General features: G+C 42.4%; 1 protein-coding gene across 4 annotated transcripts; it reads left to right on the forward strand.

Annotated features, from left to right (window-relative positions):
* The first annotated feature begins 18,080 nt into the window (after nucleotides 1-18,080).
* Nucleotides 18,081-243,487, forward strand: TNS3 (tensin 3). 4 transcript variants are annotated; one of them, XM_065752997.1, is made up of 29 exons: nucleotides 18,165-18,204; nucleotides 114,042-114,083; nucleotides 115,534-115,583; nucleotides 116,649-116,829; nucleotides 124,399-124,449; nucleotides 129,146-129,268; nucleotides 130,210-130,274; nucleotides 137,234-137,317; nucleotides 140,235-140,347; nucleotides 141,222-141,282; nucleotides 141,390-141,465; nucleotides 147,401-147,530; nucleotides 150,402-150,467; nucleotides 154,590-154,694; nucleotides 164,552-165,811; nucleotides 179,673-179,839; nucleotides 180,142-180,259; nucleotides 180,352-180,435; nucleotides 218,095-218,266; nucleotides 220,137-220,777; nucleotides 221,390-221,476; nucleotides 226,582-226,713; nucleotides 228,047-228,142; nucleotides 230,881-230,958; nucleotides 233,876-233,953; nucleotides 237,465-237,633; nucleotides 238,975-239,043; nucleotides 239,163-239,189; nucleotides 240,194-243,487. In XM_065752997.1, exons 4-29 carry the CDS (start codon nucleotides 116,680-116,682, stop codon nucleotides 240,336-240,338), a joined length of 4,347 nt encoding a protein of 1,448 aa, XP_065609069.1. In that variant the 5' UTR covers nucleotides 18,165-18,204; nucleotides 114,042-114,083; nucleotides 115,534-115,583; nucleotides 116,649-116,679; the 3' UTR covers nucleotides 240,339-243,487. The 4 variants fall into 4 exon arrangements, with proteins under 4 accessions (XP_065609067.1, XP_065609068.1, XP_065609070.1 ...); XM_065752995.1 differs by lacking the exon at nucleotides 115,534-115,583 and having other exon boundaries at nucleotides 18,081-18,204; XM_065752996.1 differs by lacking the exon at nucleotides 115,534-115,583 and having other exon boundaries at nucleotides 18,081-18,204; nucleotides 141,393-141,465.
* Nucleotides 243,488-243,793: the final 306 nt, after the last annotated feature.

The raw sequence follows: 243,793 nt of genomic DNA on the forward strand, positions 1-243,793 counted from the left end.
CAATAACACACTTCGTTTGGGTGTTAATTTCACTGGGTGGTAAAATTTTATTATGTGTATCAATGTTTTGACTTTTCACATTTTTTGAATGTTTTTCCTATTATGTTTTGCAAAAGTATTTATTAACACCTTTTGGACAGATCACTAATATAAACACATCAAAATATAAATATGATATTAATTTGTTGTTATTAATAGTAATATAAATACATCAAAAGAATGACTTCCCTCTGAAGACAGAAAGAAAGGAAAAAGATGTTTTTGAGAAAGCAATACAAAGATATTTGAGGTAATTAAAAACAAAACAATAAAAGTCTTTTGCTTCTCAATATCCTTTAAGCCCAAAGATTAGCAGATAAGTTGAAATTTTGCTTAAAAAAAGAAATTCAGGATTGTGTCGTTCCATGGTTTTAATGGTAGTCTGTTTTATTTTTCTGTGGAAACATTTCAACTTCAAGAAGTTTTGCTACTACTGTTATTCTATTTCTAAACTAACATAGTAATAACATCAGTAGTATTTGGAAACAAACGGGAATTTTCATAAGTTTATTTCATGAGTTTAAAAGACAAAGAAAACTGCTTTTTTTTTTTTTTTTTTTTTTTTTACAAAAGCAGCATATGAACCTTTAACCTGCAATGGGAAAGCAATAGATCTTCAGAAGAGCCCTGTCACATTTCATAAGATCTTTTAAACTGCTTAGAGTATAGGATGAGGCACTGTGCTTTGTTTTCCTTTATTAAAAACATTTTAATGGTGATTACCCGTTGTCTTTCTTATCATGAGATGCACAGAGAAGGCCAAAGGGGTAATCTGAATTTGACTCTAACATATTAGGCGATTTGGTTAAGCATTCATCCATCTCCTTACTCTACACATCTGACTGTTTCCAGTGGAATTTATAAAGAGCTCTAACACTGGTAAAAAATAAAATTCTTCTAGTTAATTTCTATTCAAGCAAAGACACATGAACTATAGCAATGGTACCTTACAAGGTACACAGACTTCTCTCCAAATGAATATTTATGACTGTCACGGTGTAATCTGTGACAGTGACCCAAGGGAAAACTGAGAAGGGAGAGAAGAGAAAAAAAAAAAGCTTCTTCTGCTGTATCACCCCACACAACAATGTTATCAATGTATTGCAGATGCTCAGGAGCCCCACCCTGTTCCACTGTGGTTTGAATCAGCCCATGGCAAATGGTTGGGCTTGTTTCCACCCCTGGGGCAAACAGTTCCAGGTGTACTGAACGCCCCTCCAAGTGAAAGCAAACTGTGGTCTGCACTCTGTGGCCAAAGGAATAGAAAAGAATGCATTGGCAATGTCAGTGCTGGCATACCACTTGGCTACTTTTGACTCCAGTTCATATTGCAGTTACAACATATCTGGCACAGCAGCACTCAGTGGGGTGTGACTTCATTCAGGCCATGCTAATCTACCATCAGCCTGCATTCTCCACTGGCTTTACACACCAGCCATATGGGGCTGTGTAGGGTAAATAACTCCCAAGGATGGTACTCTGCAAAGAAATAGTATAGACGATGGTATATTTTAAGTAGTTCTGTATAGACAGTATACAAATAATATAAAAGAGAAGATGGCTCACCTTCAGGATGACAAGGCTCGCGAGGGACTCGACGTCGGAGGAATCTCCAAGAAGAAATCCTTCCCTGGTGGTGATCAGCCCTTAAATGGGGTTTGGGAGAGGTGGAGCCAGGCTCCACCCCTTCCAATCACACAGGTATATCACCTTCACCTGTGCCCCCATGGCTGACTTGGTGCTCACCTCAGGTGACCAATCAGTGGTTCAGGCTGTGATTCAGCAGTTCCCATACACTCCACCCCTTCACGACATGAACCACTGATCAAGTAACCATAAGGTGAGCTCCCCTTGATACAGAGACCCTATACATCGCGACGCATGTTGATGTAATCTGAGATGAGTGATGATTGGCATATCAGTCAAACTCTTCTTTGGGCCAGTGCTCGGTGGTATCTACTGGAAGCATGCAATCACACAGTGCAGGTCCATCTTATGCTTCATCAGTCCTGGTTAGACCATCACCAGATGCTGCACATGGTCTTATGGCAACTCTGGAACACTGCAGCATTGTTTGGTTCCTTCTGGCGACTCATAGACTTATGGGGAGTAATATAAGTGTTTTAGAGGTACCAAGAGGGGAAGATCCGCTCTCCAGGGTAAGATACAGGCCGTATTCCTGTCTTGGGTTAACACTTCAGCTTGTACAGGGGCATGCCCTGGCTGCCTGTACCAAACTCTTTGACCCGATGTCTGTGGCTGTACGACTATATCAGGCACCAAAGGAGGTGTCCTGATCTGCCACAGAGACATGATAGGGGTCCCCGTAGCAATAAAGGCTGGAGTCTTAACCATTATTTCAGTAGGCCATGTACCCATTACCAGAGGGGCTACCGAACCACCCACCTCCAATAATCTCCCCCAAGGTGCAAGTAGGCCACACCATCGTGGTCCTACCTGCACCTTCCAGGGCCATTTTATTTTATTGGTACCTGGTTTTAGGTCCTCAGGGGCAGGGAGCAGACGATTGTTCTCACGGCCAATCTGAGGTCTCACCTCATTATCAGTGACCATAATTTGGATCCTAAGTGGGGAGGCCCATGTTGTCTGTAACATTTTCAAGGCACTGGGTCTGCCATCTCTAGGTCTTTCATTCAGGTCCCGCAGGGTCTCGTGGAGTCTCTTTGTCCACCCCTGCAGGGACTGAGAGTCTGTCTTAAGGGCAGCCTTGAGAATACCATTGTAACACTCAATAAGGCCTGCCCCCGTTGGATTATATGGCAGGTGGAATCGCCGCTCAATATTATTTTCTTCTGCCCAGTGTTGTATCACTGCATCCGTGAAATGACTTCCTTGGTCGCTCTCAATGACTTGCGGTGTCCTGTAGGGAGCCATCAGCCTTGTGAGTGCCTTTATAGTATATGCCTGGTTGGCTTTTGGTACTGGATAGGCCTGCATTAGCCCACTCGCAGTGTCGACACAAGTTAGGGCATATCTCACCCCCTCAGACTGAGGGAGGGGCCCAATATAATCAACCTGCCACCTCTGTAGAGGATTGTGTCCTCTAGCAAGATGGGCTGTAGTTTCAGGCAACGACCTCAATCTTATCTTAGAGCAGGCGTCACAGTCTCGGCATGCTTGAGCGATGTCCAATAGTTGTACAGGCAGTCCCCATGCTTTAGCAGCTGCCCACATGGTCTTCTGCCCAGCATGCCACAGCTTTTGATGTAGCCAGTGAGCGATATTCTCAGATGGCGAGTTCTCAACCCATCTAACTTGGGCCAGTGCGTTGGCTTCATCATTTCCCGATGACTGTAGGGGTTGATGACCAGAAACATGGTAGACACGTACAGTTCTGTGTTTAACTGCATTCCATATGTCTAACCACATATCTTTGCCCCAGATCGGTCAGGAGTGGATAGTCCAATCCTGGGTGGCCCACTGTGCGATCCAAAGAGTGAGCCCCCGATACACAGCCCAACTATCTGTGCAAATATTCAGGATACCATCACCAGGTTCTTTGGTTATAACCATCCACACCGCCCGCAGCTCTGCCCACTGGCTGCTTTGACCATCCCCCTCTTCGAACCATATTGTGTCTGTGGCAGGATGGTACGCTACTGCTCTCCACTTACTTGGGTTGCCCTTGCTGGACCCATCCGTGTACCAGGCATCTTCAGGGATAGGACATTTTCCTTCCTGGACTGGACTCTTCCATGGTGGAGCAACCAAAGTTTGTTTCGGTGCATCACTACGATACGTTACTGGGCCCAGAATCTTCTGGAGCAATTCTTTCAATGGTGAGGAAGACAGACTACTCCTCTGACTGAGATAGGCAACCCATCGTGCCACTGTCTGCGCCTGGGCCACCCCTGTCTTAGGAAGGTGGGTCAGATCTCTTACTCACCCCTGAATTGGCAGTGTAGTCTTGACTATAACTTCAGCCGTTTGTGTTATTGGCTCTACCGCTTGTAACGCGGAATAGGCAGCCAATAAATGTTTCTCAATCATACTATATCTTTTTTCTGCTCCATTCCACACCTGAGACCAAAATCCAATGGGGGTCTGAACAGAACTCTGACGCTGCCAAAGACCCCAGCCAAAGCCATCTTGAGTTACGTGAACATCTAGCTCAGCTGGGAGAGAAGGATCAAATATACCCAGTGCCTGGGCTTGTTTAACCGCCTGTTTTGCCTGTTGGAAAGCATCCTGTTCTGTTCTCCCCCAGTCCCATAATTGGCCCTTTCTGGTAAGTCTATATGAAGGTCTCAGCAGCTGTGCCAAATGAGGTATAAAGGAACGCCAATATCCCAATTTACCTAGGAATTCCTGCAGCTGCTTTGGTGTTGTAGGGACTGGAAATGCCTGAACCTTATCTACGATGGCATTAGGTAACACTTTGGTCTTTCCTGACCAGACTACCCCTAGAAACTTTACAGAAAGTCCTGGACCTTGCACCTTTTGAGGACTGACAGCCCATCCTCTTTCACTTAGGTAGGCAGTTAATGAATCTGCTGCCTCCCCTACTGCTTCCAGTGAGTCGGATGTTAACAGGAGGTCATCAGTATAGTGGTATAGGTTCACATTGTTGGGTTTTCTCCAATCAGCCAGGTCACGTGCCACCAGATTACGACAGTATGTTGGTGAGTGCACGTACCCCTCTGGCAAGACCTGAAAGGTCCACTGCCTGCCTCCCCACGTAAACGTAAATTGATCTTGTGATTCTTTAGCAATAGGTATGCTAAAAAATGCATTTGCTAAATCCAGGACACAGTGGTAGGTTTTAATTTCCCTACTAAGAGTGTCCATTAAGGAGGCAATATTGGGTACGGCCGCATGGATGGGCGGCGTGACCTTATTCAGTTCCCTATAATCCACCGTCATTCTCCATGTTCCATCTGACTTCCATACTGGCCATATGAGGGAATTATATGGGCTGTGTGCAGGTCCTATAATACCTACTTTCTCTAATTCCTGCACCGTCTTTGATATTTCTTCTTGCACCCCCCGGAGTCTGTACTGTCTTACATTAGTAATCCGGCGTGGTTTCGGCAAACAAATGGGCTCATGTTTTGCATGGCCCCTCAATATTGTCCGTATTACCCAGATACTAATGTACCTCTGCCGTAGTCTGAACTCTCCCACAGTCATCTGGAGAGCCAGACCCCATAGAATGTCTGTGCCCAGGATATATTCTGGAATTGGGGCAATCGACACCTTATACTCCCGGGGTGGGAGACGCCCAACCCCCAATTTCAACCATGTTTGGGTGACTGGAATAGTCTGTCCCCCAAACCCACCAATCATCACTCTATTACCCTTAAATTCTGTTGGGTCTCCTTATATAATTGACGTTTCTGCGCCGCCATCCACTAGAGCCATCACCTTCTGCACATTTGTCCTAGACCAGAATATTGTTAATTCTGCATAGGGCCTCTGGTCACATCTGGAGGCCCTATGGGGACCAGTGTTTTTCGTTAATCCATGAACTTTGCTAGATCCAAATCTTTTGCCACAGGTGGCTCAGGCACTGTAGCCCGTGACACCTGCTGATGTTTTAGCCTTCTGTTTGGTATTATAAAGTCGGCCAGATTCCAGGTTGTTGTCGGTGTTTCTTGTTTAATTCGTACTCCCGATTTTCTGGGAGCACTCTGAAATTTTTGATCATTTTTAAGCTGTTTCCACAGCTGTAACAAAACATGGTTGGGTTGCCCATCAATTTTGGTAAATGCAACCCCAGCCCGTATGAGGTCATTAAACATAGTCTTCCGGGATACCCATACGGGGCCTGATCGGGGTATCTGTGGAGCAGGCTTTTTAGTTTTAATAGGGAAGGCCTCAGCTTCTTCCACTACACGAACATTGCGCCTGGTTCTTACGCGCTCCGTCTCCCCTAAGTCTGCCACTAAATGGGCTGCCTGCTGTACGATGGCTTCTGATGCCACCAACGGATTTAGTATGGAAACTAACATCCCATATAGGTGGGAGGGGGCCTGCTGCAGTATTAGATCTCTCTTGCCCGCTGTAAATTTCTCTGTATCGGGGCTTTCAAAAGCGTCTGCGTACATAGCCTCCCTCATACCTCATTCTCTGATGTATGTCTGGAGGTCCTCCATAGAGGACCACAAACCGGTATTGAGAGTTATATCGGTTTTGTTAGGCCATGTTAGGCAGCACGCTGCCATCAACCAATCTAGAATAGAAGGGTTTTCATCACTGTAGTGGATGGCTGCATATAACCTTTGTCTCAAGGTGGGGTTTATTGTTATGGACGCTAATTTTGACATTTCTGCCCCATTCACTAAAACACTTTCAGCTCCTGCATCCCATAACCTTAGGAGCCATGATGGTATGCTTTCCCTTGGTTTTTGATGGAACCGCTGTACTAGGTCCATCAACTCATTAGCAGTATATGGACGAGCTGTCACATGGAGGTAGGTTTCAGCAGGGGGCCATTGGTCAGGAGGCACCCCTGCTGGTCTATCCTGTACCTTTTTTGTTTTTTGAGTTATAATAGGCCGAATCTCAAATGGGTCCATCATAGATGGAGTTTCGAGATCTGCCTTAGATATCTTTTTTCCTGTCATATCTAAGTCTGCCTCCTCTGATTTTTGGATGTCCTCTACCGATATACTCTGTATTTGGCTCATGGGGACATTTAGGCTAGGCTTCGTGATTGTTAATGTACCCAGCTGTTGCTCAAGTTTCTCAATACGGTCTCTTTATAATTGATTTTCAGTTTCCATGTTAACATTTGCAGTATCTAATTTAAGTATGGCCATTACTAAAGGCCAGGCTACTGCAGAGGCGGCTAGCCGCCGCTCCTTGGTGATGAGTATGTCCTTATCTAATCCTAGAAAGTAGTCAGTCAAATAAGATAGAGAGGGAGAGGCAGTCCTTGGAACCCACATGGGTCCTCATTTCTCAATAATGGATGCCAACCCATAGTAGGACGACCCCATGAACCCTGGAATTAGACCAGGGATTGTCTGGTCTAGGTGGGTAACGTTCTCCCCCCTGGCCCATTTAAGCATATTCCAAATAAAGGACATGCTGGGTAAGTATGGATTATTATCACTAGAGCTGCCTGGCTCACCAAGTGTGGGGTAAATAACTCCCAAGGATAGTACTCTGCGAAGAAATAGTATAGATGATGGTATATTTTAAGTAGTTCTATATAAACAGTACACAAATAATACAAAAGAGAAGATGGCTCACCTTCAGGATGACAAGGCTTGCAGGGGACTCCACATGGGAGGAATCTCCAAGAAGAGATCCTTCCCTGGTGGTGGTCAGCCCTTAAATAGGGTTTGGGAGAGGTGGAGCCAGGCTCCACCCCTTCCACTCACACAGGTATATCACCTTCACTTGTGCCCCCATGGCTGACTTGGTGCTCACCTCAAGTGACCAATCTGTGGTTCTGGTTGTGATTCATCAACAGTTCCCATACAGGCTGTTGAACGGTGAGTGGGTTTTGCTGATCACTCCCTGGCTCATTAGCTGACTAATCAGGTTATGAATGGGGAGCAAGGAATCCCTGTTGGTGTGGTACTGCCATCTGTGGACTATTTTTGTAGCAATAGGTACCTGCTGCTTTTTCATTTTCAGTACCCCCACAACAGATGGATCTTCTGACAGGCCAGGTAAAACAGACAGCTGCTGAATGTTGTCTGCATCTACAGCAGCTATTCCAAAAGCCCATCGGTATCCCTTGGGATCCTTGAAATGTCCCCTTTTGAGATAATCAGTACCGAGTATGCATGGAGCCCCCTGTCCAGTCACTATAGGATGCTTCTGCCAGGTTTTACCAGTGAGGCTTATTTCTGCCTCCAACACAAACAATTCCCGAGAACCCCCAGTCACTCCAGAAATATGGATCAATTCTGTCCCTTTATAACACGAGGGCATTAGAGTGCACTGTGCACTGATGTCCACCAGTGCCTTATATTTTTGTGGCTCTAGTGTGCCAGGCCATCTAATCCACACAGTCCAATACACTCTATTATCCCTTTCCCCCTCCTGGCTAAGGGCAGGGCCCCTTTATTGGTTACCTGCAGTGACGGGAGCAATTTCGTTGGTGGTTGATCTCTGCTGTAGTTCTCTCACCCGTGCTTGCAGTGCAGGAGTGGGTTTTTTATGCCACTTTCTCATGTCCTCTCCGTTTTCTCTCATGGCCATATGTGACATGATGTTACTGCTGTCATTTGCTTGAGCAGAGAGGCAGTTGCCTTTGGTGGCCGAGACTTTCCTCAGTTTGATCAACTGCTTCATCAGATTCTTTGGGTCATGCTCGCCTTCATCAGGTGTTTCCAATACTGACACAGGTTCATCCCTATTCATCAGTAATGACAGTTCCTCCAGTATAGCTTTCTGCGTCTTCTTTATCTCACCTACTTCTTCTGCTACCGCTCACACAGCTGCAATGGAAACGTGATGGTGGAAGCTGTTGTTCAAAGTTTTGAAGTGTAATAATCAATTCATTAACTGGGAATCTTCTGTCTCGGCCCTCGTATCTATGGAATTTTGCTACCAGTGTACTCGCCTACCTTTCTGATGCTGTTTTTGACAGTTTCCGATATACATCGGGTGTACACCTTACTTTCTCAGGATCACGGTCCTGGTGTGGATTGTTAGGGACGAAATTGGGATCATACAGCATCTCTACTATGGCTGTTTCTCTCAAAAATTGGATGCCTTTCTCCATGGTGTTCCATCTTTCCACCTTAGGCTCCAGATCATCTTTGTAAGGATATCTCTCCTTTACAGGCACTAGTACTCATTCCCAGAGGGTAGCGACTCCATTCAGACATCTGCCAATTCCTCTGTCGATAGCTGGGTCTCGAGCAATGCTTCCCAGTTGGCGGGCTTCGCTGCCATCTAGGGACACGCTGCTGGCATAGTTGTCCCAACACCGCAGCAACCAGGTAACAACAGATTCACTCGAGCGCCGTACAAACTCCTTTCTTGAACCTTGTATTTCAGTCATCTTTAGGGGCCAACGAGTAGTGGTAACAGTGACTTCATCATCATCGCTGTCTTCTCCATGTCTCTCACTTTTCTTAGTGGCCTTCCAAGGTGGTGGCGGTGGTGCTGAGGAGGGCCCTTTGCCTGGATCTTCCTCTTCTTTCTCTGCTTCTTCTTCTTTCCGTTCTAGGCACGAGGACACCTGTATCCATTTCTGGCCTTCCACAGGGGCAACTGTCACTGATGCCGGTGCTTTCTGTGATTGGTCAGGTCTAACTTTGAGGTTTTCATTTTTGCTTTGGACCTCTGTTTGGAAACCATTTCTCTCCAGAATATTAATTATAGCTCGATAAGCACAAGCAAACCCAAAATGATCCGTTCCTTCTCAGATCTTTCTGAGTCACATGACTCCTTACCTAAACACTCACTGAATTTCTCAGGATCCCACAGGTGCTCAAGATCAAAATCGCATAACACCGAGAGTCCCCACATTTCTAATTTCTTTCCTAAGTTTTTCCACCTTCCCTGCCATTCAACACTCTCTGGTTTTGAGGAAGGCTTTCTCCACACAATATAAAATCCTATTGTAAGGAAATCACATTCAGGAAAATGAATAACACAGTTGCCAGGCTGGCATCCTGAACATAGGTAAAGACCTGAAAAGAGTACCTGGAAACCAATCCAAATGCTGTGTATCTGTCACATTAGCCAGGGTGTTTAGGCAGGAGGCAGGTAACCCCATCAGCACACTAAAGTAGCTGTATGCACACATTACTCCGGTGCTGAACACGAGAATCTAAAAAAGACGCCAGCATGCTCTAAGTTACATGAAAACCCTTAGTCCACTTAGCACCAGATTTACAATGGAGTGGAAATACTGCATTGCCTGCATTCTCCACCAATAATTGTCACGGTGTAATCTGTGACGGTGACACAAGGGAAAACGAGAAGGGAGAGAGAAGAGAAAAAGGAAAAAAGAAAGTGCAGTGGCCACGCGGCTGCCTGAGCGGAGCCGCGCGCTCCGGGGGGAGGGGAAACAGCGGGAATATGCTGCTGGCACCGCTGTCCCAACACTGCAGCAACCAGGTGACAACAGATTCACCCGAGCGCTGTACAAAGGGGAAACCGAGAAGGGAGAGAAGAGAGAAAAAGAAAAAAAACGGCGTCCGTGGCCACGCGGCCGCCCGAGCAGAGCCGTGTGCTCTGGGGGGAGGGGGAAACAGCGGGAAGAGATGGGTCTACAAAAAAACAACGGCACGATCTGAGAAGGAACGGTAACTTTACTAAATATAATAAAATTGAACAATTGAGAGAGATGAAGTTTCCAAACCAAAAGCTGTGAGCTTACGTTAAGGAGGAATTGCAGGGGAGGCACGCGTGCTGAAGCTCCCTGGCGGCCGAGAGGAACAGCACAGGCAGAGCACCGCCTGGCATCCGGTGCGGAGCTCCGCCCCTCTGCTGCTCCCCCACAGCATTAACTCCTTAACTGTCTTCATGATGTTCCGATTTGGAATACCAGCATCGAACCACAAAACCACAACACTTTCATTACATCTGACAGGCAGGAAACCAAAACACAGGAGGACCTCTTATCTCCCTGGGCAACCAAAACAAAAGAATAAAAGAATGCCTTGATACTCACTAGTCATGGGACTTCACTCCTGGGCTCTTGAGTCCACAGATCAGGGTCCTCCTAAGAATACCTCAGTAGCAGTTGAGGTTCCGTGATCCCAGGAACCATTGAGGCTTAAGAGCTCTGTCCCATCTGGGTTGCCAAATTGTTACTGGAAGGCAGTAGATCAAGAAACTTTTTAAGGCTTAAAGTGGAGCAACAGAAAATAGGCATTATTTAATATCAGATGTGGATGTGTGTGGGATACTCTCCTCCTGTAACACATACCTTGCACAAAAAGATCTTCAGATTATATGCATTCAGAGGTCTTCCCAGAGATACATGCATATTTCATACAAAGACTTATGGAACTTTCCTTATCTATCAAAGTTCAAAGTCTGGCAGAGCCTTTCTTACCTATTCAATGCAAAGACACAGACCCTTCCCATTATCTAAACAAACTGGAAGGCTGTCCATTAAGGGTCTTAACAACTCCCCCACCTTTCCTTCCTTGCCTCTCCCTTTCGAACAGTTTATAGCTATTGAATTGTAGCAGTCTAGTCATGTGATCTACTCCACTATGTTTCCACAACAGCAAACAAATCATAGTTTACCAGGTATGCAGTTACTACCAACTCCTTGTGTTTGTTACCCATACTCCACGTGTTTATATAGAGACACTTATTTTGTGCTTCGACTGCTTCATCCTTTTGGGGTAACATTTTAGAATGGTTTGGGGGCATTCCTCCCTAGCCTTTTTCACCCTGGTGCTCCTGGGCATTTGTCACGACTCAGGGCCTTACCTCCCAGGTTCATTAGTTTAATTCACAATATACTAAGTCAGCCAATCTACTTGTGAAGATTTTCTCTCCTTCCCTACATAAATGGATCCCATTTCACCCCAGTAATTTATATTCACTGAAGTACCTTCCATGATCTTGGAAGTCATAGTCTGTCAGTGACACTGACCACATAGTCAGGTGCTTATCTGCATGATGTGTCAGCTTCTGCTCACATGCCTGTCTCTATCTGACAAGAGAGAAGAGAAGACTACCTGGGTCCCCATTCATTTCACTTGTGTGCCCAGGACACTGAAGAGCTGCTTGATCTTGCCTAACTGCTGCTGTACTGTATGCATATAGTAATGTTCACAGACATAGAACTTGTAAATTAGATTCTGACTCAGAACTGTTAGCTCAAAAAAACAACCAACAACAACCACAACAAAAAAAACAAAAAAACAAAAAACAAACAAACAAAAAAAAACAACACACAAAACCACCCAGCAAAATTGCTTGCTATGGACAAGGCACAGAATCACTAGCCATACCAGGCAGAAGTAAGAGCACAAAAGGCTGTTTGACTACACAGTACCAGTGAGAAGTACTGTGAAGCACTGAAAAAGGTCTTCAGGAGGTTACTAGAGCAACTCTGAGGATGTCAGTTGCTCAGATACGGGGAGCTGAGAACATAGGCAGATTGCTCTGAAAGGAATGTCTCCTATTTATTTTGGTGGAGACTACAAGAAATACAAAGAGCAGACCACTTTGACAGAGCACATTCTCAGCTACAAAACATTACTTTTCAACATACTCACCAACATCAGCTATGTATTTTCACAAGCAGTGAACAAGAACCTGCATGCAGTGCTTGTATAAGTCTGCACCAGTGTAGCTGTTTCACAGCTGCTATTATGAAATCGTTCCTGAAGCTGACCACCTACTGTCATCTTGTGCTCACATTGACTTAGTCACCATAAGCATTTGACCAATGTTGATGAACATCAATGTGTACAATTTCTTCCATGTGGAGAAACTCAGTGACAAACCTTTGCTCTATTACACACTTCTAGATACCCTTGCCTCCACTGCTAACCCTTAAATGAGGTCTGGGAAGAGGTAGATTCTGGCTCCACCCCTTCTCATCACTCCGGTGCACTGCACATGCCTGAGCTTCCCTGGGTTGCCCTTGCCTTCCTACCAGGTACTCAATCACTGGTTCAAACTGTGACTTAGCATTTCCACTATACAGATGCCATGGGCCACTATAATAAAATAGGAGGCATTATTTTCAGAGCAGACCTTGTACATGCAGTGGGTGAGGTGTGTAATTGCTGGAGAAAGCAAACAGTCAGGGTTTAGAGTGTGTAATCACAGAATATGTGTGTGATTCCCAATAAAAAGTCTTCTACACATTTTTCTATGCTGGGTCCTATTTTGCTGTGTGAAGAGATGAGATAGTGGAAGAGGAATACATTGCTTTGAAGCTGCCATGGAAAAGGCAGTCACCAGTGCTAAAAGTACACAAGGAGTGATGTACTGAAGCTTGGTAAGACCTGTTAAGACATCTTAGTTCTCTGTCTTCTTGAAGCTTTTTTTTTTTTTTATTTCCTATGCTAAACTTCCATTCACATCATCCTGAGTATATGATGCATTGCATTTGATTCTTTGTTGCCTCCTATCACAAATTTTGAAGGATTGTGCAACTGATCCCTGTGTGCAGAATTTCTGCCTAAGTCCTATTAAGTTCTGAATTCTAGGAACAGTAATTGTATTATTTTTCATTAGTTCTCTTTCCTTCCAATTTTATCAAGTACAGCTTGGCTTACCTTTGGCTTACCTCATTCATTACCACCAGACTTGAGTTGAAAGCATCTTCTTGAGCTCGAGCTTTTTTTTTGGAATGTAGTAGTGCTTGCATAGGTTACATGCAATATCTGTCACGCAGTGCATTTGATGCTTTCTTACAGCTTTCACAATTCCACTTTTAAACTTGTGAATTGTAGTATTTTTCACTGTAACTTCATCTTAATGCTTTTTTATTGCTTACAAGAAAAATGAAAAAGAGGAACAGTTCTAGGAAACTCAAGAATTGCAAAAAGTTTATGAGATATTGTTAAGTACCAGGAAGTATTTATTGTATCACAGGTCATCAAATACTGGATGACATGAATAATTGCATATATGCTACTCATTGTAGCATTTAAAATGAACCTACCTTAAAAATTGTTTACCCCTGGCATGTCTGTATTAACCTTTAGTGAGCAAAGTAGATATGCTCCTACTTCGACCTTGCAAGTAGATAAGCTGCAAAAATATAATTGTTTTTTAGGAAAATTTTTAACAGTAGTAGAAGGAGAATATGTTGGAGATGTGGTGCAATATACTTACCTGTGCTTCATAAAAAATCAGACTAACAAATTATAATCAGGTAAATGACAAATTTTCCTCAGCACATTTTATGTATGGAGTGAATTAATCACATTGTTTAAGAAGATTTTATATTTCTCTTTTGATATCATATTAATTGAATGTTTCAGAAGGTCAATGTAGATTAATTCACATTGCCACACCTGTAATACACCACAAGTGTGTTTGATCAGTCAACAGATTTGACATTATTTTTTTGACTACCACAGACGTATTCCATACCAGGAAGTTGGTGATGGAAAACAGGTCATGTGAGTTTATTCCTAGAGCATTTAATATGGGGTTAAATATGGTCAGTTGGTGTGGTGGCTTGTAAAAATATGAAACTGAAGCTTAGGGCAACACAGTTGGCAAGTGCAGGGGCAGTTCTGTAAACATGAAGCAAATGAGATGAATATTACTTGTACAGCATTGCAGCTGTAAGGATTTGTTTTATTAAATATGCAAGAAAACAGTAATACCTGTTTACTGCACAACTGTTTTTTCATGTTGCAGTTGAAAACATCAGCACTGTTAATTTGTACTTTTTTTTTTTTTTTTTTTTTTAACTGATTGTTCATGGAGAGAATTTTGAGACCTGAATTCCTGGCTAAATTTGAAATTGTTTCTATCTTTCTTAAAAAAAATTAAGCTAGCATTTGAGCCCGATAGATTCCTAGCAATCTTCTTAAAAAGAGAATTCCAGGAATTGCCTGACTTGCAGATGCATACAGAAGTATCCCTGGAAGGAAACTTGAGTAAAAAACTAATGCAAATTTTGGCAGTACTCTGAGGTACTATCTTTATGTAGTTTTATATTTGCAGAACAATCTGCAAGCCACAGATTTTCTGTTCTCCTGAGAGAACTGAATTTTTTGCTTTATGTTGGATTTAAGAAAATCATGGCTGATCCACTGAATATTCACTATCTGGAGGGATTTTTATGTTATTATTTCTATGAAGTACCTTTATTTCTGTTTTACAACTTTCCATTCTAAAATACTCCAGCTGAAAGGTAAAAGCTTACTGCATCTATTATTGCAGAAAGAGATCTTACTGAAGAAAAGTAAAATTGTAGTGCAGCAAAGTAAGTTTTGCACAAAGAATAGTGAGCCTGTAGTACAGATCATGGTTTAGTGGTTGTTCATGCCAGAATGCAGAGCTGCAGGGGGGACATTTATGAAGGACTGTAAATTCTTATGCTACTATTGTGTTACATAGCTTGAAGCTATTAAAGAATCTCCAAATCAACTATTCTTTTATGGTCTTCAACACTGAAGTCAGATTACAGATTTGTATTAAGTGACCTGCTTTAGAAGAGTGTACCAGGGGTTAGGAGCTGAACGGAAACATTTTATCTATCCAGTAATGTTGACACTAACTTGATGTACATCTGTATGCTTATAAGTAATCATAAAAATTCATAAAAATTATAGCCTATATCATTGATGTTTAAATTTTACACACATGAAAAAATACTATTTGACTTGGAGCTGTAATAGTTAAATGTAAGAGCAACAGACAGATTTGTACATAACTTGGTCTCCAGGTTCCTGTTTGTTGACAAGTTTTATATGATTACTTTCAGCTCAGTGATGATCTAATAAGCAGTCTCTCTATGTTCTGATTTAAAAGCTTTATTTAGGTAGGAGGAACATAACCCACATTTGTCTGCTTTGCTAGATACCATAAAGAATAAAACACCATTTAAAATCAGGATCAAATGATCCTCAGAATGTAAAAGGTATGAGTCACACAGAGACTTCTGTCATTCCAATCTTTGAATTTTTAAAGAGTTTTTGGTGTTATTAAAGTGCAAAGTGGCCTATTTTGGTTAGGAGGTTAGTTTAGGTATTCCTTGTGCACAGCGGATTCCTTGATTGAACAGTGTGAATCTGAGATGAATGCTTAACTTAATCACTGACTACACCTTTGTGGAGGTGCATGTACAGCTAATGCTCTTTAAAAATAGACACAGATTTTCCTTCTCCTTTTGTATTCTTGTCTATTACTAGCAAAAGATAGAGGAGAGGAATCCAGAATATAGAAGAAGTAATTGGAGATTTAAACATATAAGAATATACTATTTGTCAAAGCTGGGAGTTATGAAATGGAGAGAACATGCATTTATGCTAAGCTAATGTAGCAGCAAACCTACATATTTAACTTTCTGAATTTTCATAGCGTTCCAGGTGGTATGCAAAACCAATTTTTTTTTCCTTTGACCATTGCCATTTATGTGTAATAAATGTAATATGTAAAATGTGTAATAAATGTGTAATAACACTTTTATCTGGAAGCAGATGTACTCATGTATATGAAGTGTTTCCAAAGTTCAAGCATTTAATAATCATCTGTCAGAGTGCTAAATTAAATGATAGTGGAATTTTTTTTTTAAATATAATTTCTGCTTTCTGTTCTTGAACTTCTTGGAGTTCAGGCTATAAAAATTTTGCTTGAAAGTTTGCAGCTGATTGTAATAATTTGTTTTGTTAATGACCAGTGACATTTTCAGGTAACCACATGATGAGGCAATTCATGCAATAGGACTTAAAAACTGTGAGGATTTAAAGGTGCTTTTTTAAAACGCTTTGAGGCTTTAAAGGTGCTGATTGTGTGTACTTAATGACTGTTGATCGATAGACTGATCCCATTCTCAGAGTTTCTTGGCTTTATTTAGGGATATGTATGCCATATTTTTTACATGTGGCCTGTAGTGTAGGATGATGCACGTGGTGAGAGTTAGGAGAAACTGTCTTTTAAGAACAGATAGATGATCTAAGAGATTTGTAGTATGTGTTCTCATTCTTCTCAGAAAAGAAGTTAAGATGTGATTATGAACAAAGATTTTTGATTATGTCTGACTTTTAAATATTTCTGGAGCTTTCAATGCAATACCACATAGTTTTATGCAAATTAGATGGTAAGCATGTTTGGGACTTATTTTTTGCTTGGCTACTGATTGTTATATTGTTGTCTCTCAGTAAATAATGTATTTGAATACTATTGCCTTCCAAATATTATAACCTGTTTGCCTGTTTCCGCAATATAATGATCTGCAAAGAACATAGATTTGTGCTTTGAAGTCCAGCTCAGGGATCTCCAGGAGAGCCTCTTACTCTACAACAAGAGATTTCCAAATGTTAACTACCACATTATTGCCTAAGCAGCCAGAGGGAAATACTTATTGCTAGAACAGGCTGTAAACTCTTGCCTTGTCAATGTAAGGTATGTGTTTGTGCTTAGGATTCATCCTAAACAACATCCATATTTTTGGATCTTTAGCTGCTGAACAGAAGTTAGAAAGATGTCCAGACAGCCATTGTTTGTTTACATGGGGTCCTAGCCAAAGGAAAGATGCTCAAATCTTTTCTAATGATGTGCACACACCCCTCAGGTGAAGCCACATTTATCAGCTGATAGCATGATCTGTTAGGCATCTTAATCCTATTAATCAAATTCTAGATAGCTTCCATGAATACTTATTTATTTATTTTAAATGCAAACAACTTGTATTTCCTAACTACTTTGCACTTTGTTTTGTGTGGCATCTAAGATTCTGCAAGTGATAGCAGCTGTGTTCCAGCAAGTAGAGGACAATGCCAGTTGGTGGATCCTATAAAAACTACGAATGTGGAGCTCATCTTTCTTTCTTCAACTACCTCGATTTTTTTTGTGTGTTAAAACAGCATACATATTAATGCTTTTAGAGCTCTACTTGTACAAACATGCACATAAGGAACCTGTGGCATTAGATAGCAGCTAAGATGGGATTTGGAGGATCATCCTGGGACCTGAGATGCTGAGCTGAGATATTTAGAATGGTGAAGACCCCTCAAGAGCCTGTGTTATTTTTGCTTAACCACTATACTGCTTTGCACGTGGCTGTCCACTGCTCTAAGCTCACTCCTTTCCTTTAGCAGCCATGATTAACTGAAAAGTATCATAAAGGCGAAGAATGTTCGTGTCCTAAGAACTGGCAACTCTAGGCCTTACACTTCAGCTTAAAGCTGCCAGGGCATGGGCTCTGTCAGCAAAGCCTTGCAGGGCCCGGTGGGGTTGCAGCGTTCGCATTATCCCAAAGAGTACGTCTCTTGGGTGACGGGGCGCAGTCTGTCCCAGGGCCCCAAAGGGGGTCGCGCTGAGGGAGGGAACTGGATTTCTCGTCGTAGCGAGAGCAGTACCCAGCGAGCTTGGCGTGCTGGGGCTTCCCCGCGCCCCCGCCCACAAGCTGAGCAGTGCGACACGCCTCCTTAGCCTTAATCGGGGCGGTGAAGGTTTCTTAACGTTGGGCGGGACTGTAGGAAATAAAGTGGCTGTGGTGGAGGGAGAGGACAATTAATTCTGCCGTAGAACTTCCCCCACCGATTCGAGGGGCCACTATGGAGCTGGGGCAGTGAGGTAAAAACTTCGGCGGTTGTTGGGAATGCTGTGCGTGTGCTCCGTAGCTGTGGCGGCTTGGAGTATTGTTCTGGTAGGGGCTTTGTTCCTGGTGGGGCGAAGGAGCTCGCTGCCGTGCAGAGTTTGGCAGCACGGGGGTGGCTCTACGCCGCCTCGGCGGGCTGTGGTAACTCCGTAGGGGGAAGGTCGGGTAGCAAACTGTTTCCTGTGCCGGGCTGGGGTGTCTCTACCCCTGGGGCCACGGTAGGGGTGGGAATTACGGTTCTGCGCCGTTGGTCGAGCGGATCCACTGCTTCCCGGGGCCTGTCCTGAGGCCTGCTCACCTCTGGTAGTGCGAGCCGGGTGGGAGGCGAGCTTTGGCGGGAGAGGGTTACTGGGCTGGAGCAAGAGAGAGTGTTAGGGATCTTGGCCCTATTGGGAGAGGGTTCAAGGGTTCGAGTTACGGAGAGGACAAAGGTAGTAGGGAGCTGCGGCGGGCGCTGAGGTGCCGCGGGCAGGGCGGGATGGCGGAAGTGGGCCCGGGCCCGGGTCCGGAGGGGTGTGGGTTGGAAGGATGTTACTGTTTGTTATATATGTGATATATACCCGCTCCTGAGTTTTCATTTTGACCGTAGTGGGGGTGGATGGAACATCTGTGTGGCAGCCTTTCGGCGTTTGCTTCTTGGGGAGCGTTTCACGGGTCGTAGTCAGTTGTGAATCCGTGCTGAAGGAGTCATAAACCTGTTGTAGCAGAATGTTTTGGTATCTTTGTTGAGAGGTGTAGCTTGTCTTTTTTGTTGATAACTACCTAAATGACTCCTGATGGCAGGCTTCTCTGTTTGCAGTGGTTTCCTATCGCTGCCTAAAACTATCAGCTGTTTTATGGAAGGGAGAGTACAGATTCTGTAATTATCGACGAGTTTTTCAAAGTTCAGGATCCTTGTGTCTTCTACCAGCTACTTATGTTGTAAGCAGCTTTTAGAATCTCTTTGGGTGGTTCATACTCTAGAGTTGTAATCTTCAAAATCAGAATAGTCTTGTTCTGAGTGGCAAGGAATTTTGCCACAACAGATTTTAAGTTCCCAAACCTATGATTTGTTGATCGTTATAGCATTTTGTGTAATATACTTTAAAAAATATTCTAAACCATACATTACTGTCTGTAAATATAGTGTTTACCTTTTATTAGGTAGGAAATGAAACATTGAGATCTGAAAGGGCTATAACTTGTATGAAGGAGACTTTGAGCCTATTTTATCTGATGGTTTGATAGGAAACTTCTGGGTATTGCTGAAGGCTGTGACTGAATACAGATGTCTTGAGTTAGCAGATTTTTAAAAGAAACTGCTGCAGTAAGTTAAATTTATTGTATAGATGATCAAATGGGGCACTTTCTGAAATGAACGAGATTCTTGATGAGTTTGAAGTTGTAAAATAGGACCTCTGAAGGTCTGCAGGCAGTGACCTTTTCATCTTAAATAGACAAAAGATTTCTTGTAATTAAATTGATCACTTCTAATAATGTTTATTGGAAGGCTTAATCAGTCAAATGACCGATTGGGAGGTGGTACAGCTGCTTAGTGTTGCATTGCCAAGAGTGTTTCATGAATTAAATTGAAACATTCAGTTTATTATTATATATGCATGTGCCACAAGAAACAATTTGTTTAGAGCAGGCAGCAGCTACGAATGGTTTAATCAGTGTGTTGTTTTTCTTTTTGCGATTTCTGACTTAATCCAAAATACCTGGCAAGCAGTTCATACTTTGTTTTACTAAACAACTCTGATACTTCAAGGGTATAGTTACTGTAGACATCAGCTTCTCTGTCTTGCTCTTGTTTACTGATCGTGCAGAAAATATTTATATCTGGATGCAAAAATAGAGTCTGTTTCTCTGGTAGTGCTGCTTCTGGGGTGGCTATGACCACATCCTTAGATTTAGTATTTAGAGATGATCTCTCTTTTTGACCATAAATTTTTATGGCTAGAAGAAAATGCAGTGTCTCTGAAATTCTGAGTAGTGCAGAAGACTAAAAGACTATGGTAATTATTTTTGGGTCTGACAAGTTAGTAAGGGTATTCATAACTTCTGTGTCCAACTTTTCTTATAATTGTCGAACTAGCAGAGAATGAAGCGATATTTTGTTTTATATCAGTGAGGGCTATTTGAGTGAAAAATTAATAGCATAATTACTTGTGTGCCTCCAAATAGCAGATGGAAACCAAAATAGCAATCAGTGTTAAAATTGAAGAATTTAATATTGGAGGAAAAAAAACAAACAAACATGGTAAAACATTTGCAATGCAAGAAAAATCAGCTTAGAGGTCACTAAATGTACTGCAGGAAATAAATGTCTGTCTAGACTCGTAAATGTAGTGCCCTCTGTCCTGCTTTATTTCTAATGAGAATTTCTAGTAAAGCTTTTATGGCTCTCACTTAAATGATAAAGTTGTTACTTGTTTGTATGCTGATCCTGATCCCTACTGACTATCTTCTGAGAATGAGCAATTCTTGTTGTATCAGTGAATGCTGAATGTGTCTTATGCATCAGTGTTGCTAAACTTTTCAGAGACTTGAAGCATTAATTTTTTCTTGCAGGGGGTTGGAGGGGTCAAAGAGCTATTGGAATGGCTTGCATGTTGGTTTGTCATCATATCTTTCTGTTGTGAAAAAGGCCATGTATGTTCTTGCTGTAAGTACAGCTTCTGGTTGTGCTTTCTACCCATCAAGTGCAATCTAAAATACTGCATGGCTAATGATTGCTTATTTTGAATAATTGAGTAAAGTTGGGAAGTTCACAATGGAATGTTTGTACAGATGTTGAGTAAAGCACCCATTTACCTCTCATTGATAGTGTAAGAATTAAAATGAATTGCTTGAGTGAAAGAGCACTGCGGAACAAGTTGTGTTGCTTTCTGCTAGGATGGGTTGATAGTCCAAGCCAGCTGGCATCAACAGAAGAAAGCCAATGTGTGGAAGAACCTTTGCAAGGTGGCCTGCTCTTTGCATATGGGCCTACTGTTCAAAGAACTCAATTACAGGACTGAAGCATGTGGAAGATACCAAATCCACATGACAGTCTTTGTATATCAACTGCACCTGAGCTATTCCTAAAGAACCTTCTCTTGGGAAATCTCTTGATGGAGGCTCTAACTAAGGAAAATGTGTGTGACAGAATAGGCTGGGAACCGTGAGTTGCTTTTTTCTTTTTTTTTTTCCTGCTTGTTTGTTTCTTTTGGCTTCAGTATCTTTGTGGCTGGAAGGAAGAGGTGTGCAGGTGACTAAGTCCTCTCTGAAAGTCAGTTCAGACCTTTGGAACTATTTGTTTCTTATGCCACAGTCCTGTATGAGGGCAGGGATTTTTATGCATGTATTTGCAGGTGTTCGACAGCAAATTATTTTACCAAGGGATGGAGTATGAGGTGAAGGAAGCAGGCATCCTGGAATTGTCAATTTTAGAAAGCCAGTGTTCCTAAAGTTAGACTTGCTATATGAATGAAAGCTGACTTTGAGAAAAGCAACCTGGAAGATAATATTTTATACCTGGGAATAGAGCAGGCTGCTACCCTGCTTCACGTGACATCCATGGCACGCTGACAGGAATATAATTCATTGTGTTCATTTTAGCTGTGTTTGCTAAATGAGAAAACAAGAAGATTGGGTTAGGATCATGGATTAAACTTTTCTTATGTCGGTGTGGGAGAGTTTGTGGTGATAATGGTAAAGCACTTTATACATGTAAAATCCACATCCCCCTACTCTCTTTTTACCTATTTGATTTAGCAGTCTGTTTTATTCAGGTGTTTTGAAGTTGATAATTTTGTGTGCAGTTTAAAAATAGAACTGGACTTGCACCTTCAGGACTCTGTATGTTCAGTGGAGGGTTATAGTTAATGTACTTCCTATTTTAAGGCAGACTTCCCATAGCCTGCTGCTCACATTGTAGTGCCACTGATACAAGTTAGCTTAGCTTGGCAGGGACTAGGTGTTCACCTTTTCTTCCTTTCCTGCTGTCCCTGCAAATGTTACTATTCACCGTGAGGATACAGACCTGAATTGAGATAATCAATTGCTGGAAGCATAAGTTAATACATTGATTTGCGGTGTACTGATGAACAGCGAGGGAGTTAAGTGGCCTTGGAGTCAGAAAAGATGCTTTTAAGGAACTACAAAGTTGTAAGCTAAATTGTGACACAATTTGAACTTTGGGGATAGCAGAAAGAGGTTGTTTAATACATTTGGGAATGTACCTGTGGGTTTTTTTTTTAGTTTTTATATTTTTATTTTTTGGAGAATGGGAAAGATTGCTTTCTGAACACCATTATTCTATTAAGTTTATATTTCAGGAGTCTCTTCTGGAACTGAGCTTTTAAAAATTATTTCATCTTTCATGCTGCACTAGTTCTCTGAAAAACAGAGGTGGTGGTGATATCTTCAAGCCTTAGCCTAGAAACAAACAAAGAGTAGGGCTGAGGACATCTGGGTTTTCTACTCAGTTTGCTGACTGATCTATGCTTGTGGATACAGTGGAAAACCAAGTGGTAATGACTTCAACCTATAAACATATGTTTTTATTTTCAATTAAAATAAACTTTTGTGCACTTGAACTTTAATGGTTAATAGGTGATAGTGGTGATAAGATGCTGCCCTAGCAGTCTGTGTCCTGAAAATAGTTTCTGTTAGAGCAAAGAATATTTTTGTGGGTATAGTGTGCTTGTACACTGGGGAGGGTGATTTCCTGAATATTTGGTTCGGGGTTTGTTTACCTTAATATCTGAGCCTTTCTATATTGCTACAGTGTTTGCAATCCAAATGTATTTGTGTTATGGCTTTATCTGGCAGGTGGCTTCCGAATGAGATGGGGAACAAATGGGAGGGGGAAAAAAAAAGGTAGAACTCATCTGTTGCTCACCACCCCCTCCTGCTCCAACTGATACCTAGCCAGCCCCCCTAGCAGCCGAAGAGAGCCAGGTGCCCTTCCACCCTCTTCAAAACTCCTGCTTGGTGTGATATGATATGGAATATCCCTTTGGCCACTTCAAGTCTGCTGTCCTACTTCTGTTCCTTCCCAGCTCCTTGGGCACTTTGCTGTGAGTGGTCTTTGGTCTATACAGTGTTGCTTAGCAGCAACTATAAATATTGGTGTGCTATCAACATTGTTTTCTCCTGGAACCAAAACATAGCATCATACTTGGGGGTGGGGAGGGGAAACAAACAAACAAAAAAAACCCAAACCATTCTGTCCCAGCTGAAGCAATTTATTTTCCAGATTGTTGATACTGTATTTTTACTAAGTTGATTTTTTTAATATATATTTTAGGTGCCTTGATTTTGGTTACAAAGTGTTCCTTCCTGAGTTTAATGAAGGAGGAATCTGATTTTGATTTAGAAATGTAGTATGTTGCTATTAACAATTTTAATTAAGAGTTTTCTTCATTAATATGGATGGATTTGGGAGATCAAAAAATGAAGAAAAATTTATAACAGATTCCTGCAGTTCTGGGAAATCTAGGATTTCCATTTACAATTTCAAAGATTTGGATATTTATATATATGACTAAGTTCCCTGGGGAGGGTGTAGGTTTTAAGTAGGAGACTGTATTCTAACTCGAAAGTTTTTAAATTAATGTGTGTTATGTGTGAAATCTATCGGTATTATTCTGTTTGTTAATATTCCTCTCTGCTATCTCTTACTTACTCAAAATACTGCAATTTTTTACAGAAACAGATTATAGGCATCCAAAATTCATAGTGTATTTTAGCTGCTCTTGCTTTTTGGTTATAGTTTGTAGGAAGGAAAATTGTATTTTTTCAAACGTAAGCAATACATCTGTTCAGAAATGTGTCTTCCATCCATAAGTAAGCTTTGATGGTAAATATCATCATGTATGCTTTCTTTAATAAAAGCTCTTTCCAGCAGTATCTAAAGTTCTGTAGTAATTTTCAAAAAGTTCTGTTCTTTTTGTGATCTTGCAAATGTTTTGTTCAGCAGATGCTTGGAAGTGTCCTTGCTGCAGCTTCAATCCAGCTGTTCTGCATTATCTGGGGAGTGTTCACGTTTTGTAGTATTTTAATGGATGCCAGCATTCCTTTACTGTGTTATTTCTTTCTTACATACTGTGGTAACTTCAAGTATTTTGGAACTGTCCTGCCACTCCTTTGCCTGAGCTGTAGAAAAGTATACTTACATGTGTAGACTTGAAACTTATGGGAAGGTTCGTTTATCCATACTGAATAGCATGTGCTTTGTAGATGCTTTATAATGTTACAGGGGAAGAAATATTTTTTATTCTAGTTGAAACCTTAATTTTCTTCCATGGATTTCTTTCCTTTGAGGCTTAAAAATTTTGTTGAAAAAATGAATGCGTTGCTGTCAGTGTTATGATGCTTCATGGGATATGCTTCATTTGTGGTGATTTTTTGTTCTTTTTTTTAGCACAGAGCTTTCTCTAAACAGTGTCTTTCTTTTTAGAAAAATAGTTTTGTCTTTAGCGTTGATGAAATGAATCATGAGACTTCTAGTTCTCTTTAGAAAAATCAGTCTCTAGAGGGAACTATGCCAGAAACCAACCAGAGCTATATCCCACATGAAGTCCGAGAGTAGCATGCTAAAATCTTTTGGTCTTCAGCAGTGTAAACTTTTTTGCAAATATTTTTCTGTGCTGTGTGAAGGTACTTTGAAGAAAAATGCCATTCTGTAACACTTCATGTGTTTCCTGTGGTTATGCTTACTGTTGCTCTTAGCTTTATTTTGAAGTGCAGATGTTCATTATTTCCTGGGGAGATAATAGACATTCTTTTTGTATATTAGGGGAATATAAGTGCTGGACCCCCTGCCCTGTTGCAGTCAGACAGATCTGACATGTGAGGGTTGGAGAAGAGTCCCAGCTTGGTGTCATGGGTGTCTCCTCTGCCTGCCTACCCCACTTCTCCTGGTCCCCCTAAGCAGTAGGTTTCAGGTACTGGAAACTAAAGAGGAGATAAGTGGGGAGGTGAGGGGGGATCTGTCTATGTGGGGGACTAGAGTGAGGCAGTCGTCCCCATGCCTTGAGACTGCCTCTGCTAGGAAAGACAGAAGAGTAATTGTGGTAGGCAGTTCCTTTTTCAGGGGGAACGGTGGGTCTCATATGCAGACCTGACCTGGAGGGAGGTGTTCTGCCTCCCTGGGGTCCAGGTCAGGGATGTTACCAAAAAACTCCAAGGTCTGATTTGTTCCTCTGGTTATCATCTCTCATTGATAGTTATGGGAGGCAGTGATGAAATCGCTCAGGGAAGCCTGCAAGCTGTCAAAAGAGATTTCAGGGGTTTAGGGCAGTAGGTGGAGGTAATAGGAGTGCAAGTCATATTTTCAACTCTTCCTTCTGGGGATGGCGAAGGATACAGAATGTTCTAGGAAAACTCAGGCCTTGGATAAGTGGCTGAAAGGCTGGTGCTGCCACTATGGAACTTTGGGTTCTTTGATGGGGTGGTTTACTTGACACTTGGCCTGATGGCTGCAGATGTGTTGTGCCTGTCTCTGAGGGGAAAGTAGGTCCTAGGCCAGAAGCTGTCAGGGCTTGCTGAGAGAGCTTTGAACTAGGGGAAGGGGAGAAAATGTCTCTCGCTAAATTGGAGCAGGTAGTTCAGAGACGTCAACTAGATTGGTGGGGGAATAGGGTGGAGGTCAGTGAGACAGAAGAAGGGCCTGGGGATGTTGTTGTAGGAGATTGCAGGGAAATCTCTAGGAAGCAGTGGGGAAAACTTCAGATTTCTTTTGGAGTTTGGGGGAGGGGCCCTCTAGAAAGGTAGTGTGCCAGAAAGCCCAACTGAGGTGCCTTTACACCAATGCATGCAGCATAGGAAAAAAGCAGGAGTTGAAAACCATGATGTGCTTGGAAAATTATGATCTGGTTGCTATCATGGAAACATGGTAAGATGAATCTCATGACTGGCATACTGTGATTGAGGGCTGCAGGCTCTTCAGAAGCGACGTATAGGGCAGGAAGGGAGGGTGAATTGTCCTGTATGTTGGAAAGTGGATAGATAGTGAAGAGCTGTGTCTGAATAACAGCCATGATCAGGTTAAGAGCTGGTGGGTTAAAATCAGGGATAGGTCCAGTAAAGGACATCTAGTGTTTGGGGTCTACTCCAGGCTACCTGATCAGGAGGTGCCTGTTAACAAGGCCTTCTTGCTGCAACTGTGGGAGGTGTTGCACTCATGGGCTCTTGTTCTGATGGAAGATTTAAACCACCTGAATATCTAATGGGATAGTGGCATGGTGGGTGGTAGACAATCCAGGAGATTCCTGGAGTCTTTTGAGGATAACTTTCTGGTCCAGGTACTAGATGAACTGACCTGAGGTGAAGCCTTACTGGACTTGGTGCTCACCAATGCAGAGGAGAGCATTAGAGAGGTTAAGATTGAAGGCAGCCTGCTCTGGTGGAATTTGCGATCTGGAGGAATGCAGGCCTGGCAAAAAGTAGTCAGGACCCTGAACTTCATAAGTGCAAAATTCTGACTGCTTAAGGAACTACCAGATGGGATCTCCTGAGAAACTATCCTTAAGGGGATAGGAACAGAACAGTGCTGGGAGCTTTATAAGGACACCTTTCTGTGAGTGCAAGAGTTCTCAATTTCCTCTGCTGGGGGATGGAGAAGGGGAGTCAGGTGACCAACATGGCTGAATAAGGAACTGCAGCTTAAACTGAGGGAAAAGAGACTGTACAGGAAGCGGAAGCAAGGTTGTGTAGCCTGGGAAGAATACAGAGATGTTGTCTGCATACGTAGAGATAAGGTCAGGAGAGCCAAGGCACAGATGCATCTGAACTTGGCAGGGGATATGAAAGGTAGCAAGAAGGTGTTCTACAGGTACATAGGCAGGAAGAGACAGACCAAGGAGAGTGTTCCCCCTCTGATTAATGAGGATGAAGAACTAGCTTCTTTAGACAGGGAAAAAGCTTTACCTCAGTCTTCACTGGTGGTCTCTGCCAGGAACCTGAACATCTAGGTGTAGGTGAGAGAACTGGATTCCATCCCACTGTAGCAGTGGAACAAATTCATGACCTCCTCATGAAACTGAATGTATGTAAGTCAATGGGGGTGGGTGATATGCATCCCAGGGTTCTGAGAGATATGGCTGATGTGGTTGCTGAACCTCTCTCCATCATATTAAAAATACCATAGCTGTCAGGTGAAATCCCTGGTGACTGGAAAAAGAGAAACGTTACTCCCATTCCTAAGAAAGGGAGAAAGGATGACTCAGGGAACTACAGGCTTGTGAGCCTCACCTTTGTTCCTGGGAAGATCATAGAGCAGATCTTCCTGGTTACCGTGTTAAGGCACATACAAGATGAAGAGGTGATCCAAGACAGCCAGCATGGCTTCATCAAGGGCAGATCTTGTCTGACCAATCTGATGAAGTGATGGCATTGGTAGAAAGGGCAAGGGCAATGTATGTCATCTACCCAGACTTCTGCAAAGCCTTTCACGTGGTCATTCGCTACATCCTTCTCCCTAAATTGGAGTGGTATGGACCTGAAGGATGGACTGTTCAATGGATTAAGAACTGATCGGCTGGTTGCAGACAGAGGGCTTTGATCAGTGGTTCTACATCTGAGTGGAGGACAGTCATGGATGGTGTCCCCCAAGGGTTGGTCTTGGGCTGGTGCTTTTCAACATCTTGATCGATGACATAGATAATGGAATTGAGTGCGCTCTCAGCAAGTTTGCAGACAACGCCAAGCTGAGCAGCGCAGTCAGTACACTGGAAAGAAGGGAAGCCATCCAGAGGGACTTTGGACAGGCTGGAGAAGTGAGCCTGTGTGAACCTAATGAGGTCCAACAAGGCCAAGAGCAGGGTGCTGCACTTGGGTTGAGGCAACCCCAGGTATTTATACGAACTGGGGGAAGATCTCCTTGAGACCAGTACAGAGGAGAAGGACTTGGGGGTCCTGGTGGATGAGAAGCTGGACATGAGCTGGCAGTGCGCACTTGCAGCCTGGAAGGCCAACTGTGTTCTGGGCTGCGTTAAAAAAGGGGTTGCCAGCAGGGAGAGGGAGGTGATTGTCCCCCTCTACTCAGCTCTTGTGAGGCCCCATTGTTGTGGTCTTGTGGTTTGTATGCTGGTATTCCACATCAGAACATCATGTAGGCAGTTAAGGAGTTAATGCTGTTTGGAGCAGCAGAGGGGAGGAGCTCTGCACTGTGCGGAAGCAGTTTTCTCCTTAATGTAAACTCACAGGTTTTGGTTTGGAAATTTTGTCTCTCTCAATTGTTCAATTTTATTATATTTAGTAAAGTTACCTTCTCAGATCGTGCCGTTGTTTTTTTGTAGACCCATCTCTTCCCGCTGTTTCCCCCTCCCTCTGGAGCGTGCGGCTCTGCACGGGCGGCCGCGTGGCCACTGACGCAGTTTTTTTTTCTCTCCTCGCTCCCTTCTTTCTTTCCCTTGGTCATTGTCATGGATAACACCGTGACAATTATTGGTGGAGAATGCGGGCAATGCGGTATTGGTACTCCATTGTAAATCTGGTGCTAAGTGGACTATGGGTTTTCATGTATCTTAGATCATGCTGGCGTCTTTTTAAGCTCCTCATGTTCAGCACCGGAGTCATATCTGCGTACAGCTACTTTAGTGTGCTGATGGGGTTACATGCCTCCTGTCTAAACACCCTGGCTAATGTGTCAGATTATATGGTATTTGGATTGGTTTCCAGGTACTCTTTTCAGGTCTTTACCTATATTCAGGATGCCACCCTGGCAACTGTGTTGTCTGTTTTTCAGAATGCACTCTTGGCAACAGTAAATTACATCCTTTGGAGGAAGCTTTCCCCAAAACCAGAGAGTGTTGAATGGCAGGGAAGGTGGAAAAAATTAGGAAAGAAATTAGAAACGTGGGGACCCCTGGTGTTATGCAGTATTGATCTTGAGCACCTGTGGGATCCTGAGAAATTCAGTGAGTGTTTAGGTAAGGAGCCATGTGACTCAGGAAGATCTGAGAAGGAACGGATTGTTTGGGGTTTGGCTTGCGCTTATCAGGCTATAATTGATATTCTGGAGAGAAATGGTTTCCAAACCAAGGTTCAAATCAAAAACTGAAACCTCTGAGTTAGACCTGATCAATCACAGGAAGCACCGGCATCAATGTCAGTTGCCCCTGTGGAAGGCCAGAAATGGACACGGGTGTCCTCACGCCTAGAATGGAAAGGAGAAGAAGCAGAGAAAGAAGAGGAAGATCCAGGCGAGGGGCCCTCCTCAGCACCTCCATCACCACCTAGAAAGGCCACGAAGAAAAGTGAGAGACATGGAGAAGACAGCGATGATGATGAAGTCACTGTTACCACTACTCGTTGGCCCCTAAAGATGACTGAAATACAAGGTTCAAGAAAGGAGTTTGTACGGCGCTCAGGTGAATCTATTGTCACCTGGTTGCTGCGGTGTTGGGACAGCGATGCCAGCAGCATATCCCTAGATGGCAACGAAGCCTGCCATCTGGGAAGCATTGCTCGAGACCCAGCTATCGACAGAGGAATTAGCAGATGTCTGAATAGAGTCGCTACCCTCTGGGAACGAGTACTAGTGGCTGTAAAGGAGAGAGATCCTTACAAAGATGATCTGGAGCCTAAGGTGGAAAGATGGAACACTGTGGAGAAAGGCATCCAATTTTTGAGAGAAACAGCCGTAGTAGAGATGCTGTATGATCCCAATTTTGTCCCTAACAATCCGCACCAGGACCGTGATCCTGATAGAGTAAGGTGTACACCTGATGTATATCGTAAGCTCTCTGGTGCTGTTTTTGAGAGGTACGTGAGTACACTGGTAACAACGTTCCATAGATATGAGGGCCAAGACAGAAGACTCCCAGTTTATGAATTGACTATTACACTCCAAAACTTTGAACAACAGTTTCCGCCGTCATGTGCTTCCATTGCAGCTGTGTCAGCGGTAGCAGAAGAAGTAGGTGAGATAAAGGAGACACAGAAAGCTATACTGGAAGAACTGTCATTACTGATGAATAGGGGTGAACCTTTGTCAGTATTGGAAACAGCTGATGAAGACGAGCATGACCCAAAGAATCTGCTGAAGCAGTTGATCAAACTGATGAAAGTCTCGGCCACCAAAGGCAACTGCCTTTCTGCTCAAGCAAATGACAGCAGTAACATCATGTCACGTGTGGCCATGTGGAGCTTCTTATGAGAAAACGGAGAGGACATGAGGAAGTGGCATAAAAAAACCCACTCCTGCACTGCGAGCAGGGGTGAGAGAACTACAGTAGAGATCAACCACCAATGAAATTGCACCCATCACTGCAGGTAACCAATAGAGGGGCCCTGCCCTCAGCCAGGGGAAGGAAAGGGATAATAGAGTGTATTGGACCGTGTGGATTAGATGGCCTGGCAGATTAGAGCCACAAAGATATAAGGCACTGGTGGACAGTGGTGCACAGCGCACTCTAATGCCCTCGAGTTATAAAGGGACAGAATTGATTCATATTTCTGGAGTGACTGGGAGTTCTCGGGAATTGTCTGTGTTGGAGGCAGAAATAAGCCTCACTGGTAAAACCTGGCAGAAGCACCCTATAGTGACTGGACAGGGGGCTCCATGCATACTCGGTATTGACTATCTCAAAAGGGGACATTTCAAGGATCCCAAACAGTATTGATGGGCTTTTGGAATAGCTGCTGTAGATGCAGACAACATTCAGCAGCTGTCTATTTTACCTGGCCTGTCAGAAGATCCATCTGTTGTGGGGGTACTGAAAGTGAAAGAGCAGCAGGTACCTATTGCTACAAAAATAGTCCACAGACGGCAGTACCACACCAACAGGGATTCCTTGCTTCCCATTCATAACTTGATCCGTCAGCTAGAGAGCCAGGGAGTGATCAGCAAAACTCACTCACCATTCAACAGCCCCATATGACCTGTGCGTAAAGCCAGTGGAGAATGGAGGCTGACGGTAGATTAAGATTACTGTGGCCTGAATGAAGTCACGCCCTCACTGAGTGCTGCTGTGCCAGATATGTTGGAGCTGCAATATGAACTGGAGTCAAAGGCAGCCAAGTGGTATGCCACTATAGACATTGCCAATGCATTCTTTTCTATTCCTTTGGCCACAGAGTGCAGACCACAGTTTGCTTTCACCTGGAGGGGCGTTCAGTACACCTGGAACCGTTTGCCCCAGGGGTGGAAACACAGCCCGGCCATTTGCCACAAGCTGAATCAGACCACACTGGAACAGGGTGAGGCACCTGAACACCTCCAGTACATTGATGACGTTGTGTGGGGTGATACAGCAGAGGAAGTTTTTAAAAAGGGAGAGCAAATAATCCAAATTCTTCTGGGTGCTGGTTTTGCTATTAAACGGAACAAAGTGAAGGGACCTGCACAAGAAATTCAGTTCCTGGGAGTAAAATGGCAAGATGGACGTAGTCACATTCCAGGAGATGTGATTGACAAAATCACCAGTATGTCACCACCCACTAGCAAGAAAGAGACACGGTCTTTTCTGGGTGTAGTAGGTTTTTGGAGGATGCACATCCCAAACTGAAGCCTCATAGTAAGCCCCCTCTTTCAGGTGACCCAAAAAAGAATAATTTTGCATGGGGTCCTGAACAGCAGCAGGCTTTTGAGCAAATTAAGCAGGAGATAGCCCGTGCTGTGGCCCTGGGGCCAGTGCGGATGGGACAGGACGTAAAAAACATCCTCTACACTGCTGCTGGAGAGGAAGGTCCCACTTGGAGTCTGCGGCAAAGAGCCTCTGGGGAGACCCGAGGCTGACCCCTTGGATTTTGGAGCAGAGTGTGCAGGGGTTCAGAGGAGTGCTACACTCCAACTGAGAAGGAGATTTTGGCAGCATATGAGGGGGTTTGGGCTGCCTCTGAAGTAATTGGCACTGAGACACAGCTTCTCCTGGCACCTTGGTTGCCAGTGCTGAATTGGATGTTCAAAGGAAAGGTTCCCCCCCACCCATCATGCTACCGATTCCACCTGGAGTAAGTGGATTGCACTGATTACACAGCTCGGATGGGGAACTGCAACCGTCCAGGAATCCTGGAGGTGATCATGGACTGGCCTGAAGGCAAGAAATTTGGAACATCCCCATCAGAGGAGATACCACGTGCTAAAGAGGCCCCACCATATAATGAACTACCAGAGAATGAAAAGACGTATGCCTTCTTCACTGATGGATCGTGTCGTATCGTTGGGAAGCATCGCGGATGGAAGGCTGCTGTGTGGAGCCCCACAGGACGAGTTGCAGAGGCCACCGAAGGAGAAGGAGAGTCAAGCCAATTTGCAGAGGTAAAGGCTGTCCAGCAGGCCTTAGATGTGGCTGAACGGGAGAGGTGGCCAATGCTGTATCTTTACACTGACTCTTGGATGGTGGCAAATGCTTTATGGGGGGGGTTGCAGCAGTGGGAATAGGGCAACTGGCAATGGAAGGGTAAACCTATTTGGGCTGCTGAACTGTGGAAAGACATTGCTGCCCGAACAAAAAAGTTGGGTGTAAAGGGTGCGTCATGTAGATGCTCATGTGCCCAGGAATCGAGCTACTGAAGAGCAGAAAAATAACCATCAGGTAGATCGAGCTGCCAAAATCGAGGTGTCTCAGATAGACTTGGACTAGCAGAACAAAGGAGAGCTATTTTTAGCTCGGTGGGCCCATGAGACCTCAGGCCATCAAGGAAGGGATGTGACCTATAAGTGGGCTAGAGATTGAGGGGTGGACCTAACTATGGATGCCGTTGCACAGGTTATCCATGACTGTGACACATGTGCCATAATTGAACAGTCCAAGAGGATGAAACCTCTCTGGCAGGAAGGGCAATGGGAAAAGTATAAATATGGGGAGGCGTGGCAGGTTGATTATATCACCTTGCCACGATCTCGCAGTGCTAAGCGCTATGTGCTCAACATGGTGGAGGCGACCACTGGGATGCTTGAGACATACGTAGTACCCCATGCTACCGCCTGAAACACCATCTTAGGGCTCGAGAAACAAGTCCTGTGGTGACATGGCACTCCAGAGAGAATTGAGTCCAATAATGGGACTCATTTCAAAAATTCTCTTGTGGATATCTGTGCCAAAGAACATGGCATTGAATGGATTTACCATATACCCCACCACGCACCAGCTGCTGGTAAGATTGAGTGCTGCAGCAGGTTGTTGAAAACCACGTTGAGGGCAATGGGTGGCGGTACATTTAAGCACTGGGAGAAGCATCTGGCAGAAGCCACCTGGTTGGTCAACAGTATGGGATCAGTCAACCGAGAGGGTCCTACACAGTCCAGCTCCCTACAGACCATAGAGGGAGATAAGGTCCCTGTGGTACATGTAAGGAGCATGTTGGGAAAAGCGGTGTGGGTCCTTCCAGCCTCTGGAAAGGGCAAACCCCTCCGTGGAACCGTTTTTGCGCAGGGACCTGGGTGCACCTGGTGGGTAATGGATAAAAATGGGGATGTCCAATATGTCCCACAAGGGAATTTGATGCTGGGGGAATGCAGTTTGTAATTACATGTATATGTATGTATATATATATGTTTCTATGTAACTTAAGTTATTACTGTTTTGTTTATGTATAGATATGTGTTAAGCATGATGTGATGATGTGGAATAAGGGGTAGGATGTTGTGGTTTTGTGGTTTTGATGCTGGTATTCCACATCAGAGCATCATGCAGCAGTGAAGGAGTTAATGCTGTTGGGAGCAGCAGAGGTGTGGAGCTCCACCCCGGATGCCAGGCAGCGCTCTGCCTGGGCGAGTTCCTCTGGGCTGCTGTGGAGGTTCAGCACGTGTGCTTCCCTTGCAGTTTTCTCCTTAATGTAAGCTCATAGCTTTTGGTTTGGAAATTTTATGTCTCTCTCAATTGTTCAATTTTATTATATTTAGTAAAGTTACCTTCTCAGATCGTGCCATTGTTTTTTTGTAGACCCATCTCTTCCCGCTTTTTTCCCCTCCCCTCTGAGTGCGTGGCTCTGCTCAGGCAGCCATGGAGCCACTGATGCAGTCTTTTTTTTTTTTTCTCTCCTCAATCCCTTCTTTCTTTCCCTTGGGTCACTGTCATGGATAACATTGTGACACCCATCTATTATACTGAATCTGGGCCTGCGGCCCTCAGCACTAGGGAGATGCGGAGCTCTTGGAACAGGTTAAGAGGAGGACCACTAAAATGATCAGTGGGCTAGAGTACCTCTCCTTTGAGGAAGGGTTGAGGGGAGAGGTGTGTTCCGGTAACAGGGGATGCTGAGAAGGTAGAGATACTGAACGCCTTCTTTGCTTCTGTCTTCAGTGAAAAAGCTCTCCCTCAGGAATCCCAGACCCTGGAGGTTAGTGAGAGGGAATGGGAGACTTTCCTTTAGTCAAAGAAGAGGTGGTCCATGAGTGCCCAGGCGATGCTAATGTTCATAAATCCATTGGACCCAATGGGGTGCATCCATGGGTGCCGAGGAAGCTGGTAGAGGTGACTGCTGAACTGCTCTCTTATCATCTTTAAGAGGTCTTGGCGAATGGGGGATGTGCCTGATGACTGGAGGATAGCCAGTGTCACTCCTGTCTTCAAAAAGGGCAAGAAGGAAGATCCTGGTGATTATAGGCAAGTCAGCCTCACCTCTGTCCCTGGAAAGGTGATGGAATAGCTTATGCTGGATGCTGTCTCCAGACAATTGGAAGAAAAGGAGGTTATCAGGAGTAGCCAGCATGGGTTCACCAAGGGGAGGTCATGTTTGACCAACCAGGGGGCCTCTATGATGTCACTGGCTGGGTGGATGGGGGGAGTGCAGTGGATGTAGTCTACCTTGATTTCAGCAAGGTATTTGATACTGTCTCCCATGGCATCCATATAACAAAGCCAAGGAAGTGTGGGATAGATGAGTAGACAGTGAAGTGGGCTGAGAACTGGCTGACTGGCAGAGTGCAGAGGGTTGTCATTGGTGGTACAGAGTCCAGTTGGAGGCCTGTAACCAGCAGTGTCCCCTGGGGGTCTGTGCTGGGTCCAGTCTTGTACAAAATCTTCATCATTGACCTTGATGAGGGGATAGTGGCCACTCTCAGCAATTTTGCTGATGATACGAAGTTGGGAGGATTGGCTGACATACCTGAAGGCTGTACTGCCATTCAGCAAGACCTGAACAGGCTGGAGACCTGGGTAGTCAGAAACCAGATGAGGTTTAACATAAACAAGTGTAGAGTCTTGCATCTAGGGAGAAATAATTGCATGCACCAGTACAGGCTGGGGGATGACCTGCTGAAGAGGAGCTCTGTAGAGAGGGACCTGGGTGTCCTGGTGGACAACAGGTTGACCATGAGCCAGCAGTGTGCTCTCGTGGCCAAGAGGGCCAGTGGCATTCTGGGGTGCATTAAAAAGAGTGCGGCCAGCAGGTCAAGGGAGGTGATCCTCCCCCTCTAGTCTGCCCTGGTGAGGCCTCATCTGGAGTACTGTGTCCAGTTCTGGGCTTCCTAGTAAAAATAGACAGGGATCTCTTGGAAAGAGTCCAGCAGAGGGCCACAAAGATGGTGAAGGGCCTGGAGGATCTCCCCTATGAAGAAAGGCTAAGTGAACTGGGTCTCTTTAGCTTTGAGAAAAGAAGACTGAGAGGGGACCTGATCCAGGTTTATAAATATCTGAGGGGTGGGGGGCAAAGTGGTGAGGCCAGACTCTTTTAAGCAGTGTGTGGAGACAGGACAAGAGGAAATGTCCAGAAACTGCAGCACAGGAAGTTCCGCACGAATGTGCGCAAGAACTTCTTTACAGTGAGGGTGACGGAGCACTGGCACAGGCTGCCCAGGGGGGTTGTGGAATCTCCTTCTCTGGAGATGTTCAAGACCCGCCTGGATGCCTACCTGTGCAGCCTGGTGTAGGGAACCTGCTTTGGCAGGGGGGTTGGACTCGATGATCTTTTGAGGTACCTTCCAACCCCTATGATTCTAAGACTCTGGGGAGACCTCATTGCAGTCTTCCAGTACTTGAAGGGAGCTTATAAACAGGAGGGGGAATGCCGGTTTTCAAGGGTGGATAGTGATAGGACAAGGAGGAATGCTTTTAAACTGAAATGGGGGGATTTAGGATATAGATTAGGAGGAAATTTTTCATACAGAGGGAGGTGGCGCTCTGGAACAGGTTGCCATGGGAGGTCGTGGATGCCCCATCCCTGGAGGTGTTAAAGTTGAGGCTGGATGTGGCACTAGGCAGCCTGCTCTAGTGGTCAGCGGCTCTGCACATGGCAGGGAGGTTGAAACTAGATGATCATTATGGTCCCTTTCAACCCAGGCCATTCTATGATTCTATGAAATATGATACCAGAATGCAAGATAACACAATATAATTAAAATTGAGGCTAATAAATCAAATGAAGTAGTGTGTCCAAAAACCAAAGGTCTTACTCTGGTAAAGGTGAAGCAGCTAGGTAGCACACACTGCAGAGATGAGCAGGAGGAAAAGGGTAGTCTTGTGACTCTCAGTCAGTTTTGTGTTTCCCTTTAAATGGAAAATGGAACAGTGAAGTCATCTGAGAGCTATAGTTCTTCTCTTCTGGGACAAGAACCCATAACTTCTGACAATTCCTGGGACTGCAGCATTAACTCTAACTCCCAGTGCACTTCATGATGTTGTAATGTGAAATATCAATAACAAAAATCATAAAACCATGACGTCTGCTTATTAGGGGAATTCTATCAAGACCCTCTTGGTGAGGTTTATTGTTAGAAACAGTGTACTGGTATTCCTGAATGAAAATACCTCAGCAAGTGGTAACAGGAAAAGTGTTGGGCAGCTTGTTGTGGATTTAAGTTCTTATAGCCCAGACATGGAAGACTGCAATTAATGAGCTGTGTGTCAGTGGTTTATGTGCTGTTTCAACCCTGTTCCATGACTAATGGGGGGAGAGTGATGCACAGACCCGTGCCTGGGGAAAGGGCAGCGAGATGGGCCTAAAAACAAAACAGCAGCAATGATCTGAGGAGGAAAGCTAATTTACTAAATAAGATATTGGAATACAAGGTAACACAATGTAATGCAACATAATTGAAATTGAGTCTGATAAACAAAATGAGAGAGTCCCCCAAAATTGAAGGCCTGACTCTAATGAAGGCAAGACAGCTAGGGAGCACATAGAAAAGGAAAAGGGGCATCTTGTGACCTGCAAACAGTTTTTCCCTCTGAATGGAAAACAGGAATGGAACAACAGACAGTCCTCTGGATATGTAGTTCTTCTCTTCTGAGACAGATACAGAAGAATTATCGACAATCTGTAGAACTGGAGCATTAACTTTAACTCCCAGTGTACTACTTGATGTTGTGATATGGAATACCAATAACAAAAACCATAAAACCATGACACTGTTAGTGTACTTAGTTGCCAGGTCTGCTCTGCTATACCTCACTCTCAACAACATCACAAAATACCTTTGTTGTTACTCTTCTTGTGGAGATGGTGTAGTGTTGGGAATACAAGAAAGTATATTTAGAGCAGAAGCTGTGGAACAGGATTAACAGCGTGAGAAAGGAGGGCTGAGAAACAAGGACACTTCCAGATGAAAAGGAAAACAAGTTCAAGTAAGCTGTGGGATGACAGACCCTAATTGGAGGAAGAGTGCGGCACTACTATGATATCACAATCAAAAGTTACCTCCTCAGGCGTGTGTTTTGCAGAACTGTTAACTGCCAGGAGTGTTTTTAGAGTTGTTTTTCTCGAGGCTCTTTACCGATGGTTTTGTGCTATTTTCTATACACCACTGTCTTAAACACTATAAGAATAAGGCTGTCAGGGTAATAAACGAAGCCTGATCACTCATTATGAGTCCTGTTGTGCTTCCCCGCCTGAGAGCAATCGACTTGGACCCAGATTCTGTGGCAGTTGATGCCTGAACAGGGACCCGACGAATGGAGGATTGACTAGGAACCTGGCGGACGGAGAGCACCAGCGTGGCATTGCTGAGCTGGGGGGGCAATTTCGCCTAGACCGACCATGAGGGGTTGGCACGGAAGTGGAGCTCTAGTAAATCCCGGAGTGGGCGCTGCGTGCAGTGGTGGGACGCGGGTTGCAGTGCACCATGGAAGGAGAGGTAGCCCTACATTTTTTACAGCACTTCTTAGCAAAGCGGAGGGTAGATTCTAGCACTGTTATAGACTTCGATAAAGCAGGGATTGTTTGCTCGTTCAGACGGGTTTTTTGGAGACAAAGAGTGGTGCAGGCTTGGTGATATTCTCTGGTATACGATTATTAAAGGGGCAATGAAATTGATGAAACCATGGCAGGATGTAGTAGATTGCATTAAGAAGCATAAAATAGAAAAACAAGTAGTGGCTTCTGCTTCATGCCAGCTGGAAAGCTTGGGTCCTGACACCGGCCGCATTAAGCCTGGGGTCGATTATATACTGGTGGCCCTTTGCTAGTTCACCGTGGTGATGCCTTGGGAGACAGGTCAGCAGCAGCCCCTTCCGTGCATTGCCAGGATGGCCTTTGCAATGATGATGATGGGCCCGATTTGTTTCCACCAGATCCTGACATGGGCAACTGCAACTCAGCAACCCACAGCACCCTAGCGTGCCGCTCGTCAGGAAACTCCCAGCCAAGTGCGAAGGGCCATTGTGCACCAACAACAATGGCAGCTCCAGTGATCAACTCCCCAGAAAGAGTACTCCCCTCTCCAAGCCAGCAACACCCAATAACAGCCACCAACATGCATCCACAAGGGCCTCCGAATTGTGACCAGCAACAAAAGGAGCCTCAATTTGGAACTGGCAACTGCAGTAGACATAACCCTTCTTGACAACCGACCCACTCAGATACCTACGACTGCCCAGGGACCATTAGTTGTAAACAAAACAACTGTAGGTGCTCTCCTGATTGGATGTTCTTCCACTGGACTTTATGGGGTGACCATCCTGCCAGGACTTATCGATGCTGACTTTAATGGAATTATAAAAATCGCTCAGCTAGTGCTGCTACCTGTGCTGACACAAGACTTGCAGCCACTCATTTTGGCCGCTCGAGGTAAGGATGGCTTCGGATCTACCGAAGGACTGGTACTGCTTACAATGCTGATGTGACAGCGACCTATTGTTTCCGTCACCCTCTATTCATGTGGCCACTCATGTGATCTTCAAGCTCTGTCGGACACGGGCTGACATCACTATAGTGGCCAAAATTCAATGGCCTGCCCAGTGGCCCCTGAAACATCTTGACAGAGGAGTGGGAAGATTGGTAGCAGTGCTACGAAGTGCTCGACCCATTCAAGTGATTATTAAGGATTGATACGCTCATTGCCACATCACAGTGATGCCGTTACCACCAGGAGTTCATGCCTTGATCAGATGAGATGTTCTTGATCAACTGGGTATGGTGCTGACTACCAACCATGTGAGTTTTTCTTAGCGGCCCCCGTTTGGGCTTTCCCGATTTGACTCATTTGGCTGACTGACAAACCTGCCTGGATCGAACAGTGGCCGCTGAAGAAGGAAAGCCTAGAAAATGCCCTTACGCTGGTGGCCGAACAACTGCAGAAGGGCCATATACAGCTGCCAGTCCATGGAATACGCCATTTTTGTAACTAAAAAGAAGTCTGGGAAATATAAGACTAATGCATGACTTATGAGCAGTCAACAAACATATGCAATCCATGGGGGCCTTACAGCTGGGGCTCCCGAATCCTGCAATGATTCCAGAGAAGTGGAATCTTCTCATTGTGGACCTTAAAGACTGTTTCTTCACGATATGAATTCATCCAGAAGATATACCACGTTTCACTTTCACTGCGCCTTCTACAAATAAGGGCGCTCCAGCAGCGAGGTATGAATGGACTGTGTTACTGCAGGGCATGAAAAACAGCCCCACCCTTTGTCAACTCTTTGTTGATGCTGCCCTTGTACCAGTCCGCAAAGCATGGCCCTATGTGATCATCTATCACTGTATGGACGATATTCTTATCGCACAGCCACAACCATTTACAATGGAACAGGAGTCATTCCTGGAGTGCATGCTTCGCGACAGAGGACTATGCTCCAGAAAAGGTGCAGCGTGAGCCTCCATGGAAATATTTGGGCTGGACCATTACGCAGTCATGAATTCGCCCTCAGAAATTGCTGCTGCACACTGACATTTGAACACTTAATGATGCTCAAAAGCTGTTGGGTGACCTACAGTGGTTGCGATCTATAGTTGGTATATCCAATTACGACCTCAACATGTTACATCCCCTCCTTAAGGGCACCGATCCTGCCGCTTGCGTTTCGGTGACATCAGAGCAGCAGCGCCTGATTGGATATTTTGGTCAGCTAATCTCAACATGAGCTGTTGACTGCCATGATCCATCTCTCCCTACTGATATCACTAGCCTCAATGGACAGAGGCAACTGCTGGGTGCTCTGACACAGTGCAAAAAGAAAAAGAGGGAGAAAACAAACATAAAGGTCCTGGAATGGATATTTACAACCTTGCAACCAAAAACAACAATACAGCAGTTAATTGATAATCTAGCGGAATTAATACGTAAAGGACATCTGAGAATATTAGTATAGCTGGAGGAAAACCAGGAACAATATACGTGCACTTAAAGCATGCAGACTTGGACTGGTATTTGCAGAACTCAGATGAACTGGCAGCAAGCCTGCTGACCTCAGGAGCCGCTCTAACAGTACGCTCTCTTGCTTCTCCAGTATTAAAATTGATGGCACAACAATGCTGGCTGGTGATACCCAAACGAAGTAAAGTACCCTTAAAACAGTATTTACGGACACTGGCCAAAAAGCGCGCAAGGCAGCTGTGACATGATATGAGGATCACCAGTGGAAGAACAAGCTTCTACAAGCACAGCCTGGTGATTCTTTCCAAACTCTGGAACTTTCTGCTTGGGCCTTCCTGGAATGGCCATGTAGCCCTATCAACAGTGTCAGACTCATTGTATGTAGTAGGTCTAGTAGAGAGAATAGAAGACGCCAGAATCAGGGAAGTTGAAAGCCTCATAAAGGAGGGTCTGTGCTGGCTATTGCTTATTGTAAGCGTGCTCATTGTACTTCGTATACTTTATGGTTGTGTTATGAGGGATATTGACAGGGCTACACAGAAAGCTATGCTCGTACAAAAAGAAAAAGGGGGAATTGTTGGGGAATGGCTGCAGGGGCAGGGAGGTCACGGCGATATGTACAAGCATAGTCTGTGCTGCCATGCAAACTATATACTCATGGAAAAGTACTAGATGTTGATAGGAGGTCACAATGTCCCTGGGTCAAGTGATAAACAACTCAAGGTGGACAGGAGCTGTTTCAGCTGAGTAATCCAAGCTGCCAATACGTCTATGGGAAACTTCTGTGATTATGTTGTTCAGCCTGCCTTCAGCGAAGAAGGCCTTACAGGACTGCTGATAATTGTAACTATAGGTATTATTTAGAGTAAGCTGTCCTTGATAGTCTATTCTGTTTTGCAAGCAGGTGTTCCGCTTGGGCTCTGTATCACGCACTGGCCATGCGGATGCAGTGTACAAATGGAAAAAAATGCAGACTCTGAGAAGAGTAAAAGTAGGAGAGAATCTGTGATGGGTGAGAGAGGAAAGGTGCACTTTGAAGCAGGGGACGCCCTGCTGGCACTACCTATTGCATCCACCGCCAGCATGTGCCTTCTGTCTTTCCTCTCTGGCGACTTGCCATTTTTCAAGGGTCAATAGGTAATAATGCACTTGTTTAGGGAGTTTCTGCTTCTCGCTTACGCTTATCTAAAATGGATGTCTGTGTGTGTGTGAGTGTATGTTGACAAAAACTCTAACCCTCTGTGTTGCTCTGAATGCATAGTTTGTTTGCCTCTGCTCCTGAGACATCCTGTCTCTCAGATCCAAACATACCACTACTCAATAATAGCACTACTCAACCTTTAGCCAGTCACCAAGTTAGCATGTTAGCTGGCAAAGGAAAGCAATACCACCAGTGATGCTCCAGAAGGCTTGCCCATTGATGTTGATTATATCTGACAGGCAACTTTACAAAGCTGTGCCACTGCTGATCTTCCATTATTAACCAAAGGTATGATTGTGAGGATTTTAAGGGCATGTGTTATGTGAATCTTAGGGAACATTAAAAAAAAATCACTATATCAGAGTATATAAAAATCGAAGATTCTTCCTAATCAGTTACTGATTCTCACAGAATGGGACCCTCAGGGACTCTTTTTCAGGTTGCAGGAACTTAAGCTGTAGGTGAAACATATGTTTGTTCTCTTGTTAATAAGTTTAATAGTATTTCTTGTCATTATGATTGCCTTGTATCTTTTCTTACATTCAGTGTGTTAAGTATTGAAGCCTCGACTAACTTGTGATGACCTAAACGAACCTTTCAATGCTGTTACAAAGTGTTACACAAAATGAAGAAAGCTGTAAATCAGGTGATTGGGATGCTGTGTACAGGGCATGATTATGTTATTAATGCAATTTCTGTTATGATTTTGTAGTAAATTAATAAAAAACAAGGGAATTTTTTAGAGAATACAAGAAAGTATATTTAGAGCAGAAGCTGTGGAACAGGATTAACAGCATGAGAAAGGAAGGCTGAGAACCAAAGACACTTCCAGATGAAAAGGAAAACAAGTTCAAGTAAGCTGTGGGATGACAGACCCTAATTGGAGGAAGAGTGCGGAACTACTATGATATCACAATCAAAAGTTACCTCCTCAGGGATATGTTTTGCAGAACTGTTAACTGCCAGGAGTGTTTTTAGAGTTGTTTTTCTCGAGGCTCTCTACCAATGGTTGTGTGCTATTTTCTATACACAACTGTCTTAAACACTATAAGAATAAGGTTGTCAGGGTAATAAACGAAGCCTGATCACTCATTATGAGTCCTGTTGTGCTTCCCCGCCTGAGAGCAATCGACTTGGACCCAGATTCTGTGGCAGTGTAGCACTGGCAGAGGTTGTCAAGAGTAGTTGTGGAGTCTCTCCCTGCAGGTATTTGATGTGGTCCTGTGTTGCCTGTTCTATGTGGCCCTGCTTGATATTTAAAAACAAGCAAAACCTAAAATTCTACAAGTATTACTACTGAGATCCTTCCAAAACATATTCTCTGAATGTGTGCTTTGATGATTGAGACAAATCCATTTTGAGGTGTTTCTGGAATAGCTTCTACAGGGATTATAGGTCTCTGCCTTCTGGGATGGTAAGGGATACAGAGTGGTCTAGGAAAACTCAGACTCTGAATAAGTGGCTGAAAGGGTGGTGCTGCCACAGGAACTTTGGGTTCTTTGATCATGGGGCAGTTTAGTTGGTGCATGGCCTGATGACTGCAGGTGGGTCTCACCTGTCTCTGACGGAAACACGGATCCTAGGCCAGGAGATGGCAGGGATCATTGAGAAAGCCTTAAGCTAGGTAGGCAGGGGGAAGTGGAGAAAATGTTGCTTGCTAGGGTGGAGTAAGTAGTTCAGAGTTGTCATCTAGATCTGATGGGGAAGAGGGTCAAGGTGAACAGGACAGAGAACAGCCTGGGGATGTTGTTGTAGGAGATTGCAGAGAAATACCTCTGGATCATCCTACAGGATCTTGTGAGGACTCCCCAGAGGAGTTACCATTGTGAATTCCCTGCCTGGAATCTTCTCGTGTCCCCTTAGAGGTATGTGCAGCAGTTGCTTCTGTAAAGTGTCTGTATTCTTGTCAACGGTTTACGGGCAGGTTCGGCCCGGTTCCGTGACGATTGGTGCGGGGGACCCACGGACCCACGCCCCAGGAAAGGGGAAGGGGGAAAGGGAAAAGGGAAAAGGGAGATGGGCCTAGGAACAAAACAGCAGCAACGATCTGAGGAGGAAAGCTAATTTACTAAATAGATATCGGAAAGCAAAATAACACAATATAATACAATATAATTGGAATTAAAGCTAATAAATCAAGTAAAATGAGCAAGAGAGAGTGTCCGATAAACCGAAGGCCTTACGCTAACGCTGAAGGCGAGACGGCAGCGAGCACCCACTGCTGAGTCGATCCCAAAGGAAAGAGAGCGTCCCGTGACCACAGTTTTTATCTTTCCCTCTGAGCGTAAACACATAAGAACGCAAAGCATCGCAAAGTCCTCTGGGGAATGGAGTTCTTCTTCTCTTCTGAGACAGGTATACCTGGAACTATCGATGATCCACGGAGCTGGAGCATTAACTCTTTAACTCTAAATGCACTACATGATGTTATGATGTGGAATACCAGTACCAAAAATCATAAAACCATGACAATTCTAATGCGTGCAGCGTAGGAAGTAAACAGGAGTTAGAGGTCTGTGTGTAACCACACAGGGCCATGATCTCATAGCAGTCATGGAGACGTGATGGGACAGCTTGCACGACTGGAATGCTGCCGTGGTTGGCCACATGCTTTTTAGGAAAGACAGGATGGCAAGGGTGGGATGTTGGAATTGCTCTTTATGTGAGAGAGCAGCTAGAATGTATCAAACTTTGCCTGGGGGAGGGTGATGCACCAGTGAAGAGCTTGTGGGTGAGAACTGAGAGGCAGGCTAGTGCGGGGGACACTGTTGTGGGTGTGTATTATAGGCCCCCTGACCAGGAGGAGGAAGCTAATGAGACCTTCTACAAGCAGCTGGAAGCAGCCTCACGCTGGTTCTTATGGGGGACTTCAACTATCCAGGCGTTTGGTGGCAAAGCAACATGACCAGGCACACACACTCCAGACCGTTCCTGCAGTGTGATGAAGATAACTTTGTGATACAGGTGGTGGAGGAACCAATGAGGAGTGGGGTGGACTTTGTGGTCCCGTTTTCCACCCAGAGGGAAAGATAAAACTGCTTGCAAGTCCCAGGACTTTGGCTTTTGTTGTTCATCTCAGCAGTGGAGGTTCCCTAGCTGTCTCGCTGAAGCTTTAGCATAAGGCCTGTGGTTTCAGACACTGTTTCTCTCAATTTATTTATTAGCTTCAATTCCAATTATATTGTGTTATTTTGCATTCTGATATCTTATTTAGTAAATTAGTTCTCCTCCTGAGATTGTTGCTGCCATTTTGTTTTTAGGCACGTCTCCCTACCCTCTCCCTTTGACCCCCTTTCCTGGGGCATGGGTCCATGGGTTCCTCATCCTGTTAGTCACAGACCTGGGCCAAAGTGGCCTGTAAACAGCATTTAAACAGTGCTTATTCCAAGCTCAGTGTTGGTGCATCCCTGTGTGTAAGAAATTGGGCAAGGGTGGCAGGAGACCTGTGTGGGTGAGGAAGGAACTCATGCATAAACTCAAAGGGAAGTGAAAGGTCCATGAAATGTGAAAAAAAGGTGTGACCACTTGGGAAGGATATAGGAATGTTGTCAGGGCCTGCAGGGATGCGAGAAGAAAGGCCAAAGGCAACCTGGAATTGGATCTGGCAAAGGAGATAAAGGATAGTAAGATAGGTTTTTTGACGTATGTCAATAGTAAAAGAAGGACTAGGGAAAATGTGGGTCCCATACTAAATGAGGGGGGTGTTCTGGTAATGGGGGATGTAGAGAAGGGAGAGATACTGAATGCCTTCTTTGGTTCTGTCTTCACTGTGGGAACAACCCCTTGGGACTCCTGGACTGTGGGGTAAGTGAGAGGGTCCGGGGATTGGATGGCTCCCCTTTGGTGGAGGAGGAGCTGGTCCTAGGGTGTCTAGGCAACATCAGTGTATGTAAATCCATGGGCCCTGATGGAATGTATCCCATCAGTAAAAAGGGAAGATTTGAAAAGAAGCGAGCTGCTCATTTCCTCCCTGCCTGGTAAACATAATTACAACTGAACTGTTTGATGCAGCTATTCATTATGAGGAATTATCAACTGGTAAATAGTATCTATAGTACCTGCACATGCTACAGTAAATTGAGGACCATATGATTACCTATGTCTTTTCAGTATTACCTGAAACTTGAAGGCCTTTGAGCTAGGTTTGGTAATTTGTTCTCTGCATAGAACATATTAGAACATAGCTTAGTTCAGGCCTGAGCAGATAAACTACCTAGTTATGTTCATTTGCGTAACTGTCCAAAACTCTGCAATATTTTAAAAGTTTCTTGATTATTTTTAAACCATTTAACCTAGATTATATATATTAAATATTTTATTTCATTTGCAAGCAAGCTGTTGTAACTATGTAATTTAATGTATTTTTCGCTTGAATTTCATTTTCTCTTCATTTTATATATTATATAATTGGTTTTGCTTTATATTAGATGAGTGCAAAAACATTTCTATTTAATTTTCCTCTGCTTTTTAAAATTATAACTTATCCAAGTTTTGTTGCATTATAACCCAATGACTAGAGCCTACGTGTAGAGCAAGATGTGAGAGATTTTTCAATACTCTGAATCTTCCCAGCCCTTTTCCAGCAAATTAGAAAGCTGATTACAGGTTTGGGATATAGGAGTTGTTGTCAGTAATGCAGTAGTATTTTATAGCTTGGACCACTGATGGGTGAAATAATGATGAATTGAAACACTTGTCATGCTTCTGTTGTCGACTCACCCCTCCTGTCCAGATAATGATTAAATTAACATATTTAAATACTGGAATTGAGGCCTTACATGCAATACAAAGCATTCCTCAATCCAGAATTTGAACTTTAAAATAAATATTACTTTAGATTAACTTGGGTACCTTTTTATTGATGTAACCTATCTGTGAACATGGTTCAGGGAATATATTTTGAAGTGGACCTGATTGTAAATTTTAATTCCTAAGTAGGTGGCTCCTAAGCATCACTGCTAAAGCACAGCACTCTCAGGAGCTGAGAGACTCTGTATGTCTTAGTTTAGGTGGAACAGATTGCATGAGTGTCTGACATGATGGTGTATTTTGGTTCTAGGAGAAAAATAATGTTGATAACACACTGATTTTTCTAGTTTCTGCTAAGAAGTGTTGTATTGAGATACATTCATTCGCAGTGAAGGGCCCAAGGAGCTGGGAGGCAGCCTAATTAGGATAGCTGACTTAATGTGGCTAACCAGTGGTTGTGGGGTAGTAAGCAATTGCCTGTGCATCACTTGTTACATATGTTCATATGTATATATAATCATAATAATCCTTTTCCTTTTCTCTATCTTAGAACTTATGGGTTGAGTAAAACTATTTACTACTTAGTTTTCTTTTTCTCTCCTGGTTCTCTCCTCTGTACCACTGGAAAGAGGGAGGAGTGAGCAAAAGACTGTGTCATGCTTAGCCACTTGCTGGCTTACATGACAGCATTTCAAAATTGACACGCTGTTGCTGCAACACTGAGAAGTGTGGGGGAACTTTTACAGAACTTCACGTACGTGAACTAAAAAGGCGAGTTCCTACTTCCTTAGAAAATTTAATAGGGAAAAAAACAAAACAAGGGAAAGCTTGTAGTGTACTGTTTAATTATTATAGCAGCCAAGCTGCATCACAGGTATTATATCACGTTTGAGAATATAGCATGTAATGAAAAAATGAGTTACATAATTGAAGAAAGCTTCAGTAAAGTAAGCTGGGTTACAAACAACTGCATTTAGACACATTCAGAATCTGAACCCTATAGATAGCTAAAAGGGGAGGAGTTAGCTGATTTTTATGCAGTCCCTGTTTTTGTTATTCTTAAGATGAAAAACTTGAAAAGTAGATGCCAGCAACTTGAAGTATCATGCTGATGATCTTTGCATATAGGTCGTGATGGTTTCTTTCCTTGAATATCTTTGAGACTCTCTTACTCTGTAAGAAACAGAGAATTGCAGTGAATCAAAACATGAAGGTACATGAGGTCTTATCTGTATAATGATTGCTTTTTTGAGAAAATTGTTTTTTATTCTGAAGATCATCCATTTTAAACCAGCATTAGTCTGATCCTTGCTTTTAGTGTAAGTCCTTAATGCATGATGAGCATGCAAACTTCCCAGACCTTACAGTACTACTTGCATTGTCTTCAGCTGCAAGAAAAAAGCTAGGCAGCCTAGCTTTTTTGCTTTTTTTTCCCGTCCAGTGGAATTCTTCTATTCCAGTGGAAGGAAAGAAAACGTAGGAAACAGAACAGCCATCTGAAAACAGAAAATGCAGTTTAAAAGTACTCTTAAATTCTATATGTAGTTACAAAGCATTCTTAAGGCTTGTTCTCATGACTCTACAACACTAGAAATAAAGATGTGGGTAGGAATTATCATCTGGAGATTGATAATTAGCTTCTGGTTAGTGACATAAGGTATGCTTTCTTCAAGTTGGATGTTAATTCCCAAGCAGTGTTCTCTGTTAAATTTTACTTGGTTGTATGTTTATTAAGAAAATAACTTTTTCTTATGGTATGTATATGTTTGCATATGTTCAAATACACGTGCATTTCCAAATCTATAGGTGTGCATATACATATATATATATGTATACATATATATATAAAATGCACACATGCACAAAGACTTATATGTAAGTATAATCACCTTAAGTTTATATGTCAATCTTTGTCAGTAGAGAACCTTACTAGCAATTGAAAACTAGCAATGCTTCTCCAGTAGTTTCTCAGCTTTTTAGGAAGACACAGTTTTGTGATGTGGCCTAATGATAAGTGCTAGTATAGAGATTCTATTCATTGATGCTTGCTGGTCATTTATGAAGGGTGGATGTTAACACAGGCAGTGGGTGATGTGTTTCAGCTGTGGCATCAGTAGTTTGGAAGATAAGCCACGTTCTAGATGGTCATTCACATTTTCCTGGAGCACAGTGCTTTTTCATGTGGTGAAAAATATGTAGCTAATGGTGGTGACTGTGTTGAAAAACAGTGTTTTGTATCTGAGAACATGCTCTATCAAACAGTGCTATTGTTACCTCTGTAGTTTCCATGGAAGTAAGTAGATGATATTGTTCTGGTGGGGGAATTGGACTAGATGATCTTTTGAGGTCCCCTCCAATCCCTTACATTCTGTTTCTGATCTTTTGGAGTGACCTGCATGCGTAAGTGATGTGAAATAATTTAAACTCTTGAGCTTCTGGTAGGTGCCTGGAACAGTCCGTCAAAATGAGTTCAGTAGTGTTTTCTTGCCCTGGACAGGGATTTACTAGCAAAATTCAGACCTGTCAGGAGAAGGGAATTGGCGCTAGTTTCACTTGCTTGAGGATCAATTTCTGTTCTCAGGATGTAGCCGGAATGCCTTTTAGGACTGTTGTATCAAATTAATGCTTTGGCATTCACATAGAAGATTCTCTCCCTTCCCTTCTTTTTGCTTCTGACCACAGAAGAATACTTTGTTTGCTCACAGCATTTGGACAGTCAGTAATCTTATTTCAGTGTCTGTTTGTATACAGTTTTAATATGATCATTAGCATTATTAGACAGTGAATCATTAGAATTATTGATTATTAGAATTACTAGACAGCATTATTAGACAGTAATATCTTAAGTCAACGTAATCCATGAAATTCTGGATTGGGATATGAATAGGACATTTCTGGATGCCGAGGAAGAGGAAAGCTGTCTCTGAATCAGATTTCTACCCTCAGAATGTTACTAATTTAAGTACTTGGGGAGAAGAAACAATTATGGAATTATTTCAGTGAAGCAGATCAAACTGATTTGTATTTAACTGATTATCTTTTGAGACTTTGCTTATCTTCATGAGAATCGAAAGAAACAATACTTTGTTTTTTTTCTTTACTAATGTGTGGAGTTTCTGTATCTCCTTGTTGTTAACGAGTCTTGAAATTGCGATTTCAAGTAAACTCACATCAGACTTTTCTGGTTCCTTTCCACCAAATACTATATTGCATAAGAGCAGGCAAGCCCTCAGGCTTTTTGATGTACATGGAAAGAGGATAAGCTGCATTTATTGTTATCTATGTCTTTAATAAGAACTTAGTGCATTGCTGATGACATTCATAATTTGTTTTTGTATGAGTCAGTAGCAGAATCATGTAAGCTGTCTTTTTTTTTTTTTTTTTTTGTATTTCATCTTAATGTTTTGTATTTATTTTTTCTTCTGTAATTCGTCTTACTGACCCAGAAATCTAGGCACCAATGAAGATGCATTAGTCTTTTCTGTAATGTCTGGATTTCTAGACAGAGATGCTACTTTACTTGTTGTGATTATCTTTTTAAATCTGCAGACTTTATAAGCACAATATTACTTGTCTCTTCTTTGTTTTTGTTTGCTCCCTTGCTGTACAGAAGGTTTTAAGTAGTTTATAGAAGAAACAAATATTACATATGCATATTTTTTAGAGCATCTCTTGTTAGTAAGAACTAACCTTTGGACAAATCTTTGTATGTGTTTCCTCAGATATAACAAATACCTACTTTTATGTGAAGATCATCCTTGAAGTTACTGGAGTGATTGAGTAGAAAAACTCTTACTCATCACGTTGCTATTCTTTGAAGATAGGAATATCTTGAAAATGTAGTTAATTGGTATGTCTAGTTAGCCTGCAAAGAGATTAGCCTTATCTTTAACTGACCAGTTGTAGGCCAGATGCTGTATCAGGGAAGTTGGTCAAGTGATTAAAAAATACATTTAAAAGATGTGATAAAAAACTTGGTGTATTCTAGCTTTGTGGAAGAACACCTTTCACCTAAACTTGCGCAACTACATGATAAATCAGTATCTCACCTTTGTGTGTGAGACTAGCTTAATGAACATGGGGTAACAAGTCTACTTTTTGGATAACAGCATTAGCCTTTTACAGTCTCACAGTAAATCATACAGATGAACATATATTCTCCTAATGTGCTGTTTCTGAGCATGAAATCATGTAATAATTTAGGCACGCTGTGGGGTGTGAGAAAATGTTCTTCATTAATGAAACCATCCATCACGTGCTTCAAGGGTGATAGCTTTTGTAAGGGACATATGGTTATCAGTCATTATTAGTGCTATTAGAGTAGTGTGTTTGTACAAACACTAATACATTATATGGTAAAGAATATTCATCCTTTTAAATTGTATGAGTAAGGAGCTCTTTTTGAACTTGTACGTTACTGTGTTGGCTTAGTTTAATGTATAAGACTACTTAAGAAAATAGGTCAAACTCTTGGGCTTATTAACCTGAGAAGTCACTGGAACTTGAGGGATTTTCATTAAGCAGTTAGTGCACTTCATTCTGAAATAGGCAAGTATTTGCTGAGCTCAGTCTTGGTAGTTGCATCTTTTCTTGTGAGTCCGGCTGTGGAATATAACTCTTGGTAGAAGCCTTGAGAAATGATTTTTTGTCTTTCAGTGTTGGTTGTCTTAGTTTAGATGCAGTTAATTTTCCAGGTAAACCTCTGTGGGAAACTCCTGCTTACTGATGTTGGGGATTGAATAAGTAAATTTTTCCTGAGTTTCGAATATATTTTATTTTACGGTATTGCTCAAAGGAGAAACAGTGCATAGAAAAAAAAAAAAACAACAACACAAAAGGAATAGTAAGGGAAGAAGTACATAAAAATGGAAAATCTCTTGAAACCCGCTTGTCAGATTCTACATATTATGGTATTGACTCATATCATTGATCATCTGTCTACTGTTAAAGTTGACTGCTGTTTTCTAAATGTAATGATCAGCCTTTCTTGCTGCTTTATCAGCAGGTAATTAAGAGAAGGTATTGATCTCTTTGCACATAGCTGCAAAATTATCTCAAACTTTTTTCATAGTAGGAAGTTAAACTCTGAAGAGGCATATTTGCTTCTGAGTTCTAAGTCACCCTGTTTTTCCTAGGCCTCTGGTATTGTGTATATCAGTAAGATTCACTGGATTCGTTGTGGTCAATTTGGACTTAATATCTCTGTTATTTAGCTGATAATGCTTCTAGTGTATGTGCAGCTGTGAAGATAGATGACAAGATCATCAGCCCACAAGGTTTAACCAGATGTATGTTATCACAGGAAAATAGAATGCACAAATTTTGAGGCAAACTCCAGGCAAGCTCCAGTGAAGGTGTGCTCTGGAACAGGGAGGAGGGTTATGGTGTGTGTGTGTGTGGGGAGGAGGGGAGCGGGGGGTGTCCTGAAATGAAGGAGTTGTCAGGGTGAGGAGAGGGCTGCTCAGAATTGCCAGAATCCTACAGTTGTTGGAACAGAGAGCTGATGAGGTGTGGGTGGGGCTAAGTGCAGTGGTGTAAATCCCTTTGGCATACAAAGGCAGCCCCTAGGAAGCATAGTGACAGGTAAACAAGGTGTGGTGTGGCAGTGTATGATATGGCACAGCAGTTTTCACAGATGAGGTAGACAGGGAAGGCACAGTACCCCTCCAGGATCAAGTGATCAGATCACCTAGGTCGTCACCTTCCCAGAACAACTAGACCTAGCCATTGCAAATCATCTTGAATGCGATCACAGTGCATGTTCAAAACAAACCAGAGGATCAGGCCTAGCAAGCATATATTAATGGAAAGTAGGTCCTTCTTGACCAACCTGATTTCTTTCTATGCCTAGGTGACTCAGCCAGTGGAAGAGAGAAAGGCTGTGAATGTAGTCAACCTGGACTTAAGTAAAACCTTTGAATCTGTCTCTGCAGTATTCTCCAGGAGAAAATGGCAACTTGTGTCTCGAACAGGCGTGCTCTTCGCTGAGTAAAAAACTGTCTAGATGGCCAGGATCAGATAATGGTGGTGAATGGAGTTTAATCCATCTGGCAGCCATTCAAGAGCTGTTTTCCTGTGGAGTCTGCTTTGAGATTGACTCTGTTTAATATCTTTATTAATGATGTGGATGAGGGGGTTGGGTAAGTTTGCAGATGACTCCAAGTTGTGAGAAAGTGTTGATATGCTTACGGATTGGAAGGCTATATAAAGGAATCTGGTTAGGCTGGAGGAATGAGCTGAGGTCAGTTGTATAAAGTTTTACAGGACCAGGTGTCTAGTCCTGTGCTTTGGTCACAACAACCTTATGCAGCACTACAGGTTTAGTGCAGAGTGGCTGGGAAGCTGTGTGAAGGAAAAGAATCTAGTGATGTTAGTCAGCAGCCATCTGAACATGAGTCAGCAGTGTGCTCAGGTAGCCAAGAAGGCTCATGGCATCCTGGCTTGTATCAGAAATACTGTAGTGAGCAGGACTAGGGAAGTGATTGCCCCCTGTACTTGACACTGATGAGGTCACAGCTTAAATACTGTGTTCAGTTTTTGGGCCCCTCATTATAAAAAAAATATAATGCCCCTGGTATGTATCCAGAGAAGGGCAACAAACGCTCTCGATGTTGATGAGGGGTCTGGAGCACAAGTCGTATGAGGAACAGCTGAGAGAACTGTGATTGTTTAGTCTGAAGTAGAGGAGGAGGCTCAGGGGAGACCTCATCACTCTCTACAGCTACCTGAAAGGAGGTTTTCTTGTGGTGGAGGTTGTCCTCTTCTGCATAACTAGTGACAGGACTAGAAGGAATGGCTTCAAGTGGTGCCAGGTGAGATTAAGGCTGGATATTAAGAAAAACTTCTTCATGGAGTGGTGAAGTATTGGAACATACTGTCCAAGGAGGTAGTGAAGTCTCTGTCCCTAATAGTTTTCAAGAAACGGTGGATGTGGCACATAGGGACAGGGTTTAGTGGGCAGTATTGTTGATAGGTAGGTGGTTGGACTATATGATCTTAGAAGTCTTTTCTAACCTTAATGATTCTATGATAACATTATTGTAGTTACCCTTTCAGGAAAGAATAAAATCTACATTTACTGTACTTCTTTGTTTTTTTGTTATGTAAATACTGTTTTATCTGGAGACCTGTGATTGGTTGTATTTCCAGTAAAAGGTTGGTCTAAAGAAAGGAGAGAATACACCCACTCTTTTACTCATTTAGTTTGCTTTCATTACAGTTTGCGAGTATGTGTGCCGCAGGAAATGTGAAGAGAAGGTAAGCGGATTTATTTCTTTCTCTTTGTTGACAGTCCACATGTATTTAAACTGCATTATGATGATGATGATTAAATCAGGTGCCAAGTTGACAGGAAAAAAAACATTTTGCATTTTTTTATCATTAAAGAAAAACAAGTCTTTGTATAGTTAAAATGTCTGCAACAAAGCAGAAACAAAAAGACACATTTCAAGTTGAAGACAAAGTTAGGCCAGATACAGATATAAAGCACACCCTTCTACCAGGAGAGGGAAAATGTGAGTTAGAGGTATACATCTAAAGTTTGCAATAACAAGATTTAACAGAAACTTTTGGCGCTGGTTTAAGAAATATGAGGATATTATTAGTTTTCAGCATGTACGGTAAATTGTATTCAGCAAGTTCTGTTTTGTAATTGAAATTTTGATATATATTTTTAAATGAGTGCCTTTCACATCAAGAAATATCCAGTTCAGCCTCCTAGTTTATCTAATAATTTACAAAAAGGAAAGCTGGCTTCAGTTTTTATTGGTTCTCACTGTTCCATATTGTGTTAGATTTTGTTGGCCTTTAGGTTAATTCTACTATATTTGCTCCCAGTCATGTTTTCAAAGTTCAGTGAATTGTAATTATTCCTGACTGGGAAGTAGATGTTGAATATCCAAATGTACATTTTAAGTGTCAAGATAGTACAAATCTATATAAAGATAAAGAGATACTTATGGCTGCTGAAATTCTGAGTGTCTTCCATAACATTCAGGAGTAGTCTTGAAAGGAAGAAGTGGAAGCAACAACACTGGACCTCAGCATCCCATCTATTTTCATGTTTCAAAGACATCTATATCAAATACTGAACACATGTAGAATTCAGCTTCTTCTGTAGTTTTCATAAAATAAAAAAAAACCACACTCAAATATTTTAAAAATAAAGCTGCTTGATTTTTTATTGACTTGTACTTAGTTATGCATGAGTAATTTTATAGGTTCTGAAAAATGTTGCTATAGGAATTAGCTAAGAGCTAAAATAGGAGCATCTGAAGGGAAAATAAATCTTGCTAGTCAAAAATTGTCCACTACTTGTATGTATACAGATGTAAACTTGGAATTAAAATATTTGTAAAAATGGTCTCACATGACTTAAAATTCCCCATCTCTAGATCTGTGTAAATCAAAGATGCCTAAGGACTGTTAAAGCATAAATTTTGTGGTGTTGGAAGGGGTTACTTTGTTTTCCCTGATCCTCTTGGGATAATACTCCCTGCTTTTAACAAGACTGGCATTTGCTTTGTACTAGACAAGCCATAGGTGTGAAGTTCCTTTTCACCTAATATACTACTGGTAGCTGACATGGCTGAGAGCTGGAGCTGTTCAGCTTGAAGAAGAGGAGGTTCTGGGAAGACCTGATGTGATCCTTCAATATTTAAAGGGGGAGGAGCTATTAAACAAACAAACAAAAAGTGATAGGACAAGTGAAAAAGATTTGAAACTGAAAGAGCTGGGATTTAGATTGGATATAAGTAAAAGCTTGTTATGCCAAGAGTAGTGAAACTCTGGAACAGTTTGCCCAGAGAGGTGGTGCTTGATCGCTGAGGATTGCTGCTTTGGAGCTGTCCCAAACAGAACCACAGTGATGGATCTCGAGGTAGAGGGGGGTCTTGCGAGAGTAACTGATGCAGAGTGGGCATTGCCAGGGCATGCCTCCTGCCTATAAAAAGCTTCTGGGAGGGCAGTGATGCATCGCTGCTCACCAGGCAAGGGGAGGAGTAATCTGCACCTGACTACCGCCTCTACTGTGCTGCAGTGGTGGATGTGGTAGCTCATGGGGCAGGGTGCAGGAATACTCTCCCTCTTCACTTGCAAATCCATCTTATTTATTGCCTGTCTCTGTGACTGCAGTTTTTTTTTTTTGTCCATGATTTACACCACGCAGAGAGCTTGCCCTAAAAAGACCATGGAGACCCTGAAAGAGAGTCTGCCCAGAAATGTGGCTGCACAGGTCTCTGGCTGCAGGGAGTGCCAGAGCCTGCTGTTGCTGGGGGAGGGAGACAAGCATTCCACCTGTGTGAGGTGTAAGCAGGTGAAATTTCTGCTCAGCATAGTGACAGAGCTGAAAGAGGAAGTTGAGAGAATGAGGGCCATCAGGGACTGCAAGCAGGAAATTGACTGTGGAGTGACTCCCTGGCATACCAGAGAAAAAGCCGCTGGGGAGCCCCCCCGCAATTGGTGGTAGACTCCCTGACCTGTCCCTGTCGAGCAGAGGGGGGATGTCTGAGGGATAGGGATGGCTGGCAGAGAATCCCTGCTTGGTACTGTGGGTGAACTCCCCCTCTGCCCAGGTCCCCCTAAGCAATAGGTTTGCAGCATTGGATGCTGAAAGGGAGGTGTGGGAAGGTTCCCCTAGGAGGTCACCAACGGCAGGGTAGTCAGTTTTACACATTGAGACTGCAGCTGCCAGGAAAGAAAGGGTGATTGTGGTGGGCAACTCTCAGGAGAATTTGCAGACCAGACCTGAGCTGTAGGGATGTGTGCTGTTTCCCTGGGGCCCGGGTCAGAGACATAACTAGAAAACTCCCAGATCTGATACACCCCAGTGATTACTATCCATTACTCATAGTTCAGGTGGGCAGCGATAAAATAGCCCAGAGAAGCCTGTGAACTATGAAAAGAGATTTCAGGGGTTTAGGGCGGTTAGTTCAAGAGGTGGGAGTACAAGTTGTGTCTGCTTCCATACCTTTTGGGGTGGTGAAGGACACAGAATGGGCTAGGAAAATACAGGTAATGAATAACTGGCTGAGAGGCTGTTGTAGATTCAGAAACTTCGGGTTTTTTGCCCATGAGGCAGTTTACTTGGCCCCTGGCCTGTTGTCTGTTGATGGAACGCACCTGTCACAAAGGGGGAAATGAATCCTAGCACAGGAGCTAGCTAGGGCTCATCAAGAGAGTTTTAAACTAGCTGAGATGGTGGAAGGGGATAAAACAGGGCTCACCAGAAAAGAGCCCAGGGAGCAAAGCTGGAATTGAGGCAGATGTCTCTGCTAAAATGCATTTACACCAGTGCATGCAGCATGGGCAACAAACAAGAAGAGCTGGAAGCCATTGTGAGGCAGGCTAACTATGACCTTGTTGCTGTTACAGAAACATGGTGGGACCACTCCCATAACTGGAGTACTGGGATGGCTACAAGCTCTTCAGAAGGGATAGACAGAGAAGAAAGGGTGGTGGCATAGCTCTCTATATTAGAGTTTTTTGATGTTGAGGAGCTTGAGGTTCGAAACAGTAAAGTCAAATGTCTATGGATAAGGATCAGGGGGATGTTCTGTAGGGGTGACATCTTGGTGGGGGTCTGTTATAGACCACCAGATCAGGACGAAGAGATAGATGAGGCATTCTATGAGCAACTGGTAGAAGTTGCACAATCATCAGCACTCGTTCTCATGGGGGACTTCAACTTCCCTGGTATATGCTGGAAGTATAATACAGTGCAGAGGAAGCAGTCCATGAGATTTTCTAGAGTGTGTGGAAGATAGCTTCCTTACACGGCTGGTGCAAGAACCTACCAGGGGAGGTGCCCTGCTAGGCCTGCTCTTCACTAACAGAGAAGGACTAGCAGGAGATGTGAAGGTTAGGGATTGTCTTGGCCAGAGTGACCATGAAATTGCAGTGTTTGCTATTCTTGGTTATGTCAGGAGGGTGACTAGTAAAACTGCTATCTAGGACTTCCAGAGGGCAGACTTTAACCTGTTCAGGACACTTGTTCTAAGGTCCCTTGGGATTCACTCCTGAAGGGTAGTGGAGTCCAGGAAGCCTGGATGTTCCTCAAGATGGGAATCTTAAAGGCACAGAAGCAGGCTGTCCCTGAGTGCCATAAGGTGAGCCAAAGGGGAAAAATACCAGTCTGGATGAATTGGGAACTTTTGTTGAGACTCTGGGAGAAAAAGAGAGTCTGCATCCTCTGGAATATGGGACAGGCTAATTGGGGAGACTACAGAGAAGTTGTCAAGATATGCAGGCAAGAAGTTAGAAGTGCAAAAGCCCAGCTCAAACTCAGAATGGCTACTGCAGTAAAAGAGAACAGAAAATCATTTTACAAATACATCAACAGTAAGAGAAGAACTAGGGAGAATTTCTCTCCTTTACTTGATGTGTCAGGGAATGTGACCACTGAGGATAAGGAAAAGGCTGAGGTTCTCAGTGGCTTCTTTACATCTGTCTTTGATCAGTTATCCTCAAGGTACTTTTGCTCTGACCTGGAAGTCTGGGATGGAGCTCAGAATACACCCCTTGTGATCCACGCAGATGCAGTCAGAGACCTGCTTCTCTGTCTGGTCCTGTGGACTTACTGAAGTCTAGATGGGATCCACCCTAGGGTGCTGAGAGAGCTGGTGGATGTGATTGCCAAGCCACTTTTTACCATCCATCAGTGTTCCTGCTTACCTGGAGAGGTCCCAGAAGATTGGAGTCTTGCTGATGTGATTCCCGTCTACAAGAAAGGCCGTAAGGAAGATCCAGGGAACTACAGGCCTGTCAGCCTGACCTCGGTATCAGGGAAAGTTATGGAGCAGATTATCTTGTGGGAGATCACATGGCACATGCTTGGCAGGGGATCAGGCACAACCAGCATGGAAGGCAGGTTGTGCTTGTCCAACCTCATCTCCTTCTATGACTGGCTGACCAGACTGGTAGATGAAGGAAAGGCTGTTGATGTAGTCTGCTGAGACTTCAGCAAAGCCTTTAACACAGTCTCCCACAGTATTCTCTTGGGGAAACTGGGAGCCCATGGCCTGGACTGGTATACCCTTCTTCGGGTAATAAACTGTCTTGAGAGCTGCGCCCAGCGGGTAGTGGTTAATGGAGTGGTCAATGTAGTGGTGTAGATTGACGTTACTAGGTTTTCCCCAGTTAGCTAGGTCGTGTGCCACCAAGTTATGACAGTATGTTAGCCAATGCATGTACCCTTGTGGCAGGACCTGAAAGATTCACTGCCTGCCTCCCCATGTAAGTGCAAATTGATTTTGCATTTGTTCAGCAATCAAAATACTGAAGAATGCATTTGCCAAATCTAGGACACAATGGTAGGTTTTGATTTCCCTACTTCCATTAGGGAAGCAATATTGGGTACGGCCGCATGGATGGGCGGCATGACCTTATTCAATTCCCTATAATCCACTGTCATTCTCCATCTGACTTTTGCACAGTCCATCTGGGGGAATTGTATGGGCTGTGTGCAGGTCTTATAATTCCTACTTCTAGTTCCTTCACTGTCCTTGATATCTCATCCTGTTTCCTGAGGAGTCTATACTGTCTTACATTAGTAATCTGATGTGGTTTCGACAAACAAATAGGCTCATGTTTCACATGGCCCCTCAGTATTTTCTGTGCTGCCTGGACACTAATGTATCTCTGTCAAAGTCTGAACTCTCCCACAGTCGTCTGGAGAGCCAGATCCCATAAAATGTCTATGCCCAAGATATATTCTGGGACTGGGGCAATCGACACTTATTACTTCTGGGGTGGGAGACGCCCAACCCCCAATTTCAACCATGTTTGGGTGACCGAAATGGTCTGTCTGCTAAAACCGGCAATCATTGCTATTACCCTTAAATTTAGATGGATCCCCATGTATTATTGATGGTTTTGCACTGGTGTCTACCAAAGCCATTACTCTTCATATCTTTGTTTCTGTCCAGTATATCTCTAACTCTACATAGGGCCTCTGGTTCTGTCTGGAGGTCCCAACGTCTCTTGTTACACCATGAACTTGGCCAGCTCGAGATCTTTTACTGCAAGTGGCTCAGGCCACAGTGCCAGAAGAAGCAGCAGAAAAGGAGGAGTTGTAGATACTGGCATCTGAATGTTGTGTGTATATATTGGACTCAGGAACCAGCGTCTCTCTGTGTTGCCAGGCTAAACCACCTGTGGAGGTTTCTTTCTCTTATTTGGCACTTCAAAATGGGCTAAATTCCAAGTTATGGTGGGTGTTTCTTGTATTATTCGTACTGGGAGTTTTGTGGAGCACTCTGAAATTTTTGATTTTTTCTTAGTTATTTCCATAATTGTAATAAAGTATGGTTGCGCTCCCCATTGTTTTTTAGCAAATGCAACGCCAGCCCGTATAAGATCACTGAACATAATTTTCTGAGACACCATATGGGGCCTCACTGGGGTGTCTGTGGAGCAGGCTTCTGGGTTCTAATTGGGAAGGCCTCAGCTTCTTTCACCATGCGGACATTGCACCTAGTTCATATGTGCTCCGTTTCCCCCAGGTCTGCTACTAGTTGGGCCTCTTGTTGGATAACAGCCTCTGTAGCTACTGAAGGGTTTGGTATGAAGACCAATGTCCCATAAAGATGAGAAGGGGCTTGCTGCAATATCAGGTCTCTCATACCTGCTGTAAATTGTTCTGTGTCTGGACTTTCAAATGTGTCAGATTACATGGCCTCCCTCATACCCAATTCTCGAATGTATGTTTGGAAGTCCTCCATAGGGGATCATAAACCAGTAGGAAGAGGTACATCTGCTCTGTTGGGCCATGTTAGACAGCATGCCATCATCAACCAGTCTATAATGGAGTGGTTTTCATTATATTGGATGGCAGCATATAATTGTTGCCTCAGGGCTGGGTGTAAGGTTATAGATGTTAGTTTGGACATTTCTGTCCCATTAACTAATACACTTTCAGCTCCCGCATCCCATAATTTTAGTAGCCATGATGGTATGCTTTACCTAGCCTTTTGATGGAACTATTGTACTAGGTTCATCAATTTGTTTGCTACATATGAGCGAGCTGTTATATGCAGGTACGTTTCAGCAGGGGGCCATTGTTCAGGAGGCACCCCTGCTGGTCAGTTTTGTACTTTTTTTTTTGTGTGTGTTATAATTGGGTGAATCTCAAAGGGATCCATCATAGAGCTATGAGATCCGATTTAGAGACCTTGACCTCTGAGGTACCCAGTCCGTTATCTCAGAGACCTGAGTGTCCTTGACTGAAATGCTACATATTTGTTTTGTTGGGGCATTTAGTCCTGGCTTTTTTTGTTTTTTGTTTTTTTTCTTTTGTCAATGTGTCCAATTGCTGTTTTCATTTCTTGATGCAGTTTCTTTTAATAGTTGGTTCTCACGTTCTGTGTTATTTGTTACTTCCAGTTGGTGTAGCACCATTATCAGGGGCCAACCCACAGCAGATGCAGCTAGCTGGCGCTCCTTTGTAATAAGTACACCCTGGAAATAATCTGTTAACTCAGCAGTGGGTGCTCACTTCTGTCTCGCCTTCAACGTTAGCGTAAGGCCTTCGGTTTATCGGACACTCTCTCCTGCTCATTTTATTAGATTTATTAGCTTCAATTCCAATTATATTGTATTATATTGTGTTATTTTGCTTTCTGATATCTTATTTAGTAAATTAGCTTTCCTCCTCAGATCATTGCCGCTGTTTTGTTTCTAGGCCCATCTTCCTTTTCCCTTTCCCCTTGCCCTTTCCTGGGGTGTGGGTCCGTGGGTCCCCTGCACCAATTGTTGCAGAGCTGGGCTGAACCTGCCCGTAAACCGGTGACATTTTTGGTGCCCAACGTATGGCAAAACCAGCTGCCTTAGCCAGGCAGAGACATACTTTTAGAGTGAATCTCTGTCTTTTGTTAGCAAGCTTATCTGTACTGCAGGTGCTGTACAGCAAAACACAACCAGTGAGTTTGGCATACTGCCAGTTGTTCTGGGATATTTCTAAACTTTTTTGGGTGCTGCCAGCTTGTTTTAGAAAAGAAAAAATAAATGCTTTCTCTTTTTAAAACAACTCTGAAAGGGGCTGCATTTCATTGTTTTTTCCATTGTAATGCTCAAAACGTACAGGGATTTTTTCCCTGAACACCTGCAAGATCCTGAGAACCTATGCAGATATTTGGGGCAGGGATGTTGCAGCTCAGAGAGATCTGAGGAGGCCCAAATTATTTGGGGTTTTGGCTTATGCCAATCAGACCTTATTCAGTACTATCCAAGAGAGGCATAGAGTTTCTGAAATAGAGCGAGAGAGTCTCCGAGCCGAAAAATAGTGTCCAGATCCAGAAAGAGAGTCTTTTAGCTGACAATCAGACTCTCCAGTCCAATTTAGCTAGCCTCCAGTCCAATCGAGATGCTCTCCAATCCAACATGGACATGCTCCAGACTGAGCAAGACACTTTCCTGTTTGAGAAAGATACCCTCCAGACTGAAAGAGATGTCCTCCAAACTGAGCGATATGACCTCCACTTTGAACTCAACAACCCTCAGTCTCAACAAGATGGAGGTCTCCAATCTGAGCAAGGCGCCCTCCAACCTGAAAGAGACGCCCTCCAGTTTGAGCGAGATGTCCTCCTGTCTGAACGGTACTCCTTCAGAACTGAGCGAGGTACCTACCAGCCACAATAGCCCCTGCCTTCCAGCCAGGTGGGGAGAAGGGATAATAGAGTGTATTGGAGTGTGTGGATTCAATGGCCTGGCACATCAGAACCACAAAAATATAAGGCAGTGGTGTACACTGGTGCACAGTGCACTCTAATGTCCTCTAGTCACCAAGGAACAGACTGAATCTATATTTCTGGGGTGACTGGGAGTTCCCAAGAGTTGACCATGTTGGAGGCTGAAATAAGCCTCACTGGTAAAGACTGGCAAAAACATCGTATTGTGACTGGCCCAGAGGCTCTATGTATACTTGGTATTGATTACCTCAAAAGGGGATATTTTAAGGATCCCAAACGGTATCGATGGGCTTTTGGAATAGCTGCTGTGGACACAGATAACATTAAGCAGCTGTCTGCTTTGCCTGGCCTATCAGAAGATCTGTCTGTTGTGGGGTTGCTACACAAGTGGAGGAGCAACAGGTACCGATTGCTACAGAAACGGTGCACAGACGGCAGTACCGCACTAACAGGGATTCCTTACTCCCCATTCATAACTTGATCTGTCAGCTAGAGAGCCAGGGAGTGATCAGCAAAACTTACTCACCTTTTAACAGCCCCATATGGCCGGTGCGTAAAGCCAGTGGAGAACGGAGGCTGATGGTAGATTATCGTGGCCTGAATGAAGTCACACCCCCACTGAGTGCTGCCGTGCCTGACATCCAGTATGAACTGGAGTCAAAAGCAGCCAAGTGGTATACCACCACTGACGTTGCCAATGCCTTCTTTCAATTCCTTTGGCCACAGATTGCAGGCCGCAGTTTGCCTTCACATGGAGGGGTGTTCAGTACACGTGGAAACATTTGCCCCAGGGGTGGAAGCACAGCCCAACCATTTGTCATGGGTTGGTTCAAACTGCATTGGAACAGGGTGGTGCTCCTGAGCACTTAAAATACATTGATGATGTGTGGGACAATACAGTATGGGAAGTTTTTGAGAAAGGAGAGAGAATAATCCAGATCCTTCTGCGAGCTGGCTTTGCTGTTAAGCGAAGCAAAGTAAAAGGGCCTGCACAGGAAATTCAGTTCCTAGGTATAAAGTGGCAAGATGGACGTTGTCACATCCCTACAGATGTGATTAACAAAATCACTGCCATGTCTCCACTCACAAGTAAGACAGAGACCCAAGCTTTTTTGGGTGTAGTGAGCTTTTGGAGAATGCATGTTCCAAACTACAGTCTCATTGTGAGCCCTCTCTTCTGGGTGACACGGAAGAAGATTGATTTTGTGTGGGGCCCTGAGCAGCAGCAGGCTTTTGAGCAAATTAAGCAGGAGACAGCCTGTGCTGTGGCCCTGGGGCCAGTGCAGACAGGACAGGATGTAAAGAACATCCTCTACACTGCTGCTGGAAAGGAAGGTCCCACTTGGAGTTTGTGGCAAAGAGCTCCTAGAGAGACCCAAGGCCGACCCCTTGGATTCTGGAGTCGGGCGTACAGGGGATCTGAGGAGCACTACACTCCAACCGAGAAGGAGATTTTAGCGACGTACAAGGGGGTTCAAGCTGCTTCCAAAGTAATCAGTACTGAAATGCAGCTCCTTCTGGCACCTCAATTGCCAGTGCTGAACTGGATGTTTAAAGGAAAGGTTCCCTCCACCCATCCTGCTACTGATGCCACTTGGAGTAAGTGAATTGTGCTGATTACACAGCGAGCTCGGATGGGGAACCTCAGTCATCCAGCTAGAAGTGATCATGGACTGTCCTGAAGGTAAAAAGTTTGGAACAACACCAGCAGAGGAGGTATCACGTGCCAAAGAGGCCCCACCGTATAATGAACTACCAATGAAAAGAGATATGCCCTGTTCACAGGTGGATCGTGTCGTATTGTGGGAACTGCAGATGGAAATCTGCTGTGTGAAGCCCCACACGATGAGTTGCAGAGGCCACTGAAGGAGAAGGAGAATCAAGCCAATTTTCAGATGTAAATGCTGTCCAACTTGCCTTAGATATTGCTGAACGTGAAAGGTGGCCAGTGCTTTATCTTTACACTGACTCATGGATGGTGGCAAATGCTTTATGGGGGTGGTTACAACAATGGGAACAAAATGGTTGGCAACGGAGGGGTAAACCTATTTGGGCTGGTGGACTGTGGAGAGACATTGCTGCCCGAATAAAGAATATGGTTGTAAAGTTGTGCCATGTAGATGCTCATGTTCCTAAGAGCCGGGCTATTGAAAAACAACAAAACAACCATCAGGTAGATTGAGCTGCCAAAGTTAAGTTGGCTCAAGTCGACTTGGACTGTCAACACAAGAGTAAATTATTTCTAGCTCAGTGGGCCTATGAGACCTCGGGCCACCAAGGAAGATATGCAACATATAAATGGGCTAGAGACCGAGGAGTAGACCTAACTATGGATGCTATTGCACAGGTTATCCATGACTGTGATACATGTGCCACAATTAAACAAGCCAAGAGGATGAAACCTCTTTGGGGGGAAGGGCGGTGGAACAAGTATAAATACGGGGAGGTGTGGCAGGTTGATTATATCACCTTGCCACGATCTCGCAGTGGTAAGCATTATGTGTTCACCATGGTGGACGCAACCACTGGGTGGCTTGAAACATATGCAGTACCCCATACTACAGCCTGAAAGACCATCTTAGGGCTCGAGAAACAAGTCCTATGGCGACATGGCACTCCAGAAAGAACTGAGTCAGATAATGGGACTCATTTCAAAAATTCCCTTGTAAATACTTGGGCCAAAGATCATGGCATCGAGTGGATTTATCATGTCCCCTATCACGCATCAGCTTCTGGTAAAATTGAAAGGTACAACGGGTTGTTAAAAACAATGTTGAAAGCAATGGGTGGCGGAACATCTAAGCACTGGGAGAAGCATTTGGCAGAAGCCACCTGGTTGGTCAACACTCGAGGATCAATCAATCGCGATGGTCCTGCTCAGTCCAGCTCTCTACCTACTGTAGAGGGAGATAAGGCCCCTGTAGTACACGTAAAGAACATGTTGGGAAAAGCGGTTTGGGTCCTTCCAGCTTCTGGAAAGGGCAAACCTCTCCATGGAACTGTTTTTACTCAAGGACCTGGGTCTACCTGGTGGGTGATGCAGAAGAATGGGGATGTTTAATGTGTACCACAAGCGAATTTGATGCTGGGGGAGTGTAGTCAGTAATTTCATGTATGTACATGTATATATGTTGTGTGTTTGTATTTAATGCATGTTAATGATTGTTCCGCTATATATATCAAGCATGATGTAATGATGTGGAATAAGGGGTGGAATGTCATGGTTTTATGCTTTTTGGTATTGGTATTCCACATCATAACATCATGTAGTGCATTTGGAGTTAAAAAGTTAATGCTCTAGCTCCATGGATCATCGACAGTTCCAGGTATACCTGTCTCAGAAGAGAAGAAGAACTACATTTTCCAGAGCCAAAAATGTCAATGGTTTACAGGCAGGTTCTGTGTGGTTCCGTGACGATTGGTGCAGGGAACCCATGGACCCACACCCCAGGAAAGAGGAAGGGGGTAAGGGAAAAGGGAAAAGGGAGGTAGGCGTAGAAACAAAACAGCAGCAACGATCTGACGAGGAAAGCTAATTTACTAAATAAGATATCAGAAAGGAAAATAACACAATATAATACAATATAATTTGAATTGAAGCTAATAAATCAAATAAAATGTGCAGGAGAGAGTGTCCGATAAACTGAAGGCCTTAGCTAATGCTGAAGGCAAGACAGCAGCGAGTATGCATTGCTGAGTCGATCCCAAAGGGAAGAGACTGTCCCGTGACAGCAGACAGTTTTTCCCTCTGAGCGTAAACACGTAAAAATGCAAAGCATTGCACAGTCCTCTGGGGAACGTAGTTCTTCTTCTCTTCTGAGACAGGTATACCCAGAACTATAAATGATCCACGGAGCTGGAGGATTAACTCTTTAACTCTTAGTGCACTACATGATGTTATGATGTGGAATACCAATACCAAAAATCATAGAACTATGACAGCTGTGTAGGGCTGGGGTCACGAAAGCTAAATCCCAACTTGAGCTGAACTTTTCAAAAGATACCAAAAAGATCAAAAAAGGTTTCCACACACACCTCAGCCAGAGTCTGGAAGGGCATACCCCTGCCCTAGCGAGTGACACAGGCTGGTAAAAATAGACAAGGGGAAGGTTGAGATACTTAACTTCCTTGCCTTGATCTTCTGTGGTAACTGTCACAGTCCTCAAATGGTAAGAGGGAATTGGGGTTGCAGTGTCCCTCCCACTGTAAGCAAAGGTCATGTTTGTTACTGCCTGAGGAACCTGAACATGTACAGGTCTGTGGGTCCCATTGATGCATTCCAGAGCCCTGAGGGAATTGGCTGAAGTATAAGATGAGGGATGAAAGGACTGAGTACAGCCCTGCCAAAAAAGACCTGGGGGTACTGGTGGATGGGAAGCTGATCATGAGCCAGCAGTGTGCCCTTGCAGCCCAGATAGCTAACTGGAGCAGCAGAGCAAAGGAAATAGCAGCTCAGACCTTCAACAGATAGTTCTACAGTCAAGATTTTCCAGAGAATTCTGCTGCTAAGCTTGTAAATGAAAATTAAAAAAAAAAAAAAAAAGTTATGCATATCAGACATTAAAATAAAGTTTATAAAGTTTATGCAGACCTAGAAGTAAAAAGATGATCTGATTTGATCAGAATGTAAAAATGAAGAAAGAACCAAGTTGTAGAATCATTGGAGACGCCAGCTTTCTTTTAGAATAAGACCTGAAAAGGTTCTGTGAGGTTGTTCACTGTCAAATGGAGTGAATACAAAGTGACAAAGGGAGGTGAGAATTGTAGTAACATTTCAAAACTGGGACACAACTGGAGCAAAAATCTGAAGCAATGGAAACAAGAAAGCAGAGATCAGATTATATTGTTGTAGACTGTTGTTTTCATGGCCATTTAATCAGTTGTGGGAAAGACTGTAACATTGGAAATTATGTAGCATGAATTCACTAGATTGCTGCAGGTACAAGTGCTAAATTTGGGTTAACTATAAATCGCATAATCATTTGTATTGGAAGGAACTCTTAATAAAAGTCATCTAGCCCAACTTCCCTGTAGAGAGCTGGGAGATACGCTGCTAGATCAGGTTGATCAGGTTGCCCTGAGCCTAGTCCTGTGTGACCTTGAATGTTTCCAGGGATGAGACATCTACCACATCTCTGGGTAAACTGTTCCAATGCCTCACTACTCCTACTGAAAGGAACATTTTTCCTTATATTTAGTTTAAATCTTCTCTCTTTTAGTTTGAAACCATTTTCCCCAGTCTTGTCACAACATACCCTGCTAAAGATTTTCTTTTTTCTTAAAGCCTCCTTTAGATACTTAAAGGCTGCCATCAGCTCTCCACAGAGCCTTCTCTTCTCCAAGCTGAACAGCCTCAGGTCTCAGCCTGCAGCAAGGTTAATTAAAAAAAAACAAAAAACCTCATATATATGTATATATGCATTTTGTGTACGTGCATATACACAAAAACAAAAAAAGCCCCCTCAAACTCTACTGTATTGGTATTGTCTTTGGGGGGAAAGACAAATGCATACAGAATGGGCTTGTGCACCTTGGGAGAGATCCATCTCTGTGAAGTTACTGTCTGCAATTTAGTTGAGAAATGAGATGTGGAGATATGGCTGGGTGATAAATTAGTGGAAATGAAGGATCCACAAATTCAGAAGAGAAGTTGTTTTCTACATGAAAAAGTGCTTATTTATAAATATGTGAACAAGTCTCAAGATTGGTTTGTTTAGGTGAAAAACAGACAGGTTTCTGAGGACTAAAGGAATTTAATCATGTCCTGGAGAAATGGGACTATGAGTGGGCTATGCCATAAAGAGTAAACCAGTAGTAAAAAGTAGGTCACTTTGCTCTTGAGAAGTCGCTGAACTCTCATAACCCATCTGTGAAGTTGATTGCTCTGTCTCTGCCAGAGAGATCTTCGTGTGTGCTTGACCTCAGGTGCAGCTTCTCAATCAGTGTATTTTGCATGTAGTACTCAGTGGGCCTGTTAGCAGTTTGGGCAATGACAGCACTGTTGCTCTGAGCTTCAAAAACTTGATACATTGATAAGACACGTGACTGATTTCAGTTCCATTTCTTTTTGCAGCTTGTAGTATTTCTCCGTGCATATAATACTTTTTTTGTCCCACCTTATGGTTTTCCGTTAACTTTCTGTCCTGATGTAAAGCAAGCGAAGGCGGTGACAGAGCCTTTATTTGAGGTAGAGGCACTACAGAGAGAGATGTTAGAGATAAGGCGAATGAACTCACCCCTCCCAGTGACCGTTTAGGTTAAGGAACTCAGCCACCTCTCGTTCGAACACTGGCGCGCCAGAAGGAAGGGAGCCGGGGAGGGGGGGGCAGCCCGCGCAGGCTCTGAGTGTATCTGTGCTCCCGGAAGTACTGCCGGAAGCGCCACCGAGAGGGAGTGAGAGGACGGGTGGACCTGGGCTCATCCGCTCGGGTCACTCAGATGCTCATTCACTGGTTCAGGCTGTGACCAGGCAATCCCACTGCACCTGAGATTTTTTTTTCCTGCCATTTTTACTTTTAGGCAGTTTATATGTGATATTTGTATCAAGTTAGGGAATTGAAATGTATTGTGTTACAAGTATGCAAAAATGTTTTTCTTTGAAGCCTGTGAATTAGAAAATCAGTTTGTATTTCCTTTTCTATGGGAAAACTAAAAGGCAGAGAATGAACCTCATGACCTGTATTTTTTTTTACATTTTTTTTTGTATGCTGATAAGTCCTTGAGAGTTGACAGATTTTATCAAGTTTGTAAGCAAATGCTTAAATTATCTTAAAATCAGTAAGTTTAATAAGTATTTGTTGAAGTCTTCTGCTGGATCAGGACAACAGTATCATTCAACAGTATGCTGAATTATATTTTTGTAGTAAGCATTACATATGCCCTCAAGTCATTCTGGAAGGTATTTTCGCCTTGCTTAAGCCATTATTGTTTACATAATGCATTGCGATATTTTGCCAGTCTGACCTGGTGTTTCAAAGAAACTAATATATTGAATGCATGTGGCTCTGTTTTTGCTCTCCAACAGGATTAATTTATTTGAGTTTCATTCAACACATTTCCTTCTTTGCCCTTCAAGGAGCTATTTAGACATCTCAATGGAGAGAAGACTTAATCCAAGCTTCAAGATTTTGTCATAATTATCTAAAATCCTTGTGCAGATGGAATTTTTTTTCCTGAGCTGTAGTGTGCCAGTTGAGTGCTGTTAAAACTATACAAAGCAATTTATTACCTTCAAATTTTGCAGTTTATTTTTAATAGAGAAGTAAGATGTGTGGTATATTTTTAGTGTTTTGTCATTTATAAAGCTGACAAAATTGTTATAGTCGTAAAAGGTATAAACTCAGGCATGACACTTTGTCCTGTTGCTTTGCTCAGAGGACACTTTTTTAAAAAACTAACTGTTTTCATGGCATTTGTATTTGAGATATTGTAATTCTCCCCTTGACTCGTCTCCAATTTTCTTTGATCAGCAATAGCTTTAACAGTTTAGTGAATAAGAGTGAGGCTGTCCTACACCCCCCCCCAACTGCATTGTTCATTTCTTTCTTAGAGTCTCTAACAGTAAAGAAAAAACAAACATGATTACAAAAAGAAATGCATAGAAATGTTAAATAAATAAATATACAAAAACAACAGTTTGAGTTTCTGTAAAAATGTTACTAGCAATGCTATGATGGGAAGATAAACAGTAATCACAACAATAAAAATAAGCCATGAACTGCAACTGATTTTTGTCCTGGGATGCACTTTCAGTGTGTATCGTGAAAATAAGGGAGGAAGTAAAAAACAGATGTATTAATTATCTATGTTCAGTTCAGAGATTTAGAATCCAAAATGTATTGGTACTTCAAAAGGATCAGCTGACTTTTGTCACTTGGATTGCTCTGTGAATAAACCTTGTGTTTACTTGGGGCAGCCTTATTAAAATTGTTAGGCTGGTCTCTGGCCCTTTCAGTGGGTAACCATGAGGGCAGGTACCTTTCATTTTCACAAAAAGAAGGACCTTCTTAGGAGAGCAATGTGTGGTATGCTGTGATATGACTTTTTTTTTTTTTTTTTGTGTTTCTGGAGCAGGAAGGAAAGATGATTCTATCTTTTATAGAGATAGGTTCATAGGTTCATAAGGTTGGAAAGGACCTACAAGATCATCTAGTCCAACCATCCTCCTATCACTATCCCTACCCACTGAACTACTAAATCAAATCCCTTAGCACCTCATCTAAATGCTTCTTGAACAGCGCTAGGGATGGTGCCTCAACCACCTCCCTAGGCACGCCATTCCAATGCCTGACCACTCTTTCAGAGAAAAAATGTTTCCTCAAATCTAATCTAAATCTTCCCCGGTGCAACTTCTGGCCATTCCCTCTCGTCCTGTCATTATTTATCAGGGAGAAGAGGCCCACCCCCTCCTCACCACAACCCCCCTTCAGGAAGTGGTAGAGTGCAATAAGGTCTCCTCTGAGCCTCCTCTTCTCCAGACTAAACAATCCCAGCTCCCTCAGCCGCTCCTCATAAGACTTGTGCTCCAGACCCCTCACCAGTTTTGTTGTCCTTCTCTGAACACGCTCCAGGGCCTCAATGTCCTTCTTGTAGTGAGGGGCCCAAAACTGAACACAGTACTCGAGGGGTTGCCACACCAGAGCTGAGTACAGGGGGATGATCACCTCCCTGCTCCTGCTGGCAATGATATGATATCCTTGATATGAGACAAAAGACTGCTTACTTTTTGTTTTCCTTTTCAAGAATTTGAAGGCAAGACTGATAGGTTGTTACCATCATGAAATAATGTCTAATGTAGCAGTTTCAAGCAAGAAATTGACAGATGTGCTAATTTTCTCCTCTCTCACAAGCATTTGTTTCTGTAACACAGGCATACATACAAAGGAAGTGTGTGAAGCACCCCTATTTTTCCAGAATGGCTTATTTGTAAACACTATTCTGGTATAATTCACTGTAACTGTTGGAATTAATCTGAAATATCCGCTGAGCTTTATCAGAAATTCAGCATTTTCTGTTTTTAATGCAAGTGCAGGTCATCCATGTTTTAAACAATGTGGTAACTGTTCAGAACTAAGTTACGGAGTCACTGTTGTTAGTTACAGCTCAGAGTGTATTTAATTGTGGATTAGTTTTTTTTCTCACTGCTCTTGTAAGTGATATCCAAAGGAGAAAAAAAAAAATCGCCTTCTCTTCAGAATAGTGAATCCAATTTCGTTGTTTTCTTCTTTGCTTTGTCTTTACTTTTATGTCTCCTGTATCAGATAAGCTTAAATACTAATTTCAGATGTGCATATGTGGTTTTGTTTGATTTTCCAGGAAGAGTTTTGAAAGTAGACTGTTTGCAAGTTCCTCATCTGCTGATAGTGTATAGTGTAGTATTTCAGAAATGCAGCATTTAGTTCTTCTGTAATGTAACATGAGCAGAAAGCTGATGGCTTTGTGTGCTGCATGTAGTGTTATGTATGTCTTGATTGCAATATACTAATGTATTCATAGCTAAAGCAGAAAGTATGTAATGGGGCACTGAATAAAATGTTTGCAGTGGAAGTTGAGATTACTGTGTGAATTTTGTAACTGTTATTTGCATCTCAGAATGGTTGAATTTTTGTGACAGTCCTCAATAAATATATTGCAGATCCCCCTGCCTGCAAAATATTATGCCCTAGGTTTGTTAGAGTATCACTGTAGTGGGCTGTTCAATGACTAAGCTTTCAGATTCAATCAGAACTGTAAGCTGTTCAGTGGCAGTGACTTGAAGTTGCTTTCTGTGAGCATAAACGTTGCATTCTTTAAGCAGCAGTAGTGCCTGTACTGCAGGGTTGTGTTTGTCAGTTAATTTGCTGGGACTTTTCAAAACTGAAAAGGTACTTCAAAAACACACTAGTGTTTTGTCACAGTGTTATCCGTGACAGTGACCCAAGGGAAACCGAGAAGGGAGAGAGGAAAGAAAAGAAAAAAAACTGCATCAGTGGCCGCGCGGCCGCCCGAACAGAGCCGCGCACTCCGGGGAGAGGGGGAAACAGCGGGAGACGATGGATCTACAAAAAAAAAAACAAAAAAACAACGGCACGATCTGAGAAGGAACGGTAACTTCACGAAGTATAATAAAATTGAACAATTGAGAGAGATAAAATTTCCAAACCAAACGCTGTGAGCTTATGTTAAGGAGAAAACTGCAGGGGAAGCACACGTGCTGAAGCTCAGAGGAACGCGCCCAGGCAGAGCGCCGCCTGGCATCCGGTGCAGCGCTCCGCCCCTCTGCTGCTCTCACAGCATTAACTCCTTAACTGCTGCATGATGCTCTGATGTGGAATACCGGCATCAAAACCACAACATGTTTTTAAACAGGAACTCCAATTCAGTCTCTCTTTTTCAGGTAGTTAGCATGTTAGCAAGACCTAGGAAGTACCTGTACAAATTCAAAGCATATTTTTTTTCTTTGCAAATTATAGTAGTTGGAAAGAGGAAAATAACATGACACCGAGCAAATGAAACAAAACTTCTGCTTCTCCTTTGTTTACAACCGAAACATGAGTGGGCTATATTTTCATGAGAAGTATAAGTAAACTACTGGAAAAAATCAGGATGTTTTAGGAGGGATTTTTGTTTGATTTTCATTTCTGTGCCCTGAGAACTGATCAGTTTTTACTGATTTTAGGGAGAATCATAGTTCTTATCAGTGGCCCAGTGTAGGGTAAATAGCTCCCAAGGATGGTACTTCACAAATAAATAGTATAGACAATGGTATATTTTGTGTAGGTCTATATAGAAAGTATACAAATAATACAAAAGAGAGGATGGCTCACCTTCAGGATGACAAGGCTTGCAGGGGACTCCATGTGGGAAAGATCTCCAAGAAGAGATCCTTCCCTGGTGGTGGTCAGCCCTTAAATGGGGTGTGGGAGAGGGGGAGCCAGGCTCCACCCCTTCCAATCACACAGGTATATCACCTCCACCTGTGGCCCCATGGCTGACTCAGTGCTCACCTCAGGTGACCAATCAGTGGTTCAGGCCATGATTCAGCAGTTCCCATACACTCCACCCCTTCACGGCGTGAACCACTGATCAAGTAACCGTAAGGTGTGCTCCCCTTGATACAGAGACCCAATACATCGCGATGCTTACATAATTGCCCGTCGCGACGCATATTAATGTAATCTGAGATGAGTGATGATTGGCATATCAGTCAAACTCTTCTTTGGGCCAGTGCTCGGTGGTATCTACTGGAAACATGCAATCACACAGTGCAGGTCCATCTTATGCTTCATCAGTCCCGGTTAGACCAGATGCTGCACATACTCTAATGGCAACTCTGGAACACTTCAGCATTGTTTGGTTCCTTCTGGCGACTCATAGACTTATGGGGAGTAATATAAGTGTTTTAGAGGCACCAAGAGGGGAAGATCCGCTCTCCAGGGTAAGATACAGGCCGTATTCCTGTCTTGAGTTAACACTTCAGCTTGTACAGGGGCATGCGCTGGCCGCCTGTACCAAACCCTTTGACCCGATGTCTGTGGCAGTACGACTATATCAGGCACCAAAGGGAGTGTCCTGATCTGCCACAGAGACATGATAGGGGTCCCCTTAGCAATAAAGGCTGGAGTCTTAACCATTATTTCAGTAGGCCATGTACCCATTACCGGAGGGGCTACCGAACCCCCCACCTCCAATAATCTCCCCCAAGGTGCAAGTAGGCCGCACCATTGTGGTCCTACGTGCACCTTCCAGGGCCATTTTATTTTATTGGTATCTGGTTTTAGGTCCTCAGGGGCAGGAAGCAGAAGATTGTTCTCACGGCCAATCTGAGGTCTCACCTCATTATCGGTGCCCATAATTTGGATCCTAAGTGGGGAGGCCCATGTTGTCTGTAACATTTTCAGGGCACTGGGTCTGCCGTCCCAAGGTCATTCAGGTCCCGCAGGGTCTCGTGGAGTCTCTTTGTCCACCCCTGCAGGGACTGAGAGTCTGTCTTCAGGGCAGCCTTGAGAATACCATTGTAACGTTCGATAAGGCCTGCCCCCGTTGCATTATATGGCAGGTGGAATCGCCACTCAATATTATTTTCTTCTGCCCAGCGTTGTATCACTGCACCCGTGAAATAACTTCCTTGGTCACTCTCGATGACTTGCGGTGTCCTGTAGGCAGCCATCAACCTTGTGAGTGCCTTTATAGTGTATGCCTGGTTGGCTTTTGGTACTGGATAGGCCTGCATTAGCCCACTCGCGGTGTCGACACAGGTTAGGGCATATCTCGCCCCCTCAGACCGAGGGAGGGGCCCAATATAATCAGCCTGCCACCTCTGTAGAGGATTGTGTCCTCTAGCAAGATGGGCTGTAGTTTCAGGCAACGACCTCGGTCTTATCTTAGAGCAAGCATCACAGTCTCGGCATGCTTGAGCGATGTCCGATAGTTGTACGGGCAGTCCCCACGCTTCAGCGGCTGCCCACATGGTCTTCTGCCCAGCATGCCACAGCTTTTGATGTAGCCAGTGAGCGATATTCTCAGATGGCGAGTTCTCAACCCATCTAACTCGGGTCAGTGTGTCGGCTTCATCATTTCCTGATGACGGTAAGGGTCGATGACCAGAAACATGGTAGACACGTACAGTTCTGTGTTTAACTGCATTCCATATGTCTAACTACATATGTTTGCCCCAGATCGGTCGGGAGTGGATAGTCCAATCCTGGGTGGCCCACTGTGCGATCCAAAGAGTGAGCCCCCGATACACAGCCCAACTATCTGTGCAAATATTCAGGATACCATCACCAGGTTCTTTGGTTATAACCATCCACACCGCCCGCAGCTCTGCCCACTGGCTGCTTTGACCATCCCCCTCTTCGAACCATGTTGTGTCTGTGGCAGGATGGTACGCTACTGCTCTCCACTTACTTGGGTTGCCCTTGCTGGACCCATCCGTGTACCAGGCATCTTCAGGGATAGGATATTTTCCTTCCTGAACAGGACTCTTCCGTGGTGGAGCAACCAAAGTTTGTTTCAGTGCATCACTATGAAACGTTACTGCAGTGTCTCAGGCACGGACTCAGATTTGAACAATCCAAATCATTTATTACAGGTTTTAACATCCCTTATATACTTTCACAAGCTCTCTCTTGTAACTTTCCCACCCGCCTTTACATATTAACAATATAACTTCCCAAAACAGTCCTTAACCGTGCGTACAGGCGATTATCCAATCAGGGCTGTGAATCTTCCCAAGCCATGCACTCTTCCTCCAATTAAGGCCTGCCATCATGCAGCTTACTTGAACTTGTTTTCCTCTTCTTCTGGAAGTGTCCTTGGTTCTCAGCCTTCCTTTCTCATGCTGTTTATCCTGTTCCACAGCTGCAGCTCTAAATATACTTTCTGTATTCCCACAATTCCCCCTTTTTTATTTATTAGCAAACTATTAACATACTATAAATTAATAACACTCTGTAACAGTATTTCTGAATGCATTTAGGCTATCACAATTTAATCAAGGCTTCAATTGATAAGACACTGAATGTAAGGAAAGAGACAAGGTAATCATATCGTGAGGACAAGAAATATTCTTAAACTTAATAAGAAGTGAACACACCTTTCACCCATGGCTTCAGGTTCCTGCAACCTGGAAAAGAATCCCTGAAGGTCCCATTCTTTGTGTGCCAGTAATTGATTATAAAGTTGCATGTGAAATGGAATCAACATCAGTGGGTAAGCCTGCTAGAGTATCACTAGGGGTATTGCTTTCCTTTGCCAACTAACATCCTTACTTGGTGATTGTGGCCGAAGCTTGAGCGTTGCTGTTTCAGGGTATCCTGGATCTGAGAGACAAGACATCTCAAGAGCAGAAGCAAGGAAATTGTGCATTCAGAGCAACACAGTGGGTTAGGGTTTTAGCCAACATACACACACTTAAACACATGAGAGAGAAAAGGAACATGCCAGTGGTGGACGCGATAGGCAGTGCCAGCAGGGCATCCCCTGCTTCAAGGTGCGTTTTTCCTCTCCCATCCACCACAGACTCCCCCCTGCTCCTACTCTTCTCAGGGTCTGCAGAGTTTTTCCATTTGTACACTGAATCCGCGTGGCCAGTGTGTGATGCGGAGCACAAATGGAACACCTGCTTACAAACCAGAATAAACTATCCAGGTTAGCTCTCTTAGCATATGCCTTTGTCTCAAATGATGCATGGTTATAAAAAACTATTTCGATTAGCAAATTGAAAGAGAGTTGATCATTCTAAAACACAAAATCATCCCTTTGCCTAGGATTCTTTTCCAGGTTTTTGTCTTTGCAAATTAGAAAAAAGGCTAATTGATGGGCTAATAACATTATAACCGTGCATTCCTAATACATTAAAAGTGCTATTTCCATAAACTCCATTGGTAACATCAAATCCTGTCTAATTCACACTCAGTCTACCACTAAAACAGAAGAAGCACACAATCCCAGTAATCATAAAGGCTGGATGCTATTTTCTGCATTGAGATGAGGCCGAACATATCGTGCTGGAACCCATGTAGGACCAGTCCCTGTGGAAACACAAGCATATCCACGATCCCCAGTAATCAGTGGTAAGGGACCTTCCCAACGTCCTGTGGCCATATTCCGAACGTTAACCGTTGGCCGTTCCTTGAGCATTGGGGAGCTTCCAAAATGATGATCCACATGAGTTGTATCTGTGTGATCATGATTCAAAAAATTCAGCACAAGCAAAGCTTTACATAATCTTTCTTGTGGTGTATCTCCTGTATTCCCCCTTTTTTGTATTAAGAATGGATTTCAGTGTTTGATGAGCACGCTCAATGATAGCTTGTCCGGTGGGAGAATGAGGAACGCCTGTAATATGTTTAATGCCCCATTCTTGGAGGAAAGTTCGAGTGGCCTTAGAAGTGTACACAGGCCCATTATCTGTTTTTATAGTATGTGGGATCCCCATAGCAGCATAAGCAGATAACCAGTGTTTACAGGTGTCGCAACTGCGTTCACCTGTATGTGCTGTGGCAAATATGTATGAAGAATGAGTATCTGTTGTTACATGGACAAATTCTAGACGGCCAAATTCGGGAACATGAGTAACATCTGTCTGCCACAGTTGAAGAGGTGCTGTGCCACGGGGATTTTTCCCAATTTGAGGCAAAGGGGCAAGTGCCTGGCAGTCTGGGCATGTTAGAATAATGCTACGGGCCTGATCTGCTGTCAGTTGAAATTGTTTTTGTAAAGCTCTCCTATTCTGATGAAAAAATTTATGAGAGTCGCGCTTGCTGGAACAATTGAGGTGTAGCAAAGGTGACAGTGGCTTGATCAGCCTTACGGTTGCCCTCAGCTGTAGGACCAGGCAATGTAGTGCGTGATAGAATATGCATAATAAAATAAGGAAGAGTACGGTGAGAGACATAATGTAAAACTCGCTTGAGATGCGCAAACAAAGCAAGGTTGTTAACTTCCTTAAGAAAAGATCCTTCAATCCGCTGAATGATACCTGTAATGTACAAAGAGTCGGTAATTATGTTAAGCTTTTGATTTGAAAAAAATTGAAAATCTTGGTCTATGGCAGCAAGTTCTACAACTTGAGGTGATCCATCCACAACATGTACATCTGACTGCCATTGTGTAGCAGTCGTGCGCCAGAGAACCACTGCTCGATGTGTCTTCCTGGAGCCATCTGTAAATACAGTAACAGCATTAGGTATTGGAACATGTGAAAGTAAAATATTAGGAGAAAAGGACAGATCACTCAAATTATGCAGTAACTGATGTTTGATGGGATGGGTGGAGACCTGTCCTGTATAGCCTGCCATAGCAGTTTGTAATGTGAGTGACTGTGCAAGCAACCAATCTAAATCTTTTTTAGTAGCAGGTATGTAGATGCAATCAGGGTCAAGAGCTCGTAAAATTTGTAAACAATGACGACCTCACTGTATTAGCATTGCAAACATCTCCACTTGTGATGTAATGGTTTTGAAAAGGTATGTGGTAAGAATATCCATTCCAGGATAATGAGAGGATCTTTTCTTGAGGTATTCCACTGACATAACAAGCTATATGGCTGATAGGTATTGGATATTATTACAAGAGATACTGGTAGTGATAAACAAACATGATGGCAATATCGATGTTGCAGTGATGTTATTACAGAGTCTAAGCATTGTAACGCTTGTGGTGTTAACTGTCTTTTAGAGGTTAAATCCGGGTCTCCTTTGAGTAGCTGGAACAGAGGGTGCAACTCTTGAGTAGTAATACCCAAAAGCAGTCGTAACCAGTTGATGGTTCCTAACAGTTTTTGCAGATCATTCAATGTCTGTACGTGATGTATTATTTTGAGGATTTGTGGCTGAATGGTGTGAGATGTAATTTTCCATCCTAAATATTTCCATGGAGAACTAAGTTGCACCTTTTCTTCTGCTATTTGTAAGCCAACAGATTGAACTGCCTGCCTTATGAGCATTAAAGTGTCCTTTAGACTCTCTTCTCGTTCTGCTGCTATTAATATATCGTCCATGTAATGATAAATAAGGACGTGGGGTCTAGCTTTTCGTACTGGTTGTAATGCATTTGCTACAGTCAGTTGACATATCGTTGGACTATTAAGCATTCCTTGTGGTAACACAGTCCAGTGATACTGCTGAGCAGGGCTTTGTTGGTTGATGGAGGGCACTGAGAAAGCAAATCGTGGTGCGTCTTTTGGATGAAGCGAAATGGTAAAAAAACAGTCTTTTAAGTCAATGACTGCTATAGGCCAATTCGATGGTAACATTGAAGGTGAAGGAAGACCAGGCTGCAATGCCCCCATGGGCTCAATTACTGCATTGACAGCACGCAGGTCCTGTAGAAGCCTCCATTTTCCACTCTCCTTGAGGATAACAAACACTGGAGTATTCCAAGGGCTGGTGGTAGGCACTATGTGACCAGCAGCCAGTTGTTCTTGAACTAGCTCATGTAAATGCAGCAACTTTTCCTTTGTTAAGGGCCATTGATCTACCCAGATTGGTTGTTCTGTTTTCCAAACTAGGGGTATAGGTTGCTGCCAATCAATGGCCCTTATTGAAAATTTGTTTGCAAAATCATGCCCCATTGACTTAAAAGATCATGACCCCACAGAGTATAGGGAACTGGCAAGATGTAAGGAGCAGTGTGAGCAATGCGACCATCAGGCCCTTCAAAAGATAAAATTTGGGCACTTTGTTTGGGCTGCTGTAAGCCCCCAACTCCTACAATAGCAGAACTAGGGTATTTTAGTGGCCATTCAGAGGGCCAGTCGCTTGACTTAATGATGGTAACATCAGCTCCGGTATCCACTAGGCCTAATAACTGCCTGCCATTTACTAGACATGATAATAATTGTTTGTCTTCTGATACTTGTATAGTCCATAGCACAGCAGGCTTGTCCATGCTTCCAAATCCCCCAATTTGATCCCCAATACCAGGTTTAGTCATAGAATGAAAAGGAATTAATTGTGCTATTTTTTGTCCTTTGGGGATAAAGCAGGGGGATGAGGGTGTCCATGCCCTTATCTTAATTTCCCCAGTGTGGTCAGCATCTATAACTCCTGGTAAAACAAAAAGTCCCATCCGTGTAACAGAAGAACGTCCTATCAGGAGGGCACTGCGCCTGTCTCCAAGGGGGCCCATTACCCCTGTTGGAATAAGAGTTACGTCGGTATCAGTCAGCGTCACTGACTGGGCGGTGGCCAAATCCACTCCTGCGCTGCCAGCAGTGGCTGGTCTGAGTGCGCTGGCCAGGCAGTGGCCGGCCGATTCGGGACCGTATTTACTGTCATAGTGCGCGGTCTCGCGCTCTTCTTCCCATTTCCCGGCAGATCGCAAGGCCGTACAGCAACAGGGAGCTTAGATCAGCAATCTCTCGCCCAGTGTAGCCCCTTCCCGCACCGGGGACAGGGTCGAGTAGGAAGAGCAGAAGCATTTTTATCTGCTTTTTTAGGCTTTTTACAGTCCCTTTGTACATGACCAGGTTCCCCACAGTTGTAACACTTTATTTTTTGAGCTGTCCCTGCACCAAGTCGGGCTGCCAGGGTGTCTGCTAGCGAGGCCATTTTATGGCTTTCTGTCCCTACATCTTGACAGGCCTTAATCATGTCAGTAATGGATGGATCTGCATTCTTTAAGGATTGTAGGACCTTTCTACAGTCTGCATTTGCATTTTCTATTGCTAATTGCTTAAGCAAAGCCTCCCGGGCAGCTTGATTTTCTACTTGTCTCTCTAGCGTATTTTGTAAACGGTCAAGAAATGTAATGTAGGGCTCAGAAGCCTCCTGCCTAATTGATGTAAATGATGTGTTAGATGAATTAGCGTCGGGTATCCGACGGATAGCACGCAACACCAACGTCTTAACTTGTTCAAAGCGTTGCCTGTCCATCTATGCCTGCGCCTGAGATATTGCCCAGACCCTCTCCCCCATGAGTTCCCCTATGCCAATGTGATTGAGGTTATTCAGATTATTCATAGCCTGGATGGTAGCCAGTTCCCGATACTCTGTCATAAACACGGTGTATTGCATGGGAGGCAGAATTGTTCGTAACAAAATTTTCCAATTGTGAGGGGTTATAATATAACTGTCACCAATTGCAGCCAAAAGATGATATGTAAATGGAGACTGAATTCCATAATCTCTAACTGACTTCCTTAGTTCCTTCACTGCCTGGTAAGGCAGGGATTCCCACCGGGGGGGGGGAGCTGATTTGCATGATACAACACAGGAAAGGCTTGCAACGTATCAGCATCACCCCATAATATTGCATCTTTTCTGCACTGCTCTAAAGCACCATAGTATGCTGTAGAAAAAAAAATTCTTTCCCGCTCCCTTCAAGTTCTCATCAGGAGGGAAAATATTTGTCGTCCATATCTACTGAACCAGGATCTGAAAGATCCTCTGGTTCTGGTTCGTCCTCATTTTTTACCAAGTTACAGGCAGACTGCAGAGCAGCAGCAGTAAGCGACGTAACCGGAGCGGAAGGCGGGAGGGGAGCGGCGAACCTCGGGGGCGGAGCGGATAGCGGGAGCGGCGCGACGAGAGACGGGGGCGGAAAATAAGGCGGGAGCGCGGCGAGTGTCGGAGGCGGAGCGGAGATGAACGACGGACGCGGAGGGGAGGGCGGGGCTGCGATTTCTCTTCTCCCTGGTCGCGGGGAGGGGGTCGGAGCCGCGGATCGGGTCCGGGCAGGGGCTGCTTCCCGAATCGGAAGGCAGGGGCGGGGTTGGGAAGGAGGGCGATAGAGAGTAGCCGGAAGGACTTCTTCCTTGTCGAATTTGTTTAAGCCCTTCCATTATTTGGTGCCAAGCAGGTAGAAGTTTGGCAGCTGTTCTGTCTTTAGTAATAGAAGCCTCCCAGAGTTTTGTGCCAATTTTGTCCCAGAGTTCTCCATCAAGAGAGAACCCAGTTTTCGGAAATTCGGGGACATTTTTCCTTATCCATTTAAGAAAAGTAGCTAGTTCCGAATTAGATACAGGCTGATCCTGGAAGTTTAAAACTAACCGTAGTACTTCGAGATTTACTTGTTGCTCCTTCGTTAGTGAACTCCCCATGGTTCCCGACTGCTCACCTTCTGTCCTGCAGGACGGTGTGGGCACGAGCGAAACAATCTCTGAAGTTCAGTCGGGCAATGCTGCCGGACCGGGCTCGCTCAGCTGCGGCTTGATTTGCACCACGCAGTGGGCGCCATTTGCAGTGTCTTGGGCACGGACTCAGATGTGAACAATCCAAATCGTTTATTACAGGTTTTAACATCCCTTATATACTTTCACAATCTCTCTTGTAACTTTCCCACCCGCCTTTACATATCAACAATATAACTTCCCAAAACAGTCCTTAACCGTGCATACAGGTGATTATCCAGTCAGGGCTGTGAATCTTCCCAAGCCATGCACTCTTCCTCCAATTAGGGCCTGCCATCACACAGCTTACTTGAACTTGTTTTCCTCTTCTTCTGGAAGAGTCCTTGGTTCTCAGCCTTCCTTTCTCATGCTGTTTATCCTGTTCCACAGCTGCAGCTCTAAATATACTTTTTGTATTCCCACACATTACTGGACCTAGAATCTTCTGCAGCTCTTCTTTCAAAGGTGAGAAAGACAGACTACTCCTCTGACTGAGACAGGCAACCCATAGTGCCACCGTCTGTGCCTGGGCCACCCCTGTCTTAGGAAGGTGGGTCAGATCTCTTACTCACCCCTGGATTGGCAACGTAGTCTTGACTATACCTTCAGCCGTTTGGGTTATTGGCTCTACCGCTTGTAATGTGGAATAGGCAGCCAATAACTGTTTCTCAATCATACTCTATATAATCATTCTCTTTCTTCTGCTCCACGCCACACCTGAGACCAAAATCCAATGGGGGTCCGAACAGAACTGTGATGTTGCCACAGGCCCCAGCCAAAGCCATCTTGAGTTACGTGAAAATGCAATTCAGCTGGGAGGGTAGGATCAAATATACCCAATGCCTGGGCTTGTTTAACCACCTGTTTTGCCTGTTGGAAAGCATACTGTTCCGTTCTCCCCCAATCCCCTAATTGGCCCTTTTTTGTAAGTCTATATAAAGGTCTCAGCAGCTATGCCACATGAGGTATAAAGGAACACCAATATCCCAATATACCTAGGAATTCCTGCAGCTGCTTTGGTGTTGTAGGGACTAGAAATGCCTGAACATTATCTATTATGGCTTAGGTAACACTTTGGTCTTTCCTGACCAGACTACACCCAGAAATTTTACAGACAGTCCTGGACCTTGCACTTTCTGAGGATTGATAGCCCATCCCCTTTCACTTAGGTAGGCAGTTAATGAATCTGCTGCCTCCCCTACTGCTTCCAGTGAGTCGGATGTTAACAGGAGGTCATCAGCATAGCAGTATAGGTTTACATTGTTTGGTTTTCTCCAGTCAGCCAGGTCACGTGTCACCAAATTATGACAGTATGTTGGTGAGTGCACGTACCCCTGTGGCAAGACCTGAAAGGTCCACTGCCTGCCTCCCCACGTAAATGCAAATTGATCCTGTGATTCTTCAGCAATAGGTATGCTAAAAAACGCATTTGCTATATCCAGGACACAATGGTAGGTTTTGATTTCTCTACTAAGAGTGTCCATTAAGGAGGCAGTATTGGGTACGGCCGCATGGATGAGCGGCATGACCTTATTTAGTTCTCTATAATCCACCGTCATTCTCCATGTTCCATCCAACTTCTGTACTGGCCATATGGGGGAATTGTATGGGCTGTGTGCAGGTCCTATAATACCTACTTTCTCTAATTCCTGCACCGTCTTTGATATTTCTTCTTGCCCCCCTGGGAGTCTGTACTGTCTTACATTAGTAATCCGGTGCGGTTTCGGCAAACAAATGGGCTCATGTTTCGCATGGCCCCTCAATATTGTCTGTATTTCCCGGATTCAAATGTACCTCTGCCGTAGTCTGAACTCTCCCACAGTCATCTGGAGAGCCAGACCCCATAGAATGTCTATGCCCAGGATATATTCTGGAATTGGGGCAATCGACACTTATACTCCTGGAGCGGGAGACGCCCAACCCCCAATTTCAACCATGTTTGGGTGACTGGAATAGTCTGTCCCCCAAACCCACCAATCATCACTCTATTACCCTTAAATTTTGTTGGGTCTCCATATATAATTGACGTTTTTGCACCAGTATCCACTAAAGCCATCACTTCCTGTACCTTTGTCTTTGACCAGAATATTGTCAGTTCTGCATAGGGCCTCCAGTCACACATGAAGGCTCAACCAGTGTTTTTCATTAATCCATGAACTTTGCCAGATCCAGATCTTCTGCCACAGGTGGTTCAGGCACTGTAGCCCGCAACACCTGTGTATGTTTTTTCCTTCTGTTCAAAATTATGAAATCATCCAGATTCCAGATTGTTGTCAGTGTTTCTTGTATAATTTGTACTCCCGATTTTCTGGGAGCACTCTGAAATTTTTGATCATTTTTAAGCTGTTTCCACAGCTGTAACAAAACATGGTTGGGGTTGCCCATCAATTTTGGTAAATGCAACCCCAGCCCATATGAGGTCATTGAACATGGTCCTCCGGGATACCCGTACGGGGCCTGATCGGGGTATCCGTGGAGCAGGCTTTCTAGTTTTAATGGGGGAGGCCTCAGCTTCTTCCACTACACGAACATTGCGCCTGGTTCTTATGCACTCTGTTGCTCCTAAACCTGCCACCAACTGGGCTGTCTACTGTACGATGGCTTCTGAGGCCACCAGTGGATTTAATATAGAAACTAATGTCCCATATAGGTGGGAGGGGGCCTGCTGTAATATTAGATCTTGCATGCTTTCTGTAAATCTGTCAGTATCAAAAGTGTCTGCGTACATAACCTCCCTCATACCTAACTCTCTGATGTATGTCTGGAGGTCCTCCATAGAGGACCACAAACCAGTGTTGAGGGGAACATCGGTTTTGTTAGGCGGCATGCTGCCATCAACCAATCTATAGTAGAATGGTTTTCATCATTGTAGTGGATGGCTGCATATAACCTTTGCCTCAAGGCTGGGTGTACGGTTATGGATGCTAATTCTGACATCTCCGTCCCATTCACTATAACACTTTCAGCTCTTGCATGCCATAACCTTAGGAGCCATGATGGTATGTTTTCCCTTGGTTTTTAATGGAACCACTGTACTAGGTCCATCAACTCATTAGCCGTATGTGGACGTGCTGTCACATGGAGGCAGGTTTCAGCAGGGGGCCATTGGTCAGGAGGCACCCCTGCTGGTCTATCTTGTGTCTTCTTTGTTTTTTGAGTTATTATAGGCCAGATCTCGAAGGGATCCATCATAGATGGAGTTTCGAGATCTGGCTTAGATATCTTTTTTCCTGTCATATCTGAATCTTCCTCCTCTGATTTTTGGGTGCCTTCTACTGATATACTCCGTATTTGTCTGGTGGGGACATCTAGGCCAGGTTTTTGGTTGTTAATGTACCCAGCTGTTGCTCAAGTTTCTCAATATGCTCTCTTAATAATTGGTTTTCAGTTTCTAGGTTAATATTTGCAGTGTCTAATTTATGTATGGCCATTACTAGAGGCCAGGCTACTGCAGAGGCAGCTAGCCGCCGCTCCTTGGTGACGAGTACGTCCTTATCTAATCCTAGAAAGTAGTCAGTCAAATAAGATGGAGAGGGAGAGGCAGTCCCTGGAACCTGCATGGGTCCCCATTTCTCAATAATGGATGCCAACCCACAGTAGGTTGACCCCATGAACCCTGGAATTAGACCAGGGATTGTTTGGTCTAGGGGGGTAATGTTCTCCCCCCAGCCCATTTAAACATATTCCAAATGAAAGACATGTTTGGTAAGTATGAATTTTTATCACTAGGTCTGCATGGCTCGCTAAGTATGGGGTAAATAACTCCTAAGGACGGTACTTCACAAAGAAATAGTATAGACGATGGTATATTTTGAGTATGTCTATATCGATAACATACAAATAATACAAAAGAGAAGATGGCTCACCTTCAGATGACAAGGATCACAGGGAACTCTACATGAGAAGGATCTCTGAGAGGAGATCCTTCCCTGGTGGTGGCCAGCCCTTAAATGGGGTTTGGGAGAGGTGGAGCCAGGCTCCACCCCTTCCAGTCACACAGGTATATCACCTCTACCTGTGGCCCCATGGCTGACTTGGTGCTCACCCCAGGTGACCAATCAGTGGTTCAGGCTGTGATTCAGCAGTTCCCATACAGTCCAGTTATGTTCTGTCTGGCTCTGATCCTTGCATCTTGTTTTGTAAATATTAATTTTTGTTTGTAGAGTCAGTTATTTTAATTATTTTTTTTAAGTCTTCTGAAGTGGGATCAAGGAACTTAGAAAATACATTTTACTGTTGCTTAGAATACTCTCACTTTTGCATTATTTAGTTTGTTAAACATTTGTCTCTGGGAAGTGGGAATCACGTAGCTTACCAGAATATACCACTTCTTTCTTTGAGCGGTATTTTGGTAGCAATCACAATGTCCCCATGATTTGTTGTATTTTACACAGTTTGTTGTGTCATACTTGATTACTATGGCTGGGATTGAAGACTGCATATGCCTGGAACTAGTTGAATTCTGTCTTGCAATTCTGCCTCTCTAAGACTGGAAGACACCCTGCATTAGATTGTGAGCAGTTGCCTTACTGACTTAATGAAAGAATGGAAACTTTGCATGAAAACATGGAAACAGACAGCATGAATAACTACATTGTTTTGCAAATACACAAAGGAAAAGCAAGTATTATGTCTTTTCCAGTAGAAGTTCCTGAGTGTGTTGTATCAGCAAGCTGAAATGTCATTGGAAGTTGTTTTTACTACCTCTGTGTGATAACACCATTTCATGTTGTTTTGCTAGAAATTATTTCTAGAAAGACATTTTACGTGTTTTCTTATGCCTTGTTGAAGAAAAATCTATAAAATAACTCAGACAATTAAGGCATCATAAAACAAGTGTTGTCCCGGTTAAAACAAAACAAGTAAGCAGGCAAAAAAACAACAACTGTTTGACAGGAGTATAGAATCATAGAATAACCAAGGCTGGAAAAAACCTCTAATATCACCCAGATCAACTTATTACAAATACTTATTACAAATATTTCCCACTAAACTATGTCTCTCAGTACATCATATAAATGTTTCTTGAACACATCCAGGGATGGTGTCTCCACTGCCTCCCTGGACAGCCTTCTTTTGGCACCTGAACACTGTCTTAGAAGTACTTCTTGTTATCCAACCTGAATCTCCCTTGTACAACTTGAGGCCATTCCCTCTAGCCCTATTGCTAGTTAGATGGGAGAAGAGGCTGACCCCCACTTCACCCCAGTGTCCCTTCAGGTAGTATCAGAGAGCAATAACATTGCCTCTGAGCCTCCTTTTCCCCATACTAAACAATCCCAGCTCTCTCAGATGCTCCTCATAAGGCCTACGTTCCAGACCCCTCACCAGCTTCATTGTCCTTCTTTGAATGTCGTCCTGGGCCTTGTTGTGTTTCTTGTAGTGAAGGGTCAAAAACTAAACAAAAAGTACTTGAGTCAAAAAGTCAAGAAGTACTTGAGGTGCAGCCTCACCAGGGCTAAGTACAGAGGGATGAGCACCATCCTGTTCCTGCTGGCAACACTATTTTTGATTCAAGTCAGGATGCCATTGCCTTTCTTGGTCACCTGGACTCATGTTAAGATGAGTGCTGACCAATACCCCCTATCTCCATTTCCTCTATAGAGTCTTCCAGTCACTCTGCCCCAAGCCTGTAGTATTCCCTGGGTTGTTGTAGCCAAAGTGCAGGACCCGATCTTGTTGAACTTCATCCTGTTGACCTCAGCTCAGCTCTTCAGCATATCTAGATCTCTTTGGGCCTTCCTACCCTCAGGCAGATTGACGTTTCCAGCCAACTTGGTGTTATCTGCTGTCTTACTGAGGATACACTCAAAACCTTCATCCAGATCATCGATAAAGACATTGAAGAGGACAGGCCCTAATACTGGCCCCTGGGGAACACCACTTGTGACCAGTCGCCAGCTGGATTTAACTCCGTTCACCACCACTCTCTGGGTGCAGCTATCCAGACAGTTCCTTACCCATCAAAGAATGCATCTGTCCAAGCCATAGGCTGTCAGCTTCTCCAGGAGAATACTGTGGGAGAGAGTGCCAAAGGCTTTGCTGAAATCTAGATAGCCTTTCCCTCATCCACCAGACTGGTCACTAGATCATAGAAGGAGATCAGGCTGGTTGGGCAGGACCTGCCTTTGATGAGCCCACGCTGGCTAGGCCTGTTCTCCTGATTATCCTGTTGTCACGGTGTTGTCCGTGACAGTGACCCAAGGGGAAAACCGAGAAGGGAGAGGGGAGAGAAAAAGAAACTGCGTCAGTGGCCGCGCGGCCGCCCGAGCAGAGCCGTGCTCCGGGAGGGGGAGGGGGAAACAGTGGGAAGAGATGGGTCTACAAGAAAACAACGGCACGATCTGAGAAGGAACGGTAACTTTACTAAATCTAATAAAATTGAACAATTGAGAGAGAGATAAAAATTTCCAACCCAAAAGCTGTGAGCTTACGTTAAGGAGGACCTGCAGGGGAAGCACACGTGCTGAACCTCCACGGCCACCCAGAGCAACACGCCCAGACCGAGCGCCGCCTCCCATCCGGTGCAGAGCTCCGCCCCTCCCCTCTGCTGCTCCCCCAGCATTAACTCCTTAACTGCTGCATGATGCTCTGATGGGGAATACCGGCATCAAAACCACAAAACCACAACATCCTACCCCTTATTCCACATCATCACATCATGCTTAACACACATCTATACATAACCAAACAGTAATAACATAAGTTACATAGAAACATATATATATACATACATACACACATAATTACAGACTGCATTCCCCCAGCATCAAATTCCCTTGTGGGACACACTGGACGTCCCCATTTTTATCCATTACCCACCAGGTGCACCCAGGTCCCTGCGCAAAAACGGTTCCACGGAGGGGTTTGCCCTTTCCAGAGGCTGGAAGGACCCACACCACTTTTCCCAACATGCTCCTCACATGTACCACAGGGACCTTATCTCCCTCTATGGTCTGTAGGGAGCTGGACTGTGTAGGACCCTCTCGGTTGACTGATCCCATACTGTTGACCAGCCAGGTGGCTTCTGCCAGATGCTTCTCCCAGTGCTTGAACGTCCCACCACCCATTGCTCTCAACGTGGTTTTTAACAACCCGTTGTAGCGCTCGATCTTACCAGCAGCTGGTGCATGGTAGGGGATATGGTAGATCCATTCAATGCCGTGTTCTTTGCTCCAGATATCCACAAGAGAATTTTTTAAATGAGTCCCATTATCGGACTCAATTCTCTCTGGAGTGCCATGTCGCCACAGGACTTGTCTCTCGAGCCCTAAGATGGTGTTTCGGGTGGTAGCATGGGGTACTGCGTATGTCTCAAGCCACCCAGTGGTCGCCTCCACCATGGTGAGCACGTAACGCTTACCATCGCGAGTTCGTGGCAAGGTGATATAATCAACCTGCCACGCCTCCCCATATTTATACTCTTCCCACCGCCCTTCCTGCCAGAGACGTTTCATCCTCTTGGCCTGTTTAATTATGGCACATGTGTCACAGTCATGGATAAGCTGTGCAACGGCATCCATAGTTAAGTCCACCCCTCGGTCTCTAGCCCACTTATAGGTCGCATCCCTTCCTTGATGGCCTGAGGTCTCATGGGCCCACCGAGCTAAAAATAGCTCTCCTTTGTTCTGCCAGTCCAAATCTATCTGAGACACCTCAATTTTGGCAGCTCGATCTACCTGATGGTTATTTCTCTGCTCTTCAGTAGCTCGATTCTTGGGCACATGAGCATCTACATGGCGCACCTTTACACCCAACCTTTTTGTTCGGGCAGCAATGTCTTTCCACAGTTCAGCAGCCCAAATAGGTTTACCCTTCCGTTGCCAGTTGTCCTGTTCCCACTGCTGCAACCACCCCCATAAAGCATTTGCCACCATCCAAGAGTCAGTATAAAGATATAGCATGGGCCACCTCTCCCGTTCAGCCACATCTAAGGCCAGCTGGACAGCCTTTACCTCCGCAAATTGGCTTGACTCTCCTTCTCCTTCGGTGGCCTCTGCAACTCGTCGTGTGGGGCTCCACACAGCAGCCTTCCATCTGCGATGCTTCCCAACAATATGACACGATCCATCAGTGAAGAGGGCATACGTCTTTTCATTCTCTAGTAGTTCGTTATATGGTGGGGCCTCTTTAGCACGTGGTATCTCCTCTGATGGGGATGTTCCAAATTTCTTGCCTTCAGGCCAGTCCATGATCACCTCCAGGATTCCTGGACGGTTGAGGTTCCCCATCCGAGCTCGCTGTGTAATCAGTGCAATCCACTTACTCCAGGTGGCATCGGTAGCATGATGGGTGGAGGGAACCTTTCCTTTGAACATCCAGTTCAGCACTGGCAGTCGAGGTGCCAGGAGGAGCTGTGTCTCAGTACCAATTACTTCAGAGGCAGCCCGAACCCCCTCGTATGCGGCCAAAATCTCCTTCTCAGTTGGAGTGTAGCACTCCTCTGAACCCCTGTACGCTCTGCTCCTAAATCCAAGGGGTCAGCCTCGGGTCTCCCCAGAGGCTCTTTGCCAAGACTCCAAGTGGGACCTTTCTCTCCAGCAGCAGTGTAGAGGATGTTTTTCACATCCTGTCCCAACCGAACTGGCCCCAGGGCCACAGCACGGGCTATCTCCTGCTTAATTTGCTCAAAGGCCTGCTGCTGTTCAGGACCCCATGCAAAATTATTCTTTTTCCGTGTCACTTGATAGAGGGGGCTTACTATGAGGCTGTAGTTTGGGATGTGCATCCTCCAAAAACCTACTACACCCAGAAAAGACTGTGTCTCTTTCTTGCTAGTGGGTGGTGACATACTGGTGATTTTGTCAATCACATCTCCTGGAATGTGACGACGACCATCTTGCCATTTTACTCCTAGGAATTGAATTTCTTGGGCAGGTCCCTTCACTTTGTTCCGTTTAATAGCAAAACCAGCACCCAGAAGAATCTGGATTATTCGCTCTCCCTTTTTAAAAACTTCCTCTGCTGTATCACCCCACACAACAATGTCATCAATATACTGGAGGTGCTCAGGTGCCCCACCCTGTTCCAGTGTGGTTTGAATCAGCTCATGGCAGATGGTTGGGCTGTGTTTCCACCCCTGGGGCAAACGGTTCCAGGTGTACTGAACGCCCCTCCAGGTGAAAGCAAACTGTGGTCTGCACTCTGTGGCCAAAGGAATAGAAAAGAATGCATTGGCTATGTCAATGGTGGCATACCACTTGGCTGCTTTTGACTCCAGTTCATACTGCAGCTCCAACATATCTGGCACAGCAGCACTCAGTGGGGGTGTGACTTCATTCAGGCCACGGTAATCTACCGTCAGCCTCCATTCTCCACTGGCTTTACGCACCGGCCATATGGGGCTGTTAAAAGGTGAGTGAGTCTTGCTGATCACTCCCTGGCTCTCTAGCTGACGGATCAAGTTATGAATGGGGAGCAAGGAATCCCTGTTGGTGCGGTACTGCCGTCTGTGCACTGTTTTTGTAGCGATAGGTACCTGCTGCTCTTTCACTTTCAGTACCCCCACAACAGACGGATCTTCTGACAGGCCAGGTAAAACAGACAGCTGCTGAATGTTGTCTGCATCTACAGCAGCTATTCCAAAAGCCCATCGGTATCCCTTGGGATCCTTGAAATGTCCCCTTTTGAGATAGTCAATACCGAGTATGCATGGAGCCCCCTGTCCAGTCACTATGGGATGCTTCTGCCAGGTTTTACCGGTGAGGCTTATTTCTGCCTCCAGCACAGACAGTTCCTGAGAACCCCCAGTCACTCCAGAAATATGAATCAATTCTGTCCCTTTATAACTCTAGGGCATCAGAGTGCACTGTGCACCAGTGTCCACCAGTGCCTTCTATCTTTGTGGCTCTAATGTGCCAGGCCATCTAATCCACACAGTCCAATACACTCTATTATCCCTCTCCCTCCCCTGGCTGAGGGCAGGGCCCCTCTATTGGTTACCTGCAGTGACGGGAGCAATTTCATTGGTGGCTGATCTCTGCTGTAGTTCTCTCACCCGTGCTCGCAATGCAGGAGTGTGTTTTTTATGCCACTTCCTCATGTCCTCTCCGTTTTCTCGTAAGAAGCTCCACATGGCCACACGTGACATGATGTTACTGCCGTCATTTGCTCGTGCAGAGGGGCGGTTGCCTTTGGTGGCCAAGACTTTCAACAGTTTGATAAATTGCTTCATCAGATTCTTTGGGTCATGCTCGTCTTCATCAGGTGTTTCCAATACTGACACAGGTTCATCCCTATTCATCAGTAATGACAGTTCCTCCAGTATAGTTTTCTGTGTCTCCTTAATCTCACCTACTTCTTCTGCTACTATAGCTGCAATGGAAGCACATGATGGTGGAAACTGTTGTTCAAAGTTTTGGAGTGTAATAGTCAATTCATAAACTGGGAGTCTTCTGTCTTGACCCTTAAATCTACGGAACATTGCTACCAGTGTACTTGCGTACCTCTCTGGAGCTGTTTTTGAGAGCTTGCGATATACATCAGGTGTGCACCTTACTCTATCAGGATCACGGTCCTGGTGTGGATTGTTAGGGACGAAATTGGGATCATACAGCATCTCTACTACGGCTGTTTCTCTCAAAAATTGGATGCCTTTCTCCACAGTGTTCCATCTTTCCACCTTAGGCTCCAGATCATCTTTGTAAGGGTATCTATCCTTTACAGCCACTAGTACTCATTCCCAGAGGGTAGCGACTCCATTCAGACATCTGCCAATTCCTCTGTCGATAGCTGGGTCTCGGGCAATGCTTGCCAGTTGGCGGGCTTCACTGCCATCTAGGGACACGCTGCTGGCACCGCTGTCCCAACACCGCAGCAACCAGGTGACAATAGATTCACCCGAGCGCCGTACAAACTCCTTTCTTGAACCTTGTATTTCAGTCATCTTTAGGGGCCGACGAGTAGCGGTAACAGTGACTCCATCATCATCGCTGTCTTCTCCATGTCTCTCACTTTTCTTAGTGGCCTTTTTAGGTGGTGGTGGTGGTGCTGGTGCTGAGGAGGGCCCCTCGCCTGGATCTTCCTTTTTTTTCTCTGCTTCTTCTTCTTTCCGTTCTAGGTGCGAGGACAGCCGTGTCCATTTCTGGCCTTCCACAGGGGCAACCGACACTGATACCGGTGCTTCCTGTGATTGGTCAGGTCTAACTTGGAGGTTTTCATTTTTGCTTTGGACCTTGGTTTGGAAACCATTTCTCTCCAGAATATCAATTATGGCTCGATAAGCACAAGCCAGACCCCAAACAATACATTCCTTCTCAGATCGTCCTGAGTCCCATGACTCCTTACCTAAACACTCACTGAATTTCTCAGGGTCCCACAGGTGCTCAAGATCAAAATTGCATAACACCGGGGGTCCCCACGCTTCTAATTTATTTCCTAATTTTTTCCACCTTCCCTGCCATTCAACACTCTCTGGTTTTGAGGAATGCTCCCTCCACATGATGTAAATTACTATTGCCGAGAGTGCATTCAGAAAAACAGATAACACAGTTGCCAGGCTGACATCTTGAATATAGGTAAAGACCTGAAAAGAGTAATTGGAAACCGTTCCAAATGCCGCATAATCTGTCACGTTAGCCAGGGTGTTTAGGTAGGAGGCATGTAACCCCCTCAGCACACTAAAGTAGCTGTATATCCACATTACTCCGGTGCTGAACGCGAGGAGCTTAAAAAGACGCCAGTATGCTATAAGGTACATGAAAAACCTTAGTCCACTCTGCACCAGATTTACAATGGAGTGCCAATACTGCACTGCCCGCATTCTCCACCAATAATTGTCACGGTGTTGTCCGTGACAGTGACCCAAGGGGAAAACCGAGAAGGGAGAGGGGAGAGAAAAAGAAACTGCGTCAGTGGCCGCGCGGCCGCCCGAGCAGAGCCGTGCTCCGGGAGGGGGAGGGGGAAACAGCGGGAAGAGATGGGTCTACAAGAAAACAACGGCACGATCTGAGAAGGAACGGTAACTTTACTAAATCTAATAAAATTGAACAATTGAGAGAGAGATAAAAATTTCCAACCCAAAAGCTGTGAGCTTACGTTAAGGAGGACCTGCAGGGGAAGCACACGTGCTGAACCTCCACGGCCGCCCAGAGCAACACGCCCAGACCGAGCGCCGCCTCGCATCCGGTGCGGAGCTCCGCCCCTCCCCTCTGCTGCTCCCCCAGCATTAACTCCTTAACTGCTGCATGATGCTCTGATGTGGAATACCAGCATCAAAACCACAAAACCACAACACCTGTTCATGCCCTGTGATCTCTCTAAGGATGATCTGTGCCATAACCTTACCTGGCACTGTGGTAAGGCTGACAGTCCTCTAGTCCCCCAGATCCTCCTTTTGACCCTTCTTATAGATGGCAGTCTTGTTGGCAAGCCTCCAATCCTCTGGGACCTCCAGGTGACTGGGAGCACTAATAGATGATGAAAGTGGCTTGGTTATTGTCATGGTTTTATGATTTTTGGTATTGATATTCCACATCATAACATCATGTAGTGCATTGAGAATTAAAGAGTTAATGCTCCAGCTCCGTGGATCATTGGTAGTTCTGGGTATACCTGTCTCAGAAGAGAAGAAGAACTACATTCCCCAGAGGACTTTGCAATGCTTTGTGTTCTTACGTGTTTATGCTCAGAGGGAAAGATAAAAACTGTTTGCATGTCACAATACCCTTTCTTTCCTTTCAGATCGACTCAGCAATGCGTACTCGCTGCTGTCTCGCCTTCAGCATTAGCGTAAGGCCTTCAGTTTATCGGACACTCTCTCTTGCTCATTGTATTTGATTTATTGGCTTTAATTCCAATTATATTGTATTATGTTATTTTGCTTTCTGATATTTTACTTAGTAAATTAGCTTTCCTCCTCAGATCGTTGCTGCTGTTTTGTTTTTAGGCCCATCTCCCTTTTCCTTTTTTTCCCTTACCCCCTTCCCTGGGGCTTGGGTCTGTGGGTCCCCTGTACCAATCATCATGTAACCGGGCCAAACCAGCCCATAAACTGTTGACAGTTATCACCTCTCTGACTCCCTCAGCATCCTCAGGTGTATCTCATCTCATTGGGACCCATGGACCTGTGACAGTTGAAGTGGGGTACTAATCTCTGACAGTTTTCACAAGAATTGTGGGGGTTTATTTTGCTCCTCATCTGAGACTTCCAGATCAGGGAGCAGAGTATCTGAAGGATAACTGGTCTGACTTTTAAAGACATATAAAGAAGGCATTGAAAACCTCAGCTTTTTCCTTAGCCTTAGTGGTCACATTCCCTACTCCATCCAGTAGAGTTTGGAGATTCTCCTTAGCCCTTCCTTTACTGTTTGTAAGTAATTTTTTTGTTCTCTTTAACCTGTGGCCAAATTGAGTTCAAGCTGGACTTGTGCAGGGAGAAATTAGAAAGGCAGATCTTAACAACATTGTACTTTCACTGAGTTACCCAGCCCTTTTTCTATAGGTGGAAGATTCTCTTTCTCTCCTTGAGTCTCAGGAAAAGCTCTCTATTCATCCATGCTTCTCTTCTTCCCTGCTGGCTTATCATAATTCAGGTGGCAACAGCCTACTTCTGTGCCTTTAAGATCTCCTTGAGGAGTGACCATGTTTCCTGGACCGGTTTACCCTTCAGTACTCAATTCCAAGGGACTATTCTCTACCAGTGTTCTGAGCAGTTCCAAGACTGCCCTCTGAAAGCCCAATGAGGCACTTTTGCTATCCTGTTTTTGCTATCCCGTTTCCTGCCACACTATTTCACCAAGAATTGACAGTTCTACCTTTTTGTGATCACTCTGTGCTCTGTCCAAGACAGCTCCTGGTCTCCTTATCTCCTACCGGTGTTCTCTGTGAACAGCAGGTGTAGTGGGGCACCTTTTGTTGTAGGCTGTCTTATTAACTTATCTTTCATGTGCCTCCTAGACTGCTTCTCCTGTGCTTTTATTTCTAGCATAAATCAGGGAAGTTGAAGCCCCCATGAGATCAAGGACTGACAATTGTGTAACTTCTGTCAGCTGTTTGTAGAATGCCTCTCCTGTCTCTTCATCCTGGTTAGGTGCTATGTAACAGACCCCCACCAGGATGGCTGCCTTGTTGGCCCTCCCTCTGATTCTTTCCCATAGAGATTCAACCTTATCATTCCCAGCCACAAGCTCAACAACATCAAAACACTCTCTAATGTAGAGGACCACCCCTATCTTCTTGCCTGTCCCTTCTAAAGAGCTTATAGCCATCCAGTTGTGGGAGCAATCGCACCATGTTTCCATAATGACAACTAAGTCATAGTTAGCCTGCTGCACAGTGACTTTCAGCTCATCCTGTTTGTTGCCCATGCTGCAATGTATTGGTTTAGATGCACTTCAGCTGAGCCCCTTGCCTAACCCCCCCCCCCCCACACCCTTCCCCCAGTCTTGTCATAGTTCCTCTAGGCTTACTTCTAGTGGGTGTGGTTTTTATCTCTTTTCCCTCTTCATATGTAGTTTAAAGCCCTTTCAATGAGCCCTGCTAGCTCCTGGGCTAGGATCCATTTTCCTCTTTGAGACAGGTGAGATCCAGTAGCAGACATCAAGCCAGGTACCAAGTAAATCACCCCATGGTCAAAAAACCAAAATTCTTCTGTTTGCTCCAGCCTCTCAGATACGCATTTATGAGATGGGTCATTTTCCTCCTTTCATTATCTCCCTGTCACAGAAGTGATAGAGAGATATATGACCTGCACGCCTGGTTCATCCACTAACCACCCCAATTTGAAGTCCTTTTTGATAATCCTCAGGCTTCTCTTAGTGACTTCATCGCTGCCAGTGTGAACTATTGGTAAAGGATAACAATCAGTGGGGTGAATCAGACTAGGAAACTTCCTAAAAATATCCCTCACTGTCTGTCTCAGGAAGGCAGCACACGTCCCTGTAGGTAGGGTTGGGCTGAAATGTAGGATTCTTTGTTCCTCTCAGAATGGAATTACATAATCATCCTTCTGTTCTTCCTGGTGGAGACTATCCCGAGGTGTGGAGCCAGCCACCTCCTCCGGTGAACTTTGAATGCGGTCCTCCTACCACACCCTCACTCCCTTCCCCATGAAGTTCCAGAGCCTCAAACCTATTATGTTGGAGAACTGAGGTAGGTCAGGATGGGACCTATTTCTGCTTTTCTCTTCTGTTATCTCCCTCTGCTTGACAGTGGCAGGGGAGGGCCCCTTATCACCATTTAGGTGGTATCACCCTGCTGTCTTTCCCACACATTCAGCAGAGTTACACCACAAGTTTATCTCACTGCTCTTGCTCTATGGTACTTAATCTCTCCATCTCCTCCTTGAGCTTAACTACCATGCTGAGCAGATGGTCTATCTGCTCACACCTAACGCAGGTGGAATCCCTGCTGCCCTTCACTGGCAGCAATGGGCTCTGGCATTTGCCAGAGACTTTAACTGACACATTTTTAGGTGGGTGCTCCATCTGATTCACCACTTTCTTTCTTGCCAGCTTTCTGCTTAGTGGAGACCTCGTCTTGATTTGGTGTTGATTGGTGTGGGGTAAATAACTCCCAATGATAGTACTCCTCAAAGAGATAATATAGGGGATGGTATATTTTAAGTAGTTCTATATAAACAGTATACAAATAATACAAAAGAGAAGATGGCTCACCTTTAGGATGACAAGGCTCGCAGGGGACTCCATGTGGGAGGGATCTCCAAGAAGAGATCATTCCCTGGTGGTGGTCAGCCCTTAAATGGGGTTTGGGAGGGGTGGAACCAGGCTCCACCCCTTCCACTCACACAGGTATATCACCTTCACCTGTGGCCCCATGGCTGACTCGGTGCTCACCTCAGGTGACCAATCAGTGGTTCAGGCCATGATTCAGCAGTTCCCATATACCCTTCCAGCGACTGTTTAGTTAAGGAATGCAGCCGCCTCTTGTTTGAACGCTGGTGCACCGGAAGGAAGGGAGCCAGAGAGGGAGAGGGCAACCCACGCAGGCTCTGAGCGTATCTGTGCTCCTGGAAGCACCACCGAGAGGGAGAGAGCAAGAGGACGGGTGGACCTGGGCTGCTCCACTCAGGTCACTCAGATGCTCATTCACTGTTTCAGGCTGTGACCAGGCAATTCCACTACACTCTGTTGCCCTTTCCAGGAGTTAGTGGCCTACAGATCCAGCTCCGTTAGCGTCTGCGCAACTGACCTGCCTGGCTGGGGCCAAATGACTGCACTTCACACCAATGTGGTGAACAGCAAATGGCGTTTATTGTTAGCAGCAGCATCCCTATATAAGTTAGGGTTGCGCGTGCGCATTACTCCTCCTAAGTGACTCAGCATTTTACTTTCTAAAACTTTCTAGAAGCAACTTTGCAAAAGTGGGGAATTGTCTCTTCTCGCGAGATCTTGTTCTGTGCCTGCAACATCTCCCCCCCCCTTTTTGCCAAAGCAAGTCTAATACAACTCAAGAGGACCCTATGGCGTACATCCCGAAATCTACGTGTTGCGCCTATACATACTATTGTCCTCTCGAGTAAGCCATGTAAGTCTTGCCCTGTTACACCGCGAACACAATTTTCCCAATCCTACACCCTTCTATCTAATGGCTACTTTTGTGCCTTAATCTACAAGCTTTCTTTAACCCTATGATATTCTATTTTTTTATCAAAAGCGCGATCTAGTGCATTCTGCAAGCAGTTCTTTGTGCATCGGAATATGCATTGGAAGATCAGCAACAATATGACAAGTGTCAAAAGGGCACCTCCTAGCCACTTGAATACAGGGGATAGCCAACTAGCCCAGTTCCCAAAGATATTCCTCAGCCAGTCCCCAGTCGGGTCGTTTTGAACTGTTATCTTTTGCATGTGTTGCTTCAGCCAGTCCAACCATTTATGCCATGATTCTGAGTGGTCGCTAAGAGTGAAGCAGCACATTCCTTCTAAGTCTGTACAACCATGACCTTGAGCCAAAAGCAGGAAGTCGATTGCAGCTCTGTTTTGCAGTACAGCATGTCTGATACTGTCTGCAGTGTCTCGGGCACGGACTCAGATGTGAACGATCCAAATCGTTTATTACAGGTTTTAACATCCCTTATATACTTTCACAAGCTCTCTCTTGTAACTTTCCCACCCGCCTTTACATATCAACAATGTAACTTCCCAAAACAGTCCTTAACCGTGCATACAGGCGATGATCCAATCAGGGCTGTGAATCTTCCCAAGCCATGCACTCTTCCTGAAATTAGGGCCTGCCATCACACAGCTTACTTGAACTTGTTTTCCTCTTCTTCTGGAAGTGTCCTTGGTTCTCAGCCTTCCTTTCTCATGCTGTTTATCCTGTTCCACAGCTGCAGCTCTAAATATACTTTTTGTATTCCCACACTGTCGACGTCTGTTAGAAGATCCATCAGAAGCTGCGAGGTGATGTTTGCTTGCTTCGCCGACCAACACGCCAGTCTTTCCATTTCTTTCAGGGCTTGGGCTGTGCCAATTGGGGTGACAATGGAGGCAAAAATCCGAGCAGTAGGTCCCCATAGCCGAACCTTGTCACCACAGTCCTCATTCAGTGTGTGCATTGACCTTCTTCTCCGTCATTGTGTGAAACTCTGGGCTATGTTCATCCAGTCCCTCATCTGTGGTGATAGAATAGTTAATTTTCCCAGGTAGCACGGCCCCCCAATCGCCTTTCTTGGAATGCCTTGCCACGCTCGATCTCCACAAATCAAGAACACTCCCGGAGGTAATACCCTGCTTACATTTACCCATAATCTTTCTTTCTGTCTTAGACCATCGCTAAGACTGTATGGACAGTATGTATATCCCCACCCATATTGCTCCCACCGTCTGGTATAATTGCAGCAACAATTCCAGGTGGTCGGTGTGCAGCTCTGTTGCTTTGGTGCACATGCACGGCATTCCTTATCACTCCTGTTCATACTGTTTGGGAAACTGTACCTCTGCCATGTATCCACAATAAGAACCTTCCCATGAGAATGTATATATGTCTCTCGGATTAACTAATTCATAAGCGGTGGGGTGCCCTTTATGTTTGTCCCAGTACGAGTTTTCCTTTCCATTCAACCACCACCATACATCAAGCTTCCCTAATTGTCCATCTGTCCCAAACCCTGCAAAACTAACGCATGTCTCTCGGGCATCAGGTACCCCTTCTGACCCAAGCAATTGTAATTCCTGTGGAACCCGTGGGGAAGTCATATTCAGGAGCTGTATGAGACATCTCGTGGTATTAGCCGGGGTGTCTCTAAATCGCGACTCACAACGAGTGAGATTGGACACGTAACCCTGGAACAGAGGAAGGTCTAATGGAAGATTTAACGGGACACCGATCAAGCAGGTTCGGAATGGAGAGGTAGCTGATTGTAGAGCCAGACAAAAATCTTGTTGCCCAGTTTGCTTTGCCCAGGTGACCCATACATTCATTGCCTAGCTGTGGTTTCATAATTACCCCTTGGGCCTCTTGCAACAGAGCTAAGAGACTGATTATACCAAACACAGAGTGCTTCCGAGGTACCGTTCTTTTCACGCTCTGTCTACCCTGCAGGTTATCCAGGTTGAGAGCTGGAGGCCTCATCAGCAACGGCTGCTTCTCCTCCGTAGGTCGCCTTCAGCCCGCAAGAAGAACCTAAATGGGAAACTGAGGTGTCTAATGTTTTACTTGCCGTATCTGGTTTAATCTTTCTTGAGGGGACCCATACGATGTTCCCTGTTTCCTGATGTTTTACTGTGGCAAATCCTCTACCCCATACCAATATTGACCAACCCTTTTCCCAAAGTCCTCCATGTGTCTTAATCCTCACTGGTGGTCCCTCCGTTATGATCCTCAGCTGCCAGTGTTTCTGTATTGGACACTGGTTGTTATCTTCCTATTCAAAATGATTGAGTGAATAAATAGCTTTGGACAGGATTTCTGTCTGCTGCTTAATCAGAATACGGTCCCTGTATCCCTCCCCCTCCCCTAGCACACGTATCTTCTCCTTAAGGAGGTGATTTGCATGTTCAACAATCGCCTGTCCCTGGGAGTTGTAGGGGATACCAGTTACAAGGGAAATTCCCCAGTTCTCTAGCCATGCTTGGGTGGATTTCGAGACGAAGCAGGAGCTGTTATCTGTTTTAATCTGATCAGGGATGCCTAATACTGCGATAGTAGTGGCCCAGTGATTCTGGGCCGCCGCTGAATTTGATCTTGCATGCTGTGTAACTGAAATCATGGTGGAGGCTGTATCTATAGTAACTGCAAGCCAGGCCTGTGGGGCCATGCAGGATTCGAATGTGAAATCAGTCTGCCAAATTTGTAACGGCCTTAAGCCATGAGGATTTACACCAGCACCAATGACAGGAGCAGAATTACAATGTGGGCATGCTTGGACAATACCACGGGCTGCTGAAAGAGAAATTGAACAGGCTCGAGCCAGCGCCTTGGCCCTGATATGGAGGGATGCGTGTAAATCGTGTGCTGTCCGGATGGAGTAAACTGCAACACCTGCAGCCTTGTCCGCTATCGCGTTGCCCTCTGTAAAGAAACCCGGAACCTCTGAGTGGCTTTGAACATGCAAAATCACAATGGGGGCTGAGCGGGCCACTAGGGCTTCCTCCAATATGCAAGCCGCTTCTGAGCTAGGTAGCCCCTCTTTTCCCGTCTTTACCAATAGTCAAGCAGCAAATGCCGAGTCAGTCACAATATTACACGGAATGTGCCGCCATAGACAAAGGGCCATAGCAACAGCTCTGACCTCAAGAATTTGGACACTAACAGAGGGATCTGTGAAAATGATGGTCTCCCATTTTCCATCAGAGCCATGCCACACAACTGCCCCCTGTTTAGTCACCGAGGAAGCGTCGGTAAAAAGCGTTGGCCCTTCCAGAGGCGTTAGCAGAATGCGAGATCTTAAGGAGATGTCAAGAGGTCTGGCCAATTCAAAGATTGACAGTGCATCCGAGTAGAGTACCTCCCCTCCAAAACCCTGTAGCACTAACAGAAAGAGGTCTGGAAAGGGCTGGATATCACGAAAAGCACTCTGCAGATAAATTGTGTCAGGCTCTTTGGCAAAGACTCTGATTGTAAACATACACAATTTCTGAATTAAAGCTGCCAGGATCTCAATCCAAGGGGTAAAGGCGTGCGTTGGCTGCACAGAGAACAACCACCACAGCAGCTTAGGGGTTGCGCTCAGGGTGTGTTCTATCACTGCCGTGGCCCCTTCTTTACACCGCGAGACCGCTACCTCCAGTGGCTGCTTAGGATCCCAGCGCACCAAAGATTTATCCATGCACTGTGTAAAGATCTCCTGCCAAGCGGCGTTCATACTTGCATTGAACTCTCGGGGTTCATTTGGGTCGGTTCCTTTAAGCTGATCATAAAATGGCTTCATCAAACGAGGCGCAATTCCCAGTGCCCCTCGGACCCACTGTAAAGCCTGTACTAGGTGTTGTACATCCCAGAGGTTAGAGATGTGAGGCTTGATGTCCAAGCCGCTTGGGTGCACAGTATCAGGCCCAAATCGATAACCCAGGTAATTCTAGCCCTGGCCCTCTCTGCATTTTCTGTTCTGAAATAATGAAACCTGCTGATGTCAATGTCCCAACAACCCGACTTTCAAGCGCATACAGATCTAGATAGCATGAAGCGGCAAGCAAGAGATCATCCATATAGTGCGCTAATGTACAGTGTGGGAAATCGTGACGGACCCCTTCCAACACCTTTCCTACTACTAGCTGACAAATCGTGGGGGAGCAAGCCATTCCTTGTGGAAGAATGCGCCACTGGTACCGCGCGGCAGGTTCCATGTTGTTGACAGTCGGTACTGTGAAAGCAAAAGCTTCCCTGTCTTGCTCAGCCAGTGGGATAGAGAAGAAACAATCCTTGAGATCAGTTACCACCAATGGCCATTGCTTAGATATTGCTGACAGAACAGGTCCTCCCTGTTGGACTGACCCAAAGGGAACAAGCTGTTTGTTAACGGCGCGCAGGTCATGAAGTAAGCGAAAGGCCTCAGACCGTTTTTTGATAACGAAGACGGGGGTATTCCACTGGCTGAGTGAAGGCTCTATATGCCCCAGCCTAAGCTCCACATCTACAAGGAAAATAAGCGCTGAAAGTTTCTCTTCAGGAAGCGGCCACTGATCTACCCAAACGGGACGAGCATCCCGTTTCCAGAGCAAAGGAATAGGATGACAGAGGGACAATTGGTAGACAGTGGCCCTTAGCATAAATTTGTAATGTGTGCGCCTATGGATCTTAGGAAGTCTCTCCCCAGTAGCGAGCCCCTAACCGACGCTACCAGTGGCCTGAGCAGTACGGGTTTCTCTAGGGTCCCGTCCCTATTGATAAGCACAATCTCGATTTCACTGCTGGCCTTCCATATATTTGCCGACTCCCCCACTCCTGATACAACCTGGTTGTCACCCAGTGGCCAATCAGCCGGCCAATCTAAAAGTGAAATAACAGTGATATCTGCCCCAGAGTCGAGCAGGGCGGTAACTTCAATGGACCTCAATCCCTGAAAGGAAGGAGGTAGTGAGCCGGCGAGCGAAATAAAAGCCCGCACTAGAGGTCGCTCTTGACAGTCAAACATTAATTCCATGACGGGCGGGTAATGTGTTTCGGTGGGGGAACCACCCTCTCTGTCCCTCTTCGCAGGATTGCTGCTGCTGGTGCCGGCCCCTGATGACGTACAGGGGAGGGGTCCTGGGCCAGTGAGTCCCTCCCTCTGGCGTTTCCCTGCATACCCGCAGCGCGGTGTCTACACTGTGGGGCAGTGTGGCCATATTTACCACACAACTGACAAGAAACAGTGGTCTGTTTGCATTGCGACTTAGGTGGCCCATACGGCCGCACAAGTAGCAGGGGCCCCTAGGGGTTTCTCCGCCTCCACCTTGGCACATCGCTATAACGGCCGCTGCCACCTGGGTCGGCTCTATCGGGTTAATCTTTTCCTTATCTAGCACATATTTGATGGCCTCCCCTGGTGTTTGAAACTTAGTGGGAGCCGAACACAACAGGGCTTTTACCTCCTCGGACGACCTTTGTTGAAGGCAGTCTAAAATAACCGGATTATGGACTGCTCTCGGTAGATCTGGGGCCTCCACAGCTCTTATAAGTCTATTAGCAAAATCCTGAAAGGACTCTGTCGGCCCCCGACTGATTGCCGTCCATGGTGTATAAGGTTCCGTGCTTTGTGCAAATCGCCTAAACGCTGTTAAAGCCGATTCTGAGGCGGCCAACATTTCACCCGGCTGCAAGCGAGCGACCTGGTCTTGTGGTGTTAACAATCCCACCGCAGCCCCTGTTAATCGGGTGATATCAGACCCGTGGACTGGGTGGCCGGGATCCCTCTGAGCTGTGGCTAATATGCGCTTAAGCTGGCCAATCCATTCTTCCTTCCATACTGTAAACTGAACCGGCTTTAAAACAATCTGCATAAGTGCCTCTATGTCATACGGCAACAGCAGGCCGGCTCCTGCCAAAAGCTCTAGCGCGTTTAACGTTAGTGGTGATCCCAAGCCTTTTTTCTCAATTGCCTCTACTAAGCGGGCAACACCCTTTGAGTCCAGCGGGACCCAGAGGGGGTTTCCTTCCTCAACCACCACCGGAAGTACAACTGCATCAGATGCAGATGTTCCAGCCAAGGCCTCTCTGATTCCTGCCCAGTCAGTGATCTGAGACTGTGACCGCACTCCGCCCTCAGAGGAGTGGTTCCGAGGGGGGCGGCAGGGATCCGCCTTGCTATGGTCGGGAGAGATAACAGGATCGTCCCGCCCTGCTGTGGGAGGTAAAACCGATAGAGAAGGATACAACGGCCGGTAAGAAGATGGAGCCAACGCGGGGGGCAGCGATTCAGCTGGTCGAGGCGGCTCCAGGGGAACCGTTTTGTTCTGATCGTCGTCAGGCACCATCTTGTTTGAGTCTAACGGTCCTTGTTGCGCATTTTTCTCCACGCGATCAACTGTGAAAAGAGAAGAGCCTCCCGACCCCCCTTTACCCCCCGTAACCTTCTCAAGGCTGTCAAGGTTGCGCACAGTACGCGTGAGCTTCCCTTCTTCCCTGGCCGCTTTGAGCGCGCCCAGCAGCAACCCCCAAGTTTTTTAGTTTCTTAGTCGTAGTATCCCGCATAGAATACTGTGCTAGGGCGGCCGTTATATCATCCCACTTTTCGGGGTGTATAACATCACAGGGGGCGAAGATAATCCGCTCCCCCATCAAGCAAGACATGAGCTTAGCAATCTCCTTCTTTGAAGGTGCATTCTTACTACAGTAATCCTTAGACAAATAAAGGAGTATCTTAATTAATTGCTCCATACCGGAACGGCTCTGATATCACATGCTCGGGAACGCCTAGCTGCCAGCCGCAGTATCTTCACCGCTCCCGACTTCTGTGGCCGCTGACGGACTCAGCGCTCAGGATGCCATAGACACCACCCTTTCGGCGGAATGTCGCCCTAATGGCCTTCCACGGTCCTGGTTCCGCAGGCTCGCAGGCAATGTCAAACTTCTGACGACATCACGTCGGGGTCACCATTTGTTGCCCTTTCCAGGAGTTAGTGGCCTACGGATCCAGCCCTGCTAACGTCTGCGCAACCAACCTGCCTGGCTGGGGCCAAATGACTGCACTTCACACTGTTATAAATAGATTCAACGGACTAGGAATCAAAAATTCAACTATTGAATTTTATTAATCAAATTGAGCAAAGAGCAAAGAGGCAATGCAGCGCTGGGCGACAGGGGACTCTGCATTCCACCAACTGTCGCAACAATTGAACCAATACCCGATCCTTTTATACAGTCCGTCTTCCGTATATGTGTCCTTGATCCAGTTGTTGTTAGGGGGTCTTCTTCTGCCTCCCGGCGGTCGTATGGGTTGAAGTAAGTATTCTTCCTCCATATCTTCCTCTTGACCTTGTCTGGTGGTTTTTCCTTCTCTGGTATGTTATTCATATGAACAAATCTCATTGGTTAATTGCATAATCACTAGTCCTTGAGCACTTGAGCGTGTTTAGGCTAGCTCCCGGTTTTTGTGCAAGTTTTGTGTTTTCGCAAGCTAGGCTTCTTTATAGTAGTGTCTATCCTTTGTGGCAAGTGTTTTCGCAAGCTAAGCTTCTTTATACGTTACATGCTAAATCACAAACTACAGTTACTTATTTACAGGTTCCTTCCCTCTTACCACGAACAAAAAGATTACTTTCTCACAACACCAATGTGGTGAACAGCAAATGGCGTTTATTGTTAGCAGCAGCATCCCTATATAAGTTAGGGTCGCGCGTGCGCATTACTCCTCCTAAGTGACTCAGCATTTTACTTTCTAAAACTTTCTAGAAGCAACTTTGCAAAAGTGGGGAATTGTCTCTTCTTGCGAGATCTTGTTCTGTGCCTGTAACAACACTCCACCTCTTCACAGCATGAACCAGCAACTGAGCAGGTTGGGCACAATCTCCTGCTGTTTCGATGGCTCAAAAAACAAAGTACATCGTGGTACATGTACAATACCCATCGCAATATAGAATGGTAGGGCACTGAAGGCCAGTATTTGTAGTCCCTTTTTGTGGTTCTCTTGGGCCATTACTTGATGTTCCTTCTGGAGGCATATTTTCTTTAAGGACCAGTAGCAGTTAGGTTCATGCTTGCCAGTTCCCGAAAGTTCAGCAGTCCACCACCAGATGTCAAGATGTTTCCTCATGGTCACTGGAGCGTGCTGGAGTGGTCTTGCTCCTGCCGGCTGTCCTGTGAACTTGATAACCTCAAGGGGAGTAATACAGATGTTTAACAGGTACGAGGAAGGGTAAGTCTGCTCTCCATGGTAGGATACAGGCTGTATTTCGGTCTTGAGTCAATACCTCTGCCTGTACTGGAGCATGTCCTGGCCTTCTATACCATACCCTTTGGCCTGATATCTGTGGTTGGATCACTGTCAGGTACTAAGGGGGGAGTTCTAATTTGCCATAAGGACATAATTAATGTCCTTTTTGCAATGAAAATTGGAGTGTCAATTACAACCTCTGTTGGCCATGCACCAACCACAGGAGGGTTTACTGATCCCCCAACCTCTAACAATCTCTCCCAAGGTGCAAGGAGACCACACCATTTTGGTCCTACTTGCACCTTCCAAGGCCATTTTACCTTGTGTTTCCCAGGCTCTAGGTCCTCAGGGGCTGGGAGCAGAAGATTATTCATGGTGCCAACTTGTGGCTCAAGTGAGGTGTCTTTGCTTGTGATTTGTATCCTAAGCGGGGAGGCCCAAGTCATCTGCAACATTCTTAGAGCGCTGGGTCTGCCATCCCTCGGTCTCTCATTCAAGTCCCTCAGGGTTGCATAAAGCCTCTTGGTCCACCCTTGCAAGGACTGTGAATCTGCCTTCAGAGCAGCCTTCAGGATTCCATTATACTTTCCTATTAGGTCTGCTCCTGTTGGATTATAAGGCAGGTGAAACCACCATTCGATGTTGTTGTCTTCAGCCCACTTTTGCACAGTTGTACCCGTGAAATGTGTACCTTGGTCACTCTCGATGACCTCAGGAGTCCCATATGATGCCATCAACCTAGTTAGAGCTTTAATTGTATAGGCTTGGTTTGCCTTTGCCACAGGATAAGCTTGCATCAGTCCACTCACTGTGTCAACACAGGTTATGGCATATCTGGCCCCCTCAGATTGCGGAAGGGGACCTATGTAATCGATCTGCCATCGCTGTAAAGGGTTGTGTCCTCTAACGAGATGGGCCGTTGTTTCCGGCAGAGGTCTTCGTCTCATTCGTGAGCAAGCATCACAGTCCTGACATGCCTGGACAATATCCGGTAACTGTATGGGCAGTCCCCATGCTTTAGCTGCTGCCCACATGATTTTCTGTCCTGCATGCCGTAATTTCCAATGCAACCATTGGGCAATATCTTCGGCTGATGTATTTTGTAGCCATCGAACTCGAGCCAGAATGTCAGCTTCATCATTGCCTGGCGACTGCAAGGGTTGATGTCCAGAAACGTGGTATGCTCGCACAGTCCTGTGCCTAACCACGTTCCATATATCAACCCACATATCTTTGCCCCAGATAGGTTGAGCATGGATCGCCCCGTCCTGAGTGGCCCACTGTGCTATCCAGAATGTGAGCCCTCGGTAGACTGCCCAACTATCTGTGCAGATATTCAATGCGCCATTGCCTGGCTCTTGAGTTATCACCATCCACACAGCTCGTAGCTTAGCCCACTGGCTACTTTGTCCATCCCCTTCTTCGAACCATATTGTTTCAGTTGAGGGATGGTATGCAACAGCTCGCCACCTACTTGGGTTCCCTCTGCTGGATCCATCTGTGTACCAGGCATCTTCTGGAATATGTTATTGCCCCTCCTGTTCAGGACTTTTCTCGGGGCGAGTGACAATTACTTCCTCAGGTGTTTCACTGTGATATGTTACTGGGCCAAGTATCTTCTGCAGTTCTTCCTTCAGTGGAGATGATGACAGGCGGCTTCTCTCACTGAGGTAGGCAACCCAGCCTGCCACTGTTTGTGATTGGGCCACCCCTGTCTTAGGAATGTGGGTTAAATCTTTCACCCACTCCTGAATTGGCAAAGTCGTTTTAACAATAACCTCTACAGTTTGAGTTATCAGTTCTACCGCCTGCGGTGCAGAATAGGTAGCCAATAACTGCTTTTCAACCATGCTGTACCTTTCTTCTGCTCCATGCCAAACCTGTGACCAGAACCCAATTGGGGTTTGAATGGAACTCTGGTGCTGCCACAGCCCCCAGCCAAATCCTTCTTGAGTTACATGCACATCGAGTTCGGCTGGAAGGGTTGGATCGAATATACCCAGTGCCTGGGCCTGTTTAACTGTTAACTGGGCCTGTTTAATTTTTGCCTGCTGGAAGGCCTCTTGCTCCATTTTACCCCAATCCCATACTTGGCCTTTTTTTGTTAATCGATATAGAGGTTTTAGGAGTTGTGCTAAGTGGGGTATAAAGGATCGCCAGTATCCTAATATACCCAAGAACTCCTGCAACTGTTTTGGTGTTGTGGGAACTGGGAATGCTTGAATCTTACCTATGATTGCACTGGGTAAGACCTTAGTCTTACCTGACCAGAAAACACCCAGGAATTTAACTGATAGCCCTGGTTCTTGTACTTTCTGTGGGTTTATAGCCCATCCTTTTTCTTGTAAATAAGTAGTTAATGATGGTACTGCCTTCTCTAATGCCTCAATTGAGTTGGATGTCAGCATCAGATCATCAATGTAATGGTACATTTTGATGGTAGATGGTTTGTTCCAATTTGCCAAGTCACGCGCTATCAGGTTGTGGCAAAACATAGGTGAATACACGTATCCCTGAGGTAGGACTTGAAAAGTCCACTACCTGCCCTCCCATGTGAATGCAAACTGGTCTTGAGATTCCTTAGCAATTGGAATGCTAAAAAATGCATTTGCTAGATCCAAAACACAGTGATATGTTTCTATTTCTCTACTTAACGTATGCATGAGGGAGGCAATGTTGAGTACAGCTGCATGTATCGGTGGAGTGACTTTATTTAGTTCTCTGTAGTCTACCGTCATTCGCCATGTACCATCTGACTTCCTGATTGGCCATATGGGGGAGTTTTATGGGCTGTGTGCAGGTCTAATAATCCCTACTCTCTCCAACTCCTGCACAGTCTTGCTAATTTCTTCTTGCCCACCAGGGAGTCTATATTGTTTTGTATTTGTGATCCGGTGGAGTTGTAGCAAACAAATAGGCTCAATTTTTGCATGGCCCCTTAAAATTGCCTGTACCACCCGGATGCTAATACATCTTTCCCTTAGTCTGAACTCTCCCACAGTGGTTTGGAGAGTCAAACCCCTCAAGATGTCTATCCCCAATATGTACTCTGGAACTGGGGCAATAGACACTTTGTACTCCCAGGGTGGAAGACGCCCAACCCCCAGTTTCAACCATGTTTGGGTTACAGGGATCATCTGCCCCCCGAACCCACCTATCATAGCCTTAGTGCCCAGGAATTTACTTGGGTCCCCATATATGATGGATGTTTCTGCCCCAGTATCTACCAGCGCCATCACTTGTTGTACATTCTTTCTGGACCAATGAATAGTTAATTCAACATAGGGTCTCTGGTCTCCTGTAGAGATCCTACTCCTGGGGAATTTTGGCTCCCCTGTCATGCCATCAGCTCTGCAATCTCCAAGTCTTTTTCCTCTGACGGCTCAACTGTGGCTGCCCGGGCCACCTGAGGAGGTTTACGTTTTTTCAATGGCACCATGAAGTCTTCTAGATTCCATGTGTCTTGTGGAATGTGTTCTGTGAATCGAATTCCTTCCCTTTTGGGGGAGGATTGGAATCTTTGATTGTTGGGCAACTGTTTCCATAGTTGTAATAATACCTGGTTAGGCTGTCCATCAATCTTTTCAAATTGAACTCCTGATCTTATCAGGTCATTAAACATCTGTTTCCTCGATACCCTGATGGGTCCAGATTGTATTATCTTAGAGGCTTGTCTCCTAGGTCGTGGTGGTGGATGGATCTCTGACCTTTCCACCACCATTCAGACATTGCGCCTAGCCCGCAGGCACTATGTCTCCCCCAGATCTGCTACCAATAGGGCAGCCTGTTGTATGATGGCCTGAGGCCACTTAGAGGGTTCAGTATGGATACCAAAGTACCATACTGATGAGGTGGAGCTTGCTGCAGGATAAGATCTCTCATTCCTGCTGAGAATTTCATCAGGCCTGGGCTCTCAAAATCTTCTTCATAGATTGCCCCTCTCATACCCAGTTCCCGAATATAATTTTGCAGATCTTCCATAGAAGACCATAGACCTGTATTTAATGAGATGTCAGTTTTGTTTGGTCATGTTATACGGCACGCAGCTGTTAACCATTTGATTAATGAATGATTTTCATCATTATGTTGGGCAGTAGCATATAGTCTCTGTCTGAGGGCAGGGTGAGTGGTAATGGATGCCAGTTTTGAAATTTCTGGCCCATTTACCATAACACCTTCTGCCCCCATGTCCCATAAGTGGAGCAGCCATGCTGGTATACTCTCTCTTGTTTTTTGTCTAAACTGTTGTATTAGATCCATCAATTCAGCTGCTGTATATGGGCAAGCTGTTACATGTAAAGTGCTGTGGGCAGCGGGCCACTGGTCAGGGGGCAGCCCAACTGGTCTCTCCTGTGCTTTTTTTGTTTTCTGAGTTACAGGTGGTCGGATCTCAAAGGGATCTAGCTCCAGTGGAACCTCAAATCTGACCTTTTAGTGCCTTCATTTTCAGAAACCAGGTTATATGGGTTGTCTTCTACAGGGTCCCCAGTAACTTCTAGAAATATATTTCGGACCTTCCATAAGGGAGTGACCGGTTTAGGTATTTTTCCTGTCAAAACTGCAATTTGTTTTTCTAGTTCTTTAATACAGTCACGTAAGAGTTGATTTTCATCAAGCAGACCCCCTTCAGTTGCGTTCATCTGGTTCAAAGCCATCAGCAGCGGCCATGTCGCCGTAGACACAGCTAACTGCCGCTCCTGTCAGTATGTTTTTGTTGAGAGAGAGAAAATAGTCAGCTAGTTGGGATGGGGATTCATGGATGTTTCCTCTGTCTCGCAGGGGGCCCCATTTTTCAATAATAGTAGCAATCCCATGGTATGGGGATCCTAGGAATCCCGGGATGTGCCCGGGCAAAAGGTCATTTAAGGGGGTGGTCTTTTCCCGTGCAAACCACCCCATGGTATTACTCAGAATGGTCATAGTGAATGTTTTTAAAGGGTATTAGGCTGCCTGGATCGCCAAGTGTAAAGCAAGCAAAGGCGGTGACAGAGCCTTTATTTGAGGTAGATGCGCTACAGAAAGAGATATTAGAGATAAGGGGAATGAACTCACCCCTCCCAGCGACCGTTTAGTTAAGGAACGCAGCCTCCTCTCCTTCGAACATTGGCGCGCCGGAAGGAAGGGAGCCGGGGATGGGGGGCAACCCGTGCAGGCTCTGAGCATATCTGTGCTCCAGGAAGCACCACCGAGAGGGAGAGAGGGGGAGGACCAATGGACCTGGGCTCCTCCACTCAGGTCACCCAGATGCTCATTCACTGTTTAAGGCTGTGATCAGGCAATTCCACTACAACTGGGGTTCCCATCAACAAATATTCTGGGGTACCCATGTTGGGCAAATGCCAGTATTTCCAGCATGGGCATGTGTTCCTTTGTGTCTTTTTGATGCTTTAGCTTTCATTTTAAACTCTTTATTGAGCTGCCAGTTACTTTGATGTCTTGAAGTTTATGGATCATGAGAATCCAGCTTTGATCAGCTAGGTATTTCAATAGAAGAATCATAGAATGCTTTGGGTTGGAAGTGACTTCAGTAGAATGTTACACTCACCCCTTCCCAGGACTCTGATGCCTCCTACTGGATCAAGTTGCCATATCCAACTTAACCTGAAAAGCTTCATGAAGAAGGAGAAAGAGGCTTTCAGTGAAGCCTCATCTGCTTTTGCAGAACTGTTCCACTACTGTGTGGACTGAAAAGGTTGGATTCATCGCACATTAGGGCAGATGCTGGCTCCAGCCAGCCTGGTCCTCTCCCTGTGTTAAGAACCAATACAAGGAAGAATATACAACAGGTGATAGCTGTAGGTGATACAGAGGACGGACCAAGCTCAAGAGAGGTATATTTTCTACCTGGGGTGTATATTAGGGAAGCTAGAGACTAGCAACACTTAATACAGCACATAGACTGCTATAAACTGTGGTTATTTCACACTGTCAAGAGCAGTCCAAGGTTATTCATGAAGAACTACAGAGCCCTTGGCAGCATCTGTAAAAGGCTGTGGTATGCAGGTGGTCTTCTTTTTGTTCCTACTGGTTAAAGGAAAAGGCTTTGCAAGGACCAATAGAATGTGCAGATCAATGTATGGTATGATTGTGAGATTGATATCATATCCAGGGATTTGTCTTTTTCAATTATGATACTTTTTGAGGGACTGATCTGGTCTGTTTGTCAAAGGAGGGGAAAAGCATCTTCATTTACAGTCTTGCCAAACAGGTAAAGAGAGTTTTAAACTAAAATTGCTTGTTAGAGGGGGACCTCATTCAACTTCTATTAGATAAATGTCAGTATCAGCAATAGATGCCTAAAGCCAGAAAAAGAGGATCAAGGTCACCAGAAGACCTCATTAGAAGCATGAAGAATTCCAGCTACCTTATTAAAAATCTTTGATAAGGGACTCAACTAAAATGCCTTTCTGCAAGTACACATACCATGGGGAATAAACAAAGAGTATGGAGATGTGTATGTGCCAGAGCAGTTGTAATCTTATTTGGGTAAAACCTTGCTGGTCTTTTGAACAGAATTTGAAATTTTCTTTTGAAACAATAGTTTAATTAGTTAAACATTAGGTATTTGCTTATGTGCAATGAACTTCTTCCAAGTCTGTGGAATAGGGCACACTGAAGTTTGGTACAGTCTTATGTAGCACCAGTTTAAAACCAGTTTAACCACAAATAATTCTCTCATTTGGATTGTGTTATTCTCACAATATAATCCTGAACAGTGAAATACTTAACCTAGGTTATCTTATGAAATGCCAATTTTTGCCCTTGTTGGACTCTTAAGCAAACATTTTGAGGTCTTTTAATCCAATTTTACCATTGTATTACATTGCCTTAATTTTGTGTTGATGACTGTAGTCATAATTTGAAATAATGTACTGATGGATGGTGATTTTTTTTCTGTCATATTTTCATAGTAGTCGATTCTGAATTTTTAAGAATGTTTATTTTAAACTTCAACAGATAGAACTTAACGTGTTTTAAAGCTGTGAATATAGATTTTACAGACTACTTAGAATGTGCCTGGGTAGTTCAGTTTATCAACACCCACATGTGTTCTGTTCCATGAAAAAGCGTAGAGCGGGAGACTGGAAAAAATATAAGGGAATACACAGTATCATACCTTGTTTTCTGTGTATATTATAACTTGGAGTAAAGCACCCTCAGTGCTGAATGTTGATTTAAAAGACGTGAATTCAGGGGGTGATAATGTAAAATCAATTTGTGTTCTGTGTGTGTTTGAAAGGTAGTTTGATTATTAGTACTGTAGAATATAGGTATGCTTTTGAATGAATTGTTTTATTTGTTGTTTGAATACATTGAGGGCTTCCTTAGAACATGTTTGAATTAGCTGGAAAAATAAAGTTTTTTTTTTTCTCATTTTGCAGGCATTTAATTTGGAAACCTTTGAAAATCATGTAACCAGAACTGTAAGTAATTACGTTTTACTTAATTATTTTCCATTTACTAGGCCTGATTTATTTACTTACTTTTCTGTGGTTGTTCATTTTTATTACATCCTCACAAAGTATTTGCTAGCCTCTTTCAGAGTACCCACTTTGATTTCTATGCTGCGTGAAATTGTCTTTGATTTGGATTCCTAGCTACCTAGTGTCATACCCACCCCCCTTTTGTCCAGGTACAGTGAAATTAACTCTGTGTTCCTTACTTCAATGTCAAATAGTGGAGAATAAAAGAAAGAGATTAAAATCTTTTTAGACTGATTACATTCAAAGGAGTTAAGACATTCTAGCAGGTAGAGCGTTAAGTTTTTTGTATTGTGTTCACTGTGCAAACCTTTTGTCTTAATTTGTTTAAGTGTGCTATGTTACAAAATGAAGTGTCCCTTCCCAGCTCTTTGTTAATGTTGCTGTTGTAATGCTCATAGTACAACTAACAGTAAATGCATTTACTGAAGTGCAATAGAGCTTGGTCTTGAAGGTGATGTAGAAATTTCTGCTAACTGTAAGTATTCATAGCACTTAAAAATATACCTCTATAACAGTCTCTGAAATAAGTAAAACAAGGAAAGAACAAAATAATTTTTGGGATCCTTTGCCATTACATTTAATTAGAGATGTCATGGTAAATATCTGTAGTTAACTCTGTGGTGCAGGTATTTGATTCACCACTATAAAAGTGAAATTGACATTGAAAAAGAAGCAGAAAGAATGACTTGAAAGCGTGGTCTTTACCTATTCATTATTCCATTCAGGAACAGCTCTCTATTGCAATAGAAGAACATCTGTTTCATAATGTTAGTCTTGTGCATGTTGCTTTTGTTTTCAAGTGTTGTCTGTAGTTCAGTATTGCAAGCTTATTCTGGTGTCAGTTGCGGAGTGTAGAGTTCTGATCCATGACTACATACATATATTTTTATGTACTTACGCTTTCACAGAGGTTTCTTTATTAGTAGTATTGTTGTTTTTGTGGGGTGGCAATAATGTTTTCTGTGCAACTCAGGCCATCTTCTTAGTTGCATCTATACTGTTATCCACAAATTCTAGTAAATTTACTGTGAAGAAGATAATTGCAGACAATTTTTTGTTGAGAACTTGTGGCTTTCTTCTGTTATACCTGAACACACTGGAGGTTTTCTTCTTTGTACTGGTAACTGACTAGATGAGCCAGGATTCTTCTCCACTCAGGCTTTTCCCCTCCCCTCCCCTCCCCTCCCCTCCCCTCCCCTCCCCTCCCCCGTTCCCCTCCCCTCCCCTCCCCTCCCCCGTTCCCCTCCCCCGTTCCCCTCCCCCGTTCCTCTCCCCTCCCATCAATTTTCTACAGTAGGATTATAACAATGTTGAGGCAAAAAGACAGCAATGTTGACATAAATACAACAAGAAAGCTACTGTATTAACCTTTATACTTTATTTGTTCCAGAATTCCATTAGTGTTTTGAAGACCTCTTTCAGTTGTGACGAAGGATCACAGTAGGTATTTCTTTCATATTTGGTGTGGTAATGTCACATAATGCTGCCATGTTTTAGGTTTTGTTATTTGTGGTTTTGATTTTTAAAATCAGTCTTCTGCAAGACATATTTTGCTGTGCAAAGAACAGTTATACAGTTCCTTCTCTGAGAAAAGAACTGGACATATTTGAAGACCTTACTTTTGCCTTGTCATAGAATCATTAATATTTAAAAGACTAGGCCAACCATCAAGCCATGCTTGTAATTGCTGTAGACCATGTCTCTCAGTGTGATATCTACCCTTTTTGAACACATACAGAGAAGGTGACTCCACTATCTCCTTGGGTGGCTTGGTACTTTTGGGTGGATTCCATCTGGCCCCGTGAACATATGACAGATAAGTTGGAGTAGCAGCTCCCTGTTTCCTCCTAAGTTCTGTGTATATTCTGGTCCCTGTCCTTGCATTCCAGCTCAAGGGGCTGAGTACCCTGAGTATAAGTGGCCTAACTGTTAAAGACAGAAGTAAAGGAGGCATTGAGAACCTCAGACTTTTCTTTGACCCCAGTGACAGTGTTCCTCACTGCATCCAGTAAAGATGGGAGATTCTCTTTGGCTCCCCCCTTGCTGTTAATATATTTGTAAAAGCATTTTTTTTTCTTTTCTTTAACAGTGGTGGCTAGATGAAGTTCTTGCTAGGCTTTTGCTTTTCTAATTCTCCATCTGCTTATCCTAGTGACATCCTTATATTCTTTCCAGTTTTCCTGACCCTTCTTCCAAAAATTGTAAACTCTTTTTTTTTTTCTTCAAGTCTCAGCAAAAGCTCCCTTCTACTCCTACATTTTGTGCTAGTGTTTACTAAATTGTTTGCATTAATCTTACTGCTTTTCTACATTATTGATTGCAGAGTTTTTTTTCATTAGTTTTGATGTGAAGAACCCTGGTATTTGGGTACTTCATTTACATACTGAAGAATTTGTGAAAACAGCTGATGCTGATTGTATGAGTCCAAGTTGCAGTTTCTTTCATTAATATACTATTTATTCTCTGCTGCTTTGTTCTGAACTGCCTCATTTAATTTCTTCTCAGAAAGTGCCGAAGTGCAGACTTTGATCACATAATGGAGGAGGGCTATGAACTTGACCTCACTTACATCACTGAACGGATCATTGCTGTATCCTTCCCTACTGACTGTTCTGAGGAAACTTACCTCCACAGTCTACAAGATGTAACACGAATGCTCAAATCCAAACATGGGAATAATTACCTGGTATGTGTATCAGCTTTTTGTTCTGCATCTTCTTTTGTCTTGCAGAAAGTTCACTTGTAGGGTCATGGGTACTGCTATATATAAGTCACTTACTTAAAATGTCCTTGGTCCACTTTTGTTTTGTAAGCCAGAACTGGATTTTTAGTAATGCTTTAAGCTGTTAGGCAAGATAGATATTAGAAACACCTTTCTGCTGTCACTGCAATCCCTTGCAGTCCCTGTTTTTGTAGTAGATAATCAAATGCTGTAGAATAATTGCAGTGACTGTTTTTGTTGTCTATAGCATACTTCTAAAAGGTCAGTATGCTTCAATGTGGAATGCATTCTTTTTTTTCTGAGCAATCAGCTAAATCTGGGTCCTCAGCTTAGGTATCTCATGGTCATTTGTGATCATGCTTGGGCTGTCTCTACTGTGTGTGTTATGATACTGTAACAAAGAAAATTAGGGATACTGTATCTGTTTTCTATCTGCATCTTTCTGGATTCTTTTCTTGTTTTGTTTTTTTTTCCTGTTATTTAGTTTTCTGTAGGAAATTGTGAGCAAATCTCAAAGGAGCTGTATGTGCAGAGTATTATTTTTGATGATGATCCAAACTGTTACTTTCATATACTATTTTCTGGCTAGTACATCTACAACCTAAAATACATATATTGTATTTGCTTGTTTTGAGAATGTGAATTTAAAACAAGACCATGTTTTATTTACTTCCGTTCTCCTATTAATTGTATTTTAACAACAGCATGTAGGTCATTAGAATCAAATTCACAGCTTCCGTAGCATAAACTTGGCTTATTGCAAAAATAAGTTTGTAGAGTGATTCCACCTACTAATCTAGATATACTGTATTTTGCTCAGAAACAAGGGTGACATAGATGCATTGTGAGCTAGCTACTGTGCTGAAGATACACCTGGAGTAGTTACACCAGTTAGTATTATAAAAATTTGACGTGTGTATGGTAAGTCTTTTTTGGAATGAGAAGATGCCCTTTCTCTAAGTGAGACTGCAATCCATTTATTTGTATATTTTACAATTTATTTAAAATATGTATATATTATAGTAATTACTTTGGCATTCTGCTAGATTGTTCTAAAGAAAGTTTGATTGTTCAAATAGGTTTTTGCAAATTCTCAAAATAACCAATCAAATCATAGCCAGGTTATAGAGCTGGAGAGGTAATTTTTAAACTATATCTGTTGATTCTCATGTTTCAGAGGTGCCTTCAGTTTGTTTGAGAGGCACGTGTGTAGTAGCAGAAAAAAAACAAAAAAAAACAACAACAAAAAAAAACCCAACAAACCACACATAACAGTCACAAACAACAAAAACCCTGCAATTGAGAAGTTCTACTGAAGCCAGTTAGGATAGTTTTATTTCACTTGATCAGGGCTTCAGCTAACAGAAAATATAGCATAAATCAGTATTTATTTCTTATCTTGCTGTTCTCATGGATTTATTTGTCTGTCAATTGTTGCTACTGTGGTTCATAGAGAGAAAGAGGAGAGAATTAGGTAAGAGCATTGTTGCCTTTTTGGTCTTGGTTGATAGAACAAAAAGTCGTTAATATAATGATAATGTGCTTTGACAGTGTAAGACCAGAGTCTTTATGGACTGGGAAAGACAAAATTATCCAAAATCTGAGAATCTAACAGTAGTAAAATTGCAGGGAAATCACAAGTGCTTTATCTCAGTGGCAGGCTGAGAAAGCAAAAAGTGTGCCAGAGTGTAGCTGGTGTCTGGTTTGGAGCTCCATCCCCCTTCCACTTCCCACTAGAGCATTAACTCTTTAACTCACAATATGATGTTTTGATGTGGAATGCCGACATCAAAACCACAACATTCCACCCCTTATTCCACATCATCACATCATGCTTAACATATATCTATATACAAACAAAAAACTAATTGACATGCATTACATACAAACATATCTATATACAAATATATACATGGAATTACTGACTGCACTCCCCCATCATCAAATTCCCTTGTGGTACATACTGGACATCCCCATTTTTATCCATTATCCATCAGATGAACCCAGGTCCTGGTGCAAAAACATTTCCACTGAGAAGTTTGCCCATTTCTGAAGCTGGAAGGACCAACACCACTTTTCCAAACGTGCTCTTTACATGTATCACAGGGGCCTTGTCTGTCTCTGCGGTATGGAGGGAACTGGACTGTGTAGGACCATCTAGACTGAACAATCCTCTAGTGTTGACCAACCAGGTGGCTTCTGCCAGATTTTTCTCCCAATGCTTAAAAGTTTCTCCACGCATTGCTTTCAACATGGTTTTTAACAACCTGTTGTAGTGCTCAATGTTACCAGCAGCTGGTGCATGGTAGGGGATATGATAAATACATTAAATGCCATATTCTTTGGCCCAAATATGCACAACTGAATTTTTGAAATTTTTGAAATCCCATTATCAGATTCAATTCTTTCTGAGGTGCCATGTCACCAAAGGATTTTCTGCTCCAAACCTAAGAAGGTTTTTCGGGCAGTAGCACAAGGTACTGCATGTTTCAAGCCATGCAGTGGTTGCCTCCACCTTTGAAAGCACATAACGCTTACCATCGCAAGTTCATGGCAAGGTGATATAATCAACCTTCCACACCTCCTCATATTTACACTTTCGCCATCACCCTTCCTTCCAAAGAGGGTTCATCCTCTTGGCTTGTTTAATTGTGGCGCATGTGTTGCAGTCATGGATAATCTGTGCAATAGCGTCCATAGTTAAGTCAACCCCTCGGTCTCTAGCCCACTTATATGTTGCATCTCTTCCTTGATGGCCCGAGGTCTCATGGGCCCACCGAGCTAAAAGCGACTCTCCTTTCTTCTGCCAGTCCAAGAATATTTCAGCCACCTCAGTTTTGGCAGCTCAATCTACCTGATGGTTGTTTTGTTGTTCTTCAGTAGGTCAACTCTTGGGCACATGAGCATCTATGCGACGCACCTTCACAACCATATTTTTTGTTTGGGCAGCAATGTCTCTTCACAGTCCACCAGCCAAAATAGGTTTACCCTTATATTGCCAGTTGTTTTGTAACCACCCCCATAGGGCATTTGCCACCATCCAAGAGTCAGTGTAAAGATACAGCATTGGCCACTTCTCCCATTCAGCCACTTCTAAGGCCAGCTGGACAACTTTTACCTCTGCAAATTGACTTGATTCTCCTTCTCCTTCAGTGGCCTCTGCAACTCGTTGTGTGCACCTTCTGTGGGTTTATAGCCCATCCTTCTTCCTGCAGATAGGTGGTCAATGAATCTGCTGCCTGATCTACTGCCTCCAGGGAGTCAAATATCAACATGAGATCATTAATACAGTGTTACAAGCTGACATTGTTAGGTCTTCTCCAGTCTGTTAGGTCACACGCCACCAGGTTATAACAGTATGTTGGTGAATATACGCACCCCTGTGGCAGGACTTGAAAGGTCCACTGCCTGCCTCCCCATGTAAATGCAAATTGGTCCTGTGATTCTTCAGCAATTGTAATACTGAACAATGCATTTGCCATGTTTAGGACAGAATCATATGTTTTTATTTCCCTACTCAATGTGTCTGTTAGGGAGGCATTATTGGGTACTGCTGCACAAGTAGGCAGCATGACCTTATTTAACTCTATAGTCCACTGTCATTTACCATGTGCCATCTGACTTCCACACTGGCCTTATGGGGGAAATTTTTATACAAGCTATGTGCGGGCCTTATGATCCCAGGTTTTTCTAATTCCTGCACAGTCCTACATATTTCATCTTGCCCCCCCCCCCCCCCCCCCGGGATTCTATATCGGCCAGCAGACTGAGGGAGATGATCCTGCCTCTCTTACTCTGTGCTGATGCCTCACCTGAAGTACTGCATCCAGATTTGGAGTCCTTAGTACAGGAGTGACACAGATGTGTTGAAGTTCTTCCAGAGGAGGGCCACAAAAGTGATTCAAGGGATGGAACACCTCTTCTACAAGAATTCTGTATTTTAAGAATATGTTAAATATTTTAGTGTAGAAAGTATTTTTGGTTTAATTCCTGCTAAAATACATGAGATGTATCTGAAAGAAAGTTTATGCCTCAATTGCAAATGTTGATACATCTTTCTGAACCAAAGTAGTATGGACAGTGCGCATATGAATTTTGTTTACTGCTTACCTGTTCAGCAGTAATCTGTTTAAAATGCAGACATAATACTAGAATAAAGACTATGTTCCTGATTGTATAAGGGTGTATTAAGATTTATTTTTTTAGAGTTTGAGGTAAGTTAAAGAGATGTATGTCTTTCACAGTTAGCATTGTGTGTGATTCTGTAACATTATGAAGCGTAAAATACAAGCTGTTTTCTTGGATACCCTGTTGATTGTGTGTGGTTTGTTTTTTGTTTTTGTTTTTGTTTTCCGCTAATTTGCATGGGCTTTTCTTTTTGTTCTCTGAGTGAAATTCTTGATTACGAACTGTAATTTTCACTAAAGGTGGTATAACATCTTTCTTTTTTCACTGTGTTCTTGAGCATCAGTGTATGGGAACTGTTGAATTACGGCCTGAACCACTGATTGATCACCTGAGGCAAGCACTGTGTCAGCCATGGGAGCACAGGTGAAGGTAATTCACCTGTGTGACCATAAGGGGTGGAGTCTGGCTCCACCTTTCCTAGACCCCATTTAAGGGCTAACTACCAGTCATGGAGATTGCTCTTTTGGAGTTTTTTGGTTTTTTTTTACTGTGAGTCTAGGATATGGGTGAGCATTTTCCTTTATTTTGATTGTTTCTTTCCATCACAGTAATCCTTCTAACTATACTTTCTCTAAATTATCTTAGTTATAATGCCTTTTGGCCTTATTCATTCTGTTAACCATACAATCAGGCAGCAGCTTCTAGTGACAGAAGTATTTTAGATTGTCCTGTTCTATTCATAGAATCACCAAGGGTAGAAAAGTTCTACAAAGTCACCCAGTCCAACTGTCTATCACCATTAGTTTTCTATAAACCATTTTCCTTAAATACCTTCAGGGTTGGTGACTTTACCATCTTCCTGAGTAACCAACCAATTCCAGCACCTGACTGCTCTTTCAGATAAGAAGCATTTCCTAACATCCAGTCTGATGAGAGTGCTGTTTAATTCCAAATGGGGTAGTACATTTTAGAGAAAGATTGGGAGGTTTGCCCTTGCCTAAAGCTGGAAAGGCCCAAACTGCTTTTTTCCCCATCGTACTCTATACAAGTACTACAGAAACTTTATTTCTCTATATGGAATGTAGGGAGCCGGACTGATACATCCTTGAGTGTTGACCAACCAGGTGGCTTCTTCCAAATGCTGATCCCAATGCTTATGTGTTCTGCCACCCATTGCTTTCAGTGTAGTTTTTAACAATCCAGTGTGCCATTCAATTTTAGCAGAAGCTGGTACATGGTGGAGGATATGGTAAATCCACTCAATGCTGTGATCTTTGGCTCAGTTTACAAGAAGACTTGTAAAATGAATTCCATTGCTTGACTCAGTTATGGAGTGCTGTGTTGATGGAGGGCTTCTTTCTTGAGACCTAATATGGTGTTTCAGGTGGTGGCGTGATGTACAGTGTATGTTTCAAGCCACCCAGTGGTTGCTGCCATCATAGTAAGCACATAACTCTTACCATCACAGGTTTGTGGTAAAGTGATATAATCAACCTGCCATGCCTCTCTATATTTACACTTTTATCACCCTTCCCCTGGAGAGGTTTCATCCACTTGGCTTGTTCAACCGTGGTGTGTTTCACAGTCATGAGTAACCTTTGCAAGCATCTGCAGTTAACTACAGCCCACTTATATGTTGCATTGCTTCCTTGATGGTCCAAGGTTTCATGGCCTACCAAGCTAGAAATAATTCACCTTTGTGTTGCCAGACCAAGTCTATTTGAGCCACCTCAGTTTTGGCAGCTTGATCTACCTGATGGTTATTTTGTTGTTGTTCAGTAGCCTGACTCTTGGGCATATAATGCACCTTTTTAACCATATTATTTGATTGGGCATCAATGTTTTCCTACAGTTCAGTAGCCCAAATAGGTTTACCGCTTTGTTGCCTGCTGTTTTGTTCCCACTATTTTACAAGACCCCCATAATGCATTTGCCACCATCCATGAATCGGTATAAAGAGAAAGCAGTGGCCACCTCTCCCTTTTGGATACACAAAAGACCATTTGGACAACCTTTACCTCTGCAAATTGACTTAATTCTCCTTTTTCTTCAGTGACCTCTCTAACTAGTCTTATAGGGCTCTACACAGCAGCTTTCCATCTGTGATGTTTCCCCAACAATATGACATGATCCATCAGTGAGCAAGGCATATTTTTTTCATTTTCTGATAATTCATTGTATGGTATATAAAGGGGCCCCTTTAGCACATGTTACTACTTCTCCTTTATACCTTTAGGCCAGTCCATGATCACTTCTAGGAATCCTAGACAACTGAGGTTCCCCATTCAAGCTTGCTGTGTAATCATTGCAGTCCTCTTAATCCAGGTGGCATCAGTAGCATGACAGTGGAGTGAACCTTTCCTTTAAACATCCAGTTGAGCACCGGCAGTTGAGGTCCCAAAAAGAGCTGTGTTTCGGTACAGATTACTTTGGAAGCAGCCTGAACCCCCTCATATGCAGCTCAGATCTCCTTTTTAGTTGGAGTGTAGTACTCTTCAGGCCCCCACTAAGCTTGAATCCAGAATCCAAGGGGTTGACCTCTGGTCTCTCCTGAGGCCTTTTGCGAAAGACTCCAAGTGGGGCCTCTCCAGCAGCAGTGAAGGGGATTTTTTTTTTTTTTTTTATTTTTATATATTTTTTTTTTTACATCCTGTCCCATCTGTATTGGCCCCAGCACCACTGCACAGGCTGTTTCCTGTTTAATTTATTCAGAAGTCATCTGCTGCTGCTCAGGGCCCCATGAAAAGTTATTCTTTTTCTGCATCACCTGATAAAGGGGGCTTACAATGAGGCTATAGTTCAGAACATGCATTCTCTGAAAACCCGCTACGTCCAGAAAAGATTTGTGTGTCTTTCTTACTAGTAGGTAGAGACATGGCATTAATTTGTTGATCACGTACTTTGGATATGATGATTCCCATCTTGCCACTTGATACCCGGGAATTGAATTTCCTGTGCAGATCCTTTCACTTTGCTTCACTTAATAGAAACCAGTTCAGAGAAGGATTTGGATTATTCTCTCTTTCTTGAATACTTCCTCTGCTGTATTGCCCCACACAGTAATGTCATTGATGTACTGCAGGTGCTTTGGAGCATCACCCTGTTCATGTGCAGTTTGGAGTAACCTGTGGCAAATGGTTAGGCTGTTTTTCCATCCCTGGGGATGTTATGATGTAGAGGATGGATGAAAACCATGAAACCTTGACATATAGTAATTAGTTTACTATGGAAATTACCTACAATGTATTCACTTGTTAATTGACTCCAAATGTTTATTTAGTTCAGTGAAGTAGTAAGCAAGCCTGAAGTCTTGCAACAGCCATTTCAGTAATAATAATCTGTTTCAAATAGTGATTTACTACATAAATTCTGAATGGTTTATATTTTCTCTTTCCTTCTCAATAGGTACTGAACCTTTCTGAAAAGAGATACGACCTTACCAAGCTTAACCCAAAGGTATTGATTCTTTTCTATATCACACCTCTTTTTCTGTAGTGCTAAATATAATTTAAATGGACTAATATGTTTTAAAGCTCTTCCAGACTTGCTACAGAGTGAGGTAACTTTTGAGTTTTGTACCTGTTTGGTCTATGTTTTTCAAAGATATTTCTGTTTTCTTAGGTTTCACACACTGGGTCTGAAACCTGTTGCAGCTACTGAAAAAAAAGAGTGAAATAAAATTTTCTCCAAGTGTGCTTTTTTGTGTACTCACAGGATACTGGTAGCTAATATTCTGTAGTGTACTGTCTAATGGCTGAAGCTAGTGTACTGAATTCAAATACAGACTTCACATAGCTGCTTCTTTGTAAAAAAGAGACATAGAGAAAAGACCTATTGATGTGAGTCTTCTGTTTTTCCTCATGCATTCCCATTCTAAGTGTTCTATGTAGGTCACTCTGAAAGTAATGTCTCCTATTTGTAGCACAATAGCACTATTAGAGCAGATTCTCAGCTACAAAACACTATTTTTTTTCAACACAGTCACCATCATAAAGTATGTGTTTTCACTATTAATGAACAAGAGCCTGCATGCTGGACTTGTGAAAATCTGCATGACTGTTTGGAATGTGGCTTGTCTTTCATGTCCCTGTCACCACTGTTGAAACACATTACCCACTGACTCACTTTGCTGACATTCACTGTTAGGTCTCTATAAATGTTCTGCAGGCATTTGTGATTGTCAATAGGTGCCATTTTTTCTGTATAGAGGAATTCAGTTGCTTACTAGTTTGTTAAACTGCCGCTCTGCTACCATCTGTCTTGTGCTAACAAACTGTAATGAAATATTGTTGGGAAGGTTCATCCTCTACTGCCATACCATCACCTCTGATGTGTTTGACCAGCATAATAAAATAGGAGGCATTACTTTTGAAGCAGCCCTTGTATTTGTTGGAAAAAAATGAGTAGCAGTTGCTCTTCAGCAGCTATTACAACATGTGAGTAGGACAGATGTATTGTCATTGCAGTAGATTTAATTAGGAGTAAAATATTTTAAAGGCTCTTATTCTTGAACTTTTGAGTACTTTATTCATCATGAAGGATTTAATTTGTTCATGGTTATTTTTTTTTGTTAGTATTCAATATTTTCACTGTTAAAAATATGAATATAATACACTCTTGCCATCAGGCAATGGCCTAAGAGAGGGGAATAGAAGCAGGTGTATCCCCTCCCTGCCTATTTCATCCACCTTATCCAAAGGTGCTCCTCTGCAGTAGGTATGAGGATCTGGACAGGCAAACAGTGATGTGAATGAAGGACTGCAGCATCTCAGGCACAGACTCAGATGTGAACAATCCAAATCATTTATTACAGGCTTTAACATCCCTTATATACTTTCACAAGCTTTCTCTTATAACTTTCCTACCTGCCTTTACATATCAACAATATAGCTTCCCAAAACTGTCCTTAACTGTGCATACAGGTGTTCACCCAGTCAGGGTCATGAGTTGTTCCAAGCCATGCACTCTTCCTCCAACTGGGGTCTGCCATCACACAGCTTAATTTAACTTGTTTTCTTTTTCTTCTGGAGTGTCCTTGGTTCTCAACGCTCCTATCTCATGCTATTTATGCTGTTCCTCAGCTGCAGCTCTAAATATACTTCTTGTATTCCCACAAAGGACTATTAAGATTGGACAAGTCACCTAAGACTTCGCCCTGTATCATGACCACTTATCTCAAGAAGAAAAAAAAAAAGGATGGTTGTCCTAGGTGACTTTTCTGAAGGGAGCAGGAATGCACCAACCAGACCCATGCCATAGAGAAGGGTACTGCCTCTCTGAGGTCTGGGCCTGGATAAGGGACATTACTAGAAAACTCACTAGCCCAGTATGGCCCTAAGATTATTATCCATTATTGGTTTTTGATGTTGGCGGTGATGAAGTAGCAAAAAGTTCAAGGGCTATCAAAGAGACTTCAAGGCCTTAGGGTAATTGTTTAAAGTATCAGGAACACAGTTTATTTTCTGCTATTCTTTCAGTAGCAGGAAGCAGTAGTGAAAGGATCAAGCAGATACATGTGATCAGTACTTGTCTCCAAGACTGGTTGTTGGCAGAACTTTGGGTTTATGGATCATGGAATAGTCTATACAACACCAGATCTCCTGGCAGCTGATGGGATGTACCTTTCTCAGTGTGAGGACTGTACAGGAGTTAGGGCATATTGATTGAGCTTTGAAATAGATTTGAAGGGGGGAAAGGGATAAAACCAGGCTCGCCAGTGACAAACTATGGTTTGGCACACCGAAATTTGAGGGACTACATGCTGGTGAGATCCCTCAGTCTTCTCCATGAGTTTTTAGGTACTTTGAAACACTTTTGAAACTTTTCTACGCCAATGCATGCAGATGAGGAGCAAGCAGGAGTAGCTAGAAGTCTTGGCTTAATCCCAGAGCTACTGCATCCTCTGTATAAGAGAATCCTGGTGGGAAGAGTCCTGTGACTAGTGTGTCACGATGGATGGTTCCAGGTTCTTCAGAAGGCATAAGCAGGGCAAGTAAGGTGAGAGGATGGCACTGCATGTAGGCTGGGCTGTATGGAGTTTGCTGTTGGCAGTGATGCTGTTGAGAGACTGAAGGAAGGGATGAAGGGACAAACAAATAAAGGAGATGTCTTTGTTGGATTCTACTGTAGGCCACAAAGTCAAGATGGCAAGACCAGTGAGTTATTCTCCAAGGAACTAAGAGATACTCATAAATTATCCACCCTTGTCCTTACAGGTCTCTTGATAGGCATCAGATCAGAATACCACACAGCTGGGAGAAACAGGTCCAGAAACTGCTTAAGCAGCTTGACATTATATAACTTCCTGATAGAGGTACTAAGGGAGCTGACTAGGAAAGATACCTTCCTAGATTTGTTTTTTATAAATGAGGATATCTCATGGGAGATTGGAGGCTACATTGGCCACAGTGACTGTGAAGCAGTTGAGTTTAAAATCGTTGATAACAGAAGGAAAACTAACACCAAAACTTCAAGCCTGGATATAGGGATGGCAGAATTCAGGCTGTTCAGGGGACTAGTTAAGCAAGGACCCCTGTGAGACTGCTTTTAATGATGTTGGTATCCACAAGTGCTTTTCACTCTTTAAGTACAGCATCTTAGGAGCACAGGAACAGGCAATTCCAGAAGATCAGTTTTTCTGAGCAGGATCCTTCTTGAGTATAGGTGGAAAAAGAAGGTGTATAGCCCCTGGAAGTAAGGTCAGACGACATGGGAGATGTACAGATATGCTGTTTACCATTGTAGGGAGAAAGTTAATGTGACGAGAGCACAATTAAAGTTGAAACCAGCCAGTACTGTGGTGTTTAAGGAAAAGCATTTTTTTTATATATAGTAAGAACAAAAAGAGGACCAGAGATAATACTGGCCTGTTGCTTGATGGGGATGACAGCCTTACAGCTGTGGATGCAGATAAAGCAGAGATGTTTAATGCTTTTTTCATCTGTTTTCAACATCAGTAATGGGTTCTAGGACTCCAAATGCCCCAAGTTGGAGAACAATAACTTGTGGTAATGGGGTACTCCTCCTGCAGGATGCATGTAAGTCTGTTGGACCTGGTAGAATTCATCCTAAGTTACTTGGAGAGCTGGCTGATGTAATCATAAGAACTCTCAGTTATTTTTTAAGACTTGTAGAAAGGAAAGATAGAGAGGCCTTGAAGAGAGAGATTGGCAAATTGGAGGACTGGGCAATCACCAGCCTCATGAAGTTTAAGAAGCTGAAGTGTTTCATTCTACTTGGGACAGTGTCTTGGTCCAAATATTGGAAGAGGTGGTTTGATGTATATATTACCTGGAGTGAGATTACAACCAAATGAGGCTAAATGCTGTTCAGACACCTTATTACAAATTCTAAACAGCTAATGAATGCAGGTAAGATGGGAAAGTTTTTGCATGTCACATAGATTTGAACTACTTTCTCATGGGTGGGCCCATTGTTCATCTAACACCCTACCTCTCTTTTTTGTCCTGCATCTCCCAGTAACTGGGAGAATTGACCAGTACTATCCTGGCCCCATTCATTTCCTGAATGTATTTCTTTACTGTGTATAACCACAGTGGAAAGGGTTAAGCCTCTGTTAAAATTAGAATTCACTACCAGTATGCCCAATACAGGCACAGGACCGTGGCCACCCATTGAGTGTGATAGGGTCAGCATATACAATTAAAAATATCCGTCTGAATAGGATGCTTGTCCAAAACAGTGAAGCTGATGATGCTACAGGGATCCTACGAAAAGGAGCAAGCTGAGAAGGGAACTTGCAAAATATTATCAGTAGAATTACCATTCATTAGCATCTGGAAAACAAAAGAGAGAGTACTTTCTGGTTCTAGAAGAACCAGGTTAGAGGAGACACAGTTTGAAAACAAAAGATAAAACTTTCTGGCTCCAAAAGAAACAAAGTCAGAAGATAGGTGAAATCCAGACAATTAAGTCTGTGTGTCTTCCTCTGATCATTTGAAGCCTTCCTGATATATTTGTTTGGAGATTCACCACCAGCCTGTTCTTTGCCTTTAGAGATCTGTTAATATATTTACTTATATCATTCAAGCGTAACATGTGAAATAATCCTCAGGGTTGGAGAAAGTAAAGAGACCCACCATATGAAGAGTAGTGGTGAAGGTGAATGATGTTAATATTTGTTTAACTACAGATTATGGATGTGGGGTGGCCTGATCTGCATGCACCACCTCTTGATAAGGTGTGTACCATCTGCAAGGCTATGGAGTCATGGCTGAACGATAATCCTCAACGTGTGGTGGTGATCCATTGCAAAGTGAGTGAGTATAAAATAAAATAAAATAAAGATTGCTGTGTTTTCAGTGTTGGAAACTGTTTGTCACATCATTAGTTGATTTAAATACACTTAAATCCACTGAACATATGTGCTTTTATCTCTTCCTTTTTATAACTACTGTTCTAGCTTCTATTCTACTAGAGTATAGCATGCAGTTATGTTAATTTGCTTCTTTGAAGGTCAGCCCATGTGTAAGTTTACTTAGAGACTTGAGTTTTTCCAGCTCAGAGGAGAACTCTTCAGAAGCATTTTAAATTCTGTTACATTTATGGCATTTTGTTGCTGGGCAAGCATAGGTAAAATATCATGGGCTTAACTTCAGTCAGTTGGATCCACACTGCAGATAATCATAGGTTAAGTGTCCAAACTCCTTTTAGTATGCTGAAATGGATGTTCAGGTCTGGCACAACAGAGTATCTTTTTCTGGACTTCATTTACTGTTTGTATTGGAAAACGTGGCCTATATGTAGCACAAATCTGTATCTCATAGATGATTCCTTCAGAATATGGTATGTTTGTAGGAAATTAGTGCATTATGTACTTCCTGGGCCAGGACAGATTCTAACTGTGTAATTGCAATGTCATACAGTAAAGCTTGCTGTTATGCAGTGCTACTGCTTCTCCTTGCTAGGCTTTGCTCTATCAGTGTTTTGTCATCCATTTGTGCAAGCTTTCTGCTAATTCAGTAAGACTTGACACACATGCATGTAGAAACTCTGCTTAACATTTTTGATATCACTTGTCAACCAGTTTGCAATAGAGAGAAGCTACTGTCTGCCATTAACACCTTTCAAACATCTTATGAAATGCATGAACAAGGAGACTTTGTGAGTCTCCTGTCATAAATTTGTTTAATATGGGTCAAAGTAAAACAATGATCTACAGTATAGATTAAATAAATAATATTTTTCTTGATACAGGGAGGAAGAGGAAGGATTGGGGTAGTCATATCATCATATATGCATTTCACCAGTGTTTCTACAAGGTCAGTGATGAATAATGGAAAGAAAGATATATATATATATATATATATATATATATATATATATATATATATATATATAAATGTTTCTATATATAAAAAAATATATATATATATATTCTTTTTTGGCACCTCTGTTTGTGTGGGGTTTTTTTCCTTTTTTTTTTTTTTTTTACCCTCTTGCATTCATCCACACTGATTTTGAAAGATTCCCATCAGATCCTCCTCTGTTCTGGTTAGAGAATGGAAGAAAGTCTTATTTTTCTGAATATGTGTCACGGTGTTGTCCGTGACAGTGACCCAAGGGAAAACCGAGAAGGGAGAGGGGAGAGAAAAAGAAACTGCGTCAGTGGCCGCGCGGCCGCCCGAGCAGAGCCGCGCTCCGGGAGGGGGAGGGGGAAACAGCGGGAAGAGATGGGTCTGCAAGAAAACAACGGCACGATCTGAGAAGGAACGGTAACTTTACTAAATCTAATAAAATTGAACAATTGAGAGAGAGAGAAAAATTTCCAACCCAAAAGCTGTGAGCTTACGTTAAGGAGGACCTGCAGGGGAAGCACACGTGCTGAACCTCCACGGCAGCCCAGAACAACGCGCCCAGACCGAGCGCCGCCTCGCATCCGGTGCGGAGCTCCGCCCCTCCCCTCTGCTGCTCCCCCAGCATTAACTCCTTAACTGCTGCATGATGCTCTGATGTGGAATACCGGCATCAAAACCACAAAACCACAACATTCCACCCCTTATTCCACATCATCACATCATGCTTAACACACATCTATACATAACCAAACAGTAATAACATAAGTTACATAGAAACATATATATATATATATACATACATACACACGCAATTACAGACTGCATTCCCCCAGCATCAAATTCCCTTGTGGGACACACTGGACGTCCCCATTTTTATCCATTACCCACCAGGTGCACCCAGGTCCCTGTGCAAAAACGGTTCCACAAAGGGGTTTGCCCTTTCCAGAGGCTGGAAGGACCCACACCGCTTTTCCCAACATGCTCCTCACATGTACCACAGGGACCTTATCTCCCTCTATGGTCTGTAGGGAGCTGGAGTGTGTAGGACCCTCTCGGTTGACTGATCCCCTAGTGTTGACCAGCCAGGTGGCTTCTGCCAGATGCTTCTCCCAGTGCTTGAACGTCCCACCACCCATTGCTCTCAACGTGTTTTTTAACAACCCGTTGTAGCGCTCGATCTTACCAGCAGCTGGTGCATGGTAGGGGATATGGTAGATCCATTCAATGCCGTGTTCTTTGCTCCAGATATCCACAAGAGAATTTTTGAAATGAGTCCCATTATCGGACTCAATTCTCTCTGGAGTGCCATGTCGCCATAGGACTTGTCTCTCGAGCCCTAAGATGGTGTTTCGTGCGGTAGCATGGGGTACTGCATATGTCTCAAGCCACCCAGTGGTCACCTCCACCATGGTGAGCACGTAACGCTTACCATCGTGAGTTCGTGGCAAGGTGATATAATCAACCTGCCACGCCTCCCCATATTTATACTTTTCCCATCACCCTTCCTGCCAGAGACGTTTCATCCTCTTGGCCTGTTTAATTATGGCACATGTGTCACAGTCATGGATAACCTGTGCAACGGCATCCATAGTTAAGTCCACCCCTCGGTCTCTAGCCCACTTATAGGTCGCATCACTTCCTTGATGGCCTGAGGTCTCATGGGCCCACTGAGCTAAAAATAGCTCTCCTTTGTTCTGCCAGTCCAAATCGATCTGAGACACCTCAATTCTGGCAGCTCGATCTACCTGATGGTTATTTCTCTGCTCTTCAGTAGCTCGATTCTTGGGCACATGAGCATCTACATGGCGCACCTTTACACCCAACCTTTTTGTTCGGGCAGCAATGTCTATCCACAGTTCAGCAGCCCAAATAGGTTTACCCTTCCGTTGCCAGTTGTCCTGTTCCCACTGCTGCAACCACCCCCATAAAGCATTTGCCACAATCCAAGAGTCAGTATAAAGATATAGCATGGGCCACCTCTCCCGTTCAGCCACATCTAAGGCCACCTGGACAGCCTTTACCTCCGCAAACTGGCTTGACTCTCCTTCTCCTTCGGTGGCCTCTGCAACTCGTCGTGTGGGGCTCCACACAGCAGCCTTCCATCTGCGATGCTTCCCAACAATACGACACGATCCATCAGTGAAGAGGGCATACGTCTTTTCATTCTCTAGTAGTTCGTTATATGGTGGGGCCTCTTTAGCACGTGGTATCTCCTCTGATGGGGATGTTCCAAATTTCTTGCCTTCAGGCCAGTCCATGATCACCTCCAGGATTCCTGGACGGTTGAGGTTCCCCATCCAAGCTCGCTGTGTAATCAGTGCAATCCACTTACTCCAGGTGGCATCGGTAGCATGATGGGTGGGGGGAACCTTTCCTTTGAACATCCAATTCAGCACTGGCAGTCGAGGTGCCAGGAGGGAGCTGTGTCTCAGTACCAATTACTTCAGAGGCAGCCCGAACCCCCTCGTATGCGGCCAAAATCTCCTTTTCAGTTGGAGTGTAGCACTCCTCTGAACCCCTGTACGCTCTGCTCCAAAATCCAAGGGGTCGGCCTCGGGTCTCCCCAGAGGCTCTTTGCCACAGACTCCAAGTGGGACCTTTCTCTCCAGCAGCAGTGTAGAGGATGTTTTTCACATCCTGTCCCAACCGAACTGGCCCCAGGGCCACAGCACGGGCTATCTCCTGCTTAATTTGCTCAAAGGCCTGCTGCTGTTCAGGACCCCATGCAAAATTATTCTTTTTCCGAGTCACTTGATAGAGGGGGCTTACTATGAGGCTGTAGTTGGGAATGTGCATCCTCCAAAAACCTACTACACCCAGAAAAGACCGTGTCTCTTTCTTGCTAGTGGGTGGTGACATACTGGTGATTTTGTCAATCACATCTCCTGGAATGTGACGACGTCCATCTTGCCATTTTACTCCTAGGAATTGAATTTCTTGGGCAGGTCCCTTCACTTTGTTCCGTTTAATAGCAAAACCAGCACCCAGAAGAATTTGGATTATTCGCTCTCCTTTTTTAAAAACTTCCTCTGCTGTATCACCCCACACAACAATGTCATCAATATACTGGAGGTGCTCAGGTGCCCCACCCTGTTCCAGTGTGGTTTGTATCAGCCCATGGCAGATGGTTGGGCTGTGTTTCCACCCCTGGGGCAAACGGTTCCAGGTGTACTGAACGCCCCTCCAGGTGAAAGCAAACTGTGGTCTGCACTCTGTGGCCAAAGGAATAGAAAAGAATGCATTGGCAATGTCAATAGTGGCATACCACTTGGCTGCTTTTGACTCCAGTTCATATTGCAGCTCCAACATATCTGGCACAGCAGCACTCAGTGGGGGTGTGACTTCATTCAGGCCACGGTAATCTACCGTCAGCCTCCATTCTCCACTGGCTTTACGCACCGGCCATATGGGGCTGTTGAACGGTGAGTGAGTCTTGCTGATCACTCCCTGGCTCTCTAGCTGACGGATCAAGTTATGAATGGGGAGCAAGGAATCCCTGTTGGTGCGGTACTGCCGTCTGTGCACTGTTTTTGTAGCGATAGGTACCTGCTGCTCTTTCACTTTCAGTACCCCCACAACAGACGGATCTTCTGACAGGCCAGGTAAAACAGACAGCTGCTGAATGTTGTCTGCATCTACAGCAGCTATTCCAAAAGCCCATCGGTACCCCTTGGGATCCTTGAAATGTCCCCTTCTGAGATAGTCAATACCGAGTATGCATGGAGCCCCCTGTCCAGTCACTATGGGATGCTTCTGCCAGGTTTTACCAGTGAGGCTTATTTCTGCCTCCAGCACAGACAGTTCCTGAGAACCCCCAGTCACTCCAGAAATATGAATCAATTCTGTCCCTTTATAACTCGAGGGCATCAGAGTGCACTGTGCACCAGTGTCCACCAGTGCCTTCTATCTTTGTGGCTCTAATGTGCCAGGCCATCTAATCCACACAGTCCAATATACTCTATTATCCCTTTCCCTCCCCTGGCTGAGGGCAGGGCCCCTCTATTGGTTACCTGCAGTGACGGGAGCAATTTCGTTGGTGGCTGATCTCTGCTGTAGTTCTCTCACCCGTGCTCGTAGTGCAGGAGTGGGTTTTTTTATGCCACTTCCTCATGTCCTCTCCGTTTTCTCGTAAGAAGCTCCACATGACCACACGTGACATGATGTTACTGCCGTCATTTGCTCATGCAGAGAGGCGGTTGCCTTTGGTGGCCGAGACTTTCAACAGTTTGATAAATTGCTTCAGCAGATTCTTTGGGTCATGCTCGTCTTCATCAGGTGTTTCCAATACTGACACAGGTTCATCCCTATTCATCAGTAATGACAGTTCGTCCAGTATAGTTTTCTTTATCTCACCTACTTCTTCTGCTACTATAGCTGCAATGGAAGCACGTGATGGTGGAAACTGTTGTTCAAAGTTTTGGAGTGTAATAGTCAATTCATAAACTGGGAGTCTTCTGTCTTGACCCTCGAATCTATGGAACATTGTTTCCAGTGTACTTGCGTACCTCTCTGGTGCTGTTTTTGAGAGCCTGCGATATACATCAGGTGTGCACCTTACTCTATCAGGATCACGGTCCTGGTGTGGATTGTTAGGGACGAAATTGGGATCATACAGCATCTCTACTACGGCTGTTTCTCTCAAAAATTGGATGCCTTTCTCCACGGTGTTCCATCTTTCCACCTTAGGCTCCAGATCATCTTTGTAAGGGTATCTATCCTTTACAGCCACTAGTACTCGTTCCCAGAGGGTAGCAACTCCATTCAGACATCTGCCAATTCCTCTGTCAATAGCTGGGTCTCGGGCAATGCTTGCCAGTTGGCGGGCTTCGCTGCCATCTAGGGACACGCTGCTGGCACCGCTGTCCCAACACCGCAGCAACCAGGTGACAGTAGATTCACCCGAGCGCCGTACAAACTCCTTTCTTGAACCTTGTATTTCAGTCATCTTTAGGGGCAGACGAGTAGTGGTAACAGTGACTCCATCATCATCGCTGTCTTCTCCATGTCTCTCACTTTTCTTAGTGGCCTTTTTAGGTGGTGGTGGTGGTGGTGGTGCTGAGGAGGGCCCCTCGCCTGGATCTTCCTTTTTTTTCTCTGCTTCTTCTTCTTTCCGTTCTAGGCGCGAAGACGGCCGTGTCCATTTCTGGCCTTCCACAGGGGCAACCGACACTGATACCGGTGCTTCCTGTGATTGGTCAGGTCTAACTTCGAGGTTTTCATTTTTGCTTTGGACCTTGGTTTGGAAACCATTTCTCTCCAGAATATCTATTATGGCTCGATAAGCACAAGCCAGACCCCAAACAATACATTCCTTCTCAGATCTTTCTGAGTCCCATGACTCCTTACCTAAACACTCACTGAATTTCTCAGGGTCCCACAGGTGCTCAAGATCAAAGTAGCATAACACCGGGGGTCCCCACGCTTCTAATTTCTTTCCTAATTTTTTCCACCTTCCCTGCCATTCAACACTCTCTGGGTTTTGAGGAAAGCTTCCTCCACATGATGTAAATTACTATTGCAGAGAGTGCATTCAGAAAAACAGATAACACAGTTGCCGGGCTGACATCTTGAATATAGGTAAAGACCTGAAAAGAGTAATTGGAAACCGTTCCAAATGCCGCATAATCTGTCACGTTAGCCAGGGTGTTTAGTTAGGAGGCATGTAACCCCCTCAGCACACTAAAGTAGCTGTATATCCACATTACTCTGGTGCTGAATGCGAGGAGCTTAAAAAGACGCCAGCATGCTATAAGGTACATGAAAAACCTTAGTCCACTCTGCACCAGATTTATAATGGAGTGCCAATACTGCAATGCCCGCATCCTCCACCAAAAATTGTCACGGTGTTGTCCGTGACAGTGACCCACGGGAAAACCGAGAAGGGAGAGGGGAGAGAAAAAGAAACTGCGTCAGTGGCCGCGCGGCCGCCCGAACAGAGCCGCGCTCCGGGAGGGGGAGGGGGAAACAGCGGGAACAGATGGGTCTACAAGAAAGCAACGGCACGATCTGAGAAGGAACGGTAACTTTACTAAATCTAATAAAATTGAACAATTGAGAGAGAGAGAAAAATTTCCAACCCAAAAGCTGTGAGCTTACGTTAAGGAGGACCTGCAGGGGAAGCACACGTGCTGAACCTCCACGGCAGCCCAGAACAACACGCCCAGACCGAGCACCGCCTGGCATCCGGTGCGGAGCTCCGCCCCTCCCCTCTGCTGCTCCCCCAGCATTAACTCTTTCACTGCTGCATGATGCTCTGATGTGGAATACCGGCATCAAAACCACAAAACCACAACAATATGTTTCTTCCTTAAGTGTACATTTGAAGAGTTTGTAGTTATCTGATGCAAAGCATTTATTCTTGAGAGATTTTTATTTAACATTTTCATGGCATTGGTGGCTTAGGACAGAAGAAACAAAGACTGAATAAATTGTTTGACTGCTTGAAGATTCTCTAGCCTGGCATTTTGCACCTCACATACTGTACTACAGTCAGAACTTGGTAATGCTTTTTATCTCCATAGTGATGCTGCTGCATTGTAAAAAAAAGGGAATATGTGTATTTCTCACATAACTCACTTATTGAACATCGCAGAAATGATGGCAAGTATCCTTCTTGTTTTTGATAAGTTTTATTGCATTGTGTCATGCTGGAAATACGCAGTTCAAAAAATTGGGTACAGGATAAGATACTTAGACTCAAGAAGAAATGCGCCCTAAGGTTTGGAACAAGGTGTCGGTAAAAAAACAAAAAATGTGGTCTGACCTGTAAGTGTTAGGCTTTCTAATTGTATTACCAGTAAATACTTTTTCTTTCATTTCCTTTTTCCCTTCCAACTATCTTGCCATACTTTTAGCAGTAACCTGCTGAAGGTTCCAGGGTAACACCAGAATGGAAAAACATTTCTGTGCCTCTGTTTTGACAGTGCTGACCAGGCTCTAGACAGATTTGCTATGAAGAAATTCTATGATGATAAAGTTTCAGCTTTAATGCAGCCATCCCAGAAAAGGTATTTAGCTTATTTTTAATTCATACCAATAAGAAATGTCATTGTTATATTCTGCCTCCATACTTTAATCTCTTCTTTGCTGTATGAAGGCTATTTCCAAAAGATCCTCTATTAAATTCTGAATTCTTAGTACTTTATCTTGCACTAATCTTGATTGATGAAATTGCATCCTCAATTTCTGTGCAGAACTCTAAGTAGATGATACCTTTTATATTACACAGCATGTTTTCTTACTGTATTGTTTGCTAGCAAAAAGAAAATACCACACTTCGTTTCTTACTTGCTCCAGGATAAAATCTTGTTTTTATGTATCATAAATGATGTATATGGAATGTTTGCTGATTAATGTGCGATAAAGATTTTTTATTACCACTTGCTTCTAGGACCTGTAGATTATCCAACTGTTCCATGTCCAAGCTATTAAATTTTTGTGAAAACATGCATTATATATTCTGTTTATCTGGATGGTTTACCTATTCAGTCAATCTGCACAAATAAGATTGTGTTAGGATTCAAATGAAGCAGTTTGGAAAGTGAGTAGTTCCAAGCCTGGATGTTTATCTGCTTTTGACATACAGTAATGAGAGATTCAGTACCAAAAGAGACTGATATCCAGTAGACAAGTAAGTGTGATATAGCAGAATCTTTCCCTAGAAATGTAAAACTTCACCTGGATTTGAGTAAATAATTATTGTATAGGTTTGGTTTTACTCAGCATGTACACAGTAGTTTTAGAAGTTGTATAAATGATAAGGCTTTGCTAGTAATTAAACTAGAAAAACAAACAAACAAATATAAGACACTTGATTCTCTTCATCTCTAAGTAAGAAAAGCTTTTCCATTGTGTCATGAACTTGCTTGCTGTCTTGAACACCACTTGAAAAATAACTATGCTGCACTATGCAATGCTGTGCTATTTATGAGTAATCCTGCACCATGCACATTTCTATGGCAGCCAGTGATTCTCACAGCAGTTTCTGCATCTTCTGCCCCATAGCTGTTTTTAACAATTGTGTTTACAGAAAGTTTTGGTTGCTACTAACTTAGTTGATCTTTGTGCAGACTATGAAGCTAGAGGTGAAACAGATGTGAATAGTGGTGTCTTGCTATTGTACTTTCTTTAAGGAGACTCTGAATTCCTTTGGAATGTCTGTTTGCTTTCTGACTGATGAAATTAGCTTGCTTGCTGAGCAATGCTGAAATTGAACTTTACTGTCTTCCAAGTATATATGCATGCATGTACTTTGGTTTTCACTCCCCATGAGAACTGAGGGAGTTCTCCAAACCATTTGTAAAGACCATTCTCCCAATCCCAGATTTTCCTGACTTTGTCTGGTCTGGCCATGGCTGTTATAATCCTATTGCAGAGAAAGATAAAAACAACTCTGTAATATTTCTGGCTAATTTTATAATCCTTTTCTTATGCCATGTTGATCAGCTGTTGACTTGAATCACTCTTCTAATGTCCTTCTAATTTGAAACTATTGTTGCATAATAAATTAGCAATATCCTACTTAATGTATAAAAATATATAGTCTAGTTGAAAATCGAAAAATTTGAAAGTACACCCACCATTTTTACTTCGAAAATTTTTCTCCAATAAAGTTTGTAATAAAAAAAAAAGACCATTAAAGACATCACCCCTATAAATATGACTTAACCTTTTTCTTCCTGCTAATCAGAGCCTATACCAGAGGAATGCAAGACAGTCATGCTGTCAACCACAGCTCATATTTTGAGTCCATTCTGTCAGTACTTAAAATGGATATCTCCTTTGTGATAAGCAGTTGGAGATTTGCCAGAATAAGAAGTACAGCCATAGCTGTACTATATAGCCATCATATTTAAAACTTCCAGATAAGTCTCCAGACAAAATCTTTGAACATATTTCTTAAATTAAGTTGTCTCAAATTCACTGTCCTGAGAAATGAGGTTCAGGAATTCAGACAAATTTTTTGGAGTCATTAAAAACCAATAGTAGTAGAGAGAAAATGTTCAGACTGAGAGATCACTGGTAAAATGTTTTCCCACTGGCTTTTGTCATATAAATGCGATAATTTGTGAGCTTGTGCTTTTGTTGTACCAAATTTTCTCAGAAAGTATGAAGAAGGAGAGTAAAAAGCAGTGTGGTATTTTGTTAACTTTTCAAACTAAAGTTAACCTTATTAGCCATCTATAAGAAGGATACCTATTCTAAATGACCACACCCCCTTTCTGGTAGTAAAGATGTCATGGCTAGGCAGGATATCTTTAGTTGTGGTTGTTACCTGGTGTACATAGTAAGGGATAGTTACTGAGATTTTTGATAATTTTACTTCCTAAGAGGAAACCTGTGATACTCACTTGTATTTACATGCTTTTGAACTCATGACCAAAAAGGTATTAAAATAGCAGCAATACAACAATTTTCACGTTGCTATGACAATTTTCCTCTGGTAATTAATAAGATTACTTCCTAGTATTAAGATGTTATTTGCCCACATTAGTCTTTCTGCTAAGATTTTTGATGAGGACATTTTTTACTTCTGTTTTAATGATGAAGTGTGCTTGAGTGTAAATGGAGTGGGGTCTATTTCATGCTGTTGCAAAAGCCAATTCAAATTTATGTTGTGAATAAAAATGCATACCAAAATGATTGATTTCACTATTGCTTCTAGTTATTTTCATATTTAAAATAGTGATGTAAATAACTAAAATGACTTTTGACAGTAGCAGTACAGCTGCTATGTATTTAGTAATTTTGTAAATTAAAGTGCATTTTCATTCTGTTTTGTGAAGATTACTCTTCTAGAGTTATGAGTAATGCCACAATGCTTTTCAGTACCCATGGACTGGAAATATTAGTTTAAAGAATGCATTTCCCTGATATGATTGCATTTCTGCTGTTAGGTAATTAAGACAAATTTTCTATTTTTAGGTATGTGCAATTTCTAAGTGGCCTTCTATCTGGGTCCGTGAAAATGAATACAACTCCGCTTTTCTTGCATCATGTTATCCTTCATGGCATCCCACACTTTGATGCTGGGGGAGGTAAATAAGTATATTTCATATCCCTGTGGAGGTTTAAAGCCTTTTATCCATTCCGAAACTTGCTAAAAATCATGCATTAAACTCAGAGTAACGGGATATCATAGAATGGCTTGGGTTGAAAGACACCTTAAAGGATATTTAGTTCCAACCGTCCCACACTGTGTAGGGTTGCCTACCACTAGATCAGGCTGCCTAGGGCCCCATCCAACCTGGCTGTGAACATATCCAGGGTGGGGACATTTACAACATCTCTGGGCAACCTGTTCCAATGCCTCCCCACCCTCTGAGTAAATAATTTCCTCCAAGTATCTAAATGTCCTCTGTTTTAGTTAAAAAAAAAAAAAAAAAAAAGCCCTTGTTCTATCACTATCAAGCCATGTAAAACGTTGGCGAGTTGATGTTCCTTAATATCAGTCAAAAAATTCACGGTAAATGAACCAGAAGAAAAATACTGTATAAGGAAATAATTTTTTGTCATCTATTAATGAGGAAATTATTCTTATTTTCTGAACAGTTGTGCTCCCTGTTCCTGTAGAACAGCTGAGATCATATTTTGTGTTCAAATTTCCTTCTTCTTTAGAAAATAAGCGTAATTATAATTTTCTTTCATCTCACTAGAGTCCTTCTATGTTCAGGGCTAGTCTCAAGACCAGGAAGAAGTAACTCTTAAATCTTAAAATAACTCTTAACTCTTAAAATGTAATTATACACCTTTTTAAGAAAAAGCCAATTATGCTTTGTAAGATGTATTCACAGTTCATATTTTGTCACTGCGCGTGCCACTTAGTGTGGTTATACATGAAATTTCCTACGCGTAAGATTCAGATTAAAAATAATAATAATTACAAAAACAGCCTTGTTGACTTCCTTACAGCTTGTCGGCCTTTTCTGAAGTTATACCAGGCTACCCAACTCGTGTATACATCTGGAATATAGTAAGTCTTAGCCATTTTCCTTTATTTTTTAACATGTTTTAATACTTTCAATTGCAGAATTACATAATCTAATCTTACGTATTTGCCTTTTTAAATTTCCTGTTAAGTAGCATAGAGTCAGAAAATCAAAACCGAATCGGCATTGCTATAGAGCCAGCCCAGCTTTTGAAAGGAGATGTCATGGTAAGTTAATCATATTGAATGAAGGTCTAGTATTGTGCCATCGAGATTATTGTCTCCTATTTTGCATTTTTGTAATAAATAAATAACACAAATTCAACTAACTGTTGCAAAGATAGAGTCATAGAGTCATAGAATCATAGAATGGGTTGATTGGAAGAAACCCTTAAGATCATTTTAGTTTCAACCCCCACTATAGACAAGGACATCTCCCATTTGAACAGGTTGCTCTAAGCCCCATCTATAACAACCTCGATTGCCTCCAGAGTGAGGGAATCCACAGCCTCTCTGGGCAACCTGTTCCAGTGTCTCACCAGCCTCACTGTAAAGAATTTCTACCTGATATCTAGTCTAAGTCTACTCTCTTCCAGTTTGGAGCTATTTCCCCTCATCCTGTTGCTAAATGCACTTCTAAAAAGTCCCTCTCCAGCTTTCCTGTAGGCCCCTGTCAAGTACTGAAAGGCCACTATAATGTCCCCCTAGAGCTTTCTCTTCTTCAGGCTGAGGAGTCCCAACTCTCTCTTCCTGTCTTATAGGGGAGGTACTCCAGCAAGACTGTTCACCCACTAAAGTTGAAATGGAAAATTTTAAAACTATAACTCATGGTTTCCTTTTGCTAAACTAATATGTTGGTTCTTCAACTAATGTACTAAACCCTACTGCTAAACAAACCAACCTATATCACAGTGGAGGAGTTTGAGGTTCTTTGGTCCTGGACTGTGGATTCTTACTTGAGTTGCACATGAGTCCATCTGTCTATCTCCATTTCTGCCTCCATATTTGTACTCAGCCTTTTGACTGCCTCCTGCAGCTCAGTCACCTGTTGCAAGTAATCCTTCTCGTTGGCACAACTTTAGAAGGCAAGTTTGCCACTCACCTCTGCTCCAGGAGAAAGGTCCAGGCACTTAACACTGACCAGGGTCTGCACAGCTTCTTCCTTTACAGCTCTGTCTGGGTGGAGGCATTGCTAATGTTCAGGGTAGGTGGTGCATACCCCTCCTTTAGAGATGCAGTCTTAGATTGGTATTGAGTGCTCACCATTCTTCCTCGAGGGTTAGCTGGAACGAGTGCTACTTGCTTCTGCAGCTGGCTGAATTTCAGTTCCCTGATGTATGATCTACTACCCTGGCTGCTGCTGTGTGCCATGGGTGATGCCCACACTGTTTGCCTGCCATGTGCTTGATAGGCAGCGATATGTTGCTCTCCTCCCTTAGACTTCTTTTAGGGTTGTAAGTGTGGTCTCTGCAGTGCCTATGGCGAGTCATTGTCTCTTGTGAGAGCTATCAGTAGCTGTAGAGTCACTCTGCTTTCTTGGTATTTCCCTGGTAAAAGAAACACCTGAAACTTCCATGTACCTTGAGATTGGTTGCTCTGGTATTGGCCAAGCCAGCTCCAAAGCAGCTGCTTTCAACAAATGATATACTACAAAGTAGGTAAAGTACTAAAAAGTAGGTTAACAATTTAGTTATCATCCTTAATTTTTACACAATTGAAAATTCCTACAAAGCTCAGGGAATGTTTTAAGGAACCAAAAGAATTTCTCTCAGCATTTCCATTTTGTAGCATCACAAAGTGCAGTAATGCCTATAGTGCTGTCTTTCTAAAAATTGTCTTGGGGAATATTTATAACTCAGTGTTAGATTATCCTTTTCATGCATCTTGGCAGACAAGATCTGCAGTTATAAATCTAAATGCTGTTCCCTATGTGCAAAGCATAACTATCATTGAGTTTCAGTACTGTCATTTCATATCTTTTTGCTTTCTCTCTTGCTTGTGAATTGCAGTTATGAACGAGGTAAGTAAAGAAATACAGTTGCTGTGCCTTTCAATTAAACTAAGAGGGCAGGGGATCAAGTAGAGTGAATAAGGGTGGGGGTAGACTATATATTGTGAAGAATTGAGTATTCCTGATATATACATTGATAGTAGGTTTCAGAATGATTTTGTAAATGATGTACTTCTTTTTAACTGAGAAATGTTAGAGTTGAATGTTTCCTATTTTCCTATTCCCTTTCCTTTTTCCTTTTTTCTATAAATTTTGAAATAATCTTTTATTTTTATTCCATCTTTCCCTTACTCTTTCTTCTCTTCCCCATTCAGTTTAGTACAGCTTTATTTATTTCTTCCACAACAAATTTTTAAATACCCTGTTATAAATTGTTCTATTCTGGATGTTTAGGACAGTTCCAGATTCAAGATGTGTTGTGCTTACCAGAGGGGTTGTTGGTGATTACACAAATGGAATACATAACAAAAGAAATAAATCTGAGATGATGTAAAGTGTTTTAAAGGAAAAATTAGGAAGCAATTTTTTCACTAATGCTTTTTCAAAGAGATCAACTTCATTAATCTCCAGCTATTACTGAATGTAATTCTTCTGAAAAAGTCAGCGTAACTGTTTCCCAAACAAAGATTTCCATTCAATTATGCATGTTTATTGGCAATGATTAAGCAAAACCATTAGGGGCTCCAGGAAAACAAACAAACAAACAAAAAAACCCAAATAGGATGCCCCGCCTCCAGTTCCAGAAGATTTATCTAATTGAAAAGCACTGCTTTGAAATAATTGGTTTGAAGGGCTTCCTTGTTTTGAGTTTAGAGGATTCATTAACACAGTGATAATACAGCACAGCCATAGCTGTTGAAAAGCTGCACTGACATAGAATCGTGGAATCATAGGGGTTGGAAGGGACCTCAAGAGATCATGGAGTCCAACCCCCCTGCCAAAGCAGGTTTCCTACACCAGGTCGCACAGGTAGGCGTCCAGGCGGGTCTTGAGTATCTCCAGAGAAGGAGATTCCACAACCCCCCTGGGCAGCCTGTGCCAGTGCTCCGTCACCCTCACTGTAAAGAAGTTCTTGCGCACATTTGTGCAGAACCTCTTGTGCTGCAGTTTCTGGACATTTCCTCTTGCCTTATCTCCACACACTTCTGAAAAGAGCCTGGCCTCACCACTTTGTCCCCCACACCTCAGATATTTATAAACCTGGATCAGGTCCCCTCTCAGTCTTCTCTTCTCAAGGCTAAAGAGACCCAGTTCACTTAGCCTTTCTTCATATGGGAGATCCTCCAGGCCCTTCACCATCTTTGTGGCCCTCTGCTGGACTCTTTCCAAGAGATCCCTGTCTCTTATATACTGAGGAGCCCAGGACTGGACACAGTACTCCAGATGAGGCCTCACCAGGGCAGACTAGAGGGGGAGGATCACCTCCCTTGACCTGCTGGCCACGCTCATTTTAATGCACCCCAGAATACCATTGGCCCTCTTGGCCACGAGAGCACACTGCTGGCTCATGGTCAACCTGTTGTCCACCAGGACACCCAGGTCCCTCTCTACAGAGCTCCTCTCCAGCAGGTCATCCCCCAGCCTGTACTGGTGCATGCAATTATTCCTCCCTAGATACAAGACTCTACACTTGCTTTTGTTAAATTTCATCCGGTTTCTGGCTGCCCAGCTCTCCAGCCTGTCCAGGTCTTGCTGAATGGCAGCACAGCCTTCAGGCGTGTCAGCCAATCCTCCCAACTTTGTATCATCAGCAAACTTGCAAGGGTGGTCACTATCCCCTCATCAAGGTCATTGATGAAGATGTTGAACAGGACTGGACACAGCACAGACCCCTGGGGGACACTGCTGGATACAGGCCTCCAACCGGACTCTCTGTACCACCAATGACAACCCTCTGCGCTCTGCCAGTCAGCCAGTTCTCATCCTACTTCACTGTCCACTCATCTATCCCACACTTCCTTAGCTTTGTTATAAGGATGTCATGGGAGACAGTATCAAATGCCTTGCTGAAATCAAGGTATACTACATCCACTGCCCTCCCCCCATTCACCTTGCCAGTGACAGCATCATAGGAGGGCCACCTGGTTGGTCGAACGTGACCTCCCCTTGGTGAACCCATTCTGGCTACTCCTGATAACCTCCTTTTTTTCTAACTGTGACATCTGTAAATGCAGGCATTTATTTCCCAGTGTATTTCACTAGCTTGTATTATTTTTTTAATAGAGCATCAGATGATAATTTGTCAAAATTTGAAGCTAGACTTCAACTTTTAACTCTTTGAAGGCAACAGCAGATCAGCACTGACTTTCTTTATGGTCACTGGTTTTACCTAAATTTCTAAATAAATCACTCTAACTCAACTTTGAATGTTTTTTGAAATAAAGAATGTGCAAGTCATCTGCAGTGATCAGACTGGAAAGCTTGCTCAAAATTGAAAGCTGTATCTTGATTGTTTCTTATAATCATCATTATAAAGGTGTCTGATTAGATTTGATGGTTGGACTAGATGATCTTGTAGGTCCTTTCTAACCTAATGTATCTACATATCTATTAGAATCACTGGCAGCTTACTTCTGTTTCCGTATAGGCTTAAGTGAATTTCTGTGTAGACTAAGTGCTTTGAAACAGGCTTACATTGTTAAGATGACTAGCACTTAAAAATGTTTATACCTATTGGGTCTTTATGCATTGTTCTTCCTGTTTCCTTCACAAGTTTGGTTAGAATGAGAACTTGTGAAGATGTTATTTTTCAGGTGAATAACTGATCTCTTAATTGACAGGTAGAGGAAGGAATGAAGTTTAAGCTCTTTTGCAGGATGGTCCCTAGGGCTGTTCTGGAGAGACAAATACCTATCTCAACATGAATAGTATAAAAGGAGTGTTCTGTTGAGTCAAACAGGTCATGGGAAACCATTAACTTTATTTTCCTTCTCATGAAAGGTGTTATGTTTCAGGCTCAGTTGGGCAAGATGTGGGGGCTGGTAGTTCACTCAAGGCTACTTATAGCCAAACGCATGAATGATTTTTACAGGTGTATTTTGACCGCTGTTTTTCATGTCATTGCTAACAGGTACACCTGGTATATGGTCTAAAATGTATCACTTTTTGCACACACCTTGTCATTTCTGATGAGCTGCTGGAATTTAAGGCTTCAGAGGGTTGATATAATGAAGGACAGAAAGTGAAAGCTTATGTTAGAATTGTAAATCTTGTAGTGTAAAGCATTTCTTAGTTGTGTTTCATCTGAAACCCCTACATCTTGTATTATTTCAGTTCCCTTCAGTTTGAATAACTATTTGTTCCTCTTTTATTCAGTATCTTCTTTCCAGAATGCACTTCTTTCAGTCTGGCTTAGAAAAAGATTGTTACTTTATTTTATTTTGTTTTTAATACTTTTCGGTAGCGTACTTAATTATAAAATCCTGAGACTATTTCAGTCCTGTGACTAATGTAACCAAAATTTTGATTCCTGTATTCCTGTAAAAAAGCTCAGTGATCTTGTATTGCAGTTGACTAAGAAGTGGTAAGTAAATTATCAATAGGCCTGATCAAAAGGAAGGCAATGTTAAAGAGAAGTCGTTTTTTGTTCACTTTTAGCCACTCAAATTCCTATTAGATGTGATTTTTCAGAGTTCTGTTTTTTTTAGCCTGGGTGTCAAAACTACTGTAACGTTCTAATAATAATATAAAAAAAGATCCTATAATCACTAGAGTAGATTTAAAGAAATGTCATAGAAAGTTGTAAGTTTGTATGACTTCTGAGAAGGCTTCTAAAAACTCTTTGCATTCTTTAGTTATTTGAAATGGTTGTGTTGTAATTTAGATTTATGCTAATTTGATGGTGCCATGAAGATGTATGGGTATGAGTCAACATTCCAATATAGTAATTGTAAATGTTGTGATTCTGAATCATAATCTACTGATTGGTGACTGTGATAAAAATAGTATATTTTTTTTAATATATCCAGAACTATCTTGTTTTGGGCCTGTGTAATCTTAAAGTATTAAATAAAGCATACCCTGCTTGTTACAGCATCAGTAGTATCTGCAGTAAAGTGCATTGTGTCTGGTTTGTTTGAGATATAAAACATACATGCAGATTTGATCTAATTTTTAAAAATTCCATACTAACATGTTTCTTTCTATTTCTAGCTGAAGTGTTATCATAAAAAATACCGATCACCTACTTGTGATGTGATTTTTCGCCTTCAGTTTCATACAGGAGCTATTCAAGGATATGGGTTGGTGTTTGGTAAAGAGGACTTAGACAGTGCCAATAAAGGTACTTGCTTTCTGTGATTGCTTGAATAAGTATGTGGAAGAAATGCATGTGTGGGTCCGTGCATTTGATGGTAATCTTTGAGATCAGTTTTCAGGATTCTTTTTTCTATCCTTCTATTTAGGGGGGAGGGACATTAATTTGTTTTAGTTCAATTCGTAGCACAGTAATACAGGCAAAACCCCAGTAAGCACAGAAGATCTTCATGTGAGTTAGTTATCAAAATAATTCTGATACTGCGTCATTATCCTTAACTTACCCTCTCATGTTTTTCATGACAACAGACATGTTTAGAACAGTGAGTCCATTAGATACCGTTGCAGGAAGTAAGATGTGATCATTTGTTTCTAAGATAACCATCCTAAGGTCTGATGCTGGTTTTGTGATCTAGTGTGTTTGAATATGGTGTTCTTTTTAGGTTCATAGGTTCATAGGTTCATTAGGTTGGAAAGGACCTACAAGATCATCTAGTCCAACCATCCTCTTATCACCATCCCTACCCCCTGAACTACTAAATCAAATCCCTTAGCACCTCATCTAAACGCTTCTTGAACAGCGCTAGGGATGGTGCCTCAACCACCTTCCTAGTCAGGCCATTCCAGTGAATAAACAAACCCAGCTCCCTCAGCCGCTCCTCATAAGACTTGTGCTCCAGACCCCTCACCAGTTTTGTTGCCCTTCTCTGAACACGCTCCAGGGCCTCAATGTCCTTCTTGTAGTGAGGGGCCCAAAACTGAACACAGTACTCGAGGTGCGGCCGCACCAGAGCTGAGTACAGGGGGATGATCACCTCCCTGCTCCTGCTGGCTACACTATTTCTAATACAGGCCAGGATGCTGTTGGCCTTCTTGGCCACTTGGGCACACTGCCGGCTCATGTTAAGCCGAGCATCAACCAACACCCCCAGGTCCTTTTCCTCTCTACATTCTTCAAGCCATTCTGCCCCAAGCCTATAGCATTGCATGGGGTTATTATGGCCAAAGTGCAGGACCCGGCACTTGGCTTATTGAACCTCATCCCATTGAGCTCAGCCCAGCTATTCAGCCTATCCAGATCCCTCTTGTAGGGCCTCCCTACCCTCAGGCAGATTGACACATCCTCCCAACTTGGTGTCATCTGCAAACTTACTGAGGGTACACCCAATTCCTTGTCTAGGTCATCAATAAAGACATTAAACAAGATGGGCCCCAGTACTGACCCTTGGGGGACACCATTCATAACAGGACACCAGCTGGACTTAACTCCATTAACCACTACTCGCTGGGCACGGCCCTCCAGCCAGTTCTCCACTCAGAGAAGAGTGAACCTGTCCACACCACGGGCTGCCAGTTTCCTCAGGAGAATACTGTGGGAGACCGTGTCAAAGGCCTTGCTGAAGTCCAGGTAGACTACATCAACAGCCTTTCCCTCATCTACCAGTCTGGTCACCCAGTCATAGAAGGAGATGAGGTTGGACAAGCACGACCTGCCCTTTGTGAACCCGTGCTGGCTGGGTCTGGTCCCCTGGTTGCCATGGACGTGTCATGTGATCTCCCTCAAGAACATCTTCTCCATAACTTTCCCTGATACCGAGGTCAGGCTGACAGGCCTGTAGTTCCCCAGGTCTTCCTTACGGCCTTTCTTGTAGATGGGAGTCACATCAGCAAGCCTCCAATCTTGTGGGACCTCTCCAGATAACCAGGAATGCTGATAGACGGCAGAAAGTGGCTTGGCAATCAGCTCTGCCAGCTCCCTCAGCACCCTTGGGTGGATCCCATCTGGTCCCATGGACTTGTGGCAGTTCAGATGGATGAGTAGATCTCTGACTGTCTCTGCTAGGATCACAGGGGGTGTATTATGCGCTCCGTCCTGGACTTCCAGGTCAGGGCAAGTACCCTGTGGACAACTGCTCTGTCTATTAAAGACAGATGTGAAGAAGGCATTGAGAACCTCAGCCTTTTCCTTATCATCTGCGGTTACATTCCCTGCCTCATCAAGTAAAGGAGAGAAGTTTTCCTTAGTTTTTCTCTTGCTGTTAATATATTTGTAAAAGGATTTCCTGTTCTCCTTTACTGCAGTAGCCAGTCTAAGTTTGAGCTGGGCTTTTGCATTTCTAACTTCTTGCCTGCACATCTTTGCCAGTTCTCTGTAGTCTCCCCAAGCAGCCTGTCCCATCTTCCAGAGGACATAGACTCTCCTTTTTTCTTGGAGTCTCAATAGAAGTTCCCGGTTCATCCACCCTGGTCTTCTTCCCCTCTGGCTCGACTTGCGGGACTCAGGGACAGCCTGCTCCTGTGCCTTTAAGATTTCCATCTTGAGGAGCATCCAGGCTTCCAGGAGTATTTCTTTTCTATGCTTCTGAATGAGTATTCAAAAATGGAGGCAAATTTTTTTTGAAATATTTGAAACATTTTCAAGTTATTTTTTGTATTTTCCAAAGGATTACTTCAATTTTGTTTTATACTTATATGAAGGATTGCAACTCTCGTACCTTGTGTTACAAACAAAACCAAATGTGTTTTCCTGCCACATGTGCTTATTAAAAAAACTTTATGGTCAAGTGTAGTGATTTTGTAAATATACTGAACTATTTCAGATTTCTCTTTAGTGTATATTCCTTTAACAGACACAGAGACCCACGTCTTTTTAGGGGCAGGTTTGGGAACTGTCCGTCTTTTCTGGTTTTGACTATTCTTAGAAGCTTGATAAAAAACTACAGCTGACAGTCTTTCTTGGAGAAGATAGGTAAAAGACTCTGTGTGGCTTTTTTAGAAGCAAATCACTAGATTCCAAGTGAGAAGGAAAGTGTGACAAGGGTATGCATATTAGTAGCTGTAGAGAATTCTTATCTGGAAATGGGGCATAGCTTGTTAAAATATTAACCTTTATTTTCAGACAGCCGTTTCCCTGATAATGGCAAAGTCGAATTAGTGTTTTCAGGAGCTCCAGAGAAAATTCAAGGTGAGTACATAGGAGGAAAAAAATCCTGGAAATAAACCATGCTGAAAAGTATACTTATAAAACCCAAAAAACAACTTTTTCCTCTCTTGTTTTACTTCTCTTATAGAAGATCTGAAATTCAAGTTTCATATTAAAATATGTAATATAGTGATTGGTTTAAATATGAGTCATTTCGTGGAGACGCTGCATAGGAGTCATCAGATATAGTTTTGAGAGTATACCAGAAGTGCTATTAATGACCAGCAGAAAACATTTATTCTGTCTGTGTAAATCATGACTAGTATACATAGCTTGCCCCAGCGTATGTGACAGCACTGGTCCTTCCCATAACTTCTTTGTCTGTCATAACTGATTATATTCATTGAAGTGGTGAAGTTTTGACTCTCTTGATTTAGCACAAGGAAAAGTGGTTACAGCTTTGTTGGAGATATCCTTCGTGTCTTCAGAATATATTCTATTTTAATGTGTCTAAGATCATAGATGTTTACTGCCTGGAACAAGAACTTAAGATCATGCTTAATATTGCAGTTTATTTCTTCTAATGCATCTACTCTTACCCATTTTGTGGTGTCTCAAAAAGTATGGATTATGTATTAAAGCTGAAAGTATTCTGAACTGTCTGTCTCATACATTATCTTGTGAATTGCATGTTTTCATTTTTTTCATTATTTTGGTCTCTTAAAAACTTGGGGTAGCAGCCAGTAAGAAGGTATATTCTATCTAGCTGAACATGAAGATCTCACTTAGCTATATATTAGAGTTTAAGTCTAAATGCAAGATATCTCAGGTTCATCTCTTGCTGAATCCAGGATCATCTGTGAAATCAGGAGAGATTGCCGTGGGATTTGTCCGGCCAAGTATTGAAAGCCTCCAAGGGTAGAAACTTCACAACCTCTCTGTGCTGACTGTTCTGTGCAGTCTGTCTGCCCTCAGAGTGAAATTGTTTTTTCATTGTAAAGAAACTCTAAACTTTTCTGCTTTTGATTTATCTCTGTTTCTTCTTATCCTCTCACCATGCATTCATCTGGCTCTGTTTCCTTGATGGCATTTAGGTGCTGCTGTCAGGTCACCTCAAAACCATCTCATCTGCAGGCTGAAGAAGCCCTGTTTCTTCTATCTGTCCTCAAAGGGCAAGTCATTCCTGACTACCCTCCCTTGAAATTGCAACACTTTATTCATGTTTTTCTTATATTAATCCCAAACCAAAGACAATATTATAGAAAATAGCCATCAGTGTTACAGGCTTTAAGAAAGGATGCAGTTGCTAAGTAATTTACAAGCTTTCTAAATCGTATGTATGACAAATGTGGATGTTTTTTCTGCCTGCGTGTAAGAACTCAGGACTATAGTATTCTTATAATTTTAACTAACCCTGTTTTGAGAGTGTTACTGCTTATTTTGAACAATTTAGGACATGCTTCTCAAGACACAGCTGTAGAGTTGGTAACTAAGGATTTCTTTATCCCCAGTCTAGATAGAGAAACAAGGGTGGAAAGCTGATTTAATTTGTATCTGTATCAATCAGTCAAAGCCAATACTAAGGTCTTGATGCTCATGCTTTGCTTCTGGATCCCTGGACCACACCGTAATTCCTTATAGCATATTTTTAGAAGGTGAATGTTAACTTATGTCTACCTAAGGAAATTAAAATGATTCTATGTTTGGAAGAGCATGCTTACATGAAGCCAGACACCTCTGAATAAATCTGTGCAGTCTCAGGCTCTGCAGGGTTGCTGGAGAGTGGAGAAGGCAGCAGAGACATCTTGGAGGAACTGGCAGTTTTGAGCTTTCTCTGTGTAGATTTAATGTTATACTTTTCTGATGTCAGACAGATATTTTTTATTATTTGAATGATATATTTGTAATAAAATCTTATTTTATCATTCCTTTACTGCCATTTCTTTATAGATATTGTGGTTTCAACCTGGGAAGAATACAGGGATGCTGTCTGGACGTGCAGAGATGAGATCAGGAAAGCCAGTGTGTATATGAAACTGCATGTAGTGAGGGATGCAAAAAACAAGAAGGAATTCTGTAGGTACATTGGTCAGAAGAGATAGGCCATAAAGGATGTACTTCCTCTGATAAATGAGAAAGAAGAACTGGCTACAACAGTTATGGGGAAGGCTGAGATACTCAGTGAGTTCTTTGCCTCAGTCTTCACTGGCAGCTGGGAGTTGTATTTCTGTCACATCTGTCAGCCTCACATCCCTGAACCTCCAGATGGAAAGTGGGAGAGCAAAATTCCCCCCAGTGTGAGAGCAGAGGAAGTCTGAGACTGCCTCATGAGACTGAATGTGGCAGTGAGGACAGATGGCATGCAGGGTCCTGAGGAAACTATTTTATGTGGTTACTAAGCTACTTTCCATCATGTATGAAAAGTCATGGCTACCAGGTGAAGACCCTGGTGACTGGGAAATGGAAAACATCATGCCCATTTTTAAGGAGTGAAAGGAAGACCTGGGGAACTACAAGCCTGTGAGCCTTACATCTGTAACATTCATACCTGTGAAGATAATGGAGCACATGCTTCTAAAAGACATGTTAAGGCACATGAGGGATAAGCAAGTCCCTGGAGGCAGCCAGCGTGTCTCCACCAAGAGCAAATTGTGCCTGACCAATCTTGTGACCTTCTGTGGTGAAGTGATGACATTGGTGGACAAGGGGAGGGTAACAGGTCATCAGCTTTCACTTCTGCAAGGACTTTAACATAGTCTTGTACCACATCCTTATCTCCAAATTAGAGAGATGTGGGTTTGAAAGGTAGACTATTTGGTGAATAAGCAAGTGGTTGGAAGGTTGCAGCCAGATATTCTATGTCATGAGGCCAGTCATGAGTGGTGTCCCTCAGGGGTCTGTCTTCAGACTGGCACACTTAAATATCTTTGTCGATGACATGGATGATGGGATTGAGTACACCCTCAGCAAATTTGCAGACAACACCAAGCTGTGTGGTGCAATTGATATGACAGAAGGACAGAATTCCAGCCAAGGGGACCTGGACAAACTCAAAAGGTGGGCTTATGTAAACCATGATGAGGTTCAACAAAGCCAAGTGCAAGGTCTTGCAATCTCAGATATGTAAACAGACTGGAAGAAGAACTCCTTGCGAGTAGCCCTGCTGAGAAGGACTTATGGGTCCTGGTAGGCTTAACATGAGCCAGCAAAGTACACTGGCAGCCCAGAAGGCCAGCAGTACTCTAGGCTGCATCAAAAGAGGGGTGGTCAGAAGGACAAGGGAAGTGATTTTTACTCTTTCTCTGCCCTTGTGAGGCTCCATCTGTAGTATTGTGTCCAGGTCTGGGGCCAAAAAGGAAAAATATGGAACTTTTGTTGTAGGTTCAGAGGAGGGCCACGAGGATTATCAGAAGGCTTGAGCACCTCACTTATGAAGATAGTATGAGGGAGCTTGGCTTGTTTGATCTGGTGAAAAGAAGGTTCTGGGGAGACCTCATTTCATCCTTCCAGTGTTAAAAGGGAGATTATAAACAGGAAAGAAATCAACTTTTTAGATGGATAGATAGTGATCAGGCAAGTGGGGATGGTTTTAAGCTAAAGGAGGGGAGATTTAGATTAGATGTCAGAGGAAAGTTTTTCACTTAGAGCATGTTGAGGTGCTGGAACAGGCTGCCCAGAGAGGCTGTGGCTGTCCTGACCCTGAAGGTGTTCAGGGACAGGTTGAGGACCTGAGCAACTTGACCTATTGCTTGATCTAGTGGTTGGCAACCCCGCCTGTGGCAGGGGTGTTGGAACTTAATGATCTTTCAAGTCCCTTCTAACTCAAGCCATTCTATGATTCATTCTTACAAATGGTTTGTTCCATTGTGTCTGTCTATGTAGAACTGGGTGGACCATCTGTGTTGTGTTCAGGAGCTGATACGAGTTTTCAGAGTTCCATCATAAATAAGAAGTGCAGGACAACATTCTGTGCTTGTTCCTTCTTCTGTTAAATATAAATAAAGGGTTTTTTTAGTTGGTTTATATAAGCTTTCTTCCCCTGTTGCTGTTTTTTAGATTTAAGAATATGGTATTGAAGTTGTGGGAGCAAACTTCTAACAGTGTTGTATGTATAATTTCAAATATGATTCTTGTCTCTAACAGAAGTTGTTTTTTTTTTTTTAGGATGTGAACACCTTCAGAATGATCATGGAGTGGTAATTGATCACAATACCTCAGACCCACTGATACACTGGGATTCCTATGAAAATATGAGCTCTGATGGGGAAGGTGAGTAATTTTGTCATGACAGCAAATAAAATCTCTTGGCAACAGTGGAAGAGTGCTTAAAAGGGAGGAAAGAGAGCTATTTACTTGAACCTGATGGTGTGAGGAGATAGCTGTCTGCCACTGTTGCACTCTAGCAGCTCTTGTGTAAAGCGGTGGTGTCTGCAGTACTGTTTCTTCCACATTTTCTCATTCCTGTCTCTCAGCTGATATTGCACAGCTGTATTTCCCTTTCTTAAATCTGCTTTCCCAGAGGCAGTATGTGCCTCACTCAAGGCTTAGCTCTGGCCAGCAGCTGGTCCCTTTAGGAGCTGTCTGGAGCTGGCTCAGATTTGATCTGGGGAAGCTTCTGGACACTTTTCAGTGTTGCCATGCCACCTCTACCAAAGTGTTCCCACATAAGCCAAATACTGGGACTCACGATGTCACACCTGGATCTGCAAGGGCAACCCTGACATTGCAAGTAAAAATGGGAAAGAAGATACTAAATGAATGTCAATGTTCTTGTTTTCACAGTTCTTTTGTTAAGTAATATAAGATATGCAGAGTTAAGATACTTAAGATCATAGAATGGCTTGGGATGGAAGAGTCCTTAAAGATCATTTACTTCCACCCACACTGCTGTGGACAGGATTGCCACCCACTCTGTTACGCTGCTCAGGGCCTTATCCAGCTTGGCCTTGAATGCCTCCAGGGATGACGCATCTATAGTTTCCCTGGGCAGCCTGTTCCAGTGCCTCACAACCCTTGGAGTAAAGAATTTCTTCTTAGCATTTTAATCTAAATTTTCCCTATTTTAGTTTAAAACCATTCCCACTTGTCCTATCACTGTCAGGCTGTGTCAAGTCTCCCTCTTGTTTTTGAGGTCCCTTTAGATACTGTAAGGCTGCAATTAGTCTTCCCAGAGCTTTCTCCAGGCTGAACAAGTCCAGCTCCCTCAGCCTTTCTTCAGAGGAGGAGTATTCCAGCACTCTGTTAATCTTTGTGGCCATCCTCTGGACTTGCTTCAACAGCTCTGTGTCTTTCCTATGGTGGGCATCCCAGGCCTAGATGCTGTACTCCATGTGAAATCTCATGAGGGCACAGTAAGGGGGGGTCAGTAATCTCCCTCTCTCTCTGGCCTGTTTTGACACAGCCCAAGATACATTTGGCTTTCTGAGTTGCAAGCATATGCTGATGGTTCATTTCAAGCTTTTCATCCTGTAGAAACCCATAAGTCCCTCTCTACAAGGCTTGTTTCACTGAGTTATTCTCCCAGTCTGTATACATATCTGAAATTGCCCCAGCCCAGGTGTAGTACCTTGGAAATGGTGGTGTTTAAGATGTGGACAAGTTTCATGAAGTGTATCTTTAAAGTCTGCATCTGCAGTCCTAGCCTGATGCCGGAACTGGTCTTCGTATTTTTAATTATGCCTATTTTACACAGAAATTTCAATAGGAATGATATGAATGTGATAGATTATTGCTATATCATAAATACACACCTTCTTTTTCATTTCAAGAAGATTTTTGAAATTCCAAATCAAAGTAACCAGGAAAGCTGCAGCAGAGCTTGGTGAAGTTAACATGATTTCCTTGGTAGGTATGTATTCATGGGACGGCTATTTGCAATCCATTTCCAGTGTTTTAAAATGGAAAAATAGTGAACCAGAAGGCAGTATGTGTCTTTTGAAGTCCTACACCAATTTTGCATTGTTACCAGAGGAAGAAAAGATGAAAGAACATGATAAATGAAAAATGTATCCAGAGTATCTTCGTTTGTTATCATAACACAGTACCACAGACAAAAGCTGCTGCATTTTAAGTGACCTTGCGCCTGTTGATGGTAATGATGTCAAGTACCCTTACAATGAATATGGCTAGGCTGTGGACAGTTTACTCTGTGGGTTTAATTCATTATCCCTTATTTGTAGCAGTACAGAAATTTAGACATTTGGGAATGTCAGTGGTTTACAGGCTGGTTTGGCCTGGTTCCGTGATGACTGGGGCAGGGGACCTATGGACGTATGCCCTGGGAAAGGGAAAAGGGAAAAAGGGAAAAGGGAGATGGCCCTAAAAACAAAACAGCGGCAACGTTTTGAGGAGGAAAGCTAATTCACTAAATTAGCTATCAGAATGCAAAATAACACAATATAATTGGAACTGAAGCTAATAAATAAAACGAACAAGAGAGAGTGTCTGATAAACTGAAAGCCTTACGCTCAGTGCTGAAAGCGAGATGGTTAGGGAGCACCTGCTGCTGGGTTGATCCAAAAGGGAAGAGATACTGTGTCTTGTGACACGCAGAAGGTTGTTATATTTCCCTCTGAGTGGAAAATGGAAAAATGCAAAGCAACACGAAGTCCTGGGGTATGTAGTTCTTCTCTTCTGAGACAAGTATACCTGGAGCTATCAATGATCCATGGAGCTGGAGCATTAACTCTTTAACTCCCACTGCACTACATGATGTTATGATGTGGAACACCAATAACAAAAATCATAAAACCATGACAGGGAAGCAATAAATTATTAGAATTTCTTCTCATGAATGCTGTTTCTCTTCAAAATACCTTGGGAACTGTCTGTTGTTTATTGCACTAATTGTCCAACATGGCAGCCTTAAGATATTGGTTTCTAATACTGAGTTTATATCAGACTTTTATCTATCACTTCCTTGAGTGATACATTTGCACTGAGATTTCTTCTATTCTTAACTAAAAGCCTGTAGTTGCGTGTAGACTTCGGAATCACAAACATTGGAACATCTTCCTACTGTTCTGTAGAAATCTATGACAGTTGCCATTGGTTTTCTTATGGCTTTAAAGTTATAGTATTCTTCTTGTGTGTTTTATGCAGAAAGAAGGGAACAGAAATAATTTTTAATTTTGCTGAATACTCTTATTTTTGTGATGTTAAGGAAGCAGTTACTTTAAAGTAGTAGATTTACGAAGGGTTTCTCATTTGCTACAGTACGTCAGGTTGACCAAGAAGACTTCAAGGGGAATGGCTCCAGAATGGAGGCTCATGTCAGAGAACCTTTCACAGTGAATCAGAACTGCCTCAAAAACTAAGAGAGAAGCATGGGGAGAGAGAGGGAGCCCCAGCCTCACCTCCCAGAGCCTCTGACAGAGTGGCAGTTCTGATGCACTGTGGACAGAGTCAGGATTGATTGCAGCCAAATCCCAGGATTGACCAAACCCTCAGCAGCCCCTGAGGGAGCACAAGTGACAGTAGTACAGTGAGAGGAGCAGAAAACTTTCTATCAGATAAAAGAAGGGGAACTGAGAGAAAGGGAGGAATGAAAAAAGATCCCTGCTTGGGGTGACAGACAAATCACTCCCAGCCTATTTCAGCTTCCCATGTGCACTTGTACAAAATATGTCAAGCTCTGAAACTTGAGGGACAGGAAAACAAGGATGCTGATGAAGATCTGTGTTGTGGTTTTGTGTTTTTGTGCTGGTATTCCACATCAGAACATCATGCAGGGAGTTAAAAGAGTTAATGCTGTGGCAGGGAGTGGAAGAGAGGTGGAGCTCCGGACTGGACACCGGCCTTGGCCTTCCACTTGGTATACGGTCTCTCTCTCGGCTGCCACGGTGATACAGCGGTGATACAGCACATGTGCTTCCCCTGGAGTTTTTCTAATATAAGCTCTCAGATTTGGTTTGAAAACTTCTGGCTCTCCCAGTTGTTCGATTTTGTTAGATTTAGTAAGGTTACCAAGTTACCGTTGCTCTTCAAATTGTTGCCATTGTTTTTTCTTTTCTTTTTTGACCCATCTGTTATCTCTGTACCCTTCCCTCCCTCATCCCACCCACCCCCCCTCCCCCTCCCAGCTCTGCTTGGGCAGCCACATGGACACCGACATTGCAGGTGTTTTTTGTTTATTTCCCCCCCCCTCTCTCCCATCTCTTTTTTTCTCTTGTGTCCCTGTTACGGTTAACACTGTGACAGTTATTGGTGGAGGATGCAGGCAATCAAGAATCTGTACTAGTAACTTTACTTTGTACTAGTAAAACTAGTGCAAAGAGGACTAAGAGCCATTATGTACCTTTGAACATGTTGGCTTATCTTTAAGTTCCTTATGTTCAGTATTGTATTCATATTGATGTATAACCACTTGAGGGCACTCATGAAGATACCTGCCCAGTCGCTATACACCCTGACTAACGTAACAGACGATACGACACTTGGACTGTTTTCCAGGTTCTCTTTCTAGTTCCTTATCCATGTTTGGGATGCCAGCCTAGCAACTGTGTTATCAGTCTCCCTGCACGTACTTGATGTGGTAGGGTTTTACATTATGTGGAAAAAGCCTTTCTCAAAACCAGAGAATGTTGAATGGCAGGGAATGTGGAGAGATTTAGAAAGAGATTAGAAGTGTGGGGACCCCCAGTGTCATGGGATTTCACTCTTGAACACCTATGGAATCCTGAGAAACTGAGTATTTGCTAAGGGATGGTGTGGCTCAGAACGATCTGAGGAGGAACGATTTATTTGGGGCTTCAGTTGTGCTTACTGAATTCTATATGATACTATTCTGGAGAGAAACAGTTTCCAAACTGAGGTCCGAACCAAAAAGGGAAACCTCCAAGTCAAACCTGACCAATCACAGGAAGCACCAGTATCAATGTTGGTTGCCCCTGTGGAAGGCCAGAAATGGAAATTGCTGTTGTCACAACTAGAACAGAAAGAATACAAAGCAGAGAAAGAAGAGGAAAATCCAGGTGAGGGACCCTCCTCAAAACCACTGAGAAAAGCAACTAAGAAAAGTGAGAGACATGGAGAGAAGAGTGATGAGGTAGTTGACTATTTGTCAACCCCCTGAAGATGACTGAAAACCAAGGCTAAAGAAAGGAGTTTGTATGGCGCATGGATGAAAATATTGTCACCTGGTTACTTCAGTGTTGGGACAACGGTGCCAGAAGCGTGTCCCTAGATGGTAACAAAGCTCACCAACTAGGAGGCATTGCCATACCCAGCTGGGAAGTGCACTTGAGCCCTGCAGGACACTACTCCTCAATGATCTCCATCATGACATTGAGCTGTAGACTTCTACTCTCTGGACTCATCCCTGATGCCAGTTCTTTGTTTATTGAACAGTCTACCCAACAAAACTATGTTGTTCCAATCTGGAGAGAAGGATGTTGTGAGGTATAGTGTGTGGCATACGCCTTACTAAAGTCCAGATAGATGACATCAGTGGCTCATCCCTCATTCATTGGTGCAGGTACACTGTCATAGAAGGCCACCAGATCAGTCAAGCATGATTTGCCCTTGGTGAAGCCATGTTCATTCTCCTGTATCACCTCCCTGTCTTCTGTGTGTCTCAGCATAGCTTGCAGGATGATCTGTTCCATAATCTTTCCAAGTACAGAGGTGAGACTGACAGGTCTGTAGTTCCCTGGGTCATCCTTTCTGCCCTTCTTAAAAATAGTATGATGCCGTCTTTTTTCTAGTCACCAGGGACTTCACCTGTTTGTAACATTTTAAATACCATTGAGAGTGGCTTGGTTGACTACATCAGCTAATTCCCTCAGGATTCTGGGATACATCCCATTGGGACCAATAGATTTGTGGATGTTCAGGTTCCTCAGATGGTCTCAAATGTGGTTTTTACTTACAGTGGGAGGGACGTTGCTTCCCCAGTTCCCTTCTACCAAACCAAATGTCTTAGGGTTGCCTGATACGCACTTATTGGAGAAGACCAAGGCAAACAAATAGTTATTAAGTACCTCAGCCTTCTCCTTGTCCGTTGTTACTTGCTTGCATGCATTGCTCACTGGGGGGAGATACGTCTACCTGTATTTTCCTTTTCTGGCTGAGGTGTCCATAGAAGCCTTTCTAGATCTTGGCACCCCTTGCCAAGTTTAGCTCAAGCTGAGCCTTGGCTTTCCTGACCCTACACAACCAGCAGTTTCCTTATGCTCTTACCACATTACCTGCCCCTGTTTCCACTGCCTGTGCATTTTCTTTCTGCTCTTCAGTTTGATCAGCAGATCCTGTTTCAGCCATGCTGGTCTTTTGCTTTCTATTCCTGACTTGCTACACCTGGGGATAGAGAGCTCTTACACCTGAAGGAAAGCTTCCTTAAGATCTGCCAGCTCTGCTCTGCACCCTTGCCCATGAGGACAGTTTCCCAGGGTGTTTTGTTGACTAAATCCTTGAAGAGTTGGAAATTAGTGTTCCTAAAATTTATTGTCCTTATGTCAGCAGTTTACCAGGCAGGTTCGGCCCAGTTCCGTGACAATTGGTGCAGGAGACCCACACCCCAGGAAAGGGGAAGGGGGAAAGGGAAAAGGGAGATGAGCCTCGAAAAAAAAAACAGCGGCAGTGATCTGAGGAGGAAAGCTAATTTACTAAATAAGATATCAGAAAGCAAAATAACACAATATAATACAATATCACCAGAATTAAAGCTAATAAATAAAATGAGCGAGAGTGTCCGATAAACCAAAAGCCTTACGCTAATGCTGAAGGCGAGACAGCAGCGAGCACCCACTGCTGAGTTGATCCCAAAGGAAAGAGAGTGTCCCGTGACCGCAGACAGTTTTTATCTTTCCCTCTGAGCGGAAACACGTAAGAACGCAAAGCATCGCAAAGTCCTCTGGGGAATGTAGTTCTTCTTCTCTTCTGAGACAGGTATACCTGGAACTATCGATGATCCACATAGCTGGAGCATTAACTCTTTAAATGCAGTACATGATGTTATGGTGTGGAATACCAGTACCAAAAATCATAAAACCATGACACTACCTTATGTCCCTAAGGAGCATTAACACAGCTATAGCATGGTCACTACAACCCAGTCAGCCTCCAATCCTGATGTCACCAATCAGTTCGTTTGCACAGGTGAGCAACAGGTATTGCATTCCTCCTGGTGGGATCACCAACTGTGTGACTCAGGAAGTTATCCTGTTATGCAGCTTTTCCAGCAGGTATCTGGGTGGTTGAAGTCCTCCAGGAGGATGAGAAACTTGCTATCACGATGCCTCCTGTAGCTGGAGTTAGGCCTCCCTGTCTTTCATATGCCTTAGCATAGCTTCCAAATTCAAAAATGATCTGTTCCATGATCTTCCCTGACGCAGAGGAGAGTATTACAGTTTGGCAGTTGTTGTGGTAACATTTTCAATTTGAAAATGTCTTCAAATTGCTTTTTAGTATGCTAATTAAATGTAAACATTCAGTTGTTCAGTTTGAATGCTTCATATTTGTTATTGTTAAGTGTGTTTGTTATTCCTGTTAATATTAAAGTGTATTTAAAATATTACATGTGATAAAGCATGCAGACAGTCCAAACTGTAAAACTGATACAATCATGCGGCAGAAAGTTTAGTTTGTAGTTTGTGATGCTCTGACTCTCTTCTGTGTATTTAGTGTTCAATTGTATTTATTTATTTATTTATTGAAAAATAAATAATTCGAGATGTATTACATTGTAATGAGGAATGGTGTTTGCAGTGTGAAAGATTCAAGAACAGAGGATAGGTGGTTCTAGATAGCAGGAAGTGGGGAGGAGTGTGGAAGGATGTCAGTTCTGGGATGAAAAAAATGACATAGTGAAGCCTTCCACTTGATTTCATTAGCTGTGTAAGAAGATGAGACTTGATTCTCTGAGGTCTGTGCATAGCCAACATCACTGAGGTATGATTAATTGTGCTTATATAACGAAGCAGGAATTTGTCTGTTTTCAGTACTTATAATAGACCAGATGCTTGCATTTTCCTGCAAAATTGCTTTATTTTCCAAGGGTTTTCTAAATAGAAAAGTATGTTCTAGCCCATGTGTATTATAAATAGTTACTGATAAATTTTAATTGAGCATGTGCCTCAGATACCAGAAACAAAAGATCTTCCATCATAGATGAAGAAGGAATTGTATTCTGATTTTTGAGATTGTGGCCTTACTAGTTAAAATTGGAAACATAAAGTGCATACCAAGTCCTCTATATACATGTCAAGATTTCATAGTCAAACATGTGCTTATGATTGCTTCTGTGGAGAGGCCTTATATATTTTGAGGACTGCAGCTCTAATTGAAAGCCTAGTGTTTCCTTGTACTACCAACAAATTAAGTAAATGATTATTTGTAGTGTGTTTAGACTATCAAGTGGAAATGAATGAGTTAGTAATTACCTGATATATGTTCAGAGCAAGCATTGCTGGTAGATTCCTATCGTTCTTGCTGTGAATGGAGTACATGGTAGATGACTCTAAAGGTACTAAAAGTTCTCCAAAATAGTGTAAAAATTTGTGGAGTCATAAACATTTAATCAACAGCAGAAAAGGGAACATGATTTCTTCTTGGTGTGTGAGTAGCATGTTATATTTTCATCAAGAACTTTGTTATGAATTGTGGTGTAAATAGAAATATGAAACAAGACTATGCTATTGGTTGGATCAACTACTGAAATACAGGCTGCAGCACATTTCATGGGACCTCCTCTGAATCCTTCTGCGCCTGATTTCCTCATGAACTTACAGCCAAGTAAGGAGATGAACAGTAACAGCTGATACCCAGATACTCAGCAAACTCTGCCTGGTTCCCTAGGGATTTTCTAAGTACCGAATGTTACCGGGAAGGAGAAATGACAAGTGGAACTGTAGATTAAAAAAAAAAATGTTACAGAAATTAGAAACTATTCAGATTTTGTTTTTCTGAACTGTTGTGGCCTTCTGTCCCCACTTGATTTTAATCAGTAAGCTTTGCCTTGCTAGTACTGCAGGAAAACTTCAAGCAAAGCCAGGATGATAGTAAGATTGTATATTGATGGAAAATTTGTAAAAACTGTTTTTTCTTGAGATTTGGCTGCTATGTAAAAACTAAGCCTCCTGTCTTCTGAAGGCAGTTGCATGTGTTCTTCTTCATAACATTTGCTTTAGAAGGAATTATGAACAGAAGTACCCTTCAGATACCGGCAGTTAACAAAGTGTGTCTTGTTGATATTTCACTTTCCAATAAAGCCTAACTCCACAGAAGAGGTGAATTGACCTAAGTGTCCGTTAAGGTATACCTGAACATAGTCTGACTGATGGCTGTGCAAATATAGGGTAACTAGAGAAGAAGAGACTGAGGGGATACCATATGGTTGCCTGCAGCTTCCTCATGAAGGGATTGATGTCTGCTCTCTAGTGACAGATACTGGACCCAAGGGAATGGCATGGAGCTGCATCATGGGAGAGTCAGATTGGTGTTAGTAAAAGGTTCATCAGAGGTTGATCAGCCACTGGAACAAACCTCCCCAGGTCACAGCATGAAGCTGACAGTTCAAAGAGCTCTCAGACAAGGGGTTTGAATTTGGGTGGTGCTTTGGGGAGTGTATGGGAACTGCTGAATCACGGCCTGAACCACTGATTGGTCACCTGAGGTGAGCACCAAGTCAGCCATGGGGGCACAGGTGAAGGTGATATACCTGTGTGGGTGGAAGGGGTGGAGCCTAGTTCCTCCTCTCTCAAACCCCATTTAAGGGCTGACCACCACCAGGGAAGGATCTCTTCTTGGAGATCCCTCCCATGTGGAGTCCTCTGCGAGCCTTGTCATCTTAAAGGTGAGCCATCTTCTCTTTTGTATTACCTGTATAACTGTTTGTATAGAACTACTTAAAATATACCATCTTCTATACTATTCCCTGGTGGAGTATCGTCATTAGGAGTTATTTACTCTACAGGGAGCTAGCAGTTGAACTCAGTAATCCTTGTGGGTATCTTCCAATTCAGGATATTTATGATTCTGAATTTATAGAGCAATTTAGTTCTGCATAAACAATACCATTGATATTAGCAGTACCTCTACAGTGTGGTATGATGTAATGTCATACCTTCCAAACTCTTACATAACGCCTTGTCCCTTTCCTTCTCTTTTCTTCCTTTATCTCTCCACAGTGCTACATACACAAGGTCCTATTGATGGCAGTCTGTATGCAAAAGTAAGAAAGAAGAGCTCTTCAGATGTCAGCATCCCTGGTGTTACTCAAGGTACTCCTGTTACCAGCAGTCCTGATCACAGAGATTATACCTTGTCTGTCAGCAGTGATTCAGAACATTCAACAGTTTCCATTAGGACAGATAAAACTGAAGGGCGCCTTATACCAGGAGTCCAGCGGATTCTGAGTCCACAGGAGAAGGCAGAACTGGACAAGCTACTTAGTGGCTTTGGTTTGGAGAACTCTATCAGTTCCACCAGGAGTATGGCTGATGCTGGAAGCAAGTACAGTGGGATTCACCACATAGTGCCAGTTCAGGTTCATGTGAATGGGGACACCAAGTTGAAGGACAGGGAGACTGATATTCTGGATGATGAAATGCCTAACCATGATCTTCACAGTGTAGACAGCATTGGGACTTTGTCTTCTTCAGAAGGGCAGCACTCCACCCACCTAGGTAACTTGAGTTGCCCCAAAAGCAGTCAGAACTCGCTTTTCTCAGATGGCTTTGGAAGTAACACAGGGGAAGATCATCACAATGCCATTGCCCCAGACCTCGGAATTGGTGTGGATCCCCTCTATGAAAGATCATTTGGAAACTCTGAGCTGAGGTCAACTCAGCAATTGCAAAGGAATCCTTATGTCTCACCCCAGCCTCAAGCCTATGACCCAAGTAACTACTCTACTCACACCTGGGTTTGCCAGCAGCAGATGGTCACTGCTCACCAATATGATTTTGCATCACAGAATGAAATGAAGGTTAGCGTTCATAAAACTGTGGACAATTTAGGCATTATCAAGAGTCAGTCCCAGATCCCAGACATGGTGACACATAGCTCCAGCAGTAAAGATGCTGTTCAGAGAGGACAAGGAAGCATACCAGGTGTTGCCGAAGGTGCAGAACCTGCAGATGATGAGAGTGTTAAGTCAGAGCTAGTGCCTCAGAGAGACGCAGATAGCCAGGATCTTGGCCTGAATGCAGGGGACTTGCCAGCTTCTCCGACTTTGGATATTGATCAGTCCATTGAACAACTGAACAGGCTGATCTTGGAATTAGACCCAACATTTGAACCTATCCCAACCCGTGTTAACACCGTCACCAGGGACCGCAATCAAGCAAATGGCTTCACTAGCCAGAGTACAGATGTGGAAGAGCTTGTCATGAGTCCTGGCATCCATGAAGAATTAGAAATCACAAACAGGAATGCCTTCCAAAATGGTAAGCTGTTGTAGTACTGTTTGGATACTATATAAAGTGATTTCCCCCGCACTTGTGTGCTCTTTATATGGTGCAACAGGACCTCAAGTCAAGAATTAAACTTTCAGAGTGATTATCAAAGGATTATTTGAAATATCCTCTTTTTTTAGCAGTCCAAAAATTATGGAATCACGCTAATTCTGCATTATTAAATGCCTTTGCGTACCTGTTTTTACTTTAAAAAGATTACCGTTCAACAAATTCTAACCTGTTACAGATCATCAGTTGTGATTTTCTGCTGCTGTAAGTTTAGATGAGGGGAAGAATTCCTACATAAATTCCTGCAAGTCCTACATTTCTATGTGAGACATTTTTAGAAGTCACCTGTAGTGAAATGTTTTGTGATTTTATGATAATTATTTATTATTTCCACTGGAAGTAGGATAAAAAGCTATGATTTTATTTTCTCTTCAAATTTTAGTAGTTTTCTCTTAATTTCTGTGCAGTATATTCATTAATATAGTAATATTTCCAGTGAGATACTTTAAAACATACTTTTTTCCAAAGTTATTTCTAGAAATTGAAAGTCACCATGTTTGCTTGTTATCTGCTATCTCTGTTTTATGTCAACTGAAACCTTTCATTAATACTGTAGCTAACATTCACGACAAGCTTCTTCTGCTCTTGGAATGATAGAACCACAGAATATCCTTAGTTGGAAGGGACCCACAAGGATCATCAAGTTCAACTCCTGGGTCCACACAGGACTACCCAAAAATCAGGTCATATGTCCAGATGCTTTTTCAATTCTGTCAGCTTGGTCCTGTAACCTGGGGAGGCTGTTCCAGTGCCCAACCAGCCTCTCAGTGAAGAACCTTTTCCTGATATTCAGCCTCAACCTTTTGTGTCCCAGCTTCTTTCTGTTCCCTCAGGTTCTATCAACGGATGCTAGATAGAGATCAGCATCTGTCCATCCACTCCCCCTTGTGAGGAAGCTGTAGGCTGTAATGAGGCCTCCCCTTCTCCGGGCTGAACAAACCAAGCTGCTCCTCAGAAAGTCTCCTGTAGACCCTTCGCTATCTTTGTAGCTCTCCTTTGGACACTGCCTAATAGTATTAAGTAATTTTTGTACTTTGACACCCAAAAAACTACTCAAGGTGATGCTGTACCAGTGCAGTGTAAAGCAGGACAGTCATTTTCTTCAGTCTGCTAGCAATGCTGTGCTTGATGCACCCCAGGATATAGTTGACCTTCCTGGTTGCCTGGGCACAGTGTTGGCTCGTGCTCATCTTGCTGTTGACCAAGACCCCCAGATCACTTTCGATGTGTCTGCTCTCCAGAATCTCATTTCACAGTCTTTATGTGTAGCCAGAGTTTCCTCTTCCCTGCTGCAGAATCTGGCACTTCCTGCTGTTGAACTTCATGTGTTTGGTGATTGCCCAGCTCTCTAATATATCTAGATTATTCTTCAAGGACTATCCAACCCTTGACAGAATCAGCAGCTTCACCCAGTTTAGTATCATTAGCAAACTTGCTGAAAACATCTTCTGATCTCACTTCTAAGTCTTTTTTTGTCAGGTGACCATTCTCGTGAAGTAATGGAACAACATTCTCTCTGGTCCTGGTCCTGGTCCTTTCTTGTTAGCATGTTTTATTGTCCCTACATTACTGGCCAGCTCCAACTCTAACTGAGCTTTGGCCAGACAAAGTTTCTCCCAACAAAGGCAAACAGCATCCCTGTGGTCTTCCTGCCTGATTGTGCTTCCAGAGTCGTGGAATATCCCTGCTCAGCCACACTGGCTTTCTTTCCCATCTGCTTGACTTACGACATTTTCGAATTGCCTGTTCCTGTGCTCTCAAGAGGTGCTACCTGAAAAGTGACTGGCACTGATGTACCCCAATGCCTTCAAAATCATTTTCACAGTGGATCTTACTAACTAGTTCCCTGAACAGTCTGTAATCTGTTCTCTCCATGTTGAGGTTTTGGTGGCGGTTTGCCTCCTGTCAGCAAAGGTTTTAAATTAAACTACGTCATGGTCACTGTGGCCAGGATGGACCCCAAGTGCTACTTCATCTGTGAGACCTTCTCTGTTCACAAGCAGTAGATCTAGGTGGGCACCTTCTCTTGTTGGCTTCCTTAGTACCTGTACCAGCAAGTTATCATTGAGATGTTTTAGGAATCACTCGGACCTGTTTATATCAGCTGTGTAACGTTTCCAGTTAGCATCTGCGAAGTAAAGTCCCCTCTAAGAACAAGGGCAGATAATCTAGAGGCCTCTCAGTTCCTTAAAGAATAGTTTGTCAGTGCTGTCATTCTGAGTGAGTCATCTGTAGTAGTTTCCCATAATAACATCCTCCTCATTTTTTATTTGTTTGTCCCTTACACTTATAAAGTGTTGAATTAAACGTCTGAATGGACGCTTTTCTTTCGCTGCTTCTCTTAATTTGGTTGTGTGTGTGGAGATTTCTTAGTTTCTGGTATTGAACTGAATAACATAAGGAATGGTGTTTAATTAAAGAAAATATTTTTAGAAGATACATTCCTTCATATGGCTTTAGCAGAATAATAAATGCCTAAGTTTGCCTTTGTATCAAATGCTAAGATGTTCTGTTTTGATTTTCCAAATACCATTCAGTTTATAATAGAGCTTGACTTTAGAAGTACTTGTGATTCCACAGGTAAGACAATATGTGTGTGTGGCATCCCACCAACTTTGCTTGGAACTAGAATGTCATCAGCACATTCTGATTTTCCAATTGCTGTAGGATATTCTGGACTTGTCGTGCTGTTTTTTAAGGAATCGTGTTTGCACAGTATGAACAAAATGAATAGAGGAAAAAACAATTTGATTAAATAAGGAGGGAATCCTAGAGGGTTTTGCCCTCAATACATCATCTGCTTATGGAAAAGGAGCATTCTAGCTATAAGGAGAAATTCCAAAGATCAGATGGAAGCAACAGAAGTATAATTTCGTATCTTGTTTGAATCCACATGAGTCATAGTCATGAGCATAAAACATAAATGTTCGATATTTTCTTTCAGTTTCTGCTCAGCAGTTCAAAAGGGTAAAGCCGGAAGTTTAGACTGAATAGCAGCGTAATACTGAAAAAGCATCCTGCTGTTTCCAGAAGTCCCTGCCTCCTCCCACGCCTCAGCTATATGAGAATATGCGTGGACACTTTGAAACAGCAGAATTACTGTATTTTGAGCTGAGTGAGAAAAGGACCATCATGCCTCAAGTTTTTTATCTGATTCCTTCCATTTTCAAACAACTCTTTGGAGACCATAGCTATGAAGTATATATCAGACTCTATGCAGAGTCTGTTTTGTCCCTGATAGTTGGTGAGTGATTCATTCATCCTTAATCTCAAACCACGAGCCTTTTTTCTGTGCATTTTCTCTCGCTCATCCTTTAAGAAGTGGGAGTAAAAGAATGGCATTGTGGTACTTAAGCTGCCCTTTGTTAAAGCATCACAATCCTCTGTACTCTCCAGGGTAAATGGCAAATTTTAAACACTTAGGATGAAAAAAGATCGGTAAAAACATAACTCACTGTGTTAAGTAAATTCTTAAGTATATTCATGCATGCATATGGCATCCAAAATCTGTGAAGAAAACTCTCTTAACTCCAGTGTGGTGTTAGCAAGTGGCATTCCTTTATTCCTCACAGCATGCACTGGGCAACTTGACAAGCAAGCACACCCTCTCAGAGTTAAGGTTCTATATTTGAAGAGTTAAGACATACATATGCAGTACATTGGCATACATACTCATTATTTTTCAAGGACTCATGGATATGTGCTGATGTCCCTTAGGGCATGCTCAGTGGTATACAGGATGGTCAAGTGCCTATCTACTTCTTCCCCATTTTTCACCATCAGCTTCATCACTGACGCCTTTGACCCACTTTCAACCACTTTTACCTAGTTTGGAAGATTTTCATTATTTATTAGGATGTAGTAAGTCACTTTCGAAAACATTATATGTGGAACCCAAGTCCTTGCACACTTTGAAACAAAAGATAAAAGTATTACATCGCAACTCCATTGCTTCTTGTGAGGCAAAATCATTGAGGCAAAATATAAAAGTATTCAGTTATGTTCTCAGTGCAGAATTTTTGGGGAAAACAAAACTAATCACCTGAAATGGAAAGTTTTAGAACTATTATGGATTCCATTTGCTATAAACTAATATATTTAAACTAATGTACTAATCCCTATTGCTATGCAAATGAACCTATATCACATGAGAGCAAGCTAATTTACAGTGTCATGTATACTTCCTCTACAGATTTGCTACCTCTTAGAATCATATAGTCATAGGGGTTGGAAGGGACCTCAAGAGATCATGGAGTCCAACCCCCATGCCAAAGCAGGTTCCCTACACCAGGTTGCACAGGTAGGCGTCCAGGGGGGTCTTGAATATCTCCTGAGAAGGAGACTCCACAACTCCCCTGGGCAGCCTGTGCCAGTGCTCCATCACCATAAGAAGTTCTTGCGCACATTTGTGCAGAACCTCTTGTGCTGCAGTTTCTGGACATTTCCTCTTGCCTTATCTCCACACACTTCTGAAAAGAGCCTGGCCTCACCACTTTGTCCCCCACACCTCAGATATTTATAAACCTGGATCAGGTCCTCTCTCAGTCTTCTCTTCTCAAGGCTAAAGAGACCCAGTTCACTTAGCCTTTCTTCATATGGGAGATCCTCCAGGCCCTTCACCATCTTTGTGGCCCTCTGCTGGACTCTTTCAAATAGATCCCTGTCTTTTGTATACTGGGGAGCCCAGGACTGGACACAGTACTCCAGATGAGGCCTCACCAGGGCAGACTAGAGGGGGAGGATCACCTCCTTTGACCTGCTGGCTGCGCTCTTTTTAATGCACCCCAGAATGCCATTGGCCCTCTTGGCCACGAGAGCACACTGCTGGCTCATGGTCAACCTGTTGTCCACCAGGACACCCAGGTCCCTCTCTACAGAGCTCCTCTCCAGCAGGTCATCCCCCAGCCTGTACTGGTGCATGCAATTATTTCTCCCTAGATACAAGACTGTACACTTGCTTTTGTTAAATTTCATCCGGTTTCTGACTACCCAGCTCTCCAGCCTGTCCAGGTCTCGCTGAATGGCAGCACAGCCTTCAGGCGTGTCAGCCAATCCTCCCAACTTTGTATCATCAGCAAACTTGCAAGGGTGGCCACTATCCCTTCATCAAGGTCATTGACGAAGATGTTGAACAAGACTGGACCCAGCACAGACCCCTGGGGGACACTGCTGGATACAGGCCTTCTTTCCCTTCACAGTGGACAGTTGAAGTATAGATTTAGTCAGATTTTATCCCTTATGCCTGCACATGTATGAAGAAAAGCTGGAGTACTCAGCATGTTTCAATAGAAGACTATAAATATGCTATACTTAAAAGAAAAGAATAATAATTTAGGAGAAATAATCTTGTAAAATAATAATACCTTTTTGTTTGTAAACAGTTTGTGGTAAAATATCCCGGTCTTAATGTATATGATTTACCTCATTTTAAAGTAGACTTACAGATAACTAAGGTAAGGAAGAATGTTACTAAAGCAATTAATTGTCTGTTCGCACTAGTGCAGCAAGTGGAGGTGTAATGGATGATACAAAATGCTGGCTGCCATGAGAATGAAGAAAGAATCATGAATGAAGGATAAGTAGAATAGCAGTTTTTCACCAGTTAGTAATGATCAGTTTTTATACTGTCAGATAGTAAAATGAGCTGTATTCCCTATGACTCGATTCTTAACCTAAGAAGGATATCAAGAGAATTAATTGACCAGTGATGGAGCATAGCTGACAGATCAGGGCTGAACAGCCCTGAGTGAGAGTAAATAAATTTGAGATTGAGTTTGGATTTTTTCACTTGCTTGTTAGTCTGTTGGTTAACAGGAGTTCAGATCATAGCTGATACCCATTCTGAGTAAGAAAGAAACAATATTTTCCTTGTGCATCATTGATAAACGAGGTAATTTTTTGAGAACAGAGGTTTTTCTTGCTGCAGTACTTTTTTCTAAATACATTTGAGAAAGATTCAGAAACTAAAAATACCACAGATGTTCAGAAACTAAAAATACCACAGATGAAACTCAATCATTTTTCTGCTTCAGCCCTTTGAAGCAGTGCTCCTATTGACCTACAGATCTGAAAATTGGAACATAATCAGTGTTTTAGGTTGGAATGATTATTTGTCTTAATCTTGTAATTCATAGGTTTGTTTTCAGATGCTATACAGCTCTCTGACAAATGCTGAATTGGTGCAACTCTCCGTGCGGATGAGGGAGTGCAATTTAATTTAAACATTTCTATTTATGTTTATAACAAGCTGTTTCCTTGGTAAAGTTGTTAAACAGAGTGTAGAATTCAATTTGCAGAAGGAGCAATTGTGGAAGATGATGCAAGTAAACTCACCAACACTTTTTTGCAAGGAGTCAGGAGACTAGCAGCATGGATCTTCTGGTACTTCTGTCCACAAAGGAAAAATCCCTAGTTGCAGAGCTCTGAAAAGAATCAAAGTAGAATTTTGGCAAAATAACAAATAGAAGTGAGAAGTTTGTCTCATACATGCTAATAAACTTGGTGAAATGGAAAAGGGACTGGAGGACAAAAGGAAATAGTTTTAAACTGAAAGTGGGAAATTTTTCACTCAGTGTGGTAAAGTGCTGAAATGGTTTGCCCAGAAAAGTTGTGGTTGCTTCATCCCCGGAGGTGTTCAAGGCCAGGTTGGGTGGGACCCTGGGCAACCTGATCTAGTGCCTGATTTCATACAATCATAGAATTGTGCGAGTTAGAAGGGACCTTTAAAGGTCATCTAGTCTAGCTCCCCTATAGTGAACAGGGACATCTGAAGCTAGATAGTTGCTCAAAGCCTGGTCCAGCTTGACCTTGAATGTCTCCAGGAGCAGGGCATCTGCCACATCTCTATGGGCAGACTGTTCCAGTGCTTCACAACTCTTATCTTAAAAGATATTTCTCTTATACCCAATCCAAATCTCACTTCTTTTAGTTTGAAACCATTCCCTCTTGCCCTATTACAATAGACTCTGCTAAAGAGCATGCTCCCTTCTATCCTGTACCCTGTTTAGATATCGAACAGCCACATTCAGGTCTCCCCAGAGCCTTTTCTTTTTCAAGCTGAACAGCCCCAGCTCTCTCAGCCTGTCGTCATAGGGGAGGTGTTTCATCCCTTGGATCATTTTTGTAATCCTCCTCTGGATGTGCTTGAACAATTCCATTCCTCTTCTGTACTGAGGATGCCAAATCTGGATGCATTACACCAGTTGAGGTCTCAACAGTGCAGGGAAGAGGAGTAGGATCACTGTTCTCATCCTGCTGACTGTGCTTCTTTTGAAGGATATGTTTGTCTGTCTGTGCTGCAGGGTCATGTTGTTAGCTCCAATCCAGCTTGCCATCCACCCGTACCCTCAAGTCCTTTTTGACTCGTAGTGACAGTGTGGGGGCTGCCATGACCAAGGTGCAAGACCTTGTATGTGGCTTTGCTGAACTTCATGAGGTTCTCCTGGACTCACTGCTCAAGCCTGCCTAGGTTTCTCTGATTGACATCCCATCTCTTAGGCATGTTGATCACACAACACTGCTTGGTGTCCGAAGACTTGCTGAAGGTGCACTCGATCCCGCTGTTGATGTCAATGATGAAGATACTAAAGAGTCCCAGTCCTGACCCCTCAGGGACACTCATCACTGAACTCCATCCAGGCACTGAGCCATTGACCATCATTCTCTGACTATGATCTTTCAACCAGTTCCTCATCCACTGAACAGTTCACCTGTCAAATCCATATCTTTTCAATGTGGAGAGAAGGATATTAAGGGTGACCATGTCAAAGGCCTTACTGAAGTTCTGATAAATGACATAAATGGCTCTTCCCTTGTTTGTTGATGCAGGTACACTGTCGTAGAAGGCCACTAAGTTGGTCAGGCAGGACTTCCCATGGTGAAAACCATGCAGATTGTCTCGTATCCCCTCCCTCTCTTCCACGTGCCTTAGCATAGCTTCCATGAGGACATGTTTCATGATCTTCCCCGACACAGAAATGAGGTTGACAAGTTGATAGTTCCCTGTGCTGCCCTTTTTGCCCTTCTTAAAAATGAATGTGACTTTCATTGCCTTTTTTTCCAGTCACTAGGGAGTTCATCTGACTGCCAAATATCATTGAGAGTGGTTGGCAGCCCTGCCCAGTTCATGAGAGTTGGAACTAGATGATTAACATCCAATCCAACCCAATTGTTGATTAACCTGTATAAAAAATACATCATTTTGTTTCAGATGAATGTGCATGTGGTTATTCTTCACAACATTTTGTTCAAGATGTCATTTGTACTACTGTCTTTGAAGTAGTTATTTTTACCTTTAAATTCATAATGGTGATTGTAAAGCTGATTCTAAATATTAAAATTTATTTGTTTTGGTTTAAACCTAGAGCTATCTTGAAAACTTGATCAGTAAGCACCTTTTATCTTATACTTCATAGAAGATAAATGGTTCCTGAGAAGGAAAGCAATATTGATTTGGATAGTGTTCTGATAACATTTTTTTAAAAACATGGGGGAATCTTTAAACCATACCCTATTGAAATTCAACCTCTTTTTTTTTTTTTGTTGTTAAACCTTTTTTTTTTATTATTGTTGTGTTTCATAGTAATGGGAGACAGTTTTGTAAACCTTTCTAAATTTCTTTATAGGCTACAGCATCTGGAATTTCATGACTTTGCTAAGATCTGTGTAAGTGGCACTGAAAAAACTGCTGATAGGAGTTTTCACAATACCTTTCTAGTAAAAAAAGACCATAGTTTTATTGATCCAGGTTGAACTGATAGGACCTCTTTTATATTGTGCTAACTTCTCACATACATTAAAGCTATGATGAGAAGCTTACTTGAGCATATCTGCTTTTTTTTTCAGTGCTCTTTGTAAGAGGGATGATTTCCAAGTCTTCGATTAGCAGAATGTTATTTGTTGTGGGTATAGCTTTTTGAATTTGATAAGTTACGTTAGTTGATTGATTTATTAAATATATATCCTAGTGAGCTTTCCTTTTGTTTTTTGAGGTTCTGATTTTTTTCCTTTTTCCCTAAAACTGTATAGGATTTTTGGACATAAGCTGCATGTACATGGTTTAAATAGTTGATGGATTTTTTAAAAATATGTATGTATTACCTGTAGTCTCTCTCAGAAAGAAGTATAATGTTGCAAATGCACTGTTGAGGAATAAACGACACTTAGTGAGAATCTAGTGAGAAGCTATGATTAACGTTGATTAGGCTCTAGCCAGTGAAGATGTAATTGCAGTACTGTAACAGTTCACTATGTTGTGTAAGTTTAGCACAGAACTTTTAAGTTAAGTATCTTGTAAAACAGAAGTAATTTGCTCCCTTTTTGATGGCAGCAATTAATGTATTCCATATTTTCAATATGACAGAATTTTTCTAATTTGTTAAGGCAGAAAATGTGACATTTCAATTAATAGCATATGGTTCAAAATTTGATTGCAAATTTCTGAGTTAGTGAAAAAAAGTGGTCAATGCATAATCCTATCATCCATTTAGTTTAAAAAGTTATAAATTAAAAAAATTGATTCTTAGTAATAATGGTATAGCTTATTATTATAATGATGGTATTAGCTTAGTAGCTAATGGATTGCTAATACAGCAGTATTTTGTTCTGAAGTGCAGATCACATTTAAATTTTCCTTACCACTGTAGTTCATTGTAAGAATCTTGACAGACTTTCAGTAACTGTTGAAGATCTCTGCTTATTTCCAAAAGGTACTCTAAGCAAAAGCATGTTTGGTCTCACATTTGAATGTGAAAGTCTTGCAATTATGATTCCAGTTTTAAGTACAGTCTTGATGATTTGATACCATCTGGCACTGTCTGATCTGCTCTCCAGTTAACTGAAGGCAGTTAGCTTTACAATGTAATCAGTGTGTTATGGAATTGGAGTGTGATTCTGATTGAAAAGGGCCTTGAGAAAATCATTGGATTCAACCTCCTAAAAACAGATTCCGTTAGATAAAGCTGCCCAGGGCTGTGTCCAGTCAAGTTTCAAGAAATCCTCCATTACTGCAGATTCATAATGGTTGCAGATTCATAATGGTTCCAGATACCTGCTTCAGGAATTGACCTCTCTCCCCATGTAGCTTCATTTATTTATTTATTTATTTGTTTGTTTGTTTGTTTGTTTGTTTGTTTGTAGCTTTATTTATTTATTTATTTTACTGTTATCTGATCAGAGATTTCTTGTTTCCTCTTGTCCTGTTGCTGTAGACCTCTGAGAAGGGTCTGTCTGTAATCCATCCTTGTGGACAGATGGAAGATTTCAGTGAGGATACATTTTACTTTCTGTTACTGAAACTAAGCAAGCTTGTTCTCTCAGCTTCTTCTCCTGTTATATACACCAGCTTGTAACCATTTTGGTAACCCAATGCTGGATTCACTCCCAATTTTTCAGTATGTGCATTGCTGCGCCAAACTGGACACAGTGCTTCAGATGTGGCTTCCCAAGTACCTATGGATGTAATCAGTTATTTTGACCTGATAACTACTGCCTTGCTACCTGTGGTTTAACCTGGAAGGTAGCCAATAGCCACACAGCCATTCATTCATTTCTTCTTTTCAGTGGGAAGGAGGAGAGAAATGGAGGGAGGTGGGTAGGGAAAGTAGAGCTTGTATGTTGAGGTAGAAACTATTTACTGACACAGAAAATGAAGAAGTAATAAGAATGAATATATACATATATATTTTTCCTAAGTGAGTGATGCATAATGCTATTGCTCACCACCTGCCAAACTAGATGCCCAACTAATTCTTGAGCAGTAGAAGCCCCTCCAGACAACTCCCCCACAGTTGTATAGTTTTTAGGTGATGTCATGTGATACAGAATATCCTTTTGGACAGTTTAGGTCAGTTGTCATGGTTTTCTCCCCTCACAGCTTCTTGTGCAGCCCTAGCCCGCTTGGTGACAGGACAGTACAGGAATCTGGATCATTGTTGGCTCTGCTTGGCAATGGCTAAAAAATTGCTGTGTTATCAACATTTCTTTCTCCTCAAGCCTAAATATAACATCATACTAAACACTGTGAAGAAAATCAACTCAGTCTCAGCTGAAACCAGGGCACTGCTACATTTCAGTATGTACTTGGCCTTTTGCCACAATTGCAACAATAGCAATCTCCAGGTCCTTTTGTGCATAGCTGCTTTTTGCACCAGCCTGTATTGTTTCATAGAATACCAGCCTGTATTGTTTCATAGAATTCCTCCATCCCAGTACCATTACATAAAAAAAGCAGTGTCTCACAAAATCACAGATAAGATAAAAATACCTAGCTTTTTCTATCAGAGGGTTATTAGAAGGCAAGATATATGGAAATACTAATCCGTTGTAGCATTAAAAGAAGTTAGAAAATAGACCTCAAATTCTAAACTCTGGTTATTAAATCAAAAGATAGTCTGATTTAAAATGTTATTGTCCCCTTGCCTAACGTATTGTGCACCACTGTTTCACATATGTACTTCTGTAAGCAAAACAAACTTTCCAATCACAAGATAAGAAAAGGATTGACGATGTTGCTGTCTTGAAATTATACTTATTCAAATCATGATGTATAGCGGCTTGGTACTGGAAAGGGGTGATCACATTAAAAAGATCCAGTCAAGGATTTGAGTCATGACCAGTGCTGGTCACTGGAGTACAGTGCCCACATCTGTGGCCCCCAGTAAAAGAAGGATGCAGAGCTGTTGGAGCAAGTCCAGAGGAGGGCCACAAAGAAGATCAGAGTGCTAGACTACTTCTTTCTAAATTGGAGAGGTATGAATTTGAAGAATGAAGTATTTAATGGATTAAGAACTGGTTGGCTGATTGGAGCCAAAGGGTTGCAATCAACAGTTCTATGTATGAGTGGAGGCTGGTCATGAGTGGTGTCCCCCAAGAGTCAGTTTTGGGACCGGTGCTCTTCAACATCTTTATCAGTGACACAGATGATGGAATTGAGTGCACCCTCAGCAAGTTTGTGGATGACACCAAGCTGAGTGGTGAAGTTGGTAATAGGAGGGAAAGGAAGCCACCCAGAGGTACCTGGACAGCCTGGAGAAGTGGGCCCATTTGAACCTAATGAGGTTCAATAAAGCCAAGTGCAAGGTGTTGCACTTGGGCTGGGGCAATCCCAGGTATTTATACTGACTGTGGGAAGAACTCCTGGAGAGCAGCCCTGCAGAGAAGGACTTGGGAGTCCTGATGGATGAAAAGCACTGCTGACAGCAGTGTGTGCTTGCAGCCTGGAGAGCCAACTATATCCTGGGATGCATTAAAAAAGAGGGGGGGGGAGGAGGGGGAGCAGGGAGAGGGAGAGGGAGGTGATTGTCCTCCTCTACTCAGCTCTTGTGAGGCCTGGAGTACTGTGTCCAGGCCTGGGGCCCCCAGCGCAAGAAAGATGTGGAGCTCTTGGAACAGGTCCAGAGGAGAGCCACTAAAATGAGCAGAGGGCTAGAGCACCTCTCCTATGAGGAAAGGCTGAGGGAACTGGGCTTTTTTAACTTGGGAGAAGGAAAACTCCAGGGAGACCTCATTGTGCCCTTCTGATATTAGAAGGGAGCATATAAACTCCATGAGGGGGAATGACTGTTTACACAGGTGTATAGTGATAGGACAAGGTGAGATTTAGGTTAGATATTAGGAGGGAGTTTTACACTCAGAAGGTGGTGATGCACTGGAACAGGTTGCCCAGAGAGGTTGTGGATACCACATCCCTGGAGGCATTCAAAGCAAAACTGAATGTGGCTCTGGGCAGCCTGGTCTAGTGGTTGGCAACTGCTCATTTCAGAGGGGTTGAAAATAGACAATCTTTGAGGTCATTTTCAACCCAGGCCATTCTGTGATGATTCTATGATTCTGTGATGAAAGGATGAGGGAGTTGGGATTGTTTAGCTTGGAGAAGATAAGGCTTAGGGGAGACATTGTTGAGGTCTTCTAGTACTTGAAGGGAGCTTAGAACTGACTTTTTACACAGATAGATAGCGATAGGACAAGGGGAAATGGGTTTAAACTGAAAGAGGTGGGATTTAGGTTAGACGTTAGGAAGAAATTCTTTACTTGGAAATTGGTGACATGCTGGAACAGTCTGCCCAGAGAAGTTGTGGATGCTCCATCCATGGAGGCATTCAAGTCCTGATGTGTTCCTGGGCTGTCTCATCTAATGATTGGCAACCCTACCCACAGCAGGGGGTTGGAACTACATGATCAGTGCTTTATACCCCTGAATAACTTGGATTGTTCTGCTGCCACAGCTTTCTCTTCTTTGTATTCCATTCCTCAGACTCCAAAGGCTACTGCTCCTTTGTATACCTAATGTCTAATTTCCATATTTAATTGTGATTATCTGCTGTGTCACAAAAAGTGTACAGTGAGCTGCGTTTATAAGGTCCAGGGTCTGTGATAGCTAAAAAGCTCATCATTCTGGGAAAATGCAGTCCAGGAAAACAATTTTACTGCTGAAACCTGCAGTGTGTTAGGGGTTGGAAATGAAGATTTGACTGCCCAGTCTCTGACATTGCCATTAGAAGCAGCTATCAAAAATGAGCATCAGTGAAACATGCAGCTCCACTCCACTGGAACTAAGTGTATTGCAAGTACATTCCAACTTCTGGGAGCAAAGCTAAATGTCTATGGCTTTTTGTTTTGTTTTTCCCACCTATGTGGCTTCATAAAGCAGTTATGAAAGCAGTTATTTCATGAGTGTTCTCAAATAGAATTGCTGAAGGCACAATAAGAAGCACTTGTGTTAACTACAAGTGCAAAAACAAGAAAGCATTATTAATTGGTTTATATATTTGTTTTTCAGCAACAGGTTCAAAAGATGATGTTGCAACAGTGGGAAGGAACAGAAAGTTAAGTGTTGGACAATATGACAGTGATTTCCCTGGGCAACAGTATAGCAGGTGTGGATGGATGAAGTCTGTCACTGACCAGGCTGTAAGTTCTGGATCACTAATTCCTGTGGGGGAGACCAAAGAGGTAAGCTATGAAGAATTTTGCAAGAAACCTTTATTGAAATGAATGGCAAACAGGCAGTCCTGTGTTAATGTTCAGTGTCTAAAATCATTGTGAAGCAATTTTCTTGTTGCATTGTGGCAGTAAAAGGAGTTACATCTCTTGCCTTCTGTTGTTTCTTTGCATGGTTTTAATGTTTCCAGAGTTCTCTGTTGGAACAGTGGATGAGAAGATATAAAACCTGTAATCTGATGAAAAATGTCCAATTATGTTATAGGAATAAGTTAAAATTTTAACAGTTTTTGTAATTTTTCTGCCCTTTATAGATGTCTCTGGCATGTTATCAAGATGAAATATATGGAGGAATCTTCTCCCTAGACAGAAATGGAAATGAAGATATCCTATCCACACCAGCATTTTCACTACCACCAGAGACACCATATGGTAAGGATGTGCCTGCTTCTATTTATTTATTTTAATAGTGCAATTAACATTTTATCTGTTACTGAAGATAAGTGTTTTTCCCTCTGTCCTAGTGAAAACACCTCCACTGTACCATCAGCAGATTTCTTCTAGCCGAAAGGTCAGCAGCACATCTGATCTGTACAAAACCAGTCTTGGTAAGAGTCTCATACTACTTAATGAATTCGAAACAGAACTGTGTATGAGGGCAAGTAACATAGTGATTATTTCTTTATGTTAGGAAATTTTTTGCTCCTGTAAGCTTGCTCAATCATCTTTATCCTAAAAAGAGATAGGAGAATCTTCAGTTTTCTGTATTCAAGTAAAGGGAGAGTCTTTTGGGGCATACTCCTCTGGTGTCTCTCAAAATAAGATATTAGATATTGCCCCTTTTTCTCAGTTCAGATCACAATAATTGAACATGAAATTGTGTTATTGCATTTTAGTTCTTATGCTTGTCTGCATTCCAAAGTAGTAATGAGGATACTGTAACATCTGGTAACCAGTTCTCTCATATTGCCCTTATGTGTACTAGTGTCTACTTGAAGAGAATAGATTCCACTTACTTAGTGCTTATGATTAGACTGACTGACTGGGAGACTTTTGTTTAAGAAAAATACAAAAGTATACGATTGAGAAGAATGATACATGTGTCTATATACTATATTCGAGAACACAAGTGAAATCAAGTCCTTATGCATATCAGACAGCATAATTTTCTGCTTTCTTGTAAGTTATTTTTGCTGTAAACTGTATATCATATATCTTGAATGCATCTAATTCTTAAAGTACTGAATTGAAGGGCACTGTCTTCATTGAAGCCTGTCAGAATACTGTATAAAACGGTACTCTGTTAGCCCTAGAATTTTCTTTCCTGGTGAAAGCAATGTTAGGAACAGCCAGTTTAGCTCTGTTAAGTCTCTCTTCCTTTTGTCACCTGTGTCCTGATGGTTCTTTCTCACCATTAGTTTCTTCAAGACATCCTGCCTGCATCAGCTAGAGGTAGCAGAATTACTTTTCAGAGTTGTGTTCTCTTTCAGAAGTTAGATAATTTAGTCTTTTTTAGTCTGTATTGGGAATGCAGTTCTTTCTTATAAGCCCTGCTGTTAACAGGACTTGCTTGCTGTAATTGCTCAATTGTTTCCTTTCTTTACATGGCTTGCAAGTAATACAGGACTTGTGTTTATTCTGAAATATCTTTTGAAAGATACTTTGTTTCTTGAGACCAACTCGAACAGTCTACAAGTTGGCTTGCTTTATAATGCCCAGATACAGCTCTTACGGTAACAAAACAGCCATTGTATATGTCATGGAAGAATCCTACACATCAGTGAAGGAACAAAAACACTATTTGTGGACCATTTTAAAGCTTATAAAGGATCTATTCTTTCAGCTGGAATACAGCTAATTGACGTTCCTTTGGATACAGAAGCAACAAACAAAACCATAGCGAGCTCCTTGCCAGAGTACTGAACTCTGGCTGACCATCCCTTCCATGTTCAGAGTCTTTCTGCCTTCTACCTCTCAGACTGAATATGAGAATCTGCCTCTTTCTCAGCTTTGACCGAACCTTAAAAACAGCTTTGCAGAAAATCTGAACTCACCAAAGGCACCACCTTGCAGCAGAAGTCATGGATCTGTAGAACAAAGGAAGATTATTTATAATTCTTTTCCCATATAATCACAAAGAGCAGATATGACATCATGTTTTTCCATATTCTCTAAACAACCTAAATATATATGCATTGTTGATGCAGTACATATGGTGGAGTGATAGCAGTGTTGCTTGTATGAGGAATCTCAAAGCCTTCAAGTTTGTATAAGGCTCTGCCTTTTCATACTTGTCATGGAGCTTAGCGCAGATATCATACTCAAAGCTGGTTCTACAGATACAAACTGCATCTTTTCTAAAAGTTGTCAGAAGGTCTTATTTTCTCCTCATTCTGTCATAGAGTTCTTCAAGATCAGGTACTAATTTATTTCCATGGTTTTACAAACACAGATCATATTTTTATCTAACAGTCACAATGATAATCTAAATTCCACTGTTGTTAACTAACATAAACTTTTTCTATTACATCATCCAATACAGTGATGGTTACACGTGAACCTTTTGGAAGGTAAAATAGCAATCTAATATACCTATCCTTGTTACTGTTGAAGTCTTAAGTTGATTGTAATTGTATACTGTTATCCCACAATTGTCATTTCTTCCTGTTAGTGAGTTGCAAGAGAAATGAAACATCCTCTTTAATTTTCTGATAAAAAAGAGTTCTGAATTGAAAACTTCTGCTGAGTGTTACCAGGGTTAACAGCATAAGAGGATAAGATTGATGATAATTTCTTAGGAGAAAAAATCACAGTTCAGTCACCCCAGTGCACAGTCATCCAAGGCTTTTGAGACAGTGGTCCACCAGTGGCAGGAAAGTAAAACAAGCTGTCATTCCATACACTTTGCATTTTAGCAGATCCTCATTTAATCCAAAATTTTTATTCCTTTTTGTGGGAAAGTGATGGCTAACCTGTTTGGATGCATTTGAAAATTTCAGTCAAAATCCTCAGTTACTTATTTTGGGAAAAATAATTCAAAATTACCATTCTGCTATCTGAAGTCAGAGCTGACCTCTCTTAAATTATCTCAAGGCAGTTTAAAAGTTGAATGGCTTTAGAAAAGCATATTCCTCTAAAGAGAGCCAAAGAAACTGAACTCATGCCAGCCTTAAACAGCAGCAAAAAGCTAGGAACTGTAAAATTCACGAAGTGAAACATAAAATACCTTTTGATGCATCCTTTAATTGCTTTCATCAGCAATTAATGTCCTTATTGACAAGACCCATTCAGAAATTTCTCCACTTCCATCTCACTATTCACATTAATCCATTACTATGGCTCACAGGTTGCATGTGGCCCAGAACCGCTAAGTCATGTGGCCTACTCCCTGGTGTAGTGTCAACTTACAGATGAAAAATGACTCACAGATTTAGCAATTTTGGCAGATTTGAATGTTCATTTAAGCCACTTAAATGTGTATCTCTTCAAGGAGAAAAATCAACTTGTCTGTGCTATATTTCAAAGATTTACAGAATTCAAAATCATATTTAAATTATTGGAAACTAAGATTAATGCAAATCATTTTATGCATGTTAACACATTGCCTAAACACACTCCTCTTTAGTGAAAAATATTCAGTTGTGCTTTCCATTTTGATTCAGGAATTTGAAGATAAGTTATTGTCAAAAGTATTGTCAAAAATCTTTTTTGTTTGTTTGTTTATTTGCATTTCAGTTGACATAAATAAATTACCTGTATATTTTCAAATGTTTTAAGTTGCTATTAGATATTCAATTGAAAGAAAAATACGATCACATCTCTCTACTAGAAAAAGTATCCCTTTCTTCATAGCCACACCTTATGCATTTCATTTCTTTTTAGCAGTACATAAAGATAATATATGCAAATTTATAATTGTGCGTTGGATGAGAAACAGATTGGATGTAAATGAGAAGGAGTAAAGTTCATAGGTTCATAGGTTCATAGGTACATTAGGTTGGAAAGGACCTACAAGATCTAGTCCAACCATCCTCCTAACACCATCCCTACCCACATCCCTACCTTCTTGGCCACCTGGGCACACTACCGGCTCATGTTAAGCCGAGCATCAACCAACACCCCCAGGTCCTTTTGCTCTATACATTTGTCAAGCCATTCTGCCCCAAGCCTATAGCATTGCATGGGGTTATTGTGGCCAAAGTGCAGGACCCAGCACTTGGCCTTATTGAACCTCATCCCATTGAGCTCAGCCCAGCTATTCAGCCTATCCAGATCCCTCTGTAGGGCCTCCCTACCCTCAGGCAGTTTGACACATCCTCCCAACTTGGTGTCATCTGCAAACTGAGGGTACACTCAATTCCCTCGTCAAGGTCATCAATAAAGATATTAAACAAGATGGGCCCCAATACGGACCCCTGGGGGACACCACTCATAACAGGACACCAGCTGGACTTAACTCCATTAAGCACTACCCGCTGGGCACGGCCCTCTAGCCAGTTCTCCACTCAGAGAAGAGTGAACCTGTCCACACCACGGGCTGCCAGTTTCCTCAGGAGAATACTGTGGGAGACCGTGTCAAAGGCCTTGCTGAAGTCCAGGTAGACTACATCAACAGCCTTTCCCTCATCTACCAGTCTGGTCACCCAGTCATAGAAGGAGATGAGGTTGGACAAGCACGACCTGCCCTTTGTGAACCCGTGCTGGCTGGGTCTGGTCCCCTGGTTGCCATGGACGTGTCATGTGATCTCCCTCAAGAACATCTTCTCCATAACTTTCCCTGATACCGAGGTCAGGCTGACAGGCCTGTAGTTCCCCAGGTCTTCCTTACGGCCTTTCTTGTAGATGGGAGTCACGTCGGCAAGCCTCCAATGTTGTGGGACCTCTCCAGATAACCAGGAATGCTGATAGATGGCAGAAAGTGGCTCAGCAATGACCTCTGCCAGCTCCCTCAGCACCATTGGGTGGATCCCATCTGGTCCCATGGACTTGTGGCAGTTCAGATGGATGAGTAGATCTCTGACTGTCTCTGCTTGGATCACAGGGGGTGTATTATGCGCTCCGTCCCGGACTTCCAGGTCAGGGCAAGTACCCTGTGGATAACTGCTCTGTCAAAGACAGATGTGAAGAAGGCATTGAGAACCTCAGCCTTTTCCTAATCCTCTGCGGTTACATTCCCTGCCTCATCAAGTAAAGGAGAGAAGTTTTCCTTAGTTTTTCTCTTGCTGTTAATATATTTGTAAAAGGATTTCCTGTTCTCCTTTACTGCAGTAGCCAGTCTTAAGTTCAAGCTGGGCTTTAGCATTTCTAACTTTCTGCCTGCAAATCTTGGCCAGTTCTCTGTAGTCTCCCCAAGTAGCCTGTCCCATCTTCCAGAGGACATAGACTCTTCTTTTCTCTCAGAGTCTCAACAAAAGTTCCCGGTTCATCCACACTGGTCTTCCCCTCCAGCTCAACTTGCTTGACTCCGGGACAGCCTGCTCCTGTGCCTGTTAGATTTCCATCTTGAGGAGCATCCAGGCTTCCTGGACCTCTTTACCCCTCAGGAGTGAGTCTCAAGGGACCCTTGCAACAAGTGTCCTGAACAGGTCAAAGTCTGCCCTCCGGAAGTCCAAGGTAGTAGTTTTGCTAGTCACCCTCTTGACATCCCCAAGAATAGCAAACTCCACCATTTCATGGTCACAAAGTTGGGCAGCTGGTGCTGAGAAACATGGTGAAGGTACATTAAGAAAAGCTAGTACAATAAATAAACTCTTTCTCTCCCTCAAGAAAGGCAGGAACTCTAAATGTGCCATAAATAAAATTAAGTGAATCATACTCTACCTGTAGTGTTTAAGGAAAACAATGAGAAGGCAGTCCAAGTGTTTCAATAACACTGCTTGTTTGTACTCACTGTTTTTGTTGGATTTAATCAAGTCCCTATGAAAGTGGAGTGAATGATCATTCATATGTCTTTAATTGTTGGAACCACACTGAGTTTTCATTTATTTGCATTTTACCCATGCAAATATAGAAGTCTAATTATCTATTGATATGATATGAAATGATAGACAAGTTTGTACTGTATTCATTAAAACAACTGAATAAATGGTAATAATGAAAGGTTGTTCCAGGAACCTGTCTGTGCAGAGTGCAGTGTATAGTTGTAGCTCTAGTTTCTTAAGATGAGATGCCTAAGAAGATGGATTTATTCTGTGCTTGATTACAGCAAAAGATTATCCAAAAGCGATGAAAATATTTATTGTTCTGCAAAATCCTAAGGATGTTTTAAAGATGGTTTGAGTTTATACATCAGTTGTGGATCTTTTTTAATTTCTTTTTTTTTTCTTTTTTTTCTTTCTTTTTTCAGTGTTGCTGTTTTGCTACTTTCATCTCTGTTCAAAAGAGTGAACAATTATTACCTTTCATTCTATTTTTTTGAAGGGTGCCTACTAGGTGAAAATTTCTATAAACTGATTTTATGTCCAAAAGGGAATTGATTCACTCAGAGTTAAATAAAACCACCTCCTAGTAGGACATGCATAAACTTTGCTTTGTGATTAAACTTGATGTCTTCATAACTAAGAGAGACTCTATCCTGCACTCATTCTTTAAACTTTTAACAAGTTCAAGTTCCAAATACTCTGAAACTGCAAAGTATAATTTCAATGAAAAGTTCCTGCTGTACCGAGACTTATTTATTTTTCTTACTATTTATTTCAATGTCTGAAGTATAGCCTAGTGATTAACAAACTGCCTGTTCAACTGATAAAAATATTTTCGCAATTTATTTCTAATGTATAATGTTTGAAAAAGAAGGCAAAGTTTAGGAAAACATTACAAAACAGAACAGGAAATGATGAGTATTTTCAAAATATGTCCTTTACTATGCAAAATTTGTTTTAGAGATTTCATTCTAGTCTAAAATGTTCTTTGTCAAGGATCACAGCATATCACCAGTGTTGTTTGTATCGGTGCTAAGCACCAGAGATAGCTTCCAAAATAGATGCACGAAGGCTTGTACATACTTGTATGTGAAAGAACTGTTTTCAGAAGTCATTTGGTAAAGCTTGGAATATTTTGGAAATTATAGGTTGCATTATGCTTGAGAAGAAAAGCAGTTCAGAAAAGGCCCATGGATAGGTAAAAAACAAATAAACAAACAACAACAAACTATGTATCAGTGTAGTGCTGTGAATGTCCTGGTTCTGACACCTTAGAATCTGCCCTGTGCTGTTGGTTGTAAATTCAGTGGCAACAAAATTGCAACCAGCAAGGTAAATACTGTGTCTTGAATGCAGTGATAGTTTTGTTGCAATGAACACTGAGGTCTTTCACAGTGGTGCTCTTGTAACTCTGGTATTTACAAATGTGATGATATTCTGCATTTTACACCCACTGGATCTAAATCTTAGCATTTTTCTAAGTAGCATATAGAAAAGTAGGAGCTCTTCCCATGCAAATCTAATAACCAGTGTGAGTACTCATGTGTCATATGAACAGTGCAAGAGAGGTCTCCCTCTTCAGCATGATTATAATCAGGACTTGAACCATGCTTTCCTGTACAAGTATGAAAACTGACACTTTTGAGCCAGATTTCTCTCTCTGGCATAATTCTCACAGCTTGATATTTAATACAATTTATAGTAACAGTAGAGCAGGCTTCTTAAAGGGAGAAAAATTGCATTCAAATGTGTGGCCTGATTTAGAGGAGATCTTCTGAATAAATAGAATAGAGAACAGTGGACTAAGTAATAAATAAGCATATAAAGCCTGTAAGTGTGAATCTTTTCTAAAAAATACTCCTTTGGTCTGGAATTGCTAGCTAACTTTCTACACTTGGATAAAACCCCCATCTGCAGTGCACCCAGCCCTGAGCAAATGAACCTCTTTTTCCAAAACTTTTGTTTCCCTTCTGTTATGTGGTGAATCCAGGCTTGTGCCTGGGGCAGCAGCAATATGTCTGGAAGTTTAACCATGCACTGTTCAGCTTTGATTCTTCTTGTAGCCCTACCACTAAAGCTTTTTTTGTTTGTTTGTTTGGTTGGTTGGTTTTCATTATCTGGCATTTCTTTATTTTATATTTGCTGTCCAAGATAACTGACCATTCTTGGGTTCTGCATCTGTGAGCTGAAAAGATTACAGCATTTCCAAGGTGCTAAACAAACGTGTTTGTTATCTATCTTCACTTGTATATATGAAGCTCACCACTCCTAACTTGAAGATTATAAGAAAGACAGTAATTCTGAAGTTGTAAATGTCAATGAAAAGTTTATGGAATCAGATTACTGCACAGGAAAAAATGCATTTATGTAAGCCTCTGCAGTACTGTAGTTCTGCTCATTTTCAGAGCAGATATACCTCATGCTTTAAACTTAAATATATCCTATTATGTTGGTGAGTTCAGTGGCTGCTGTTGCTGTTCTTGTGTTGTTTTTTTTCTTTGTTCTCTAATAACCAGTGACTGGCTTGCTGACTATTGGACAAAATAAAGACTTTTGAAGCATTCAGTTTTAGAGTTTGGTTTCTGTTTTTCCTTTTCAGTGGAAAGAAAGTTGTGCTTCACAACAGTCTTGTAAATAACTATGACCAATAACTGTATATGTATGTGTTCTTGAAAGTATATTTGTATAATATCACACATATATAAGGGAGATAAAAAAAGGAAGTACCTTAAAAATAGGTTTTGCTTTTCTAGTGTGAGATAAACTGTAGGCAGAAATTGATCATAAGTTTAACAGAAATGCAAGATTGGATGAGCAGGCAGTCTAGCTTATGTGGATTGTTATTACGTACATGTACCTGTTATGCTAGATAGCAGTTCACATGGGAGTATACATTTTTAAGATGTACTGGTATTCTTAGTTTGAAAACTGAAACTGAGAAACATCCATGGGAACAACTACTTCTTTCCTTGCTGTGGTTACATGAAGCTTTTTTAACTTTGGCAGGGTGAGGCCTCCTGTGATGTCACTCAGTGACAGTGATGTGCTAGAGTAATCTATATAATCTGAGAGACAGCTGCAGAAGTACTACAGCTGTGAGCACACCTTTTCAGAATGATTGAACTCTTCAAATAATCATTTGTCTAGGTACCTGTGAAGGTCTGGCCTACTGCATTCACAAGTGCAATGTGTTTTATAATATCAGAATTACAGAGCTGGTAGCATTGGAAAAGGAAGTAATTACATGTTCAGTCTTGCTTAGGTGTTTACAGTCCAAAGGCTATATTTATTGCTTTGTTTTTAAGATGTTTTCCTATTTTTATTCTTGTTGTGTTTCTTCTCTCTTTCTTTCTTCTTTTAGAAGAGGGGAAAGGTAAATTATTCTGTATTTTTCTCTGCCTGAGTTAAGTAGGTTATTTCATAAAGCCATTCATATTCAGATATTTATCACAAAATCTGACATGCATTGTGACGAAATTGGCTGACACATTTCTTTCAGTTGTGAGAGTACCAGGATTTGCTGAATACGTGACAGAGGGCTGCCCTTCTGCAGGGTTTGCTGTTGAAGAAAGGTATCTTGCTGGGACACAAGGACTGCTAGACCCCGATGGACCCACCTGTCTCAGTGGGGCTAGTAATTTAGCAAGATTGAGAGAGCTAGGATCAGTGTGGGAACAGGATACCGTTAGGAACACTGAAATTAAGCCAAGGGAAGGTAGAGCACTGCCAGAGAATGGCAAGGCTAATGAGAGCATCTATGCCTCTCCGAGAAGCACTGAGGGTTTAGAAGCACATCTGAAATGCTTGTATACCAGTGCATACAGTATGAGAAACAAATGAGGTGAGCTTTGGTCCTTTCATAGAGTTATGATATCATCGGTGTTAGTGAGACTTGGTAAAATGAGTCCTGTGACTATAGTGTTGGAGTGAAGTTGGAGAACTGAGCTAAAAAGGGGAGATTTACTATGGATATAAAGAAATAGTTTTTTACAGTGAGGTCAGTGAAGCACTGGAATGGCTTGCCCAGAGAAGCAGTGAATGCCTCATTCTTGGAGCTATTCAAGTTCAGGCTGAACCAAGGTCTAGCAGTCTGATCTAGCTGTTGATATCCCTGTTCACTGCAGGGGAATTTTACTAGATGACCTTTTAAGTCCAGTTTCAATGGTCCTGTGAAGTTGACCATCAATGAGATAAAAAAGTTCATGATGCTCTGGGTCACTTGGCACAGCAGTAAAGCTCAAGGGGTTCCAGTGAGTGGGGCTACATTTGGCTGGCAGACAGTCACTAGAGGTTTTCCCCAGGGTTCAGTTCTAGTCCTGTTCAACATTTTTTCAATTATCTGGATGCAGGACTGGAAAGCATCCTTAGCAAGACTGATGGTGACATTAAATTTGGAGGTACTGTTGATTCACTGGAGAGATAAGAAGCCTTGCAGAACGAGGAACCAAGATAAATTGGATCACTGAGCAGTTATTAGTGACATGAAGTTCAACTTAGTAAAATGCCAAGTGGGAGATTCGTGGTTGCAGAACGACTCAACAGAAATGGACCTGGTGATGCTGATGACAAAAGGCTTAACACAAGCCAGCAGTGTGCCTTAGAAGCCAAGGGGTTAAACTGCATCTTGGTGTGCATTAAACTCAGCGTAGCCAGCCAGTTAAACGATGTGATTTTCCTATTGTAATTAGCATTGGCACTCCATCACCTTGAATATTGTATAGAATATTCAAAAATGAAGTTAAGTCCTATGAAAGCATTCAGAAGAGAACAGCAAAGCAGGTAACAGTGCTGGAAGGCATGTTCTATAAGAAGAGGCTGAGGACACTTGGGTTGTCTGGAGAAAAGGAGGCTGAAAGGTGACCTTGCTCTCTGTCCCTCTCCAGGGAGGAAAAATGGTCTCTTCAGCCAAACAAAGACAGGACCTGTGGAATGGCACAAAGCTACAGAGGTTCATACTAGGTATTAGGAAGCACTTATTTATTGTGAGGGTGGTCAAACTTTGGAACAGGCTCCCAGGCAAGGTGGTTGATGCCCCTGTCAGTCTTGAAGGGGCATTTGGATTCTGGTCTTAATAGCATGCTTTAAATTTGGGTTAACCCTATGGTGGTCAGGAAGTTGGACCTGATGATCGTTGTAGGTCCTTTTTGAGTGAACTATTCTATTCTGGTCTCTATATGCTTGTGAGTTAAGGTGATAGTATTTATGGTCTTCTCAGGAAAGAGAAATATATTTTCTTGCCATTTAAGAATTTATTCCTGAAATATCTAATATGACTATAGAAGGAAAATCACTTGTTATTTAAAGCTCTACTTCTTCCTTCAGCACTTCCCCAGTCCTTACTGCCTCAAATGTACTCACAATTCTGTTTTTTTTGCATACATATTCACTATATATGCAAATCTATTTTTTGTATGTATTATGAAAAGGACTGTTTTTCACTAACTGAGCCTTCCCATATTGTCTTGACAATTCTTACCTTACTGTCAGTGTTCTGTTCTATTTCTGCAAATGTAGATGGCCAAAGAAGAAAAAGCTTCTAAGACATGTAAATCAGAAAGGAAATTGAACATTCAAATATTTCTTGTGAATACAATGCTTGTTACGCATTATTGAGAATGCTTTCTGTTGAAAGCAATTTTTTGCTAATGTTCATTGTTATAGGAGTTTGAAGCGTGTGTTTATCTGCATTTGTTTCTTTCAGGAACAATAAAAAAAGTGCAGTTGTATAATAAATTACTCAAAATAATTAATGGCACTTGTGGATTACATGTGGCTACATTAATACCCTGTTCTGCCTCTGTGTCAGAGACTGTCCCTCATTTTTTACCTGATTAGTCCAGTGTCTGTCACAATCTGTCGTCGCTCTTTATTTGTTCTGGGTGTTACCATTATGAAACTGTTTAATAGAAATAGCTGGTATTATAACTATATATATTATAACTAGTATTATAAATAACAAGTATTTTGGTTAAGTATACCTTTTGGTCTGTGACAGAAAGCAAGATTATATTTAATTTGCTAGTATTCATCTCTAGTATTCATCTCTGTAATTAAGCCAATGTGTATTTCAGAGTTATCAAAATGGCGTAGTGTGCATGTTTGCAAGTAGATTGCTTTTCAAAATTTGAAAGAAATTGAGTAATTTGTTACAGGAAAGCTTTAAATTGTTCTGTTTGTTTTTGTCCATATCAAGTCATTTCCCATACTCATCCTTTCAGAAAATCTGGTGCTCTGGGACAATCTGAACAGGAAGTGTGCTGCCTATCATAGCACTGCAGTGTTTCCACTCATTTTCTTGACCAGTAAATAAAACCTGCTCTGAATAATGTTGAGGGTAACACTGAATGCAATGCCATAGGATTACATAAGGTATTTTATCAGAGAAGGATTGGGAAGTGAGTCAAACTTAATTCAGAACTTGGATACTAAATTTATCAGTGTTGATCTAGCTTGGCATTATACAGCAGCTGAAATTTGGTCCATATTAATAATGACTTAGATTTACAATTTCAAGTTGTGTATCTCTCTGAAAGAAACAAATCTGGGAGGTCAGATTAAGTGGTACAGAGAATTAGGTTTCTGTTTAATAATAAATGAACAAACAAATCCCATATGCTTTGTGTGCTGAGTCAGTGGAAAAAAAAGAGCTGTGAGCATTGTGTGTTGACTGACAGAAATGAATTGGGAAGTGTTTCGGGAGCAGTGCTATGTGTGCTAAAGAAAACTGTGAGCAAAAAACTGGGGGAGGGGAAAGAGAGGTTTAAAAAAAAGTCTAATTTGAATGAGGTGGAGTTACTAGAGCACAAATAGCCCAAATCGGCAGTCTGGCTGGAACAGTGTGCAGCAGCGCTAGCCCAAACTGTCAATTTTCTGTCTGGACGAAGTGAACTCTGTCTTCAATGGCTGACTTTGTTTAGAGGGAGTCTGGTTTTCTTTCAGTGCAGACACTGGAATCCTCTTTGTCATGAAGTTTTAACACACTGAGTAGAGCAATTGGTATTTTAATGTGAAGAATGGTTTTTCACAAGCCTCCCTGTGGTGGAGTAAGTCGCCTGGCTGCTGAGCTTCTCTGAGCTTCAGAAAGAATGCAGTTCAGTCATCTCAACGAGAGGAAGCTTTTTTTTTTTTCTGTTCTGAGTAAAGTTTTTTCACAGCCTATGCTTCACGAGGGAATTTCTATCGTGATGGCATCCATAGGTATGTTCTTGATTTCCTGCTCTCCTCCTTTCTTTGTTCGCTTTCCTTAATTGGAAGACATTTTCTGGGGCTTCCGTGTTTTCCTGGCAAGTTCTCATCACTGCGCAATAGAGAGTGAAATGCAGTCTCCTCTATGTGGGGGGAAGGCAGGGGTTAAAAAACAAAAACAAACCACTTTGAGAATTCACTGAGAGAGGTCTATCTGCAGTGCAATATGCATGAGCTTCCTGAGCTCGCTTGTGTAACTGCAGGACAAGGAGGTGTTTCTATGTTGTATATTTGTATACTGGTAACAAACTGAAGAAAAAAGGAAAAAACATAGGCCCTATGTGTTAAGTAGCAACATTTTGAGCTCACAAAGAAATTGCAAAGCATTACAGACACAGAGTTTTGTCACTATGTGCTTTTTTCTGTGATTTTTAACGGAGTAAGAGGGTATAAAGCAGGACTTGTGAGCTTCATGAAACTGGTTTTCTCTTAGGGAGGAACTTAATATCTTCTCTTTTTGAAGTGGAAGAAAAGGGGTTTGCCTAGTATACAGGTAATTGCTGACTACGTGTAAAACTGTGTCAAGACTTGTTCCTTTTGGTCCTCTGAGAATTTCCTATTTATGTTATAATGAATTAAAATTTCCTTTCAAAAGAAGAAAAATGAACAGACTTCATAAGCACAATTCTTTCCTGAATGAGGAATTTCATTCTCTTCCTCCTTTTTTGCATAATAAGATACAAACACATTATAACATCTGGGGTGCTGGATACTTTAAAGGCCGGATTCTAACAGCCTTAATGAAAAGTTTTTCCATTCAACCATTAGCTGATGCTTATATAAGGAAAATTACTGAACACTTAAAAGACAGAACAAGAAAACATGTAATAGTTTTACTTCTCAATCTTGTTACACAATAAGCAGCGACACTGAAGAGTAGCTGAACAGAAATTGTTCTGATCGGTTTAAATTCCAGTCTTAAAAGCATCCTTTAAAAAAAAAGTCAAATTTCTTGTTCTAAGACAAAAAATGTTTTAGGTATCCAACTTGAAACTAAAAAACAGCCCCTTATTTTTGGTGTTGAGGCTGGAGGTTGCTCTGTTTAGCCATTTATCAAGTGACTCCAGAATGGTGAACAAATTGAAGAGATTCACCTTTAGGCAGTATTTTAGAAGAGCAGGGCCAAAGTGAGAAATCCAGTATAAGGTCTGAATATCAGCCTGCTAGCTGGATTGAGACAATAATTCAGACTTTGTCTGACCCTCTTTTCCACCTTAGAAAGAGTAAATACTATTGTACCCTGAAGTTTAAAATTTCACTGATCAGTGTTAGTGCTTGCTTACAGGAATCTGTCCCGAACTCAGTTTCTGTTTTGTTTACTCAATACTTACTGTGCTTCGCTAGCCTCGTCCTCCAAATTGTATTTTTCAACAGAGCTGTAAGTAGATGTAAGATGTATTCTTCAGTTCAGGTAAGGCAACTGTAGCCTGTGGTTTCCACGTCTCAAGCAGATTTTATAAGTAATGAACTTAGGAGTACAAGACAAACATTTTCCTCTCTCATTTCTTGAAGGGTGCCTTGACTTCTAGGACATTCTGCTTGAAAAATAAGTATTCTTCCTTCTGAAACTGCTACAGTTTGATGCAAAGTGTCATGTTCAACAATGCGAATATCTGAAATTCCATGATGAGATACACTACTAAGAACAGAACTGGCTATCTTTGATGACAGTTAATTATTTTGCTGTAAAGAGTAGAGTAAAGTCATATTAATAATTGTTTCCTATTTTTTTAGTTGGATTTGTTTTTGTTCATCACAGAATAATATGCTGAACTTTAAGGCAGCATAGTAGTGCTCCTCATTATACATTATGGAATTACAATTATAGTAATGGCTCTCTCCTAGGTAGTGTTATCATATGTCACATTTTATGTGTGTGTGTGCCCAAGATGACTTGAAGAGATACCTCAGCAGCTCATCTGCATTCCCAAGACAACAAAGTTATGCTTAAAGTCAATAACAGACTATCTGCAAGACTTTTCAAAAGCAAGATTTTCAGGGCAGGGACTGCAAATGGAGAAAACAAGGATCTGGTAAATCATCATTTTCATAATACTTATCTCTGTGAATACAAGGTAGAGAATGAGAGCAATTCTTTGATCCTGGGGTTGCCTGGAGATATGTTCATGACTGGCCCAGCTCCAGAGGTTGCATTTGTTTGTTACTGGCAGGAGTCCCTGGGGGCCATTGAGGGAATCTAGAAGTTTCTGGAACATGAGGATGTACACTTTTGTCATTAATCTTGCTATCAGGCTAGAATGTGTGGAATTAGCATACAGATAACCTTACTCAACTTGATGAGGAGAGCTACTAAGCCAAGGATGTGTCCTCAAGAGGCCAATGGAGGATGCAAGTTTTATTCAGGCATAAGGCAAGAATTGTCTTGTAATACATTGAAAAGGCAAAAGAACCAGACCAAACAAAGAGATGTTACAAAAGGAAGGAAAAATAAATGCACGTCCATCTCTGAGGACCTAGGTTTACTAGGAAAGAACTCCAGAAGGAGGGATATCCAACAAGAGATCCCTCCTCAGAGGCAGTCAGCCCTTAAACGAGGTCTAAGGGATGGAGCCTGGCTCCACCCCTCTGGTCACACAAGGGAATTGCCTTCACTTTTGCTCCCAGGGCTGACAAGGTCTTTCCTTCAGATGCTTAGTCAGTGGTTCAGGCTATGAGTCAGCAGTCCCCATACAGCTGTTTTTACATTCCACACCTTGGTGCTTTTCTTCTACAGCCTTTTTCAGTACCATCTCCATCCTCCTGTCCATGTGGTCTGTGTTCTCAAAATCACTTGGCATCTTCATAGCTTTCCACTTGATCCCTCTCTCTTTCTGATGTTTTTGAATTGGAAGCTTAGGTTTGTATGCCAATAAGTAGCTTTACCAGTACCAAATACAGAGGGGTAATAACCTGTTCTGGTGGTCGTGTTTTTCTTAGTATTACTGTTCATTAGTTCACTGTTTGTGATGAGAGCAAACTGAAGATTCTTTTTCAGCCTTATAGTCACTGCAACTTTTCAGCAGGTCTGCTAACTTCTAGTTTGCCAAGCCTGTATTACTGCAAGGGCTTGTTCTGCCTCACCTACAGATTCTTTTTTATTTCATGTTAACTTAAATAAGTTTTCTCTTGGTCTGGTCCTCAAGTTCATTAAGAGCCCTCTTAACCATTTATTGGGTGAACTGTTCTCTTAATTTATCATCAGCTAATTTGCTGATAGGATGCTGTGTCTCATAATCTAAGTCACTGACGTTGATACCAAATTAATTAGGGCTACTCTGCTTGTTTCTGTTCATGGACTGGGCATCAGGATTTTAGTTACAGCCATGTGGACCTGGCGGTTCACCAGTTTTCAGGCTAATTGTTCAGGCTGTTTCCTCAGGTTCTGGGCAAGAATGCCTGGAGAAATGTAGTTAAAAGTTTTTATTAAGGCCAAGGCAGCACCTAGTGTTCTCCCTTCATGCACTTGGCCACTCAGTTCGAAATTAGTTTGAAATTTGTTCTTGGTGTTTGAAACACCATAAAAAATAATGGTGGGATTTGGCTAGCAACAGTTTATGGAAATTTGACCCTGAATGTGAGGTAGAATGGCTATGAAAAATTGAAATATATCTTATTTGTTGTAGTGGAAATGCTAAATAGTGGCGTGAAACTGAGTGAGTAGGAAGGCAGGGCCAACCCAGAGAAGCTCTTGTGCTAGCTATGCACATGAGTGATCAGAAGGAGTGGAGATAGAAGCCACCTCTTCCCAGACCTCATTTAAGGGTTGGGAGTGGAAACAAGAGTATCTCTCTGGAGATCTCTCCAAATCTGAGGCCTTCTGAAGGTAGGTAGCATTTTTTTTTTCCTTTTTTCTCTGCCTGTTGCTGTTGTGTTTGAGAGAATCCTGGTGTCTTGCTGCGCTGCTGTTATTGTTGCACCCTCCATTGTGTTACACAGGCTTTCTCAGTGGTGGTTGGTTGTTAAGTAGCTACACAAAAAGGAAATCTTTCCAGTTCTTAGATCTCTGTCAGATGCTGGAGGAACTTTTTTTTTTGGAGAAAACTTTTTTAGGGAAACTTTCTCAGGAAGCCAAATCGTTTTGTCATAAATTTGCTATTTCTAGGATTTCAGTCTTTACTGAAAGCCTCTGCTACCCTAGACTATGTGATTAGAGTTGTGTATTGCTTTTCACTTCATCCAGTTCAACTAGTTGTTAATGGATTTGGCACATGAGTATCTACTTCTCTTGCACTGAAACTCTCAAGCAGGCTCCTTTTTTTTTTTTATTTCTGTAAAATTGTGATTTTTTTTCAATGTAATATTTTCCATAATGTTTCCCTTGCTGAAAAACTGAATATCTTAAAAGAACCTACTCAGGGTAATTAACTCTGTACTTTACTTTCTGGTTTACTTCCCTTTTGCTTATTGTTTCTTTTCTACATCCTTCCATGTGACTTTGTGCCTTTTAGTTTTAGAGGAACTTCTTGCCAATAGAGAAACTAAATAATCATATTTCTTCCTCTCGGAAGAAAACTTACACTAAACTTTTACACTAAAACTTTCTTCTATTTCATCCTTCAAAATTTTCCTTGATAAATATTCTACTTTTTTTTCTACTGTAAATGTATGTGTCAATAATAACTTGCTTAATGAGAAATAAAAATTAATATTGTGAAAGGGAAATGGTGATCTAATGAGCCCTGGTCTCCTGAATAAAATAAAGTTGGATCAGCAGGGCCATTTGTCATAGGATCTTGTAGTTACATAGATGAGGGAAGAAAGCTTGAATGGCTCAGCACTGGTAGTGATGTACGACAGTTAGAGCCAGGCTTCAGAGGGACATAATGTTTTATGAATATTGGAGGATGTGGTATGCATATTTCAGAAGAAAGCAGAACTTGAGAAAGCTTGTTTGGTAGGACACATCCAAGGTGAATGCTGAGCAAATGGTAAATACCAAGTTTATAGAATGTGTCCATCTTTGCTGGGAAGCCAGTTCATGTTGTAACTTGTAATGGAGGGCTACCATTCATAAAAGAAGTGACTTGTATTGAGTAGAGAAGAGATTGGATAACAGCTCTTCCACTAAGTTCAATTCTGTGTTTGTAGAAGAATTTGTCAGAAAATCCTTTTAGCTTGCCTGGGCTGCACTGAGTGAAGAGGAATTGTCTTGGGCCTCATATAAGTAGGTCACTGTGAAGTTAATGGCTCCTGTTTGTTTCCATGGAAACTACAACTGATGAAAGAATCACGATAATAGTGTTTGAAATAGCACATTCCCAGCTGTGAAACACTGTTTTTTCAGCATATTCAGCATCATTAGCTATGCATTTCTGCCAGTGATGAACAAGGCCTGCATGCTGCATTTTTTTATTATTTTTTATTTTTTATTTTTTTTAAGTCTGTACCAGCAGAAGTGATCCACTGTTTCATAGCTGCTAAGATAATGTTGTTGCTAGGAAAATGTTGCCCACATCAATCTTTTGTCTGCCCAAACAGATATAAGTCAAAAAGCACCAAATTGGAACTGTTTGGTGGGTGTGGTAGGACAGTGCAGCCATGATTAGTAATGTGTTCCTTGGTCTTCAAACTGATATGGAACCTGACATTATCATGTTGCAAGAGAAAGTCTCATCTCATAGGGCTGATTTTCCAAGCCCTTCAGCAGCCTTGTTGCCCTTCTTTGGACCTGCTCCAGCACCTCAATGTCCTTTCCATAGTGAGGTGCCTGAAACTGGACGCAGTACTTGAGGTGGGGCCTCACCAGTGCCAAGTACAGGGGGAGGATTACTTCCCTAGTCCTGCTCATCACACCATTTCTGATACAGGCCAGGATGTCATTGGCCACCTGGACACGCTTCTGGCTTGTATTCAGCTGACTATCCAGCAGCACACCAAGGTCCCTTTCCAACAGGCCACTTCTCAAGCCTGTAGCATTGCCTGGGATTGTGACCAAAATGCAGGACCTGACACTTGGCTCTATTGAAACTCATACAGTTTGTCTCAGCCCATTGATCCAGTCTGTCCAGATCCTCCTGTAGTGCCTTTCTACCCTTTGGCAAATCAATACTCTCTCCCACCTTGGTGTCATCTGTAAGCTTACTGAGGGTGTGTTCAATCCCCTCATCAAGATAATTGATAAAGATGTTATATAGGAGTGGCCCTAGTACCATGCCTTGAACTGGATTTAAATCCACTGACCACAGCTCCTGGCCATCCAGACAGTGTTTCACCCAGCAGAGCATATGTCTGTCATATTCCAGTGCAAGGGGCTGTGTGCCCAGGGAACAACTAATTTTACAATTAAAGACTGAGGCAAGGAAAGAAAAGTACCTCAGCCTTATCCTGAACCTTGGTTACTGTGTTCCACTCTGCATTCAACAAGGAATATACATTCTCCCTAGCCTTCCTCTTACTGTTTTATGTATTTATAGAAATATTTATTGTAATACAACAATATGTATTGTTGTATTAGTGGCCTTATTGGTACAGTAGGTCCTGCCAAACTTGCATTCAGTCTTCTTTCTTTTCTTGTGTGAACATCTGTAGGACCTACCTATCCTAAATTTGCAGTGTTCCAACATTGACCCTGTAATTTCTTAATACATTGAAGCTGGTATTCAGGTGCATACACAGTTCCTTGGTCATAATCCATTAGTTCACATGGATAAGCTGATCTTTGTTTTCTGGTGTAAGAGCAGTGCCTGGCTATGTAGAATGTGGCTTGTCTATCGTGTTGCTGTCATCACTGCTGGAACATACCAGCCACCATCTCAGTGGCTAATATCCACATCCTGTTTAAGGAGACTAATTGTTCTCCATGAATGCTAAGCAATGTTGGTAAATGTGAATGATGCCATTTTTTCCGTGTGGAGGAATTCAAGTAAACACTTTTCCTTTGTGGTCATTTCCACATCAGAAGCCATTTTGTCAGGCTTCCTCTCTGCTGCCATCCATGACAACAAATTTTAATAGAATACTGGGGAAAGGCTCAATCTCTACTGCCATTCCACCAGTATCTGCCTGTGGCATCATGAATCAGCATAATTAAATAGACTGTGTTCAAAGTGGTCTTCATATATTACATAGTTAATTTATATAAGTAACAAAACATTGAGGGAGCAACTGAACCATAAAACTAATTGGATTTTTTTTTTTGTGAGACCATTTTTAACCAGTGGATTAACGTGCATAAAATTATTTGCAATAACATTAGTTTCCAATAATTTAAATTTGATTTTGAATTCTGTAGTTCTTTGAAATATAGCATAGATAAGTTGATTTTTCTCCTTGAAGAGGTGCACATTTAAATGGCTTAAATGAACATTCAAATCTGCCAAAAATGCTAAATCTGTGTGCCAGTTTTCATCTGCAAGTTCTGTCATAAATTTCCTTTTGATTCCATAAGGGACTTGATTTTATTTTGCAAATCCTAAAATCTTCTTTGCATTTTACCCCTAACTTAGTCATGTTACTGAGGAGAAGTAAAATATGTCCCCATGACTGACATCCTTACTATTAAGAAGCTCCTGGAACTGGCAATGATTCAATCCCTTGGATGGTGTGAAATTCACAGCTTTGTGATGACACCATCCATTTTTAAAGCTTTTGTGCATTAATTTTCACAGTGTATGATGTAGTGATATTATATCAAAGATGGGTTACCACCAGCAACTGCATCATCTTCTTTTAATTGTCTACGTACCTCTTTTTAACCAGCTGTTGCCAGGGTACCATCAGTAGCTGTGCAGGTATCTGACAAAGAAAACTGCTTTGATGTGATTTTTTACTGCTTCATGTAAATCAAGAGATTTAATTGTGCCTTTTAATGGCACCAAAGAAACCATTTCTTCAGTGACATTTTATTTGTTATTGATACCTTTAATAGAAATGGCAAGTTGAGCCATATCTGCAGCACCACCAAAGCATAAAAGGTGGAACTGGCAGTTTTCTCTCCAAGTTTCTTTCAGAAGATTTTCCTGTTTCTTCAGCTTGCCTGGAAATAGTCTGGTGAGAAGAAATGATTCTAGAAAAATCTGCTGTTTCTTTTTTTTGTGTGTGTGTCAGGATGTGTTGTATCTGTGCTTTCCACATGTTGCTTAATATCATCAGTGAACAGTTGATTTTTGCAATCAGATTTGCTATTACACAACTAGCTTTTATAGTAGTGCACATTTGAGTTGTAATTTAATTTAAAAAAAATTGTTGAGATGACGGACTTTTTTGAGTTACACTATTTTGACTTTACAAAACATTCCTTGATACACTTCAAATTTGGCAGCACATTTTGTATATCAACTCTCTTCAGACTGTAATCTTTGAAAACTGACACTCTTTCCTTGCAATTTAAGCATACTGCTGTATTATTTGTTTCAGCAAAGAAGTTCTCACCAGTCCATTTTTTACTGAATACTTTTCCTTCACCCATGATTTCTCATTTTTTCAGTCCTGTTTTCTTTTGAGACATTAGATAGGTTAAAGTATTGATAATCACTGAGTTTTAGTCATCAAGTAGCACAAGCACGTATAATGTAATACACACTGGTTTCACTGTGACTGAATGTGTGTGACAGGCACAAGAGGTGGAGTTAGCAATGCATTGCACCCTCTCCTTGTCCTGGTTTTGTCTGAAACAGTGGCAATCACACACCAATGGTTTGGTTGCTGCTGAGTTATGGGTGTACACCTGGGACAAGGCTAGGCTGCTTGGCAGGGGAGAGCTTCTGCCATGGTGACACTGTGCCAGGGAATGGACCACATGACTAGCGGTTCTGGGCCACGTGCAACCTGTGGGCCATAGTAATGGATTAATGTGAATAGTGAGATGGAAGTGAAAAAATTTCTGAATGGGTCTTGTCAATATAGACATTAATTGCTGATGAAAACAATTAAAGGATGCATCAAAAGGTATTTTATGTTTCACTTCGTGAATTTTACAGTTCCTAGCTTTTTGCTGCTGTTTAAGGCTGGCATGAGTTCAGTTTCTTTGGCTCTCTTTAGAGGAATATGCTTTTCTAAAGCCATTCAACTTTTAAACTGCCTTGAGATAATTTAAGAGAGGTCAGCTCTGACTTCAGATAGCAGAATGGTAATTTTGAATTATTTTTCCCAAAATAAGTAACTGAGGATTTTGACTGAAATTTTCAAATGCATCCAAACAGGTTAGCCATCACTTTCCCACAAAAAGGAATAAAAATTTTGGATTAAATGAGGATCTGCTAAAATGCAAAGTGTATGGAATGACAGCTTGTTTTACTTTCCTGCCACTGGTGGACCACTGTCTCAAAAGCCTTGGATGACTGTGCACTGGGGTGACTGAACTGTGATTTTTTTCTCCTAAGAAATTATCATCAATCTTATCCTCTTATGCTGTTAACCCTGGTAACACTCAGCAGAAGTTTTCAATTCAATTTTGGTGGTTTTTAATTTTTTACCTTTTTATAGCTTTTCTTTCTTTTTAACTTTTCCCCTATTTTTTCCTTCATTCTCCTTTTCCTCTCTTTCTTTCTTCTTTTGCTTTTTCTTTTTTAAATTTTCTCCTTTTTAACTTTCAGACAAGATGTTTAGAGAATTTAATAGTCTTTAATAGTAAAACTTGTTTCTCCCTGGGAACACAGCCCCCTGTGCTGGTAGATAGGGATGGGGAACAGAATAAGCCCTCCATGATCCCATGATGAGATAGTTCTGGACCTGCTCCGAAAGCTGGATGCTCACAAGTCAATGGGGCCAGATGGGTTGCACCCTAGAGTGCTGAGGGAGTTGGCAACATGGTTGCCAAACCACTCTCCATAATTTTTTGGCAGTCCTGGATAACTGGGGATGTCCCGGCAGACTGGAGGCTGGCAAATGTGACGCCCATCTTCAAAAAGGGCCAGAAAGATGATCCTGCTAGCTACAGACCTATTAGTCTCACCTCGGTGCCCAGGAAGGTTATGGAATGGATAATTTCAGGAGCCATCATGGACCAATTAAAGGTCAACCAGGGGATCGGGCCCAGTCAGCATGGGTTTACAAATGGTAGATCCTGTCTGACAAACCTGATTTCATTCTATGACAAGGTGACCCACTTACTGGATGAGGGTAAGGCGGTCAATGTGGTCTACCTGGACCAAAGGTAAGGCCTTTGGCACTATCTCCCACAACATTCTCGTGGAGAAGCTGGCTGCCTGTGATCTGGATGGGCATATGCTCCGCTGGGTGAAGCACTGGCTGGATGGCCGGGCCCGAAGAGTTATGGTCAATGGAGCTGAATCCAGTTGGCAGCCAGTCACAAGTGGTGTCCCACAGGGCTTGGTGCTGGGGCCACTTCTGTTTAACATCTTCATTGATGATCTTCAAGAGGGGATTGAGTGTACCCTTGGTAAGTTTGCAGATGACACCAAGTTGTGAGGGAGTGTTGATCTGCCAGAGGGGAGGAGAAGGGCACTACAGAGAGACCTGGATAGACTGGATCAATGGGCCAAGGTTAACAGCTTGAGTTTTAATAGGGCCAAGTGTTGGGTCCTGCATTTTGGTCACAACAACCCCAGGCAACCCTACAGGCTTGGAGAGGTGTGGCTGGAGAGCTGCCTGACAGAAAGGGACCTTGGTGTACTTATGGACAGTCAGCTGAATATGAGCCAGCAGTGTGCCCAGGTGACCAAGAAGGCCAATGGCATCCTGGCTTGTAGCAGGAATGGTGTGGTGAGCAGGACTGGGGAAGTCATCTTGCCTCTCTAATCGGCATTGGTGAGGTCTCACCTCGAATACTGTGTTCAGTTTTGGGCACCTCAGTACAAAAAGGATGTGGAGGTACTGGAGCAAGTCCAAAGAAGGGCAGCAAAGCTTGTGAAGGGCTTGGAGAATCAGCCCTATGAGGAGAGGCTGAGGGAGCTGCGGCTGTTCAGTCTGGGTAAAAGGAGGCTGAGGGTAGACCTTATCACTCTCTTCTAATATCTGAAAGGTGCTTACAGTGAGAGTGGAGCAGGTCTCTTCTCACTGGTGACAGGATGAGGGGAAATGGCTTCAAGTTGCACCAGGGTAAGTTTAGGTTGGACATTAGGAAACACTTATTTACGGAAAGGGTTGTTAAACACTGGAATAGGCTCCCCAGGGAGGTGGTTGAGTCACTGTCCCTGGATGTGTTTAAGAGCCATTTGGATGTGGTGCTCAGTTATGATTTAGAAGAGGGTTGTTAGAGTGAGGGTAGTATGGTTGGGCTGCAGTTGGACTTGATGATCTTTAAGATTTTTTTCAATCTGAGTGATTCTGTGAATTAAAATAGTAGTTAATTTGTAACATCTTAATTTTATATATCTGTCTTCTGAGCACTTCCCCAAACTTCTGTTTACAACAGGAAGAATTTTGCAGCTTTTAGTAGCTTTTCTTCAATGTGAGGTGGTAGAATAGTGAGCTGGATCTTCTAAAACACATATGGGCACAATGCTATTTCTGTTCAACCTTTCATTGATATATAATGCAAAGAGTCTGCTTCATCTCTTAGATATTGTTCATAATGCTTTAAGAAGTGTAGGTATATTTAATAAACTCAGGTTTGACCTGAGTGCTTGAAGAGATGTGAACAAGAGCTTGGTTTTGTTATGTCCCTTCTTCAGGTAGGTTATCAGTCTTCTAAGGGAAATAATGGTGTAGAGAATGGGTATTGAATCTTTTGGCTTACCTGGGCTGTACAGAGTAAAGAGAAATTGCTTTGGGCCACATATATATGTCTCTAAAAGAAACACCTCCTATATATTTCCATGGAAGCTACAACAGATATAGTGAGCACAGGAACACTATTTAGTAGAGCAAATTCTCAGCACAAAACACTATTTTTCAATGTAATCACCACCATTAGCTATGCATTTTAATTCACGATGAAAAGGAGCCTGCATGCCATGCTCATAAAAAAGCCAGACTTGCTGAGGGTGACCCACTGTCACTGATATCACTGCAGAAATGCACCATCCAATGTTTGGTCTCCATAAACATTCACAAGTGTCACTGAATGTCAATGGCTGTCATTTTTTTTCCTCATGGAAGAATTCAGTGACACAACTTTTGCTTCATACTTGCTTCCGTATCAGACACCATTTTGTCAGGCTGCCTCTCTGCTGCCATCTGTCACATGGCAACAAGTGTGGGAAGGTTCAGCCTCCATTGTCATACCACCAACATCTTCTGATGTCAGTGGCCAACATTATGAAATTGGAGACATTTTTGGAGCAGCCATCATGAGATACACAATGTAGTAAATGTAGTTAACTAACAAAACATTTTAATTGTTAATGTTTTTTATTAAAGCATAGAAAAGAGCAATAAGACATTAAAAAAGTGGGATATTAGTCTTCATGAAACTAATGCATCTGTCTGTTTCAGTGGAAATAGTTGTAGTTCTGTAGGATGAATATCCAAAAAGAATAGTACCCACACAAAACAATGAAAGTGAATGGTATGTTTTTGAATGACTGATACAGATGATATAAAGACAACCAATAAATAACATAGTAAATTGACACTGACAGTTAAGGCTCACCCAGAATCCCACAGGGGAGGGATCTCCAACAATAGTGGTCAGCCCTTAAATGGGGACTGGGAAAGAAAGAACCAGACTCCACCCCTTCCAGTCACACAGGTGAATTGCCTTCACCTGTGCTCCTACAGCTGACTCAGTGCTCACCTCAGGTTATCAATCAGCGGTTCAGGCAATGATTCAACAGTTCCCACACATTCCACCCCTTCATGATGTGAACCACTGATCAAGTTAACTATAGGGTGAGCCTTCCTTAATACAGAGATACAATACATCACAATGCTTATATAACTGCCCCTCACAATGCATATCAATATAATGTGGGATGAGTGATGGTCAGCACATGGCTCATGTTCTTCATGGGTCAGTCTCGCTGGTGTTCACTGGAAGCATGCAGTCACATAGTGCAGGTCCACCCTATGCTCCATCAGTTCCAGGTAGACCATCACAAGATGTTGCACATGATCTTACAGCAACTCTGGAACACCCCAGCAGTACTTTGTTCCTTTCAGTGATTCTTTAGACTTAGACTCACAGGAAATAATATAGGTGTTTCATGGGTAACAAGAGGGGAAGGTCTACCCTCCAGGGTAAGACACAGGCCATATTCCTATCTTCGGTCAACACTTCAGCTTGCATTGGAACATGCCCTGGCTGCCTGTACCAAACCTTTTGGCCAGATGTCTGTGGCTGCACAGCTATATCAGGCACCAAGGGGGGTGTCCTGATCTGACATAGGGACATAATAGGGGTCCCTCTAGCAATAAAGACTGGAGTGTTGACTACAATATCAACAGGCCATGTACCAATTACCAGAGGGACTACCAAATCTCCCACTTCTAGTAATCTCCTCCATGGTGCAAGTAGGCCACACCATCGTGGTCCTACCTGCATTTTCCAAGGCCATTTTATTCTATTGATGCCTGGTTTTAAGTTCTCAGGGGCAGGGAGTGGAAGATTGTTCTCATGGCTGGTCTGAGGTCTCACCTCATTATCGGTACCCATAATTTGGATCCTAAGCAGGTATGCCCATGTTATCTGTAACATTTTCAAGGCTCTGGGTCTTCCGTCTCTAGGTCTTTCATTCAGGTCTTGCAGGGTTTCATGGAGTCTCTTTGTCCACCCTTGCAGCGACTGAGAGTCTGTCTTCAAGGCAGCCTTGAGAATACCATTATAACACTCAATAAGGCCTGCCCCCTTTGGATTGTATGGCATTAGAAATCGCCTCTCGATATTGTTCTCTTCTGCCCAGCACTGTATCACTGCACCCGTGAAGTGACAACCTTGATCACTCTTAATGACTTGTGGTGCCCCGTAGGTAGCCATCAATTTCATGAGTGCTTTTATGGCATATGCCTGGTTCACTTTCAGAACTGGGTAGGCCTGCATTAGCCCACTTGCAGTGTCAACACAGTTTAGTCAGGATAGTTGTACAGGCAGTCCCCACGCTTTAGCAGCTGCCCACATGGTCTTCTGCCCAGCATGCCGCAGCTTTTGATGTAGCTAGTAAGCGATATTCTCAGATGGCAAGTTCTCAACCCATCTAACTCGGGCCAGTGCGTCGGCTTCATCATTTCCTGGTGACTGTAGGGGTCAATGACCAGAAACATGGTGGACACGTACAGTTCTGCTGTACGTGAATGCTTAACTGCTGTACGTGAATGCTTAACTGCTGTACGTGAATGCTTAACTGCTGTACGTGAATGCTTAACTGCATTCCATATGTCTAATCACGTATCTTTGCCCCAGATCGGTCGGGAGTGGATAGTCCAATCCTGGGTGGCCCACTGTGCAATCCAAAGAGTGAGCCCCCAGTACACAGCCCAACTATCTGTGCAAATATTCAGGATACCATCACCAGGTTCTTTGGTTATATCCATCCACACCGCCCACAGCTCTGCCCACTGGCTACTCAGACTGTCCCCCTCTTCAAACCAGACTGTGTCAGTGGTGGGATGGCATGCTACTGCTCTCCGCTTGCTTTAGTTGCCCTTGCTGGACCCATCTGTATACCAAGCATCTTCAGGGATGGGATATTTTCCATCCTGGATGGGACTCTTCTGTGGTGAAGCAAACAAGGTTTCTTTTGGCTCATCACTGTGATATGTCACTGGGCCTAGGATCTTTTGAGGCTCTTCTTTCAGTGATGAGGAAGATAGACTACTCCTCTGACTGAGATAGGCAACCCATCATGCCACTGTCTGTGCCTGGGTCTGTCTGTATCTGTCTTAGGAAGGTGGGTCAGATCTCTTACCCACTCCTGAATTGGCAGAGTGCTCTTAACTATGACTTCAGCCATCTGGGTTACTGGCTCTACCATTTGTAATGCGGAATAGGCAGCCAATAACTGTTTTTCAATCATACTATATCTTTCCTCTGCTCCATGCCACACCTGAGACCAAAATCCAGTGGGGGTCCGAACAGAACTCTGATGTTGCCACAGGCCCCAGCCAAAGTCATCTTGAGTTACGTGAACATCTAGCTCAGCTGGGAGGGTAGGATCAAATATACCCAGTGCCTGGGCTTGTTCAACTGCCTGTTTCGCCTGTTGGAAAGCATCCTGTTCTGTTCTCCCCCAATCCCCTAATTGGCCCTTTTTGGTAAGTCTATATAAAGGTCTCAGCAGCTGCGCCAAATGAGGTATAAAGGAACGCCAATATCCCAATATACCTAGGAATTCCTGCAGCTGCTTTGGTGTTGTAGGGACTGGAAATGCCTGAACCTTATCTACGATGGCATTAGGTAACACTTTGGTCTTTCCTGACCAGACTACACCCAGAAATTTTACGGACAGTTCTGGACCTTGCACTTTTTGAGGATTGATAGCCCATCTTCTTTCACTTAGGTAGGCAGTTAATGAATCTGCTGCCTCCCCTACTGCTTCCAGTGAGTCAGATGTTAACAGGAGGTCATCAAATAGTGGTATGGGTTCACATTGCTCGGTTTTCTCCAATCAGCCAGGTCACGTGCCACCAAATTATGACAGTATGTTGGTGAGTGCACGTACCCCTGTGGCAAGACCTGAAAGGTCCACTGCCTGCCTCCCCACGTAAATGCAAATTGATCTTGTGATTCTTTAGCAATAGGTATGCTAAAAAATGCATTTGCTAAATCCAGGACACAATGGTAGGTTTTAATTTCCCTACTAAGAGTGTCCATTAAGGAGGCAATATTGGGTACGGCTACATGGATGGGCGGCGTGACCTTATTTAGTTCCCTATAATCCATCGTCATTCTCCATGTTCCATCCGACTTCCGTACTGGCCATATGGGGGAATTATATGGGCTGTGTGCAGGTCTTATAATACCTACTTTCTCTAATTCCTGCACCGTCTTTGATATTTCTTCTTGCCCCCCCGGGAGTCTGTACTGTCTTACATTAGTAATCTGGTGTGGTTTCGGCAAACAAATGGGCTCATGTTTCGCATGGCCCCTCAATATTGTCCGTATTGCCCGGATACTAATGTACCTCTGCCATAGTCTGAACTCTCCCACAGTCATCTGGGGAGCCAGACCCCATAGAATGTCTATGCCCAGGATATATTCTGGAATTGGGGCAATCAACACCTTATACTCCTGGGGTGGGAGACGCCCAACCCCCAATTTCAACCATGTTTGGGTGACTGGAATAGTCTGTCCCCCAAACCTACCAATCATCACTCTATTACCCTTAAATTCTGTTGGGTCTCCATATATAATGGACGTTTCTGTGCCACCATCCACTAGAGCCATCACCTTCTGCACATTTGTCCTAGACCAGAATATTGTTAATTCTGCATAGGGCCTCCAGTCACATCTGGAGGCCCTATGGGGACCAGTGTTTTTCGTTAATCCATGAACTTTGCCAGATCCAAATCTTTTGGAACAGGTGGCTCAGGCACTGTAGTCCGCGACACCTGCGGATGTTTTCTCCTTCTGTTTAGTATTATAAAGTCAGCCAGATTCCAGTTTGTCGGTGTTTCTTGTATAATTCCTACTCCCGATTTTCTGGGAGCACTCTGAAATTTTTGATCATTCTTAAGCTGTTTCCACAGCTGTAACAAAACATGGTTGGGTTGCCCATCAATTTTGGTAAACGCAACCCCAGCCCGTATGAGGTCATTAAACATAGTCTTCCAGGATACCTGTACAGGGCCTGATCAGGGTATCCATGGAGCAGGCTTTTTAGATTTAATAGGGAAGGCCTCAGCGTCTTCCACTACACGAACATTGCGCCTGGTTCTTACGTGCTCCATCTCCCCTAAGTCTGCCACTAACTGGGCTGCCTGCTGTACGATGGCCTCTGATGCCACTAACAGATTTAGTATGGAAACTAACATCCCATATAGATGGGAGGGGGCCTGCTGTAGTATTAGATCTCTCATGCCCGCTGTAAATTTCTCTGTATCAGGGCTTTCAAAAGTGTCTGCGTACACAGCCTCCCTCATACCTAGTTCTCTGATGTATGTCTGGAGGTCCTCCATAGAGGACCACAAACCGGTGTTGAGGGGAACATCGGTTTTGTTAGGCAGCACGCTGCCATCAACCAATCTATAATAGAATGGTTTTCATCATTGTAGTAGACTGCTGCATATAACCTTTGTCTCAAGGCGGGGTTTATTGTTATGGATGCTAATTTTGACATTTCTGTCCCATTTACTGGTACACTTTCAGCTCCTACATCCCATAACCTTAGGAGCCATGATGGTATGCTTTCCCTTGGTTTTTGATGGAACCGCTGTACTAGGTCCATCAACTCATTAGCAGTATATGGACAAGCGGTCACATGGAGGTAGGTTTCATCAGGGGGCCATTGGTCAGGAGGCACCCCTGCTGGTCTATCTTGTGTCTTCTTTGTTTTTTGAGTTATAATAGGCCAAATCTCAAATGGGCCCATCATAGATGGAGTTTTAATATCTGCCTTAGAGATCTTTTTTCCTGTCATATCTAAGTCTTCCTCCTCTGATTTTTGGATGTCCTCTACCGATATACTCCGTATTTGTCTCATGGGGACATTCAGGCCAGGCTTTTTGGTTGTTAATGTACCCAGCTGTTGCTCAAGTTTCTCAATATGCTCTCTTAATTATTGATTTTCAGTTTCCATGTTATCATTTGCAGTATCTAATTTAAGTATGGCCAGTATCTAATTTAAGTATGGCCATCCAAAGGCCAGGCTACTGCAGAGGCGGCTAGCCACCGCTCCTTGGTGATGAGTATGTCCTTATCTAATCCTAGAAAGTAGTCAGTCAAATAAGATGGGGATGGAGAGGCAGTCCCTGGAACCCGCATGGGTCCCCATTTCTCAATAACGGATGCCAACCCATAGTAGGGTGACCCCATGAACCCTGGAATTAGACCAGGGATTGTCTGGTCTAGGTGGGTAACGTTCTCCCCCCTGGCCCATTTAAGCACATTCCAAATAAAGGACATGTTGGGTAAGTATGGGTTATTATCACTAGAGCTGGCTGGCTCACCAAGTGTGGGGTAAATAACTCCCAAGGATGGTACTTCACAAAGAAATAGCATAGATGATGGTATATTTTAAGTAGTTCTATACAGATAGAATGCAAATAATACAAAAGAGAAGATGGCTCACCTTCAGGATGTCAAGGATCACAGGGGACTCCACATGGGAGGGATCTCCAAGAAGAGATCCTTCCCTGGTGTTGGTCAGCCCTTAAATGGTGTTTGGGAGAGGTGGAGCCAGGCTCCACCCCTTCCAATTACACAGGTATATCACCTTCACCTGTGCGCCCATGGCTGACTTGGTGCTCACCTCAGGTGATCAATCAGTGGTTTGGGCTGTGATTTAGCAGTTCCCATACAACAGTGCATCTGAAGTATTACAGTTTCCAATTTTATTACTTCTTCCCCACCATACCCATTTCTGTTAGATTTCCTTTGAAGTTCACTTTAATGTCTGGCATGGATCTAGTTAAAATAATGGATACAGTTAAAAGATATTTTGGTGGCTTTTTAATGCTTTCTTCATCATTTGAGTAGTTACTCTGTACCATATGTGAGGAATTCACATTGTTTTCATTCAGATGACTGATTGACAGGTTTTCGTATCTCAGGCTTTTCTTTAAGTAACTTGCATCCTACCTATTCAAATAAGAACAGAGCCAGACTGTACCATGAAATGTATTGAAAATAATTCCTTAGACTTGTTTCAGTGGAGTTCACAGAAACTGAAAGGAACTGATTTCTTTTTACACTATTAATAAGATTCCTTTTTGTGTGTGAGTTCTGTGATTCTTTATGGAAAAGTGCAGTAAAATGACCTTAACTCTTAGTACAGGTGGAGTGGTTCTGTAGCTTTCTTGGTTTTGGACCTTTTTTTGTTTGTTTGTTTGAGACAGGAAAAGCAAAAACAGTCTTCTAAAATACATCTAGTACTCTAGAGATAGTAGTTAGAGATTGCTTCATCTGTGACCTCCTCCTTGGTTACAGCCTTGCAAGTGTTTAGATGATTAGAGCTGTTTAGATACATGAATTTATTCAGATGTATCAGCTTATACAGTACCATATTCACTGTGGTAGAAAATACTGCTATTGAACCTAAGCATATGTGAACAGGTTTTGAACTGATGTAGAGTATACTGGAATAACTGAATGTCAAACTCATTAGACTGTGACTAGTTATAACACAGCACCTATAAAGGAAAGAAGGATCTGTTCCTTTATAAATTTCTTCAGTAATAAGGAACTGAGGAAATCATCCTGAACGGATAAAGTTCTTAAGTCAGTATCCATTGTATTTGGAAAGTTGTGGAAGTCTGGTGATGTTCCCAGTGACTGCTAAAAGGGGAAATATAACACCCCTGTTTTTGAAAAGTTAAAGAGGAAGAGGTAAAGAGGAACAGTAGCCCAATTAGAATCACCTCTGTGTCCAGTGAGATCATTGAGCACATCTTCCTGGAAACTGTGCTAAGGCGCATGGAAAACAGGGATGAAAACAGCCAGCATGGCTTCACCAAGGGCAAATTGTGCCTGAGTAGTACCTTCAACCATTGGTGGATAAGGAAAGTGCAGCTGACATCACCTACCTGAATTTGTGCAAGGTATTTGACACTGTCCGGCACAACATCCTTGAGTCTAAAAATGGAGAGACATGGATAGGTCCATCATGATAGAGGGACCACTCAGTAGATAAGGAGCTGACTGGATGGTCTCAAAGATTTGTGTTCAAAGGCTCTATGTCCAGGTGGAAACCAGTGATGAGTGGTGTCCCTTGTGGTCAGTATTAGGATTGGTGCTATTTAGCATCTTTGTCAGTGATGCGAGGAGTGGGAATGTGGTACACCCTTAGCAAGTTAGCTGACAACTCCAAATGGAGTTGTGTGTTCAACATACTGGGGAGAAGGGGTACCATCCAGAGGGATCTTGACAAGCTTAGAGACAGGTCCATGTGAACCTCATATAATTCAACAAGGCCAATTGTAAGGTCCTGCAACTGGGTGAGGGCAATCCCAAGTATGAATACAAGTTGGGTGTTAAGAGGATTGAGAGCGGCCCTGTGGAGAAGTACCTGGAGATGTTGGTGGGTGGAAAGCTGAATATAATCTGGTAATATGCACATGCAGCCCAGAAAGCCAAGAGTATACTGGGATATATTCAACGAAATGTATGTAGCATGTAAAGGTAGATGATTCTCCTCTGCTGTACTCTGAATGAGAGCCTGCCTGGAGCACTGCATTCAGCTCTGTGGCTCGTAGCATAAGAAAGACACGGACTTGTTAAGACTGGGTCCAAAGGAAGACCATGAAGATGATTGGAGGACTGGAACACCTTTTGTACAAAGACAGAGTGAAAAAGTTGGGGTTATTTAGCCTAGAGAAGGCTATGAGCAGACCTTATAGTGGGGTAATGGTTTCAAACTAAGAGAACGTTGTTTTAGATTGGGCATTAAGTAGAGATGCTTTACTTTGAGGGTGGTGAGACACTGGAAAAGGTTGCCCAGAAAAGCTGTGGATGCTCCATCCCAGTCAGTGTTCAAGGCCAGATTGAATCAAGTTCTGAGTGACCTGACCTAGTGGTTGGCAATCCTGCCCACAGCGGGAGGCTTGGAAATAAATGATCTTTACGTTCCCTTTGTCATCTCAAACCATTCTAAGATGTAGCATCCACATGATTTCTAATATATTTGCATCAATTTTAACTATATTCTGCAGTATCCATGACCAGCAAAGTACAACGTGGTTCAAATTTGAACCAATTTAGAAACCAATCGTTCTGAAGCTATTTGCAAGCTCCTAGAAAATAGTATCCTGAGAAAAAGTAAGGCAGGCGTGACTGCCAGGGGGAGCTCCTGCACTTGTGTCATGATACCCCGAGGAGATTAAGACAGCTGTCACGGAATTATCTTTAGGTCTAAGTCCATGACAGGGACACAAGAAAAGAAGGAGAGAGAGAGAGGGAAAGAAACTAAAAACAACTGCTCCGCCTTTGGGCAGTGCAGCTGCCCAAGCAGAGGCACTCCGGGATGGGGGGCGGGGAGGAGTAAGAGGGGGAAGGGCATGGAGATGGTAAATGGGTCTAGAAAGAAAAAAAAAAAAACAACCAACAGCAGTGATCTGAGGAGGAACAGTAATTTACTAAATCCAACAAAATAAAACAAACTGAGAGAGGCAAGAGTATCCAATATGTGAGATCTTAGATTAGTAAAAATGCAGGGGAAGCACACGTGCTTTTCTCCACAGCAAAAGCCAGGAGAAAAAATGCAACAGAGCAAGGCAGGACCTTCACCTCTCTTCTGCTCCCTGCCAGAGCATTAACTCTTTAACTCCCAACATGGTGTTCTGATGTGGAATACTGGCAGCAAAAAAATCACAAAACCACACCTATAGCAAATGAGGCCAAATGTTGACCAGCGATTCATTACAAATTCCAAGCTACTAAGGAATACGAGTAAGTTAGCAACAGTGAAGAGAGAAATCCTAGCAAATGGTTTACAAGGCAGGGATAGTCATCAGGGATGCAGCAACATCTCATTGGTCAATAGGGAGGCAGCAAGTCAGTCAGCAATGTCTCACTGACCTGTATGGCTGCAGTTTGGCAGAGGGGGTACTCATTCTTCCTCAAAATTCTTTGGATTTTTATCCTCTCCCATCAGTAGCTAGTTTCTAGGGGTGCTCCTGCCTACCCCAATTATCAGGGGCATCATGTCCTGTTCATCACAGTGATGCTAGCTGTTGGAATGCCCACATTTTGTTCATCAGGAGGAACAGCACTGTCCTCTTAGTGCTGTGTTTATGGCAGTTAACCATTAACTTCTGAAGCTTGTTGAACAGGTTAAGTATCAGATGGGTGCTGCTGAACAAAGCTTTGAGCCAGAAGTCGTTCTGGCTTCTTACAACTTGCTTTGACATAAAAAGAAAGTCAGTAGAGAGCAGACAGAGGAACAGGTTACCTAGGTGGACTACAAAGAAGCTGAGCAGCCAGAGATCAGGGTAGGAAAGATAAAACCCAGATAGAATTAAATCTAGCCAGTGACATAAAGGGGAACAGTCTGTGCCTGGCAAGATCATGCAGCAGATCCTTCTGAAGGCCCTACTAAGGTGTTGCCCTTTCCAGGAGTTAGTGGCCTATGGATCCAGCCCCCCTAGCGTCTGCGTAACCAACCTGCCTGGCTGGGGCCAAATGACTGCACTTCACACCAATGTGGTGAACAGCAAATGGCGTTTATTGTTAGCAGCAGCATCCCTATATGTTAGGATCGCGCATGCACATTACTACTCCTAAATGACGTAGCATTCTACCTTCTAAAACTTTCTAGAAGCAACTTTGCAAAAGCGGGGAATTGTCTCTTCTCATGAGATCTTGTTCTGTGCCTGCAACAAATGGAAAATAAAGGTGAGGTATGGGTGGTAACCAACATGGCTTCACCAAGGGCAAGTCATGCCTGCCAAACTTGGTGGCTTTTTATGAAGGAGTTACAGCATCAGTGGATAAAGGAGGAGCAACTGATGTCATCTACCTGGACTTGTGCAAAGCATTTGATGCTGTCCTGCATGACATCCTGATTCCCAAACTGGAGAAAAACAGATTTGATGAATGGATCATTCACTGAATAAGGAGTTGATCAGTTGTCACACTCGGAGAGTTGCTGTAAATGGCTCAGTGTCCTAGTGGAGACTGGTGATTAGTGGTTATCGTCAGGGATCAGTGTTGGGACTTCTGTTATTTAACGTCTTTGTAGGCAACATTGGCAGTGGGTCAACTGCACCCTCAAAAATTTTGCAGATGACTCCAAGCTGAGAGGTTCAGTAAAAACGCTAGAGAAGGGATGCCATCCTGAGGGACCTGGACAGGCTTGAGAGGTGGACCCATGCAAACCTCATGAAGTTTAACAAAGCCAAGTGCAAGGTCCTATACCTGGGTTGGGGCAGCCCCAAGCAGAGATATAGGTTGGGCAGAGAACATCTTGAGAGCAGCCCTGAGGTTTTGGGAGGATTTGGGAGTGTTGGTTGATGAAGGATTCAACATGAGCTGGCAGTGAGCACTTGCAGCCCAGAAGGCCGACCATATCCTGGGCTGCATCAAGAGAAGTGTGACCAGCAGGTCAAGGGAGGTGATTATGCCCCTCTACTCTGCTCTTGTGAGACCCTCACCTAAAGTACCGTGTCCAGTTCTGGAGCCTTCAACACAAGGAGGAGATGGACTTGTTGGAGCAGGTCCTGAGGCAGGCCACAGAGATGATCAGAGGACTAGAGCACCTCACCTACAAGGACAGTCTGAGAGTTGGGGCTGTTCAGCCTGGAAAAGAGAAAACTCTAAGGAGACCTTACAGCAGCCTTCCAGTACCTGAATGAGGCCTACAGGAAAGCTGGGGAGGGGCTTCCTATAAAAGCATGCAGCAACAGGAAGAAGGGAAATGGAAGAGGGTAGATTTAGACTAGATATTAGGAAGAAATTCTTTACTGTGAGGGTATAAGACACTGGAACAGATTGCCCAGTGATCTTATGAATGCCCTCTCTTTGAAAGCATTCAAGGCCAGTCTGGATGGGGCTTTGAGCAACCTGGTCTAGTGGGAAGTATCCCTGACTATAGCAGGGTATTAGAACTAGATGATCTTAAGGGTGTGTTCCAACCCAAACCATTCTATGAAATAAAGGTGTAGATATTTTACTTTTTTCTCTGTATGATGAAAACAAAGTCATAGATCTAAACTTGTACTTGCTCTGTGTTGCTCATCTGCCATTCAACCTCCTCTTCTGGTCTTTTCATGTGAGCAGAATTCTAGAGAAAAAAATTGCACAATCATAGAGGCTTGAAGAGACCTTATGCAGTCTAGCCACATCCCTTCTCAAGGAGATTCAGCTAATGCAGCTTGTGCCAAACTGTTGCATCATTATTTTACTGTTTCCAAGGATGGAGCTTCGGCAACCGCTCTTGGCAATCTGTGCCAGTGTTTGAACACTCTTGCAGTAAAAACAAATAGCTGTTTTCTTATGCTTAGAATTTCATTATTTAATTTGTACCAACTGTATTTTTTCCTCTCAGTGGGCACTATTGTGAGGAGTCTGACTCTCTCATCTTCTTTCCCTTTCATCTGATATTTAAGTATCATGGTAAGTTTCCTCTATGCTAGCAGTCTCAGCTCCCACCGCTGCTCCTTCTATGAAAAGTGCTCCACTCCCAGTGATACTTTAGATATCTTCATGGCCCTGTAATGGACCCTGTCCTGTGTGGCCATGTCTCCTATACAGGAAAGCCCAGAAACATGCACAGTGCTCCAGATGTGTCTTCTCTGGTGCTAAGAAGAGTGGAGGAATCACCTCCCTTGACCTGCTGTCAGCACCCTAATGCAGCACAGGAAACTGTTGGTTGCCTTTTCTATGACAGTGCATTACTGATTAATGGTTTCTTGTCCATCAGGACCCCACAAGTCTTCTTCTGCAGAGCTGCTTTACAGTCATTTGGTCTCTAGCATGTACTAGTGCCTGGGATTATTTTTTTCTTCAGTGCAAGATCTTGCATTTCCTGTTGTTGAACTTCTTAAGATTCCTCATGGTCATTTCTCCCATTTTTTGGCTGCACAACCATCTGATTTATCAGTTACTTCTCTCAGTTTATTGTCTTCTGAAAACTCGCTGAGAGTGCACTTAGCTCATCATCCACATTATTAATGTGCTTAACAGTGTTGGCCCTAATATGAACAACCACTAGAGTACACTGCTATTAACTGGCCTCAGTCTTAGCTTGATGCAACTTATCACAAGCTTCTGGGTCTAGCCGTTCAGCCAGTTTTCAGTCAACCTCACTGTCCACTTATCTAACTCATACTTCTTACCACATGCCCCTGCAGCAGGCAGAATGGGTGAGCTGAATTAACACTCCAGTTTCCTATCACTGGTGCATAAGTGAGCATTGACAATGCATATAGTTACATAAGAAAGTTGACTGGAGATATCTGTCTTAACAACGTGGTCTGTGCTTGCCTCTGTTTTCCTGCTGGATGTTTTTAGCAATCAATGCAATGTGAAATAAAATGTTACTGCTTAAACAAGTGAAAAATAGTTCTATTAAAAGAAAAGTTGTTCTATAAACCCTACTTTTTGGCAGTACAAGGCCCACTAAATGTGGGTTGTTTTTTAACTTATCTTTTACTTTGTTTCCTTTGCTACAGAATCTCAGAGTTACACAGAAGCCCTTAACCATCCTACAATAGTGAAGGACAGCACCATAGGCACTAACTCTGATTTGCTGAGAGCCAACATGCAGGTGGATCCTACCTTTCAACGCTGTTTAGTGTCTTCATGTACACCTTCAAATAACGGTTATATGCCAGCGGGAGAAAGGTAGGAAATGATTCTCTGTTCTGAATGTTTAGTTCTCATTACTGTAGTTTCCAGCTGGTGTGTTACACTTAACATCTTCACTGCAGACCATTTGACCAAGAACTTTGAAACCTGTAATAATATTGTTGACCACCATCTAAAAATTACTGTTACCAATTTGTAAGATGTTGCTTCTATGTCTGAGATAGGATAAATTAAGATTACAAAATTAAGGATAAATTAGGATTACAAAAACAAATAGGGATTTATAGCTCAATTACTTTATTATGTTCTAGCAGAATCTCATACTTATTTGCTGTGTTTTTAACCAGCTTCTCTAGTGCTTTTCTGAAAATAACTGAACTTTGAATTCCATAAATCTTTATGTTGGAATAAGTTGTATGTGAGAGATGGTATTCTGTTCACTCCAGTACCTGTGTTTGTAGTCAGTAAAATGTCAGAGGATTCATATTTGGTAGTGAAGGACAGACTCCCTTCATCGGAGTAAGAATTTTTATTATTCTGTGTTTGTACTGAGTTAAACACATAGGGCTGTAAACCAGAGCTTTAGTAATTTAAGTTTATAAAATAGTCCTTGTCTACCTGTAATAGTTTCCTTTTCTATTATTCAACAACAGCATTCCTTTGTTGAAAACTATTCATATTGAGAATAATTTGCTGCTTATTCTCAGTAAGAATTTGGAATGTTGGTGCGTCAAACTCTTGTTAAAGAGTTAGAGTGTGTTAATTTCCATCTGTCTTAATATCTAATATTTTTTTTAACTGAGAAAGAAGTTTATGTAATTATGACAGAATCAAACACGTTAGCATTTTCTGAGAAGGCAATATAACGTTTCATTATAAGTTGAAGCGAGTTAATGAGTTAAGAGCTTATAAAGCAATGCAGTCATTACCAAATTGCTTTCCTGCCATAAGCTTTTCTAAATATCTTTCCTGTCATTTTTTCCATTTAATCTGTAGACAACTACAGATCTTCCCACCCCCAATCTCTCCTTCCCATTCTTCATTCTCCTTCTTCACCTGCCTTTCCTACTGTCGAGGTAAAGGGACCAGCACAAACAAGCAGATGTTACTAAGAGAAGGAAAAAATGAATGCTCATCCATCTCCAAGGATCTAGGCTCACAGGCAAAGAGATCCTTCCTTGGTCGTAGTCTGTCCTTAAATGAGGTCCAAGAGGGATGGAGCCTGGCTCCACCCCTTCTGGAGGCACAGGTGAATTGGGTGCCTGGGTTTTTTTCCAGGTGCTCAATTAGTGGTTCAGGCTGTGACTCAGCAGTCCCCATACATCTGCCCACCTTTTTCCACGTTTCAGTCTCTTTCTCCTTTTTGTAAGAGATACTGTATGTCCAAGTGTTGTAGGAGTGTTGATCTTATTCCATAGATCTGTCTTTGATGACAGGTTTGGCTTAGGAAATTTTTGTCTCCTGCGGCTCTTTTCAGCCAGCACTGTAGATCACCAAATGGAGATCTTCAGGACCTCTATGAAGCAATGTTTTAAAGTCTAATTGAATTAATTCCTATTGGAAGTAACATTCTCAAATAGGAAGAAAGAGTAGTGTTTTTAACAGTTATTAATTTTATGGCCTGACTTACAGTGCAAACTCAGAAACTCTGTCATCACCATGGCTGAATTGAGGGTGGAATGAGTCAGAAAGTAATGAACTACATTAGTAGTGAGTATTCAGAGTCCGGCTGCAGTCCATTGTTCCAGCTTTATCACTGGGTCCTGCATGTTGTCAAGCAGGTCAGTTATAGTCTTGAGTGAGCGCTTTCAGTAATGACTAGAGGATGGACTGTATGGTGACATTTCAAGAAGATTATTTGCCTGTTTTATTTTTGTATTCAATTTTTTTTTTTTTTTTTTTGCAGTTCTCTTGCAACAGAACATCCTTGGCTTGAAAACAGCCCTAAATCTTCCCCGTTGTTCCAGCATTCAATAGAAAGCACCGGGCCAACAGGAAATTGTCATGTGCTTTCTGAATTTTCAAACCCTGTGCAAGATGATTCTCTTTTCTCTCATTTCCAAACACCAGGGTTGCAAGTTGTCACCCTGAGCAGCCTGGAGAAATCACCATCAGAACAACGGCAAGAGCCTGCTATCAGTAACAGTGCTCAGGCTTACCAAAGCTACAATGGGGCCAATATGGGCATTAGTTCCCCCCAAGAAGAGAAACAAGCTACTTTCATAGCCAACACTAGCATCTCTCCTAAAACTGGCTCATCTGTAGAAAGTGCAGAGAACAATGGCTTTTTGTCCCAAAACTTCCATGCAATGACCTCTGGACATATTAGTCAGAACAGCACAGTTCATCAATGCCTTGGAGAGAACCTACATTCTCAACCTCCTCTTCCAGAGAAAAAGAGGTCCTCTGAAGGAGACCGTTCTTTCACCTCCATCTCACCTTCTTCAAGTGGTTTCTCAAGCCCCCACAGTGGAAGCACAGTCAGCATCCCCTTCCCAAGTGTTCTTCCAGATTTCTCGAACACTCTAAACACTTCCCCGGTGCCAGGTAGGTTCTGCATCAGAAAAATGCAAAACACATCAAAATTGTATGAGTTTATCCCTCACTTAGGAGGGGTTTAAAATGAGAAGGAGGAATAAAAGCAATTGAAGGAAATTGAATGTGATTTACAGTAAGAGACACAAGTTCACTGTTTTTATATGTAGTGTTCTGAAGACTGTGCTGCTGAAGAATTGTTGCATCCATCCTTATCTGTCAGCCCACATTTGGAGTTGTGAAATCACAAACAAGCAGTATCCAGTCCAACCTCACTTAATAATGGATTGTTTATTTTTGCATCTTCGCTAGATTTGTGCCAAGAATAATTAAAAGTAGTGATACATTCATTGGGCCTTACTGAGAATATAACTTTGGCATAACTTTATAAAAATAAGACTTCTCCATATCTTACGGGTTTTACAAAATTAAACTTCAAGAGGGCTTTTGGAGTCTTAATGTAGGGTATTATACATTTTGGTTCCAAAATAATTCATAGTTTCTCTCTGTTGTCTAATCATTAGATTTTAGAACAATTAATGTGATTGGAAGTTGGAAAGAGAAGCAAAAATGCTTTCATATTTAGAAAATCTGTTGACTTATTTTTCCCCTTTTATTTCACAGAAAACACAACAGATAAACAAGTGACTGTAAAATTTGTCCAGGACACATCCAAGTTTTGGTATAAACCAGATATTTCAAGAGAACAAGGTATATCAGCTGAGGTATATTCTGGGGTATACATTTACTAATAAGCTAATTGGTGTGTGCATTTTAACTTTTTTTTAAGACATCTTAAGGTTTTTTTAAGACTACCAGATGTATAAAGTATAAGAAGAAATACAAAATATATAAGGGCAGAAGACAACCTCAGTTTATTTTGTCCAAAGGCTGAGTTTGATGGTGAAAGGCATTCAAGTATTTCTGAGAAAACATTGAGTTAGTCAGACAAATTATTATTCTAACTTCACTAACCACAGAGTAATTTGGAACTTCCTTCAGTAGCTGCTGCAGAAGTACTTTACCGAGGAACTAGTTTCTGTTGCCTCCTCAAAACCATGGAACTCATTTTAATGTATGCTAAAAGAAAATAAAAGCAGAATGTGTTCTTTTAATGCAACCTTGTGTTATGATGAGTTTTCATCAGCATGTCTGACAGCTATTTTGGCCTCCTGGTTTTGGAATAGCACATATGCCTGATTCAGTACCAAGCAACTGCTGCTCTCAGAAACTGTTTGAGTACAAGTGTGCTGCTCTGGCATAATTTCATGTGTTTCCCAGTGTTGATAGGTAGAGAGATGCTGAATAGCAGAGTGTAACTTATTATCTAGAATTCACCAGAAAAGAATCCTCATGTACCAGTTAGCTGAGCCAGTCATGAAGTAACACTTCTGTGGAATAACATCTTAATGATGTGCAATACAGATACATCTATATGTATTATGAGATGGAGAACACTTTTGTTGTGTATGTGGCAGTGCATACCTGCAAACTTATACTTTGTCCATGCAACAATATGTAAATGAAGCATGTTGGGTGCTTTGCAAATGCAATTGGTCTGACAGTCCTTGCGTTTTCAGTTTAATTTCAATATAATTTTCAGTTATACTGAATAGTATTTAGTGAGTTATGGCAGTGCCATCATTGCCAGCATTTTAAACATTGACACCATGTGGCATCTGGGATTCTTAAAATATATTGAAAAGGAAAATGACAAATAAGGTCTGCACTGGAAAGTTCACATCATAAAACTTGAAGTGAAACCAAATAGCCTTCAGTACTGGCAAATTATGAATTACTGTGTCTATGTAGTTGTTGTGGTTTTGTGGTTTCAATGCTGTGTTGGGGAGTGGCAGAGGGTTGGAGCACTACACCGGACTCCAGGCCCTCTCTGTCTCAGCTACTCTCTTGGCTACTGTGGAGATTCAGCACGTGTGCTTCCCCTGCAGTTCTTCCCTAACGTAAGCTCTCAGATTTGGTTTGGAAACTTTGTCTCTCTCAATTGTTCAGTTTTATTGGATTTAGTAAAGTTACCGTTCCTTCTCAAATCGTGCCATTGTTTTTTTTTGTAGACCCATCTATTTCATCCTTTCCACCCCACCCCCCTTTCCCCCCGGGAGTGCATGGCTCTGCTGGGGCAGCTGCATGGTCACTGACAGTGCAGGTTTTTTTTTTCTCTCTCTCCTTTCCCTGTTTCCCTTCTGTCACAGCCACGGATAACACCGTAACAGTAGTTCATAGTCTGACAAGTTGTGGGAGTGGCCCATATATAGTGGTAGTAAATATGAAACTGGAAGAATAAAGATCGCAGAAAATGTATCATTTATTAATCTCTGGATTATGCTTTATTGGTCATTTCACTGCACTCTCCTTCTCGTTTTCTGCTTGAGGAAATATGCAGAAAACATTTCCTGACTGGATGTGAATTGAAATAGAAGAGATCATAAAGTTGAAACCTCACTGTTTGATCAAATTAAAAAAATATATATCTTCCCAACATTTTAGCATGCTTTTCCTTACCATACTAACTAAAATCACTTTTAGAAAGTGTTTTAAGAGACTTTCACTGAGGAAGGGAGCACCTTTTCCCTTGCTAGGGCCACACTGAGTGAAGAGGAATTGTCGTGGGCTATGTATATGTAGGTAGCACTGAAACTAATGCCTACTATTGATTTCCATGGAAACTACAACTGATACAAAGAACACAATAGTACTATTTAATAGAGCACATTCTCAGTTACAAAGCAGTATATCTCATCATGGTCACTACCATTAGCTACATACTTTTGCCAGCAGTGAACAAGAGCCTGCATGCTACACTCCACAGAATCTGCTCTGGTGGAGGTGACGCACTGTTTCTGTCACCACTGTTGAAACACAACATCCACTTTATCACTGTGCTCACATATACTATTTGGTCTTCATAAATGTTCAGCAAGCATTGGTGAATGTCAGTGGGTGCCAGTTTTTCTACATGGAGTAGTTCAGCAGCACACCATTTTCCATATGTGCTTCTGTGTCAGATGCAATTTTGTCAAACTTCCCTCCTGCTGCTGCCTGTTTGCAGCAACAAAACGTAATGGGATATTGGCAGGAAGGTTCAACCTGTACTTCCATACCACCATCTGCCTCTGACATGGCCAACCAATGTAATAAAATAGGAGTCATTACTTTTGGAGCAGCCATCATAAAATATAGAATACAGTTAATGTAAATAAGTAACAAATCTTATTTTAATCTTTAGTATTTTTTATTCAAACAAGAAAAGAGGGCAACAAAAACATGAAACTAGCAGGATATTTGACTTTATTTTTGTGAAATTAATGTATCAGTATGGTTCAGTGGTACTAACTGTAATTCTTAGTGAGTTCTCAGTGTGTTTGTCAGAGATTTTTTACTGAACTTCAATTTTCCTGTGCTTTATCCTTGAAAACAGTTGTTCACAAATGCATGAACTGCAAATAGGAATGACATGAATAAGGTTTGATAATGAAGTGAGGGATATTTTTCTCTGTTAAGATAGGTGTTATAAAAGCCTGGTACAGAGACATGATGAGAATTTTCTTTGCATTGAATATCTGATTGCAACTCAGTACATTTCACTTGAAAATTTGGAGGTAATTTATTTATGTCAACTGAAAACAGAATCGCAAATGTACCAAAAAAAAAGATTTGTTTCAACATTCTTGAATCAAAGAATCATCAAATTGTTTGAGTTGGAAGAAACACCTAAGATCATCTAGATCTAACTTCCTTGCTATAGGCAGGGTCACCTCCTTCAAAGCCCCATCCAGCCTGGCTTTTGAATCCTTCCAGGGAGGGGGTATTCACAATCTCTGTGTTCCAGTGTCTCATCACTCTCACAGTAAAAAATTTCTTCCTGATATCTAGTCTAAATCTACCCTCTTCTAGTTTAAAACCATTTAAAATAATTTCCCTTCTTGTTGCTACATGCCTCTATAAGTCCCTCCTCAGCTTTTCTGTAGGACTCGTTCAGGTACTAGAAGGACACTGTGAGGTCACAGAGCCTTCTCTTCTTCAGACTGAACAGCCCCAGCTCTCTCAGCCTGTCCTTGTAGGGCAGGCACTCCAGCCTGATCAACTTTGTGGCCCTTCTCTGCTCCAGCTGCTCAGTGTCCTTCTTGTGTTGGGGGCTCCAAAACTGGACACAATACTCCAGGTGGGGAGTCTCAAATTTCTCTATCAGAATGAGAAGCACGACTGTATATTCTTTGCTGTTTGCAGAGCTGTGTTTAGCCAATGTATTAAAATCCATATAATTATTTGCCATAACTTGAGTTAGTAATGCACTGTGCCCTCTGCTTTGTCTTGGTTCTAGCCCAGATAGCATTAATAGCTAATGGTTTGCTTGTTGCTGGGCAATGGGTCTGGACAAATGAGGATCAATCAGCACTTTCTTAGATGACCCTTTTGCCTTTTTTTCAAGTGAGGTTAAGAATTTTGCTATTAGATTTCAGATTCTGTAGCTGACATATACCGACCAAGAACAGTTTTCCTACAAGCATTTCCTCCTGAGGAGGACTTCATATGACATTTCTAGCAGAGATCACAGAATATAAAGTATTTCAGTGCTTGCACAATCGAAGATCAAATACCCAGTTACATCACCTCTCTTGCTTTAAAACAGGAAAAAGTGTGACAGAACTTTTAAGCAACAGAAATTTGATGGTGAAACTGGTGGCTTCTGACTTGAAGTTGCGTAGAAAAGTAAAAGCAGTGCTGTCTGTTCAGCATGGGAATTAGAGAACTGTGCTTCTAACAAGCTGATAACATGTAAATACAGTTCAACTTGCCCTTTTTGCTTATAAAGAAACAGCATATAGCAGGAAGAGAAGAGGGACACATTTCCTTTGCCTGAGTTGTTTATGTGTACACATGCAAGTTAGGTATGATGTTAGTCAACCTGCCATCGTTTTGCTGCATTTACTTTGGTGTGTTCACTGAGATCAGAAAAAAAAAAGAAGCAGACAAAACTGTATTTAACTTTCATCTTTTTGCACATTTTCCAGTTATAAGCATTGCAAGAGTTTTTTGTTTCTGTGTTTTTTGGTTTGGGTTTACTTCTTCTAAGGGAGGATCTTTTTTCATGAACTTTAACCTGAAGTTTTGTTTGAAGCTTACATCAGCACTGTCAGCTTGAAGCTGTCTCTGCATTGTCAGGAAGTTCATATTCATCAGTGTCAGCTGTGATCATGAATATCAGATACTAACTAGGTCATTACTGCAGCAGTAGTTAACTATTTTTTGCACCGTTTTCTTGATAAATGAAACAGCATGCAACAGATGAAAAAGCATGTAGTGAGCTGTGGATTCCAGAGGTTCCAGCTACTGTAGTTATCATTCACAGATGCCTGTGTTTTCAACTACTTGCATGCAGGCACTGACCTGAGCTACAGATCTACACTAATGTGTGAAAGTGAACAGATTATCAGTTGCAGCCCTACAGGGTTGTAGAAATCTGTTGTCGACTCTATGTTTCAGGAGTTTACCACTAACCAGCATTTTCTGCTGGAAATACTGGTTGCTAAGACCTGGTAGGATTTGCACATCCTTGATAGTTAAAAAATCATTGGGGATCTGTGCTTTTGGTTTCTTTTGAAATAGCTACCTTTGAGATTCATACAGGATACTTCCAGTCAGATCCCCCAGATATGTTTGATCTTAGTCTGTTTTACAGAACATAAAAATATCTTCTTTTCTTTACTCTTTTTAACTATAGATTTACAACTGTAATTTTTTTGTGTATGCATTGTTCTGGAAATGTTTTTCTCTCTTGTTTCTGAAATTTCTTACAGCCATTGCTGTTCTGAAGAACAAGGAGCCTGGGTCATTTGTTGTTCGAGACAGTCATTCTTTCCGGGGAGCCTATGGGCTAGCAATAAAAGTTGCTACACCACCTCCTTCTGTGCTGCAGTTGAACAAGAAAGGTACTGTTAGTCTTCTGTCTGTCCTTAAACAAACAATGTATGGTAGAAAGTCTGTACTGCTGTTTGTTAATATGGAGGAATCTTCCCACTTCCAGTAAGTGCAGGTGCCATTTGGTTCCTTGCTGCAGTATTTAATTGAATGGAACTGGATGTTGTACTTAGCAGTTTCACCATGATTTGTAAATGTTTTTGCATTGTGCTAGTTCATGTATCATACCTAATCAACCAGATAGAAAAACAACACCATTTCAGAAATGAGTCCTCCTTAGCAATTAGAAGTCTGTGTTTGATCTACATTTCCATGATGTAAATATTTCACTTGTCTGGGAGACTGTATAGTTTTGACCCCAAGATTTTGTTTTGTGACAATATTAAATATTGCATTAAATATAAATCGGAGGATGTTCCCTAAGGAAAGATGGTAGTTTAGAAAGATATGATGAAATAACTGCAGTCTTACATTTCCACTGCCTCCATATGTAAGTTACACCTGATAGCTGTGAAACAAAATGAAAAGAACCTCTGGAAAGCACAAATAAATCTGTGGGAACGTGGGAGACACTATCTGTAGTGTTCTTGACTCCATTTGTGTTATTGCAAGGGTTGTGGGTGTGATTTTCATTGCTACTGCTGATTTTCATTGCTAATGCTCGATGAGAAGAGCAGCAAAGGTCACAGGAATGCAGTGAATTTTAGTGCTGTGGTTATGGTAATACTTCGTTATTCTCCTTTTTCTTTTTACCAAGGTTTCATGCTTACTGTCATGGTTTTATGATTTTTGGCATTGGTATTCCACATCATAACATCATGTGGTGTGTTGGGTGTTGGGGAGTTAGTGCTCCGGCTCCGTCGATCATCGATGGTTATGGGTATATCAGAAGAGCTACATTCCCCAGAGGACTTTGTGATGCTTTGCGTTCTTACGTGTTTACTCTGAGAGGGAAAGATAAAAACTGTCTGCAGTCACGGGACACTCTCTTTCCTTTAGGATCAACTCAGCAGCAGGTGCTCACTGCCATCCACCTTCAGCGATACCATTTCCTGTCTTTAGTTGGGACCATGTTTAGACACCAGTGCATATTTGGATGTCATTAACTTCTAAGTAAAAGATTTTTTCCTCTGTATATCTAAAGTGAGCTATTTGTTTGTTTTGCAGAATCGCCTTTTCACTATGTCTTATAACATTGTCACAGAGTATCTCTAATGTATTTATATGTTGTGCATAAAACATCTGGTAATGTAGAAAACAGCTTCATAAAGACTTGCTAATGTGTGAGACTACTGCTTGTTCCTTGCTTCTCTTCATGGGCTTCTTTGTTCTTTTTCAACACAGTTGGAGATTTGTCAAGTGAACTTGTAAGGCATTTTCTGATTGAATGCTCTCAGAAGGGAGTTCACTTGAAAGGATGCCCAAATGAACCTTGCTTTGGTAAGTACGGTGTGTCACAGGGGCACAAAAAATTGAAATAATTTGTTTTTTGCTAGAGCTGTTTAATAGACTTGGACAGAATGGAGCTGAGAGAATACTCTACTCAAGTCTTTAAGATTTTTGTAGGAACCCATTCTAACAGCCTTGTACAGATAAGGTATATGTGCACAACACACAATCACAGATGCGCATGACCAAGCTGCAAGCTGTCATGCTCAACTGCTGACAACATTGCTACAGATATCTTAGCTAGATGAATGTTGAAGACCTTTAAACAATTCAAGACCTTTGCCTTATTATGACCTATATTTTGTTCTCTATTTAAAATACAAGATGGCTAAAATGACAACAATGTGTTATTCACATAGGAAAGTGCGCATTTCAGCTCATCAGCCTACATAATATAATACAATGAAAGCTCATTATGCATTGTGGTAAATAACAAAATCACCACCCAGTGATCACTGTCCTCAGTGGGGCAGGAGCAGAGAAAGGATGACAAAGCTCATGTGTCAGGATTAATGTAGGAAAATTGCTTACCAGTTACTTCTGCAGGCAAATAGAATTAACTTGGGGAAAATTCATTTTATTTACTGCCAAATAAAATAGATCTGGGTAGTGAGAAATGAAGAAAAAAAATCGTGTCCAATTCTGGGCTCCCTGGTAAAAAAAGATAGGGATTTCCTCAAAATTGAGTCCAGCGGAGAGCTACAAAGGTGATAAAGGGTGTTCCATGGAACACTTCCCTTTTGAGGCTGAGAGATGTGGGTCTGTTCAGCCTTGAAAAAAGAAGACTCAGAAGGGATCTGATCCATGTCTATAAATACCTCAGGAGTGGGAAGCAAAAGAATGAGGCTGAACTCTTCTTAGCGGTGTGTGGTGATAGGACAAGGGGAAATGGCCACAAACTGAAACACAGGAAGTTCTGCCCATGTTGACAGAGCCCATTCCAACACCTGACCATTCGCTCAGAGAAGTATTTCCAAATGTCCAACCTGAATCTCCCCTGGTCCAACTTGAGGCTATTTCCTCTAGTCCTATTGCTAGTTACATGGCAGAAGAGGCCAACTCCCACCTCACCATAGGTTCATAGGTTCATAAGGTTGGAAAGGACCTACAAGATCATCTAGTCCAACCATCCTCCTATCACTATCGCTACCCAACTACTAAATCAAATCCCTTAGTGCCTCATCTAAACACTTCTTGAACAGCACTAGGGATAGTGCCTCAACCACCTCCCTAGGCAGGCCATTCCAGTGCCTGACCACTCTTTCAGAAAAAAATGTTTCCTCAGGTCTAATCTAAATCTTCCCCGGTGCAACTTCTGGCCATTCCCTCTCGTCCTGTCATTATTTATCAGGGAGAAGAGGCCCACCCCTCCTCACCACAACCTCCCTTCAGGAAGTGGTAGAGTGCAATAAGGTCTCCTCTGAGCCTCCTCTTCTCCAGACTAAACAATCCCTCAGCCGCTCCTCATAAGACTTGTGCTCCAGACCCCTCACCAGTTTTGTTGCCCTTCTCTGAACACGCTCCAGGGCCTTAATGTCCTTCTTGTAGTGAGGGGCCCAAAACTGAACACAGTACTCGAGGTGCGGCCGCACCAGAGCTGAGTACAGGGGGATGATCACCTCCCTGCTCCTGCTGGCTACACTATTTCTAATACAGGCCAGGATGCCATTGGCCTTCTTGGCCACCTGGGCACACTGCCGGCTCATGTTAAGCCAAGCATCAACCAACACCCCCAGGTCCTTTTCCTCTATACATTCTTCAAGCCATTCTGCCCCAAGCCTATAGCATTGCATGGGGTTATTATGGCCAAAGTGCAGGACCCGTCACTTGGTCTTATTGAACCTCATCCCATTTTGCTCAGCCCAGCTGTTCAGCCTATCCAAATCCCTCTGAAGGGCCTCCCTACCCTCAGGCAGTTTGACACATCCTCCCAACTTGGTGTCATCTGCAAACTTACTGAGGGTACACTCAATTCCCTCATAAAGATCACCATAACTTCCTTTAAGGTAGTTGTAGAGAGTGATAGGGTCACCCTAAGCATCTTCTTCTCCAGACTGAACAATTCCAGCTCCCTCAACTGTTCCACATAAGGCTTGTGCTCCAGACCCCTCCCCAGCTTTGTTGTCCTTCTCTGAAGACACTCTGGAGCCTCTGAGTCTTTCCTTTAGCAAGAGGCCCAAAACTGAACGCAGTACTCAGAATGCAGCCTCATCAGGGATGAGGTACAGTACATGTAGACAAAGTACTAGACAGAGAAACTAGGTGACTAAGAAGTGGGACTCCTTTTACTACTACATAACATACCATTGACCCCTTGTGTTTTTCCTTTGCAAGATTTTTCTGTGTGTAATGTAGTAGAAGTTAAGAGCACTGAAAGGAACTTAGTGACATTCATATGTTATTGTTTGTTTCATTTTTGCACTTTTAAAATGGAAAGCAAAGCCTTTTAGACTAGGATTTAAGCAGTGTATTTTAGCAAGAGGGGAACCATATAATTGTGATTAATGCCTATAGTTCAAGTATGTCTACCTAAAACAGTGCTGGGGAATCCACTCAAGCTGAGCTGAAAAGGTTTTGGCTTAGGTGCCACAAAAATATTATTAAAGGGAATGTGTGTATATATGTGTGTTGGAGCTTTGTCTATAAAATACTTGGAAACCAATACAACTGTTAAACATTACTTTTGACCACCATGTTAATTGTGTATGCCTTGCTACTTCTGACCACAGGGAGCTTGACTGCTCTGGTGTACCAGCATTCCATTACTCCACTGGCATTGCCCTGTAAGCTCCTCATCCCAAACCAAGGTAAGTTTGTTAAAGTACAGAAGAAATATACTCAGTCAAGGCTTTGCTTCAAAGTGCCAGTGTCTGAAGGCTGGTGAACACATCAGAAGTCAAAATCTTTTCAAGAGTGTACAGGGAAAGAAGCAGTGTTCGAAAGTGGACATTTGGTACTGCTCTTTACTCTTAACCAAGCTGCAGCCTTAAGACAAGAGCATTTATACTTGCTCCTTAATTCAGTTGTCTGTTATTGGCACAGATGAAGTTAACACCAGATGTATTACTGGAGTGTTAAACTTCTGTGTGGTTTTCTACCAGACTTTTCAAGTCAAGTTTTTGTTAATGACCATATCCTAGTGTTCCAACATAACATTTGACTAGTGCAAAGAAAATAAAACCATTCTAGCATAAAATATACCGTGGTACAAATGACCAGAGATTTCTGTATATGGCTTATTCTTGTTATCTTCTTCAGCTCTTGCTGTTCTGGAAGGGAAGTAAAACTGAAACATTTGCTTTATCCTGAATAAATGTACCAGAGTGCAATTTTATTTGGATTTACTTGGAATCTGGTATTTTTATATGATTTTCTGCGATTAATGATTCTGACATGTGATGAAGGGTGGAAAAGAGGCCTGCCTCGCTGTCAAGGGTGGACCCCCTGCCTGCCTACTCCACTTCCCCAGGTACCCCTAAGCAATAGGTTTGGGGTGCTGGAAATTGATGAGGAGGTGCATAGGGAAGCAAGGGAGGATCCACTTATGAGGGGAGCAAGGGTGAGGCGGTTGTTCCCATGCCTTTGAGACTGCCTCTTCCAGGAAAGAGAGGCTAATTGTGGTAGGCAATTCCTTTCTCAGAGGAATGGAGGACCCCAGATACAGACCCAACCTGACCTGTAGGGAGGTGTGCTGCCTCCCTGGAGCCTGGTTCAGGAACATCACCAAAAAACTCCCAGGTCTGCTTCATTCCTCTGATTATTATCCATTATTGATAGTTTAGGGAGGCAGTGATGAAATTGCTCAGGGAAGTCTGCGAACTATCAAAAGGGAATTCAGGGGTTTAGGGAGGTTGGTCAAGGGAGTGGGAGCACAAGTTTTTCCTCTCTCCCTTCTGGGATGGTGAGGGATATGGAGTGGTCTGGGAAAACTCAGGCCTTGAATAAGTGGCTGAAAGGCTGGTGCTGCCACAGGAACTTCAGGTTCTTTGATCATGGGGCAGTTTACTCAGCTCTTGGCCTGATGGCGGCAGACAGGGGAAAGTGGATCCTAGGCCAGGAGCTGGCAGGGCTTGTTGAGAGAGCTTTAAAGTAGGTATGAATGAGGAAGGGGAGAAAATGTCGTCACTAGGGTGGAATGAGTAGTTCAGAGTTGTCATCTACATTTGATGGGAGAAGAAGGTAGAGGTCAACAGGACAGAGAAGGTCTTGGGGATGTTGTCATAAGAGATTGCAGGGAAATAATTCTGGATCATCCTCCAGGATCTTGTGAGGACTCCCCAGAAGAGTTGCCATTGCAAATTCCCTGCCTGAAATCTTCTTGCATCCCATTCCCCATCAGTGACCTTGATGAGGGGATGGAGTCCACCCTTAGCAGGTTTGCTGATGATACAAAGCTGGGAGGAATGGCTGACATGCTGGAAGGCTGTGCTGCCATTCAGCAAGACCAGGACAGGGTGGAGAGTTGGGCAGAAAGGAACCAGATAAAATTTTAACAAGAGCAAGTCAAGTCTTGCACTTAGGGAGGAATAACTGTATGCACCGATACAGGTTGGGGGATGACCTGCTGGAGAGGAGCTCTGAGGAGAAGGACCTGGGTGTCCTGGTGGATGACAGGTTGGCCATGAGCCAGCAGTGAGAAAGCCAATGGGATCCTGGGGTACATTCAAAAGAGTGTGGCCAGCTGGTCAAGGGAGGTGATCCTCCCCCTCTCCTCTGCCCTGGTGAGGTCTCACCTGGAGTACTGTGTCCTGTTCTGGGCTCCCTGGTACAAAAAAGACAGGGATCTCCTGGATAGAGTCCAGCGAACAGCTACAAAGTTGATAAAGGATGTTCCATGGAACACCTCCCTTATGAGGAAAGGATGAGAGACCTGTGTCTGTTCAGCCTTGAGAAAGGAAGACTCAGAGGGGATCTGATCCACATCTATAAATATCTAAGGAGCAGGAGGCAAAGGGATGAGGCTGGACTCTTCTCTGCAGTGTGTGTGGTATAATGAGGGAAAATGGTCACAAACTGAAGTTCTGCCCAAATGTGCGTGGGAACTTCTTCACAGTAAGGTGATGAAGCACTGTAACAAGTTTCCCAGAAAGGTGCTGGAGTCTCCTTCTCTGGAAATGTTCAAGACCTTCCTGGACACCTACCTGTGCAACTTGGTCTAGGGAGCCTGTTTCGGCAGGGGGGTTGGACTAGGTGGTCTCTAGAGGTCCCTTCCAACCTCTTCAATTCTGTGATTCTGGACACAGTACACAAAGTATTTAAAGCATATGGATAATGATAAAGATACGTAGTGTCACAAGTAGCATTATTGTTCCTTATTTGAGTTTATTCAAATACAGTATACTCCATGCTAAATACTGATAAACTGAGATATTTTGCACGCTTCTGTATAACTGAAATAATATACTGATGTACATTTTTTTCACTAATTTTAAGAGAAAATTTTAAGACGAGCATCCTACTGCTGTCTTACACAGCAGTTGTGTAATTATGTCTATGACTACCAGGAAATAAATGAACATGCCTCCTGCAGAAAAAAATTGATTCATCGTGAAGAAGAAGAAATAGCATCTGTGATTATAGTTGCAGATGCAAGATTAAATGCTTTTTGCCAAGATTTACCATACATGAAATCACAACTTAAAAAGCTAGATTCATATTTGATGATGAGCATTGACTTCTCTGTTCAAGTACAAATGGGATATGGATAGTGTTTTCTGTTTGCAGATCCATTGGAAGAAATAGCAGAAACTTCTGCACAGACTGCTGCAAACTCAGCAACAGAACTTCTCAAACAGGGTGCAGGTTGGTAAACTTTTCCCATGTATTTGATTGTCTTCAAGTTTTAGATCTGAAGGGGTGGAAAAAACTGATGCTGAGACTGGACTGTAGAACAAGCTCAAAGAGGGTAGGTTTAGGTTAGATATAAGGATAAAATCTCCTACAGTGAGGGTAGTGAGATACTGTAACAGGTTGCCCAGTGAAGTAGTTGATGCCCTGCCCCTGGAGGGGGCTGGATAAGCCCTGGGCAGCCTGTTCTATCTATGCATATTGCTGTTCATTGCAGTGGAGTTGGACTAGATGGCCTTCAGAGATCCCTTCCAACTCTAAGGATTCTGTGATTCTATGAACAATTAATTGCACAGTAATTTGTAAGCAGTGTCATTAGTTTCATAATGATGAACGAACATATAAATCCTAGAAAGTAACAACAGAAGACTAGAAACTGTACAGGTAAGTGGCTTTTCCCTAAAACAGACCTTGTTTTGTTAACTTTCAGGTTTGGCAGCAAAATGGTATGCCCCAAATAAATGCAAGTTCATCGTATCTATTTCCACTTATGTAGTCAAGGTCTAAGTATTCTAGACAAAGCACATTCCTGCATGGAATACTCAAGCTGGCATCATTGTGTGACTGTAAGTGCTAACACAGACAAGCTTGGGAAGTCTGTCTCCTTAAAAGGAGCTTATAATCAGCAGGGAGTCTGGCTTTTTATACAATCTCATGGTGATGAGACAAGGGAGAACAGTTGGCAGGTTGGCAGTCCTGTTCATGGAAGGGAGTTGGAACTACATGGTCTTTAAGCTCCCTTCTAACCCAAGTCATTCTATTCTGTGATTAAAAAATGCCACCTTTGTGAGATTAGAACAGCAACATACAGGAAGGATAGAAACATCTTCCTTACATTCTAGTCTTTAACAGTTTCTGTCAGATTGCTGTCATTCTGATACCCTGTTAGCTGTCTAGATCATATATGATCTTAACTAAGAAATAGTTCAGCCTTTCTTACCACCTTTGCTGTTCTGTAGTCTACATTTTAACTTGACATTTTTACACTTACAACATTTTAGAAAAAGATGCTATTATTTTTGTGTGCTACACAAGTGAAGATATCTATTTATTGACAGCTTTTGAACTATCACGCTGGTGACAATCCAGATGACAATGTTGGCTACTTCATTTAGAAGCAATATTTTAAATACAGGCTATTTATTCCAGTGAAATAGGTTTTGCAAAGGAAGGGAAATTCTTCATAAAAGTGAGATGGGTGAGAAATGCGGTTGTTAAACATGACAAGATCAGATATTTCATGAAGAGTTTTAGATCTCTACCAAACGTACAAAGTAATGATGTGAGAATAAGAAAGTTTATGGTTTGGAATTTATTCACAATTTTGGATGGACTTAATAGAATGCTGTATAGAGGGAAAGGTCTCACAGTTAATTTGTGAAATCTTACTATGGATTCTGTAGTGATTGATCCAAATAAAGCTAAAATAGAACACCAGTGCACAAACACATTTCTGAATTCTTTGACTTAGAAATCATGTAGATAAGATTCCTGGATTCTTTCTTTCACTAGCAGCATCCAGAACTTGAATTTACTAGGCTAATGATATTCATGCTGCAATCAAACTTAGGCTTCTTTAGTTTGTAACAGTATGATTGCTTAGCTGTTTGGAAAATGTTGATATCTAGCTACATATTTTACGTAGATAGTAATAAGAAAAAGCTTTAGTCAAATTACAGAGTAGGCATATAAAAATTAAGCTTTTATATTTGATCTTTGTTTTCATGGTAAGGTTTGTAAACCAGGATGAACTGTTAACAAATCTAATGTTAGCATAGTAATTTGGATAATCCAGCTGCCAGAGCTGGAAATCCTTTCCTGGATAACTACACAAATATTTTCAGCAAAACACAGTCTGTTGGTAGCAGTGTTGTCTACAGTGTTTAATTATGCTTTCTTGTGCTGTAGAATGAAGTGACTTATTTGTTTCAAAAACATTATTAATCTGCTTGTAAATTTGACTTTTTAATAGAAGTTGAAAGTATTTGGTCATGTGAATACTTCTTTTAATACTGTATATTATTATTAATACCATATAATACTATATAGTCCTATACAGTACTATAGTTGGGGTTGGACTTGATGATCTGTAGAGGTCCCTTCCAACCCCTATGATTCTATGATTCTACTACCATACAGTGGTATTTAATATCAGTACTTAGTGTCCTTGTGATCACTGCAGATTTGTTTTGAGACCAGCTAAAAATAATTAACTGTTTGGTAGCTTTAGAAACCATTGAGCAAATTTTTAGAGATACTTCAGGAGTACTAATGTCTATAGGAGAAAATAAGGGTTCCTAAAATAAATTCAGGCTGAGGTAAAGGATAAACCTAAAACATATATAGTTGTAGAAGTTGCTGTGTTTGCCTTAAAATTACAGAATATACAAAGAACTACAGAATTAAAAAGAATTCTGCAGCAGTCCTTGGTTCTTTGGTGAGAGAAAATCTTCTTGACTTCTAAACAAGTTAGCTGTTTCTTTTGAGGGTAGCTTAATCTTCATTTGAAAGCATGAAATGTGTCAATTTATACTGAAAAAAGTGGATTTTCTCATTAGCTGCTTGAACTGAGTTTTAATGCAAAATATCCCTGTTCTTTCCTATCAGGAATGCTTTTACTGTAGATGTATGTAGGTTCCTCCAAAAGTAATGCTTCCTGTTTATTTCCATGGAAACTATAACAGATACAAAAAGCACAGTACTGTCTGATGGAGTAAATTCTCAGCTACAAGACATTATTTTTCAGTGTAGACACCACCATTAGCTATGCATTTTCACCACCAATGAACAAGAGCATGCATGCCACACTTGTGAAAATCCACATGAGCAGAGGTAATCCTGTCATCACTGCTGAAACACACATTTGGTCTCCATTAAACATTCAGCAAGCGTCAGTGAACGTGAAGGGGTACCATTTTTTTCTGTGTGGAGGAATTCAGTGACACACCTTTGCTTCATATGAACTTCCACATCAGCTGCCATTTTGTTAGACTGCTCCTCTGCTGCCATCTGTATACAACAAAATGCAATGGGATATGGGTGGGAAGGTTCAACCTCTATTGCCGTACCACCAATATCACCTCTGACATTGTGGGCCTACATAATAAAATAGGAGGCATTACTTTCACAGCAGCCTTTGTACTTGTGAATCATTCCACTTCTTTGCTGCTGTCTTGTGTTAATAAACTTTCAGGGTCTTCGGGTAAAAGAAAACTTACAGTCCTTGGGTTAAATTTAATAGCATTAAAAACAGACAGTAAAAGGCTCCAAAAATGAGCTAAAAATTATCATTTTAAACTACAAAGCATCAGTATGAAAAAGGTGAGGTAAAATTACAAGATTTGATGGTTTGTTGCATCTTCCTTTTTCACTTTATTACAGTGAAAAATTTACATTTTGTTTGGTTTTGTTCAGATGATTACTGTTGGTTTGTTGTCAGATAATGACCACCCCTCTTTCATTACAGCATGTAATGTTTGGTATCTGAATTCAGTGGAAATGGAGTCCCTCACAGGCTACCAGGCAGTACAGAAAGCCTTCAGCATGACGCTGATGCAAGATCCTTCTCCCATCTCAACCATTGTCCATTTCAAGGTGTCTGCACAGGGAATCACACTGACAGATAATCAAAGAAAGTAAGCAAAGGAGGGGTGGGAAGGTAATATGTATACTTATCCACTGTAAGTATCAGTTTCTGTTGACTTGCTTTTCCTAGTTGTGTTCTGAAGACTCTGTTTCAGATGATAACAGAATTGTCTAAAGAATGACAGTATCTGCTATCCTTCATGATTGTCAGTGGTCTTCAGTACTGGAGGATGTATATTTTAAAATACATGCATTTCTTCCACATGGCAATTTTGTATCTGGAAGGTTACTTTGTTATAGCATGTTTTTTATTGTTATCATTTTTTAGAAAAAAATGGAAATAATCCCTTTACAGCATTTGATATTCAACCTATTCAGTGAAGTAATTGATCTTCACAGTATCCTTCAGTAGTGTAACTGAACACAGTTGAGCTAAGCAGACAGTGTGTACCTTCAGTATGTTTGGTAGTGCTTTGGATAGCTTAATATATATAAACTATCATGATAAAAAGTTAAGGCTACTAAAAAGTCTTCACATTTGAAAACTGATCATTACAAACAAGGGATAACAAGTTCATTATAAGTTCAGAGAGAAGAAAAAAATGCCAGACTTAATAATTCCATGGGATTTGCAAGCATTTGTAGCAGTTCATGGACAAAACTTTTAATTACAACACCTAGGAGTGCTTACATTTTGAAATTATATAATCAAATTATTCACAAGTTCCAAGAATTTGCATTTCCTGCTGACACAGTATATAAGTGCGAGGGTTTTAGAAAAAAAAAGAAACACAAAAAAGCCCCATGGTTCTAGTTCCTTTTCTTTGCTTTAGGGTCAGTTCTCTTGTGGTCCAAAACTTAAAGTCACTGTTTCAAATATGAATTTATTTGGTTGGACTGGGACTCCTTATAGTGGTAGGACTTACGTAGGTATAATATCATTAAATTAAAAGAGAATAGATTTAGATGAGATATTAGGTATAAATCTTTCACTTTGAGAGTGGTAAGGCTAGAACAGATCGCCCAGAGAGTTTGTGGACACCTCATCCCAGGAACTGTTCAAGGCTATAGGTTGCATGGGTCTTTGAGCAACTTGATCTCGTAGAAGGTGTCCCTGCCCATGATAGGCATTGGAATTGTATGTTCTTTAAAGTCCCTTCTTACCCTAAGAGTTCTATGATTCATGTAGTTCATGTAGCTTTTAAAGTGTAACTCAGATATCAAAAGCAATATGTTGTCATTATTAAATTTTGTTAATGACAAATTAAATTAAATTTAATTAAATTTTGTTTTCTTTTTGTTTTGATTAAATTTTGTTTTCTGTTCTGCTTATTGTTTAAAATTTTAAGCATCTACACTGTTTCTGAAATATTTTATTTCTTCCTATCCAGACTCTTTTTTCGGCGACATTATCCAGTCAACACTGTTATTTTCTGTGCTTTGGATCCACAGGACAGAAAGTAAGCAAGACAAGCACTATTCTAATACAGTATTTTTGTTATTGATCTACAAAAACCTAACTAAAGTGTAATTTTTATTTCTTCATTTTTTCCCTTATTTCTTTCTTATGGACATCAAGATGGATGAAAGATGGCCTTTCTTTGAAGTAAGTTCACACCTGTCTGCATTTCTTGTAACTGAATGTTTTAGGACTATCATTATAGTAGTTCATTTGTTAGTCTTCTTATTAACTTTGTCGGAGATGTAAAAGGGAAAGCAGCTGTTCAGACAGATAAAAGTCTATTTACTACAATTAGACATAATTTATTTCACCTGCATATCTTCAAGTAAGGCCTAATTAAGTGGGATGATGGGATATCTGTAAACAGAGTGGCTTGTTCACATCACAGATCTGCAGTATGCATGAAGTTTCAAAAATTAATACAGAGCCATTTGCTACTTGGTTGGGTATTCCTTTTATCCAGCAACACAGAAACTTACTTATCTCACTTAGACAGGTAGCTTTGAAAAACAAAAAAAGTCCCCAATACATTACATATATGAAAACAGTCCCAGTAATACCAGTGTCTGGCATGAGTAGATATTTACCAGTAGATTGCCAAGTGTTTTCCATTGAATACCAACATTATTGTCTCCTATTTTCCAAAAGGAAAAACAGAGAGAACTCAGGCACTGGTATCTGAAAAGTAACAGAAATCAGTGGCTCAAATCCTTTTAAGTACCCTGTCTACTGAGATATATGGCCCTCCAGACTTCTTATTAGGCAGTTTTTAACACTTCTCTCTACCTCAACACATTCACGTCTCCCACCTCCAAGGCCGCTAAAAGAACAACAGTACCAAACCAGGTTAAATATATCCCCAGAGACAGTAGCATATCTCTGACAGCAAACAGTATAGGATAAAAAACAGAATTAAGTTGGTATCATGCTAACCTTTTTCTGGCCATTCTGAGAGCCAGAGGGAGTTGGACAGTGCATTTGCACTATGTTAATCAGTCACAGAAGACCTTATCCTTTACAACAGATGAATTCTGAACTGTGCATTTGTCCTTGTCAGTTTAGTTTTCTATGGTGTCTATTTTGTTTTATGAAACAAGACCAGGTCTGTCTGTCTGTTCTCTGATATAATGTGATTGTTGTCCTTGCAGGGTATTTGGGTTTGTTGCTAGAAAGCAAGGCAGTGGCACAGACAATGTGTGCCACCTATTTGCAGAGCACGATCCAGAGCAACCTGCCAGTGCCATTGTGAATTTTGTGTCAAAGGTCATGATTGGATCCCAGAAGAAGATCTGACTGTTTTCAAACCTTGATTCAAGAGCTCTTCACTAACTTCATTGAAGAAAAGCACTATGATATGGAGAAAGCCTAATCAGCAGGAATGTCAACCCCAGTGAAAAATTCAGCCTTTTATTTGAAGATGCCTCTGATATAGCAAAGCATTATTGTTTCTTTTTATTTTGAAGGACAATGCAAAATAAACTGGGTGTAAACCTGTAGCAAATATCTGAATGAAGCATAAATGAAAAGCTTTTCTCCTAAAGGATTTCTAATATTATTTTCACATTTCATCATTTATTTCATTATTTCATCATTTATTGGAACAGAAATACTCACTCACTACTAGACTGTGCTATTTTTATGCAGAAAATAATTCATATAATCTCCACAAAGAAACTTGATATAGTTGCATCAGTGGTAGCTATAGACCCTGCAAACATGTTTTTAAGGAGACCATTTGCTCTTTCCTTTATCTTTTTGGAAATCAGTGATGGGAACTGAAGGAAGAAAGGGGAAGATGTATGTGAAAAGAAAGCTTGCGTAAGTTGGTTTCTGATAAGAAAGGAGCTGAAATGTGGAAGATTTCACTATATTTAGCATAAAGAAAAGTGGGCAGTTTTATTGGGAATGGTTTTAAACAGAAAATATAGCAGAACAGAAGAAAAATGGTTGGATGGAAACATTCTGTAATTGTATATTTAAAGGTTTTTTTGTTTTTGTTTTTTTTTAATGCTAATAACTAAGGGAAGATACTATGTTTTAATAATTAAGGATAAAAATGAGGAAAAAGCAAATAAATTTTTATACCTTATATGTTTTTGCCTGTGCCAGATTACCTACAGTAAACCTCAGATCTTGATATTTCATATGGGTATTTGTGAAAAAGAAAGTTGAGGTTTGCCCTTCGGCACTGTTTTGTGTAAGTAAAAGCATACCTTGCTATAGACAACAGAGTTTCCTATTTTCACTTTTGCCTTACAGTGACAAGCTAATTCCCGTTTCCTGTCTCTTTGCAATACTTCTTTGGTATCCTTTGTTCCCCTATCTAATTCTTATGTAATTGGGCTCTTTTTAGTCCCAAGAAGGGGACCAAAATTATTATTGGACACTTTGGAATTTATTTTTTTATTTTTCAATTTTTTAATCTGTAGGAATGATTTTTATCAATCATAGTGTAATTCCTTGAGAAAAGAAATCCAAAAATGAACTGAATTTATTTTGTTATTCTGTCCCATTTCTTGAGATAATTTTTTGTCATGATTTGTACAGCTGTCACACCTGTAAGTATCTCTGTAAGTATTTTAAATGCATAACAAAGCACCAGTTAGCTTTATAACAATGCTATATTACAGAAAATTGATACAATAGAATGGTAGTATTCACAAGTAAGATGAGCCACCTGAGGTCTATTGTGTAATTCCTGTTCACTCCAAAAAGATCAGTTCTAGACCTCCATATTAGAACTGAGGATAATAAAGTAATGCAGTGTGACAGTGCTTAAAGCTTTATTGCTTCTACTTCTTTTACGAGTTGCTGTCAATGTTTCATTAATAACCGGTGGAATAAAATATGAATTCAGCATCCTGGATGCACGAGACACTGGATTAACTAGTATCTGTGAGGATTTAATCTTTTAATCCTCTTTTACTAAATAGTGAGTAAATCAAATGGAAAAATCTGATAGAGCTATGTGGTCAGAAGGTTCCACCAATCTGAATAGTGTTTATCCTGTATAATTGGTGATCTGATTTTTATTAATAGCTTTCATCCTGAGTTTTCTTAAATACTGCAGCCGTGGAAACTTTATTCAGTCACCATACCCTCAAAATATTACCAAATTGCTTGGTTAACAAAATTTTTATATAAATAACCTTATAAATAACCCTTAGAAAGAGGGGGGAGCGGGAAAAAGAATAGATGTGAAATATAATATATTGGGACAAGAAAGTGGTGTATTAGTAACAATAGACTCTAGATGTCATAGAAGGGTGAAGCAATCCAAAGTGTTGTAGCTACCCCTGAAGCAACAAAAGTAAGTGCTATTAATTTTTACCAAACTATTTTCTAATTCTGACACAGAAGTATACTCTTAAATAGTGTTTATGTGCCATTCAGAAATGCAAATTTTATTTTTGGGAGTTGTGATTATTTTGAAACAAAGGGACACAAGTTCCTTTTAGTATTTTTTTTGATGTACCAAGAATGCAATTACCTAATCTGTACAGAAAGCTAGAGTGCAGCTTTCTTCAGCTGACATCTCAATTAGATTGTCAGATTTTCTGGGAGAAAAAAGTTACACAATAAATCTGATGTGTTGTGAGCATTTAAATGACAAGACATTTTTTAATATATTTTTTCACTTTTTTAGGTGATAGTTAAATTTGAGCGTGCCTTTTTAGACACCAAGTTTTGGCCTCTGATCTTTTTTAATGATGTATCGTCATTTCCATTTGAGGCTTCACTTTTTATTCTTTATGTGTTCTCATGGCCTTCTGAATGGAGGAACATAAGGAATTAAATGTTACTACTCCTGGTGGTGTTTTCTGGGAGTTCAGATTTATTTGGTAAGTGGGAAAAAGAAATTGCCCTGTTTCTAAGGGAATTTTTCTGTTATGCATTTCTTGGGATGGTATGTTGTCACGTGCTTTTGCTTTTTAATGAATTAAAAATTGCACAAAGCAGAACAGTTTATTATGTACCATTGTGTATTCTCTGTAGAGGGATATTGACTAAACTTATGTTTGTGACAAATACAGGATTAAATAGTTAATGCAGCACTTTCTTTTGAAGGTATTTGGTAGATTTGTATATGCGGTTTCATAACTAATGCCAGCAAGTTGACACATGTATTTAGCCATGCTCCTATTAACCTGCTTATTATACTTGTTATACTAATTATAGTATTATAATTTTACAACACTGAACCACAAAAATGCTGAAAGTCATGTTTTTAATTAAATGTTTTATATGCATCCAGCATTATCATTAAAAATGTAATGTTTTCTTCTTTCTACTAGTGAGTGTTTGATTTTTCTTGAAACCATAAGGCAACAAAAGGTCTCCGGTATGTAAATTAATGTACCATAAATTCTTTATATAGTCATTTTCTTTGCTTTCCAAATATTGCTTTGATTCAGATTATAATAAAATTATGAACGTGAACTATTACAGCACATTGTTTCTGGGTAGTCTTTTCTGGAAGACAGTTACTTTCCTCCATTCAAAACAAATTAATGGAGAAAGTCTTGGTGAGGTGGGAAAAGATGAGTGCTAAAGCAAGGGTTTAGTTTTGTTTTTTAAAGATTTCTTTCAAAGATCTGTCTCCTCAAACTATTATGGAATATTAGCTATTCAAGTGTAATCACAGCATGTGATTTTCCTGGTTCATTTACTTTTAAAATAGCATAAAAGTGCCTTTTGCCTGCACTGCATATTTCAGTGTAAGAAGGAAGAATTTGTGATGTCATCTT

The sequence above is a fragment of the Cyrtonyx montezumae genome, unplaced genomic scaffold (genome assembly GCF_038088225.1).
Source record: "Cyrtonyx montezumae isolate F1298 unplaced genomic scaffold, pur_monq_1.0 scaffold_8, whole genome shotgun sequence".
NCBI classification, from domain to species: Eukaryota; Metazoa; Chordata; class Aves; order Galliformes; family Odontophoridae; genus Cyrtonyx; species Cyrtonyx montezumae.

What these genes read in the sequence shown, in the direction of transcription:
- TNS3 (XM_065752995.1), top strand. Translation starts at nt 116,680, where the DNA reads ATGGAGGAGGGCTATGAACTTGACCTCACTTACATCACTGAACGGATC. An exon ending in ACCACCAGAGACACCATATG is followed by an intron (nt 180,260 to 180,351) that starts GTAAGGATGTGC and finishes CCTCTGTCCTAG; the next exon opens with TGAAAACACCTCCACTGTAC. An exon ending in AAACACTTCCCCGGTGCCAG is followed by an intron (nt 220,778 to 221,389) that starts GTAGGTTCTGCA and finishes TTTATTTCACAG; the next exon opens with AAAACACAACAGATAAACAA.